Consider the following 281389-nt stretch of genomic DNA (forward strand, 5'->3'; position numbering starts at 1 on the left):
AATGTTAGAAATATTCCAGTGTTAGAAAATCAGCAGTGCTGATTTTCTAACACTTATGTGAATAATGAAAACCTATACTATAGCTCAAACAGCTGCAAAACCTATTTCCCAGACACGGGGATATTGAATTGTATAAGATAAAGCCATAAATATGTGTGTCTGAGTCTTCTATCAAAAGTTACAGCTGAAGTTGTACAAAAACGCTTAATGTCGTAAAGACAGTGTATTTCTCACTGTTACATGCATTTGAATGGGGAACTCGCCCGAAACAAAGTATAGGTTTTCATCTTCTGAATAACTTGAAAATCTTAGCTCAAACAGCTTTAAAACCTGTTTGCTAAACACGGGGATATTGAATTCTATAAGATAAAGCCATAAATATGTGTATGTTAGTCTTCTATCAAAAGTTATAGCTAGCTTCATGAAGTTGTAAAAAAACGCTTTATTTCGCCAAGACAGTTGCATTCATTTGAATGGAGTTCTGAACAAAGTATAGTTTTTCAGTTTCTGAATATCTCAATAATCTTAGCTCAAACAGCTGCAAAACCTTTTTGCACAACATGGGGATGTTTAATACTATAAGATTAAGACATCAATGTGATTTTCTGAGTTTTCTTTCAATAGTTACAGCTATCTGTATGAAGTTGTACAGAAACTGTTTACAGTAGCCCCTCGCCACGCCGTTCACCTTTGGTGGTCTCGCTGTTTCGCGACCTTTTTTTTGGTGAATTTTGCCTTCTTATTATTTTTTTTCTTACAGAGCATTGTGTTCTGCATTCTAATTTGCTGTAGGCCATTGTCAGTCAATGTCATGCTGTGTTTCCTGTACAGTAAAAAATGCACTCAGCTTGATAAATGTATATAAATCTTTCATCGGTAGCAGAGTGACTCTCAAGTTCTGTACTGTTTCTCAAGTTTTCTCCCCAACAAACACAACAAGTAAAGTTGTGTTTGTCTCATACTGATAATGTTCCACTTTAAGCAGCAGTCCTGCAATATAATGTAAACACTGAAATTTACACAACACCTAGTCATTTAAATGGACACAATTACATGTAAATTTATGACAAATCTTTTAGCTTTAATTTGTGGATTTTAAGCAGTTACATAGTAATAAACTTACTGGTTACATGTGTGAAATTTGATGATCAGCCACTCAATCTGCATGTGCATCAGAAAATAAAAAGCTCACATCGTACAGTTATCTAGGATAAGGGCAATGGGCACGTCTAGGATTTGGGTTTGATTAACATGCACCACTTACCATGTTTTACAGTACCTACTTGCAGCACATGTATGGCAAAGCTTTAAAAAATGTATTCAAATTAATTTCTAAAATAAAATCCAGTAGTTTCTGCAAATATGTCAATTTAGCATGTGAATAAAATAAAACCAAGCCATGGCCTTGCATCACCAGTGATATGGTGGATGTTCAGATGTTGAGAAAGCTCACAGAGTCCTAGAACACAACCTTAAGTCTTTTTCATTCAGTCAGTATTTTTCATCTTTACCCTGGATTCGCATATCTCTGCCCTAGTAATGCCAGCCAGTGAGAGATCAGGCGTGCACCAAATGTTGATGTGTTTTGTTGAGTGGAACGTTGAGGGAACAGAAATTGCATTTTTTTTCTGTTACATCATGTAAAAGAGCCAACTAGACAGACTTCAAGTAGATTATGGAGTATGTATACGCTACATCCTGGTGAGCACATCTGTCTGAATGCTGGTGAAAGAAAAATGGAAACATTGTGACACAAATATAATAACCAATAAAATCAAATGTTAGTTATAAAACATTAAAGACAAATAAAGTACAACATCTCTCTCTTAATGGAAAATAGGATTAGTGCATCATTATGACATTTTCTCATCAACTAAATGATACAGGTAGCAAAATACTACCGCATGAAAAAGAAAAAAAATCTGTTGTATTTTATCATTTTTACTCTAGCAGTGAAACACTCAGGCAACTCTGTCTGATTGAAAACCACACTGACATGAACTCCAGAATGTATCAAGAACACTTTATCAACACTACATTTGTTGAGGCAACTAGGGGTAGCTAGTTGAGGTCTGCATGAGTGTACTAGTCCAAGTATTTTTCCTGCCCATGAATTCAAAGGTGGCTGAACCTTTGCAGACATGGTTTCAGTTCCAGAGAAGCAGACTGCGGCCGGTCAACGCAGTTAAGCTTCCCGTTTAGTTCAGCTTTTTTTTTTTTTCTCAAAAAGAGTTTTTGCAGAACCATATATCAGAACATTAGACAAAGTTTAGAAGGTCATTTTTTGAGCTATGGTTTTGGTTGCAGAAAAGCAGGACAACCATCTAAGTAATGCTGCTCCCTGCTGGTGGTTACAGTAAGAGGGAGGGAGGAACAAAGCTTTGGAAAGTTCAGGCACATGACTTACAGTTAAACCTACACCTGGGCAAAAATATTCTTTACAAGAACCCTAAAATTAAAGAATAATACCAGCATCATTTGAAGTTATAGCTTATTTACCTTTACCATGTTCATTGCTAAATGTAGCGTGTAACACTTGATCCATGTTAAAGGCATGAGAAGCCTGAACAACAGGGACAAACTACAACCCCCCCCACCACCACCACCACCAGACATGAAGGCATGAAGGCCATTTCAGATAAAGAAAGTGCTACGTGTGATTTTCTATGGAGTCCATTTACGTCTACGCTACTTTTCAACCCAGTATTCCTCTAAATTAGGAGGCTGTTAGGCTGTTGAGCCATTCTCTCTGTTAGATTGAGTTCATCGTGGTATAGGCTGGGTTGTTTTAAAGGAATCAGAATCAGAATCCTTTATTGATCCCTGGGGGAAATTATTTTTTGTACTTGTGTGTATTAGAAGAACAAGAAAAGGAATAAAGTAAAGATTTTAAAGAGTCACTGGAGGTAGCAGACACAGACCATGTTCAAATGAAGTGGCATGATGACAGCTTTTTAGATGAAATGCCACCCAAGACTTAACTGGAACACAACATTGTATTCATCCCTCGTACTTCTTTTTATTCTTGTGCCAACTCCAGTCTGTGCTGTTTCCTGATCTTTCCTCTGCTACAAGAGGTCAGGGAGATGGCTGTACACAGAGTCCAGCAGCTTCTGGCTGGCCTCCTGACTCTTCACTCCTGCAATCTCAAAGAGCCTGTCCAGTTTGTCCTCAGCGGCTGGGATCTGTTCGATGATATGCAACTCCTCTGGGTTGAGGATGTGCAGCATGTCGTCAAAGATGGGCTGCAGGTCACATGGGTCCAGACGCACCTGTCGGAGCACTGTGTCTTTCTTCTCTGAAAGACAAAAAAGAGACAAAGATTACCCTAAGCAATGTTCCCTCTAATTTTTCATGTGTCTGAGCGAACACACAAACTCCCTGAGCGATCCCTTGGACCACTGTGAGCAACAGCAGACGTGTGCACTGTGGTCACGCCAGCATCAAATCCATCCAAGTTACATGGTTTATTAAAATACTCAAATTACAGCATTTACATTTTACATGTTAGACTACTTTTAATTAACTGATTTAGCCCACTTAAAATGAAAATTAAAAAACAATCTTGTTCATGACCCATTTAGTATGTTAACACTATTGAAAGTAAAAATAACTTGAACTCCAATTTTGGAAACAACTGCCTTTCTTTTTTCTTTTTTAAATAAAGCTCTGACTTGTATTATGAGTATGAGTCTGTGGTCTGGCAGAGAGTCCTGTAAGTCTCTGTCTGTAAAATACAGTATATAATGACCAATGTTGGGCAATTAATTATATAGTTACTTCTTCAAAAAAGTTACTGAGTTATGCAAACAAAAAAAAAAAGTTTTTTGCCGATTGCCCATTATTTACCGAATAATGCAGCCAAGATGTTTTTTTAAATAAGCATTTCAAACTATTTACATAACAATCAAGTGTTCTGCATCAAATAATAATAATTTCTGTCCACTATGAGATAAAGGAGAACAACAGCCTGATACCTGTAGGCCTGACAACAGGAGATGTATCACTCCTGTAACACCTGTAACATTTAGCAGTTGCCTCATTGTTCTGACACACACAACAAAACGCTCACTATACTGTACCCCAAAGTGTAAAACATGACATTTCCTGTTCCCACTACGTGGCGCTGTCCCTGATGTCAAATATGGCAGTTGAAATATGTTCAGGGGTGGAGCCTTATCATATGTGTTCACTTTGGTCAAGGTCAGAAAATCTATGACAAAATGAGAGGCAATAAGATTTTCATGGCGAGTCATCGAAATTCGCCATGGCGCCACGGCCTCACCGTATTGTGAAAACTCAAAAGCTCCGCAATTTAACATGGCCCAGGTGTGTAGTTGACACTGACCAAAGATGAAGCTTATATGACCAAATCCCAAGGAGGAGTTCGAAAAAGTTCGAGGCATGGAAATGGCAAAATTAGAGCCAAAATGTCACATTCTCTTCCAAATGGCGGACTTCCTGTTGGGTTTGCGTCAATGGGCCCACAGACTTTTTTGTTCGTCTTGGCATGATACACATGTGTGCCAAATTTCATACATGTAGCTGAAACGATGTGGTCGTAGGGCTGCATTTAACAAGGCATAGGTGGCGCTGTAGAGCCATTTCCCAGTGCTCATATGTAAAACCATTAAAATACAAAATTTTTCACCAGACCTGGCATGTGTGCAAAATTTCATGAGTTTTTGAGCATGTTTAGGCCCTCAAAAAGGCCCTTGTTTGGGGTGAATAATAATAATAATTAAAGCTGCAAGCAGCGTTATGAGGGCCCTCGCACCCCCGGCACGTCGAGCCACTGCCAACACCTCAAACCGGCACGTCCGATGTGATGTCACATTGATGGATTTCATGCTTTTAATCACCAGCTAACATTTCATCTTATTCAACCAGGATTATAGTCATGCCACTAGGTGGCGCTCTAACCATTATTGACAAATAGCATAACAAACATTTCCAAGCTCGAGTCTCATCACACCTGCGACCTTTGGGAGAGATTGGACATTGTGTTTTTTAGTGACAGCAGATTACTGCTTTTTGCGAGTGATTGAAACTCTACGTGCCGCCATGACCACCCCGTTTCCCTGAACGGAAAAAGCTTCGCAATTTAACATCACAAAGGTCTTTAGATTCTACACACTGAAGAATGCTTCAATATGATGAAATCCCTTGGAGGAGTTCGTCAAAGTATGAGGCCTGAAAAGGGGGGAAAATGTCATCAAAATTACACATTAATTTTAAAATGGCTGACTTCCTGTTGGATTTGGGATATTGCTCCAAGAGACTTTTTTATACACCTTGATATCTTACACAAGCTTACCAAGTGTCAGACTCATAGATGAAACACAGAGCAGGGGCTGATGTTTTGAAATATTGTAGGGGGCGCTGTGGAGCCATTTTGCGCTATTCAAGGAAAATGGTTACATAACAACAATGCCTTCATCCATTTGGAGGTGTGTGCCAAATTTCAAGCCTCTATAAACTTTCCAAGCCCCTCAAAAGCCACTTCATCTTTCATGATGAACCGCGTTGCCACCAGGGTGCGCCGTTCAGTTTAAAGTCACAATTTTTGCACTGAAGCATCACGAGGGACTGATGGTGATATTCACCGCTTTTGAGGTGGCCACGATCAACCTGTGAAAATCAGTACAACAAAGTTAAAGCCATGACATTTCCTGTTGCCACTAGGTGGCGCTGTCCGTATTTCCGACAATGGGCATATCAATCTGTTCAGGGCGGGTCTGACATCATGCCTGTAAAGTCTGGTACTGATCAGACTGGATTTCATTGAGTTATACTAATTTGTTTCTTCATGGCGAGATATCAAAGTTCGCCATGCTGCTGGGGTCACACCCTTTCGTGAAAAGTCACAGTTTTCACTGTAACCCAAGACCAACTCCTTAAGGCTTTCCTGGAGAAATTTGAGGCTGCAGATGTCACCCATCACAATACTGTACCCCAAAGTGTAAAACATGACATTTCCTGTTCCCACTAGGTGGCGCTGTCCCTGGTGTCAAATATGGCAGTTGAAATATGTTCAGGGGTGGAGCCTTATCATATGTGTGCTCTTTGGTCCAGATCGGAACATGTATGACAGAATGAGAGGCAATAAGATTTTCATGGCGAGTCATCAAAATTCGCCATGGCGCCACGGCCTCATACTATTGTGAAAACTCAAAAGCTCCGCAATTTAACATGGCACAAGGGTGTAGTTGACACTGTCCAAATTTGAAGCTTATAGGACCAAATCCCAAGGAGGAGTTCGTTAAAGTTCGAGGCATGGAAATGGCAAAATTAGAGCCAAAATGTCACCTTCTCTTCCAAATGGCGGACTTCCTGTTGGGTTTGCGTCAATGGGCCCCCAGACTTTTTTGTTCGTCTTGGCATGATACACATGTGTGCCAAATTTCATACATGTAGCTCAAACGATGTGGTCGTAGGGCTGCATTTAACAAGGCATAGGTGGCGCTGTAGAGCCATTTCCCAGTGCTCATATGTAAAACCATTAAAACACAAAATTTTTCACCAAACCTGGCATGTGTGCAAAATTTCATGAGTTTTTGAGCATGTTTAGGCCCTCAAAAAGGCCCTTGTTTCGCCTGAATAATAATAATAATAATAAGAAACGGAGCAGATACAATAGGGCCTTCGCACTCTCGGTGCTCGGGCCCTAATAATAATAATAATAATAATAATAATAATAAGAAGAAGAAGAAACGGAGCAGATACAATAGGGCCTTCGCACTCTCAGTGCTCGGGCCCTAATTAAAGCTGCAAGCAGCGTTATGAGGGCCCTCGCACCCTGGCGTGTCGAGCCACGCCCAACACCTAAAACCAGCACGTCCAATGTGATGTCACATTGATGGAATTCATGCATTTAACCACCAGCTAACATTTCATCTCATTGAACCATGATTATAGTCATCCCACTAGGTGGCGCTCTAACTATTACTGACAAATGGCATAACAAACATTTCCGAGCTCGAGTCTCATCACACCTGCGACGTTTGGGAGAGATTGGATATTGTGTTTTTGAGTGACAGCAGATTACTGCTTTTTGGCGAGTGATTGAAACTCTAAGTGCCGCCATGACCACCCCGTTTCCCTGAACGTAAAAAGCTTCGCAATTTAACATCACAAAGGTCTTTAGATTCCACAAACTTCAGATCGGTCCAATCTGATGAAATCCCTTGGAGGAGTTCGTCAAAGTATGAAGCCTGAAAAGAGGGGAAAATGTCGCCAAAATTACACATTAATTTTAAAATGGCTGACTTCCTGTTGGATTTGGGATATTGCTCCAAGAGACTTTTTTGTACATCTTAATATCTTCCATGAGCTTACCAAGTTTCAGACTCATAGATAAAACACAGAGCAGGGGCTGATATTTTGAATCTTTGTAGGGGGCGCTGTGGAGCAATTTCGCGCTATTCAATGAAAATGATCACATGACAACAAAGCCTTCATACATTTGGGGGTGTGTGCCAAATTTAAAGCCTCTATAAACTTTCCAAGCCCCTCAAAAGCCACTTCATCTTTCATGTTGAACCGCGTTGCCACCAGGGTGCGCCGTTCAGTGTAAAGTCACAATTTTTGCACTGAAGCATCACGAGGGACTGATGGTGATATTCACCGCTTTTGAGGTGGCCACGATGAACCTGTGAAAATCAGTACAACAAAATTAAAGCCATGACATTTCCTGTGGCCACTAGGTGGCGCTGTCCGTATTTCCGACAATGGGCACGTCAATCTGTTCAGGGCGGGTCTGACATCATGCCTGTAAAGTCTGGTACTGATCAGACTGGATTTCATTGAGTTATACTAATTTGTTTCTTCATGGCGTGACATCAAAGTTCGCCATGCTGCTGGGGTCACACCCTTTGGCGAAAACTCACAGTTTTCACTGTAACCCAAGACCAACTCCTTAAGGCTTTCCTGGAGAAATTTGAGGCTGCAGATGTCACCCATCACTATACTGTACCCCAAAGTGTAAAACATGACATTTCCTGTTCCCACTAGGTGGCGCTGTCCTTGATGTAAAATATGGCAGTTGAAATATGTTCAGGGGTGGAGCCTTATCATATGTGTGCTCTTTGGTCCAGATCAGAACATGTATGACAGAATGAGAGGCAATAAGATTTTCATGGCGAGTCATCGAAATTCGCCATGGCGCCACGGCCTCATAGTATTGTGAAAACTCAAAAGCTCCGCAATTTAACATGGCACAAGGGTGTAGTTGACACTGTCCAAATTTGAAGTTTATAGGACCAAATCCCAAGGAGGAGTTCGTTAAAGTTCAAGGCATGGAAACGGTAAAATCAGACCCAAAATGTCACCTTCAATCCAAAATGGCGGACTTCCTGTTGGGTTTAGGACATTGCCATAATAGACTTTTTTGTTCGACTCTGAACGTTATATAGGTGTACCGACTTTCAAACGTGTAGGTCATACCCATACCGGGGGCTCGCGTTTTTCATTTTTCTAGGTGGCGCTACTGAGCTAATTTTCCCTGGCCATGTCTGGGAACATTAAAATACGTAAATTTTCACCAGACCTGACGCGTGTGCAAAATTTCATGAGTTTTCGAGCATGTTTAGGCCCTCAAACGGCCAATTCATTTGCCGGAATAATAATGATAATAATAATAATAATAATAATTAAAGCTGCAAGCAGCGTTATGAGGGCCCTCGCACCCCATCGCGTCGAGCTACGCCCAACACCTACAACCAGCACCTCCGATCTGATGTCACATTAATGACATTCATGCATTCAACCACCAGCTAACATTTCATCTCATTCAATCATGATTATAGTCGTCCCACTAGGTGGCGCTCTAACCATTACTGACAAATGGCATAACAAACATTTCCGAGCTCGAGTCTCATCACGCCTGCGACCTTTGGGACATATTGGACATTTTGATTTTGAGTGACAGCAGATTACTGCTTTTTGGCGAGTGACTGAAACTCCACATGCCGCCATGACCACCCCGTTTCCCTGAACGTAAAAACCTTCGCAATTTAACATCACAAAGGTCTTTAGATTCCACACACTGGAGATTGGTTCAATATGATGAAATCCCTTGGAGGAGTTCGTCAAAGAACGGTGCCTGAAAAGAGGGGAAAATGTCACAAAAATTACACATTAATTTTAAAATGGCTGACTTCCTGTTAGATTTGGGATATTGCTCCAAGAGACTTTTTTGTACATCTTGATATCTCCTATAAGCTTACCAGGTTTCAGACTCATACATAAAACACAGAGCTGGGGCTGTGGTTTTGAAATTTTGTAGGGGGCGCTGTGGAGCCATTTTGCGCTATTCAATGAAAATGATCACATAACAACAAAGCCTTAAGCACAATGGAGGTGTGTGCCAAATTTCAAGCCTCTATAAACTTTCCAAGCCCCTCAAAAGCCACTTCATTTTTCATGGTGAACAGCGTTGCCACCAGGGTGCGCCGTTCAGTTTAAAGTCACAATTTTTGCACTGAAGCATCATGAGGGACTGATGGTGATATTCACCGCTTTTGAGGTGGCCACGATGAACCTGTGAAAACCAGTACAACAAAATTAAAGCCATGACATTTCCTGTTGCCACTAGGTGGCGCTGTCCGTATTTCCGACAATGGGCACATCAATCTGTTCAGGGTGGGTCTGACATCATGCGTGTAAAGTCTGGTACTGATCAGACTGGATTTCATTGAGTTATACTAATTTGTTTCTTCATGGCGTGACATCAAAGTTCGCCATGCTGCTGGGGTCACACCCTTTCGCGAAAACTCACAGTTTTCACTGTAACCCAAGACCAACTCCTTAAGGCTTTCCTGGAGAAATTTGAGGCTGCAGATGTCACCCATCACTATACTGTACCCCAAAGTGTAAAACATGACATTTCCTGTTCCCACTAGGTGGCGCTGTCCTTGATGTCAAATATGGCAGTTGAAATATGTTCAGGGGTGGAGCCTTATCATATGTGTGCTGTTTGGTCCAGATCGGAACATGTATGACAGAATGAGAGGCAATAAGATTTTCATGGCGAGTCATCGAAATTCGCCATGGCGCCACGGCCTCATAGTATTGTGAAAACTCAAAAGCTCCGCAATTTAACATGGCACAAGGGTATAGTTGACACTGTCCAAATTTCAAGTTTATAGGACCAAATCCCAAGGAGGAGTTCGTTAAAGTACAAGGCATGGAAATGGTAAAATCAGACCCAAAATCTCACCTTCAATCCAAAATGGCGGACTTCCTGTTGGGTTTAGGACATTGCCATAATAGACTTTTTTGTTCGACTCTGAACGTTATATAGGTGTACCGACTTTCAAACATGTAGGTCATACCCATACCGGGGGCTCGCGTTTTTCATTTTTCTAGGTGGCGCTACTGAGCTAATTTTCCCTGGCCATGTCTGAGAACATTAAAATACGTAAATTTTCACCAGACCTGACGCGTGTGCAAAATTTCATGAGTTTTCGAGCATGTTTAGGCCCTCAAACGGCCAATTCATTTGCCGGAATAATAATAATAATAATAATAATAATTAAAGCTGCAAGCAGCGTTATGAGGGCCCTCGCACCCCCGGCACGTCGAGCCACTGCCAACACCTCAAACCGGCACGTCCGATGTGATGTCACATTGATGGATTTCATGCTTTTAATCACCAGCTAACATTTCATCTTATTCAACCAGGATTATAGTCATGCCACTAGGTGGCGCTCTAACCATTATTGACAAATAGCATAACAAACATTTCCAAGCTCGAGTCTCATCACACCTGCGACCTTTGGGAGAGATTGGACATTGTGTTTTTTAGTGACAGCAGATTACTGCTTTTTGCGAGTGATTGAAACTCTACGTGCCGCCATGACCACCCCGTTTCCCTGAACGTAAAAAGCTTCGCAATTTAACATCACAAAGGTCTTTAGATTCTACACACTGAAGAATGCTTCAATATGATGAAATCCCTTGGAGGAGTTCGTCAAAGTATGAGGCCTGAAAAGGGGGGAAAATGTCATCAAAATTACACATTAATTTTAAAATGGCTGACTTCCTGTTGGATTTGGGATATTGCTCCAAGAGACTTTTTTGTACATCTTGATATATTACACAAGCTTACCAAGTGTCAGACTCATAGATGAAACACAGAGCAGGGGCTGATGTTTTGAAATATTGTAGGGGGCGCTGTGGAGCCATTTTGCGCTATTCAAGGAAAATGGTTACATAACAACAATGCCTTCATCCATTTGGAGGTGTGTGCCAAATTTAAAGCCTCTATAAACTTTCCAAGCCCCTCAAAAGCCACTTCATCTTTCATGATGAACCGCGTTGCCACCAGGGTGCGCCGTTCAGTTTAAAGTCACAATTTTTGCACTGAAGCATCACGAGGGACTGATGGTGATATTCACCGCTTTTGAGGTGGCCACGATGAACCTGTGAAAACCAGTACAACAAAGTTAAAGCCATGACATTTCCTGTTGCCACTAGGTGGCGCTGTCCGTATTTCCGACAATGGGCACATCAATCTGTTCAGGGCGGGTCTGACATCATGCCTGTAAAGTCTGGTACTGATCAGACTGGATTTCATTGAGTTATACTAATTTGTTTCTTCATGGCGTGACATCAAAGTTCGCCATGCTGCTGGGGTCACACCCTTTCGCGAAAACTCACAGTTTTCACTGTAACCCAAGACCAACTCCTTAAGGCTTTCCTGGAGAAATTTGAGGCTGCAGATGTCACCCATCACTATACTGTACCCCAAAGTGTAAAACATGACATTTCCTGTTCCCACTAGGTGGCGCTGTCCCTGGTGTCAAATATGGCAGTTGAAATATGTTCAGGGGTGGAGCCTTATCATATGTGTTCACTTTGGTCAAGGTCAGAAAATGTATGACAAAATGAGAGGCAATAAGATTTTCATGGCGAGTCATCGAAATTCGCCATGGCGCCACGGCCTCATAGTATTGTGAAAACTCAAAAGCTCCGCAATTTAACATGGCACAAGGGTGTAGTTGACACTGTCCAAATTTGAAGGTTATGAAATGAAACCCCAAGGAGGAGTTCGTTAAAGTTCGAGGCATGGAAATGGCAAAATTAGAGCCAAAATGTCACCTTCTCTTCCAAATGGCGGACTTCCTGTTGGGTTTGCGTCAATGGGCCCACAGACTTTTTTGTTCGTCTTGGCATGATACACATGTGTGCCAAATTTCATACATGTAGCTCAAACGATGTGGTCGTAGGGCTGCATTTAACAAGGCATAGGTGGCGCTCTAGAGCCATTTCCCAGTGCTCATATGTAAAACCATTAAAATACAAAATTTTTCACCAAACCTGGCATGTGTGCAAAATTTCATGAGTTTTTGAGCATGTTTAGGCCCTCAAAAAGGCCCTTGTTTGGGGTGAATAATAATAATAATAATAATAATAATAATAATAATAATAAGAAACGGAGCAGATACAATAGGGCCTTCGCACAGTCAGTGCTCGGGCCCTAATAATAATAATAATAATAATAATAATAATAATAATAATAATAATAATAAACAGAGCAATTACAATAGGGCCTTCGCACTGTCAGTGCTCGGGCCCTAATTAAAGCTGCAAGCAGCGTTATGAGGGCCCTCGCACCCCGGCGTGTCGAGCCACGCCCAACACCTAAAACCAGCAAGTCCGATGTGATGTCACATTGATGGAATTCATGCATTTAACCACCAGCTAACATTTCATCTCATTGAACCATGATTATAGTTGTCCCAATAGGTGGCGCTCTAACTATTACCGACAATTGGCATACCAAACATTTCCGAGCTCGAGTCTCATCACACCTGAGACGTTTGGGAGAGATTGGACATTGTGTTTTTGAGTGACAGCAGATTACTGCTTTTTGGAGAGTGATTCAAACTCTAAGTGCCGCCATAACCACCCCGTTTCCCTGAATGTAAAAAGCTTCGCAATTTAACATCACAAAGGTCTTTAGATTCCACAAGCTGCAGATCGGTCCAATCTGATGAAATCCCTTGGAGGAGTTCGTCAAAGTATGAAGCCTGAAAAGATGGGAAAATGTCGCCAAAATTACACATGAATTTTAAAATGGCTGACTTCCTGTTGGATTTGGGATATTGCTCCAAGAGACTTTTTTGTACATCTTAATATCTTCCATGAGCTTACCAGGTTTCAGACTCATACATAAAACACAGAGCAGGGGCTAATAATTTGAAATTTTGTAGGGGGCGCTGTGGAGTCATTTCTCGCAATTCAATGAAAATGATCACATGACAACAAAGCCCTCGTCACATTGGAGGTGTGTGCCAAATTTCAAGCCTCTATAAACTTTCCAAGCCCCTCAAAAGCCACTTCATCTTTCATGGTGGACCGCGTTGCCACCAGGGTGCGCCGTTCAGTTTAAAGTCACAATTTTTGCACTGAAGCATCACGAGGGACTGATGGTGATATTCACCGCTTTTGAGGTGGCCACGATGAACCTGTGAAAATCAGTACAACAAAATTAAAGCCATGACATTTCCTGTTGCCACTAGGTGGCGCTGTCCGTATTTCCGACAATGGGCACATCAATCTGTTCAGGGCGGGTCTGACATCATGCCTGTAAAGTCTGGTACTGATCAGACTGGATTTCATTGAGTTATACTAATTTGTTTCTTCATGGCGTGACATCAAAGTTCGCCATGCTGCTGGGGTCACACCCTTTCGTGAAAAGTCACAGTTTTCACTGTAACCCAAGACCAACTCCTTAAGGCTTTCCTGGAGAAATTTGAGGCTGCAGATGTCACCCATCACTATACTGTACCCCAAAGTGTAAAACATGACATTTCCTGTTCCCACTAGGTGGCGCTGTCCTTGATGTCAAATATGGCAGTTGAAATATGTTCAGGGGTGGAGCCTTATCATATGTGTTCACTTTGGTCAAGGTCAGAAAATGTATGACAAAATGAGAGGCAATAAGATTTTCATGGCGAGTCATCGAAATTCGCCATGGCGCCACGGCCTCATAGTATTGTGAAAACTCAAACGCTCCGCAATTTAACATGGCACAAGGGTGTAGTTGACACTGTCCAAATTTGAAGGTTATGAAATGAAACCCCAAGGAGGAGTTCGCAAAAGTTCGAGGCATGGAAATGGCAAAATTAGAGCCAAAATGTCACCTTCTCTTCCAAATGGCGGACTTCCTGTTGGGTTTGCGTCAATGGGCCCCCAGACTTTTTTGTTCGTCTTGGCATGATACACATGTGTGCCAAATTTCATACATGTAGCTCAAACGATGTGGTCGTAGGGCTGCATTTAACAAGGCATAGGTGGCGCTGTAGAGCCATTTCCCAGTGCTCATATGTAAAACCATTAAAATACAAAATTTTTCACCAGACCTGGCATGTGTGCAAAATTTCATGAGTTTTTGAGCATGTTTAGGCCCTCAAAAAGGCCCTTGTTTGGGGTGAATAATAATAATAATAATAATAATAATAATAATAATAAGAAACGGAGCAGATACAATAGGGCCTTCGCACTCTCGGTGCTCGGGCCCTAATAATAATAATAATAATAATAATAATAATAATAATAAACAGAGCAATTACAATAGGGCCTTCGCACTGTCAGTGCTCGGGCCCTAATAATAATAATAATAATAAACAGAGCAATTACAATAGGGCCTTCGCACTGTCAGTGCTCGGGCCCTAATAATAATAAACAGAGCAATTACAATAGGGCCTTCGCACTATCAGTGCTCGGGCACTAATAATAAGAAACGGAGCAGATACAATAGGGCCTTCGCACTCTCGGTGCTCGGGCCCTAATAATAATAATAATAATAATTAAAGCTGCAAGCAGCGTTATGAGGGCCCTCGCACCCCCGGCACGTCGAGCCACTGCCAACACCTCAAACCGGCACGTCCAATGTGATGTCACATTGATGGATTTCATGCTTTTAATCACCAGCTAACATTTCATCTTATTCAACCAGGATTATAGTCATGCCACTAGGTGGCGCTCTAACCATTATTGACAAATAGCATAACAAACATTTCCAAGCTCGAGTCTCATCACACCTGCGACCTTTGGGAGAGATTGGACATTGTGTTTTTTAGTGACAGCAGATTACTGCTTTTTGCGAGTGATTGAAACTCTACGTGCCGCCATGACCACCCCGTTTCCCTGAACGGAAAAAGCTTCGCAATTTAACATCACAAAGGTCTTTAGATTCTACACACTGAAGAATGCTTCAATATGATGAAATCCCTTGGAGGAGTTCGTCAAAGTATGAGGCCTGAAAAGGGGGGAAAATGTCATCAAAATTACACATTAATTTTAAAATGGCTGACTTCCTGTTGGATTTGGGATATTGCTCCAAGAGACTTTTTTGTACATCTTGATATCTTACACAAGCTTACCAAGTGTCAGACTCATAGATGAAACACAGAGCAGGGGCTGATGTTTTGAAATATTGTAGGGGGCGCTGTGGAGCCATTTTGCGCTATTCAAGGAAAATGGTTACATAACAACAATGCCTTCATGCATTTGGAGGTGTGTGCCAAATTTCAAGCCTCTATAAACTTTCCAAGCCCCTCAAAAGCCACTTCATCTTTCATGATGAACCGCGTTGCCACCAGGGTGCGCCGTTCAGTTTAAAGTCACAATTTTTGCACTGAAGCATCACGAGGGACTGATGGTGATATTCACCGCTTTTGAGGTGGCCACGATCAACCTGTGAAAATCAGTACAACAAAGTTAAAGCCATGACATTTCCTGTTGCCACTAGGTGGCGCTGTCCGTATTTCCGACAATGGGCACATCAATCTGTTCAGGGCGGGTCTGACATCATGCCTGTAAAGTCTGGTACTGATCAGACTGGATTTCATTGAGTTATACTAATTTGTTTCTTCATGGCGTGACATCAAAGTTCGCCATGCTGCTGGGGTCACACCCTTTCGTGAAAAGTCACAGTTTTCACTGTAACCCAAGACCAACTCCTTAAGGCTTTCCTGGAGAAATTTGAGGCTGCAGATGTCACCCATCACTATACTGTACCCCAAAGTGTAAAACATGACATTTCCTGTTCCCACTAGGTGGCGCTGTCCTTGATGTCAAATATGGCAGTTGAAATATGTTCAGGGGTGGAGCCTTATCATATGTGTTCACTTTGGTCAAGGTCAGAAAATGTATGACAAAATGAGAGGCAATAAGATTTTCATGGCGAGTCATCGAAATTCGCCATGGCGCCACGGCCTCATAGTATTGTGAAAACTCAAACGCTCCGCAATTTAACATGGCACAAGGGTGTAGTTGACACTGTCCAAATTTGAAGGTTATGAAATGAAACCCCAAGGAGGAGTTCGCAAAAGTTCGAGGCATGGAAATGGCAAAATTAGAGCCAAAATGTCACCTTCTCTTCCAAATGGCGGACTTCCTGTTGGGTTTGCGTCAATGGGCCCCCAGACTTTTTTGTTCGTCTTGGCATGATACACATGTGTGCCAAATTTCATACATGTAGCTCAAACGATGTGGTCGTAGGGCTGCATTTAACAAGGCATAGGTGGCGCTGTAGAGCCATTTCCCAGTGCTCATATGTAAAACCATTAAAATACAAAATTTTTCACCAGACCTGGCATGTGTGCAAAATTTCATGAGTTTTTGAGCATGTTTAGGCCCTCAAAAAGGCCCTTGTTTGGGGTGAATAATAATAATAATAATAATAATTAAAGCTGCAAGCAGCGTTATGAGGGCCCTCGCACCCCCGGCGCGTCGAGCCACGCCCAACACCTACAACCAGCACGTCCGATCTGATGTCACATTGATGGAATTCATGCATTTAACCACCAGCTAACATTTCAACTCATTCATTCATGATTAGTTAGTCGTTCCACTAGGTGGCGCTCTAACCATTATGTACAAATGGCATAACAAACACTTCCGAGCTCGAGTCTCATCACACCTTAGACGTTTGGGAGAGATTGGACATTGTGTTTTTGAGTGACAGCAGATTACTGCTTTTTGGCGAGTGATTCAAACTCTAAGTGCCACCATAACCACCCCGTTTCACTGAACGTAAAAAGCTTCGCAATTTAACATCACAAAGGTCTTTAGATTCCACACACTGGAGATTGGTTCAATATGATGAAATCCCTTGGAGGAGTTCGTCAAAGAACGGTGCCTGGAAAGAGGGGAAAATGTTGCCAAAATTACACATTAATTTTAAAATGGCTGACTTCCTGTTGGATTTGGGATATTGCACCAAGAGACTTTTTTGTACATCTTGATATCTCCTATAAGCTTACCAGGTTTCAGAATCATACATAGAACACAGAGCAGGGGCTGTGGTTTTGAAATTTTGTAGGGGGCGCTGTGGAGCCACTTCGCGCTATTCAATGAAAATGATCACATGCCAACAAAGCGTTCATCCATTTGGAGGTGTGTGCCAAATTTCAAGCCTCTATAAACTTGCCAAGACCCTCAAAAGCCACTTCATCTTTCATGTTGAACAGCGTTGCCACCAGGGTGCGCCGTTCAGTTTAAACTCACAATTTTTGCACTGAAGCATCACGAGGGACTGATGGTGATATTCACCGCTTTTGAGGTGGCCAAGATGAACCTGTGAAAATCAGTAGAACAAAATTAAAGCCATGATATTTCCTGTTGCCACTAGGTGGCGCTGTCCGTATTTCCGACAATGGGAACATCAATCTGTTCAGGGCGGGTCTGACATCATGCCTGTAAAGTCTGGTACTGATCAGACTGGATTTCATTGAGTTATACTAATTTGTTTCTTCATGGCGTGACATCAAAGTTCGCCACGCCGCTGGGGTCACACCCTTTTGCGAAAAGTCACAGTTTTCACTGTAACCCAAGACCAACTCCTTAAGGCTTTCCTGGAGAAATTTGAGGCTGCAGATGTCACCCATCACTATACTGTACCCCAAAGTGTAAAACATGACATTTCCTGTTCCCACTAGGTGGCGCTGTCCTTGATGTCAAATATGGCAGTTGAAATATGTTCAGGGGTGGAGCCTTATCATATGTGTGCTCTTTGGTCCAGATCGGAACATGTATGACAGAATGAGAGGCAATAAGATTTTCATGGCGAGTCATCGAAATTCGCCATGGCGCCACGGCCTCATAGTATTGTGAAAACTCAAAAGCTCCGCAATTTAACATGGCACAAGGGTGTAGTTGACACTGTCCAAATTTGAAGTTTATAGGACCAAATCCCAAGGAGGAGTTCGTTAAAGTACAAGGCATGGAAACGGTAAAATCAGACCCAAAATGTCACCTTCAATCCAAAATGGCGGACTTCCTTTTGGGTTTAGGACATTGCCATAATAGACTTTTTTGTTCGACTCTGAACGTTATATAGGTGTACCGACTTTCAAACATGTAGGTCATACCCATACCGGGGGCTCGCGTTTTTCATTTTTCTAGGTGGCGCTACTGAGCTAATTTTCCCTGGCCATGTCTGAGAACATTAAAATACGTAAATTTTCACCAGACCTGACGCGTGTGCAAAATTTCATGAGTTTTCGAGCATGTTTAGGCCCTCAAACGGCCAATTCATTTGCCGAAATAATAATAATAATAATAATAATAATAAACAGAGCAATTACAATAGGGCCTTCGCACTATCAGTGCTCGGGCCCTAATAATAATAATAATAAGAAACGGAGCAGATACAATAGGGCCTTCGCACTCTCGGTGCTCGGGCCCTAATAATAATAATAATAATAATAATAATAATAATAAACAGAGCAATTACAATAGGGCCTTCGCACTGTCAGTGCTCGGGCCCTAATAATAATAATAATAATAAACAGAGCAATTACAATAGGGCCTTCGCACTGTCAGTGCTCGGGCCCTAATAATAATAAACAGAGCAATTACAATAGGGCCTTCGCACTATCAGTGCTCGGGCACTAATAATAAGAAACGGAGCAGATACAATAGGGCCTTCGCACTCTCGGTGCTCGGGCCCTAATAATAATAATAATAATAATTAAAGCTGCAAGCAGCGTTATGAGGGCCCTCGCACCCCCGGCACGTCGAGCCACTGCCAACACCTCAAACCGGCACGTCCAATGTGATGTCACATTGATGGATTTCATGCTTTTAATCACCAGCTAACATTTCATCTTATTCAACCAGGATTATAGTCATGCCACTAGGTGGCGCTCTAACCATTATTGACAAATAGCATAACAAACATTTCCAAGCTCGAGTCTCATCACACCTGCGACCTTTGGGAGAGATTGGACATTGTGTTTTTTAGTGACAGCAGATTACTGCTTTTTGCGAGTGATTGAAACTCTACGTGCCGCCATGACCACCCCGTTTCCCTGAACGGAAAAAGCTTCGCAATTTAACATCACAAAGGTCTTTAGATTCTACACACTGAAGAATGCTTCAATATGATGAAATCCCTTGGAGGAGTTCGTCAAAGTATGAGGCCTGAAAAGGGGGGAAAATGTCATCAAAATTACACATTAATTTTAAAATGGCTGACTTCCTGTTGGATTTGGGATATTGCTCCAAGAGACTTTTTTGTACATCTTGATATCTTACACAAGCTTACCAAGTGTCAGACTCATAGATGAAACACAGAGCAGGGGCTGATGTTTTGAAATATTGTAGGGGGCGCTGTGGAGCCATTTTGCGCTATTCAAGGAAAATGGTTACATAACAACAATGCCTTCATGCATTTGGAGGTGTGTGCCAAATTTCAAGCCTCTATAAACTTTCCAAGCCCCTCAAAAGCCACTTCATCTTTCATGATGAACCGCGTTGCCACCAGGGTGCGCCGTTCAGTTTAAAGTCACAATTTTTGCACTGAAGCATCACGAGGGACTGATGGTGATATTCACCGCTTTTGAGGTGGCCACGATCAACCTGTGAAAATCAGTACAACAAAGTTAAAGCCATGACATTTCCTGTTGCCACTAGGTGGCGCTGTCCGTATTTCCGACAATGGGCACATCAATCTGTTCAGGACGGGTCTGACATCATGCCTGTAAAGTCTGGTACTGATCAGACTGGATTTCATTGAGTTATACTAATTTGTTTCTTCATGGCGTGACATCAAAGTTCGCCATGCTGCTGGGGTCACACCCTTTTGCGAAAAGTCACAGTTTTCACTGTAACCCAAGACCAACTCCTTAAGGCTTTCCTGGAGAAATTTGAGGCTGCAGGTGTCACCCATCACTATACTGTACCCCAAAGTGTAAAACATGACATTTCCTGTTCCCACTAGGTGGCGCTGTCCCTGGTGTCAAATATGGCAGTTGAAATATGTTCAGGGGTGGAGCCTTATCATATGTGTTCACTTTGGTCAAGGTCAGAAAATGTATGACAAAATGAGAGGCAATAAGATTTTCATGGCGAGTCATCGAAATTCGCCATGGCGCCACGGCCTCATAGTATTGTGAAAACTCAAAAGCTCCGCAATTTAACATGGCACTAGGGTGTAGTTGACACTGTCCAAATTTGAAGGTTATGAAATGAAACCCCAAGGAGGAGTTCGCAAAAGTTCGAGGCATGGAAACGGCAAAATTAGAGCCAAAATGTCACCTTCTCTTCCAAATGGCGGACTTCCTGTTGGGTTTGCGTCAATGGGCCCACTGACTTTTTTGTTCGTCTTGGCATGATACACATGTGTGCCAAATTTCATACATGTAGCACAAACGATGTGGTCGTAGGGCTGCATTTTACAAGGCATAGGTGGCGCTGTAGAGCCATTTCCCAGTGCTCATATGTAAAACCATTAAAATACAAAATTTTTCACCAGACCTGGCATGTGTGCAAAATTTCATGAGTTTTTGAGCATGTTTAGGCCCTCAAAAAGGCCCTTGTTTGGGGTGAATAATAATAATAATAATAATAATAATAATAATAATAAGAAACGGAGCAGATACAATAGGGCCTTCGCACTCTCGGTGCTCGGGCCCTAATAATAATAATAATAATAATAATAATAATAATAAACAGAGCAATTACAATAGGGCCTTCGCACTGTCAGTGCTCGGGCCCTAATAATAATAATAATAATAAACAGAGCAATTACAATAGGGCCTTCGCACTGTCAGTGCTCGGGCCCTAATAATAATAAACAGAGCAATTACAATAGGGCCTTCGCACTATCAGTGCTCGGGCACTAATAATAAGAAACGGAGCAGATACAATAGGGCCTTCGCACTCTCGGTGCTCGGGCCCTAATAATAATAATAATAATAATTAAAGCTGCAAGCAGCGTTATGAGGGCCCTCGCACCCCCGGCACGTCGAGCCACTGCCAACACCTCAAACCGGCACGTCCAATGTGATGTCACATTGATGGATTTCATGCTTTTAATCACCAGCTAACATTTCATCTTATTCAACCAGGATTATAGTCATGCCACTAGGTGGCGCTCTAACCATTATTGACAAATAGCATAACAAACATTTCCAAGCTCGAGTCTCATCACACCTGCGACCTTTGGGAGAGATTGGACATTGTGTTTTTTAGTGACAGCAGATTACTGCTTTTTGCGAGTGATTGAAACTCTACGTGCCGCCATGACCACCCCGTTTCCCTGAACGGAAAAAGCTTCGCAATTTAACATCACAAAGGTCTTTAGATTCTACACACTGAAGAATGCTTCAATATGATGAAATCCCTTGGAGGAGTTCGTCAAAGTATGAGGCCTGAAAAGGGGGGAAAATGTCATCAAAATTACACATTAATTTTAAAATGGCTGACTTCCTGTTGGATTTGGGATATTGCTCCAAGAGACTTTTTTGTACATCTTGATATCTTACACAAGCTTACCAAGTGTCAGACTCATAGATGAAACACAGAGCAGGGGCTGATGTTTTGAAATATTGTAGGGGGCGCTGTGGAGCCATTTTGGGATATTCAAGGAAAATGGTTACATAACAACAATGCCTTCATCAATTTGGAGGTGTGTGCCAAATTTCAAGCCTCTATAAACTTTCCAAGCCCCTCAAAAGCCACTTCATCTTTCATGATGAACCGCGTTGCCACCAGGGTGCGCCGTTCAGTTTAAAGTCACAATTTTTGCACTGAAGCATCACGAGGGACTGATGGTGATATTCACCGCTTTTGAGGTGGCCACGATCAACCTGTGAAAATCAGTACAACAAAGTTAAAGCCATGACATTTCCTGTTGCCACTAGGTGGCGCTGTCCGTATTTCCGACAATGGGCACATCAATCTGTTCAGGACGGGTCTGACATCATGCCTGTAAAGTCTGGTACTGATCAGACTGGATTTCATTGAGTTATACTAATTTGTTTCTTCATGGCGTGACATCAAAGTTCGCCATGCTGCTGGGGTCACACCCTTTTGCGAAAAGTCACAGTTTTCACTGTAACCCAAGACCAACTCCTTAAGGCTTTCCTGGAGAAATTTGAGGCTGCAGGTGTCACCCATCACTATACTGTACCCCAAAGTGTAAAACATGACATTTCCTGTTCCCACTAGGTGGCGCTGTCCCTGGTGTCAAATATGGCAGTTGAAATATGTTCAGGGGTGGAGCCTTATCATATGTGTTCACTTTGGTCAAGGTCAGAAAATGTATGACAAAATGAGAGGCAATAAGATTTTCATGGCGAGTCATCGAAATTCGCCATGGCGCCACGGCCTCATAGTATTGTGAAAACTCAAAAGCTCCGCAATTTAACATGGCACTAGGGTGTAGTTGACACTGTCCAAATTTGAAGGTTATGAAATGAAACCCCAAGGAGGAGTTCGCAAAAGTTCGAGGCATGGAAACGGCAAAATTAGAGCCAAAATGTCACCTTCTCTTCCAAATGGCGGACTTCCTGTTGGGTTTGCGTCAATGGGCCCACTGACTTTTTTGTTCGTCTTGGCATGATACACATGTGTGCCAAATTTCATACATGTAGCACAAACGATGTGGTCGTAGGGCTGCATTTTACAAGGCATAGGTGGCGCTGTAGAGCCATTTCCCAGTGCTCATATGTAAAACCATTAAAATACAAAATTTTTCACCAGACCTGGCATGTGTGCAAAATTTCATGAGTTTTTGAGCATGTTTAGGCCCTCAAAAAGGCCCTTGTTTGGGGTGAATAATAATAATAATAATAATAATAATAATAATAATAAGAAACGGAGCAGATACAATAGGGCCTTCGCACTCTCGGTGCTCGGGCCCTAATAATAATAATAATAATAATAATAATAATAATAAACAGAGCAATTACAATAGGGCCTTCGCACTGTCAGTGCTCGGGCCCTAATAATAATAATAATAATAAACAGAGCAATTACAATAGGGCCTTCGCACTGTCAGTGCTCGGGCCCTAATAATAATAAACAGAGCAATTACAATAGGGCCTTCGCACTATCAGTGCTCGGGCACTAATAATAAGAAACGGAGCAGATACAATAGGGCCTTCGCACTCTCGGTGCTCGGGCCCTAATAATAATAATAATAATAATTAAAGCTGCAAGCAGCGTTATGAGGGCCCTCGCACCCCCGGCACGTCGAGCCACTGCCAACACCTCAAACCGGCACGTCCAATGTGATGTCACATTGATGGATTTCATGCTTTTAATCACCAGCTAACATTTCATCTTATTCAACCAGGATTATAGTCATGCCACTAGGTGGCGCTCTAACCATTATTGACAAATAGCATAACAAACATTTCCAAGCTCGAGTCTCATCACACCTGCGACCTTTGGGAGAGATTGGACATTGTGTTTTTTAGTGACAGCAGATTACTGCTTTTTGCGAGTGATTGAAACTCTACGTGCCGCCATGACCACCCCGTTTCCCTGAACGGAAAAAGCTTCGCAATTTAACATCACAAAGGTCTTTAGATTCTACACACTGAAGAATGCTTCAATATGATGAAATCCCTTGGAGGAGTTCGTCAAAGTATGAGGCCTGAAAAGGGGGGAAAATGTCATCAAAATTACACATTAATTTTAAAATGGCTGACTTCCTGTTGGATTTGGGATATTGCTCCAAGAGACTTTTTTGTACATCTTGATATCTTACACAAGCTTACCAAGTGTCAGACTCATAGATGAAACACAGAGCAGGGGCTGATGTTTTGAAATATTGTAGGGGGCGCTGTGGAGCCATTTTGCGCTATTCAAGGAAAATGGTTACATAACAACAATGCCTTCATGCATTTGGAGGTGTGTGCCAAATTTCAAGCCTCTATAAACTTTCCAAGCCCCTCAAAAGCCACTTCATCTTTCATGATGAACCGCGTTGCCACCAGGGTGCGCCGTTCAGTTTAAAGTCACAATTTTTGCACTGAAGCATCACGAGGGACTGATGGTGATATTCACCGCTTTTGAGGTGGCCACGATCAACCTGTGAAAATCAGTACAACAAAGTTAAAGCCATGACATTTCCTGTTGCCACTAGGTGGCGCTGTCCGTATTTCCGACAATGGGCACATCAATCTGTTCAGGACGGGTCTGACATCATGCCTGTAAAGTCTGGTACTGATCAGACTGGATTTCATTGAGTTATACTAATTTGTTTCTTCATGGCGTGACATCAAAGTTCGCCATGCTGCTGGGGTCACACCCTTTTGCGAAAAGTCACAGTTTTCACTGTAACCCAAGACCAACTCCTTAAGGCTTTCCTGGAGAAATTTGAGGCTGCAGGTGTCACCCATCACTATACTGTACCCCAAAGTGTAAAACATGACATTTCCTGTTCCCACTAGGTGGCGCTGTCCCTGGTGTCAAATATGGCAGTTGAAATATGTTCAGGGGTGGAGCCTTATCATATGTGTTCACTTTGGTCAAGGTCAGAAAATGTATGACAAAATGAGAGGCAATAAGATTTTCATGGCGAGTCATCGAAATTCGCCATGGCGCCACGGCCTCATAGTATTGTGAAAACTCAAAAGCTCCGCAATTTAACATGGCACTAGGGTGTAGTTGACACTGTCCAAATTTGAAGGTTATGAAATGAAACCCCAAGGAGGAGTTCGCAAAAGTTCGAGGCATGGAAACGGCAAAATTAGAGCCAAAATGTCACCTTCTCTTCCAAATGGCGGACTTCCTGTTGGGTTTGCGTCAATGGGCCCACTGACTTTTTTGTTCGTCTTGGCATGATACACATGTGTGCCAAATTTCATACATGTAGCACAAACGATGTGGTCGTAGGGCTGCATTTTACAAGGCATAGGTGGCGCTGTAGAGCCATTTCCCAGTGCTCATATGTAAAACCATTAAAATACAAAATTTTTCACCAGACCTGGCATGTGTGCAAAATTTCATGAGTTTTTGAGCATGTTTAGGCCCTCAAAAAGGCCCTTGTTTGGGGTGAATAATAATAATAATAATAATAATTAAAGCTGCAAGCAGCGTTATGAGGGCCCTCGCACCCCCGGCGCGTCGAGCCACGCCCAACACCTAAAACCAGCACGTCCGATGTGATGTCACATTGATGGAATTCATGCATTTAACCATCAGCTAACATTTCAACTCATTCATTCATGATTAGTTAGTCGTTCCACTAGGTGGCGCTCTAACTATTACCGACAAATGGCATAACAAACATTTCCGAGCTCGAGTCTCATCACACCTGCGACGTTTGGGAGAGAATGGATATTGTGTTTTTGAGTGACAGCAGATTACTGCTTTTTGGCGAGTGATTGAAACTCTAAGTGCCGCCATGACCACCCCGTTTCCTTGAATGTAAAAAGCTTCGCAATTTAACATCACAAAGGTCTTTAGATTCCACAAACTTCAGATCGGTCCAATCTGATGAAATCCCTTGGAGGAGTTCGTCAAAGTATGAAGCCTGAAAAGAGGGGAAAATGTCGCCAAAATTACACATTAATTTTAAAATGGCTGACTTCCTGTTGGATTTGGGATATTGCTCCAAGAGACTTTTTTGTACATCTTGATATCTCCTATAAGCTTACCAGGTTTCAGACTCATAGATCAAACACAGAGCTGGGGCTGATGTTTTGAAATTTTGTAGGGGGCGCTGTGGAGCCATTTTGCGCTATTCAATGAAAATGATCACATAACAACAAAGCCTTAAGCACATTGGAGGTGTGTGCCAAATTTCAAGACTTTTTAAACTTTCCAAGCCCCTCAAAAGCCACTTCATTTTTCATGGTGAACAGCGTTGCCACCAGGGTGCGCCGTTCAGTTTAAAGTCACAATTTTCGCACTGCAGCATCATGAAGGACTGATGGTGATATTCACCGCTTTTGAGGTGGCCACGATGAACCTGTGAAAATCAGTACAACAAAATTAAAGCCATGACATTTCCTGTTGCCACTAGGTGGCGCTGTCCGTATTTCCGACAATGGGCACATCAATCTGTTCAGGGCGGGTCTGACATCATGCCTGTAAAGTCTGGTACTGATCAGACTGGATTTCATTGAGTTATACTAATTTGTTTCTTCATGGCGAGACATCAAAGTTCGCCATGCTGCTGGGGTCACACCCTTTCGCGAAAACTCACAGTTTTCACTGTAACCCAAGACCAACTCCTTAAGGCTTTCCTGGAGAAATTTGAGGCTGCAGGTGTCACCCATCACTATACTGTACCCCAAAGTGTAAAACATGACATTTCCTGTTCCCACTAGGTGGCGCTGTCCCTGGTGTCAAATATGGCAGTTGAAATATGTTCAGGGGTGGAGCCTTATCATATGTGTTCACTTTGGTCAAGGTCAGAAAATGTATGACAAAATGAGAGGCAATAAGATTTTCATGGCGAGTCATCGAAATTCGCCATGGCGCCACGGCCTCATAGTATTGTGAAAACTCAAAAGCTCCGCAATTTAACATGGCACAAGGGTGTAGTTGACACTGTCCAAATTTGAAGGTTATGAAATGAAACCCCAAGGAGGAGTTCGCAAAAGTTCGAGGCATGGAAATGGCAAAATTAGAGCCAAAATGTCACCTTCTCTTCCAAATGGCGGACTTCCTGTTGGGTTTGCGTCAATGGGCCCACAGACTTTTTTGTTCGTCTTGGCATGATACACATGTGTGCCAAATTTCATACATGTAGCACAAACGATGTGGTCGTAGGGCTGCATTTTACAAGGCATAGGTGGCGCTGTAGAGCCATTTCCCAGTGCTCATATGTAAAACCATTAAAATACAAAATTTTTCACCAGACCTGGCATGTGTGCAAAATTTCATGAGTTTTTGAGCATGTTTAGGCCCTCAAAAAGGCCCTTGTTTGGGGTGAATAATAATAATAATAATAATAATTAAAGCTGCAAGCAGCGTTATGAGGGCCCTCGCACCCCCGGCACGTCGAGCCACTGCCAACACCTCAAACCGGCACGTCCGATGTGATGTCACATTGATGGATTTCATGCTTTTAATCACCAGCTAACATTTCATCTTATTCAACCAGGATTATAGTCATGCCACTAGGTGGCGCTCTAACCATTATTGACAAATAGCATAACAAACATTTCCAAGCTCGAGTCTCATCACACCTGCGACCTTTGGGAGAGATTGGACATTGTGTTTTTTAGTGACAGCAGATTACTGCTTTTTGCGAGTGATTGAAACTCTACGTGCCGCCATGACCACCCCGTTTCCTTGAACGGAAAAAGCTTCGCAATTTAACATCACAAAGGTCTTTAGATTCTACACACTGAAGAATGCTTCAATATGATGAAATCCCTTGGAGGAGTTCGTCAAAGTATGAAGCCTGAAAAGAGGGGAAAATGTCGCCAAAATTACACATTAATTTTAAAATGGCTGACTTCCTGTTGGATTTGGGATATTGCTCCAAGAGACTTTTTTGTACATCTTGATATCTTACACAAGCTTACCAAGTGTCAGACTCATAGATGAAACACAGAGCAGGGGCTGATGTTTTGAAATATTGTAGGGGGCGCTGTGGAGCCATTTTGCGCTATTCAAGGAAAATGGTTACATAACAACAATGCCTCCATCCATTTGGAGGTGTGTGCCAAATTTCAAGCCTCTATAAACTTGCCAAGACCCTCAAAAGCCACTTCATCTTTCATGATGAACCGCGTTGCCACCAGGGTGCGCCGTTCAGTTTAAAGTCACAATTTTTGCACTGAAGCATCACGAGGGACTGATAGTGATATTCACCGCTTTTGAGGTGGCCACGATCAACCTGTGAAAATCAGTACAACAAAGTTAAAGCCATGACATTTCCTGTTGCCACTAGGTGGCGCTGTCCGTATTTCCGACAATGGGCACATCAATCTGTTCAGGGCGGGTCTGACATCATGCCTGTAAAGTCTGGTACTGATCAGACTGGATTTCATTGAGTTATACTAATTTGTTTCTTCATGGCGTGACATCAAAGTTCGCCATGCTGCTGGGGTCACACCCTTTCGCGAAAACTCACAGTTTTCACTGTAACCCAAGACCAACTCCTTAAGGCTTTCCTGGAGAAATTTGAGGCTGCAGATGTCACCCATCACTATACTGTACCCCAAAGTGTAAAACATGACATTTCCTGTTCCCACTAGGTGGCGCTGTCCTTGAGGTCAAATATGGCAGTTGAAATATGTTCAGGGGTGGAGCCTTATCATATGTGTTCACTTTGGTCAAGGTCAGAAAATGTATGACAGAATGAGAGGCAATAAGATTTTCATGGCGAGTCATCGAAATTCGCCATGGCGCCACGGCCTCATAGTATTGTGAAAACTCAAAAGCTCCGCAATTTAACATGGCACAAGGGTGTAGTTGACACTGTCCAAATTTGAAGGTTATGAAATGAAACCCCAAGGAGGAGTTCGCAAAAGTTCGAGGCATGGAAATGGCAAAATTAGAGCCAAAATGTCACCTTCTCTTCCAAATGGCGGACTTCCTGTTGGGTTTGCATCAATGGGCCCACAGACTTTTTTGTTCGTCTTGGCATGATACACATGTGTGCCAAATTTCATACATGTAGCTCAAACGATGTGGTCGTAGGGCTGCATTTAACAAGGCATAGGTGGCGCTCTAGAGCCTTTTCCCAGTGCTCATAAGTAAAACCATTAAAATACAAAATTTTTCACCAGACCTGGCATGTGTGCAAAATTTCATGAGTTTTTGAGCATGTTTAGGCCCTCAAAAAGGCCCTTGTTTGGGGTGAATAATAATAATAATAATAATTAAAGCTGCAAGCAGCGTTATGAGGGCCCTCGCACCCCCGGCACGTCGAGCCACTGCCAACACCTCAAACCGGCACGTCCGATGTGATGTCACATTGATGGATTTCATGCTTTTAATCACCAGCTAACATTTCATCTTATTCAACCAGGATTATAGTCATGCCACTAGGTGGCGCTCTAACCATTATTGACAAATAGCATAACAAACATTTCCAAGCTCGAGTCTCATCACACCTGCGACCTTTGGGAGAGATTGGACATTGTGTTTTTTAGTGACAGCAGATTACTGCTTTTTGCGAGTGATTGAAACTCTACGTGCCGCCATGACCACCCCGTTTCCTTGAACGGAAAAAGCTTCGCAATTTAACATCACAAAGGTCTTTAGATTCTACACACTGAAGAATGCTTCAATATGATGAAATCCCTTGGAGGAGTTCGTCAAAGTATGAAGCCTGAAAAGAGGGGAAAATGTCGCCAAAATTACACATTAATTTTAAAATGGCTGACTTCCTGTTGGATTTGGGATATTGCTCCAAGAGACTTTTTTGTACATCTTGATATCTTACACAAGCTTACCAAGTGTCAGACTCATAGATGAAACACAGAGCAGGGGCTGATGTTTTGAAATATTGTAGGGGGCGCTGTGGAGCCATTTTGCGCTATTCAAGGAAAATGGTTACATAACAACAATGCCTCCATCCATTTGGAGGTGTGTGCCAAATTTCAAGCCTCTATAAACTTGCCAAGACCCTCAAAAGCCACTTCATCTTTCATGATGAACCGCGTTGCCACCAGGGTGCGCCGTTCAGTTTAAAGTCACAATTTTTGCACTGAAGCATCACGAGGGACTGATAGTGATATTCACCGCTTTTGAGGTGGCCACGATCAACCTGTGAAAATCAGTACAACAAAGTTAAAGCCATGACATTTCCTGTTGCCACTAGGTGGCGCTGTCCGTATTTCCGACAATGGGCACATCAATCTGTTCAGGGCGGGTCTGACATCATGCCTGTAAAGTCTGGTACTGATCAGACTGGATTTCATTGAGTTATACTAATTTGTTTCTTCATGGCGTGACATCAAAGTTCGCCATGCTGCTGGGGTCACACCCTTTCGCGAAAACTCACAGTTTTCACTGTAACCCAAGACCAACTCCTTAAGGCTTTCCTGGAGAAATTTGAGGCTGCAGATGTCACCCATCACTATACTGTACCCCAAAGTGTAAAACATGACATTTCCTGTTCCCACTAGGTGGCGCTGTCCTTGAGGTCAAATATGGCAGTTGAAATATGTTCAGGGGTGGAGCCTTATCATATGTGTTCACTTTGGTCAAGGTCAGAAAATGTATGACAGAATGAGAGGCAATAAGATTTTCATGGCGAGTCATCGAAATTCGCCATGGCGCCACGGCCTCATAGTATTGTGAAAACTCAAAAGCTCCGCAATTTAACATGGCACAAGGGTGTAGTTGACACTGTCCAAATTTGAAGGTTATGAAATGAAACCCCAAGGAGGAGTTCGCAAAAGTTCGAGGCATGGAAATGGCAAAATTAGAGCCAAAATGTCACCTTCTCTTCCAAATGGCGGACTTCCTGTTGGGTTTGCATCAATGGGCCCACAGACTTTTTTGTTCGTCTTGGCATGATACACATGTGTGCCAAATTTCATACATGTAGCTCAAACGATGTGGTCGTAGGGCTGCATTTAACAAGGCATAGGTGGCGCTGTAGAGCCATTTCCCAGTGCTCATAAGTAAAACCATTAAAATACAAAATTTTTCACCAGACCTGGCATGTGTGCAAAATTTCATGAGTTTTTGAGCATGTTTAGGCCCTCAAAAAGGCCCTTGTTTGGGGTGAATAATAATAATAATAATAATTAAAGCTGCAAGCAGCGTTATGAGGGCCCTCGCACCCCCGGCGCGTCGAGCCACGCCCAACACCTAAAACCAGCACCTCCGATCTCATGTCACATTGATGGAATTCATGCATTTAACCACCAGCTAACATTTCAACTCATTCATTCATGATTTGTTAGTCGTTCCACTAGGTGGCGCTCTAACCATTATGTACAAATGGCATAACAAACACTTCCAAGCTCGAGTCTCATCACACCTGAGACGTTTGGGAGAGATTGGACATTGTGTTTTTGAGTGACAGCAGATTACTGCTTTTTGGCGAGTGATTGAAACTCTAAGTGCCGCCATAACCACCCCGTTTCCCTGGACGTAAAAAGCTTCGCAATTTAACATCACAAAGGTCTTTAGATTCCACAAACTGCAGATCGGTCCAATCTGATGAAATCCCTTGGAGGAGTTCGTCAAAGTACGGTGCCTGAAAAGATGGGAAAATGTTGCCAAAATTGCACATTAATTTTAAAATGGCTGACTTCCTGTTGGATTTTGGATATTGCTCCAAGAGACTTTTTTGTACATCTTGATATCTCCTATAAGCTTACCAGGTTTCAGACTCATACATAAAACACAGAGCTGGGGCTGATGTTTTGAAATTTTGTAGGGGGCGCTGTGGAGCCATTTCGCGCTATTCAATAAAAATGATCACATAACAACAAAGCCTTCATCCATTTGGAGGGATGTGTTAAATTTAAAGCCTCTATATACTATCCAAGCCCCTCAAAAGCCACTTCATCTTTCATGGTGGACCACGTTGCCACCAGGGTGCGCCGTTCAGTTTAAAGTCACAATTTTTGCACTGAAGCATCACGAGGGACTGATGTTGATATTCACCGCTTTTGAGGTGGCCACGATGAACCTGTGAAAATCAGTACAACAAAATTAAAGCCATGACATTTCCTGTTGCCACTAGGTGGCGCTGTACGTATTCCCGACAATGGGCACATCAATCTGTTCAGGGCGGGTCTGACATCATGCCTGTAAAGTCTGGTACTGAACAGACTGGATTTCATTGAGTTATACTAATTTGTTTCTTCATGGCGTGACATCAAAGTTCGCCATGCTGCTGGGGTCACACCCTTTTGCGAAAAGTCACAGTTTTCACTGTAACCCAAGACCAACTCCTTAAGGCTTTCCTGGAGAAATTTGAGGCTGCAGGTGTCACCCATCACTATACTGTACCCCAAAGTGTAAAACATGACATTTCCTGTTCCCACTAGGTGGCGCTGTCCCTGGTGTCAAATATGGCAGTTGAAATATGTTCAGGGGTGGAGCCTTATCATATGTGTTCACTTTGGTCAAGGTCAGAAAATGTATGACAAAATGAGAGGCAATAAGATTTTCATGGCGAGTCATCGAAATTCGCCATGGCGCCACGGCCTCATAGTATTGTGAAAACTCAAAAGCTCCGCAATTTAACATGGCCCAGGTGTGTAGTTGACACTGACCAAAGATGAAGCTTATACAACCAAATCCCAAGGAGGAGTTCGCAAAAGTTCGAGGCATGGAAATGGCAAAATTAGAGCCAAAATGTCACCTTGTCTTCCAAATGGCGGACTTCCTGTTGGGTTTGCATCAATGGGCCCACAGACTTTTTTGTTCGACTCGGCATGATACACATGTGTGCCAAATTTCATACATGTAGCTGAAACGATGTGGTCGTAGGGCTGCATTTAACAAGGCATAGGTGGCGCTGTAGAGCCATTTCCCAGTGCTCATATGTAAAACCATTAAAATACAAAATTTTTCACCAGACCTGGCATGTGTGCAAAATTTCATGAGTTTTTGAGCATGTTTAGGCCCTCAAAAAGGCCCTTGTTTTGCCTGAATAATAATAATAATAATAAGAAACGGAGCAGATACAATAGGGCCTTCGCACTCTCGGTGCTCGGGCCCTAATAATAATAATAATAAGAAACGGAGCAGATACAATAGGGCCTTCGCACTCTCAGTGCTCGGGCCCTAATAATAATAAGAAACGGAGCAGATACAATAGGGCCTTCGCACTCTCAGTGCTCGGGCCCTAATTAAAGCTGCAAGCAGCGTTATGAGGGCCCTCGCACCCCCGGCGCGTCGAGCCACGCCCAACACCTAAAACCAGCACGTCCGATGTGATGTCACATTGATGGAATTCATGCATTTAACCATCAGCTAACATTTCAACTCATTCATTCATGATTAGTTAGTCGTTCCACTAGGTGGCGCTCTAACTATTACCGACAAATGGCATAACAAACATTTCCGAGCTCGAGTCTCATCACACCTGCGACGTTTGGGAGAGAATGGATATTGTGTTTTTGAGTGACAGCAGATTACTGCTTTTTGGCGAGTGATTGAAACTCTAAGTGCCGCCATGACCACCCCGTTTCCTTGAATGTAAAAAGCTTCGCAATTTAACATCACAAAGGTCTTTAGATTCCACAAACTTCAGATCGGTCCAATCTGATGAAATCCCTTGGAGGAGTTCGTCAAAGTATGAAGCCTGAAAAGAGGGGAAAATGTCGCCAAAATTACACATTAATTTTAAAATGGCTGACTTCCTGTTGGATTTGGGATATTGCTCCAAGAGACTTTTTTGTACATCTTGATATCTCCTATAAGCTTACCAGGTTTCAGACTCATAGATCAAACACAGAGCTGGGGCTGATATTTTGAAATTTTGTAGGGGGCGCTGTGGAGCCATTTTGCGCTATTCAATGAAAATGATCACATAACAACAAAGCCTTAAGCACATTGGAGGTGTGTGCCAAATTTCAAGACTTTTTAAACTTTCCAAGCCCCTCAAAAGCCACTTCATTTTTCATGGTGAACAGCGTTGCCACCAGGGTGCGCCGTTCAGTTTAAAGTCACAATTTTCGCACTGCAGCATCATGAAGGACTGATGGTGATATTCACCGCTTTTGAGGTGGCCACGATGAACCTGTGAAAATCAGTACAACAAAATTAAAGCCATGACATTTCCTGTTGCCACTAGGTGGCGCTGTCCGTATTTCCGACAATGGGCACATCAATCTGTTCAGGGCGGGTCTGACATCATGCCTGTAAAGTCTGGTACTGATCAGACTGGATTTCATTGAGTTATACTAATTTGTTTCTTCATGGCGAGACATCAAAGTTCGCCATGCTGCTGGGGTCACACCCTTTCGCGAAAACTCACAGTTTTCACTGTAACCCAAGACCAACTCCTTAAGGCTTTCCTGGAGAAATTTGAGGCTGCAGGTGTCACCCATCACTATACTGTACCCCAAAGTGTAAAACATGACATTTCCTGTTCCCACTAGGTGGCGCTGTCCCTGGTGTCAAATATGGCAGTTGAAATATGTTCAGGGGTGGAGCCTTATCATATGTGTTCACTTTGGTCAAGGTCAGAAAATGTATGACAAAATGAGAGGCAATAAGATTTTCATGGCGAGTCATCGAAATTCGCCATGGCGCCACGGCCTCATAGTATTGTGAAAACTCAAAAGCTCCGCAATTTAACATGGCACAAGGGTGTAGTTGACACTGTCCAAATTTGAAGGTTATGAAATGAAACCCCAAGGAGGAGTTCGCAAAAGTTCGAGGCATGGAAATGGCAAAATTAGAGCCAAAATGTCACCTTCTCTTCCAAATGGCGGACTTCCTGTTGGGTTTGCGTCAATGGGCCCACAGACTTTTTTGTTCGTCTTGGCATGATACACATGTGTGCCAAATTTCATACATGTAGCTCAAACGATGTGGTCGTAGGGCTGCATTTAACAAGGCATAGGTGGCGCTGTAGAGCCATTTCCCAGTGCTCATATGTAAAACCATTAAAATACAAAATTTTTCACCAGACCTGGCATGTGTGCAAAATTTCATGAGTTTTTGAGCATGTTTAGGCCCTCAAAAAGGCCCTTGTTTCGCCTGAATAATAATAATAATAATAATAATAATAATAATTAAAGCTGCAAGCAGCGTTACGAGGGCCCTCGCACCCCCGGCGCGTCGAGCCAAGCCCAACACCTAAAACCAGCACCTCCGATCTGATGTCACATTGATGGAATTCATGCATTTAACCACCAGCTAACATTTCAAGTCATTCATTCATGATTAGTTAGTCGTTCCACTAGGTGGCGCTCTAACCATTATGTACAAATGGCATAACAATCACTTCCGAGCTCGAGTCTCATCACACCTGAGACGTTTGGGAGAGATTGGACATTGTGTTTTTGAGTGACAGCAGATTACTGCTTTTTGGCGAGTGATTCAAACTCTAAGTGCCACCATAACCACCCCGTTTCACTGAACGTAAAAAGCTTCGCAATTTAACATCACAAAGGTCTTTAGATTCCACACACTGGAGATTGGTTCAATATGATGAAATCCCTTGGAGGAGTTCGTCAAAGAACGGTGCATGGAAAGAGGGGAAAATGTCGCCAAAATTACACATTAATTTTAAAATGGCTGACTTCCTGTTGGATTTGGGATATTGCACCAAGAGACTTTTTTGTACATCTTGATATCTCCTATAAGCTTACCAGGTTTCAGAATCATACATAGAACACAGAGCAGGGGCTGTGGTTTTGAAATTTTGTAGGGGGCGCTGTGGAGCCACTTCGCGCTATTCAATGAAAATGATCACATGCCAACAAAGCGTTCATCCATTTGGAGGTGTGTGCCAAATTTCAAGCCTCTATAAACTTGCCAAGACCCTCAAAAGCCACTTCATCTTTCATGTTGAACAGCGTTGCCACCAGGGTGCGCCGTTCAGTTTAAACTCACAATTTTTGCACTGAAGCATCACGAGGGACTGATGGTGATATTCACCGCTTTTGAGGTGGCCAAGATGAACCTGTGAAAATCAGTACAACAAAATTAAAGCCATGACATTTCCTGTTGCCACTAGGTGGCGCTGTCCGTATTTCCGACAATGGGCACATCAATCTGTTCAGGGCGGGTCTGACATCATGCCTGTAAAGTCTGGTACTGATCAGACTGGATTTCATTGAGTTATACTAATTTGTTTCTTCATGGCGTGACATCAAAGTTCGCCATGCTGCTGGGGTCACACCCTTTCACGAAAAGTCACAGTTTTCACTGTAACCCAAGACCAACTCCTTAAGGCTTTCCTGGAGAAATTTGAGGCTGCAGATGTCACCCATCACTATACTGTACCCCAAAGTGTAAAACATGACATTTCCTGTTCCCACTAGGTGGCGCTGGCCCTTATGTCAAATATGGCAGTTGAAATATGTTCAGGGGTGGAGCCTTATCATATGTGTGCTCTTTGGTCCAGATCGGAACATGTATGACAGAATGAGTGGCAATAAGATTTTCATGGCGAGTCATCGAAATTCGCCATGGCGCCACGGCCTCATAGTATTGTGAAAACTCAAAAGCTCCGCAATTTAACATGGCACAAGGGTGTAGTTGACACTGTCCAAATTTGAAGTTTATAGGACCAAATCCCAAGGAGGAGTTCGTTAAAGTACAAGGCATGGAAACGGTAAAATTAGAGCCAAAATGTCACCTTCAATCCAAAATGGCGGACTTCCTGTTGGGTTTAGGACATTGCCATAATAGACTTTTTTGTTCGACTCTGAACGTTTTATAAGTGTACCGACTTTCAGACATGTAGGCCATACTCATACCGGGGGCTCGCGTTTTTCATTTTTCTAGGTGGCGCTACTGAGCTAATTTTCCCTGGCCATGTCTGAGAACATTAAAATACGTAAATTTTCACCAGACCTGACGCGTGTGCAAAATTTCATGAGTTTTCGAGCATGTTTAGGCCCTCAAAAGGCCGATTCATTTGCCGGAATAATAATAATAATAATAATAATAATAATAATAATAATAATAATAATAATAATAATAATAATAATAAACAGAGCAATTACAATAGGGCCTTCGCACTGTCAGTGCTCGGGCCCTAATAATAAACAGAGCAATTACAATAGGGCCTTCGCACTGTCAGTGCTCGGGCCCTAATAATAATAAGAAACAGAGCAGATACAATAGGGCCTTCGCACAGTCAGTGCTCGGGCCCTAATTAAAGCTGCAAGCAGCGTTATGAGGGCCCTCGCACCCCCGGCGCGTCGAGCCACGCCCAACACCTAAAACCAGCACGTCCGATCTGATGTCACATTGATGGAATTCATGCATTTAACCACCAGCTAACATTTCAACTCATTCATTCATGATTAGTTAGTCGTTCCACTAGGTGGCGCTCTAACCATTATGTACAAATGGCATAACAAACACTTCCAAGCTCGAGTCTCATCACACCTGAGACCTTTGGGAGAGATTGGACATTGTGTTTTTGAGTGACAGCAGATTACTGCTTTTTGGCGAGTGATTCAAACTCTAAGTGCCGCCATAACCACCCCGTTTCCCTGGACGTAAAAAGCTTCGCAATTTAACATCACAAAGGTCTTTAGATTCCACAAACTGCAGATCGGTCCAATCTGATGAAATCCCTTGGAGGAGTTCGTCAAAGTATGAGGCCTGAAAAGGGGGGAAAATGTCATCAAAATTACACATTAATTTTAAAATGGCTGACTTCCTGTTGGATTTGGGATATTGCTCCAAGAGACTTTTTTGTACATCTTCATATCTCCTATAAGCTTACCAGGTTTAAGACTCATACATAAAACACAGAGCTGGGGCTGATGTTTTGAAATTTCGTAGGGGGCGCTGTGGAGCCATTTTGCGCTATTCAATGAAAATGATCACATAACAACAAAGCCTTCATCCGTTTGGAGGTTTGTGCCAAATTTCAAGCCTCTATAAACTTTCCAAGCCCCTCAAAAGCCACTTCATCTTTCATGATGAACCGCGTTGCCACCAGGGTGCGCCGTTCAGTTTAAAGTCACAATATTCGCACTGCAGCATCATGAAGGACTGATGGTGATATTCACCGCTTTTGAGGTGTCCACAATGAACCTGTGAAAATCAGTACAACAAAGTGTAAGACATGACATTTCCTGTTCCCACTAGGTGGCGCTCTTCATATTCCTGACAATGGGCACATCAATCTGTTCAGGGCGCGTCTGACATCATGCCTGTAAAGTCTGGTACTGATCAGACTGGATTTCATTGAGTTATACTAATTTGTTTCTTCATGGCGTGACATCAAAGTTCGCCATGCTGCTGGGGTCACACCCTTTCGCGAAAACTCACAGTTTTCACTGTAACCCAAGACCAACTCCTTAAGGCTTTCCTGGAGAAATTTGAGGCTGCAGATGTCACCCATCACTATACTGTACCCCAAAGTGTAAAACATGACATTTCCTGTTCCCACTAGGTGGCGCTGTCCTTGATGTCAAATATGGCAGTTGAAATATGTTCAGGGCTGGAGCCTTATCATATGTGTTCACTTTGGTCAAGGTCAGAAATTGTATGACAAAATGAGAGGCAATAAGATTTTCATGGCGAGTCATCGAAATTCGCCATGGCGCCACGGCCTCATAGTATTGTGAAAACTCAAAAGCTCCGCAATTTAACATGGCACAAGGGTGTAGTTGGCACTGACCAAATATGAAGCTTATACGACCAAATCCCAAGGAGGAGTTCGTTAAAGTTCGAGGCATGGAAATGGCAAAATTAGAGCCAAAATGTCAGCTTCACTTCCAAATGGCGGACTTCCTGTTGGGTTTGCGTCAATGGGCCCACTGACTTTTTTGTTCGTCTTGGCATGATACACATGTGTGCCAAATTTCATACATGTAGCTCAAACGATGTGGTCGTAGGGCTGCATTTAACAAGGCATAGGTGGCGCTGTAGAGCCATTTCCCAGTGCTCATATGTAAAACCATTAAAATACAAAATTTTTCACCAGACCTGGCATGTGTGCAAAATTTCATGAGTTTTTGAGCATGTTTAGGCCCTCAAAAAGGCCCTTGTTTGGGGTGAATAATAATAATAATTAAAGCTGCAAGCAGCGTTATGAGGGCCCTCGCACCCCATCGCGTCGAGCTACGCCCAACACCTACAACCAGCACCTCCGATCTGATGTCACATTAATGACATTCATGCATTCAACCACCAGCTAACATTTCATCTCATTCAATCATGATTATAGTCGTCCCACTAGGTGGCGCTCTAACCATTACTGACAAATGGCATAACAAACATTTCCGAGCTCGAGTCTCATCACGCCTGCGACCTTTGGGACATATTGGACATTTTGATTTTGAGTGACAGCAGATTACTGCTTTTTGGCGAGTGACTGAAACTCCACATGCCGCCATGACCACCCCGTTTCCCTGAACGTAAAAACCTTCGCAATTTAACATCACAAAGGTCTTTAGATTCCACACACTGGAGATTGGTTCAATATGATGAAATCCCTTGGAGGAGTTCGTCAAAGAACGGTGCCTGAAAAGAGGGGAAAATGTCACAAAAATTACACATTAATTTTAAAATGGCTGACTTCCTGTTAGATTTGGGATATTGCTCCAAGAGACTTTTTTGTACATCTTGATATCTCCTATAAGCTTACCAGGTTTCAGACTCATACATAAAACACAGAGCTGGGGCTGTGGTTTTGAAATTTTGTAGGGGGCGCTGTGGAGCCATTTTGCGCTATTCAATGAAAATGATCACATAACAACAAAGCCTTAAGCACAATGGAGGTGTGTGCCAAATTTCAAGCCTCTATAAACTTTCCAAGCCCCTCAAAAGCCACTTCATTTTTCATGGTGAACAGCGTTGCCACCAGGGTGCGCCGTTCAGTTTAAAGTCACAATTTTTGCACTGAAGCATCATGAGGGACTGATGGTGATATTCACCGCTTTTGAGGTGGCCACGATGAACCTGTGAAAACCAGTACAACAAAATTAAAGCCATGACATTTCCTGTTGCCACTAGGTGGCGCTGTCCGTATTTCCGACAATGGGCACATCAATCTGTTCAGGGTGGGTCTGACATCATGCGTGTAAAGTCTGGTACTGATCAGACTGGATTTCATTGAGTTATACTAATTTGTTTCTTCATGGCGTGACATCAAAGTTCGCCATGCTGCTGGGGTCACACCCTTTCGCGAAAACTCACAGTTTTCACTGTAACCCAAGACCAACTCCTTAAGGCTTTCCTGGAGAAATTTGAGGCTGCAGATGTCACCCATCACTATACTGTACCCCAAAGTGTAAAACATGACATTTCCTGTTCCCACTAGGTGGCGCTGTCCTTGATGTCAAATATGGCAGTTGAAATATGTTCAGGGGTGGAGCCTTATCATATGTGTGCTGTTTGGTCCAGATCGGAACATGTATGACAGAATGAGAGGCAATAAGATTTTCATGGCGAGTCATCGAAATTCGCCATGGCGCCACGGCCTCATAGTATTGTGAAAACTCAAAAGCTCCGCAATTTAACATGGCACAAGGGTATAGTTGACACTGTCCAAATTTCAAGTTTATAGGACCAAATCCCAAGGAGGAGTTCGTTAAAGTACAAGGCATGGAAATGGTAAAATCAGACCCAAAATCTCACCTTCAATCCAAAATGGCGGACTTCCTGTTGGGTTTAGGACATTGCCATAATAGACTTTTTTGTTCGACTCTGAACGTTATATAGGTGTACCGACTTTCAAACATGTAGGTCATACCCATACCGGGGGCTCGCGTTTTTCATTTTTCTAGGTGGCGCTACTGAGCTAATTTTCCCTGGCCATGTCTGAGAACATTAAAATACGTAAATTTTCACCAGACCTGACGCGTGTGCAAAATTTCATGAGTTTTCGAGCATGTTTAGGCCCTCAAACGGCCAATTCATTTGCCGGAATAATAATAATAATAATAATAATAATAATAATAATAATAATAATAATAATAAACAGAGCAATTACAATAGGGCCTTCGCACTGTCAGTGCTCGGGCCCTAATAATTAAAGCTGCAAGCAGCGTTATGAGGGCCCTCGCACCCCCGGCACGTCGAGCCACTGCCAACACCTCAAACCGGCACGTCCGATGTGATGTCACATTGATGGATTTCATGCTTTTAATCACCAGCTAACATTTCATCTTATTCAACCAGGATTATAGTCATGCCACTAGGTGGCGCTCTAACCATTATTGACAAATAGCATAACAAACATTTCCAAGCTCGAGTCTCATCACACCTGCGACCTTTGGGAGAGATTGGACATTGTGTTTTTAGTGACAGCAGATTACTGCTTTTTGCGAGTGATTGAAACTCTACGTGCCGCCATGACCACCCCGTTTCCCTGAACGGAAAAAGCTTCGCAATTTAACATCACAAAGGTCTTTAGATTCTACACACTGAAGAATGCTTCAATATGATGAAATCCCTTGGAGGAGTTCGTCAAAGTATGAGGCCTGAAAAGGGGGGAAAATGTCATCAAAATTACACATTAATTTTAAAATGGCTGACTTCCTGTTGGATTTGGGATATTGCTCCAAGAGACTTTTTTGTACATCTTGATATCTTACACAAGCTTACCAAGTGTCAGACTCATAGATGAAACACAGAGCAGGGGCTGATGTTTTGAAATATTGTAGGGGGCGCTGTGGAGCCATTTTGGGATATTCAAGGAAAATGGTTACATAACAACAATGCCTTCATCAATTTGGAGGTGTGTGCCAAATTTCAAGCCTCTATAAACTTTCCAAGCCCCTCAAAAGCCACTTCATCTTTCATGATGAACCGCGTTGCCACCAGGGTGCGCCGTTCAGTTTAAAGTCACAATTTTTGCACTGAAGCATCACGAGGGACTGATGGTGATATTCACCGCTTTTGAGGTGGCCACGATCAACCTGTGAAAATCAGTACAACAAAGTTAAAGCCATGACATTTCCTGTTGCCACTAGGTGGCGCTGTCCGTATTTCCGACAATGGGCACAGCAATCTGTTCAGGGCGGGTCTGACATCATGCCTGTAAAGTCTGGTACTGATCAGACTGGATTTCATTGAGTTATACTAATTTGTTTCTTCATGGCGTGACATCAAAGTTCGCCATGCTGCTGGGGTCACACCCTTTGGCGAAAACTCACAGTTTTCACTGTAACCCAAGACCAACTCCTTAAGGCTTTCCTGGAGAAATTTGAGGCTGCAGATGTCACCCATCACTATACTGTACCCCAAAGTGTAAAACATGACATTTCCTGTTCCCACTAGGTGGCGCTGTCCTTGATGTCAAATATGGCAGTTGAAATATGTTCAGGGGTGGAGCCTTATCATATGTGTTCACTTTGGTCAAGGTCAGAAAATGTATGACAAAATGAGAGGCAATAAGATTTTCATGGCGAGTCATCGAAATTCGCCATGGCGCCACGGCCTCATAGTATTGTGAAAACTCAAAAGCTCCGCAATTTAACATGGCCCAGGTGTGTAGTTGACACTGTCCAAATTTGAAGGTTATGAAATCAAACCCCAAGGAGGAGTTCGCAAAAGTTCGAGGCATGGAAATGGCAAAATTAGAGCCAAAATGTCACCTTCTCTTCCAAATGGCGGACTTCCTGTTGGGTTTGCGTCAATGGGCCCACAGACTTTTTTGTTCGTCTTGGCATGATACACATGTGTGCCAAATTTCATACATGTAGCTGAAACGATGTGGTCGTAGGGCTGGATTTAACAAGGCATAGGTGGCGCTGTAGAGCCATTTCCCAGTGCTCATATGTAAAACCATTAAAATACAAAATTTTTCACCAGACCTGGCATGTGTGCAAAATTTCATGAGTTTTTGAGCATGTTTAGGCCCTCAAAAAGGCCCTTGTTTGGGGTGAATAATAATAATAATAATAATAATAATAATAATAATAATAATAAGAAACGGAGCAGATACAATAGGGCCTTCGCACTCTCAGTGCTCGGGCCCTAATAAGAAACGGAGCAGATACAATAGGGCCTTCGCACTCTCGGTGCTCGGGCCCTAATTAAAGCTGCAAGCAGCGTTATGAGGGCCCTCGCACCCTGGCGTGTCGAGCCACGCCCAACACCTAAAACCAGCACGTCCGATGTGATGTCACATTGATGGAATTCATGCATTTAACCACCAGCTAACATTTCATTTGGTTCAACCATGAGTATAGTCGTCCCACTAGGTGGCGCTCTAACCATTATAGACAAAGGGCATAACAAACATTTCCGAGCTCGAGTCTCATCACGCCTGCGACCTTTGGGAGAGATTGGACTTTGTGTCTTTGAGTGACAGCATATTACTGCTTTTTGGCGAGTGATTGAAACTCCACGTGCCGCCATGACCACCCCGTTTCCTTGAACGTAAAAAGCTTCGCAATTTAACATCACAAAGGTCTTTAGATTCCACACACTGGAGAATGGTTCAATATGATGAAATCCCTTGGAGGAGTTCGTCAAAGTATGAAGCCTGAAAAGAGGGGAAAATGTCGCCAAAATTGCACATTAATTTTAAAATGGCTGACTTCCTGTTGGATTTGGGATATTGCTCCAAGAGACTTTTTTGTACATCTTGATATTTTCCATAAGCTTACCAGGTTTCAGACTCATAGATGAAACACAGAGCAGGGGCTGTTGTTTTGAAATTTTGTAGGGGGCGCTGTGGAGCAATTTCGCGCTATTCAATGAAAATGATCACATGACAACAAAGCCTTCATCCATTTGGAGGTGTGGGCCAAATTTCAAGCCTCTATAAACTTGCAAGCCCCTCAAAAGCCACTTCATCTTTCATGTTGAACAGCGTTGCCACCAGGGTGCGCCGTTCAGTTTAAAGTCACAATTTTTGCACTGAAGCATCACGAGGGACTGATGGTGATATTCACCGCTTTTGAGGTGGCCACGATGAACCTGTGAAAATCAGTACAACAAAATTAAAGCCATGACATTTCCTGTTGCCACTAGGTGGCGCTGTCCGTATTCCCGACAATGGGCACATCAATCTGTTCAGGGCGGGTCTGACATCATGCCTGTAAAGTCTGGTACTGATCAGACTGGATTTCATTGAGTTATACTAATTTGTTTCTTCATGGCGTGACATCAAAGTTCGCCATGCTGCTGGGGTCACACCCTTTTGCGAAAAGTCACAGTTTTCACTGTAACCCAAGACCAACTCCTTAAGGCTTTCCTGGAGAAATTTGAGGCTGCAGATGTCACCCATCACTATACTGTACCCCAAAGTGTAAAACATGACATTTCCTGTTCCCACTAGGTGGCGCTGTCCTTGATGTCAAATATGGCAGTTGAAATATGTTCAGGGGTGGAGCCTTATCATATGTGTGCTCTTTGGTCCAGATCGGAACATGTATGACAGAATGAGAGGCAATAAGATTTCCATGGCGAGTCATCAAAATTCGCCATGGCGCCACGGCCTCATAGTATTGTGAAAACTCAAAAGCTCCGCAATTTAACATGACACAAGGGTGTAGTTGACACTGTCCAAATTTGAAGTTTATAGGACCAAATCCCAAGGAGGAGTTCGTTAAAGTACAAGGCATGGAAACGGTAAAATCAGAGCCAAAATTTCACCTTCAATCCAAAATGGCTGACTTCCTGTTGGGTTTAGGACATTGCCATAATAGACTTTTTTGTTCGACTCTGAACGTTATATAGGTGTACCAACTTTCAAACATGTAGGTCATACCCATACCGGGGGCTCGCGTTTTTCATTTTTCTAGGTGGCGCTACTGAGCTAATTTTCCCTGGCCATGTCTGAGAACATTAAAATACGTAAATTTTCACCAGACCTGACGCGTGTGCAAAATTTCATGAGTTTTTGAGCATGTTTAGGCCCTCAAACGGCCAATTCATTTGCCGAAATAATAATAATAATAATAATTAAAGCTGCAAGCAGCGTTATGAGGGCCCTCGCACCCCCGGCACGTCGAGCCACACCCAACACCTAAAACCAGCACGTCCGATCTGATGTCACATTGATGGAATTCATGCATTTAACCACCAGCTAACATTTCAACTCATTCATTCATGATTAGTTAGTCGTTCCACTAGGTGGCGCTCTAACCATTATGTACAAATGGCATAACAAACACTTCCAAGCTCGAGTCTCATCACACCTGAGACGTTTGGGAGAGATTGGACATTGTGTTTTTGAGTGACAGCAGATTACTGCTTTTTGGCGAGTGATTCAAACTCTAAGTGCCGCCATAACCACCCCGTTTCCCTGGACGTAAAAAGCTTCGCAATTTAACAACACAAAGGTCTTTGGATTCCACACACTGAAGAATGCTTCAATATGATGAAATCCCTTGGAGGAGTTCGTCAAAGTATGAGGCCTGAAAAGAGGGGAAAATGTCATCAAAATTGCACATTAATTTTAAAATGGCTGACTTCCTGTTGGATTTGGGATATTGCTCCAAGAGACTTTTTTGTACATCTTGATATCTTACACAAGCTTACCAAGTGTCAGACTCATAGATGAAACACAGAGCAGGGGCTGATGTTTTGAAATATTGTAGGGGGCGCTGTGGAGCCATTTTGCGCTATTCAAGGAAAATGGTTACATAACAACAATGCCTTCATCCATTTAGAGGTGTGTGCCAAATTTCAAGCCTCTATAAACTTTCCAAGCCCCTCAAAAGCCACTTCATCTTTCATGATGAACCGCGTTGCCACCAGGGTGCGCCGTTCAGTTTAAAGTCACAATTTTTGCACTGAAGCATCACGAGGGACTGATGGTGATATTCACCGCTTTTGAGGTGGCCACGATCAACCTGTGAAAATCAGTACAACAAAGTTAAAGCCATGACATTTCCTGTTGCCACTAGGTGGCGCTGTCCGTATTTCCGACAATGGGCACATCAATCTGTTCAGGGCGGGTCTGACATCATGCCTGTAAAGTCTGGTACTGATCAGACTGGATTTCATTGAGTTATACTAATTTGTTTCTTCATGGCGTGACATCAAAGTTCGCCATGCTGCTGGGGTCACACCCTTTCGCGAAAACTCACAGTTTTCACTGTAACCCAAGACCAACTCCTTAAGGCTTTCCTGGAGAAATTTGAGGCTGCAGATGTCACCCATCACTATACTGTACCCCAAAGTGTAAAACATGACATTTCCTGTTCCCACTAGGTGGCGCTGTCCCTGGTGTCAAATATGGCAGTTGAAATATGTTCAGGGGTGGAGCCTTATCATATGTGTTCACTTTGGTCAAGGTCAGAACTTCTATGACAAAATGAGAGGCAATAAGATTTTCATGGCGAGTCATCGAAATTCGCCATGGCGCCACGGCCTCATAGTATTGTGAAAACTCAAAAGCTCCGCAATTTAACATGGCACAAGGGTGTAGTTGACACTGTCCAAATTTGAAGGTTATGAAATGAAACCCCAAGGAGGAGTTCGCAAAAGTTCGAGGCATGGAAATGGCAAAATTAGAGCCAAAATGTCACCTTCTCTTCCAAATGGCGGACTTCCTGTTGGGTTTGCGTCAATGGGCCCACAGACTTTTTTGTTCGTCTTGGCATGATACACATGTGTGCCAAATTTCATACATGTAGCTCAAACGATGTGGTCGTAGGGCTGCATTTAACAAGGCATAGGTGGCGCTGTAGAGCCATTTCCCAGTGCTCATATGTAAAACCATTAAAATACAAAATTTTTCACCAGACCTGGCATGTGTGCAAAATTTCATGAGTTTTTGAGCATGTTTAGGCCCTCAAAAAGGCCCTTGTTTGGGGTGAATAATAATAATAATAATAATAATAATAATAATAATAAGAAACGGAGCAGATACAATAGGGCCTTCGCACTCTCGGTGCTCGGGCCCTAATAATAATAATAATTAAAGCTGCAAGCAGCGTTATGAGGGCCCTCGCACCCTGGCGTGTCGAGCCACGCCCAACACCTAAAACCAGCACGTCCAATGTGATGTCACATTGATGGAATTCATGCATTTAACCACCAGCTAACATTTCATCTCATTGAACCATGATTATAGTCGTCCCACTAGGTGGCGCTCTAACTATTACCGACAAATGGCATAACAAACATTTCCGAACTCGAGTCTCATCACACCTGCGACGTTTGGGAGAGATTGGATATTGTGTTTTTGAGTGACAGCAGATTACTGCTTTTTGGCGAGTGATTGAAACTCTAAGTGCCGCCATGACCACCCCGTTTCCCTGAACGTAAAAAGCTTCGCAATTTAACATCACAAAGGTCTTTAGATTCCACAAACTTCAGATCGGTCCAATCTGATGAAATCCCTTGGAGGAGTTCGTCAAAGTATGAAGCCTGAAAAGAGGGGAAAATGTCGCCAAAATTACACATGAATTTTAAAATGGCTGACTTCCTGTTGGATTTGGGATATTGCTCCAAGAGACTTTTTTGTACATCTTGATATCTTACACAAGCTTACCAAGTGTCAGACTCATAGATGAAACACAGAGCAGGGGCTGATGTTTTGAAATATTGTAGGGGGCGCTGTGGAGCCATTTTGCGCTATTCAAGGAAAATGGTTACATAACAACAATGCCTTCATCCATTTGGAGGTGTGTGCCAAATTTCAAGCCTCTATAAACTTTCCAAGCCCCTCAAAAGCCACTTCATCTTTCATGATGAACCGCGTTGCCACCAGGGTGCGCCGTTCAGTTTAAAGTCACAATTTTTGCACTGAAGCATCACGAGGGACTGATGGTGATATTCACCGCTTTTGAGGTGGCCACGATCAACCTGTGAAAATCAGTACAACAAAGTTAAAGCCATGACATTTCCTGTTGCCACTAGGTGGCGCTGTCCGTATTTCCGACAATGGGCATATCAATCTGTTCAGGGCGGGTCTGACATCATGCCTGTAAAGTCTGGTACTGATCAGACTGGATTTCATTGAGTTATACTAATTTGTTTCTTCATGGCGTGACATCAAAGTTCGCCATGCTGCTGGGGTCACACCCTTTCGTGAAAAGTCACAGTTTTCACTGTAACCCAAGACCAACTCCTTAAGGCTTTCCTGGAGAAATTTGAGGCTGCAGATGTCACCCATCACAATACTGTACCCCAAAGTGTAAAACATGACATTTCCTGTTCCCACTAGGTGGCGCTGTCCTTGATGTCAAATATGGCAGTTGAAATATGTTCAGGGGTGGAGCCTTATCATATGTGTGCTCTTTGGTCCAGATCGGAACATGTATGACAGAATGAGAGGCAATAAGATTTTCATGGCGAGTCATCAAAATTCGCCATGGCGCCACGGCCTCATACTATTGTGAAAACTCAAAAGCTCCGCAATTTAACATGGCACAAGGGTGTAGTTGACACTGTCCAAATTTGAAGCTTATAGGACCAAATCCCAAGGAGGAGTTCGTTAAAGTTCGAGGCATGGAAATGGCAAAATTAGAGCCAAAATGTCACCTTCTCTTCCAAATGGCGGACTTCCTGTTGGGTTTGCGTCAATGGGCCCACTGACTTTTTTGTTCGTCTTGGCATGATACACATGTGTGCCAAATTTCATACATGTAGCTCAAACGATGTGGTCGTAGGGCTGCATTTAACAAGGCATAGGTGGCGCTCTAGAGCCATTTCCCAGTGCTCATATGTAAAACCATTAAAATACAAAATTTTTCACCAGACCTGGCATGTGTGCAAAATTTCATGAGTTTTTGAGCATGTTTAGGCCCTCAAAAAGGCCCTTGTTTCGCCTGAATAATAATAATAATAATAATAATAATAATAATAATAATAATAATAATAATAATAATAATAATAAGAAACGGAGCAGATACAATAGGGCCTTCGCACTCTCGGTGCTCGGGCCCTAATAATAATAATAATAATTAAAGCTGCAAGCAGCGTTATGAGGGCCCTCGCACCCCCGGCGTGTCGAGCCATGCCCAACACCTGAAACCAGCACGTCCGATCTGATGTCACATTGATGGAATTCATGCATTTAACCACCAGCTAACATTTCAACTCATTCATTCATGATTAGTTAGTCGTTCCACTAGGTGGCGCTCTAACCATTATGTACAAATGGCATAACAAACATTTCCGAGCTCCAGTCTCATCACGCCTATGAGCTTTGGGAGAGATTGGACATTGTGTTTTTGAGTGACAGCAGATTACTGCTTTTTGGCGAGTGATTCAAACTCTAAGTGCCGCCATAACCACCCCGTTTCACTGAACGTAAAAAGCTTCGCAATTTAACATCACAAAGGTCTTTAGATTCCACAAACTTCAGATCGGTCCAATCTGATGAAATCCCTTGGAGGAGTTCGTCAAAGTATGAAGCCTGAAAAGAGGGGAAAATGTCGCCAAAATTACACATTAATTTTAAAATGGCTGACTTCCTGTTGGATTTGGGATATTGCTCCAAGAGACTTTTTTGTACATCTTGATATCTCCTATAAGCCTACCAGGTTTCAGATTCATACATAAAACACAGAGCTGGGGCTGTGGTTTTGAAATTTTGTAGGGGGCGCTGTGGAGCCATTTTGGGATATTCAATGAAAATTATCACATGACAACAAAGCCTTCGTCACATTGGAGGTGTGTGCCAAATTTCAAGCCTCTATACACTTGCCAAGACCCTCAAAAGCCACTTCATCTTTCATGGTGAACAGCGTTGCCACCAGGGTGCGCCGTTCAGTTTAAAGTCACAATTTTTGCACTGAAGCATCACGAGGGACTGATGGTGTTATTCACCGCTTTTGAGGTGGCCACGATGAACCTGTGAAAATCAGTACAACAAAATGAAAGCCATGACATTTCCTGTTCCCACTAGGTGGCGCTGCCCGTATTTCCGACAATGGGCACATCAATCTGTTCAGGGCGGGTCTGACATCATGCCTGTAAAGTCTGGTACTGATCAGACTGGATTTCATTGAGTTATACTAATTTGTTTCTTCATGGCGTGACATCAAAGTTCGCCATGCTGCTGGGGTCACACCCTTTCGCGAAAACTCACAGTTTTCACTGTAACCCAAGACCAACTCCTTAAGGCTTTCCTGGAGAAATTTGAGGCTGCAGATGTCACCCATCACTATACTGTACCCCAAAGTGTAAAACATGACATTTCCTGTTCCCACTAGGTGGCGCTGTCCCTGGTGTCAAATATGGCAGTTGAAATATGTTCAGGGGTGGAGCCTTATCATATGTGTTCACTTTGGTCAAGGTCAGAAAATGTATGACAAAATGAGAGGCAATAAGATTTTCATGGCGAGTCATCGAAATTCGCCATGGCGCCACGGCCTCATAGTATTGTGAAAACTCAAAAGCTCCGCAATTTAACATGGCACAAGGGTGTAGTTGACACTGACCAAATATGAAGGTTATGAAATCAAACCCCAAGGAGGAGTTCGCAAAAGTTCGAGGCATGGAAATGGCAAAATTAGAGCCAAAATGTCACCTTCTCTTCCAAATGGCGGACTTCCTGTTGGGTTTGCGTCAATGGGCCCCAAGACTTTTTTGTTCGTCTTGGCATGATACACATGTGTGCCAAATTTCATACATGTAGCTCAAACGATGTGGTCGTAGGGCTGCATTTAACAAGGCATAGGTGGCGCTCTAGAGCCATTTCCCAGTGCTCATATGTAAAACCATTAAAATACAAAATTTTTCACCAGACCTGGCATGTGTGCAAAATTTCATGAGTTTTTGAGCATGTTTAGGACCTCAAAAAGGCCCTTGTTTCGCCTGAATAATAATAATAATAATAATTAAAGCTGCAAGCAGCGTTATGAGGTTCCTCGCACCCCATCGCGTCGAGCTACGCCCAACACCTATAACCAGCACCTCCGATCTGATGTCACATTAATGACATTCATGCATTCAACCACCAGCTAACATTTCATCTCATTCAATCATGATTATAGTTGTCCCACTAGGTGGCGCTCTAACCATTACTGACAAATGGCATAACAAACATTTCCGAGCTCGAGTCTCATCACGCCTGCGACCTTTGGGACATATTGGACATTTTGATTTTGAGTGACAGCAGATTACTGCTTTTTGGCGAGTGACTGAAACTCCACGTGCCGCCATGACCACCCCGTTTCCCTGAACGTAAAAACCTTCGCAATTTAACATCACAAAGGTCTTTAGATTCCACACACTGGAGATTGGTTCAATATTATGAAATCCCTTGGAGGAGTTCGTCAAAGAACGGTGCCTGGAAAGAGGGGAAAATGTCACAAAAATTACACATTAATTTTAAAATGGCTGACTTCCTGTTGGATTTGGGATATTGCTCCAAGAGACTTTTTTGTACATCTTGATATCTCCTATAAGCTTACCAGGTATCAGACTCATACATAAAACACAGAGCTGGGGCTGATGTTTTGAAATTTTGTAGGGGGCGCTGTGGAGCCATTTTGCGCTATTCAATGAAAATGATCACATAACAACAAAGCCTTATGCACAATGGAGGAGTGCGCCAAATTTCAAGCCTCTATAAACTTGCCAAGCCCCTCAAAAGCCACTTCATTTTTCATGGTGAACAGCGTTGCCACCAGGGTGCGCCGTTCAGTTTAAAGTCACAATTTTTGCACTAAAGCATCATCAAGGACTGATGGTGATATTCACCGCTTTTGAGGTGGCCACTATGAACCTGTGAAAATCAGTACAACAAAGTGTAAGACATGACATTTCCTGTTCCCACTAGGTGGCGCTCTTCATATTCCTGACAATGGGCACATCAATCTGTTCAGGGCGGGTGTGACATCATGCCTGTAAAGTCTGGTACTAATCAGACTGGATTTCATGGAGTTATACTAATTTGTTTCTTCATGGCGAGATATCAAAGTTCGCCATGCTGCTGAGGTCACACCCTTTCGTGAAAAGCCACAGTTTTCACTGTACCCCAAGACCAACTCCTTAAGGCTTTCCTGGAGAAATTTGAGGCTGCAGATGTCACCCATCACAATACTGTACCCCAAAGTGTAAAACATGACTTTTCCTGTTCCCACTAGGTGGCGCTGTCCCTGATGTAAAATATGGCAGTTGAAATATGTTCAGGGGTGGAGCCTTATCATATGTGTTCACTTTGGTCAAGGTCAGAAAATCTATGACAGAATGAGAGGCAATAAGATTTTCATGGCGAGTCATCGAAATTCGCCGTGGCGCCACGGCCTCATGGTATTGTGAAAACTCAAAAGCTCCGCAATTTAACATGGCATAAGGGTGTAGTTGGCACTGACCAAATATGAAGGTTATGAAATCAAACCCCAAGGAGGAGTTCGTTAAAGTTCGAGGCATGGAAACGGTAAAATCAGAGCCAAAATGTCACATTCAATCCAAAATGGCGGACTTCCTGTTGGGTTTAGGACATTGCCATAATAGACTTTATTGTTCGAGTCTGAACGTTATATAGGTGTACCGACTTTCAAACATGTAGGTGATACCCATACCGGGGGCTCGCATTTTTCATTTTTCTAGGTGGCGCTACTGAGCTAATTTTCCCTGGCCATGTCTGAGAACATTAAAATACGTAAATTTTCACCAGACCTGACGCGTGTGCAAAATTTCATGAGTTTTCGAGCATGTTTAGGTCCTCAAAAGGCTGATTCATTTGCCGAAATAATAATAATAATAATAATAATAATAATAATAAACGGAGCAATTACAATAGGGCCTTCGCACTGTCAGTGCTCGGGCCCTAATAATAAGAAACGGAGCAGATACAATAGGGCCTTCGCACTCTCGGTGCTCGGGCCCTAATTAAAGCTGCAAGCAGCGTTATGAGGGCCCTCGCACCCCCGGCACGTCGAGCCACTGCCAACACCTCAAACCGGCACGTCCGATGTGATGTCACATTGATGGATTTCATGCTTTTAATCACCAGCTAACATTTCATCTTATTCAACCAGGATTATAGTCATGCCACTAGGTGGCGCTCTAACTATTATTGACAAATAGCATAACAAACATTTCCAAGCTCGAGTCTCATCACACCTGCGACCTTTGGGAGAGATTGGACATTGTGTTTTTTAGTGACAGCAGATTACTGCTTTTTGCGAGTGATTGAAACTCCACGTGCCGCCATGACCACCCCGTTTCCTTGAACGTAAAAAGCTTCGCAATTTAACATCACAAAGGTCTTTAGATTCCACACACTGGAGAATGGTTCAATATGATGAAATCCCTTGGAGGAGTTCGTCAAAGTATGAAGCCTGAAAAGAGGGGAAAATGTCGCCAAAATTACACATTAATTTTAAAATGGCTGACTTCCTGTTGGATTTGGGATATTGCTCCAAGAGACTTTTTTGTACATCTTGATATTTTCCATAAGCTTACCAGGTTTCAGACTCATAGATGAAACACAGAGCTGGGGCTGACTTTTTGAAATTTTGTAGGGGGCGCTGTGGAGCAATTTCGCGCTATTCAATGAAAATGATCACATGACAACAAAGCCTACATCCATTTGGAGGTGTGTGCCAAATTTCAAGCCTCTATAAACTTTCCAAGCCCCTCAAAAGCCACTTCATCTTTCATGGTGAACCGCGTTGCCACCAGGGTGCGCCGTTCAGTTTAAAGTCACAATTTTTGCACTGAAGCATCACGAGGGACTGATGTTGATATTCACCGCTTTTGAGGTGGCCACGATGAACCTGTGAAAATCAGTACAACAAAATGAAAGCCATGACATTTCCTGTTGCCACTAGGTGGCGCTGTCCGTATTTCCGACAATGGGCACATCAATCTGTTCAGGGCGGGTCTGACATCATGCCTGTAAAGTCTGGTACTGATCAGACTGGATTTCATTGAGTTATACTAATTTGTTTCTTCATGGCGTGACATCAAAGTTCGCCATGCTGCTGGGGTCACACCCTTTTGCGAAAAGTCACAGTTTTCACTGTAACCCAAGACCAACTCCTTAAGGCTTTTCTGGAGAAATTTGAGGCTGCAGATGTCACCCATCACAATACTGTACCCCAAAGTGTAAAACATGACATTTCCTGTTCCCACTAGGTGGCGCTGTACCTGGTGTCAAATATGGCAGTTGAAATATGTTCAGGGGTGGAGCCTTATCATATGTGTTCACTTTGGTCAAGGTCAGAAAATGTATGACAAAATGAGAGGCAATAAGATTTTCATGGCGAGTCATCGAAATTCGCCATGGCGCCACGGCCTCATAGTATTGTGAAAACTCAAAAGCTCCGCAATTTAACATGGCACAAGGGTGTAGTTGACACTGACCAAATATGAAGGTTATGAAATCAAACCCCAAGGAGGAGTTCGCAAAAGTTCGAGGCATGGAAATGGCAAAATTAGAGCCAAAATGTCACCTTCTCTTCCAAATGGCGGACTTCCTGTTGGGTTTGCGTCAATGGGCCCACAGACTTTTTTGTTCGTCTTGGCATGATACATATGTGTGCCAAATTTCATACATGTAGCTCAAACGATGTGGTCGTAGGGCTGCATTTAACAAGGCATAGGTGGCGCTCTAGAGCCATTTCCCAGTGCTCATATGTAAAACCATTAAAATACAAAATTTTTCACCAGACCTGGCATGTGTGCAAAATTTCATGAGTTTTTGAGCATGTTTAGGCCCTCAAAAAGGCCCTTGTTTCGCCTGAATAATAATAATAATAATAATTAAAGCTGCAAGCAGCGTTATGAGGGCCCTCGCACCCCCGGCACGTCGAGCCACGCCCAACACCTAAAACCAGCACCTCCGATCTGATGTCACATTGATTGAATTCATGCATTTAACCACCAGCTAACATTTCAACTCATTCATTCATGATTAGTTAGTCGTTCCACTAGGTGGCGCTCTAACCATTATGTACAAATGGCATAACAAACATTTCCGAGCTCGAGTCTCATCACGCCTGCGACCTTTGGGAGAGATTGAATATTTTGATTTTGAGTGACCACAGATTACTGCTTTTTGGCGAGTGATTGAAACTCCACGTGCCGCCATGACCACCCCATTTCCCTGAATGTAAAAAGCTTCGCAATTTAACATCACAAAGGTCTTAAGATTCCACACACAGGAGATTGCATCAATCTGATGAAATCCCTTGGAGGAGTACGTCAAAGCACGGTGCCTGAAAAGATGGGAAAATGTTGCCAAAATTGCACATTAATTTTAAAATGGCTGACTTCCTGTTGGATTTGGGATATTGCTCCAAGAGACTTTTTTGTACATCTTGATATCTCCTATAAGCCTACCAGGTTTCAGATTCATACATAAAACACAGAGCTGGGGCTGTGGTTTTGAAATTTTGTAGGGGGCGCTGTGGAGCCATTTTGGGATATTCAATGAAAATGATCACATAACAACAAAGCCTTCGTCACATTGGAGGTGTGTGCCAAATTTCAAGCCTCTATAAACCTGCCAAGACCCTCAAAAGCCACTTCATCTTTCATCGTGAACAGCGTTGCCACCAGGGTGCGCCGTTCAGTTTAAAGTCACAATTTTTGCACTGAAGCATCACGAGGGACTGATGGTGATATTCACCGCTTTTGAGGTGGCCACGATGAACCTGTGAAAATCAGTACAACAAAATTAAAGCCATGACATTTCCTGTTGCCACTAGGTGGCGCTGTCTGTATTACCGACAATGGGCACATCAATCTGTTCAGGGTGGGTCTGACATCATGCCTGTAAAGTCTGGTACTGATCAGACTGGATTTCATTGAGTTATACTAATTTGTTTCTTCATGGCGTGACATCAAAGTTCGCCATGCTGCTGGGGTCACACCCTTTCGCGAAAACTCACAGTTTTCACTGTAACCCAAGACCAACTCCTTAAGGCTTTCCTGGAGAAATTTGAGGCTGCAGATGTCACCCTTCACTATACTGTACCCCAAAGTGTAAAACATGACATTTCCTGTTCCCACTAGGTGGCGCTGTCCTTGAGGTCAAATATGGCAGTTGAAATATGTTCAGGGGTGGAGCCTTATCATATGTGTTCACTTTGGTCAAGGTCAGAAAATGTATGACAAAATGAGAGGCAATAAGATTTTCATGGCGAGTCATCGAAATTCGCCATGGCGCCACGGCCTCATAGTATTGTGAAAACTCAAAAGCTCCGCAATTTAACATGGCACAAGGGTGTAGTTGACACTGACCAAATATGAAGGTTATGAAATCAAACCCCAAGGAGGAGTTCGCAAAAGTTCGAGGCATGGAAATGGCAAAATTAGAGCCAAAATGTCACATTCTCTTCCAAATGGCGGACTTCCTGTTGGGTTTGCGTCAATGGGCCCACAGACTTTTTTGTTCGTCTTGGCATGATACACATGTGTGCCAAATTTCATACATGTAGCTCAAACGATGTGGTCGTAGGCATGCATTTAACAAGGCATAGGTGGCGCTCCAGAGCCATTTCCCAGTGCTCATATGTAAAACCATTAAAATACAAAATTTTTCACCAGACCTGGCATGTGTGCAAAATTTCATGAGTTTTTGAGCATGTTTAGGCCCTCAAAAAGGCCCTTGTTTCGCCTGAATAATAATAATAATAATAATTAAAGCTGCAAGCAGCGTTATGAGGGCCCTCGCACCCCCGGCGCGTCGAGCCAAGCCCAACACCTAAAACCAGCACCTCCGATCTGATGTCACATTGATGGAATTCATGCATTTAACCACCAGCTAACATTTCAACTCATTCATTCATGATTAGTTAGTCGTTCCACTAGGTGGCGCTCTAACCATTATGTACAAATGGCATAACAATCACTTCCGAGCTCGAGTCTCATCACACCTGAGACGTTTGGGAGAGATTGGACATTGTGTTTTTGAGTGACAGCAGATTAATGCTTTTTGGCGAGTGATTCAAACTCTAAGTGCCACCATAACCACCCCGTTTCACTGAACGTAAAAAGCTTCGCAATTTAACATCACAAAGGTCTTTAGATTCCACACACTGGAGATTGGTTCAATATGATGAAATCCCTTGGAGGAGTTCGTCAAAGAACGGTGCCTGGAAAGAGGGGAAAATGTTGCCAAAATTACACATTAATTTTAAAATGGCTGACTTCCTGTTGGATTTGGGATATTGCACCAAGAGACTTTTTTGTACATCTTGATATCTCCTATAAGCTTACCAGGTTTCAGAATCATACATAGAACACAGAGCAGGGGCTGTGGTTTTGAAATTTTGTAGGGGGCGCTGTGGAGCCACTTCGCGCTATTCAATGAAAATGATCACATGCCAACAAAGCGTTCATCCATTTGGAGGTGTGTGCCAAATTTCAAGCCTCTATAAACTTGCCAAGACCCTCAAAAGCCACTTCATCTTTCATGTTGAACAGCGTTGCCACCAGGGTGCGCCGTTCAGTTTAAAGTCACAATTTTTGCACTGAAGCATCACGAGGGACTGATGGTGATATTCACCGCTTTTGAGGTGGCCAAGATGAACCTGTGAAAATCAGTACAACAAAATTAAAGCCATGACATTTCCTGTTGCCACTAGGTGGCGCTGTCCGTATTTCCGACAATGGGCACATCAATCTGTTCAGGGCGGGTCTGACATCATGCCTGTAAAGTCTGGTACTGATCAGACTGGATTTCATTGAGTTATACTAATTTGTTTCTTCATGGCGTGACATCAAAGTTCGCCACGCCGCTGGGGTCACACCCTTTTGCGAAAAGTCACAGTTTTCACTGTAACCCAAGACCAACTCCTTAAGGCTTTCCTGGAGAAATTTGAGGCTGCAGATGTCACCCATCACTATACTGTACCCCAAAGTGTAAAACATGACATTTCCTGTTCCCACTAGGTGGCGCTGTCCTTGATGTCAAATATGGCAGTTGAAATATGTTCAGGGGTGGAGCCTTATCATATGTGTGCTCTTTGGTCCAGATCGGAACATGTATGACAGAATGAGAGGCAATAAGATTTTGATGGCGAGTCATCGAAATTCGCCATGGCGCCACGGCCTCATAGTATTGTGAAAACTCAAAAGCTCCGCAATTTAACATGGCACAAGGGTGTAGTTGACACTGTCCAAATTTGAAGTTTATAGGACCAAATCCCAAGGAGGAGTTCGTTAAAGTACAAGGCATGGAAACGGTAAAATCAGACCCAAAATGTCACCTTCAATCCAAAATGGCGGACTTCCTGTTGGGTTTAGGACATTGCCATAATAGACTTTTTTGTTCGACTCTGAACGTTATATAGGTGTACCGACTTTCAAACGTGTAGGTCATACCCATACCGGGGGCTCGCGTTTTTCATTTTTCTAGGTGGCGCTACTGAGCTAATTTTCCCTGGCCATGTCTGGGAACATTAAAATACGTAAATTTTCACCAGACCTGACGCGTGTGCAAAATTTCATGAGTTTTCGAGTATGTTTAGGCCCTCAAACGGCCAATTCATTTGCCGAAATAATAATAATAATAATAATAATAATAAACAGAGCAATTACAATAGGGCCTTCGCACTGTCAGTGCTCGGGCCCTAATAATAATAATAATAATAATAATAATAATAAGAAACGGAGCAGATACAATAGGGCCTTCGCACTCTCGGTGCTCGGGCCCTAATAATAATAATAATAATAATAATAATAATAATAATAATAATAATAATAATAATAAACAGAGCAATTACAATAGGGCCTTCGCACTATCAGTGCTCGGGCCCTAATAATAATAATAATAAACAGAGCAATTACAATAGGGCTTTCGCACTGTCAGTGCTCGGGCCCTAATAATAATAATAATAATAATAATAAACAGAGCAATTACAATAGGGCCTTCGCACTGTCAGTGCTCGGGCCCTAATAATAATAATAATAATAATAATAATAATAATAATAATAATAATAAACAGAGCAATTACAATAGGGCCTTCGCACTGTCAGTGCTCGGGCCCTAATAATAATAAGAAACGGAGCAGATACAATAGGGCCTTCGCACTCTCAGTGCTCGGGCCCTAATAATAAACAGAGCAATTACAATAGGGCCTTCGCACTGTCAGTGCTCGGCCCCTAATAATAATAATAATAATAATAATAATAATAATAATAATAAACAGAGCTATTACAATAGGGCCTTCGCACTATCAGTGCTCGGGCCCTAATAAGAAACGGAGCAGATACAATAGGGCCTTCGCACTCTCAGTGCTCGGGCCCTAATAATAAACAGAGCAATTACAATAGGGCCTTCGCACTGTCAGTGCTCGGGCCCTAATAATAATAATAATAATAATAATAATAATAATAATAAACAGAGCAATTACAATAGGGCCTTCGCACTATCAGTGCTCGGGCCCTAATAATAATAATAATAATAATAAACAGAGCAATTACAATAGGGCCTTCGCACTGTCAGTGCTCGGCCCCTAATAATAATAATAATAATAATAATAATAATAATAATAATAATAATAATAATAATAAACAGAGCTATTACAATAGGGCCTTCGCACTCTCAGTGCTCGGGCCCTAATAATAATAATAAGAAACGGAGCAGATACAATAGGGCCTTCGCACTCTCAGTGCTCGGGCCCTAATAAGAAACGGAGCAGATACAATAGGGCCTTCGCACTCTCAGTGCTCGGGCCCTAATAATAAGAAACGGAGCAGATACAATAGGGCCTTCGCACTCTCAGTGCTCGGGCCCTAATAATAAGAAACGGAGCAGATACAATAGGGCCTTCGCACTCTCGGTGCTCGGGCCCTAATAATAATAAGAAACGGAGCAGATACAATAGGGCCTTCGCACTCTCTGTGCTCGGGCCCTAATAATAATAATAAGAAACAGAGCAGATACAATAGGGCCTTCGCACTCTCGGTGCTCGGGCCCTAATAATAATAAGAAACGGAGCAGATACAATAGGGCCTTCGCACTCTCGGTGCTCGGGCCCTAATAATAATAATAAGAAACGGAGCAGATACAATAGGGCCTTCGCACTCTCAGTGCTCGGGCCCTAATAAGAAACGGAGCAGATACAATAGGGCCTTCGCACTCTCGGTGCTCGGGCCCTAATAATAATAATAATAATAATAAACAGAGCAATTACAATAGGGCCTTCGCACTGTCAGTGCTCGGGCCCTAATAATAATAATAAGAAGAAGAAACGGAGCAGATACAATAGGGCCTTCGCACTCTCGGTGCGCGGGCCCTAAAAACGGAGCAGATACAAAAGGGCCTTCGCACTCTCAGTGCTCGGGCCCTGATAGCTCGTGGTGTCTACAAATGGTATAGATTCTAGAAGTGTGATGGTTTGCCCATTTTTGCCGATCCCAGCAAGTTCTGCCCACAATCAGATTTCTCATAAAACCTCATAATTCCATTCTGGGATCCCATATCAGCTCAAACCGGATGGAAGGCATACTAGACAAAAATTTGATACTTATTGGCAAAACTACATTTTTTCAGTGAGGATCTGCTTGTTCACTGATGGAGGGGTCGAAGCTGAACTGATCAAGTGAAGTTTTTGACCATGCAAGGTGACAGCAGACAGGTTCAGTAGGCAAAATACAACCCGAGATTTGTTTTGGTGAGACTGTTGTGGTCTGTGGGTGGTTTTCCTTTTTGTGATTACACACTGTCACATTACAAAGCGCCGGCAGGTCATGTGGGACCATCTGTCCTTCTAGTTTAGTTGAATATGAGGTGCAAGTGGATACTTCTGGAGGATGCACCAGCAAATGCACCGAGAAGTGCCACTAACCAAGGGAAGCTGGGAACTGCAAAGGCGTTCCTAGACCACCAAGAACCGCAAAAGCACCAAATGAATTGAACCATCCTTGGGACTTAATTGGAATAGATCTGTTTGTGGTCATGTCTCACCTTTGGTAATAAAGGAGCCATTCCTACTCAGGGCGGAGTCTTTGCTGGAGGTAGAGTCGCAGCGAAGCAGGGGCTCCGATTCATCAGGGAAGAAGCCTTTGGTGCGGTCCACTGGTGACTGCTCCAAACCCATGCCACTGACCCGGCCCATGCTACTGTTGCTGGCAATGCTAATAGGAGACTCTGTGGGCTTCTGGATTGGACTGTGTCTATTGCTTACATTCCCTGAGGTCATCAGCTGGTTGATGTCAAACTGCAAATATGAAGGAGGAGTGGAAAGTGAGGAAAAGAAGAGGAAGATGATGAGAAGGGGAATTGACAAGAGGAAAAAAACATTTTAGGAGATTGGTGGAAATGGCTCTTAATGACAATATGATTGATGATATATGGCACAAAGGTCCAGAAGATAATGACCTTTAGTTGAATCGCTGAAAGTGCAGAGACATATTATATTTATGTAAAGTAGATGTTAAGTTTGACATGCAGGCTTTTACAAAGAAACTTTGAATGCACTTGCCGGAGAAACTCACGGTAAGATGCAATGTGATAACACCAAAAAGTTCCTGGCTACGACTGACTCCCATTAACAAGATCTGAACATTTGGGTAATACTAGTGAGCTCTCTCTCTCTCTCTCTCTCCCCCCATGACACATGATGTTAACGAAACAAATGAAGCATCAAGGTAAAAGGAATATATACTGGCCTGAAGTTTCTCACTAAATTTTCTGAAAAATTAAAACACAACTGCATAGGTCCCTGGCCAGCCAATCACCCGTGAGTCCTGGAACGCTTTGATTTCGACAGAGGAAGGCAGGGCCACATGAGGCCGGGGGCCGTAACATCCCTCCCCTTAAATTACCAACTATGTTGGGCAAAAGCAGATATTAGGAACTGTAACAAAAACAAAGAACAAACACCACAAAACATGTTTACAACCAAAACAGACCATCAGCCAAAACATTTTCAGACCCCTTTTTGTGGTGAATACTTAAGTTGTATTCCTGCAGCAACAGAGCCCAGCGCATAAGGCGCTGCTTATGATTAAACATGCGAGCAAAGGACACAAGTGGGTTGTGGTCAGTGTACATAACAAGAGGTAACATGCTAGACCCCAGGTATACGTGAAAGTGCTGAAGAGCCAACAACAAAGTCAGGGTCTCCTTTTCAATGGTGGAGTAGTTTAACTGATTTTTATTAAACTTGCGGGAAAAGTAACAAACGGAGTGGTCCAAACCCTGCAAGTCTTCTTGCAACAGCACTGCCCCAGCCCCGACAGCACTGGCATCAACCTGAAGTTTGAATGGTCGCGTCAAATCAGGTGCAGCTCACACAGGAGTGTGGCAGAGGAGGGCTTTTGCACTTTCAAAAGCATCTTGACACTCACTTGACCATAGAAACTGAACCTTTAGACTGAGTAGGTCAGTCAGTGGCTTGACTACAGAGGAGAAATTTTTACAAAAGTTTCTGTAGTAGCCCACCATCCCTAGAAACCTACACAACTCACGGCTGGTGCTAGGTGTGGGGAACTCTTTAATCACTGCCACTTTTGGTAAATGGCCTGGTAAATGGTAAATGGCCTGTATTTATATAGCGCTTTACTAGTCCCTAAGGACCCCAAAGCGCTTTACATATCCAGTCATCCACCCATTCACACACACATTCACACACTGGTGATGGCAAGCTACATTGTAGCCACAGCCACCCTGGGGCGCACTGACAGAGGCGAGGCTGCCGGACAGTGGCGCCACCGGGCCCTCTGACCACCACCAGTAGGCAATGGGTGAAGTGTCTTGCCCAAGGACACAACGACCGAGACTGTCCAAGCCGGGGCTCGAACCGGCAACCTTCCGATAACAAGGCGACCTCCCAACTCTTGAGCCACGATCGCCCCACTTTTGCATCAATGGGCCGGACCTGTCCACGTCCCACCTCCCTGCCCAAGTACGTCACTGTAGCTTTGGTAAACTCACACTTAGCTAAGTTGAGAGTTAGAGTAGCTTGAGCCAAATGGTGAAATACCTGGCGTAGAGTTTCCAAATGATCTTTCCATGTTTCAGTATAAATTACTAGATCATCTAGGTAGGCACTGCAGTTGGACAGGCCATGGAGGACTTTATTTACCAGCCTCTGGAAGGTGGCAGGAGCGTTACACATGCCGAATGCCATAGGTACATACAGTGGGGCAAAAAAGTATTTAGTCAGCCACCGATTGTGCAAATTCCTTCACCTAAAATGATGACAGAGGTCAGTAATTTGCACCAGAGGTACACTTCAACTGTGAGAGACAGAATGTGAAAAAAAAAAATCCATGAATCCACATGGTAGGATTTGTAAAGAATTTATTCGTAAATCAGGGTGGAAAATAAGTATTTGGTCAATAACAAAAATACAACTCAATACTTTGTAACATAACCTTTGTTGGCAATAACAGAGGTCAAACGTTTACTATAGGTCTTTACCAGGTTTGCACACACAGTAGCTGGTATTTTGGCCCATTCCTCCATGCAGATCTTCTCGAGAGCAGTGATGTTTTGGGGCTGTCGCCGAGCAACACGGACTTTCAACTCCCGCCACAGATTTTCTATGGGGTTGAGGTCTGGAGACTGGCTAGGCCACTCCAGGACTTTCAAATGCTTCTTACGGAGCCACTCCTTTGTTGCCCGGGTGGTGTGTTTTGGATCATTGTCATGTTGGAAGACCCAGCCTGGTTTCATCTTCAAAGTTCTCACTGATGGAAGGAGGTTTTGGCTCAAAATCTCACAATACATGGCCCCATTCATTCTGTCCTTAACACGGATCAGTCGTCCTGTCCCCTTGGCAGAAAAACAGCCCCATAGCATGATGTTTCCACCCCCATGCTTCACAGTAGGTATGGTGTTCTTGGGATGCAAGAAGTATTCTTCTTCCTCCAAACACCACGAGTTGAGTTTATACCAAAAAGTTCTACTTTGGTTTCATCTGACCACATGACATTCTCCCAATCCTCTGCTGTATCATCCATGTGCTCTCTGGCAAACTTCAGACGGGCCTGGACATGCACTGGCTTCAGCAGCGGAATACGTCTGGCACTGCGGGATTTGATTCCCTGCCGTTGTAGTATGTTACTGATGGTGACCTTTGTTACTTTGGTCCCAGCTCTCTGCAGGTCATTCACCAGGTCCCCCCGTGTGGTTCTGGGATCTTTGCTCACCGTTCTCATGATCATTTTGACCCCACGGGATGAGATCTTGCGTGGAGCCCCAGATCGAGGGAGATTATCAGTGGTCTTGTATGTCTTCCATTTTCTGATGATTGCTCCCACAGTTGATTTTTTTCACACCAAGCTGCTTGCCTATTGTAGATTCACTCTTCCCAGTCTGGTGCAGGTCTACAATACTTTTCCTGGTGTCCTTCGAAAGCTCTTTGGTCTTGGCCATGGCGGAGTTTGGAGTCTGACTGTTTGAGGCTGTGGACAGGTGTCTTTTATACAGATGATGAGTTCAAACAGGTGCCATTCATACAGGTAACGAGTGGGGGACAGAAAAGCTTCTTACAGAAGATGTTAGAGGTCTGTGAGAGCCAGAGATTTTCCTTGTTTGAGGTGACCAAATACTTATTTTCCACCCTAATTTACGAATAAATTCTTTACAAATCCTACCATGTGGATTCATGGATTTTTTTTTTCCACATTCTGTCTCTCACAGTTGAAGTGTACCTCTGGTGCAAATTACTGACCTCTGTCATCATTTTAAGTGGGGGAACTTGCACAATTGGTGGCTGACTAAATACTTTTTTGCCCCACTGTAGGTACATAGGTACTGTAGAAAATCATCAGGTGTTACAAAGGCAGAGATGTTAGAGGCATGCTCAGTTAAAGGGACCTGCCAGTAACCTTTAAGAAGATCTAATTTAGTGCCATACTGAGCAGTCACAATACTGTCCACACAATCCTCAATTCTTTGGAGAGGATGTGAGTCAGTCACAGAATTCACCTTCCATAAGTCTGTAATGAAATGGGGCGAGCCATCTGGCTTAGACTCCACTATACAAGGTGAGCTCCAGGGGCTTTGACTGCAACATGGCTTCGCTAAGCCATGTTGCAGCAGATAGTCAGCGTCCTGTTTCATGAGCTTATGGGGGCTGGCTCGACAAGGATGCTGCTTAATAGGTTTAGCTCCCTGGACATCGATATCATGCTCTAGCACTGTAGTGTGAGTTGGCACACTACACAATAAACAGGTGTATTCACTAATCAAGACAGTTATGTCATCTTGCTGCTCAGAAGACAGATGTTCGAGCAAGCTCGGTAATGCTTTCAGCATTTCTGAGTTACACAGACGGGGTCTAGAACAGGTGGGATAACTTAGTTTTAAACCATCAACCTCGTCCACCCCTCCTTCCTCTAGGTGGCTTGAGGCTACAACAAGCACAGGCGATAGCCGGCCCTGGTGTTGATCGAGGATGGTATAATTTCAACATGCTTATGTGGCAGACGCGTGTTTTGCACCTGTGGTCGGGAGTGCAAATTACATAATCAGTCTCCCCTCTCTTTTCACAGACTTCAAAGGGGCTGCTATACCTAGCAGACAAGGCTGAGCCCAGAACAGGCAACAGCACAAGAACCTGGTCACCCACCTGAAAGGTTCTTTTAACAGAAGCCTTATCGTAATGGCGTTTCATTTTCCCCTGTGAAACAGCAAGGTGCTGTTTAGCCAGAGCATTGGCTTGGTTCAAACGCTCACGGAAGTGTTTTACATACCTCCTTACATTTACCTTGGAAACCCTGTGTGGGCTCAAAAATAACTCTTTCAGAGCTTTGAGGGATCCGCGTGGCCTATGGCCAAATACCAGCTCAGAAGGACTAAAACCAAGTGACTCCTAAATAGAGTCACGGGCAGCAAATAACACAAATGGAACTCCCTCATCTCAGCTCTTTTCAGACCGTAAGCAGTATTTGCACAGCATCGCCTTTAAGGTCTGATGCCACCGCTCTAATGCACCTTGCGATTCAGGATGATAAGCAGAGGACACAACATGTTTGACACCTAGAGTGCTAGCCACTTGTTTGAATAACTTAGATTGAAAGTTTGAGCCCTGGTCAGTCTGTATGACCTTTGGCAGGCCAAACACTGAAAAGAATGTTGTCAACGCCTTAACAACTGATTTCGCTGTAACCTTATGTAACGGGACAGCCTCTGGGAAACAGGTAGCTACACACATGATCGTGAGAAGGTATTGCTTTCCTGATTTTGTTCTAGGTAGTGGACCCACACAATCGACTATGACATGGTCAAATGGCTGATCCACTACAGGAATGGGACACAACGGAGCTGGGGGTATTACTTGATTAGGTTTACATGCAATCTGACACATATGACAACTGCGGCAAAATTTAGAAACATCACGCTTCATACCAGGCCAAAAGAAATGCTTTAATAGTAGCTGGTATGTTTTTGTGATGCCCAAGTGTCCTGACCACTGGCATTCATGGGCAAGAGCCTGGATTTTCTGCCGGTACACAGCGGGCACGACAACCTGCTTAACATTACTCCATTCTGCACCTTCTGCACCTGGTGGAGACCACTGACGCATTAGAACATCATGTTCTACAAAATAGGCTTGTTGCTCTTTATTGACTTGCTCAGCACTTACCGTATGTTTGAAACAGCTCTGCAGCATTTTATCAGCTAATTGAGCTGCTGACAGCTGGTCTTTGGTCAAGGGCAGCGAAGAGATCTTTGGAAATGGATCGGGCTCCTCAGGTTTCACTGAGTCTGGCGGTGACAGAAGATTGTTTCTTTTAGTTTGTACATCATTCTCCTCGGAAAATGAGGACATCAACACCGAATCAGAGAGAGCAACATCAGTATCTTTACGAGCTTGTGCTCGAGTAATTGCACAGGCTGGATACAGCCCAGGGTGCATGGAAACATCAGAGGTTTTCTGATTTAGGGGGTTGTCTAAAACCTCAAGACGAGGGAGCATTAACCCTCCTGCAATATCATTGCCCAACAACATGGCCACACCCTCTATTGGCAAGGATGGGCAAACAGCAACAGGGAAAAATCCTGTAACAAGTTTTGATTTTATAAAAACTCTGTGAACTGGTCTTGGGAGCGTAACCCATCTCTATCCCCAGTAGAACAGAATTAAAACCACATTCACTTTCAGCAGAAAAAGGTAAAACACAATCCTCTAACAAAACTAACTCTCGCAGAGCATCATGGTCACTCACTTTTGAAGCAACGCACCATTTATCAAAGAGAATACCCTTTTCTCTAGCAAACTCTACATAAGTTTGGGTCAGCAATTTCTTCTGCTAGCGAAACCTCTGGCTTCGGGGACTAACTCATATGCCTGCGAAACAGCTGTTTTAACTCACGCATAGTCTAAACTGTCCTTTAAAGAAAGCGAAGCCACCACCTCTTGGGCTTTTCCAGACAGTTTGCACTGTAACAAAAGAGGCCAAATATCACTAGGCCACTGCAACGCACCAGCGATATGCTCAAATGCTGCAATGTGTCAACCTCAGTTTCTCTAAAAGTGGGCACTAAAGAAATGCACTTACTGATATCAAAAGCAGAAGCAGACGAGGAGGTGGAACCGGAATTGTCAGCAGAGGTAGACGAGGCTTGTGGCTGAGACTCCAGCTCAATCTTTGTCTGCCTCTATCTCCAGCCTTCGTATTTCAAGCTCTAGCTGAGCCTGCCTGTTCTGGGCCTTCTCCTCAGCCTCCAATTGGAGACGTGCCAGCCACACTTTCAGCCAAGCTCCTTCTCTGCCTTCTGAACTCCCAGAGGAGAGTGGATCATAGCGAGGAAGTGTGCGTGGCGTTTTCCCCCGCTCATTCCCCTCGCCATCCCCACAAGAACCATTCTTGTGTGTGTGAATGGGTGGATGACTGGATATGTAAAGCGCTTTGGGGTCCTTAAGGACTAGTAAAGCGCTATATAAATACAGGCCATTTACCATTCTTGTGGCCCTCCTCAACTATGGTAGCTTGGTGTGGCACACCAGGGACCACAGGCACGCATGTGCTTTACCTCCATGCGTGAGATCAGTATGTGCAGCAGCTTAAGCTGTACAATATTTCAGGAAATAGTTTATTTCACCTTTTGACATTGTTAGTTCCACACGAGGTAGATGTTTACTACTGCAGACTAAACTTACATTTCTGTCACCTACAAGACACTTGCCTTTAATGTTACTATTACTCTCACAACCATACATAACCATAAAGTGGTGTACAATTCTGAATTTGTCAACCCTTTTTGCCAAAAATAGAAGAGGGCACTTCTCACGAGTAGCACGTGGGGAAGAAGTGTAAGCTGAGGGATGACTTAACAGATGTGCCACTCGTTGAGAGAAAGGTTTGGTTTGTTGATGATTTGAGTTTTACGACAGCAGAGGGACAGACTAAAACAGGTTTTACTGTAGCAGACAGTGAGAGAGAGTTATCTATGCAGGACAACTAACATGTTTCATATTTGCTTAAGCAGCAGAGATTCTAGCTTTAACGGAAGCGTGTGAAGCTGCAGAGAGACAATATACCCTGATAGGCAGTATGCATTTGCTACATTACATTTCTTTGTAGTGCAGTGAGTGAGACGAGGTGTGACAACCTCTACAGGGAAACCTGTAGCCAAGCCAAACTCTTGCAAAATCTGCTGGAGGCAGTGTTATTGTCCAGTAGACTTGCCGTTTGTAAATGTGCAGCACATATGTGAGGGAAAGATCCAGTTGCATTAGGGAAAGTTTTTGCAGCTTTAGGAGAACATGGTGTTAATATTTTAGCAGTACAACATTGGCAGACATGCAGGCCCACTCACCTACAGCAGGAAAACAGTTGTGATTTACAGAAGGAGCGAGCTTGCAGGTTGGTGTTTATTATCTGTGTGATAAACCAATACTGCCTTAGAATTTGTATAAGACTGCTGCTATTTTGAGCCATGGGCTATACCATGTCTCAACAGGAGGGAGATGAGCAGTAGTTTATACTCACTCTAGGATTATTAAATACTTTTAAAAAAATTGCAGGTAGAGAGAACTAATAGAACAGTAAAGTTAAGACTTAGGAAGACGGGCAGGACATGGTTAGACTGTATAGAATTCGTTAAGATGTACATGAGGATTACTCCAACAGAGAACGGTCTGACTCTTTGAGATTACATATGTTAGAGCATTTAGAGTTCTAGTCTTCTGTAGTGATGATAGAAAAGCAGAAGAGAGAGCATATTAGCAGATTAGATGCTTGAAATGTTTAAAAGTAAAGAAGTCATGAGAACAAATGATCTGCCAGATGATTCTGTTTCTCTGCAGGAGCAGAGTCTGAAGTCTGGAGATTGGATGTTGATAAGGCCATGGAGAGGAAGTGCTGATCCAGTCTGTGATGGAAAGGTCCCTATTAGGTGCTGCTGATGACGACTACAGCAGTGAAGATTGCTGGAAGAAACACTTGGATATATCAAGCACACTGCAAGAAGGTGACACACATCCAGGCCAGCTCGGAGTAAGTGGCAGGAAGACCGGGTACAAAGGGGCGGGGAAAGCCTCCACGGCCCTTCGTCTCAATCTGGTGATGAAACCAACTGAGCCACAGGTACTCATCAGAATGGCTGGGAATGTGCTGTGCATCTTCTTGAGCCTGTGGGCCCAGAGGGGGATGAGTGGTAAGACAGACCTGCTAGTCTGTCTCAAAGTATCTGACTTGCTGCAGGACATTGAACAGCTAAACGAACTGGAAACAGGCCAATTGCCTATGTGTATGAAGGACAATGGATTAGTCCAAGTTGGAGATTTACCATGGAACATGGTAACATCACCTATTCTTTTGTCTTCTGCAAGAAGGATGTAAACAGAGAAACCTTTTGTCTACATTTACATCATGAACACTTGAGGTTTTGAGCCAAGAAGATCAAAACAGCTTGATCCAATTTCCTTTACAAATCGTTTTCTGTGGTGACAACAGGACAGGAGAAGAGTTGTAAATGCAGATAATTCACCAGTTGACTCTAACCCCCACAGGATGCCTACAGTGAGAAGATTTTGGGGGGGGGGGGGGGGGGGGGGGTGATAGGAGTCAATAAAGAAGGGTGTTGACCAGGCTACAGCTTTGAAGTTAGCTGAGAGCCACATGGACAAACAATAAAGTCAACTGATGCGTTTGAATGCCTATGTCTGTATACAGTTGGATTGTAGTGACATATGATTTTTGAGAATGATGATTCTTCTTCTTTGACTTTTGACATTCAGTTGTTTACTTGCAGAAATACATAATGAATCGCACGACAGGAGTAGATGCACCACAAGGCTGGATAGCTTGGTTAATGTCTGGTCCTTGGTGGCATCTTCTTTTGAAAATATTAATTCCTGTTTTTGGACTGTTGATATTGATTTGCTTATGTATAGGATGCATTTTACCGTGTATAAGATCAATGCTAACTAAAATGATTCCAATACATTTGTTAATTATGTACTTTTATAACAACATGACATGACTGAAATTACTGACATGACAGAAGCGTGTGTATAAATGACGCCAGCGCTGAAAATGTCAAGCATGAGGTGCATGGCTTAGAATATACTACATAGGAATAATTTGAAGCATAAAAATAACATAACAGGAGGGAATGTTAGAGTGAATTGTTAAATGTTTGTCATTTTTATGTTTACCATTTGTACATTGTTTTAAGGAATTCTTTCTGTCCTTCCCTCCCCAGATTCTTAAGATTCTGGGAGGGGGGCGGTAGTGTTTTTTTATCACAGGAACATCCTTGTGAAGGTCTGTTTGATGTTGGTAAACTTCCTCCCCTTTGTATGGCTTCACTGTGTTATCAACCACAAAACCAGGTACTTTTAGTACATTCATGCTACATGCTCGCACTACGTGCTTTGCTCGCCTTTTTACCGCTCTGTTGAGCCCGTCACACTCAGCAGGTCGAGCTCGAGCTAAGACAGCCGAGTCAGATGAAGACACCAACAATCACGTTACTCATTGACAGACAGAAATCAGGCTGTTTCTGCGGTTTTCGGCCGCGGGGCCGGCCCTGCTGCTGGGCTACTGACGATTAGCTGTGGCGTTCGTGGGTGCGTGTGGGAGACAGCGAGGAGGCCGCGCACGGAATCAAGGATCAGAGGATGGCCCTCTGCTCGGACGAGACTTTTCAGGAACTATTACAAAGAATCCACGACATGGAAATGAAAATCAGACGCCTTGAGGAGAACGCCAAAAGCGAAAGCAATAAAACTCTGCCTGTGGCTTACGGCAAGCAACAACCGGGCGGACCAATACCATCAACACAGAGTGGGACCCCTCCGAGTGGAGGACGTTTGTCGGGAGGGACTCCCCATTCATCAGACCTTCTTAGACGGGAGACTACCAGGAAGAAGATAAAGGAACATCGAAAGACACTCCAACAAGAAACAACTTCGATTATTCCTCTAAAAAATAGATTTGCGCCTCTCAGCTCATTACCGTCCAGCCCGCAAAGACTGTCAGCTGCAGAGCGAGGTCACCGGAATGTAAATAAAGATAAAACAACCCGCACGAAATGGGCAAAGAGAACAGAGATCAGGAAGCGAGGGAGAGCACTTGCTATTATTCATGACGGATCAATCAAAGGAATTGAACAGCTATGCATCAATACTAGTGTCTTTAATTGTCCACAAATGACAGTAAAAGAAATTTCTGAGAGGATTCCATCAATTATTGAGAATAACCCAGAGCTAGAAAAAGTTGTTGTTCATGCTGGAGCTGCTGACATCCTTTTGAAAAAATCCGAAATTTTAAAGAAAGACTTTTTGGATTTACTTCAGAACTTTGACAACCACAAGGTGCAACTCCACGTATCTGGACCGATTCCAGCAACGCCCTACGGTGAAGAATATAGCAAGATGAAATCGTTCAGCAGGTTTGTTAAAACTGTCTGTGCTGAAAGGTCAATTCGATATCTAAATAATTTTAAGATTTTTTGTGGAAGGAAGCACCTGTTTACAAGAAATGAACGTAACATTAATAAGAAAGGTCAGAGGCTTTATCTTCTGAACTTGTCTCACGTGAACTCATTGCCCTGTTCTCAAATTGAGATAAAGACGTCAGTATCAGCTGAGACACACAGTGGACGCCAACCAGCTGTATCACACAGAGACCATGACGTACTTGCACCTTTCAGTGATAAGCCTGCCAGAGACGTATCAGCCAACCCAAAAACAACGGCACCTGACGACTCGAAAGAAACACAGAGTTTCAGCAACGCTGTGCAGAAACACATCAGTTGACATAGCTCAAACAGCTGAGTTACTATGCCAGCCCCCAACAACTTCACTTCCAGCAGAGATTACAGCAACTCCAGCCAAATATGCAGTTTCAACTCCGTGCAGAAACTCACCAGCTGATGCCTGTACACCTTCATCATCCTCATCCTCATCAGTGATCATATCACCATTTAAGTCGTTTCCCGAACCCCTTCAAACCCAAATAAACAGAGGGATTCATCTGACACCAAAAGTGGGACCACACCCACCTACTAATTATAAACAATGTGGCTCTCCACTCCACCTAACTGAGTCTGATATCTGATACCGACCGGATGCCGTTACCGGATTGCATCATTTCCACCAAAATGTGTCCGGTCACTCTCATTCATATATTAAAAGCAAAATACCAGTTATTATAGGCAACAGATCCTTACACATTAAAAGTACTTATAATCAAACAGAACAGAATCTGAATATAATACTGTGCAACAATAATCTCTCAATCACTAAAAGAAATATTAAAGCAGCTGCACTAAATATTAGATCTCTATCAGGGAAGTCTCTCCTAATTAATGATTACATCATTTCACATGATATACATGTTCTCTTTCTTTCAGAAACTTGGTTAGATGGAAATTCAGAACAAGCTGTATTAATAGAGACTCGCCCAACTGATTATCACTTCATTAGTGAGACCAGAAAAAAAAAAAAAAGAGGTGGTGGTCTTGCTGTAATCTTTCACCAATCACTAAACTTTAAAAAGGTATCGCTAGGTGAGTTCAGCACCTTTGAATATTTAGCTACTGAAATAAATGAACCAAACAAAGTTTTATTTTTAAACATATATAGACCACCAAAATCTAATACAAACTTTTTTAATGATTTCAATGACCTTTGCTCTGCAATATGTCTAGACTATGACCAGATAGCAATTGTGGGAGATTTTAACATTCATACTGACAAGCTTCAAGATAGCGGAACAAAAGCATTAAATTATGTCCTCCATAACTTTGATCTAATCCAGCACTTTAGTGAGCCAACGCATAATCGAAGACACACTCTGGACCTACTTATTAGCGAAGATCTAAATATCTCTAACATTGCCGTTACTGATATTGCATTATCTGATCATTTCTGCATTTCATTTGATAGCAACATCTTAGCCAATATACCTAATAAGAGTAAGATCACTGTTAAAAACGCTTCTTTGGAGAAAACTCAGCTGAATATTTTAAACTGATGTACACTTCCACCTTGTTTAAATCACCAACATCCACCAACACACATTCAGTAAACAAACTGACAGATGATTTTCTATCCAAAATCTTAGACATGATGGATAAGATTGCACCATTCAAGGTTAAAACTGTCTCTAGTAAAAAGAAGTCTCTGTGGAGAAGTGATCCACTGGTATGTAATGAAAAAAGAGAGTGCTGGCATGCTGAGAGAAAATGGCAGAAAACTCTACTCCAGGTTCACTGCGAGATATATAAAGAGAGGCTGAATAAGTATCAGCTAGCTCTGAAGGATGCAAGGGAGTCATTTTTCTCTGAGATTATTCATAGAAACAACAACAATGCTAGGACATTATTTGCTACAGTCGAGAGATTAACCACTCCTCCAGTGGAAATAGCCCCTGAATTAAGCTCCACCAGGGCCTGTAATGAATTTGCCAGCTTCTCTATTGAAAAGATCTTGAAAATCAGAAGATCGATTGACACATTAGTTTCAACCCCAATACCGACGTTAAGCCCAATTACCACTTATGCAGAGAAAATGACTCACTTTCAAACAATAAATCAATCAAGCCTCGATAAAATTATTGAGAATCTAAGCTCTGCCACCTGCTGCTTGGATATATTACCGACAGGTTTTCTTAAAAAGGTCCTCCCAGCCATCAGGGAAGATCTGGTCCAAATAGTTAACGCATCCCTCAGTAGTAATATACCTATAGCTTACAGCATTTAATTTAGCTAGTTTAGGAAGATTTCACTTTTCTAATAGTTTCACAGGCTAATATTTTTTAAATAGACCACCACAAACAACATGTATCCCTTTAGAAATAAAGTGTGATACTTCTATTCAATTCAATTCAATTCAATTTTATTTATATAGCGCCAAATCACAACAAAAGTCGCCTCAAGGCGCTTCATAGATACAGAGAAAAAACCCAACAATCATATGACCCCCTATGAGCAAGCACTTTGGCGACAGTGGGAAGGAAAAACTCCCTTTTAACAGGAAGAAACCTCCGGCAGAACCAGGCTCAGGGAGGGGCGGCCATCTGCTGCGACCGGTTGGGGTGAGAGAAGGAAGACAGGATAAAGACATGCTGTGGAAGAGAGACAGAGGTTAATAACAGATATGATTCAATGCAGAGAGGTCTATTAATACATAGTGAGTGAGAAAGGTGACTGGAAAGGAAAAACTCAATGCATCATGGGAATCCCCCGGCAGCCTACATCTATTGCAGCATAACAAAGGGAGGATTCAGGGTCACCTGGTCCAGCCCTAACTATATGCTTTAGAAAAAAGGAAAGTTTTAAGCCTAATCTTAAAAGTAGAGATAGTGTCTGTCTCCCGAATCCAAACTGGAAGCTGGTTCCACAGAAGAGGGGCCTGAAAACTGAAGGCTCTCCCTCCCATTCTACTTTTAAATACTCTAGGAACAACAAGTAGGCCTGCAGAGCGAGAGCGGAGCGCTCTAATAGGGTGATATGGTACTACAAGGTCATTAAGATAAGATGGGGCCTGATTATTTAAGACCTTGTATGTGAGGAGCAGGATTTTGAATTCAATTCTGGATTTAACAGGAAGCCAATGAAGGGAAGCCAAAACAGGAGAAATATGCTCTCTCTTTCTAGTCCCTGTCAGGACTCTTGCTGCAGCATTTTGGATTAGCTGAAGGCTTTTCAGTGAGTTTTTTGGACATCCTGATAATAATGAATTACAGTAGTCCAGCCTGGAAGTAATAAATGCATGAACTAGTTTTTCAGCGTCACTCTGAGACAGGATATTTCTAATTTTAGAGATGTTGCGCAAATGGAAGAACGCAGTCTTACATATTTGTTTAATATGTGCGTTGAAGGACATGTCCTGGTCAAAAATGACTCCAAGGTTCCTCACCGCGTTACTGGAGGCCAAGGTAATGCCATCCAGAGTAAGAATCTGATTAGATACCATATTTCTAAGATTTTCAGGGCCGAGTACAATAACCTCAGTTTTATCTGAATTAAGAAGCAGAAAGTTAGCGGCCATCCAGGTCTTTATGTCTTTAAGACATTCCTGCAGTTTAACTAATTGGTGTGTGTTATCTGGCTTCATGGACAGATAGAGCTGGGTGTCATCTGCATAGCAGTGAAAATGTATGCTATGTCTTCTAATGATGCTGCCTAAGGGAAGCATGTATAATGTAAACAGAATTGGTCCTAGCACTGAACCCTGTGGAACTCCATAATTAACCTCAGTGTGTGAAGAGGACTCTCCATTTACATGCACGAATTGGAGTCTATTAGATAGATATGATACAAACCACTGCAGTGCAGTACCTGTAATACCTACAGCATGTTCTAATCGCTCTAATAGGATATTATGATCAACAGTATCGAACGCTGCACTGAGGTCTAGCAGGACAAGCACAGAGATGAGTCCACTGTCAGAGGCCATAAGAAGATCATTTGTAACCTTCACTAAAGCTGTTTCTGTGCTGTGCTGAGCTCTGAAACCTGACTGAAACTCTTCAAATAAACCATTCCTCTGCAGATGATCTGTTAGCTGTTTGACAACTACTCTTTCAAGGATTTTTGATATGAAAGGAAGGTTGGAGATTGGCCTATAATTAGCTAAGACTGCTGGGTCTAGAGATGGCTTTTTGAGTAAAGGTTTAACTACAGCCAGCTTGAAGGCCTGTGGTACATAGCCGATTATTAGAGATAGGTTGATCATATTTAAGATCGAAGAATTAATTAATGGCAGGACTTCTTTGAGCAGTTTTGTAGGAATGGGGTCTAAAAGACACGTTGATGGTTTGGAGGAAGTAATTATTGAAGTTAACTCAGAAAGATCAATTGGAGAAAAAGAGTCTAACTTAATATCAATGGTACTAAGAGTAGCTGTAGATAATATTACATCTGTGGGATGATTATTGGTAATTTTTTCTCTAATGATAAAAATTTTATTTGTGAAGAAGTTCATGAAGTCATTACTAGTTAACGTTAAAGGGATGGTTGGCTCAAAAGAGCTCTGACTTTTTGTCAGCCTGGCTACAGTGCTGAAGAGAAACCTAGGGTTGTTCTTATTTTCTTCAATCAGTGATGAATAGTAAGATGTTCTGGCTTTGCGGAGGGCTTTCTTATAAAGCAGCAAACTATTTCTCCAGGCTAAATGATGATCCTCTAGATTTGTGACACGCCATTTCCTCTCCAGATTACGAGTCATCTGCTTTAGGGTACGTGTTTCAGAATTATACCACGGAGTCAGGTACTTCTGATTTGAGGCCTTAGTTTTCACAGGAGCTACAGTATCCAGAGTCGTACGTAGTGAGGAGGTGAAATTATTAACAAGATAATCGACCTCTGTTGGGGTAGCGTTCAGATAGCTGCTTTGCTCTGTGTTGGTACAGGGCATTGGAGATGATAACAGTGGGTGGATTATATTCTTAAACTTAGTTACAGTGCTTTCAGAAAGACATCTACTTTGATAAAGTCTACTCTTCACCGCTGTGTAATCAGTTATTGTAAAAGTAAATGTTATCAGGAAATGATCAGACAGGAGAGGGTTTTCAGGAAACACTGTTAAATGTTCAGGTTCGATGCCATATGTTAGAACAAGATCTAGAGTGTGATTAAAGTGGTGGGTGGGTTCTTTTACATTTTGAGAGAAACCAATTGAGTCTAATAACAGATTAAATGCCATGTTGAGGCTGTCATTTTTAGCATCTACATGGATGTTAAAATCACCCACAATAATTATTTTATCTGAGCTCAGAACTAAATTAGATATAAAGTCTGAGAAATCAGACAGAAACTCTGTGTAAGGCCCAGGTGGACGATAGATGATAACAAGTAAGACTGGTTTCTGAGTTTCATAGCTGGGGTGGACAATGTTAAGCATCAGGCTTTCAAATGAATTAAAAGTCTGTCTTGGTCTTTCATTAATTAATAGGCTGGTGTGAAAAATTGCTGCCACACCGCCCCCTCGGCCTGTGCTTCGAGATTTCTGGTAGTTAGAATGGCTCGGGGGTGTTGATTCATTTAAACTAACATAATCATCCTGCTGCAACCAGGTTTCTGTAAGGCAGAGTAAATCAATTTGTTGATCAATTATTAAGTCATGTACTAACAGAGACTTGGAGGAGAGAGACCTAATATTTAATAATCCACATTTCACTGTTTTACTCTTTGGTTCAGATGTGGATACTGTATTGTTCTTTCTTTGTGATTGTTTATGTTTAAGTTGTTTGTTGCTGGTTTTTAGTTTGTTTTTTGTCTGTTTGGGAGCTGACACAGTCTCTATGGAGATGGGTTTTTGGGGGGGTAGCAGGAGGAGAGAAGCTGCAGAGAAGCGTGTAAGACTGCAACTCTGCTTCCTGGTCCCAACTCTGGATAGTCATATTTTGGGGGGTTTAATAAATTTGTCCATATTTCTAGAAATGAGAGCTGCTCCATCCAAAGTGGGATGGATGCCATCTCTCCTAACAAGACCAGGTTTCCTCCAGAAGGTTTGCCAATTATCTATGAAGCCCACATCGTTTCTGGGACACCACTCAGACAGCCAGCAATTTAAGGAGAACATGCGGCTAAACATGTCACTCCTGGTCTGATTGGGGAGGGGACCAGAGAAAACTACAGAGTCCGACATTGTTTTGGCAAAGTTGCACACCGATTCAATATTGATTTTAGTGACCTCCGATTGGCGTAACCGGGTGTCATTACTGCCGACGTGAATTATGATTTTACTGAATTTACGTTTACCCTTAGCCAGCAGTTTTAAATTTCCTTCAATGTCGCCTGCTCTGGCCCCTGGAAGACAATTGACTATGGTTGCCGGTGTCTCTAGCTTCACATGTCTGAGAACAGAATCGCCAATTACCAGAGTTTGACCCCCGGCGGGTGTGTCGCCGAGTGGGGAAAAACGGTTAGACACACTAAAAGTACATATTCACACTAGCGCTGTATATCAACCCCAATGTGGCTTTAATGCAACTAGTCTTATAGTTATCTACTAGTCTGCAACAGTTAGATTACACATAGATGATTTAACTACTTTAGGGGCATTTCACTTTTCTAAAAGTTTCACAGGCCAATAGTTTTAAATAGAGCACCGCAAACAACATGTATTCTTTTAGAAATAAACTGTGATACTTCTAAAAAACACATATTCACACCTAGTCACACTCTGTAACAGTTAGACAGAGGGGGTGCAGTTAGGCTCCCAACAGTCTGTAAAAAGGTATGAAGCAACAAAAGAGGCTCCCTTATCAAGAGCACCCCAGCCCAAAGGTGTTTCTTCACAAACAGTTAATTCCCACACTCTGTAACAGTTAGACAGAGGGGGTTGCAGTTAGGCTCCCAACAGTCTGCAAAAGAAGTCATGAAGCAAACAAAAGAGGCTCCCTTATCAAGAGTATCCCAGCACCCATCTCAACTGTAGTTCCATACATTCCACATTTTTTAATTACAAACAAACGGTTAATTCCATTATCTTATCTTATCATGTCAGAGGCCAACAGAAACCTTGTCCAACAGAGTCTCCAAAGGCTTTCCACCTTTCTTCCTTACAACGTACTCTTATCTCTACATCGCAGAGGTCAACTGAAAGTAGCCCCACCTATATAAAAACACCCCATCAGACACACAGTATTTTCCTCAGCACTTCACAACTGCCACAAGGTATATCATTTTAACTTTTTATTTTTTCACCTGAATGTGCGTTGGAGCCGACTTTGCTACCCGCACAGAGCGTTTCTGACAGCCGGGCGCTGCTTATACAATAGAGAAAAGCAACAATACAGAGTGTTTCTCTGCTCCAAGAAATCTGAGGGCCTTTCACAAGGTAAGCATGTCTGTTATACCCAGGGCATAAATGTCTGTATGTCAGTGCTGATTATTCAAACCCTTTTTAAAATGTGACACATATGTTGTCCGAAAATATTTCCTCTAAATTTGCAAAGTTACTGATTTAAAAAATATATATTTTCGAACTTTTAGTTGCATGTCAAACATATTATAGACTCTTTAGCATATTTATATAGCTAAATTCACAATGGTATAACCGTGCTAAATAAAAGAGGCCCAAGCACCAATGCACTCTAATCCACTCCGCTAAACTGAATGTTGATAAGTACATGAAGCGTACCTCTACCTCTACAGCTGAAAACAGTTTGTATCCGTACTCTGAGGGTCTGCTGAATTGTTTTTAATACGGCACTTTTTGACGAACAGCAGATGATGAAATCCTCTTTATTGTAGAAACTGTCCCTAAGCTATTGTTGCTCATACTTACTGAGGTCGCTAGCTACTTCCTTACTATGTCAGTAAACTTTTTTGAAAAGGAAGCTGTTGTAGATTTAAAGAAACATCTTAATTGAAGCAAAGGCAAAAAAAACTGGAATGAATTTTATGTGACTTCATATTAAAGCCAACAACAAGTGAAAATCCAAAAACGGCTCCAATCCTTTGTATTAATGATCTCCCCCCTCTCTCTCTCTCTGTGTGTGTGTGTGTGTGTGTGTGTGTGTGTGTGTGTGTGTGTCCTCACAGAAGGAAGGTCACAGCAGGCGCTTTTCTCAAACGCATTACCAATCAGTTTTTTACAAGAAGTGTAGCTCATACAATGGTATAAATGTATTCTTTGCGATACTTTATAAATATGAAACTAAAGATTTTGAGTTCGTGCACATTGTGAAGCAAGAATCTAAATATTTGTGTCACAATGATTTCTATAAAAGCGTGTTGTTTATGGGGATAATGCAACAAATCTTTTGTGCGTCCTATTAATGATCAATGATAATTGAAGAGGAACCCAGGCTCAGGACATTTTCATGACAAGTGACAGCGCAGACAACTACTAATGAGAGAACATGTTTTATCATCATAAACACGGTGATATGAAGCATCGTTAAAGTGTCACTTCAGTAATGTTGACTCATGTTTTTAATAGAGATGGCACGATACCACTTTTTTATGTCCGATACGATACCGATATCATAAATTTGGATATCTGCCGATACCGATATGAATCCGATATAGTCTTTTTTAATCAACAAAACTGTTTTTTTAAATATCTTGCTGCTAGTCTCAAGTTCATACTCAAGTTTAAAACAACAACTACACTAAAGCTATTCTGTTATACCTGTATGGAAAATTTTTTTTTCATAGTTCAGCAATACTGATCAATCTAATAAATTTAAACCTACACCATCCTCCCTATTCTGGTATTTTAAAGAGTACTTAGCGTAAATATTAAGCAACCCAACTAATAGGGTTCCAACTCCCAGCAACAAAAATAAATAAATAAAAAATAGGGAACCACCCCTCACGCTCCACCTCATGATGCTTAATCGATGTAATCAACCTTAATTTGATGCAGTGTGAAAAAAAATGCACAGAAATAAATTATTTTTCAAGAAATATTAAATAGATTCAACATCTTTCTTCAACAAAATTGCAGACTGCACAGATGGTACCTTCCCAAAGGAAAAAGTACTATAGCTTACTAGGGTATATATATTAGACTTAATAGTCACTATATACAGTAATTGACTTCTATTCATTTTACATCAAATTAAAACTTTGGGTGTCAGATAATTATTTATTAAAAGCTAGACATTTTAAATGAGAATAAGAAAGAAAAGTATGTCTTTGTGCCCCCTTTTCCCTGTTAATGCCCTATCGGCCCCCCTGGCTAAACTTTGCTAGATCCGCCCCTGCACAGTGACCAGCGTCAGCTACGTAGAAAAAGATCCTCGAGTAGAAAGTAATATTAAATAAATTCAAACAACAGCTTATCAAGCTTAAACGTGCTGCTGTTGTTCAGCCGCTGGGTTCCTCTTTCTGGTGCAAAGTGGGCCAAAAACAAACAAAAGAGACGGACTCGCAACAGAAAAGCCGATCAACTGATCATTAAGCAGTTTCATGATTGAAGTAGCAGCAAGAAGAGGCAGTCGCTTGTTAAGCTTAACGTAGGAATGCTTTACATTCAGAGATGGACTTACACACTTGCTTTACTTCTCTCGGGGATAACTTTGTCGGAGATGAAATGCCAGGTTGCTAGCGAAGCTCCACATGCTATCCAGACCACCAACAGGTCCTGCATGCCACAGCCACTCTATCACGTGATGCATACTGCTCCGACGTGCTAACGTTCTGAGGTGAGTTACGGCGTGTTGCAAGTTTTGCGAGGTGCTTTCGTGATATTTAATGGATCGGATTACATTTTTTATTTTTCTCCGATATCCGATCCAGTAATTTAGGTCAGTATCGGACCGATACCGATACGTAATATCGGATCGGTCCATCTCTAGTTTTTAATAATGACTTTAAAACACTAAACTCTAATTTCTGTGGTTTATTTTAAGTTTACAGAATATAACATGTGGTAAGACGACGAGTTTTACTTCTCACTGTCCGTGTTATGTGTATCTATTTATCATGTATGCTACTTTGCTCTGTGGACTGTAAAATGTTTCATTGTGTTCATGAAATAAACCAGACTTTCACTGTCTGCATCTTTTACTGTTTTTCTGCTTTTGTTCACTCCAAGTTTGACAAAACCTACAGATATCCAGAGTTAACTCACTAACAATGTGGAGCAGTCACAGTGTATTTAGCTGCTTTTTCCCTGAACACAACCAACCAACGCCTGTAGTCCTCACTTGGTCATTTGAACGCTGAAGGAGATTTCTTCCATAGACACCTTATACTAGTGTTTCCTGCACTACTATGTTCTATATAAATCCAGATTCCTTTTATAGTTTGCAGTGAAATTTGTTAAACCATTGCTTAATGGGACAGAAGTACAATTCACTCTTTACTAACACATTTGTAGATAAGTTTATTGCTGAACAACACAGCTAGCAGTCTCACTGTCACGGCTGGCGGAGTGAGCCGTGTGGAGTGGAGGAAAAGGAGGACCCAAAATGCAGCAAACTGATGATACGAGTGAAGTTTATTTACATGGTGGCAGTGGCAAAAGCAGGCAATGAAGCATGAGTAATGACAAACCTAAACTGGGAGAAACTAAAGAGCAAACCTGAAGTCTACAAAACGGAGAGCGGAGCAGAGAGACGCAGACTAAGGAACAGGATACCAAGAAACACAGACGAGCCGACAACGAACACAGACCGACACCCACTATATACACACACACACACACACACACACACACACACACGGTAATCGGGTAATCGCACACAGGAGGGAAGAACAGCTGATCTGAATACACATGATGACTGGAGGACACAAGCTGAACACAATGACAACAGACACAGACTTTCAGAACAAAACAGGAAATCTAGAACCCGAACCGGACACAAGGGGGGAAGACACAGAATAACTAGAACAGAGGGAAATAATCACAAAACACAAAACGCTGGGTCAACGACCCAGGACCATGACACTCACACACTCTTTAGGTTTTTCAAGTTATGTGTGTAAGGGTTTAGTCTATCAAACCTTACCCTTTTTTCCCCAGTATCACAACAGTATGACTCCCAAAGTACGGCTCAGTAAACAACCAATGATTCTAAAGCCAGAACAGAAAGATACAGTTGAAAGATGAATGATTGCGTTTTTATGATGTAAAACGACCCCCTCTTCTTCTTCTCTGTGTTGGTGTTGTTCGTGTGTGTGTGTGTGTGTGTGTGTGTGTGTGTGTGTGTGTGTGTGTGTGTGCCTTAGAAGTCAAATAATACATTAGCCATACTTAAAAAAAACATCTGAATTTCATTTAGAACTGAGATTCTAAGTTGTAAGCAGAAATCTTATGCACAGCCAGAAACATGTTTCCCCACTTTCACAATGCTGAGGTGTCAAATCCACAACCCCCAACAAATGGTTTGTTACACGCGGGTGTGAAGGGCAAGCTTTACTTACACAGCCTCACACACAGTTGATTTTTAAAGTTTTTGGGTACAGGGGTTTAGCCACAGATGCAACATCCACTTTTGATAAAGATCACTCCACCTGTTTATTTCTTAAGAAATTAAGCATCTTTATTAAGCTCTTATTTATAAATGTCTACACAATAATAGACACCATGTGCTCTGTGACATTATAGTCTTCTACTTCCATCGGTTTGCATTTTAAACTCCCAGCCTTTCAGTTTGTTATGAACGACTTATATTTCTAACATTTTGTGATATAAAAGTGAACCATGCGACTTTTTTTATTTTCTGTTTGATGGAATGACTTAAGACACGAGTTATTTAAACAATTCTAAATGACAGTGTGATGGCCATAGTACTTTATGTGGGCCAAAAGTGTTAAGGATAATGTTTATCAATGTAAAATTGCAAAGAACTTGTGGATAGAATATAACATTTTGTAAACGGTTACCTCAGAAGCTGTACTGGTAGATCTATGTATGTAAGGTAAAACTATCCACAGTACTACCACTTAAGTAACTAAACACATAAAGTCACCCTTACCAATAATCCGCTGCTCCTTGAAAAAGTAGCACAAACAGACAACAGACTGAGCAATGATAAGTAGAGCTACCCGAGGCCAATACTCAAGCAGAAGAAAATTAAAAGTTGTTGTTTTTGTGGCTCGAAAAATTAAAGAAAGTATGTTTAATAATTCAACAAGACCCGCACCTTCAACACATGTACATTCAAATTTTGGAACAGGCTCAACATTGCTGCTGTTCAATAGTTTTTATCTATTCGAAAAAGTCATTTTACGGCTTTAATGTTTCCAGCTGATAAGGAGAATGAGTGCATTTCAAATGAGCGTCCAAAGGCTTTAAACATCTGCTTTGTCTGTAACGACAGTATCAAACTACAGAGCATTGTTTTTACTAAAATTCAACATTTCCAGATGAAAATTTGGCTGCTTTTTGTTTTTTTCACTGTAACACCCACCTCAATGCCATTTTTAGGATATTCTTGGTGATCCCACCTTTTTCATATTCATGCTTTTGGCACTGAGGGTATCTGATACGCATGTTGTCACTGTGTTTTTGTACTACCAGCTGTGAGGGCTCTGCTTTTGCTTTGAGCAGTCTGTTTTTTGATCGGGGGCGATCGTGGCTCAAGAGTTGGGAGTTCGCCTTGTAATCGGAAGGTTGCCGGTTCGAGCCCCGGCTCAGACAGTCTCGGTCGTTGTGTCCTTGGGCAAGACACTTCACCCGTTACCTACTGGTGGTGGTCAGAGGGCCCGGTGGCGCCAGTGTCCGGCAGCCTCGCCTCTGTCAGTGCGCCCCAGGGTGGCTGTGGCTACAATGTAGCTTGCCATCACCAGTGTGTGAATGTGTGTGTGAATGGGTGGATGACTGGATATGTAAAGCGCTTTGGGGTCCTTAGGGACTAGAAATATAAATACAGGCCATTTACCATTTTTATTTTGTCTCGTGACTGTGTGTTTGTTTGTTTTTCAAACGAGATCCTCGTCAGTTTGATTTTGTTACCACAAACTTTGTGTGAAGTTCACAACAGAGGTAAAGAGATTTAAACACCCCAGTTTAAGGAGGCAGGCAGGGGTTGGACCACCTGCACAGGACAGATGAAGCAGAGAGTGTCCGGGGAGATGTGCAACAGAAGCAGAGGGAACATTTTACTAGATGATAAATGGCAGATTTAGGTGATTAAGGATTTGTTGACAAGATTAAAAGACATGTCCGTCAGAGTTCAACAAGATTACAGTTTGATTAAATAAAAAGTTTTTAAACTACACAAGGGTCATTTTCTCCTCTGATAGTAAGCATATTAAACATGTCAAGAAAGAAAGAGTATAATGAAAAATAGTAAATGTGTGTCTAATTAAACTCTTCCTGTGAACCTTATATCATCCTTTAATATGTTTGGTGTTACGAACTTGAAGAAGCACAGAAAAGATCATCACACATTAATCTAATCAGTTTTCAGCCTTCATTCATATTGAAAAGTTGAAATCTTCCCTGCTAAACCCAAGTGCAGCGTTTAACACCGTTGGCCATAACATTTTATTACAGCTATTATTAAATGGAGAGTCCTCTTCACACACTGAGGTTAATTATGAAGCTCCACAGGCTTCTGTATTGTGCCCTCGTCCGCAGAACTTTCCTCCTCCTCCGCAGGGTGGCGCAGGGCCTCATTCCTTCAAACCTTTTTTTTTTTTTAGCTCAAAAACAGAGAGAAGTATGGCCTCTACAGCCCTGCGCCACCCTGCGGAGGAGGAGGAAAGTTCTGCGGACGAGGGCACAATCACAATATTACCTGACACGCCCGGTTACTATCGCCCCTTGGAAAAGCAGCAGCAAGCGGACGAGCTTGACGGTTGGGCATCTTCTTTGTTCATCGATACCGTGAAAACCGCGGTGTATCATCTTGTCAACCTAGTAATCAACAAGTACCTCACTGACAAATGCAACAGTTGTATGTCCGATCAACCCCGCCAGAAACAGCATGAGTGTGCGCGAGTGTTGGAGGATGACTTTTACGCTGAAAATTATTACAGCATCAGAAAAAGACTCCTCACCCCTCGTTTCATTCCATCCATTCAACGGCTGCTGATTGCTCGCCACATCAAAATGGACGACGTCAAAGTCTGCATGGTGGCAGAAACGCTCTTGCACGAACTGAAATCGGAAAGGAAAGTCTTTGACGCCATCACCGAGGCATACACCAAACTGGTAGGATTGGACATGGTGAAAATCAGACAGCTACGGTTGGTCGCAGAGTGTTACAAAGGTGGCTGCTAATTTTTTCTCTGAAAGACTGATTTTTTCATTCTTAGAACGTGTAACCAGCATTTTACCAAACAATGTATTCTACATTTAGTACATTAAAAAAAAAATGTACCTACGTAATCGGTGATGAATTGTGAAGTTACAATTCTTTTCTGAAAAAGCATTTTTATTTTATAAATAAATGTTGATGTTGTGCTATGGGATTGTATGTTTCAATTTTACTTATAATGTACCAAATCACTACAACAGGCGGCTCAAGACGATGCCATCCAGAGTAAGGATCTTGTTAGCCACAGTCTTTCTAAGATTTTTACACCCCGTTACAATAACCTCAGTTCTATCTGAACTTAGAAGCAGAAAATTAAAGCTCATTATAGGGAGTGCAGAATTATTAGGCAAGTTGTATTTTTGAGGAATAATTTTATTATTGAACAACAACCATGTTCTCAATGAACCCAAAAGACTCATTAATATCAAAGCTGAATGTTTTTGGAAGTAGTTTTTAGTTTGTTTTTACTTTTAGCTATTTTAGGGGGATATCTGTGTGTGCAGGTGACTATTACTGTGCATAATTATTAGGCAACTTAACAAAAAACAAATATATACCCATTTCAATTATTTATTTTTACCAGTGACACCAATATAACATCTCCACATTCACAAATATACATTTCTGACAGTCAAAAAAAAAAAAAAAAAAAATCGGCGACCAATATAGCCACCTTTCTTTGCAAGGACACTCAAAAGCCTGCCATCCATGGATTCTGTCAGTGTTTTGATCTTTTTACCATCAACATTGCGTGCAGCAGCAACCACAGCCTCCCAGACACTGTTCAGAGAGGTGTACTGTTTTCTCTCCTTGTAAATCTCACATTTGATGATGGACCACAGGTTCTCAATGGGGTTCAGATCAGGTGAACAAGGTGGCCATGTCATTAGTTTTTCTTCTTTTATACCCTTTCTTGCCAGCCACGCTGTGGAGTACTTGGACGCGTGTGATGGAGCATTGTCCTGCATGAAAATCATATTTTTCTCTTTAAGGATGCAGACTTCTTCCTGTACCACTGCTTGAAGAAGGTGTCTTCCAGAGACTGGCAGTAGGACTGGGAGTTGAGCTTGACTCCATCCTCAACCCGAAAAGGCCCCACAAGCTCATCTTTGATGATACCAGCCCAAACCAGTACTCCACCTCCACCTTGCTGGCGTCTGAGTCGGACTGGAGCTCTCTGCCCTTTACCAATCCAGCCACGGGCCCATCCATCTGGCCCATCACGGGCCCATCCATCTGGCCCATCAAGACTCACTCTCATTTCATCAGTCCATAAAACCTTAGAAAAATCAGTCTTGAGATATTTCTTGGCCCAGTCTTGACGTTTCAGCTTGTGTGTCTTGTTCAGTGGTGGTCGTCTTTCAGCCTTTCTTACCTTGGCCATGTCTCTGAGGATTGCACACCTTGTGCTTTTGGGCACTCCAGTGATGTTGCAGCTCTGAAATATGGCCAAGCTGGTGGCAAGTGGCATCTTGGCAGCTGCACGCTTGACTTTTCTCAGTTCATGGGCAGTTATTTTGCGCCTTGGTTTTTCCACACGCTTCTTGCGACCCTGTTGACTATTTTGAATGAAACGCTTGATTGTTTGATGATCACGCTTCAGAAGCTTTGCAATTTTGAGACTGCTGCATCCCTCTGCAAGATATCTCACTATTTTTGACTTTTCTGAGCCTGTCAAGTCCTTCTTTTGACCCATTTTGCCAAAGGAAAGGACGTTGCCTAATAATTATGCACACCTGATATAGGGTGTTGATGTCATTAGACCACACCCCTTCTCATTACAGAGATGCACATCACCTAATATGCTTAATTGGTAGTAGGCTTTCGAGCCTATACAGGTTGGAGTAAGACAACATGCATGAAGAGAATGATGTGGACAAAATACTCATTTGCCTAATAATTCTGCACTCCCTGTAGATCAGTCAGGTCCTCCAGCTCTCGTTTATTGACCGTCCCTAGAACCAGAACTAAACATGGAGAAGCAGCTTTTAGTTTCTATGCTCCCCACATCTGGAACTATGGGCAGAAATCTGTGCCATCAGAAACTGAATTTGAATAAGTTAAATTTGAATTGCTCAGATTGAATCTGAATTGTAACTTGAATAAATGCTTTTGAAAACTGAATTTGAATTAGTCTAATTTGAAATTGAATTTATGGTTTGAAAATGATCATCACTAAATTGAAATTGCATTTTATATTTTGAAAATGAATTCATTTGCTTTGAAACTGCATTTTATCCTTTAAAAATTCAGCTCTCGAATAATTTCAGTTTCACTTCTCACCATTCAGTTTCAGTTCTACAATTCAATTTCAGTTCCAAAATTCAGTTTTTTGGAACTTACATCCGGTTCCGGTTCAAGCGCAGATTAATAGAACTACGTTTTACTAGCGGACCAAAAGTGTTACTGACGGGAATCTACAGCGTCTTGAGCTGAATTAAGACTTCAGAAGTCATTCGTCATGTCGAATGACCAGCGGATAAACTCTCAGGTTGGTAATAAATGTATTACATGTATAAGAACAAGCGTCATGTTAACAAATGATAGCCGTAAGGTAACTTTTATGCTTATTGTAGCTGTTAGCTAAAAACGCTAATTTAGCGTAGTTTGCCCTGAATTCAGCTTTGACAAACAAATATGATCGACTGTTTCTAGTAGAATTCCAGAGTTGTCATCTTGGACCCTCTCAGAGCACCCCCTCTGTATGCTTGCAGAGACCCCTGCAGTAGGGAAACATGCAAAACAGTGCCCAAACTTTTGTATTTTAGCTTTATTTATGTCTTACACAGCATCCCAACTCTTTAGCTAACTTAATAACTTTAGCTAAAGTGAATAGTTAGTCTAATTCATTAGTGCAGCATTACTGGATCACCTCTGTTTGAAGTGATATAATGTGATATACAACTATCACTGAAACAGCAAACTTTGTAAATAAGCAAACAACACTTCTCATTCTTTAAACGTTTGGCCACAGCTGTAGATTACACTATCAGTGCTTGTTCACTCTTGACAAGAATTACATTTCAAAATTTACTTTGTGCATTTACAGGTAAACAATATCTAATATTGAAAAGGGTGAAGAGCCTGAGGCCGGTGACAGTCCAGTTCTACTCTAAGTACATCCTTACAGTGGCTCACAGGACAAGGCCACATTCCTGTCCTGCCAGAAGAGAAGAGAAACTTCAGTCTTCATGCAGTTCAACCACACCTGTCATATTCCATACGGCAGGGGTCTCAAACTCCAGTCCTCAAGGGCCAGTGTCATGCAACTTTTCCATGCCCTCGAGGACTGGAGTTTGAGACCCCTGCCGTATGGTGTTCATGCTGTTTTCTACCACACAGTTACAGCATGTCTGACTGCCTGTTCAGCATATGCAAAAATATATGAGTTTAAGCATGTGATGACTAAGGCCTTCCATTATGGTGTTTGTCATCACATGTCACAGACATCTGGATGATCATTTGGAATAAACAAAATACTAAAAACTTGTTACTTCATCTTTTATCATTATTATTATTATTATTATTATTATTATACATTGTTAGGCATTAGGTTTATTTGTAGTAGTTCTTTCCAAAGTCTTTCCCTCTTCCATGTTACTGTGGCAGCTTGTCAGCATCTATTTGGGGTTGGGAGTGGAACAGAAAGTAAGGAAATCCAAAGTGCCATTAAAACCAGGAGAGGTTCTTATATTTCAGAAGAAGGGATTAATTCAAAAGAAATGACCTCAATGCCATATTTTATTTAGGAACCCTAGAGAGCACTTTGCAAAATAACACATTCTTATAATTTCACCCTCAGATGAGCCAAGCTACGACTGTCAGGGAAGGTGATGTAGGTACAGAGCATATGAGAGTGGTTAAGTTTGTCTCTTGTCTCGATGAAGGCACAAGAGGGATCAATGGCAAGGCGTAGAGATTCAGTATCTTCAGTCTTCAGTGGACACTCCATTTCTGGCACAAAACACCTGTAAAAGATGGTCGATTTAGGAGGTGACCCGACAACTTCAGCCTGTCAAACATAGTAATGGAGCAGTATTCAAAGGAGCTTGCAAAGAAAAGCGTCTGGACTTCTTTAAGTGGAGTAGTATGTTTAAAAAAAAAAAAATCTAATTAAGCATGCACTCAGTACCCCAGGAATTATTATGGTAGTTAAACACAGTGATAGTTGTATATCACATTATATCACTTCAAACAGAGGTGACCCAGTAATGCTGCACTAATGAATTAGACTAACTATTCACTTTAGCTAAAGTTATTAAGTTAGCCAAAGAGTTGGGATGCTGTGTAAGACATAAATAAAGCTAAAATACAAAAGTTTGGGCACTGTTTTGCATGTTTCCCTACTGTAGGGGTCTCTGCAAGCATAGATGCTCTGAGAGGGTCCAAGATGACAACTCTGGAATTCTACTAGAAACAGTCGATCATATTTGTTTGTCAAAGCTGAATTCAGGGCAAACTACGCTAAATTAGCGTTTTTAGCTAACAGCTACAATAAGCATAACAGTTACCTTACGGCTATCATTTGTTAACATGACGCTTGTTCTTATGCATGTAATACATTTAATACCAACCTGAGAGTTTATCCGCTGGTCATTCGACATGACGAATGACTTCTGAAGTCTTAATTCAGCTCAAGATGCTGTAGATTCCCGTCAGTAACACTTTTGGTCCGCTAGTAAAACGTAGTTCTATTAATCTGCGCTTGAACCGGAACCGGATGTAAGTTCCAAAAAACTGAATTTTGGAACTGAAATTGAATTGTAGAACTGAAACTGAATGGTGAGAAGTGAAACTGAAATTATTCGAGAGCTGAATTTTTAAAGGATAAAATGCAGTTTCAAAGCAAATGAATTCATTTTCAAAATATAAAATGCAATTTCAATTTAGTGATGATCATTTTCAAACCATAAATTCAATTTCAAATTAGACTAATTCAAATTCAGTTTTCAAAAGCATTTATTCAAGTTACAATTCAGATTCAATCTGAGCATTTCAAATTCAAATTTAACTTATTCAAATTCAGTTTCTGATGGCACAGATTTCTGCCCATATGGAACACATTATCGGGAGAATGCAAAGCTGCAGAGACACTGAACTCTTTTAAGTCTAAAATTAAAACTCACTTATTTAGACTTGCTTATGAGTAACTGATCCTATTATGGCTCTCTACTTGTTTGTTTTAATTTTTTCATATAAATTCTTGTTTTGATTATTGTTTTATTGTAAATGCTTTTTTGTAAATGTTTTCTTGTATTTTACTTTTATAGTGTTTTATGTTTTATTTTTTGTGTTTTATTTTAATCATGTAAAGCACCTTGAATTGCCTTGTGCTGAAAGTGTGCTATACAAATAAAATTGCCTTGCCTAGGGTGAATCATCTAGGGCAGCGGTCCCCAACCTTTTTTGTGCCACGGACCGGTTTATGCCCGACAATATTTTCATGGACCGGCCTTTAAGGTGTCGCGGATAAATACAACAAAATAAAACTAGTACCGGTACCGAAAAAAAGAAAATTTATTCATAACACACGTGAAAAGACCAAGGAAAACCAAGTAAACGATAAAAATGATAACAAAATAACGCTGAAAACCGATAAAAACCCTGAAAACTATACATTTCACACCTGAGCCTCAACTCTCGCGGCCCGGTACCAAACGACTCACGGACCGGTACCGGTCCGAGGCCCGGGGGTTGGGGACCGCTGATCTAGGGTGTGGGGGAGACTACCCTCTTTATGACCAAGGATGTTCCTTCTGCTTTTATGTTATAGGACCCTTTGATCAACAACACACACACACACACACATTATTACTTAAATACAGAAGTTCACACATATACATACAATGCCTTGTCTGGGCGTGGCTTTGTTCTGACGTGTTTTGTGTGAACTGTGTCTCAATAAAAAGGGCAGCAAGGGAGATCGTCATCGAGCTCATTTTCGTGGTGGACACTGCTACACTAGCAGGGCTAGGGGCCAGGACTCTACTCTTCTGGTTTTTGGGGGATGTTGCTAACTCCAGGTCAGATAACAGGCAACCCACGCGCAGTAGATGTGCACGGTGTGAGGACTCGCAGCAAGCTATCAAATATGGCGCATTTCTCGGCTTTTAACAAAATGCTATACGTCGCCAGGTGTTTCATTAGATTCGAGGAGTTACCTCCTTTGCACAGTATCGCCTTAAAGCACTTGTTGCAGGCTGCTGAGTTTGCATCTTTTGCTGTGAAGTACAGCCAGACTTTGAACGCTTCGCTTTGGGCAATTTTAATCTGTAGCTCTGCTCTAAAAGAACGTACATACCTGGGCCCGCCTACTACGCTCGCAAAGGTAAAATGATTGGCTGGAATCCAAAGTGTATGACATCTCAGGGGGAAAAAAAGCACCGAAATGTGCGCTGCTTTTTGGTCTGGTTACTATTGTTTATGTCAGAACTGGTGCCATAATGGCACCGGATACCGGTACCCATCCCTATGCGTAACACGTAATGACACAGTCGAACAATAAACACATACTGCCCATACATCAAATATACCAGGGGCAATTATGAATACACCACAGTTGTAGGGTTGAAATTGTTCTAACTGGTATATTATGAAGTGCTACATGATCACTAGCAACACAGCTATATTAGCATAACATTCAGTGGCTTGCAAAAGTATTCGGCCCCCTTGAGTCACAGATTCTCGATTGGATTTAGATCTGGACTTTGACTGGGCCATTCTAACACATGGATATGTTTTGTTTTAAACCATTCCATTGTTGCCCTGGCTTTATGTTTAGGGTCGTTGTCCTGCCGGAAAGTGAACCTCCGCCCCAGTCTCAAGTCTTTTGCAGACTCCAAGAGGTTTTCTTTCAAGACTGCCCTGTATTTGGCTCCATCCATCTTCCCATCAACTCTGACCAGCTTCCCTGTCCCTGCTGAAGAGAAGCCCCCCCAGAGCATGATGCTGCCACCACCATATTTGAAAGTGGGGATGGTGTGTTCAGAGTAGAGATGGCACGATACCACTTTTTTATGTCCGATACCGATACCGATATCATAAATTTGGATATCTGCCGATACCGATATGAATCCGATATAGTGTTTTTTAATCAACAAAACTGTTTTTTTAAATATCTTGCTGCATTTTGCAAGTCTGCAAGTTCATACTCAAGTTTAAAACAACAACTACACTAAAGCTATTCTGTTATACCTGTATACAAAAAAAATATTTCATAGTTCAGCAATACTGATCAATCTAATAAACTTAAACCTACACCATCCTCCCTATTCTGGTATTTTAAAGAGTACTTAGCGTAAATATTAAGCAACCTAACTAATAGGGTTCCAACTCCCAGCAACAACAAAAAAAAAAAAAAAAAAAAAAAAATAGGGAACCACCCCTCACGCGCCACCTCATGATGCTTAATCGACGTAATCAACCTTAATTTGATGCAGTGTGAAAAAAAATGCACAGAAATCAATTATTTTTCAAGAAATATTAAATAGATTCAACATCTTTCTTCAACAAAATTGCAGACTGCACAGATGGTACCTTCCCAAAGGAAAAAGTACTATAGCTTACTAGGGTATATATATTAGACTTAATAGTCACTATATACAGTAATTGACTTCTATTCATTTTACATCAAATTAAAACTTTGTGTGTCAGATAATTATTTATTAAAAGCTAGACATTTTAAATGAGAATAAGAAAGAAAAGTATGTCTTTGTGCCCCCTTTTCCCAGTTAATGCCCTATCGGCCCCCCTGGCTAAACTTTGCTAGATCCGCCCCTGCACAGTTACCAGCGTCAGCTACGTAGAAAAAGATCCTGGTGTAGAAAGTAATATTAAATAAATTCTAACAACAGCTTATCAAGCTTAAACGTGCTGCTGTTGTTCAGCCGCTGGTTTCCTCTTTCTGGTGCAAAGTGGGCCAAAAACAAAGACGGACTCACGACAGAAAAGCCGATCAGCTGATCATTTAAGCAGTTTCACGATTGAAGTAGCAGCCGGAGAGCGAGAGGCAGTCGCTTGTTAAGCTTAACGCATTCACAAACATTCAGAGATGGACTTACACACTTGCTTTACTTCTCTCGGGGATAACTTTGTCGGAGATGAAATGCCAGGTTGCTAGCGAAGCTCCAAATGCTATCCAGACCACAGGTCCCGCATGCCACAGCCGCTCTATCACGTGATGCATACTGCTCCGACATGCTAACGTTCTGAGGTGAGTTACGGCGTGTTGCAAGTTTTGTGAGGTGCTTTCGTGATATTTAATGGATCGGATTACATTTTTTATTTTTCTCCAATATCCGATCCAGTCATTTAGGTCAGTATCGGACCGATACCGATACGTAATATTGGATCGGTCCATCTCTAGTTCAGAGTGATTTGCAGTGTTAGTTTTCTGCCACACATAGCGTTTTGCATTTTGGTCTCATCTGACCAGAGCACCTTCTTCCACATGTTTGCTGTGTTCCCCACATGGCTTGTGGCAAACTGCAAACGGGACTTCTTATGGTTTTCTGTTAACAATGGCTTTCTTCTTGCCACTCTTCCATAAAGGCCAACTTTGTGCAGTGCACAACTAATAGTTGTCCTATGGACAGATTCCCCCACCTGAACTGTAGATCTCTGCAGCTCGTCCAGAGTCACCATGGGCCTCTTGGCTGCATTTCTGATCAGCACTCTTCTTGTTCGGCCTGTGAGTTTAGGTGGACGGCCTTGTCTTGGTAGGTTTACAGTTGTGCCATACTCCTTCCATTTCTGAATGATCGCTTAAACAGTGCTCGGTGGGATGTTCAAGGCTTGGGAAATCTTTTTGTAGCCTGCTTTAGATTTCTCAATAACTTTATCCCTGACCTGTCTGGTGTGTTCTTTGGACTTCATGGTGTTGTTGCTCCCAACATTCTCTTAGACAACCTCTGAGGCCGTCACAGAGCAGCTGTATTTGTACTGACATTAGATTACACACAGGTGCACTCTATTTAGTCATTAGCACTCATCAAGCAATGTCTATGGGCAACTGACTGCACTCAGATTAAAGGGGGCTGAATACTTTTCAGTTATTTTTTTGTAAAAAATGTTTGGAATCATGTATGATTTTCGTTCCACTTCTCAAGTGTTCACCACTTTGTATTGGTCTTTCACACGGAATTCCAATAAAATTGATTCATGTTTGTGGCTGTAATGTGACAAAATGTAGAAAAGTTCAAGGGGCTGAATACTTTTGCAAGCCACTGTATACTGCAACAACATGGGATTAGAGCAGCTGTGAGAGAATTCAACATTACTAAATCAATGCACCTTCTGTACCGGAAGTGGAGCAGGCAAGAAGAATGAGTTGAGTAAAGTTTGACTTATCTGACTGTTTTCTTTTGCTTAATGCGCCTCATAATCCAATGCGCATTATGTATGAAAACAGACCCGCTCATCGACAGTGTGTCTTATAATCCAGTGCACTTTATAGTCCGAAAAATATGGTAATCAAGAGTAAAGAGGATTCATGAGTCAACAAAGCTCTGAGCTGATCTGGCATCACTGGAGTAAGAGGGCAGGGAACCTACATCTAACAGACAGCAGATAGGTCAAGATGGCTCTGGATTAGGAAGGCAAGTTGTGCCCTGATTGGTCACCTGGGAAAGAGTGTCTGATGTTGCAAGCACAATCTGATGACTAGGAGTTTTTCTGGTGACTAAATTATTAGTTATTAAACCATGTAACTGTTAAATTTTTCAGATTTTGCCCAAAGGATTTGTTCCCTTTCAGTCAAAAGGCTATGAGTTCACAATACAAAATCTGAGTAAAACCAGGCTCATGCTCAGTGCTCCAATTCAGCCTAAAGGCAGTTGATGAAATGTCAGTTAAAATTTATTTGCAGGCCCATGTTTGTTGGACACAGATTTGTTAATAATACATTGAATGGTTGGTGTAATTAACTGTTACTCTTGAGCTGAATCCAGATTTGAATTTGAATCCAAGAACTGCTTTAAGCATTCTTTACCAATGGTATCGGGTTAATTTAGCCTTGTCAGAGGTATGGAGTCCCTGATTGTTATCTTACCCCTAATATCTTGTCACTGGAAATAATATTCTGATTATTACTTAGTGATGAAAGACAAATTTAGAATTAGATGGTGCATTTATTTATTTTTATTTTTTTACAAGAACAAGGCTCTGAGTGTTTAGTGCTGACCTTGGTGAGCATGGTAAAGAACACTAATTTGATACACATCACTGGGAGTTTAGAAGAGAAGGATGAAGGAAAAGGAAGAGAAAAGTAAATGGTGATGAAGGATCCGGCATGTTCTCTATGTGTCCCCATTTGACTACAGCAGGAGCTGTACAGGCTGTTCACTGAGGCTGGACACATGTGCTGTTTACTGAGATTCATCTTATTTCATGAATACCAACGAGAGATGAGAAAGAAACCCACAAGGTGACATAAAAGTTGCTCCCTATAGAATCAGTTCATAAAAATTTAATTGGACAGGCAGTTTTCAGTTCTTTCCAGCTGCTATGCGGTACTGAGCATAAAAAATTGTTAGCAATTTGTGGTCAGGTACTACTTATGAGCTGTAGTCATCAACCCTTGCTTTGAATGTGGATAACTACTGTATAGGAAATTCTTTTACTTATGTATTAATAATATTATTTTATTGTATAATGCCTTGGTGCCACTGGATTTTAACATGTCTGACACCCATACAGTAAGACAAATGGTGGGGGTGTAGTAAGGAAGTGAGAAGGGTCTGGCTGCAGCCACTGTGGAGCTCCACAATAACTGGATACACGTGACCTCCACAGTAACCGGATACACGTGACCTCCACAGTAGCCATGTTGCCACTTTTTTTGCATTACAACAACATTCCTTCTTATTTAATTTTTTTTTCATTGTGCTCCATGGCAGAGAAACGCATAGATATGCTTTTTCCTGGGCCTGGTTTAAGTAAGAGAGCTGGATTAACGGCTTCTGTGGGCGAGAAGAAGAAAAAAAAAACATATTTTGCATTAGAATATGATTTATTGTTGGCGTCAGAGATGCAAAATAACGAATACTTCAATACTGTACATAAGTAGAATTTTCTGGTATCTTTACTTTATTGCTGTACTTTTTTGTGCCTACTGTATACTTCTTTATACTTCTACTTCTCACATTTTAGCACGCGTATCTGTACTTTGTAATCCGTACATTTGTAAATCAGCCCCCGCACGCGTGCTTTGGACGCAAGATTACTTCAAAATTTTGTACATAAATTATTACTTATGTACAAAATGTATTATTTTAGACCCTGTACTTCTTACTTCCACTTGACTAAAAAGTCGAGTCAATGCTTCTACTTTTATTTGATTATTTTTAAACAGAGGTACCTAAACTGTAGTAAGGAACGTGTGTACTTGTGACACCTTAGGTTAGCGTCAACACTGTAAATTTCGTCACAAACAGATTTATATATTTATCAATACTTCTATTCGTTATTCTATTCTGTACAGCTTTTTTATTGCCCAGATTTTAGTTAGCCCCTGTTCAATTGACTTTTACATGTCAATAGAAACATATCTCACAAATTAAAGTGTCTTGTAAAATATTTGGGGGGTTTTTTCAAGAATTTTCTTCCCAAATCTATTACATGCCAACTGTAAATTGTTATTTCTGCTAAAACCTTAACTTAAATGTGTATATGGTGTTTATCTGTTTTTCTCTCTATTTTAGATGCACATATCAATGTGGAATTCGGGCTTAAAGCCAGAATTGCAGGAATGCAACACGTGTTGCAGAGGACTCTTTCACTGCCCTCTGTGCCCCACTTTCAGCCCTACTGTCAGGGCAAAGATTGAGGAGCATCTAAGTGTGCATATAAAAAATGCTTTGCATTTCAACGGTATGTTTGTATTAAATATACTTTCTAGTTATAAATATGCACTTTTTTAAGCACTTCTGCAGTATCTTTGTTGACTTAAAAGTTGCTGTTGATATTGTACAGTTCAGTGCATTCATCTGCAACAAAAATAGTGTTTTTATAAAATATATTTTTATTTACTTTTCACCACTTTTCTTGACATAACTTTTGTGATCCATACCATTTTGCTTTCATTACTGAGGTTGGCTTGGATGTTTTTGTTAACATGTACAATCTGATTATTAGATAAATTGATTGCATTCTATACAACTACATTTAAATTACATCTGTTTGTTTGTTTTCTTCTCTTACAGATAAAATGATATGCCAGTGCAGGCTGCCTTGTAGGACAACAGGACACTTTCACTGCCCTGTCTGTAAGATTACAATCATACGACGTGGGGATATGGCAAGGCATTTATTGTCTTGTCAGCATTCTTCAATGCCAAGTCAGCCATCATTATCAGGACTGCTCCCCGCTGAACTCTCCGAGGAGACCCGTATTCCTCCGGCAGTACGCTTCGAGGAGCCCCGTCTCCCCCCCAAGGTTTTGTCTTCGGTATCTGAACCATTTTCTGAATCTTTGTTAGAACATTCATATGCTCTACCCTCTGTGCTCAATAAAATTGCAGCTGATGGAAAGTCCATGAAAATGACATGCCCTCACTGTGGCCTTATTCTTCGTACCAAAAACTACAAGGCTCACATGATGAGGAAGCACTCCAACCAATCAATAGATGTTTGCCTGGCCAGTCATCTGCAGTGTTTGTGTAGATGAAACTACAGGGTTATTTGCTGTGCAGAGAACTGGCCATGGGTTTTCTGTGCCAGTTCACGTTCAGAGGAAAACATGGGGGATGTCTCACAATATCAGATGTAAGCTGGAGGAATGTCAGCAATACCAGTTGCTAGCCCAGCGGAGCGGACTAGGCTTCAGTTTATGTGAGCACCTTCACTCACTAGATTACTGCCGAGAAACTGTAAAGGAGGTTTTTCTTCAAGAGCACATCATGATGGAAATGGTGGACCTTCAATTTTTTGGAGAGGCCAAAGCTGCTACATGCATAAAGAGACAGAAAGCTGCCCAGATGGCACATGCTCCACTTTGTGTGAGGGTGGATTTTGGTGGATCCTCAACAAAGATCTGTTTGTCTGTAATTGAGCCGGAAATACACAGTTTCTGCCGTCTTGGCAGAATATTTGTGACTTACAATGCTCTGAAGAACACCTGGCATTGTGTTTGTACAAAGCCAAGAATATCATGTCCTCATAAAAACATAGCTAAATGGCATCTCTTCCAGATACAGAGAGACATCTTCAAATCAACTGTACCACTATCATCAAGCACCCCATCACAGACGACTCAGGAGAGTTCTTCCTTTGAGGACAATGCTGCCGTCGAAAGGAGTATACGCTATATTTTTAAAGAGAAAAAAATTCCTGGATCTCTTCCAGAAAATGTCATCTCACAGAAAATGGATCATCAGAAACAGCTCTTTCCATGTGAAACGTTGTGCCAGGTGTGCCCAGAGCACCCAAAACTTGATGAGGCTGTTCTAGTTACCAATAAAGCGAGGATTGTCAGCATGATGGGAGTGATTGAGAGTAAGTTTTAATGAATAAGATTAAACATCAGTGTGAAATAATTAGTTATAATTGTTCCTATACTAATGTTTTGACATGTAAGGAAGAGGACTCCCTTACTGCATTTATTTATATTGTATTGTCTGTATAGCACTTTAGAGCACACCTTTCACTTTATTAAAAGCACCTTATCAAGCACTTTATGAGCATTGCACTTTAAGCATGGATTTGCACACAAGAAGTTTAAATATTTATTGACTATTTATTGGGAATTTTAAAATCAGTTGGTAGCCTTGTTTCAGATCCTGCACAGCTGCTCCTCATCAAGGAATGTGGTGGTTGTCTGTCAGGAGAGAAGAATGGTGATTGAGATTGTGATTAAGGTTTACCAATAAGGAAAACTAATGCAAATGTGTGTGTGAAATCTAGGGATAAAAGTGGTGCAAATAAGTGTTTGTAAGTTAATGATTACTCACCTTTCTTGCCTGTGTCCTCTTCAAGGTGTTTGGGCAAATGTTTGGCCTTTTGTTGTGGGCAGTCTGAGGTACACCTGTGCACTACTCATGATGTCAGATCAGCATCCTGATGTGGCACACCTGTGAGGTGGGATGGATTATCTCAATATAGCAGATGTGCCCACTACCACACATTTGGACTGATTTGTGACCACTGTTTGGGAGGGATGGTTATATTGTGTATCTGGAATGAATTTTAGGTCTCTACGTCCATCCCATGGGGAATGGGAGCAAAAACAAAAGTGTTGCGTTTATATTTTTGTTCAGTGTATTTAAGGCTGCCAGTTGTCATTAGAGGATGGATTTTTGTGCTGTGAAGAAGCTCGACAAGTTAATTGTTTTAAGGAGAGCCATATAGCAAATAAATACTTTGTTCCACTACACTTTCCTTGGTCTGTCTCACTGTGTTTCCAGCCGCTAAGGGCTGCCCTGTTACAAGTGGTGTCAGGAGTGTGTCACTCATGCCACAGTGAGAAGATGATGACAAGAGGTGGAAGAAAGCCAGGCCAAGAGGAGCAGCCTGATGAAGGAGTTGGAGCTTCATCTGAGCTAGAGGCCATGGCAGCAACAAGCCCTGAGAACAAATTGGAGGAGTTGACAGGGTTGGTGAAATCTCTTATGCGGTCTCAAGCAGCCAGAGACCAAAAGTGGGAGAAGGATTTGTCACGTCAGGAGCAAAGGTGGAAAGGCATGCAGCATCAATTTCAGCAAATCCAGCTACAAGTTAACGCTGTAACTGATAAGCCTGACCCACCAGAGGCGCCAGCGCCCCCTACAACATCTGAAGAACAAGAACTTGGATTCAATGGTGAAGACATTCCAGTGGCCAGTGGGTCCAGGTCTTTAATTGAACCAAAACTTTTTCCTCTGTCACCAGAAGATGACATTGAACATTTTCTGACTACGTTTGAAAGAATGGCAAACGTGTGTCGATGGCCCAGAGATGAGTGGGCTATTCGTCTGGTTCCCCTGTTGACAGGTAGAGCCCGCACAGCCTACATTCCTATGGATTTAACAGACTCGGAGAATTATGATAAGGTGAAAGAGGCAATTCTGGTAAAATATGAGATCACTGCTGACACCTACAGATGCCGCTTCAGATCTTCGAAAGTTGAACCAGGTGAGACACCACGTGAACTTTATGTAAGATTGAAAGACCTGTTTTCAAGATGGATTAAACCTGAAAAATCAACTGTAGAAGAAATATCTGAGCAGATAATTCTGGAGCAGTTTTTGAGAATGGTTAATCCAGAGCTGGAGATTTGGATACGTGAGCATGACCCGAAGACTGCAAAGGAAGCAGCTAGCCTCGCAGAGGTTTTCACTTCAGCCAGAAAAGGAAGCAAGAGCACCTACTTCAGCCGGGAGACCCACTACGCCCAACCAAGTAAGTCCATTGGGGGTGAACAGGGTTCTGGTCAAGTTCAGGCTAGAAATCTTTCTAGTTCTAGGCAGCTCCCTTCCCATAGACCTCACAATGTGAAGAAATCCTTTAAGTCTTCAGTTCAGGATATTAAATGTTATCACTGTCATAACTTTGGCCATACACAACAATTTTGCCCTGCACTTAAGTCAAAACCATCTCTTTTATGTGCAGTTCCAAGACCAGCCACAGAGCCAGTAGGAAAGAAAGCTTGTACTGTCCCTGTTTTAATTAATGGGCGTAAAGAGGAAGCTTTGCTTGACTCTGGGTGCTTCCAAACTCTTGTACACTCTAGCATAATTTCAGGAGAAAAGCTAAGTGGGGTTGGGGCTACAATAAGTTGTGTGCATGGAGACGAACACAGGTACCCCACTGCTGAGGTTTACCTGACAGTAGGAGGTCAAACCTACTTGTTAGTGGTAGCTGTTGTTCCCAGTTTGCCATATTCAGTGATACTTGGTAATGACATCCCCACTCTTTTTGATCTAATACATCAGTCGGATTATGACCCTCAAGTGAGTGCTGAGAAAGACATTCAAGGCTTAGGTGATGAATCTGGAAGCTCACTTCCTCTAGATATGACAGTTGAGCCATTTAAATCCTGTCATGTAGTCACAAGAGCACAAAGTGCAAAGGAAATGATGCAAGAACTACCCTTTTTTGAGGAGTCTCTCGAAACGGAGCCAGGGAAGATTAGGAAGTCTAGGGCTCAGAAAAGACAAGAAAAGTTCAAAGGCTCAGGGGGAAAAGGTACAGCATTGTTCCCTAAGCCAAATAACCAACTTGAGTTTGATGTTCCCTCAGATTTAGGTGCACTCCAAAGAAGCGACCCTACTCTAAAACCCTGGTTTGAGAAGGTAACCGAGGTAGAGGGGGCTAGTCAAGGTCAGGTAAGCTGTCTTGCAGACACTGTTTACTTGATTAAAGGAGGCATCTTGTACCAGAGAAAGGGGAAGTGCGAAGCTGTGGCACTCCCACAACAGTTCAGAGACAAAGTTATGGATTTGGGTCATTCAATTCCATGGGCAGGTCATATGGCTTTTCACAAAACACTGAATAGGATCAGCAGCCGTTTTGTTTGGCCAGGGATGTATGTCCAGGTTTCTGAGTTTTGCCGTTCCTGTGAAAAATGTCAGTTGACCTCAGGTAAAGGAGTAGCACGAGCCCAGTTGCAACCGCTGCCAATTATTGAAACACCGTTTGAGAGGCTAGGCATGGATATCGTGGGCCCTTTAGAGAGGAGCTCCACAGGTCATCGCTACATATTAGTCATATGTGACTATGCAACACGGTTTCCTGAGGCCTTCCCACTCAGATCAATTAAAGCTCGTCACATTGCTAATTGTCTTCTGCAGCTTTTCTCTAGGGTAGGCATACCAAGAGAAATTCTGACGGATTGTGGAACGAACTTTCTATCAAAGTTTTTGCAGCAGGTTTATAAGCTGTTAGGGATAAAGGGACTTAAGACCACCCCGTATCACCCCCAAACGGACGGGCTAGTGGAGAGATACAACCAGACTCTCAAAAGTATGCTGCGCAAGTTTGTCTCTGACACAGGTGCTGACTGGGATCAATGGCTGCCATACCTTCTGTTCGCCTACCGGGAGGTCCCGCAGGTTTCCACTGGCTTCTCGCCTTTTGAACTTTTATACGGTCGCCAAGTGAGAGGCCCCCTGGATCTGCTTAAGGACTGCTGGGAGGAATCCAAAGCAGAGGGCGAAAACATCGCAGCCTACGTCATCACCATGAGAGAGAGGTTGGAGAAAATGGCATCATTGATGCAAGACAACATGAAAGCTGCACAAAAACATCAAAAGACTTGGTATGATCAGAAGGCCAGGGATAGGGTCTTCCTTCCAGGTCAGAAAGTACTGTTATTGCTTCCCACCAGCGATAACAAGTTGCTGACAAAATGGCATGGACCATACGAGATCGTCAGACAAGTGAGTAAAGTCACTTATGAGCTGAATATGCCAGAAAGAGTTAAAAAATATCAGACATTTCACGTGAACTTGTTGAAGGAATTCCACAGCCGACAAGAGCTGGTCTATCAGTTACTGGTGCGTTCAGTTAAGGATGAGGAGGTGACTGAGAAGTTCTTTCCAACTAACATTCAAGTTTGTGCTTCAGTTGACCTTTCTCATTTGTCTCCTACTGAGCAGGCTGATATAAAACCACTCGTGGACCCACAGCTCTTTCGAGAAACACCAGGTTTCACATCACTGGTTCAGCATAAGATACGGGTGAAGGAGGATGCACCCGTTCGACAAAAGAGCTACAGAATTCCAGAACGGTTGGTGCCAGTGCTGCAGAAAGAAATAAAACTGATGTTGGACCTGGGAATCATTGAGGTGTCAAGTAGTGAGTGGTGCAGCCCGATTGTTTTGGTACCAAAGAAAGATGACACCCTGAGATTCTGTATTGATTTCAGATATTTGAATGCAGTATCCAAGTTTGATCCCTACCCAATGCCCAGGGTGGATGACCTGCTGGAGAGAGTTGGATCAGCAACGTACATTACAACACTTGATTTGTGTAAAGGATACTGGCAAGTGGCTTTGGCACCAGAAGCAAGAGAGCTGACAGCCTTCAAAACTCCGTTTGGTATGTACCAATTTAAAGTCATGCCATTTGGTCTTCAAGGTGCACCAGCGACATTCCAACGATTAATGGACCATGTACTGAGAGATGTGTCAGCATTCTCTGCAGCATATCTGGATGACGTGGTGGTGTACAGCCAGTCCTGGGAAGAGCATGTCATTCACCTACAGAAGGTGCTACACTCCATCAGAATGGCTGGACTGACTATCAATCCCAAGAAGTGCTCCATAGCCAAGAGAGAAGTGGAGTACTTGGGCTTTGTAGTTGGCTCTGGGAAGATAAAGCCGCAGGTTGGAAAGATTGAAGCAATTCAGTCCTTCCCAGTTTCGACAACTAAAAGGAAGGTGAGAGGTTTTCTGGGTCTAGTAGGCTGGTACTGGAAATTCATACCTTCTTTTGCAGAGCGATCCACTGTACTTAATAACCTCACAAAAGGCTCAGCCCCTAACAAAGTGCGTTGGACGGAAGACTGTGAGCAAGCATTCAGAGACCTCAAGGAAGCAGTTTCCACACATCCAGTTCTACACAGTCCAGACTTCAACAAGCCATTCATCTTGCAAACTGATGCTTCGGGAGTTGGCCTTGGTGCTGTCCTTCAGCAAGAGGTGGATGGTGAAAGAAGGCCTGTGGTGTTTCTGAGTCGGAAACTACTCGACAGGGAGACGAGGTACTCGACGGTGGAGAAAGAGTGCTTGGCCATGAAATGGGCTATTGAGGCCTTGAGGTATTATCTTCTGGGACGTCACTTCACTCTGGAGACTGATCATCGTGCCCTCCAGTGGTTGAACCGCATGAGGGATGCGAATGCCCGCATTGCAGGATGGTACCTGTCTCTGCAGCCTTATGACTTTACGGTCCAGTATAGGCTGGGGAAGTCAAATGTGGTTGCTGATTGTTTATCTAGGATGACAGAGGACTGAAGCACTTCGCGCTTAAGAGAGGGAGGAGGAAATGTAAGGAAGAGGACTCCCCCGCTGAAGTTGACGGTAAGTGACGGAGGGAACGGTAAGTGACGGAAGTGATGTTGTAGGTGACGTCAGACGCCGGAGATTTTGGCGGAGAAAAAGCAAATGGTAGCATAGAGTTTAACAAAGGTTTTCCAAGCTTCAGTATTACCAAATATACTAATCAATTGTCATATAACTAACAACATCTGTTTTATCATCTCTAACACCCTGGAGGACAACGGGGAGAGTTTAGACGCTCTCCAAGATTACATCGACCGCTGTTTTCAAGATTTAGTAATGCATAAGGCCCAGAGTGCATCTTCCCCGGCCAAAATCGAGACGCCGTCATCGAAGAGAAGTCGCCCGGCAGACTCCCCCGGTACAACATCGCCTGCCGGCAAAGACATCGCAGAAATCCTGGAGTCAATCGACAAGCGATTGTCCAGTTTCGATGCGAGGCTGTCCCTGGTGGAGATTTTACACCGGGAATTTAAATCTCTGAGAGAATCCCTGGAATTCAGCCAGCAGCAGGTGGAAACGCTTGCCGCTGAAAATGCCACGCTACGGGAGTCGGTTAAATCTCTCACCGATAACGTGACCCAGCTAAACATTGAAAATAAAAAAATAAAAGAGTCCGTTATCGATCTACAAGCCCGTAGCATGAGAGATAATCTTGTGTTTTCTGGTATTCCAGAAACTGCCGGAGAGGACGCAGAGGCAACGGTGAAAAACTTCATTAAAATCCACCTGAAGCTGCCGGAGGACACCGTAAAGAACATCGACTTCGATAGAGTACATCGCTTGGGGGGCGCGCGGTCGCGGACCGGGAGACCACGGCCTATTGTGGCCAAATTCAGTCAATTCAAACAGAAGGAATAGGTGAAGAGTCGCGGCAGAGAGCTGAAAGGAACGGACTTCAGCGTGAACGACCAGTTCCCCAAAGAGATCCTGGAACGACGCAAGGTCCTGTTCCCAGTTCGACGTAGCTTCATCCAGAAAGGCTCCCGTGCTGTCATCGCCGTGGACCGGCTCTACGTGGACGGACAGCTTTACCGCGACCTCGGCACCACACCGTGGTTATATTAACTGCACTCCAGATAAGAACCCGCTACACTCTTTTCTTATTCACTCACACTTTCTCCTTTAACATGAGTTTAAGCTAGTAATATCAATATGATGTCATAGCAGATATAACACCGTCACCCTCCGTCATTGCTTTAATTGGAATGTTTCCGTTTCGTTTCTTTTTTTTTTTGTTGTCGCTCACAGTTCATGTGGTTTCTTTCTTTCTCTTGTCTTTCACTGCTGTGGTCACCTACTTCCCCACTCACCTACAAACAACACCCTCAATTTCTCCATATTTTCACAACACGATCACGCAAACACATCAGCTCAACGGCAGCACATTCACAACAGCCTCACAGCACGCACAGACTTGCAGGACACATAAGCAAGCCACGCTTGTTCATATTAGTGTATATTCACACACATAGTCAGACTTATGGAGTCTCTCACCACACTTCTTTTTCTCTTTCTATTTACAAACAAGGGATGTTTCCATATTCTCTCCACCTGTCTAAACGAAACACCCAGCATACATCATTAGACATACACGCACAATTAAGGGCATGCTGAGGTTTGTCACATGGAATGTAAATGGAGCTGGCACCAGAGGAAAGAGGTTAAAAATATTTAACCAGCTTAAAAAACTACAAGCAGATATTGTTTTATTACAAGAAACTCACAAACCTGTCACAGGTTTAAATGAACTTAAAACACCTGAGTTTCCTAACGTGTTTGCAGCCGGTTATAATTCTAGACAACGGGGAGTAGCAATTTTAATACATAAAAATGTTAATTTTACAGTACTCGATACAGTTATAGATCCAGAGGGTAGATTTCTAATTATTAAACTATCAATATTGAACAAAAAACTATGTATTGTTAGTATATATGGTCCAAATGTTGATGAACCCTCTTTCTTCCACGGTTTTTTTAGTGCACTCTCTGAACACCTTGATTGCACACTCATTCTTGGCGGTGACCTCAACCTTGGACTAAATGAAGAAATGGATAGGCTCAACACAACAGGAACTCAGCGTAATTGGCAGTCCACAAATATAATCAAACAGTATATGAACGACTTTGGTCTTTGCGATGCATGGCGCTCTCTTCACCCCACCAGTAAGGAATATACTTTTTTCTCGCATGTTCATCACTCTTACTCTCGTCTGGATTATTTTTTGGTCAGCAGCTCACTGCTGTGTGACATTTCAGACACTGAGATTCATCCTATAGCTGTCAGCGATCATGCTCCTGTATCTTTAACACTAATGCACAAGAATAATACTACGCCAAGTAAAAACTGGAGATTTAATATATCACTACTTAAAGATGAAGACTTTATTAAATACTTTAAAAAGGAATGGACTTCATATTTAGACTTTAATGACACTCCCGGAATATCTGCTTCTGTTCTATGGGAAGCAGGGAAAGCTGTGATGAGAGGTAAAATAATTTCTTTCTCATCACACAAAAAGAAAGAAGAAAACAAAAATATTCAGGAATTAGAAAAAAACATCAAATCACTAGAAGAAGCCTACGCGTCCCACCAAGATCAGGAAACATTGAACAAAATATGCAAAACAAAACTAGAATTAAATGAAACTATTAATAAAAAAACACAATTCCTTATACAAAGACTTCGCTTGCAGAATTTTGAACACAGTAACAAATCAGGTCGATTTCTAGCTAACCAGCTAAAAATAAATAAAGAAAAAACAACTATATGTGCTGCTAAAGATTTATCGGGGAACACAATATATGATCCTGGAAGAATAAACAACATTTTTAGGGATTTCTATGAAACTTTATACTCACCACAAATAAACCCATCTAAAAATGAAATTGATCTGTTTCTTGACAACGTAACTCTTCCAAAATTACTAGATAGTCAAGCAATGGAACTGGATTCGCCACTGACGCCAAGTGAACTCCAGGAAGCCCTGATAAGTATGCCCAATAATAAGGCTCCAGGTCCAGACGGCTTCCCTGCAGAATTCTACAAAGAATTCTGGACAATTTTGGCACCAGTATTCCACAGCATGTTGCAGGAAATCGAGGAAAAGGGCAGACTACCACCAAATATGAATTCTGCCAACATTAGTCTCCTGCTAAAACCAGGCAAAGACCCTTTATTTCCCTCAAGCTATCGTCCAATTTCTCTTTTAAATGTAGACCTTAAAATAATCTGCAAAGCTCTCTCAAAGAGATTAGAGAAAATGACCCCCCTCTTAATTCATCCTGACCAAACTGGTTTCATAAAAGGTCGGCACTCCTCAACAAACACTCGTAGATTACTTAATTTAATAGACTACTCATACGATAAAAACATCGAAACCATAATATTATCTCTAGATGCAGAAAAAGCATTTGACAGAGTTAATTGGAAATTTTTATTCGCAACTTTACACAAATTTGGTTTTGGAAACTCTTTCATAAACTGGATAAGAATATTATACAATTCCCCAACGGCTCGTATCAGAACAAATGACCAGACATCCTCCAGCTTCTGTCTCCTGAGGGGCACCAGACAGGGATGCCCACTCTCCCCTTCACTTTTTGCAATTTTTATCGAACCTCTAGCAGCAGCATTTAGACAGGCTACAACAATTAAGGGCATAAAATGTAAGAACATAGAACATAAAATCAGTCTCTATGCGGATGATGTGTTGCTTTTTCTGCAAAACACACAAACCAACCTCTCTGAGGTAATTACTTTAATAAACTGGTTTTCAAGAGTTTCAGATTATTCAATTAACTGGCCAAAATCTACAGTTCTCCCCATTAACTGCTCCTTCCATAATTCTTCCTCTGCCCCACTGCAATCCGGAAATATTAAATATTTAGGTATTAATGTCTCTCCTAAGCTTTCAGACTTAACTAAACTAAACCACATCCCACTTCTAAAGAAAGTAGAAGGCGATCTGACTAGATGGAAATCTTTACCCATATCACTCATGGGAAGGGTCGCCACTATAAAAATGATGATCTTGCCAAAAATAAATTACTTATTTTTGATGATCCCTAACAAACACACAAGATTGGTTCAGATCTCTGGATTCATATATTTCCAAATTCCTTTGGAAAGATAAACCCCCGCGTATTAGCTTAAAAACGCTACAAAGAACCAAGGATAGAGGAGGATTAGATCTGCCTAATTTTCACCAATACTTCTTAGCCAACAGGCTTCAGTTCATCTCAGAATGGTTAAAACATACCTTCTTAGTTGAGCCCTGGCTAGATGTTGAACAGGCACTATGCAAGGATCTAGAGATTTCAGACCTACCATTTATTAGCTCAAACATCAAAAGACATGAATGCTTTAAAAGTATCAACATCAGCTTTTCTCTAACAGCATGGTGGGAGTTTCTAAAAATAACGGAGTCTTCATTAATCCCATGCAAACGTACACCTATCTGGAATAACCCTGACATATTACAAAACAATAATATGATTAATTTCCCAGAATGGAGTTGTAAAGGAATTAAATACTTAGAACATATATTAGAGGGAACAGAATTTATTCCATTTGACAGACTAGTTGAACAATATGGGATCAACAAGACAAGGTTTTTAGAATATCAACAAATTAAATCCATAGTAAAAAAGAAATTTAACCTCAGTCAAGTTGAATTACAAACACCACTAAGTGCGGCACATTTTCTTACTCTTAAATCCCCCAAATTATTATCTAAAATATACAGAACACTCTCTAAATTAGATGAATCAATATCCCTTCCTACTGCAAAGTGGGAAGCAGATTTATCAGTCAACCTAGACCAAAACTTCTGGTCTCAGATTTGCTTAAAAACTTTTAAATTAATTAAAAATCCCAGTCTGCAATTAATACAATACAAAATACTTCATAGAGTGCACTATACAGGTCATCGGATGTTCAAGATGGGCTTTACATCTTCCAACAACTGCTCACACTGTCAAGGCAATACACCAGACAATTACATCCACGCTCTTTGGTTCTGTCCACCAGTGCAAAAGTTTTGGCGCGAGATATGTGAATACTTATCAAAGTGTCTGAAATGTAACATTCCAACTTCCCCCTTAGTGTGTCTACTGGGCAGCTTAGATAATGTCACTTCAGAAAAGAATATAGCCCATATGATCTTCACTGCCCTATGCATAGCCAAGAAAACAGTCCTCATGAACTGGAAAAATAAAAATAATCTTAATTCTAACCAATACAGAAATTATCTATTAGATTACATTAGTCTTGACACAGCCTCTGCCACCACATTAGATCAATTGCTCTGGGCCCCTTTTATCAGCTCCATCACCTAGTGGGGGTGGGGGGTCATAGTTTGGTCCCGCCTTCACTGTTGTGATTGGTGAGGGGGTAGGGACAGGCTTAGGGCGTCGGGGGGTTCCCCGGAGGCATCTTCCTTGGGGGGCTCAAGGAAGCGGTCACGTCCGGTTGGGGGCTCTGTTGGCTCTCAGGTGACTGTTTCCTCGCGGCTGCGTGCAGCGGGGCTAGGGGAGGGTCTGTGCTGACGGACGTGGGTTACTGACCTGGCAACCTGGCTGCCCCTGGGTGGGTCCGGGATGGGCGTGAGGTTCTGGGGGCGCTCCGTCTCTGGGCTGGGGCCCGGGCCGGGCCTCGGGGGCTTGGGTCCTGGTTGGTGTGTTGGCGGGGTTGTGGGCGGGTGGGTGCATGGGGGCCCGGCCCTGGAGCAGGGTGCCGCCGGTGCGTCGAGCCGCCTAGGGGGCTCTTCAACTGGTGGGGGGGATGGTCACATCTTGCAGGAGCTTTCTTCTCTTCAGGAACTCTTTGCAGGAGGGGGAGATACAGGAGAGGTGGAGGAAGATCTCAGCCTGGGCGTTTACCGTCTTATGTAGTCTGGAAGATGTGTGGATGGTGGGGTGGGTGGACTGTCCAGGGCTCTGTGGAGCCGGAGGGCGCTACTGCACTGGGCCCCGGTCTGATGGGCCTGGGCCCCCCTTCCCTGGCGGGTCGCGAAGGGTGGGAGTGCCTACTGGGGTCAGCGGGGGAGCTGGCCCCAGGGAGGGGTCACTTGCCCCTCCCTTCCTTCCCTCCCCATCTCCAGCTGCCTCCCTCTTCCCGCTCCTCCACAACCACCCACACATGCAGGGCCTTGGAGTGGGGGTATGTCACCAGGGTGCAGAGGAGGCTACCCCCCCCCCCCCCCCCCCCTGTCCCCTTCTGGCTGCCTCTGCCTCAATTTTATCCCACAACTTAGACATTCACATTATTCACACTCTCATTACACATACATATAGGATCTTGGGGGTGGGCACAATCACGGAGTCCAAATTACCATCAGGGTGTATACCTCACCCCTGACGTCGTTGCCCACCTCTCAATTTTAAATACACTTAGTCATTGAGGGCTAGCAGGAGGGACTATGCGCTTACCTGCTGCTCCTTGGCAGGTAGCTCCATGCCCTCCTGGGTTTTAATTGCACCTTAGAACACATATGCATCAACACTACAATGAGCGGGTGGAGGGAGGTTTGGAGTCTTCTCCCACCCCCATTCTCTGCGGCCTGCTGGAGCGGGAGGGCTAGTAGGAGGAGTTGGCCGTCCGACTGCGGTCTGGGGTGTGGGGCCTCCCTGCTGCTGCGGAGTCGGGGTGGTCTGCCTCTCCCCACCGCAGGGAAAAGGGTAACACCACCTGGGTCTGGGTGCAATTCCCCCCTCCAGGGGCAAGGGTACCTAGACCCGGTTTGTAGAGTACGCTTGGGGAGTGTGATTGTGTGTACAGCGTCTCTTTATGTCTGTCTCCACGTTGGTTGAGTGTGGAGTGAGTGCATATGAGAGCATGAGGGTGGGAATGGATGTTTGTGTCTGTGTGTGCCTGTATGTCTGTGTCTATATGTCAGGTTGGGTATCAGACGCCACCTCTCTGGGGACACCTCAGGCCCTCCAAGGTTTGGAGGCCTATCTCCACCCACCACCACTTCCCCTGCCGGTGGCGGACTCCCTCAGGTGTCGGTGTGTTGGTGGTTCTTTGTGTCTGGGGGTGGGCGTCCGGGTACACACCGGCTCACTCCTTGGCGGCCGCTTGTCGGGGCCTGGGGCCTGGGGCTCGCTCGGGCCCCTTTGGAGGTGGGGTGCCCCCGGCCTCTCGGCCTGGGGCTCGGTCACTCAGGCACAGCTGGGGGCCGGCGGAGCTCACGGGCGCGTCACTGCAACTCCCCCTGACTTCTGCTCCGCAGCTGCTGGGCGAGCCCTCATCTGGGACTCTCCTCAGCTCTTACTGGAACAGTGGCGCGGCTGCCCCTCTGTTGGTCTTCCATGGTCTCTTGTGTTCTGGGGGCCTCTGGATGTCTAGAGTTTTGATCTCCTCCATACCCGCTTCACACCCTGGAGGACGGGGCTGTGGCCCCCCCACACTCCCTAGCAGATCATTACATGGAGAAACCTTTGGAATGCAAGCATGCTGATCCACACAGGTATGCACACATGGGTATTCACAGACGCGGACTAAAGCTTTCTTGGCTGCTGCCTCAAAGCACACTGTGCGCTGTCTATCTTGCGTGCTGCACAATATCGTTTATTATTTAGTAAATATTGATATCTATGACTAGCTAGTTTATTGTGATGGTGCTTTGTTTTCTCTATTATTATGTTGCTCTTTGTTGTTTGCTGTCTCCTCTGTTTGTTTGTTTTTGTTTGTTTGTTTTTTTTTTCTCTCCATACAGGTGACCCAGGAGTTCTTTTTTTTTTTCTCTCTATTCCCCCCTCTTCTCACCGTCTCTTCTCCCCTTTGGTTTTCTTTCTTTCTCTCCCCCTCTTTCTCTCATTCATTCCCCCTGTCCTATTTATTAAAAAATAAAATAAAAAAAATAAAATGACAAAGGATGAACTGAAGCTCTGCCATCACGTAATGTCGCATACTGCTGTTTCTGATGTCATTTAAAAAAAAAAAAAAAAAAAAAAAAGGAAGAGGACTCCCTTACTGCATTTATTTATATTGTATTGTCTGTATAGCACTTTAGAGCACACCTTTCACTTTATTAAAAGCACCTTATCAAGTACTTTATGAGCATTGCACTTTAAGCATGGATTTGCACACAAGAAGTTTAAATATTTATTGACTATTTATTGGGAATTTTAAAATCAGTTGGTAGCCTTGTTTCAGATCCTGCACAGCTGCTCCTCATCAAGGAATGTGGTGGTTGTCTGTCAGGAGAGAAGAATGGTGATTGAGATTGTGATTAAGGTTTACCAATAAGGAAAACTAATGCATGTGTGTGTGAAATCTAGGGATAAAAGTGGTGCAAATAAGTGTTTGTAAGTTAATGATTACTCACCTTTCTTGCCTGTGTCCTCTTCAAGGTGTTTGGGCAAATGTTTCCCCGGGGGTCCAGACACCATTTAAAGGTTCCGGGAGAGACCATTGGTAAAGAGAGTGTGGTGAATCTTTTTGTGCTTGGGTTTCTGGGTTTTTATAATATTGGGTTTGGTGTAACATTAAAGTGTGAAGTATTTATTAATATGTAAATGTGAAAATGTATTTATGTATTTATTTATTCTTATTGATATATTGTATACTGTGGTGGAAGGTTGGGATTTAAGAATTTACCTGAGAGTGGAATAATGGTTAAGTCTGTGACAGCTGAACATATTTAAGGCTGCCAGTTGTCATTAGAGGATGGATTTTTGTGCTGTGAAGAAGCTCGACAAGTTAATTGTTTTAAGGAGAGCCATATAGCAAATAAATACTTTGTTCCACTACACTTGCCTTGGTCTGTCTCACTGTGTTTCCAGCCGCTAAGGGCTGCCCTGTTACATGACATTAATGTGATTTGTCTTTAACAGATGTTTCAACACACCATAGATTGTGTCCTCAGTGCCAGATGGTCTACAGATACCAGGAGTGGACAGATGGGCTTCACAACTTTGACAACCACGTTGTTTTGTCTCTTGAACTCTGCCTTCTTTTGAGAGAAAATCTGCAGGTGAGGATCACAAAAATAAAATATACTCATCTGAAGATGGGAAAAATGTGTTTGTGTCATTATATGTTGGTGCCCAAATTTAAATATCTGTGTAATCATTAGGGATGGGTATCGTTTAGGTTTTATCCGATACCGGTGCCAAATCAGTACTTTTGAAACGGTGCCGGTGCTCAAACCGGTGCTTAAAGAATGGAGAACACAAAATTGGTCCAAAAACCTCATGTTCAGCTGGTTTTTGTAAAAAGATAACAATGTTAGCCTTTTCTGCAGCTATGGGGCATATATGGTATCACTCTTGGCTGGAGGCAGTGCTTAAACAATGGAAAAAACACAAACTTTATCCAAAAACCTTTCGTTTAACTGTTTCCCTCTTTTTCTTTGGTCATTTTAGCCTTTTTGGCCAGGGTGAAGGGAGCATCTGCCATCAAACAAGAAGACAGCCGCATGTAGCTATGATGATGATGTTTGCTAGTTCACCTTACATGCATTAATGTAATAACGTGGTTAGCCTCACGTTACTCACGCAGAGAAGAACGGTTGCTGCTGCCATCATCATCCATCATCATTTCTGCTACACTAGCAAGGCTAGGGGTCAGGACTCTCCTCTTCGTGTTTTTGGGGATGTTGCTAACTCCGCGTCTGATAACAGGCACCACACCCGCAGTAGATGCACTCTGTGTGAGGTCTCGCAGCAAGCTATCAAATACAGCGCATTTCTTGGCTTTAAAAAAAAAAAACGCTATGCGTCGCCAGGTGTTTCATCGGATTTGAGGTGTTACCTCCTTTGACAGTATCACAGTATCAGCTTAAAGCACTTGTTGCAGGCTGCTGAGTTTGCATATTTTGCTGTGAAGTACAGCCAGACTTTTGACCGCTTCGCCTAGGGCATTTTTAATCTGTAGCTCTGCTCTAAAAGAACGTACGTACCTGGACCCGCCTACTATCCTCAGAAACGTAAAATGATTGGCTAGAAGTGTATCACAGCTCAGGACCTTCTTGCTGTGCCACCGTGCTTAGATATTATTAACATACAAATGCAGTAGTATTCTGGTATATAACCAAAGATCATTAACGCAGAGAGTGTTTGTAGCAAACCAAAGGCTTGGAAAGATTAATGATTTATTATCCATTTTCCTAACAAAATATAAAGAAATACATACTTATAGAACTTTAATAAACATAAAAAAGGCATGTCTCAAGACCTTTTCACTATCCTCTCCAAACAGCAACGGTGCAAAGGAAGATGCAACACTAGGTGCTTGGATAACATAAGATGTTCAACACATCACTGAAGAAACATTTTTCTCAAAGCCAAATGTACCCCAGATGATGTCTAAGCTACAGCACGCTAGCAGGCTATTCTTTCAAAGCTTTGTAAATACTCTGATAAATAACATCTAACATGTTTTGAATCACATAATACAGCATCCGACTTTAAATACTAAGTACTGTCATGTATTTTAGACACAGGCTACAAATGTCACCAAAAAAGAATAAATAACTGAAAAGCTCCAATGAACTGCTGCCTACTCTGTAGTTTACACAGTGTTCATCTTGCCCTCAAAGAGACTAAAATCTCATCCAAAGCTTTTTAGATGTCAACTCTATCTGTCCAAGTGAAGTAACCCAGAGGGATCAGCTTCAGAGGGACATATTGGAAAGATGTTCTCCAAAATTAGCTGTCAGTAGAAGAGACATTCAGAGAACAGAGCTGACGATGTGATGTGAACAGAGGTGGGTAGTAATGAGTTACATTTACTCCGTTACATTTACTTGAGTAAGTTTTTGAAAAACATTTATTTTTAAAGTATATCTCCAAAAGTTGATTCTGTTCATCTGGACGTAGCGTTTTGTGGGAGAAACGTTTTCTCACTCATCCCAATAACTTCTTCAGTCTCAGCTGACTGCAGTTTTCCCCAATCTTATAAACAGTACATTTGCATAATGACTGAAACAAGCCCAGAGAAGGAACAATGAGCTGGGAGGTCAGTTCCTTAATCTTAATTATGCAAATTCTCATGACCATAGAGATGGCACGATACCACTTTTTTATGTCCGATACCGATATCATAAATTTGGGTATCTGCCGATACCGATATGAATCCGATATAGTGTTTTTTAATCAATAAAACTGTTTTTTAAATATCTTGCTGCATTTTGTATAAGTTCATACTCAAGTTTAAAAAACAACAACACTAAAGCTATTCTGTTATACCTGTATGCAAAAAAAAATATTTCATAGTTCAGCAATACTGATCAATCTAATAAACATAAACCTACACCATCCTCCCTATTCTGGTATTTTAAAGAGTACTTAGCGTAAATATTAAGCAACCTAACTTCCAGCAAAAAAAATAAAAAATAAAAAATAGGGAACCACTCCTCACGCGCCACCTCATGATGCTTAATCGACATAATCAACCTTAATTTGATGCAGTGTGAAAAGAAAATACACAGAAATCAATTATTTTTCAAGAAATATTAAATAGATTCAACATCTTTCTTTAACAGAACTGCAGACTGCACAGATGGTACCTTCCCAAAGGAAAAAGTACTATAGCTTACTAGGGTATATATTAGACATAATAGTTACTATATACAGTAATGGACTTCTATTCATTTTAGATCAAATTAAAACTTTGGGTGTCAGATAATTATTTAATAAAAGCTAGACTTTTTAAATGAGAATAAGAAAGAAAAGTATTTCTTTGTGCCCCCCTTTTCCCTGTTAATGCCTTACCTGCCCCCCTGGCTAAACTTTGCTAGATCCGCCCCTGCACAGTTACCAGCCGTCAGCTACGTAGAAAAGGATCCTGGTGTAGAAAGTAATATTAAATAAATTCTAACAACAGCTTAAAACAAACAAGAGAGACGGAGTCGCGACAGAAAAGCCGATCAGCTGATCATTAAGCAGTTTCATGATTGAAGTAGCAGCAGGAGAGGGAGGGACAGAGAAGACGCAGTCGCTCCATAAATCGGTTGTTAAGCTTAACGTGGGAATGCTTTACAAACATTCAGAAATGAACTTACACACTTGCTTTACTTCTCTCGGGGATAACTTTGTCGGAGATGAAATGCCGGCTCCAAATGCTGAACCAGACCACCGACAGGTCTCGCACACCACAGCCGCTCTATCACGTGATGCATACTGCTCCGACGTGCTAAGGTTATGAGGCGAGTTACGGCGTGTCGCAAGTTTTGTGAGGTGCTTTTGTGATATTTAATGGATTGGATTACATTTTTTATTTCTCTCCGATATCTGATCCAGTAATTTAGGTCAGTATCGGACCGATACCGATACGTAATATCGGATTGGTCCATCTCTACCATTGATCAACAACCACTGACCAAAACCCACTGATCAAAGACCACTGATCAATGGCCATGAGTACCATTCACAGAGAGTTGAGGAATGGCTGCAATCACAGCATTGTAAGATGGCGAAAGATGTACCCTTAGGCCCCCTCCTCGATTCAAAAATGGTCTTTCCCTTTTCACGTAAATGGCCTCCTTGACTCCGCGCTCAAACCAGCGTTCCTCACTGTCCAAGATATGTACATCCTCATCCTTGAAAGAGTGTCCGCTGGCCTGTAGGTGTAAATAGACTGCAGAGTCCTGGCCTGACGAGGTAGCTCTTCTGTGTTGTGCCATCCTCTTAGCCAGAGGTTGTTTGGTTTCCCCGATGTATAAATCCTGGCAATCCTCTTGGCACTTAACAGCGTACACTATGTTACTCTGTTTGTGTCAGGGGACCCCATCGTTGGGGTTGACCAATTTTTGGCGCAGCGTTTTTAAAAGCCACAGAGACCTGGTGTTTAGAAAAAATGCGTCTCAACTGTTTATAAGATTGGGGAAAACTGCAGTCAGCTGAGACTGAAGAAGTCACTTGGATGAGTGACGAAACGTTTCTCCCACAAAATGTTTCTCCCACAAAACGCTACGTCCAGATGAACAATTTCAACTTTTGGAGAGGTACTTTTACTCGGCAATATTTGGCAAAATTTGACTCATTACTTTGTTTTAAATAATCAGTTTAATAATTAATAATAATAATGGATACTTTATTGATCCCCATGGGGAAATTACTTGTTTTTCTCTGTATTTGACCCATTCACTCAGTGAAGCAGTGGGCAGCCCACTAAGCAGGCGCCCGGGGAGCAGTGTGTAGGGACGGTACCTTGCTCAGGGATACCTCAGGGTAGCCGTTAAGTGGATTCGAACCGCCGACCTTCCGATCATGGGGCGACCACTTTACCTACTGAGCTATCCCTGCCCCAATTACATAATACTGCTAATAATGGATCATTCTGCCAGTGGAGTTTCTTGTAACTCCTTTACCAATCAGATGCAGTCACATGACCAGTTTGAAACTGTGGCGGACAGAGCGACCCAAGTGTTTTAAAGTAGCGTGTAGATACATGGAAAGAAGAAACACATGAAAACATGGCAGAGTCAACTGTCTCCGCTAGAACTGAAGAGGATGAACACCAAGGGTGTTCATCCTCTTCAGTTGGATGAACACCATCCAACTGAAGAGTTGGATTGTTTTGTATCAAAACAATACAAAGATTGTTTCACTTAAAAGCAGTACAAAAGAACAGCTATATTTTCAGTGTTGGTTTCTACAGTGTGAGCCAAAGCAAACAGACTTTTCAGCGTGAAAAAACTCAACTCATGTAACCTGTGGAAACGTGTCGCAGTAAGTTTACTCTAAATATATTTTTAGCTTTGGTTAGTTTGATATCAGTCTTATGTTACATGTTATGTTCTAATGTTTTCTCTGAGGCTGCTGTGCCATTTAGAGCAAAAATGAATATAAAGTTCACAGCATATCTCGTCACTGGAAATGGTTTGCACTGTTTATATATTTATATTATTTACTGTAGATATTGGTTAAAAAGGCTTTATGTTGTGAAAAACTGAAATCTGGAAATTAGAATTGTACATATACATATATTCTATTTGAAAATACTAACATTTGTATATTTATTTATTTATGTTTGTCTGATAGCATTTATTTAAAAAATACATTTTCACCAATTACTTTTTTACTCTTATTTGGGCAATTTTTTTGACAACTACTTTTCACTTTTACTTGAGTAATAATATTTTACTATTTTATTTTACTTAAGTACAATTTTTGGATACTCAACCCACCTCTGGATGTGAAGATGTGAAGACAGCAACATTACAGATATCCTCAGTGAAAACAGGGCAGGGGGGCAGTAGACTGTCTGTCCTCGACATTAATTAGGCCTACCTGTGGGTTGTCCTCCATTACACAGCGGATCTTTTCCACCACATCGATGCGGCGCTGCCGGTGCAGGGCGTTGATCAGCTTGGCCAGGTTGGCATCGCTGTCCCGGATCGTCCAGTGCTGCAGCGCAGCATACGCCCTCTCATGATCAGAAGAGTAGCCGTTGGAGAAGGCAGCCACCTCACGCTCTGTGACATTAGCCAGCGACTGATAGATGTCGATCCACTGCGTCCCCACCTGGGCTGCCACGAGCTTCAGGATATCCACTCCTAAAACACCAAAAGATGGAGAAAAAACAGTTAGAGAACACATGTGATCATTTGTTCAGGAACTAATGGGTTATTCAAAGAGAAAAACCTTATTAGTTAGTGGGGAGAGGTAAATTGATTGCACTAATCACCAATCTTTTTTTTTTTCGTAAGATTTATTTTCATTTTTAAATTTGAAAAACAAACAAAAAAAAAAACCAAAAACAAAAAGCTCACAATTATGACACAAAGCAAATATCTACAACTCACTACAACATGGCAAGTTATTGTGACTACAGGAACACTCTTAAGTGTATATTCTTGTTTTCATGCCATTCAAGGATAATTCCAAAAATCTGAAAACCAAACACAAAAAGTAATAACATAATAATAATAATAATAACATAACAATATTGGTAATTACAAGAAAGAATTAGGAGACAGTATGCAAGACAAAAGAGAACAAATAAAATCAGCAAAACAAAAAGTATAGAACACATTATACGAACTTTTCCCACCCTCCCCCCATCCCTCTAACCTTGTATGGCTCTCAATCTCCTTACATTCCTATATCTAGACAGTTTATATTCACACTTATTTATAGAAACTCTTGTGTTCAGGAATCAACGCACTTCACGGTAAAACCACATCAATCAGGAAGTCAAGCCAGGAAAGCTGAACCGGGGATCAATTTAAAACAGACCCAGGGGCAATTAAGAATTTTGAGTCACCACTATAATCTGTCAAGTCCAGAGACGGTAGTACTGCCAACAAGGGGCCCCAGATTTTTTCAAAGGTTTCATACTTCCCTTTTACACTACGATATCTTCTCAGGTGTGCAGTAGGACACTATGTCTGTGAAGGTTCTCAGTCATCCAGGTCATCGTAGTCAAAGGAGGACACTAGCTCATTAATCCAGTGTCTCAGTGTTGGAGGATTTTCAGATTTCCAATATAGCAGAATACATCTTTTCAACGCTGTACTCGCAAGTAAAATAAAATATTTCTTCTAGTAATTCACATTAATAGAAGCTGTGTCACCTAGAATCCATAGTTTTGGGTACAGTTCAATTGGGATTCCCATTACCCTTGAGATTATTACAATGGCGCGTCTCCAAAATTGTTCTATCACTGGGCAATTCCACAGCATGTATATCTGGAGGGAATAATTACTCAATTTTATGTAGTCTGTAAGGGGTGTAATATATCCTATGAAATATGTTAAATTGCATTTGCCTGTGTCTTATAGAGATTAACATGGTCTGTGCCTGTTCCAATAAGTGGTGCCATTCTACCTCTTCATAAACATAGCCCAGGTCTGTTTCCCATTTTCTTTTTATGGATGCTTTGTTGTGATCAGGTAACTTTTCACTGATAATAGCATATATAGAAGATGCTATTCCTTTTATTGACTTGCACGGTTTGGTGCAAAGATGGGTTTCAAGAGAGGTTTGTTTTGGTATCTCGGGGAATGCCCCTTTGGATTTCTCTTTGAAGAAACTTTGTCTTGGAAGTTTAAATTTTTCTTTTAGTTGTTGAAAGTCAATAAATGTATCATTATTTTATAAGTCAGCAACACTATTGAACGCTGTTCAATACTGAAGAAATTTAAACTTCTTAAAATTATGCAAAATTGCAGAATATTGCAGAATATTTTTAAGGTTTAACGGGGCGATCGTGGCTCAAGAGTTGGGAGTTTGCCTTGTAATCGGAAGGTTGCTGGTTCGAGCCCCGGCTTGGACAGTCTTGGTCGTTGTGTCCTTGGGCAAGACACTTCACCCGTTGCCTACTGGTGGTGGTCAGAGGGCCCGGTGGCGCCAGTGTCCGGCAGCCTCGCCTCTGTCAGTGCGCCCCAGGGTGGCTGTGGCTACAATGTAGCTTGCCATCACCAGTGTGTGAATGTATGTGTGAATGGGTGGATGACTGGATGTGTAAAGCGCTTTGGGGTCCTTAGGGACTAGTAAAGCGCTATATAAATACAGGCCATTTACCAGGCCAAGGTTATCTGCTATGAAAAGCCAGACCAGGAAAATCTCCTTCATGTTTTTCTGTGTTTTATTCTCAGTTACTTTCACACAAAGGCATCTGCTGTGATTTTCACAATTCTGATGAAATCTCATGTGTATCAGTACTGATAAATGATCAGAATTATAATATTTCTGACTGTCTGAGGCTAAATTGAATCAAATCAGGACTTTGAGAACCGGAATCGAATGGATTATAGAAATCAGCGATGATACCCAGCCCTACTGAGCAGCCTAGGCCTGAGAGAAGTGGATGTAGCTGCGGGTAATAAGAAAAGATGAAAAGAACTATTGATAACTTTTTTGTTAAGTTAAGGCCTGATCTGCCTGAAATTCATAGCCAGTGCTCTGACACGGTGCCATCAATCTTTGAATGCTGAAAAAGCACAGTGTATCCAGGAAACACATATGATGCAATAAATGCACTGCCCAAGTGTCCCCTCTCCCCACTGCCTTTCAGCAACAGACAGCAGCAAACAGGTCGTCAGAGGAGGCCAAGATGATGATTAAGTTTAACATTTTCTACAATATTGACAAAGCACTTTAAGCACAAGTTTGTTAGTTAATAATTTAGAAATGAATATTGTCTGTATGGACTCCCCCCCCAAAGAAAGTGCACATGTAAAACTGCGGTGTTAAGCGATGCGGTTGAAAAATTTGAGTGCACATAACTTTTGTGCCGGTATGCCTACATTTCTGAAGTTAGGCATACCGGTGCGCCCATGTCAAAAAGTTAGTCTAGAGCCCTGACAGCTGTCTGCCGGCAGAGCCCGCAGGCACGTCACTGCAACCCCCTCTGGCCTCTGCGCTGTGGCTGCTGGGTGACCTCTCATTCAGGGCTCTCCTCAGCTCTTCCTAAGAGGGTGGTTCGGTTGACCCCCTGCTGATCCTCCTTGGGTCCTCGTATTCTGGGGCCTCTGGATGTCTGGGAATGATCTCCTCCATACCTGCTTCATGCCCTGGGGGACGGGGCTATGGCTTCCCATACTTCCTAGCAGATTGTTACATGGAGAAACCTTTTGAATACAAGCGTGCTGATCCACACAGGTGTGCACCTGTGTGCACACCCGAGGTGTACACACGGGTGTTCAAAGACACAAACTACACCTGTCTTGGCTGCTACCTCAAAGCACATTGTGCGCTGTCGATCACATGTATAATAACATGTAATATTCAGTATCTACTGTTAGCTAGTTTTGTGATTGTGATGGTGTTGTATTTATTATGTTGCTCTTTTTTGTTTGTTTTCTCTTCTGTTTTTTCTTATCTCAATACAGGTGATCCAGGTGTTTTGTTTGTTTTTTTCTTTTTCTTCCCCCTTTACTCGCCATTTCTTCTCCCCTCTATTTTTCGTTCTCTCCCTCTCTTTCTGTCATTCTTTCTCCCTGTCCTATCCTCCAGTCATGTCTGTTTGACGGGACGTCTGTAACAACCGAAAATCCAATCAGATAAATACATAATTATAATAAAGGTCAATCAAATGGACCAATATGGCAAGGCCATGATGATCCAATTGGTAAAGTAAATCCGCTTGGCATCTTTCTTGGCCTACAGACAACAATTTTGATGGCTAAAGATCCAAACGGGACAGGCAAAAAAAAAAGAAAAAAAAAGTGCCTGACATCACATTATTTGTTATGATATTGTCACGGCTAGCAGGGCAAGCCGTGTGAGTTTTAATAGATGACCCAAGATGCAGGCAGCTTCAGATGCGAGTGAGCTTTGTTAAAAAGGATGGACATACAAACTGGAATATAGCAGGCACAAAACAAAACCTAAGAGAACCTAAACTGGGAAAACTAACAAAACTAACCTGAAACCAGAACAGAGACAACAGAGGTAGACTTGGGGAAGCAACACAGAATGAAGCAGGGAGGTGACGGAGGGAGATAACGCAGACAAACCAGCAACAGGCAGGAGAACACACAGGGCTTAAATACTCACAGGCGTAATCGTGGGATGGGAGACAGGAGGAGAACACACCTGGGAGAAATCAAGGCTGACGAGACACAGACGTAAGGCTGAGAACACTCACACGAGATAGAGACCTTCAGAATAAAACAGGAAACTCACAGACACAGAACCAGACAAGACACTGAACTTAACAGACAGATTCACAAGCAGACACTGTGACACCATGCACAGACAGAGGGAACACAGCAGTGGGAGCAGGCAGGCACAGAACAGAAACCTAACAAATGGCAAACCTTAACAAAAGACATAACCAGAATAAGCAAGAACATAGAATAATATAAGGAAACACAAAACACTGAGTCGTCAGACTCAGGAACATGGCAGATATTATACCGGGTAAACTTCTCTCCAAAGCCCATAGCCTCCAACATTTGAAATAGAAAGTTTGGCTCAATCCTGTCAAATGCTTTATTTGCATCCATAGAAATTATTAGCAGGGGGTTTTGATTTTTTTGAGCAGTATTCAATATATGGCGCAAACGTCGTACATTATCTGCTCCATGCCTGTTTTTCATGAAGCCTGTTTGGTCAGTGTGTATTATCTTAGGCATGTCTTCCAATCCAATGTTGTGATTTCCAATCTGTCAGGCTCAGGAGAGACTCGGAGGCAGACTGTCACTTAAGTTCACAATTTATTTACACACAGACACCAGGTGCGGATATATACAGGTGAGGGGGCACAGGAAGAGGGTCTCCGGGGAACACAGGCACGGCAAGGGGGCGGGCTATGTACACAATCCTTCACTGAAGCTCAGGTAGCTCGGACTCCGGCTTTTAGCTCACCAAACGGTGGTCCTCAGGCTGGCGAGAAATGAGTGTTACACAATAATCCAGTGAAGAAGCACTCTCAGCAGCCGCCTTAAGAAGTGAATGAGATGAGACGATTGTTTGCAGGTGTCCGAGCTAGGGGCTGGAGCCGTCATGACTCCGCCCCGGTAAAGCGCAGTGCGCAGGAGGGGAGAGAGAGAGACGCAGCACAACAAAAACACTTGTAGCCATACAGAGTCAGCCGAGAAGGCACAGGGTCATGACACAATCAGTCTGGTAATTTATTATTTTCTAAAGCTTCTATAATCATATTCGTGACTGGGGTCAGTAATTTATTTGAGAAAACCTTATAATAATCGACTAAGAATCCGTCTGGTCCAGGGGTCTTATTATTTTGTAAACAGTTGACGCAGAGTACCTCCATCTCAGATATATCTGCATCAAGCAGTTCTTTGTCCTCATTATGTGATTTGGGAAGGGCTACTCGGCATTTAGTAAGGCTGTTGTGTTTTTTTAGATGTTTTAATGCGACGAATCTCTTTGCAGCAGTACTGTCAGCCCCTTGCTCAGTTTTATAGAAATCTCATAGAATCGTTTAAACTCTGCATTTATGGGTGCTGATTCGTCAGCCTATAACAGCTGTAGTTTTTAGAGACACAGAAATGGCTGTGACAGATTTAGTCATCAACGAATACCAACTAATACATCAACCAGTCACAGCTGCACTGACAGCTGTCATTCCTGAAGCAATCTCCCATGAATCATAAGTGTGTATCAGTAAATTCTCTCAAATAGCCTTAGGCGTCACATTGTACTTCACAATCTCCTTCAGACACACACTGCTGCCTCTTCAGACTCTCTCTGCTCTACTTTCACTGACTCTTATGTGACTTTTCAGTGAAACTTAAACACTGCTTCATCTGTTTGTAGGGTAAATATACAGTAACTCCCTTGTTTTGTTTGACATGTGTGTTTGTTTTGTGTCTGTGTGTGTGCACTTGTACAGGTTTTTACCAGATGTAGTTTTAATGTCACACCTTCCAGTTACAACCTAGTTAAATGTGAAATGAATACCACAGAATGTCCATAAGGTGCAGTTGCAGTCTGGCAGTGGGAGCAGTGTGACAGTTCAACTGTTTAGGAGGGAAATGGCGAGAGGAAAGAAACTGTGCCCATGTCGGGTGGTCCTGGTCTGCAGGCTTCTATACCGTCTGCCAGAGGGCAGCAGGTCAAAAAGTCTGTGTCCAGGATGTGAGGGGTCTGTGAAGATTTTCCCTGCGCATTTCCTGGTTCTTGAGAGGTACGGGTCCTGGATGGAGGGCAGGGGGCCCCGATGAACATTTCTGCTGCCCGTACAATCCACTGCAGTCTGCGATTGTCCTGTTTAGTGGTTGCTCCATACCAGACTGCGATGGAGGAGGACAGGACAGACTCAATGACTGTAGTGTAGAACTAGAAGACTAGCAGCTCCTGTGGAAGACTGTACTTCCCCAGTTGTCTCAGGAAGTACATCCTCTGCTGGGTCTTTTTGAGGATGGAGTTGATGTTGGTCTCCCACTTCAGGTCCTGGGAGATGGTGGTACCCAGGAACTTGAAGATCTCCACAGTCGACACCGGGCTGTCTGATATAGTGAGGGAGAGCATTGTTGAGGGATGTCTCCTGTAGTCTACTGTCATCTCTACCCATATGGAAAAGATATAGTAAAAACTTATATGATTTACTCATGAAAGTGGCCACTTTCTCATTACTTTCATATATTGTTTTAGTAAGTATCCAAAACATACAAGTTTGATTATATAATTTTTCAAGGGATCTTATATCTGTTTTCACTCTTGTATGCTTTTCATACAAGTTTCACACAAGATAGATACAAACTTTATAAGATTTATACAGTGGGGCAAAAAAGTATTTAGTCAGCCACCGATTGTGCAAGTTTCCCCACCTAAAATGATGGCAGAGGTCAGTAATTTGCACCAGAGGTACACTTCAACTGTGAGAGACAGAATGTGAAAAAAAATCCATGAATTCACATGGTAGGATTTGTAAAGAATTTATTCGTAAATTAGGGTGGAAAATAAATATTTGGTCACCTCAAACAAGGAAAATCTCTGGCTCTCACAGACCTGTAACGTCTTCTGTAAGAAGCTTTTCTGTCCCCCACTCGTTACCTGTATGAATGGCACCTGTTTGAACTCATCATCTGTATAAAAGACACTTGTCCACACCCTCAAACAGTCAGACTCCAAACTCCGCCATGGCCAAGACCAAAGAGCTTTCGAAGGACACCAGGAAAAGTATTGTAGACCTGCACCAGACTGGGAAGAGTGAATCTACAATAGGCAAGCAGCTTGGTGTGAAAAAATCAACTGTGGGAGCAATCATCAGAAAATGGAAGACATACAAGACCACTGATAATCTCCCTCGATCTGGGGCTCCACGTAAGATCTCATCCCGTGGGGTCAAAATGATCATGAGAACGGTGAGCAAAGATCCCAGAACCACACGGGGGGACCTGGTGAATGACCTGCAGAGAGCTGGGACCAAAGTAACAAAGGTCACCATCAGTAACACACTACAACGGCAGGGAATCAAATCCCGCAGTGCCAGACGTGTTCCGCTGCTGAAGCCAGTGCATGTCCAGGCCCGTCTGAAGTTTGCCAGAGAGCACATGGATGATACAGCAGAGGATTGGGAGAATGTCATGTGGTCAGGTGAAACCAATGTAGAACTTTTTGGTATAAACTCAACTCGTCGTGTTTGGAGGAAGAAGAATACTGAGTTGCATCCCAAGAACACCATACCTACTGTGAAGCATGGGGGTGGAAACATCATGCTATGGGGCTTTTTTTCTGCCAAGGGGACAGGACGACTGATCCGTGTTAAGGACAGAATGAATGGGGCCATGTATCGTGAGATTTTGAGCCAAAACCTCCTTCCATCAGTGAGAACTTTGAAGATGAAACGAGGCTGGGTCTTCCAACATGACAATGATCCAAAACACACCGCCTGGGCAACAAAGGAGTGGCTCCGTAAGAAGCATTTGAAAGTCCTGGAGTGGCCTAGCCAGTCTCCAGACCTCAACCCCATAGAAAATCTTTGGCGGGAGTTGAAAGTCCGTGTTGCTCGGCGACAGCCCCAAAACATCACTGCTCTCGAGAAGATCTGCATGGAGGAATGGGCCAAAATACCAGCTACTGTGTGTGCAAACCTGGTAAAGACCTATAGTAAACGTTTGACCTCTGTTATTGCCAACAAAGGTTATGTTACAAAGTATTGAGTTGTATTTTTGTTATTGGCCAAATACTTGTTTTCCACCCTGATTTACGAATAAATTCTTTACAAATCCTACCATGTGGATTCATGGATTTTTTTTTCACATTCTGTTACTCACAGTTGAAGTGTACCTCTGGTGCAAATTACTGACCTCTGTCATCATTTTAGGTGGGGGAACTTGCACAATCGGTGGCTGACTAAATACTTTTTTGCCCCACTGTATATATCTTTTCCATATGGGTACAGTCTTAAGCTTGTTCAGCTCCACATTGTGCTGACTGCACCAGATTACCAGCCGCTCAACTTCCTGCCGGTATGCAGGCTCATCACCATCCTGAATGAGGCCAATGATGGTGGTGTCATCTGCAAACTTTAGGAGTTTAACAGCCGAGTTCTTGGAGGTGCAGTCTTTAGTGTAGAGGGAGAACAACAGTGGTGAGAGGACACAACCTTGAGGGGCACTAATACTGAGGGACTGAGTTTTAGAGGTGATCTCCCCCAGCCTCACTCCTGACAGCCTCCTGTCTGTCAGGAAGCTGGTGATCCACTGACAGGTAGCTGGTGACATGCTGAGCTGGGAGAGTTTGGAGGAGAAAAGTTCAGGCACATTGGTGCAGGATGTAATGCAGCCCCATGTTCACTGTTTTCCCGGTAGGCAAACTGCAGGGGGTCCAACTGGTGTCCTTCAAATGAGCTAACACCAGTCGTTCAAAGGATTTCATGACCACAGACGTCAAGACAACAGGTCTGTAATCTTTCAGTCCTGTAATGGTGGGTTTCTTGGGGACCGGGATGATGGTGGAGCGTTTGAAGCAGCTTGTTGAGTCTGGATTGAGGAGGGTGAGGGGGGAGAGGTGGCCAATATATTCTTCTGCAGTAGAATATATTTAACCCATTGGCCAGGTCTTTGTTTGCTTCAACAGTGGGTGGGGGGCGTCTGTAGCTGGTGATTTCCCGCAGGCCCTACCACACTGATGCAGGGTCGGTGGCTGAGAGCTGTTCATTGAGCTTCTGGGAGTAGATCCTTTTAGCTACTTTGATTTTGTGGTGGCAGATTTCTTTTCTCATGTATTAATCACATATTTAATCATATCACATTAGTTATAGTAATATCACTTTCTCACTTTACTATAGTAAGAGCACTCCTGTCACCAGCTTGCATGCATGTGAAATGTTAACACAATGAGGCCATTGTAATGGGAGACGTTGAACAGATAGTGGGACTCCTCCTTATCAGGGATGTAAATCCTTAGGTAATGGCCAAGCAGAAAACAAGGTCATAATTCTCTCTATGAAGAGGGGCCAACATATAAGAGTTTGTGGAATGTTCTTTGTCTGTGTCTCTGTATTTAAGATGTAAGGGCGGTGGCCAAAATTCAGAGATGGTCCTAGGGTTTCACTGGGATGCTCTCTCCACATTGGAATGTGTTTATTAAACCCACTTCAAATCAAGCTCACTGGGTGTGTTGCAGGTTATTGTTAAATTTTCCATAACAATCTCCTTGATCAGTGTGTTCCTGGCCTGCTTGTACAGGGCCCCATTACCACTTCTGTAGGCGTCCTCCCTAGCCTTATGAAGATGTTGGAGTTTAGTCAAAAGTCAAAGTCAAAGTCAACTTTATTTGTCAATTCTGCCACATGTACAGGACATACAGAGAATAGAAATTTTGTTACTCTCAAACCCTAGATGAAATAGCAATGAACATTTAAATATAAGAGAATGATTAAAAAATGCAAATAAAATAATTAAAAAGTAAAAATTTAAATAAATACAATACAAATGAACAAGAAAGCTATACAATATACAATATACAGTATTCAGGTAAGGGTAAATGACATTGAGTGTAAACCAGGCAGAGTAGTGCAAATAGGCAAATAGTGCAAATGGAGATTTAGTAATGTACAGTAAGAGATAGTATAACAACAAAGTCTTATGAGGTAGTGGCAGTCCAATGCTCCACAAAGTGACTGGTAACTGGTGCAGGCCAGTGAGTGAGTCAGAGTGTGTGTGTGTGTGTGTGTGACAGAGTTCAGTGAGACCATGGAGGAGAAGAGGGGAGAGGGGGCAGAATCGGGAGGGAGTTAAGCTTCCTGACAGCCTGATGGATGAAGCTGTCCTTCAGTCTGCTGGTCCTGGCCTGGAGACTCCGCAGTCTCCTCCCTGACGGCAGCAGCTTGAAGAAGCTTTGCATTGGGTGCGTGGGATCAGCCGCTATGCAAAGGGCTTTTTTAGTGAGACGGGTGCTGTAAATGTCCTGGAGGGAGGGGAGAGAGACACCAATGATCCTCTCTGCAGCTCTCACTATGCGTTGGAGGGTTCTATGACAGGACGCATTGCAGGCTCCAAACCACACAGTGATGCAGCTCGACAGGATGCTCTCGATGGTGCCTCTGTAGAAAGTGTACATGATGGGGGCTGGTGCTCCTGCTCTTCTTAGTTTGCGGAGAAAGAAGAGACGCTGCTGTGATTTCTTGGCCAGTGCTGTGGTGTTGTACGTCCAGGAGAGATCCTCTGTGATGTGCACACCCAAGAACTTGGTGCTGCTCACTCTCTCCACAGACGCTCCGTCAATGGTCAGAGGAGCATGTTGGGTGTGCATTCTCCTGAAGTCCACAACAATCTCCTTCGTCTTCTCCACATTCAGAGAGAGATTGTTGTCAACACACCACGTGGCCAGGCGTCTCACCTCACTTCTGTAGTCGGTCTCATCCCTGTTGCTAATGAGACCCACGACCGTTGTGTCGTCCGCAAACTTGATGAAGAGGTTGGAGCTATATGATGGAGTGCAGTCATGGGTCAGCAGAGTGAAGAGGAGGGGGCTCAGCACACATCCCTGCGGGGCCCCCGTGTTTAAAATTATGGTGCTGGATGTATTACTGCCGACCCGTACTGCTTGAGGTCTTCCGGTGAGGAAATCCAACAGCCAGTTGCACAGTGAGGTGTTGAGCCCCAGCTGGACCAGTTTTTGAGTGAGCTGTTGGGGGATTATAGTGTTGAATGCTGAACTGAAATCTATGAACAGCATTCGAACATATGAGTCTTTTTTGTCCAGGTGTGTGAGTGCTGAGTGGAGTGCAGTGGAGATGGCATCATCGGTTGAGCGGTTGGGCCGATACGCAAACTGGAAGGGATCCAGGGAGGGGGGCAGGACAGTCTTGATGTGTTTCATGACTAGTCGTTCGAAGCACTTCATCAGGATGGGAGTAAGTGCAACAGGACGGTAGTCATTAAAGCAGGAGGGAGATGACTTTTTTGGAACCGGAATGATTGTGGTGGCTTTAAAACATGTGGGGACGACAGCCTGGATGAGTGATATGTTGAAGATGTCTGTGAAGACATCAGTGAGTTCCACTGCACAGTCTCTCAGTACACGACCAGGAATGTTGTCAGGACCCGGAGCTTTTCGTGCATTGATCCTGCTGAGGGATCTCCTCACGCTGTCCGGGGACAGAGTCATCACCTGGTCACCAGGAGGGGGTGGGGTCTTCTGTGCAGTGGTGTTGTTTTGGACTTCAAAGCGAGCAAAGAAAGTATTCAGCTCGTTCAGCAGGGGGATAGTGCTATCACAGGTCTGTGGTGGGGGCTTGTAATCTGTGATGGTCTGAATGCCCCGCCACAGGCTCCGTGAGTCTCTGCTGTCTTTGAAGTGATGAGATATTTTCCTGGAGTACTGTCTCTTAGCCTCTCTGATGCCACGGGAAAGGTTGGCCCTAGCTGTCCTCAGGCTCGCCTCGTCTCCATCTCTGAAGGCAACATTCCGAGCTTTCAGCAGCCTGTAGACCTCTCCTGTCATCCATGGTTTTTGATTTGCCCGGACAGTTATGGTTTTCGTGACTGTTACATCCTCAATACACTTGTTGATGTAGGCAGTAACAGTCTCTGCGTACTCCTGGAGGTCAGTGGTGTTGTTATAGGTGGCAGCCTGCTTAAACATGTCCCAGTCTGTGGTGTTAAAGCAGTCCTGTAAAGCCTCTGAAGACCCTTCTGGCCACACTTGTATCCGCTTACGAACTGGTTTGGTGGTTTTAACGAGCGGTCTGTAAGCAGGCATTAGCATGACAGTGATATGGTCTGAGGCGCCGAGGTGGGGGAGGGGAAAAGCTTTGTAGGCTCCTCTCTGGGTGGTGTAAACAAAGTCCAGTGTGTTATTTCCCCTTGTTGGAAAGTATATGTGTTGTTGTATTTTTGGAAACACGCACTTTAAGTCTGCATGATTGAAATCCCCAGCCAGGATGAGAAAAGCATCAGGATGGGCTGTCTGTTGCTCACTGATGTGCTGGTACAGTTCATTCAGTGCCTCACTCCTGTTGTTGACATTGGAGGAGGGAGGGATGTACACAGCGCACAGTAGTATGGCTGTATATTCCCTCGGTAGATAGAATGGCCGGCACTTAATAACCATAAACTCCAGCACTGGTGAGCAGTGTTTGCAGACCGCAGCAGCATCGCGACACCAGGCATCATTGATGTAAACACAAAGTCCTCCCCCGCGGGTCTTACCTCCCGCGACGATGACTCTGTCAGCACGGTAGCATGTTAGCTGGTCGAGCTGAATGGCGCGGTCCGGGACACTGTCGCTAAGCCATGTTTCCGTGAACACAAAAGCACAGCAGTCCTTTACGTTCCTTTGAGATGAACGTAGCAGTCGGATGTCGTCCAGTTTATTTTCTAGCGAGCGTACGTTGGCCAAAACGATAGAGGGGATGGCGGGTTTGTGTGGGCTAGCCGCTAGCCTAGCTCGGATGCCACCGCGCTTACCCCTCTTCTGCTTCCTCTCACACCGCTTGAGGCGCATCCATTGTGGGCGAAGTGCAGGAGTGGGGGTCGGTGATTGAGTAGGCCTTCAGAGCAGACCCAGATCTTTCAGCTTCTCGATGTCCACAGAGTTTAACTTAAAAAGTTTGTTTCTGCCGATGTCGAGAAGAAGTGTTCGGGCATATCCTCGCTTGCACACAGATAGACGCGACAAAGACTTACAAAAACACTGCAACTTACAGGACGAAAAACACGAAAAAGTAGTTTGTTTGGGAGAGAGAGAAGCCACTTCGTGTGCACGCGCCGCCATGTTGAAAGGAACATAGGAGTTTAGGAGTGAACCATGGTTTATTGTTGTTGTACGTGCAAAAGGTCTTGGTTGGCACACACATAGCTTCAAAAGCAGTCCAATCAGTGCAGTCAAAACAGTCCTGCAGTTCCTGCTTTGCTGCGTTAGTCCACTTCTTCACAGTTTTGACTACAGGCTTGGCACGTTTGAGTTGTTACCTATAAACTGGAATAAGATGGACCAGGCAGTGATCAGAATCTCCCAAAGCTGCCCGGAGGACAGAGCAATAGGCATCTTTTAAAGTGGTGTAACAGTGATTCAGTGTGATGTTGTCCCTGGTGGGGCAGTCTATATGCTGTCTGTATTTAGGAAGTTCATGGTTTAGGCTTGCTCTGTTAAAACCCTCTAAGACAATTGTAAAGGAATCCGGGAATTTCCTTTCCAGGGTGGTAATCTGGTCAGCAAGCTCGCACAGTGCGTTGTTTGCGTTAGCCTGAGGAGGGATGTAAACTCCGACCAGCATGAATTAAGAAATCTCCCGCAGTGAATAAAAAGGTTTGCAGTTGATGAAAAAAAGTTTCCAGGTTTGGGCTGCAGTATTTCTGTAACACTGTGACATCAGTACTCCAACCTTTGTTAATGCAGAAGCAGACTCCGCCACCCTTTTTTTCCCTTGAAAGCTCCATTCCGCGGTACGCCCGGTGAAGTTGGAAACCTGGCAGATATAAGACAGCGTCTGGGATTCACTCAATGAGCCAGGATTCATTGAAGCAGAGGGAAGCATAGCGTGCAAAGTCCTTGTTAGTCCGGTCTAAAAGCAGTAATTCATCGACTTTGTTTGGAAGAGAGCAGAGATTCGCAAGATGCATTTGGGGAGTGCCGTGTGGAATCTTCGCCGACGTAGTTTCACCAGCATGAGTCCCCCGTCTGTGTCTCTTCTGGGAGCCACAGGGAGCCACTGCGCCTCTGACTAAAATCTCCAAATAACTTTATGGGTTTATGAAAAATGGATAAGAACTATTTTGAGACGACTGCCTGATGTTTAGCAGTTGATCTCTGGAGAAAGTGATGTTGTCTGAGTGACCAAAAGTGCAGAAAATAAACAAAAAAAAGAAAAGTGCGAGAGAGCGCAGTACAGAGGCTGCCACCCGTGGCGCTATTTTGCTCAGTTTATACAGTGGGGCAAAAGAGTGTTTAGTCAGCCACCGATTGTGCAAGTTCCCCCACTTAAAATGATGACAGAGGTCAGTAATTTGCACCAGAGGTACACTTCAACTGTGAGAGACAGAATGTGAAAAAAAAATCCATGAATTCACATGGTAGGATTTGTAAAGAATTTATTCGTAAATTAGGGTGGAAAATAAGTATTTGGTCACCTCAAACAAGGAAAATCTCTGGCTCTCACAGACCTGTAACGTCTTCTGTAAGAAGCTTTTCTGTCCCCCACTCGTTACCTGTATGAATGGCACCTGTTTGAACTCATCATCTGTATAAAAGACACCTGTCCACAGCCTCAAACAGTCAGACTCCAAACTCCGCCATGGCCAAGACCAAAGAGCTTTCGAAGGACACCAGGAAAAGTATTGTAGACCTGCACCAGACTGGGAAGAGTGAATCTACAATAGGCAAGCAGCTTGGTGTGAAAAAATCAACTGTGGGAGCAATCATCAGAAAATGGAAGACATACAAGACCACTGATAATCTCCCTCGATCTGGGGCTCCACGCAAGATCTCATCCCGTGGGGTCAAAATGATCATGAGAGCGGTGAGCAAAGATCCCAGAACCACACGGGGGGACCTGGTGAATGACCTGCAGAGAGCTGGGACCAAAGTAACAAAGGTCACCATCAGTAACACACTACAACGGCAGGGAATCAAATCCCACGGTGCCAGACGTGTTCCGCTGCTGAAGCCAGTGCATGTCCAGGCCCGTCTGAAGTTTGCCAGAGAGCACATGGATGATACAGCAGAGGATTGGGAGAATGTCATGTGGTCAGATGAAACCAAAGTAGAACTTTTTGGTATAAACTCAACTCGTCGTGTTTGGAGGAAGAAGAATACTGAGTTGCATCCCAAGAACACCATACCTACTGTGAAGCATGGGGGTGGAAACATCATGCTATGGGGCTGTTTTTCTGCCAAGGGGACAGGACGACTGATCCGTGTTAAGGACAGAATGAATGGGGCCATGTATCGTGAGATTTTGAGCCAAAACCTCCTTCCATCAGTGAGAACTTTGAAGATGAAACGAGGCTGGGTCTTCCAACATGACAATGATCCAAAACACACCGCCCGGGCAACAAAGGAGTGGCTCCGTAAGAAAGTCCTGGAGTGGCCTAGCCAGTCTCCAGACCTCAACCCCATAGAAAATCTGTGGCGGGAGTTGAAAGTCCGTGTTGCTCGGCGACAGCCCCAAAACATCACTGCTCTCGAGAAGATCTGCATGGAGGAATGGGCCAAAATACCAGCTACTGTGTGTGCAAACCTGGTAAAGACCTATAGTAAACGTTTGACCTCTGTTATTGCCAACAAAGGTTATGTTACAAAGTATTGAGTTGTATTTTTGTTATTGACCAAATACTTATTTTCCACCCTGATTTACGAATAAATTCTTTACAAATCCTACCATGTGGATTCATGGATTTTTTTTTCACATTCTGTCTCTCACAGTTGAAGTGAACCTCTGGTGCAAATTACTGACCTCTGTCATCATTTTAGGTGGGGGAACTTGCACAATCGGTGGCTGACTAAATACTTTTTTGCCCCACTGTATAGTTTACACAGACAATTTTATTTCTTATATGAATGTTATTTATTTTTACTGTCAAAAACAGGATGTGTCAAGTGATAACAATAACAAGTATATTGGATTAAAACATTCACAGCAGGTGGGATATCCGGTCTTTAAGTGATGACCTGATGAACCCTGCTTCCAGGTCCAAACTACTCTGCATTTGTTAAGGCTGTTGTGTTTTTTACGTTTTAATGCTTTGTATTTTGTTCTATTTAATCTGAACAAGCCCCTAAAAACAGTCAGTGATAACTGTCGGCCTATCTCGGTTTTCATTACCACTGTTCATTTTAAAGCTCAGTTTTTTAACCCACATGCTGTAACTACATGCCCATGTAGCAGTATATTAATGACTAACCTCGTATTGTGGATGGATTATCTCAGTTGTTCTCCTGACTGAAGTTTGATTCGTTTACAGCATTCTGCCATGTGATTAAATTTGTCCATAACCTTCGGGAACTCTTGCATCAAATTTTATCGAGTGGAAAAAAGTTAGCATCCATCCTCCAACTTCACTGTGTTTATGTTATGCTAACATAGCTGTGTAGCTAGCCACCATGCAGCACATCATTATATACCAGCTAGCCCAACTTCAGTAACCCTACATACACCACTGCTGTTTAGTTTTCTGTCTTCATTTATGTCTGAAGTGATAGCAGAGCTGTAAATATAAATTTTTGCTATGGTTGCTGTGCTGGTTAAGCTGCCAGATTTTTGGATTCACGACCCTCCTTCATGGTTCGTGCACATCGAAGTTCAGGTTGCTCTTTGTGGCATTTCAGCCGACGACATGAAATAGCATCATGTGTATGGGCTCAAAATGTGGTCATAAATATTTTGTACTTGTAAAAAAGATTTGTATGTGTAAAAAAGATTTGTACTTGTAAAAAAGATTTGTATGTGTAAAAAAGATTTGTATGTGTAAAAAGATTTGTGTGTGCGTAAAAAAGATTTGTATGTGTAAAAAAGATTTGTGTGTGCATAAAAAAGATTTGTGTGTGCGTAAAAAAGATTTGTATGTGTAAAAGAGATTTGTGTGTGCGTAAAAAAGATTTGTATGTGTAAAAAAGATTTGTGTGTGCGTAAAAAAGATTTGTGTGTGGACTTAGAAAAAAAACCCCTGCAAGTTACAAGTACGGATTTTGACCCTATTTTTCTTCCTTTCATCTGATTGGTCAATGTCATGTCAATCACAAATGTAACAATCCAATCAGAGAACAGATGGGTTTGGCTGTCGGAGGGGCGCTTTTTTTGAACTGCAGGTCTTTGAAGGGAATAAATGCCCTTTTACATGCCAACCCAGCGTTTTCCTTCATCACCACGAAGGAAAACAGTCTGTGGTCATCCGAGTTTGGTGATTTTTGTGTCACAGGAGTACGTGTTTAATACAGGGACTTCCACAGCCTTTTCAACAGCGCTGCGGACCGCGGGGTGGGGGCGGGCAGTGTTTTGGAAATGACAGTCTTCATTACAAAGCTTTCTTCGTTATGAATTAGCATACATGTTTTTATTGAACATTTGAAGAACCAGCAAAAAAAACTCTTGTAGAGGACATAAAGTCAGAGATAGAAAAGACAAGGAGCAGGTGCATCTAGTACAGGTAGAGCTGCTGCAAAAACCCACAGAGCTCAGCAGCCAGCAACAAATTCTGGATCCTTTGCTTTTAGTTAGCAGTTAGCATTAGCAGCACATCCTGCGTCCGATGTGAAAGGACTTTTATGCTGCGCACTGTGACTCACACCAATGGTCCTGGGTCAGCCCTGACTTTGTGTTAAACTAATCCTAAAGTAATAATGGTATTTCTAACCACTGATATACCACAACTTTTTCCTTTCAACAGCTACTGAAAGTTAGGGGACCTAGCTGCTATCGGATATTTATATAGCGATCCTCCAGCTTCAAACTGTATCACCCTTCAAGGACCTGCAGTTCAAAAAAGCGCCCCTCCGACAGCCAAACCCATCTGTTCTCTGATTGGATTGTTACATTTGTGATTGACATGACATTGACCAATCAGATGAAAGGAAGAAAAATAGGGTCAAAATCCGTACTTGTAACTTGCAGGGGTTTTTTTTCTAAGTCCACACACAAATCTTTTTTACGCACACACAAATCTCTTTTACACATACAAATCTTTTTTACGCACACACAAATCTCTTTTACACATACAAATCTTTTTTACGCACACACAAATCTTTTTTATGCACACACAAATCTTTTTACACATACAAATCTTTTTTATGCACACACAAATCTTTTTACACATACAAATCTTTTTTACACATACAAATCTTTTTTACGCACACACAAATCTCTTTTACACATACAAATCTTTTTTACGCACACACAAATCTTTTTTACGCACACACAAATCTTTTTACACATACAAATCTTTTTTACGCACACACAAATCTTTTTTACACATACAAATCTTTTTTACAAGTACAAAATATTTATGACCACATTTTGAGCCCATACACATGATGCTATTTCATGTCGTCGGCTGAAATGCCACAAAGAGCAACCTGAACTTCGATGTGCACGAACCATGAAGGAGGGTCGTGAATCCAAAAATCTGGCAGCTTAACCAGCACAGCAACCATAGCAAAAATTTAAATTTACAGCTCTGCTAGCACTTCAGACATAAATGAAGACAGAAAACTAAACAGCAGTGGTGTATGTAGGGTTACTGAAGTTGGGCTAGCTGGTATATAATGATGTGCTGCATGGTGGCTAGCTACACAGCTATTAACATAGCTGTGTAGCATAACATAAACACAGTGAAGTTGGAGGATGGATGCTAACTTTTTTCCACTCGATAAAATTTGATGCAAGAGTTCCCGAAGGTTATGAACAAATTTAATCACATGGCAGCCAAACCCATCTGTTCTCTGATTGGATTGTTACATTTGTGATTGACATGACATTGACCAATCAGATGAAAGGAAGAAAAACAGGGTCAAAATCCGTACTTGTAACTTGCAGGGTTTTTTTTTCTAAGTCCACACACAAATCTTTTTTACGCACACACAAATCTCTTTTACACATACAAATCTTTTTCACGCACACACAAATCTTTTTTTACGCACACACAAATCTTTTTTACACATACAAATCTTTTTTACGCACACACAAATTCTTTTTACACATACAAATCTTTTTTACGCACACACAAATCTTTTTTACACATACAAATCTTTTTTACACATACAAATCTTTTTTACAAGTACAAAATATTTATGACCACATTTTGAGCCCATACATGTGGTGTCTTCGCTGGATCTGCTGTCCACCAACCGTGTGATGACCCTCCCCCGATATACCCCCACCCAAGGGAAATACAGCACTTGCAAGGCGCTGCTGCTTCTGCACTACTCCCTCTCCGATGCAGAACGGGCCAAGAAAATCCTCTCTCTTAGGCCTGGGTGATGGTACTGCTCTCGAGCTCATGTCCTTGCTTGGAATGGATTCCTCTTCACTCTTCACCCGACTTCCTCCAACAGTTGCTGGTGCGAGCTGGCCTCGCCAACCCCCCGCTACTGGCCACAAAGGATTACTGCTCACTCACAGAAGAAGCAGATTACATTCTCCTGGCTACCAGGAGCTTTGGCGTCCAGGCGATAGTTCCCGACCCACCAACAGCATCTCCCCCGCCCCCACCGATCCTCCTTGGGGTCTCCAACTCATCAATGGTGGCTGGGATGGCGGCACGGCAGCACCGCGGAAAAGGGCTGTGTTTTATCAGCCGCATGATAGCGCCGTGCTGTCTTTGCAGTTTTAAGGCCCAGGGAAACTAGCCTGCCGGCACTCTGGGTTCCCAAGGGAGCTGGAGTCAACCAAAAAATGTGTGCCCGAGCGTAAGTCCTCTATGAGGAGTAGCCTTTCCTTATCACCAGTGACCGCTACAGAGCGCTTGCAGGCTCGTTTCCCTGGGCCTTAAAATGGTAAAGGCATGCTGATGCTGCAGAGGTTTAAAAATGATGTGCCGGGAGTTCGCTGTTCAGAAATTTGAAGTTTACACAGCTACATTATCACCTGAAATTATGTTAAAAAAAAATTTTTTGCGTTGAGTAATAAGAGTAATATTAAAACTAAGTAGCTGCGGCCATTGTTGGAAACCTGAATTGGCTGGACCGTGCTATGAATTCTGGGATATGGTTTTTCAATTTTGTTGTCCGGGTGGAAAATCGGGAGAAATTCGGGAGAATGGTGGCTCAGGGAGATTTTCGGGAGGGGCAATGAAAAAGGGTTGGCATGTATGGTCACACCTTACAGTTAAAATAAACAACATTTCTTTATATAATTGCATTAATTGCAAATTATTGCAGAAACCAACTGGACACCCAGAGGTATGACATGCAAAACCCTCAACATCTGCATGACTGTTTTCGGTCGCAAGGTACACCAGTCGCCTGGTATGAGACAATTGATCTCCAAAGACAGAGCGCAACCACTCTCAGGCAGATTCTCAAAAGTTTCCAAATAATTGCAGTCTTACATGAGTACAGATAGATTACAGACACACTGCAACCATGAGGTCTGCTATTTGCAGTCAGTTCAACAAACATAATCATTCTGATTTTCTCAAGGTAAATACTAATAATATTGTTTGCTTTGCACCAGGCTGTCAGAGAAACAATAACTGCATTCAGGTAGTTTTCTGCATTTTATTTATTTATTTAAATTAAGGACAGTAGGAAGAGGAGGTCTATAAATGAAATGTTTTGAGTTGATTTTGTTCTACATCTATCTACAAGTTGTTATAGTTGTCCCTTTGTATCCATTTGATTAAAAATTACAGTTGATTAGCTATTAAAATGCCATCTGTTGTTTTATTATGTAAAGATGCAAGAACACTCAAGCCAAAAAGCAGGTATACACAGACATGTGAAGTCTATACACGTTTGCAGAGAAAAATTTTACTCTAATTTTCCATCTGAAATCTTGAACCCTTTCCTTACCCAAACGTATGAAGCTAAATCTAAGCTGAAATCGGAGCCCTAACTCTAAACTAACCCAATAAAGAAGTGACCAGATCAGTTTCATTTGACCTCATTTTACAAGCTTTCCCCAGTCCAAAAGGCTTTACAACTCATGACTGAAAGAGTGCACACATGGAAACATATATAAATACATACACACACTCAATCCCCTATTACACTCTAGATTAATACACTCACACGAATGCTGGAGTCACCCAGAGGACCTTGTGTGCCAGCCTTCTGGGCTGGGAGACTGTCGACTCTCATCCACATCGCTGGCCATAAAACACAACAACAGACAAGAAATCCCCCTGCTCTGCACGCCTCACTGCCAAAGCTAGCTGGACACATTTAAATGACCTACATAGGGCTCGTGATTTACTATTTCAGTTGGCAGATGCGTTTACATGTACTCTATATTTTGGATAGAGGATTTTATCTTGTCTACCTGAGCCCTCAGAGGATTTTATGCAATTTTCTTCATTCACAACCATTTATACAAACACTTTTTTCTATGCGTTTTCGACCTTGGTGCTCTTCTATCTAGCATTCACACACATTCACAGTCTAATGGACTCATCAGACAGAAATTTGGGGTTAGTATTTTGCCCAAAGATATTTGGTATGCAGACTGGAGGAGCCAGGGATCAAACTAGCAACTTTCCAATGAGCAGATGACCTGCTCTACCTCCTGAGCTACAGCCAGTGCACTTTGCAAAAGGCATGATTGCTTTCTTTGTCCCATAATTATCATGACCTTGGTGGAAAAATTTGTGAATTTGTATTCTGATACCACAGAGTTAAAGTTTAATGTCATCACTGATGACTTCACAGGGTTAAGTAAGTATTTTACTTTTGCATGAATGGATGGAAGGTTGGAAGGGGTTGTTTTACCTATTTCTCTTCCTCCATTGGTCAAAAGCACTGATTAACAGTTGTGAGAGATTTGCTTTAAATGTTGTGTTCTAAATCACTGAAAGTTCAAAACTGTTGTATGCATAATTACAAAATCTTACTAATGTATAAATCTTTGCTATTGAGTCAGATTTTTAAAAAAAAATGAGTTACTGTTAAAACCAACTTGATAATAACTGATAACTGACAATAGAAGTACAGTGGTCTCTCATTTGTCACGAGAGTTACGTTCCAAAAATAACTCGGGATAGGTGAAATCTCCTCAGTAGCCAACTTCATTTTTTACAATTATTATAGATGTTTTAAGGCTGTAAAACCCCTCACTACACACTATACGCTTTTCTCAGATAGGCATGAACATTTTCATACTTTTCTCTCTTGTTTAAACACTTTCAAAGTTCAAACCTTCGTAGAAAAATAAGTCCAATGTTATAGAATCAAGCCAAAGGCAAGGTAGTGCAAACAGTTTCATCACAACATTGTTATGTTTGTTAGGGAGAAACCTTACAAACATACAGCACAGCACTTCAGAGTTACACTTCTAGCGATCGAAAATTTATGTAAATTTGACAAGCTGAACGCATTCTGTACTGTTCAGGAGACATGGCATGAGATGAACCATGTTATAGTGAATGACAACTGTAGTGTTTAAGGACCCTGGAACAGGAAATACAACAAGATTAAAATATCATCGTTTCTCCATTTTATCCTGTTGGATATGTGTATAAAATTTAATGAATAATTCATAGAGGTCACAGTGAAACTGACCTTTAAACAACAAATTCTATTCAATTTATCCTTGAGTTCCAAGTTAACTTCAGTGCCAACTCAGAAGAAATTAACTCAAGACACTGCTCTTATCATGAGCTAAACCTTGGTCATTTTATCCTAAAGTCTGAATGGGTGTTTGTGCTGACTATAATTCAACTCCCTCCAGGCATTCTGTAATGTCTGTTTAACAAAATATAAAAAACATATACAGACATATACAACATGTACAGAGCTCTGTACAGGGTTGCCTGACCTGATCTGAAAAGGGGAATCAAAAAAGCCAAGTCAGACCACAAAAAAAGCATGGTGTTCCACATGTCCAGCAACAACACACATGTGACGTGTAGCAGGGTATACAAGACATAAACCACAAGGCTGCACTGCGAAGACAGAAAATATGAGTGTCCAGCTGGCAGAGGAAATAAACGGCTTCTTTCCCCACTTTGAAACACCACAACAGCAGCACTCATCTACTTCAGCTCTGCTCCCATCCTTACCTATTTCCTGCACCGCTCTCCAGTCACTGTAACAGAACATGATGTCACACATGTGTTCCTAGCAGTGAACCCCAGGAAGGCTGCCAGTCCAGATGGAGTACCTGGCAAGGTGCTAAGAGCATGTACCCACCAGACCCTTCAACCTTTCACTGGATCAGGCAACCATCCCATCCTGTCTAAAGTCAGCCACAATCATCCCAGTGCCGATGAAGTCTCCCATCACTAGCCTGAACGATTACTGCCCTGTGGCCCTCACACCCAGGGTACACACAATCATGAAATGTTTCGAGAAACTAGTCCTTCAACACATCAAGGACTACCTCCTCCCAGATTTTGGCCCCTACCAGTTTGCATACCGCGTGAACAGATCCACAGAAAACACCATCACCATAGACCTCCACTCTGTGCTGGGCCACCTAGAACAGCGGCAAAGCTATGTCCAAATGCTCTTTGTGGACTACAGCTCAGCTTTCATTACAATCATCCTGGACATCCTCATCACTAAACTGGTCACTCTTGGCCTCCCCCCTCTCACACGTGCCTGGATAAAGGACTTTCTTACAAACTGGCCCAGACTGTAAGACTCATGCTCACTGTGCACCTGCTCCCCAAAGGCCTGTGTGCTGATCCCCCTCCTGTATTCTCTCAATACCGCAAATGCAGTTCGACCCACAACATCATCAAATTTGCTGATGACACTACGGTAGTCGGACTCATCTGAAATGGGGGACAAGGCAGTCTACAGAGAGGAAGTCCTGAAGTTGGCAGCATGGTGTTCACAGTTGATATATTTCTTTGTCTAAATACTGTTCATATATACATAGTACTGCAGAATTGTGCACCCCCCCCCACACACACACACACACACGTTTGCACTGCGTAGGAGATGCTCCGTATTTCACTGTACATCTGTATAGTGACAATAAAGGCGTTCTGTTCTATTTTATTCTATTCTACAGGGTGCACCATTTATATGGCTACACCGTGATAAAATGGGAATGGTTGGTGATATTAAAGTCCTGTTTGTGGAACATTAGCATATGTGAGGGGGCAAACTCCTCAAGATGGGTGGTGACCATGGTGGCCATTTAGAAGTCGACCATCTTGGATACAACTTTCGCTTTTTCAATAGGAAGAGGGCCATGTGACATCAAACTTATTGGTAATGTCACAAGAAAAACAACGGTGTGCTTGGTTTCAACGTAACCTTATTCTTTCATGAGTTATTTATAAGTTTCTCTTTGTTCACAGCCATTGACATATCGAAGAGGTTAACACGTGAGGAGCGGATTGAAATTGTGTTGATATCTGGTGAACGCAGTAACCGGGTCATTGCAGCAGATTTCAATGCAAGACACCCTACAAGACCACCTATCTCCCATGCTACAGTTAGCAAACTGCTTGCTAAGTTCAGTGTTGGATTTGCCAAAATGTGGGCGCAAGAAAAACTGTCACTAATGAAGAAACATCAGTGGCTGTCCTAGCTTCATTCAGCAAGAGCCCACAGCGTAGCACTCACGGCATGTCACTGGAGAGTGGCATTAGTCGAACATCCCTTCGGTGGATATTAGCTACTCACAAATGGCACTCTTACAAACTCCAGCTACTGCAGCATCTCAACGAGGATGACCCAGATCGGCGCACAGAATTTGCAGAATGGGCACAACAAAAATTGGAACAGGACCCTCAGTTCACGCAAGAAGATTTTGTTCAGTGATGAGGCAAACTTTTATGTGAATGGTGAAGTTAACAAACAAAACCACCACTATTGGTCTGACACTAACCCACATTGGATGGATCCCTCCAAGACTGTTGGAATAACAAAAGTGATGGTTTGGTGTGGTATATGGGGTACAACGATAGTGGGTCCATTCTTCATCAATGGAAACCTCAAGGCCACTGGATATTTGAAATTGCTACATGATGATGTGTTTCCCTCTTTATGCACTGAAACTGGCACGTTCGCTGAGTTTTTCCAGCAAGATGGTGCACCACCACATTATGGGTGCCAGGTCCGAGCATTCCTAGATGAATAGTTTCCTGGAAAGTGGATTGGTCATTGTGGGCCAGTTAAATGGCCCCCAAGGTCTCCAAATCTGACCCCCTTAGACTTTTATCTTTGGGTTCATCTGAAGGCAATTATCTATGGTGTGAAGATACGAGCTGTGCAGCACCTGAAACTACATATGCTGGATGCCTGTGCTGGCATTTCTCCTGCGGTGTTGCTATCAGTGTGTGAAGAGTGGGAGAAGAGGGTTGCATTGACAATCCAACACAATGGACAGCACATTGAACACATTTTATAAGTGGTCAGAAACTTGTAAATAACTCATTAAAGAATAAAGTTACCGTATTTTCACGACCATAAGACGCACTGTACTAAAAGGCGCCGTCTCAGTTATGTGTGCCATTACTGTATTTAACACACACATAAGGCGCACTGGATTATAGGGCGCATACAAGTACCGTATGCGTATTTAAAAATAAAGCGGGAGCAAACCTGAGTTCGGTACCTTACTCACATTTCTATTACCGGTAATCGTCATCATCAACAACACACAAGCATACAAGTGTGCATATTTAAAAATAAAGCAGGAGCAAAACTGAGTTTGGTACTCACATTTTTATTACCGGTAATCGTCATCATCAACAACACACAAGCATACAAGTGTGCGTATTTAAAAAATAAAGCAGGAGCAAAACAAAGTTTGGTACTCACATTTTTATCATCAATCAAACCCATCGAAGTCCTCATCCTCTGTGTCTGAATTGAACAGCTGCGCTAAATCTCCATCAAACATGCCAGGTTCACTTTCTTCCCTGTCAGAGTCACTTTCCGTGCTGTGCGGCTCCTTGGAAATTATGCCGGCTTTTGCGAAAGCTCGAACAACAGTGCCAGCAGACATGTTAGCCCAAGCATCTACAATCCATTGGCAAATTGTGGCGTAACTCGCCCGGCGCTGCCTTCCACTCTTGGTGAAACTGTGGTCTCCATTGGTCATCCATCGCTCCCAGGCCACTCGCAGCCTTACTTTGAATGGGCGGTTCACACCGATGTCCAGCGGTTGGAGTTCCTTTGTCAGGCCTCCCGGAATGACAGCAAGCTCACAGTTCATTTGTTTCACTAGTTTTTTCACATCGGCTGTGAGATGGGCACGCATAGAGTCACAGATTAAGAGCGATGGTGATGCGTGGAAAAAACCACCTGGTCTCCTTACATACACCTCCCTCAGCCAGTCTTTCATCATTTCCTCATCCATCCAGCCCTTTTCATTTGCCTTAATGATGATTCCTGCTGGAAACTTCTCTTTAGGCAAAGTCTTTCGCTTAAAAATCACCATAGGCGGCAGTTTCTGTCCATTAGCATGGCAGCCAAGCACAACAGTAAAAGAAGACTTTTCATACCCCGTTGTGCGTATCGCTAACGTGCTGGTCCCCTTCTTCTCCACAGTGTGACTCAGCGGGATGTCAAAAGTGAGCGGGACCTCGTCCATGTTTGTGATGTGGCTGGGCTGGATGTGTTTGCTGCAGTAGGAGCGGAAGATGGCCAGCTTTTCCTTATAATCCGCTGGAAGTTGCTGCGCTACCGTAGTCCTGGTCCGGATGGAAAAATGGCAACGTTTCATAAAACGAAAGCACCAAGACGGGCCTCCTTGGAAATGTTCAATGTTCATCTCTTCAGCTAGTGAAACTGCTTTTAGCCGAATGGTGACCGTCGAAACGCTTCTCCCACTCGTTCTTTGCTCGATGATCCACCGCTCGAGTCTTTCCTCCAACTCGGGCCACCTCGCCTTATGTCCACGGAAACTTAGCTGCGTTTTCTTGACCTGCCGGAGCTTGTTTTCTAGCTTCCTCCATTTGCGAACCATCGATTCGTTAATCTTAAATTCTCTCGCCACTGCTCGATTTCCATGTTCCTCCGCGTAGCTGATGGCCTTCAGTTTAAACTGTGCTTCGTAAGCGTGTCTCTTTGCCATTTTCAGGGTTGTTAAAACAACGATGTCCTGCATAACGCACATACCTGTTCTTTTATACAGGTACCGTATGTGCGATAAAGTCAACGCCCACACTTCACCCTTTAGCGTTCTCATGGTGTTCTCTACTACGTCCTCATTACAACACACAGGGCGCACTGCGCTATAGGGCGCGCCGTACTTTTTGAAGAAAATCTAAGACTTTTAAGTGCGCCTTATGGTTGTGAAAATACGGTACGTTGAAACCAAGCACACCATTGTTTTTCTTGTGACATTACCAATAGGTTTGATGTGTCACATGTAGGGCTGGGCGATATATCGAGTTTTTAAAAAATATCGATATATTTTTATACGAGATATAAGACGTGACAATATCCTTTATATCGATATAGTCTATGTTACGTTATAATTATACTTGTGGAGCCACAAGTTTGCCTCTCTTTCGTCCACTTTTGTCTCTACGCAACGTTACTCGGCCTCGCCTCTCCTTCACTGAATACAACTCCCCCTCCCCAATAGCTTCACCTGCAGGCAGCGACCAGATGGACACGGCAAATCTCCGTTAGCGAGTTGTGGGGCTGGACGGCATCAACATGTGTCACTACCCGATCCGTACTGGAAACCCGATCGGTACCCCGCATGCGCGAAAGGGGTCTACTTCCGGTCGAAGCATTTTACGATAGTTACAGGTCAGAGTATCTGTTAAGATGTTAAGAATAACAATCTTTCTTAAAATGTTTCCGATAATGAAACATTTAACATAATGTAGACAAAAACAAAAAAATAAAAAGATAGTGACAGATCGGGATCCTTACTGCGCATGTACATAGCCGGACCGTACAAATCGGGTCTACCCGATCCATACCGCGCATGTGCAGGGGTTTTCTTCTTCTTCTGTTCGTTTAATGGCAGTTTACTCCCCAGTGTACGAGGATACCGCCACCTGCTGACTGAGCGAATGAACCCTATTGTAAACTGAATTAGCGTCATTACAAACGTGTGTTAAATTTGATTTAGTGATAATCGAGTGTGTTTATGCTTGTCTGTGTGGAGAGGATTGTTGGAAAAGTGATGATAATGTCCGCTATCACTGTCAATTGCCAGTAAACACTTCATCTGGCTGCTGAATCTTCACGTGACATATTATAAAAAGTCTGTAATTATTAACTCTGTCATTAGGCACCATTCTTCTTATTTTAGGGCGCTGTTGTTCAATCGGGGAACGCTCTCTGTTGAGGAGAAAAGCAAAAATTTGTTGCGGATACGGATTATCCATTGTTTCAATGTCCCGGTAGTCGAAAAGGAGGCAGAGCTGTTGAGAAATGCTAGGTGCTAACTGGGCGCTAACCGTATCATTCAAATATATTGAATGTCGCAATGTTGGCAAAGAGAGGAAGTGACGTAAGATTTGCACATGCGGGGTACGGATCGGGTTTCCGGTACGGATCGAGTAGTGACAACGTGTTAGCGAGCTAACCGCGCTAACGAGCTAACCACGCTAACGACATGCTGCCCACAATGGCTGCACGGCCTAAAATCCTTTCATTTTCTCAAAAGTTGACAGCGTGCCTTATGTATGAATTCTGGTTGTGCTTACTGACTGCGAACCAATTTTAGGTGGTACACAGAGCAGCTGTGAAATCTGTCTTTGTTATTATGCTCAGCGTCTGTTAGTTTACATTTTGACTGCACAATTATAAGCTTTTTGTTATGCACAAAAACAACATTGTTTTCTTTTATTTATGGAGCATGATTATTTAATAAATGCTGATAATTTATTTTTGAGTAATTTCTTCATGTAAATCTATGCTGTATGTAAATAAAAATGCGTGTGTGACATCTGGGACACAGTGTGACTAAGAACTTTCTTTTTGTTCTTAACTTATGGCTTTAAAAAATATCGAGATATATATCTTATATTGCCACCCAGCTAAAAAATATCGAGATATGAATTTTGGGTCATATCGCCCAGCCCTAGTCACATGGCCCTCTTCCTATTGAAAAAACAAAAGTTGTATCCAAGATGGCCGACTTCTAAATGGCCACAAACAGGACTTTAATATCACGAACCATTCCCATTTTATTACGGTGTAACCATATAAATGGCCCACCCTGTATTCTATTTTATAACCGTGACACTGACTTTTTGACCAAGAAAATCAAATCAGTTCATCCTTGAGTTTACCTGAATGTTTGTTTAGAGTGATATCTTCTAGGTGTTCCCAGAACGTCGCATTCACAATAAATCCTCCGACAAGAGAGCCATAGAAACAACATAAAAGTATATTCTTGACTTGTGCATGATTTTGGACATAATGAATATCTTGACCTGATTGCAATGCTAGTGACACCACTTCTGAGACTTATTAGCATAAACGCATAATCTAAGCAGTTAACACTTACAATTTTAGAATTCAAGAATATTAGAGTTCTCAGTAATATGGGCATGCAGTAAGCCCCAATTACTGATAATATTGCTACAGAACATCGTCCAGGAAACTCCTTAAAACCCAACTGAGAATTGGGAAATTGGGGAAAACAAACACTAGATCCAACAGGTGGTCTCACCTCTGTACCGTAGCATGATGGGAAGCAGGGTGCTTTGCGCGTCAACGTCTTTACAAATACCATTTTGTTGAATTAATCACATCAGATAGTCCTCTCACGTTCATTCCAATTTAGGAACACAAAACAATAAATGAGTGAATTGTTTATGTGGCTGTGTGGGAGTGCAACAGGAACTGTGTACCTCTAACCAGGCAACAAACCCCTCAAACTCTACTCCACAATCAATCCCAGGCTGAACAGAGAGCAGGCTACCCCAGCCCACCCTGTTACAGCACAAAGTATATTCTAACACGACTCCCCACTGGGCTTGGATGTGGAACCTGGCATTATTAACGGTGTGGATGTTTAATGAGGAAGGATGGTGGGTAGTTAGAATGTTGTTTTCCTTCATGTTTTCCTCAACAGTGTGCAACTTACTTTGGAAATATAGGTTGTAAATAATATGGCTGGTAACCACACTAAGTGCAGCCTGCCTTTATTTGATGTCATCTTACAGGAACACAATGTGTTTTTCCATCTTTGTAAGCCATCACTAAAAACTGCATACACAAAATGTCACAGCTGTTTTGGACTGATTGGAAAGAGCAGTTTTGATAATGCAACAAACCTTGTATGAGAAACATAATCACATCACTTCACATTATTACATACTCAAACACAAGCGATTAAAGGAACACATATCAGTTTCATTATGCAGTGTCAAAAAGCACTTTTCGGTCCAAAGAGTTCTAGGGACTCCCCTAGGTTACGTGATCACTGTCGAATTTTCCAAGAACTATATCTTCTGTATGCATTTGCATCACAAACAGAAACGCTAAAGTCATGTATTAGCCAACTGCTGGTTGGCACAACAACATCTACAACCACAACAAATAGATGGATGTCTTGACAATCTGTTGACAATAGAGAAAAAGCAGTTGCAAAGGCAGGGTTTCAACCATGAAAGCTGTTAGCCAGGCAACTGCAACCTGTCCAAGTGGTAAGAACGGAATTGCAGTTTTACGTTGTAGCACTATCCACTTGCTGAAATGCTATGATGCTATACCTGGCACAGATGGAACAGTGAAGCTGTATTGAAACAGCTCTTTCCAGACCAAACTGAGAACTAACACAAAGATTTCTCTTTGAAACATCAACATTACACTGTAATTTTTATAAAGTGGGAACTTCACTGTCTTTCCTGTCATGCTCAGGTCAAATCTTACCAATTTACAAATTAAAAAATGTCCCATTGGCTCGAGGCCTTATGACATCCTCCACACTATGCACTTGAACATATAAAAGTGATGAGCACCTCTTTCGTTGAATTTTGAGTGTTTTAATCAACTTTGTTACATCTGTGGTGTTCCCGACCATCATAGAAAATGAATGGGAATCCACCCCTCAACCCCTTTGGCCTCTGACCCCCTGAATGACAAAATAAAAGACCCACTTTACGATCTACTGAACCACCCACTGAATGGCCAACTGAATGACCACTGAACAACCGACTGAACGACCCAGTGACCCAGCCTCTGAATTTTTTAATTTTTAATTTGAGAACTGTTAAAACAGACCGTTCAATGGTGACCAGAACACTAAAGTAAGGGGGTTTGGAGTGCACACAACAGGAGGGCTATTAGTCATTATATTTAAAGCTAACAGATGCTTACATATCTAGCAACATTGTAGCCTTTGGCTCAGTGACACACAGCAATTGATCAGTTGGCAACCCCCTGGCAACATCTGGTAACTAGAGAAAAAAATTTATCTTCTAACTAGTTAGTGAGTAGGACTAGGCGATATGGCCCAAAATTCATATCTTGATATTCTTTATCTGGATGTATATCTCGAAGAAGATATATATTGAAGAAGGGATTTTTTGCCATAAAGTAAGAACAAAAAGAGTTCTTAGTCAAAGCTGTGTCTCAGATCTCAAACAGGTACTTTTATTAACATACAACGTAGATGTACATGAAATTACTCAGAAATAAATTATCAGCATTTATTAAATAATAATGCTGCATATATAAAATAAAAAATGTTGTTTTTGTGCATAACAAAAAGCTCACAATTGTGCATTCAAAATGTAAACTAAAAAGACGCTGAGCATAATAACAAAGACTGACAGATTTTGCAGCTGCTCTGTTCCCATGTTCTACTGCATGACTGACAGCCTCAAGTTTGAAATCCACTTCGTAACCATGTCTCTTAACAGGTGCCATTTGTAGTCCTTATACACACACGATAATAATCCGCGCAATATTACGTTGAAGCACAGCACGTATTACTCCGCGAGGCTCCTGACTATGGTAGCCATATTGCTTTGACAATGCATTAAGTAGTGCAGCTTCGTAGCTTGCCAAAGTCATAATAAAACCTTTTTTGACAGATTTCTGAGCGCCGTGTACCACATAAAATCAGTTTTCGGTCAGTAAGCATAACCAGAATTCATACATAAGGCTCACTGTCCATTTTTGAGAAAATGAAAGGATTTTAGTGTAAGCTTCCAGCCGAAAAATACGGTACACGAGTTTTGTAAGGTGGTTTGTTTCGGTGCAGGAGGCTGTGAGACTTCGCGGTCCAGGATACAGGACGCAGTTTCACACACTCTTCATTTTGCACTTCATGGCGCTGTTGTAAATAGTGAAAATACCAGTAGTGCTCCAACCTTTAGTCGGGACGCTTTCTCAACATTCTCTACAGAATACACTGCTGCTCATCTGACACTCCAAATAATACTAATAATAATTAGTGCTGCCAGCGTTAATCTTGTTAAAATGACATTAAGGCCATAACTGCATTAACACAGTTAATGAGTTATCGCGGATCACCCCTTGCGTGGGGCTGGACTTTGTCAACGCATTAACGACCTAACCGCGCTAACGTGGATCTCTAAATTACTAATTTTCAAATGTTTTCTTTTTACCGACCAGCTCCTCTTGTATAGTTGCAGTGTCCATCTTGTTACTGCCTGCAGGTGAAGCGATGGGGGAGGGGTAGTTGTGTTCAGTGAAGGAGAGAGGCGAGGCAGAGTAGCGTTGCTTAGAGACAAAAGTGGACGAAAGAGAGGCAAACTTGCAGGTCCACGAGTATAATCATAATGCAACATAGACTATATCGATATAAACAATATTGTCACATCTCATATAAAAATATATCGATATATACAGTGGGGCAAAAAAGTATTTAGTCAGCCACCGATTGTGCAAGTTCCCCCACTTAAAATGATGACAGAGGTCAGTAATTTGCACCAGAGGTACACTTCAACTGTGAGAGACAGAATGTGAAAAAAAAAATCCATGAATTCACATGGTAGGATTTGTAAAGAATTTATTCGTAAATTAGGGTGGAAAATAAATATTTGGTCACCTCAAACAAGGAAAATCTCTGGCTCTCACAGACTTGTAACGTCTTCTGTAAGAAGCTTTTCTGTCCCCCACTCGTTACCTGTATGAATGGCACCTGTTTGAACTCATCATCTGTATAAAAGACACCTGTCCACAGCCTCAAACAGTCAGACTCCAAACGCCGCCATGGCCAAGACCAAAGAGCTTTCGAAGGACACCAGGAAAAGTATTGTAGACCTGCACCAGACTGGGAAGAGTGAATCTACAATAGGCAAGCAGCTTGGTGTGAAAAAATCAACTGTGGGAGCAATCATCAGAAAATGGAAGACATACAAGACCACTGATAATCTCCCTCGATCTGGGGCTCCACGTAAGATCTCATCCCGTGGGGTCAAAATGATCATGAGAACGGTGAGCAAAGATCCCAGAACCACACGGGGGGACCTGGTGAATGACCTGCAGAGAGCTGGGACCAAAGTAACAAAGGTCACCATCAGTAACACACTACAACGGCAGGGAATCAAATCCCGCAGTGCCAGACGTGTTCCGCTGCTGAAGCCAGTGCATGTCCAGGCCCGTCTGAAGTTTGCCAGAGAGCACATGGATGATACAGCAGAGGATTGGGAGAATGTCATGTGGTCAGGTGAAACCAATCTAGAACTTTTTGGTATAAACTCAACTCGTCGTGTTTGGAGGAAGAAGAATACTGAGTTGCATCCCAAGAACACCATACCTACTGTGAAGCATGGGGGTGGAAACATCATGCTATGGGGCTGTTTTTCTGCCAAGGGGACAGGACGACTGATCCGTGTTAAGGACAGAATGAATGGGGCCATGTATCGTGAGATTTTGAGCCAAAACCTCCTTCCATCAGTGAGAACTTTGAAGATGAAACGAGGCTGGGTCTTCCAACATGACAATGATCCAAAACACACCGCCCGGGCAACAAAGGAGTGGCTCCGTAAGAAGCATTTGAAAGTCCTGGAGTGGCCTAGCCAGTCTCCAGACCTCAACCCCATAGAAAATCTGTGGCGGGAGTTGAAAGTCCGTGTTGCTCGGCGACAGCCCCAAAACATCACTGCTCTCGAGAAGATCTGCATGGAGGAATGGGCCAAAATACCAGCTACTGTGTGTGCAAACCTGGTAAAGACCTATAGTAAACGTTTGACCTCTGTTATTGCCAACAAAGGTTATGTTACAAAGTATTGAGTTGTATTTTTGTTATTACTATAAATTACTGACCTCTGTCATCATTTTAGGTGGGGGAACTTGCACAATCGGTGGCTGACTAAACAGTTTTTTGCCCCACTGTATGTGTACACGTGCAACCCCCAAATAGCCACTTTTCTCTGCTTTTTACTCTCTGGAACCTTACAACAAAACAGCTTCTTAATACTTCCAAGGTGTGTGGCTGGCTTTGCTTCAAGGTTGTAACACCCCTTTACTGGGGCCGTTAAAGCATTTGTGCAAGAAAGGGAAACGTCAAAGCACAGATCACACACATACAGTGTTTGGCATTTGGTCAGGGCTGGCAAGGAAGTAGTGAAATGTGCTACTTCTCCACAGCAGGGGTTGAATGGGGCTCTCAAGGGCTGCAGCCTAGATTTGTGTTATTGGGATCTGAGAAATATATTTATTTTCTGAAACAAAGGCCAGCAATTAAAATGAAACTAAGGTCAGTGAATATGCTGTGTTATTCCAACATCAAGTCACCTAGAAGTGTCTGAAATGACCTTTCAGATTGTGGTTTGAATTTAAGTAGTGATTAGCTAAGTGTGCAGAAGTCAAAAAGAAGGCTTATGGTCTAACTTCTAGTACACATTCTACGCGGCAGTGTTTGTGAACACCTAAGAATATGAATGCCTGTAAGGCATAGCCCAAAGATTCATTCATTCATTGTATTAACTCATTCACTGCCATTGACGTCTATAGCCGTCAATTGCAGTGAATGAGTCAATGGGTTTAACTCATTCACTGCCAATGGCTGGCAGTGAATGAGTTAATTATTCCATTAAGACACAAATGACAGACTGAGATCAAGGAACTAAGATCCAACCAAGAAGATACATTTTGATTAACAGTTCCATGGATTTTATGCTTGATTCCTCTCTATTTGAAATGATCTGGAAAAGAGAGGTACATAAAGACTTGGCATTTTGGCTCAGTCACAGAGTCCTAGAGATCAGTCAGTGATCCACTGGGAACCACTGATTACCAGCTTCCAATAGCTGCTCTTAGTTGCTGTGAAGTTTCTAAAACCCAGTTCATGCAGGCCTAGAGATCAGTTGGCAACTATCTGGTAACAACTGGTTAGGAAAAATGCTGATTCTGCAACTGGTTGGTGAGTAGTTGCTGGCAGTCTCTAGCATGGCATTCAGAGTTGCAATGAAAAGCAGGTTGCTGCAGTGAATAGTAGTTTGCATGGAAAACACAAATTTGTCTGCAAATACTTGCAAACTACTTGCCAAGTTGTAGTGAAAGAGTGAGAAATGTGAAAAAAACTAGAAATGTTATCCTCCCAAGTAAAAGCTTTGCTGTTTCACTACCACTTGGTAGAAAATTTCACTGGGCGACAGCCAGCGGCCTCCAGCCAACACTCGCCAATAGGGCTGGGGGATATATCGAGTTTTTAAATGGGACGATCGTGGCTCAAGAGTTGGCAGTTCGTCTTGAAATCGGAAGGTTGCCGGTGCGAGCCCCGGCTCCGACAATCTCGTTCATTATGTCGTTGGGCAAGACACTTGACCCGTTTCCTACTGGTGGTGATCAGAGGGCCCGGTGGCGCCAGTGTCCGGCAGCCTCGTTCTGTCAGTGCGCCCCAGGGCAGCTGAGGCTACAATGTAGCAAGCATTGTGCAGGTTAAAATGAATGAGCTCATATTAGGCAACTTAAATAAACTGCTACAACCTACTCTTTCTAGAGTCTACGCCCTCTTCCTCCATCAATGCATTTCCCAATAATTGCCACGTACATACTGAACTGCTAACTGATTTGCTGAGATGAGGGTTGTCCCACCTGTCCCTAAAAAGTTATTAAACTATTAAAATTAGGAAGGATATTAACCTGTTGTTGTGCTGGGAATAAAACCTTTACAACTGCTATTTTGTGACTTTTGAGGTTATTTTTACCAGACTTGACTGGTGATCCTGTACAAGAAGTTATGTCCCATTGGATAGTGTAACAGAATATATAATTTCAGAATATGTGGGGCCATCATGGCTCAAGAGTTGGCAGTTCGTCTTGTAATCAGAAGGTTGCCGGTTTGAGCCCCGGCTCCGACAGTCTTGGTCGTTGTGTCCATGGGCTAGACACTTCACCCGTTTCCTATTGGTGGTGGTCAGAGGGCCCGGTGGTGCCAGTGTCCGGCAGCCTCGCCTCCAGCCAACACTCGCCAATAGGGCTGGGGGATATATCGAGTTTGTAAATTGGGCGATTGTGGCTCAAGAGTTGGCAGTTTGTCTTGAAATCGGAAGGTTGCCAGTGGGCCTCTGTCAGTGCGCCCCAGCGCAGCTGTGGCTACAATGTAGCTTGCCATCACCAGTGTGTGAATGTGTGGATGACTGAATGTGTAAAGCGCTTTGGAGTCCTTAGGGACGAGTAAAGCGCTATACAAATACAGGCCATTTGCCATTTAAATACAGTGGGGCAAAAAAGTATTTAGTCAGCCACCGATTGTGCAAGTTCCCCCACCTAAAATGATGACAGAGGTCAGTAATTTGCACCAGAGGTACACTTCAACTGTGAGTAACAGAATGTGAAAAAAAATCCATGAATCCACATGGTAGGATTTGTAAAGAATTTATTCGTAAATCAGGGTGGAAAATAAGTATTTGGCCAATAACAAAAATACAACTCAATACTTAACCTTTGTTGGCAATAACAGAGGTCAAACGTTTACCAGGTTTGCACACACAGTAGCTGGTATTTTGGCCCATTCCTCCATGCAGATCTTCTCGAGAGCAGTGATGTTTTGGGGCTGTCGCCGAGCAACACGGACTTTCAACTCCCGCCAAAGATTTTCTATGGGGTTGAGGTCTGGAGACTGGCTAGGCCACTCCAGGACTTTCAAATGCTTCTTACGGAGCCACTCCTTTGTTGCCCAGGCGGTGTGTTTTGGATCATTGTCATGTTGGAAGACCCAGCCTCGTTTCATCTTCAAAGTTCTCACTGATGGAAGGAGGTTTTGGCTCAAAATCTCACGATACATGGCCCCATTCATTCTGTCCTTAACACGGATCAGTCGTCCTGTCCCCTTGGCAGAAAAAAAGCCCCATAGCATGATGTTTCCACCCCCATGCTTCACAGTAGGTATGGTGTTCTTGGGATGCAACTCAGTATTCTTCTTCCTCCAAACACGACGAGTTGAGTTTATACCAAAAAGTTCTACATTGGTTTCACCTGACCACATGACATTCTCCCAATCCTCTGCTGTATCATCCATGTGCTCTCTGGCAAACTTCAGATGGGCCTGGACATGCACTGGCTTCAGCAGCGGAACACGTCTGGCACTGCGGGATTTGATTCCCTGCCGTTGTAGTGTGTTACTGATGGTGACCTTTGTTACTTTGGTCCCAGCTCTCTGCAGGTCATTCACCAGGTCCCCCCGTGTGGTTCTGGGATCTTTGCTCACCGTTCTCATGATCATTTTGACCCCACGGGATGAGATCTTACGTGGAGCCCCAGATCGAGGGAGATTATCAGTGGTCTTGTATGTCTTCCATTTTCTGATGATTGCTCCCACAGTTGATTTTTTCACACCAAGCTGCTTGCCTATTGTAGATTCACTCTTCCCAGTCTGGTGCAGGTCTACAATACTTTTCCTGGTGTCCTTCGAAAGCTCTTTGGTCTTGGCCATGGCGGCGTTTGGAGTCTGACTGTTTGAGGGTGTGGACAAGTGTCTTTTATACAGATGATGAGTTCAAACAGGTGCCATTCATACAGGTAACGAGTGGGGGACAGAAAAGCTTCTTACAGAAGACGTTACAGGTCTGTGAGAGCCAGAGATTTTCCTTGTTTGAGGTGACCAAATATTTATTTTCCACCCTAATTTACGAATAAATTCTTTACAAATCCTACCATGTGAATTCATGGATTTTTTTTCACATTCTGTCTCTCACAGTTGAAGTGTACCTCTGGTGCAAATTACTGACCTCTGCCATCATTTTAGGTGGGGAAACTTGCACAATCGGTGGCTGACTAAATACTTTTTTGCCCCACTGTATATATCGATATATTTTTATATGAGATGTGACAATATTGTTTATATCGATATAGTCTATGTTGCATTATGATTATACTCGTGGACCCGCAAGTTTGCCTCTCTTTCGTCCACTTTTGTCTCTAAGCAACGCTACTCTGCCTCGCCTCTCTCCTTCACTGAACACAACTACCCCTCCCCCATCGCTTCACCTGCAGGCAATAACAAGATGGACACTGCAACTATACAAGAGGAGCTGGTCGGTAAAAAGAAAACATTTGAAAATTAGTAATTTAGAGATCCATATTAGCGCGGTTAGGTCGTTAATGCGTTGACAAAGTCCAGCCCCACGCAAGGGGTGATCCGCGATAACTCATTAACTGTGTTAATGCAGTTATGGCCTTAATGTCATTTTAACAAGATTAACGCTGGCAGCACTAATTATTATTAGTATTATTTGGAGTGTCAGATGAGCAGCAGTGTATTCTGTAGAGAATGTTGAGAAAGCGTCCCGACTAAAGGTTGGAGCACTACTGGTATTTTCACTATTTACAACAGCGCCATGAAGTGCAAAATGAAGAGTGTGTGAAACTGCGTCCTGTATCCTGGACCGCGAAGTCTCACAGCCTCCTGCACCGAAACAAACCACCTTACAAAACTCGTGTACCGTATTTTTCGGCTGTAAGCTTACACTAAAATCCTTTCATTTTCTCAAAAATGGACAGTGAGCCTTATGTATGAATTCTGGTTATGCTTACTGACCGAAAACTGATTTTATGTGGTACACGGCGCTCAGAAATCTGTCAAAAAAGGTTTTATTACGACTTTGGCAAGCTACGAAGCTGCACTACTTAATTGTCAAAGCAATATGGCTGCCATAGTCAGGAGCCTCGCGGAGTAATACGTGCTGTGCTTCAACGTAATATTGCGCGGATTATTATCGTGTGGGTATAAGGACTACAAATGGCACCTGTTAAGAGACATGGTTACGAAGTGGATTTCAAACTCAAGGCTGTCAGTCATGCAGTAGAACATGGGAACAGAGCAGCTGCAAAATCTGTCAGTCTTTGTTATTATGCTCAGCGTCTTTTTAGTTTACATTTTGAATGCACAATTGTGAGCTTTTTGTTATGCACAAAAACAACATTTTTTATTTTATATATGGAGCATTATTATTTAATAAATGCTGATAATTTATTTCTGAGTAATTTCATGTACATCTACGTTGTATGTTAATAAAAGTGCCTGTTTGAGATCTGAGACACAGCTTTGACTAAGAACTCTTTTTGTTCTTACTTTATGGCAAAAAATCCCTTCTTCAATATTTATCTTCTTCGAGACATACATCCAGCTAAAGAATATCAAGATATGAATTTTGGGCCATATCGCCTAGTCCTACTCACTAACTAGTTAGAAGATAAATTTTTTTCTCTAGTTGCCAGATGTTGCCAGGGGGTTGCCAACTGATCAGTTGCTGTGTGTCACTGAGCCAAAGGCTACAATGTTGCTAGATATGTAAGCATCTGTTAGCTTAAAATATAATGACTAATAGCCCTCCTGTTGTGTGCACTCCAAACCCCCTTACTTTAGTGTTCTGGTCACCATTGAACGGTCTGTTTTAACATTCTGTCTCTCACAGTTGAAGTGTACCTCTGGTGCAAATTACTGACCTCTGTCATCATTTTAGGTGGGGGAACTTGCACAATCGGTGGCTGACTAAATACTTTTTTGCCCCACTGTATATCTTCACCTAAATGCATACACATGGGCAGTGGATTACTCATCTAATCAGGAGAACACAAACATAATGCACAAAAACACAGAATCATTTAAACAGATTCATTTGAAACCCAGACTTTATTCACTTTAATGTGTTTAATGAGTTTCATCAAGTAGTTTTTTTTTTCCAAATGATTTGCCCATAGTCGTGCATTTAGGAACTGTATCCTCGGGGGACACCTGTTGTTGTAGATTATGACATCAATCTATTCTAGCAGGTGCTGTTTATCTGTCAGCATTCTTTTAAGAACACTAACATGTACTCACATTGCCATGTCAAGGCAATGTTTGTTTTGTCCGGTTTAAGCACCAGTAGGGTTTTTGGTTACAAGATCCAGGAATGAGAAACATGGCGGTAACACAGTCCAGATCATTTCCTGTTAAACATAATCTGATCTTAGACCCATTTGAAATAAAACAAAACAACATGAGGCACAATTAACTGGGGGTTTTTTTGTTTCTTCATTTTCTTTTGTCACTTGGCAGAATCAGGACAAGCTGTAAACACAAAACTATTATTACCATATAAAGTTAACATGACAAACTTCAGCAATTAACTGCTTATTTGCACATTCAACAGAGACAAAACAAGCTCCAAAACAGGAGCTCATAATTTAACTTCTTTTACATTAAAGTAGACCTGCATGATCCATAGTACCCATAATAATCCTTATTTATATCAAACTGGGACTCCCAGCCACTCAGGTGGCCTTTTCACTCCTCCCGCTTAAACCCAAAAAGCAAGGTTAGCAGCTGGGTGGGGCTTCCTGCACTCATAATGAACTATAGAAAACAGTTTTTAAAGTATACTGAATCTTGATTTGCTGTGAGATTACATCAATCTTTGAAACTTTGGCCATTATTTAAATATTTTGTTTCCAACTTCGCCAGGCGGTTGCCGTTATGGTTATTTTAGGTCCACCCACTATAAATAAGCACAGAGGATTTGCTACAATTGTAAAGTTAAGTCTACTGTTGCTATTACTCATTTGTTCAATGTATGAACTTCTAAAAGAAAGAGCTATTTTTATATTTTAAAAAATCAAGAGTATTAAAAAGAAGTAACTGTATAAGTCAAAAATGCTTTGACTCAACTCAAGACCATCACATTTACCATGTTGGTAAAGCTGGGAGTTGTAAAGTTGAATGATAATTGATAGCTTCATAAAATGTACTTGTGTTTCTCTAACTGCCTACCTTTCCTTTCTATAACAGGCATCTTAAGTATCAGGGCTGCTAGGCAACAGCAGGGAAAGCCCAATGTGGTTAGCCAGCAACAGTATAACACTTCCTGTGTCAAACCTTAGCCCCTCCAAACAACACACACACACAACTCCCAGCACTATCTCACGTTCCCTCTTCATTTCCTTTTCTCCATATATCTCTTTGTCACTCTGTAAGAGACCAGATTGACCTACTAATGTTCCTTGCCAACCAAACAACAACTCTGATGCAGCTGAAACCAGATTATTCCAGTTCTCTGTGGTCAGTCAATGAGGGAGCAGAGAGAGGGTAGCGGATGTCTCAGCTTGATCAAAGAACACACACACAGACAAGGTTACATGCACACATACACAGATTTCTACTTGAGACTTGAGTGTCTCTGTCAGGATATGTTCCCTGAGTCTGGGTCTCTTGTCCTAAGTCAGTGTGAAATCAAGATCTGTGCTGTAGGGTTGAATGTTTTCTACTTGTAGAAAACATTCAACCCTACATCTCAATCTGTAGCTACAGAGAGTGGCAATAAGAAACTGTGGAGGGGAGGGTGGAATCGGTACGGGGATCTACGCAGTTCACAAGCAGAACTCACGCACGCTATAACGTTAGCCTGAGATATGCACTGAGTAACTAAGAGTCTGCAGCCTCCTGTGAGCTGCAGATGTAGAGCATTTAGTAGAAACAATGCTGAGTTTACAAAAAACACAATGGCCATGGTAAGACCCTGTCATGTTAGTAGTTTCTTCAGTCACTTGATTAAAGGTTAGGAGTAGATTAACTTTGAAGCCCCAAATTCACAAGCGTTATAAAAATAGCTTTGTCCCCGTTGCTGTCACTGAATTAAATAAGAACTGTTTTTGATTCGAAATATCAAAACTACTATATATGTGCCACAGTGAGCTTTATATATTTACTAGGTATGTGTGTTTTTAAAGGGATGCCAAATGCTGTCATTTTTCTGTAAAGCAAATTTACCTTGCCTTTGGGTATAAATAAAGTTACCTTGACCTTGACCTTGACATCAAATGATTAATTCTCCCTTTATTCATCCATGTCGCTGAATTTTAACTGAATGACCCTAACTCCTAACCCTAACCCCTCGAACTGAGAGAAAATGATAGAGATAGATTTTTATGTTCCACAACTTCAGCACCAAACCCCAAGTTATCAAAATAATTGAATGTGTGCAATTTTAAAGTCTTAGAGACTCTTCTGAAGATCTAACTGTGTTTCTACCTCAGTTGAAAAGCAGTTTCCAACACCAAAAGATCCAGTAGGTTTACCTTGTCCGTTGGCATAGTAGATCCACTTCTCTCGGACTTGAGTTAGTGGTGCAGGGGGTTTCTTTTGAATTGCCTTCTCCATGATGCTGCTCGGGTCCTGCATTGGGCCCTTCTTCAACACCTGAGAGCTCTGCTTCACACTACACACTACGATCACCACCAGCACCAGCAGCAGCAGCAGTACAATCATCCAGGGCAGGTGCTCGTTTATGTCAAAGTGATTATGGGCGCTTGGTCTTGGGAATCCCCTGCGAGTTGGCCTGTAGGAGCTGGAGGCTCCACCTGCGCTATCTTGTCCATTAATCTTTCTTATGCTTGTTTCAACCTTGACTATTTCTTCAGTCCCCAGATCTTCCATTGCCCTCTTGTTAGGCCCTGGGTTTGGTTCAGAATTCAGTTGCCCCCTCTGCAACTCATGGTCCATTGGTTCCTCATGAGCTGGGAGAACTGGAGTCCAATTTGGTTGGGTGAGAGTGCCAGGATGGCTTCGGAGGGGCTCTTCTGCTCGCTGGCTTTTTCCACCCTGGGGTTCCTTCAGCTGAATGGCTGCTGACTGGCTGTGGGTACCTGTGTTGAGAGGCAGAGAGGTTGATGGAGACACAGAACAAGCAAGAAGAGAGATAAGAAAGACAAGGAAAGCAAAGATAGTAGATAGTATAGAAGTAGCAGATGAGAGACAACAGTGACACAGAGAAAGAGGGAATTAAACTCAGTCACTTGGGAGTTCTGTCTAACTAAGACAAAAAAAAAAAAACAGACGGTATCACGGGCGGAGGATCCTAACACCTTAATCCATCCAAGCAATCTGGCACAGACACGCTTTGTTGACTTACTTCATCACTGAGTGGGCTGTGTACACCTTTTTGACATTGTTATTACAATCTGAGTATTCATGAAAACGAAAAGAGTGTTTAGATGATGTTCACAGGGGTAAAAATCTACTTTGTTTTCCAGGCAGTGGCCATTATAGTCATTGTTGAGCATACTAATACTAATACTCTGCAGAAATTGCAGACCAGTGTATGACTGACAGATGTCAAAATCTATATACATATTAGAGATGGCACGATACCACTTTTTTATGTCCGATACCGAAATCATAAATTTGGATATCGGCCGATACCGATATGAATATTAGTGTGTTTTTTTATTCAATAAAACTGTTTTTTTAAATATATTGCTGCATTTTGTATAAGTTCATACTCAAGTTTCAATAAACAACAACACTAAAGCTATTCTGTTATACCTGTATGTAAAAAATACACTGCACCCAAAATATTTCATAGTTCAGCAATACTGATCAATCTAATAAACTTAAACCTTCTCCATCCTTCCTATTCTGGTATTTTACAGAGTACTCTTTAGCTCCTCCCCTTTGTGAGTGTGGACACTTCATCTCTTTGCTCTTGAATGCTTTGCTTCTTATATTGATTTTTATTGATTTTTATGCTGATTTTTTCCCTTTTTTCCGTGTGAGCTTACCTGCGATTACTTCTGGACACTTGTAGATCATTAGGACTTGAGTGTTCTTAACAGAAACAGCAACATTTTATGGTTACCTTGTCCTCAGCGCTCCGTGTGTCTGTGGCCTAGACACAGCTGAAGCCTGATTACAGCGTCTGGGCACCGAGCAGCCTCAATAGCCTGGAAAGGTGCTAACCGCTAGGCTAACTAGCAACAAGATGCCTTCCCTCTCCACAGATGACTACCACAGCCTCCTGCAGAAGATTGCAGTACTGGAGACAAAAATTCATCGCTTAGAAGTAAACGTGGAGGTAAATGGACTGTGTGGAAATGAAACAACCTTGCCTTTGATTCAAAACAATGGCGATGAGCAAGCTAGTACACAGCTAAGGAGCACAGATAACATGACCAAGAAAGTAGACTCTGTGCATTATTATAAATCCTCAAGTGATAATCCCCCCTTGGACTGTCTTGGTGCAAAACCAAGACATAAATCATGTCTCCTGGAAGGGGGAGGACGTATCACAGGCAGGGCACAGCGAGCTGAAATCTCTGAAACCGACTGGCCTTCACTTCCTACGAGACAGAGAAGCTCTTCTACCCCTATATACGGGAGGAAACAGGACTGGACAACCGTGAATAGGAAGGTTAACAACAAACCTCCAAAACAACTGAATGTGAAACTGCAGAACAGATTTGCTCCACTATCAAAGGACCCTGGATCTATATCGGACAACCATCCATCTAAAAGCAGCGAAATAAGGTCTGAAAATCTGTTGAAAAGTGAAAGGCCACAGGGAAAGCTAAAGGCTAGGCCTGAAACTCTGATTGTGGGTGACTCTGCCGTAAAGGATGTACAAAGGATGTGCGGTAAGAACACTAAAGTCCTCTGCTTTCCTAACGATATGGTCAACAACCTGAAGGAGAGAATTCTTCAAATTGCAGATGAATATCCAACTGTGACAAACATTGTTCTGCATACAGGGTCAAACGATGTGTCCAAACAACAGTCGGAGGTTCTGAAACGGGACTTTACTGGATTATTAAGTACTGTAAACTCTCTGAATGCAGCTGTATTCATCAGTGGACCTGTACCGCCGGTCAGAGGAGGAGACGAGAGATTCAGCAGGTTATTTACACTGAATAAATGGCTTATATCAGCATGTGCTGACCACTCAGTGCACTTTATCGACAACTTTAATATTTTTTGGGAACGCAGGCATCTGTTCAAAGCAAATGGATTTAATTTTAACAAGTCAGGGGTGAAACTGTTCACCTCCAACTTGTTTTATTCCATACGTCATCCATCCGTGCTTGGTGCCAAGGCTGAGATAAACGAGGAGTTATCTCATAAAGAGGAACAAACATTACTCCAAGAACAGACAAAGCCCAGCAGAAACCTTGAGGAGGAGCTCCATTTGCCCCCACCCGGGAAGAGCCTCAGAAAGGAGAGACATCCATGGCATCTGAGGAAGAGCCTCAGAAAGGAGAGACATCTAAGGCAAGAAGAGGGGTCCCTATTTGCCTCCAACTCTCTCAACAACACCAACAACCAGGACAAGGGACCACGACCTTCCCCAGTCCCCCAAACCCCTGACAGGCCATCACCCTCCTCCCCCTCCCTTTCTCCCTCCTCCCCACACCTGAAATTCACTGAGGAGATGATGGAGCGGGTCAATGCTGGGCTCAGATCTACCCCCCGTCCCAATCCCTTTTTGTCCCCCATAAACCCCCCACCAGAGCGGCCAAAGGTTCGCCATCGAGCCCCACCCTCAACAGAGCAATCGAAGTCACATTGCCCAGCCTCGCCCCCCTTAGTTCCTCTTCATGCCCTGTCTCCGCAGTCTGATGCGTGATGTGTGAAGGGTCCGGGCTGTGAGGATTATGGCAGTGATGACTTTTCCCAGGAGAAGCTGGGACCCTGTTTACTAGAAGGTTTTAAAATTTCTGTACTTTTAGGTGACAGGAGACATGTGGCCTGGTCAAAACACAGAGAGCTGCACTCTAAAAGATCTTTAAACATAGTAAACATACCTTGTGTGCCACAGACTGCTCCCAAACACGAGGGGACAAGTAATACCTCTAAAACACTTAAGTTGGCTTTATTAAACATTAGATCTCTAGCTGGGAAAACATTTTTAATTAATGATTTAATCACTGAGCACAGCCTTGATTTTATGTTTTTAACTGAAACTTGGTTGGACCAAAGTAACAGTGGAGCTGTTCTCATCGAGACGACCCCTCCTAACTACAGTTTTATCAGTGAGGTCAGGGCGAGCAGGAGAGGAGGAGGGGTTGCTGTCTTATTTAATGAATCATTTCAATGTAAGCAGCTATCTCCTGGAAGTTTTCAGTCTTTTGAATATGTGGCTTTACAGCTGAAGGCCCCATCCAAAGTTGTGTTTCTTAATGTTTACAGGCCTCCCAAATACTGCACAGACTTTTTTAATGACCTCAGTGAACTGCTGTCTGTGATCTGTGTTGATTTCGACTGTGTAATTATTGCTGGGGATTTTAACATTCATGTGGACAACCCTCAGGACAAAGGGACTAAAGACCTGAGTAACACTCTGGGCAACTTTGGGCTGACTCAGCATGTAACAGAGGCCACACATAATAGAGGACACACTCTTGACCTACTGATCTCCAAAGGCCTGAGCATTTCAAAGGTTACTGTGTCTGATGTGGGCCTGTCTGATCATTACTGTGTTTTCTTTGAAAGTAAAATCTCAGCCCACACAAATATATCAACAACAGTGATCACAAAACGGTGTATAACTGAACACAGTAGTGCAATTTTTAACCAGGTCTTCCCATTAACACCTGACCTGCCCAGAGGGTCAGTCAATGAGCTCGTCAATAGCTTCAATGCTAAAATGTTAAATGTAATGGACACTATTGCTCCCATTAAGGTGAAGGTTATCTCTGGAAGGAAAAAGTCTCCATGGAGAAACTCCACACTGGTGAAAAAAGAAAAAAGAGAGTGTAGGAAAGCTGAGCGCAGATGGAGAAAAACAAACCTCCAGGTTCATTATGACATTTATAAAGAGAAACTTCACAATTATAATTTACAACTGAGGAATGCAAGGAGGTCCTACTTCTCTGACATCATCACTAAAAACAGCCATAATGCTCGGGTCTTATTTTCTACAGTTGACAGGCTAACAAACCCTCCTGTGTCAGTGGCAGCTGAACTTCATTCGACCATGGCCTGCAATGACTTTGCCAAATTCTTCACAGAAAAAATCCAAAAAATTAGACAAGCAATTGGTACATCAACAGCAGATCCAGGATATGTACTGTGTCCACCAAAAAACTGTTTAAACACCATGAAACAGTTTCAACCTATTAACAGCAAAGACCTGGAGGACATCTTAGGTAAACTGAACTCCTCCTCCTGCTGTTTAGATGTCCTGCCAACAAGTTTTTTCAAAAAGGTCTCAAAGACTTTAGAGTCAGACCTGTTACAGATCGTCAACTTTTCTTTATTATCAGGTGTGTTTCCAGAATCACTAAAAAGTGCTGTAATCAAACCTATACTGAAAAAGGACAATCTTGACAAGACACAAATGAACAACTACAGGCCAATCTCAAATCTCCCGTTTTTAAGTAAGATCATTGAAAAAGCAGTTTCTCAACAGCTCAGTTACTTCTTAAAACAGAATAATTGCTACGATGCCTTCCAGTCAGGTTTTAGACAGAACCACAGCACTGAAACCGCTCTGACCAAAGTGTTTAATGACATATGTCTGAATACAGACAGTGGAAAAATGTCAGTCCTAGTTTTACTGGATCTCAGTGCAGCATTTGATACAGTTGACCACAACATATTACTCAAACGACTGGAGAACTGGACAGGTCTTTCAGGAACTGTACTAAACTGGTTCAAAACATACGTAGAAAACAGGAAATACTTTGTATCAATAGGTAACTTCACATCTGAGCAGACAAGTATCACATGTGGAGTTCCCCAAGGTTCCATCTTGGGACCCCTTCTGTTTAACATCTACATGCTCCCACTGGCACAGATTATAAACAACAACAAAATAAACTATCACAGCTATGCAGATGACACACAAATATATATCACAATGTCACCAGGAGACCGAGGCCCTGTACAGGCTCTTGGTAAATGCATTGAGGAAATCAATGACTGGTTGTGCCACAATTTTCTCCAGCTAAACAAAAACAAAACTGAGGTAATAGTCTTTGGCGCCAAAGAAAAACGATTACAGGTCACCAGAGAACTTCAATCTATACATCTAAAAACCACAAACCAGGCGAGAAATTTGGGTGTAGTGATGGATGCAGACCTAAACTTAGAAAAACACATTAAGACAATAACAAAGTCAGCTTACTATCACCTCAAGAATATATCAAGGATAAAAGATCTGATGTCTCAACAGGACCTGGAAAAACTAGTCCATGCATTCATCTTTAGTAGGCTTGATTACTGTAACAGCATCTTTACAGGTCTACCTAAAAAATCAGTCAGACAACTACAGCTCATTCAGAACTCTGCTGCTCGAGTCCTCACTAAGACCAAAAAAGTGGACCACATCAGTCCAGCTCTGAGGTCCTTACACTGGCTGCCTGTCCGTCAGAGGATAGACTTTAAAGTTCTGATGCTGGCCTATAAAGCTCTGAATGGTTTAGGACCAAAATACATCAATGACCTCCTGACCCAGTATGAACCATCCAGATCCCTCAGGTCATCTGGATCCGGTCTTTTATCAGTTCCCAGAGTCAGAACCAGACACGGAGAAGCTGCATTCAGCTTTTATGCTCCTTATATCTGGAACAAACTCCCAGAAAGCCTCAGATCAGCTGAAACACTCAGTTTATTTAAATCCAGGTTGAAGACTCACCTGTTCTCAGCTGCATTTGAATAAAGCACCAAATCCACACTTTAAGCTTAAATTTCAAAACTTACATTTAACTACTGATTTTATCTACTGTTCTGATTTTATCTGTTTTGATTTTATATACTGTTTTGTTTGTTTGTTTGTTTGTTTGTTAATTAGTTAGTTAGTTTATTTGCTTGTTTTAATCAATTTTAAATCATGCTTTTTATTTGTTCTTGTTTCTAATGTCTCTGTAAAGCACTTTGAATCACCTTGTTGTTGAATTGTGCTATACAAATAAACTTGCCTTGCCTTGCCTACTTAGCAGAAACATTGAGCAACCTAACTAATAGGGTTGCAAACTCCCAGCAAAAAAAATAGGGAACCACCCCCACCCTCCACCTCAAGATGCTTAATCGACGTAATCAACTTTAATTTGATGCAGTGTGGGAAAAAAATGCACAGAAATCAATTCTTTTTCAAGAATAATTAAATAGATTCAACATCTTTCTTCAACAGAATTGCAGACTGCACAGATGGTACCTTCCCAAAGGAAAAAGTAGTATAGCTTACTAGGGTATATTAGACTTAACAGTTACTATATACAGTAATGGACTTCTATATATTTTACATAAGATTAAAACTTTGGGTGTAAGATTCAGATAATTATTTATTAAAAGCTAGACATTTTAAATGAGAATAAGAAAGAAAAGTATGTCTTTGTGCCCCCTTTTCCCTGTTCATGCCCTATCGGCCCCCCTGGCTAAACTTTGCTAGATCCGCCCCTGCACAGTTACCAGCCGTCAGCTGCGTAGAAAAGGATCCTGGTCTAGAAAGTAATATTAAATAAATTCTAACAACAGTTAATCGAGCTTAAACGTGCTGCTGTTGTTCAGCCGCTGGTTTCCTCTTTCTGGTGCAAAGTGGGCCAAAAACAAGCAAGAGACGGACAGGCGACAGAAAAGCCGATCAGCTGATCATTAAGCAGTTTCACGATTGAAGTAGCAGCAAGAAGAGGCAGTCGCTCCATATATCGGTTGTTAATCTTAACGTGGGAATGCTTTACAAACATTCAGAGATGAACTTACACACTTGCTTTTCTTCTCTCTGGGATGACTTCATCAGAGATGAAATGCTGGTTTGAGGCTACAAATACACGTAGCCGCTCTATCACTTGAGCACACTGCTCCGTGCTACGGTTATGAGCCGAGTTACGCCGTGTGGCAAGTTTTGTGAGGTACTTTTTTGATATTTAATGGATTGGATTACATTTTTTATTTCTCTCCGATATCCGATCCAGTAATTTACGTCAGTATCGGACACGTAATATCGGATCGGTCCGTCTCTAATACATATGCCCACATTTGGGGAGAACAAGGAGAAGCTGTACACAACACACACAAAAAATGACCAGAGAGCTTAATCTGAGCATCTGCAATTAGCATAGCTTGGTGCACAAACAGAAAATTTTTTAATTTTGTTCTTACATTAGGTGCAGGAGTGGGTTTCAAGTGAAGAAAATGAAATAATAATATCCAAGACAGAAGCCTGAAAAGGCACAGCTTTCCAAAGGGACTGCACAGAAGTGATGATGAGGTGCTGAATATTGTTTCAGTCGTACTTAGTGTGAACACAACTGACTTGGGTGACTACAGTATGTTTGCATCCCTCAAGAGGTAAATCATCCGTCAAAATGTAACTACAAACTTTCCCCTAATATCCTTCTCCTCCTTCTGCTTTGCAAATAAAGCTGTGCTCCATCTTGTTATCGTAGAGCAGATGAGCTCTAAATTGCTCATTCCACAGTCTGTTCATTAATTAAGAAGTGAGGGACATTGTAATCAGCCTGGGTGGAGGAACAGTGCTAAATCAAAAAAAGAGAGGGAACTAGTCAGACAGAACAACTTAAAAACTGCTTTCAGTCTGTTGAAATGGTAGAACAATTAGCAATGTGTTTGACATAAAAGTGGAGCAGTGCTTTGTGGACACTGGAACAAACCAATGATCAATCAATATCAGTGCATTATTTACCACTATTGATTATCAGTGTGTCAGCCAGTACCACCCTGCTGCTCACAGAAGCAACTGGCTTCTGTTTATGCAAGACAAATCCTCAAAATCAGTGTGATATTTTGGCTGGCACTAACACACTGCATCATTATAACATGGCGTGAGCGTCGTACACTAACTAAAGCTACGTAATGGTAAAGTGTTGGTGAAAAAAAACTAGGTGGTGGCTTATAACTTTAATTACAACCGAATGTCTATGAGGTGGCACAAACGCGCTTTATTGACTTTCCAGCTGTTTATTAACTCATTCACTGCCAGCCATTGGCAGTGAATGAGTTAAACCCATTGACTCATTCACTGCAATTGACGGCTATAGACGTCAATGGCAGTATTATTATGATTAGCACTTTTTTAGCTATTGGTAGCTAATATTGTTTGCTGTTGATAATGTAAGCAAGCATAAAAGAGGCCTTTAGGCAAGGCAATAATGGAGGAGACAATAAATGCCACCTTTGAAATTTCGCAGGGAAATTCACATGGAAAATGTTTGAAAAATGCAACTTTTATTAGGTCAACTTTTATAAATGTAAAGAAACATTAAAATAAAAAACAGTTAAAGTTGAAAACTATATAAATTCAAATAGAAGATTATTAAACAGAATTCCCATCCCTCACCTTTTTGTGCAGGTCCAGCCAGGGGTGCTGGAAAGATTGAAGAAATAATGGGTTCCTGTACAAGTCCTGAGCCACCTGAAGCGGTGGTGGAGGCAGAGGATGGAGCTGTAGAAAGGGGTCCACAGATATTATCTTTCTCTGTAGTCCCTGGTGAGAGCAGCACCAGCCCCTGAACCTGGCAGCCTGTGTGATTTCTGCACTGTGTTGCACTTGATTTCACATCTGAAAAAGTTCCCTCAGAGCACTGCTTACAGACCACGTCCTTTTTCTCACTGCCCTGCTTTTTCACCCTCTTGCCTGGGGGGCACAAAGAGTGGGGCTTACACACAGCAGCACCATCCCCTGACAGGAATGTATTGGGTGGGCATGTGCAGATTCGATCCTGGGTGGCTGTGCAAGGCGTTTTCTCAATAAAGCCAGCTGGGCAAGGACTCCTGCAGCGATGGCATTGCTGAACTCCATTCTCTCCCCGTGTGAAGGTGCCTTTGGGACAGGGGCTGCATTCCCTCACAGAAGTTGGAGAGCAGTGGATGGAGACATAGGTGCCAGCCGGGCACTTATCACAGACCAGCTGGGTGCCCGTGTCTTGGTCGGTGTGCTGATAGTGCCGTTGAGAAAAAATGGGCTGGTCATCTGTGCTGGATGTGGTCAAAACCCGAGCTGAGATATCAACCACAACTGTACATAAGAGCTGAGGGGAAAAGAGAAGGCAGCTATTAGGCGAAAGACTAAAAATGTTTTGAAAAATGTTCTGGTGTAGAAATTTATGCAACAGGACAGATTGTCAACCCCTGAATGATGCTGCATTCATTATACTGCAGTAAGTGTTTAAAGCAAAAACCAAACACTATCTGAATTCTTAAGACTGGGATCCACAATGTCAGTTTCACACATTAGGCGGTTTTGTCAGTACTGTCCACTGAAAGATGGAGTATGAAGTAACTTAATTTTACAAGAACCACCCACATTAAGGCTGTAGCTCAGGTGGCAGAGCAGGTCAACCACTACCCAGAAGGTCGGTGGTTTGATCCCAGACTGCTCTAGTCTGTGCAAAATGCCAAATAATTCTTGGGCAAGATACTAATAATAATGGATTGGATTTATATAGCACTTTTCAAGGCACCCAAAGCGCTTTACAATGCCCAAGGACACAACGACCAGGACAGAGAGCCCGGGGATCGAGCCGGCAACCTTCCGGTTACAGATGCGCTTCCCAACCCCCTGAGCCACGGTCGCCCCATGTTGCTCTCCGATGCATCCATCTGAGTGTGAATGTGTATAAATGTAAGATATTTAGCACTTAAGAGCTTAGAAGATGTGATTGGGTGAATGAATTAGTTGTATAAAGCACTTTGAGTGCACAGACAAAGTAGAAAAGCGCTATTTAAGAACCAGTCCATTTAACTAATATCCTGTTATGGTACTTATTTACCTTTACCATCTACTATTTTTTATGCTGTCCATGGCTTTTTTATAAATTTTTGCCCTGACTGAAGCATTCCAATTTAATATGAAAACTTCAATGCAAAAATGTATGACAGCTAACATGTAGTTTATGAAAATTTGCCTCTTGAGCATGTGGCTCTAACAAAACCAAAACCAACAGGTTGCCAGTGACGTTGTGGATGGTAAGAGGTTAACCATCTGAGGTCTAAATTGTCATCAGTGATGGTCCCAACCCTAGCCCTAAAACCTAAACTTAAACCTGCTTTGGAATTAAGCAAAAAAAATTTAGAAGAAAGAAACATACATTTTTATGTGTGTCAGTTAAAATGATTACTTGTCCCGTGATAACAAGACTTGGGAGAAGCACAGAAGGTCCAGGCCCTCTCAGTCAAACAATGACACAACTCCTATGCCTAAAATACTACATGTACTTTAATATTAGGTTTTTTACAGAGTCACAAATTAGAACTAAATAGAGAAATCATATTATACTTATTCATTAATTTATTAATACATTATAGTAAGTCTGTGAACATTCTCTGGTTTATCATTGCCTTTTTTGGTACTCAACATCCCTCACCAGACAGAAAAGACATGACCACATGGATACACTCATACCTCCATCTGGTATCGCTAATATCACTTAGTCACTACACTGACTCATCATGCTCGTCACAACTTTAGTGTCAAATGGTGTGCATTCATTTCCACAGTTAAGAATTTAACTGATGTATCATGGGGAACTTTGTTCTTTTTTCTTCCCAAAGGCTTCCCTCTCACTGCTGCTGGGAACCTCAGCTCAGCGGGTTTAGGGGAATAACCCACACATGTCTAGGGTTACACATTTACACAGGCCCAAGCTGAGTCATGTCAGAGTGATGTTATCAGAAAATGCTACAGACCATACATGGCTTTACCATTTTATACTTTTAAACAACCAGTTGCAGTCTTTTACACTTATTTACTTCAAAACAACCAATCATAAGATTTTTAGGGACGCTATAACATTAACCTCTTACTCATGTGAAGTCTAAGTAATACCACTGTAGAGGCAATTTGTTTCCCCAATCTGATCATGTTTATTTATTTTATTGTAAATACAACAGCCTCCAAAAGCGATACTCCCTGTGTAATCACATTTAGGAAAATTAGTAGTATTAACCCTGCAGATCGTTCATCTGCTATTTATGACCTTCCATTCATTCACAGCTTCTTATCCCCTGGTGAACTTGTTTCATACTACAGGGAGTGCAGAATTATTAGGCAAATGAGTATTTTGTCCACATCATCCTCTTCATGCATGTTGTCTTACTCCAAGCTGTATAGGCTCGAAAGCCTACTACCAATTAAGCATATTAGGTGATGTGCATCTCTGTAATGAGAAGGGGTGTGGTCTAATGACATCAACACCCTATATCAGGTGTGCATAATTATTAGGCAACGTCCTTTCCTTTGGCAAAATGGGTCAAAAGAAGGACTTGACAGGCTCAGAAAAGTCAAAAATAGTGAGATATCTTGCAGAGGGATGCAGCAGTCTCAAAATTGCAAAGCTTCTGAAGCGTGATCATCGAACAATCAAGCGTTTCATTCAAAATAGTCAACAGGGTCGCATGAAGCGTGTGGAAAAACCAAGGCGCAAAATAACTGCCCATGAACTGAGAAAAGTCAAGCGTGCAGCTGCCAAGATGCCACTTGCCACCAGTTTGGCCATATTTCAGAGCTGCAACATCACTGGAGTGCCCAAAAGCACAAGGTGTGCAATACTCAGAGACATGGCCAAGGTAAGAAAGGCTGAAAGACGACCACCACTGAACAAGACACACAAGCTGAAACGTCAAGACTGGGCCAAGAAATATCTCAAGACTGATTTTTCTAAGGTTTTATGGACTGATGAAATGAGAGTGAGTCTTGATGGGCCAGATGGATGGGCCCGTGGCTGGATTGGTAAAGGGCAGAGAGCTCCAGTCCGACTCAGACGCCAGCAAGGTGGAGGTGGAGTACTGGTTTGGGCTGGTATCATCAAAGATGAGCTTGTGGGGCCTTTTCGGGTTGAGGATGGAGTCAAGCTCAACTCCCAGTCCTACTGCCAGTCTCTGGAAGACACCTTCTTCAAGCAGTGGTACAGGAAGAAGTCTGCATCCTTCAAGAAAAACATGATTTTCATGCAGGACAATGCTCCATCACACGCGTCCAAGTACTCCACAGTGAGTAAGAAAGGGTATAAAAGAAGAAAAACTAATGACATGGCCACCTTGTTCACCTGACCTGAACCCCATTGAGAACCTGTGGTCCTTCATCAAATGTGAGATTTACAAGGAGGGAAAACAGTACACCTCTCTGAACAGTGTCTGGGAAGCTGGGGTTGCTGCTGCACGCAATGTTGATGGTGAACAGATCAAAACACTGACAGAATCCATGGATGGCAGGCTTTTGAGTGTCCTTGCAAAGAAAGGTGGCTATATTGGTCGCTGATTTGTTTTTGTTTTGTTTTTGAATGTCAGAAATGTATATTTGTGAATGTGGAGATGTTATATTGGTTTCACTGGTAAAAATAAATAATTGAAATGGGTATATATTAGAGCTGGGCGATATGAGATTTTTTCATATCACGATATGTTTTTTTCATTTCAGGCGATAACGATATCTATCACGATATAAGCCAAATAACTATATTTGTAAGATTTAAATGTGCCGTTGCTCACAAGTAAAATGTGAAATAATCAGCAGCTTGTTTTTATTTAAATATTTATTTCCCATAATAAGTTCAACAGGGTAGATGTACTTAAGGAACATGAGACTTTTTCAGATAAATAAAGGCAAATATTGCAAACTACACAAAAGGCAGCCACTAAAGCGTTTACGTTTCAAAATAGAACAAACAAAACAGACTAAATTGTCAATTCCACTTAGAAACAAAATATTAATTCTAAAAATAAATCTTAGATTGTTTTACAGAAGAACAGACAAAACTGACTAACTTTTGTCAATATCAAATAAACTGAGAACTAAAAGGAAATTCTCAATCTCTCCTTGTTGTATAGCTGAGCTTTTCAAACAGTTTTAACAGTTACTTTAGTCTGACAAAAGCCGAATGACGAATTAGCGCTTCCAGTCAGAGACTGAGGCTACGTCCACACGTACACGGGTATTTTTGAAAACGGAGATTTTCCGTTTACGTTTTAAAAAATAATCCCGTACACACATAAAGGCAGAAATGAAGGAAAACGCTGCTATGAACATCCCAAAGCAGCAGGTGGCGCTAGATTTCTAACCGTACCGAAATGTTGGCCAATCAGAAGTCTAGAAGCCTCGGTGGGAAAAAATAAACAAAGCTGGGGCATAGAAGCAGAACCGAGTCGTATGTGTGGAGGGACAGTAACTGTGTGTATATGTAAGCATTTAAACACTGCAGAGAGTAGAATTAACAGTAACAGTATTGTAGAAATTCATTTCACCGAAACAATAACGTGGCGCACAGTGTGACGCATGCACCAGTTTATTGTATTTCCAGACTTGCTTTCGGCACAATTTACAGTGCACGCTACTCTATTTTTTGTCAGACTTGAAATAGCCGAAATACCTTCACACTACGGAACTTCTTTGGCTCTTCCGTTTGACAATCTCTCCGGCATTGGAACCATCATCTGTTTTCTCTTCGGTCACGCTCGGTTGATTTTTCTAGTCGGCACACTCATTTCCTCCATTACGCGCTGGCTCCATTACCCGCTGGCTGCTTCCCAAACAAACACACGTGCGGCTTGGCACTTGTGCTGTACGTAACAAGTCACGCGACGTGACGCTGCGGCTGTGATTGGTTTGGCTCTGCGCTACTTAATTTTGATTTTTTTTTTTTTTTTTTGAGGACAAGAGCAGCGAGGTCTATCGCGATAGCTTAATTTCTCTATCGAGTAAAAGTTATATCGCGATACATATCATTATCGTTCTATCGCCCAGCTCTAGTATATATTTGTTGATCACCATCAATGGCGCTGCTGTGGAGAGAGTGAGCAGCTTCCGGTTCCTTGGCGTACACCTGGCTGAGGATCTTACGTGGTCAGTACACACAAACAAAACAGTGAAGAAGGCGCAGCAGCGCCTCTTCTTTCTCAGGAGACTGAAAAGATTCGGCATGAGCCCCCGCATCCTCAGGACCTTCTATCGCTGTGCCATTGAGAGTATCCTCACTGGATGCATCACCACCTGGTATGGCAACAGCACCGCCTACAACTGCAAAGCTCTCCAGCGAGTAGTGCGGTGCTCTGAACGGATAATTGGAGGTGAGCTTCCCTCCCTCCAAGACATCTACAGGAAGCGGTGCCTGAGGAAAGCGGGGAGGATCATCAAGGACTCCAGTCACCCCAGCCATAAACTGTTCAGACTACTTCCATCAGGAAGGAGGTTCTGCAGCATCCGGTCCCGTACCAGCAGACTGAGAGACAGCTTTTTCCATCAGGCCATCAGACTGCTGAACACGTCATAGACACCTCAGCTTCACTACTGGAACTTCAACATTATGCACTCCACACTGTATATAAATGCCACTTGTTTTGCACATATTCAACTCTGTATATTTTATATATTTTATTATTATTATTATTATTATTATTATTATTTTATTTTTTTACTATTTAATTTGTAAAAATGTGTATACACACACACACACACACACACACACACACACACACACACACACGTAGGAAAATATTTAGTATACACATCCAGAAATGCATACACTATTATATATTGTACATATATTTATTAGTTTCAGGTTGGCCATTCTTGTATTTTGCTCGTTTGTGTTGTTGTGTTTGCACATCTCTGTTGCTTGTGGGGCTCGCACACAAGAATTTCACTCGCATGTGCTGTGCCAGTGTGCCTGCACATGTGATGTGACAATAAAAAGTGATGTGATGTGATGTGATGTTTTTTGTTAAGTTGCCTAATAATTATGCACAGTAATAGTCACCTGCACACACAGATATCCCCCTAAAATAGCTAAAACTAAAAACAAACTAAAAACTACTTCCAAAAACATTCAGCTTTGATATTAATGAGTTTTTTGGGTTAATTGAGAACATGGTTGTTGTTCAATAATAAAATTATTCCTCAAAAATACAACTTGCCTAATAATTCTGCACTCCCTATATAATGTCAACCTCCATAACCTTCTTAACATATTTGCTCCACTTAAACACCGAACTGGCTCATTTTCCCGTTCAGCACCATGGTTTACTCTTAACCTGCGCCATCTCAAAGCTAAAGGACACCAACTGGAACGTCTGTTCAAGAAAACCGGACTTACCCTACACAAAGAAACGTATAACGATCATATTTTGTTTTATAAGGACTGCATTGCTTCAGCCAAATCCGAATACTATTCTGGTTTATTCAGTTCTAGTGAAGGTAACTCCAGGTCTCTCTTTTCATTGTTACGTAAAATTACAAAACCTCCTGGCTCATTCCCCTCTCATATGGACTCTGCTGACTTTTGCAACTCTATTATATCTTTTTTTCACTCATAAAATCACTGATATCCACCAACACCTTAACTCTGTGGGAGCTTCTAACTGTGAAGTAGACTTTCTGTTTTCCTCACTGTCTTACTGTCAGTCATTTTCAAGTTTTACTCTTCCCTCCATAGTTGATGTATCAAATCTTATTCAAAAATCTAAATCATCCACTTGTCAGTTTGACCCTCTTCCCACTGTGTTAGCTGAAGCTTGTCTTCCCTCATTGGCTCCTCTCATAACTAGTATTATCCACTCTTCCCTTAACACTGGAATTGTTCCTTCATCCTGCTTGTGTCATTCCAATTCTCAAAAAGCCTGGTGCAGATCCCAATAATTTTGATAATCTTCGCCCTATATCAAACCTGCTCTTACAATCAGAACTGCTCCCAACAAACAACAGGACTGAGCAGCTCCCTCTGCAGCTGGATCCTTAGCTACCTGTCTGACAGACGCCAAGTGGTCAGACTGGGCAGCATCACCTCATCCCCCATCACACTGAACACTGGTGCTCCACAGGGGTGTGTACTGAGCCCTCTCCTATACTCACTCTACACCTACGACTGCACAGCCACTAACAACTCCAACATCATTGTGAAGTTTGCGGACGACACTACAGTGGTGGGTCTTATCACCAATGGTGATGAGACGACTTACAGGGAGGAGGTCAGCGCCCTGACCCACTGGTGTCAAGACAACCATCTCACCCTCAACGTCGCAAAGACAAAGGAGTTGATAGTGGACTTCCGGAGGTGCAGAGGAGTACACACCCCCATCACCATCAACGGCGCTGCTGTGGAGAGAGTGAGCAGCTTCCGGTTCCTTGGTGTACATCTGGCTGAGGATCTTACGTGGTCAGTACACACAAACAAAACAGTGAAGAAGGCGCAGCAGCACCTCTTCTTTCTCAGGAGACTGAAAAGATTTGGCATGAACCCCCGCATCCTCAGGACCTTCTATCACTGTGCCATTGAGAGCATCCTCACTGGATGCATCACCACCTGGTATGGCAACAGCACCGCCTACAACTGCAAAGCTCTCCAGAGAGTAGTGCAGTGCTCTGAACGGATAATTGGAGGTGAGCTTCCCTCCCTCCAAGACATCTACAGGAAGCGGTGCCTGAGGAAAGCGGGGAGGATCATCAAGGACTCCAGTCACCCCAGCCATAAACTGTTCAGACTACTTCCATCAGGAAGGAGGTTCTGCAGCATCCGGTCCCGTACCAGCAGACTGAGAGACAGCTTCTTCCAACAGGCCATCAGACTGCTGAACACGTCATAGACACCTCACCTTCACTACTGGAACTTTAACATTATGCACTCCATACTGTACAGTAATGCCACTGTTTTGCACATGTCTCAACCAACTCTGTATATATTTATATATTTTATTTATTGTTTACTCTATTTAATTTATAAAATATGTGTACACACACACACACACACACGTAGAAAAATATTTAGTATACACATCCAGAAATGCATATACTATTATATATTGTACATATATTTATTAGTTTCAGATGTAGCCATTCTTGTATTTTGCTTGTTTACATTATTGTATTTGCACAACTCTGTTGCTTGTGAAGCTCGCACACAAGAATTTCACTCACATGTACTGTACCAATGTACCTGCACATGTGATGTGACAATAAAAAGTGATTTGATTTGATTTTGATTTGACATAGATGTTTACATCTGCGCTGTAACTGCAATAAGTTAATTAACCGATTTGCACTACAACCTGGTTTGCCTCTTATCTGTAGTTATTTTTATTTAATTTAATAACTGTACAGTATTCTGTTTATAGTGACCACTGTCCTTAATGTAAATATGTAAGAAAAATTGTGTATGTTTCTGTTCCGTGTCCTGTGTACTGTTTGTTTGTATATGTGTCTTTTTGGCTGCTGTTACAACCAAATTTCCCCTTGTGGGTCAATTAAAGGATTATTCTATTCTATTCTATTCTAAACCTGCCCTTTATTTTAAAAATCCTTGAGAAAGTTGTTGCCTCCCAGCTTCACTCATACCTCAATGACCATAATCTCTAAAAACAATTTCATCCTAGTTTCTGCCCCAATCATAGTACAGAAACGGCTTTGTTAAGGATTACTAATGACCTTCTGATGGCAGCTGATTCTGGTCTTTTAACCATTCTCATCCTTCTCGATCTTAGTGCGGCATTTGACACCGTTTCTCATAAGATCCTCCTGAGCAAAGATAACTCTAATTCTTTGCTTTGGAAGCAGGGGGTCAGAGTGATACCAATATGGTAGGAATGGGTGGGTATAAACGGACCACACATGTATGTTTTGGTCATTGGAAATTACTTATATGAATATGTGAAGGAACTTACCACAGACTACTTGCAATTAAACAGTCAATGGAAGCCAAACTCTTTCTATGATTAGTGCTAAAAAGGATAAAGCTTTCCATTCTTTCAGGACTCTGTTGCCCTTTGCCACACCACTCCTTTGCTTCTTTGTGTTCGTTCCAAGAACCTCATCCATAAACATTAGAGCATGTTCTCGAGGCGCTACTCATAACTCACTTGCGTCACTCATGTCAATGCATTCACTCACATCAGTGTTCAAAGTGAAAACACACGCAGCAGTAAATGGAGACATTCTGCTTGTTACAGAACACAATGGATATTTCCCCACCACGGGGCTACTGTTTGTTTATAGAATTTGATTACTGACACAGTAAGCATTTGGAGATTACCACAAGTGATGGTATTAATCAAGAGGATTCTGAAATTTTCTATCCCATTCCCCTACCATTGGTGCTGATGTTGTTATGCTGGAAGAAAAAATAAAAAATTTACCATTTGATATATATCCCTGTGCACCTTTAAGGTACAGTAAGGGATCATGAGCAACACCACCTGACTTGGACCGCTTTTCATCCCATTAAGCTAGCTGTTCAACATTAAGCTAGCTCACATATTTTGTTTGCCTACTGTTCTCGATAGCTTTTCTTCACAAATAAAATCATACAGCATGAAACTAAATAGGAAAATATTATTACTTAATTTAGTTTTTTTTAACACGAAGATCTCCACTTATGTTCACTGATTATCCTTGTTATATGTAAAAGAGATGACTGTACTTTCTCGTCATGCTGGACTATAAAGCATATACTCCTTATACATGTTTCCCCATTAATTTCATAGAATATGGTAAGTAGTCTGTGACCCTGTAAGCCTGACACAGCCGCAGATGGTAGCGACTTCCAGGTCTTAAAAGTAAATTCAACACAGAAGTGCCTGAAACTTGTAGTCTTTTTAAAGGCAACAAGGGGGCAGCAAGTGTGATTGCAAAAATCGTCCAGTTCTATAGGAATGTAAGGGAAGATGGCCCTCTTCCCAGAACCTGATTGAACCTGAACATCTCTGTAGAGATCCGAAAATGGCTTTTGTTTGATATTATACACTGAACAAAAATATAAACGCAACACTTTTGTTTTTGCTCCCATTCCCCATGGGATGGACATAGAGACCTAAAATTCATTCCAGATACACAATATAACCATCCCTCCCAAACAGTGGTCACAAATCAGTCCAAATGTGTGGTAGTGGGCACATCTGCTATATTGAGATAATCCATCCCACCTCACAGGTGTGCCACATCAGGATGCTGATCTGACATCATGAGTAGTGCACAGGTGTACCTCAGACTGCCCACAACAAAAGGCCACCCTGGAATGTGCAGTTTTGAAGTGAAAATGAATTTAATACAATTTGGAATAAGGCTGTAACATTGCAAAATGTGGAACAAGTGAGGTGCTCTGAATACTTTCTTGCTTAACCATCAACTGAATTCATACCTATTTAATTCTATTATATGCCCTTGTGATTTATGGGAGCTTGGTAACGTTGAACAATTCTTAAAGGTGTGGAGATTCAGTAATAAGGACCAGATGTTACAGTCCCTGATAATGCATTGCTTTAAATGGAGAAAATCTTGAGGGATGACTGTTATGAGGAAAGGCAGCCCAGACACTTCACCAGTTTGGGACACATCGTCAGTAGTGGACCTTGGATTCATCGGGTGTTTCGGCCATTATCACTAGACACCCTCATCCAAAGAGGCCCTGCCAGGGTTGATCAGGCCCTGGAGTGTGTGTTAAGCAGAACACTGCTTAACACACACTTAACAGAACATTTGGACCTTTAAACAAAAAACAGAACATCTCCTGGTAAAGGGAAGGATTTTATTGTATTCTATTTCTCTCATGGTAAAGCTGTTCAGGGAGCAGACTGACCTCATGACCCTTTTCTGTCTGCATCTATGCTTTTAAGCCAATGAAGGTAATTACTGCAACGGCTGTTAGTCAGCATGTTGGGGAAGTGGTGAGTAAGCTAATGGCCGCACATGGTCCCATTTGGCTGTGTGCCCTCTGCTTTTTTTAATCCTCCCTCTTTCTGCATTTTAGATACAAGACAAACTGGCAACAAAGACACACAGGAGCAGAAGAGGAAGCAAAGTGCAGTAATGGTACTTTGTCAGGACAGACAGACGCTGTCTGGAGATCCACAATAAAACCTCAGCAGATTTAGTGTGTGAATCAATTTCTGTCTTTCCTCTGCCAGCACTCCTCCTTTTACAACAGCCTTCTCTCTCTCTCTGTCCACACTGTTGATCAACTACATCATTTGCCTGGTGCACAGACCTTCAATCAGAGTCAGACACAAACGGATTGGAAAAGACCTGGGCTATCATATGTATGTTCTGTTCCATCTCTGTAGTCCTGCCTCTGCAAACATTACTGTTGTCTGGCAGTCTCCACAAGTTACTCAACCTAATAGGCATTAACAACATACAGGGAAACCCTCACCAGCTTCCAGCCTGACCCGTTGACCTAAATCTTCATTTATAGCTACTTCACATATTCATAAAGTAGAGGTAAACCAACTTTACAATCTGAAATCCAGTTTACTACTCATAACCAGGAGCAGTCGCAGGGCTTCTTTGAAGCCAGTTGGAACAGTGGGGAACTTGGATGCATATGCACTGCTCCAAAAAATGTAAGCAAACTGTGAATCCATTTCACCTAATTCACTGCAATAGTCTCGAACTTGCTAAATAACTACCTGTTGGGGGTGTGTCTTGCTGTTTCGCCTCCCATGCACCTGTGGCCATTTACATTTGTACCAAAGCAGGTGAAATAAATTCATTTTGACTGTTTTTCAGAGAAGAGCATAAAAAACTTAAGATGCTGTGTGATCTGATTCCCCTCTTCAGTCACACACTTGTGTGAAAAAACATCTAAATGTTTTTTTATAACGTCCTCCCTGCCCCCATAGAAGCATTGTACAGCTTTGACTCTGATGATCTCAACTTTGAGAATACACATTAATAAAAATAGAGATACAAGTTCTCAAAGTTGAGCTGAAAGATTTTAAACGTTTGGCCCCCTCCTCTGAATACATTGTTCACCATGTTACAGTCACTCCCTAAGTTTCCGTGAACAGAACTCATGGCCACTTGATTAATGCTCATGACAATTTGTATATTAACAATCGTGAAATTGTGGCTTGTGACTCATTGTTAGGTAATAGTGCACATGGTGCATGTTATTATGCAGCACTATTATGCAGCGCTATTATGCAGCGGTACTGTTTATAAGGTTGGGGAAACCTGCAGTCAGCTGAGCCTGAAGGAGTCACTTGGGTGAGTGACGAAATGTTTCTCTCACTGACAACGTTACTTCCAAATGAACAGAATCAACTTTCTGAGACATTCAGGATCTATTTATGTTTAGCTGGTGCTAGCTGAACTTGAAGGTTAAAGTTTTGCTGGTAGAAACTATAGAGGGAATCCCAGTGGATATTTGGCTGATGTCTCTGTGACTCACAGAGTGAAGCACAGAGCAGAGGATAGAGCGAAAGATCTGAGGGTGGAGTCTTTAGCCAGGAAGCTTGTATTTACATCACAGAGGCATCAGTGTGACACCACTGCACTACCACTGCAGAGCAGGATCGCACTGAGCACTCCCACCCGCCACACACACACACACACACACACACACACACACACACACACACACACACACAGTCACTTCCAGAAAACACAACCGACTTTGTGACTCCCTAAGCAGAAAACCTGTAATTCTACTTCCAACTCCAGCTACTGCATAGACGCCTGGGTCCAACTCTGCTCCCAAGTAGAGCCGATAGGTCAGACCATTTTCAACATACTTACCGATTCCATAGCTTAGCAGTATTACATAGACACTACATTTGATTTTTTGAGTAGCTAAACCACAGTATTTTCCTATCAATAAAGTCAATTTAACATTTTAACTGACTTACGCTCTCAAACAAAAAAAGAAATCATGGGGAAAAAATGTGTTTAGAGGTTTGGAACACATGAGCATGTCAATTACAGGTCATGCTAACAATTCTATTGCCTCTATTTTAAATGTTTTTCCTATTTAAGCTCTAGGTTTCAGCCATCAAGCAACATGTCAGTGCAATACTGAACCACTGCAATTACCCCTTAAGGTAGTTTTGCCCTTTTTCATAGAGTCTGTATTATGAAGATCCACACACAGCCACATAGGTCCCAACAACACATCTCACTTTTAAAAGATTCTGACACCCCATTATATCTTGGGAAATAATAAGGCAACTAAGTGCAACTTCCAACTCAAGCAATAACATTTTTAAAAAGTAAGAGTAGGAAGCAGCAATAAATAAAATGTGAGGCAGAGAACATATTTCTTTAAGTTAAGCTAAAGCATTTTGATAGTGAACTCTTTCTGTTCCAGTGGAATGTGGATGATTCAGAAATCCATGAGTAATGGTATTATGCTTCCAAGTGCAGCTAATTACAGTAGTATAATAACACATCGCTAGTATTAGCTTCTTAGCAGTTAATTAGATAGAGGGTACTCACACATCTTTAACAGTGAAGGCTAACATTTTTTCAAAACAAAGCTATTCAGTAAGCTTTTCACCTCTCTGAATATTTTTATGGCTACCATCAGATAGGATTTTAGAGCTTGCAGTTCTTATTGTATACTAGTGCTGACTAGCTAGCTTGTTGAGTTGAAAAGCAGCAGCCACTTGTCACTCAAATTGGTCACCTCTGAAATTTTATTATACAGCTGTGTAAAAATTTGGCTCTAGAGACAAAAAGCTTTTACACTCAGGATGCAATAATCTGTAAGAATATTGTTTTACAGGCAGCACGGTGGCACGGTGGTTAGCACTGTTGTCGCACAGCAAGAAGGTCCTGAGTTCAATTCCAACATCAGGCCGGGGTCTTTCTGTGTGGAGTTTGCATGTTCTCCCCGTGTTTGCGTGGGTTCCCTCCGGGTACTCCGGCTTCCTCCCACCGTCTAAAGACATGCAGCTTGTGGGGATAGGTTAATTAGATAATCCAAATTGTCAATAGGTGTGAATGTGCGAATGAATGTGAGTGCGAATGGTTGTTTGTCCCTGTGTGTTGGCCCTGCGACAGACTGGCGACCTGTCCAGGGTGTACCCCGCCTCTCGCCCTATAACAGCTGGGATAGGCTCCAGCGACCCTGAAAAGGATAAGCGAATGGATGGAATATTGTTTTTCACGCTGACATTTTCTTATTACAGCTGTTCAGTGCAAATTCATACCACAAATTTGCAGCAACTATTTTTTTTTTCAGATCAATCATGATTTTTTGATGATCTCCCACATGTAAATAAACAGATCTGACCGATCAGATTCATTTGACAACAAGCATGCTTGTAGCTTAAAACTTGGCCAGTCGGCTCTGAAATTATTTCTCTGTCTCCACAGATGTGGTCCTAGTTCTGCTAAGACTTCTGCAATGAAATCTTCAAATATGTATAAAAGCGGCTGTGATACAGCGTCGGCTTCCCGGATCAAACCATGATATTCTCTCTGTTGCTGCCTTCTTCTGAGAATATAATGAACCACAAATCTCTTTCCTTAATTTTCTTCTTTAGAAACATCAGGAACACTTCACTGCTTTTTGTTCCTCCCCTTTTGTGAGTGTGGACGCTTCATCTCTTTGCTCTTAAATGCTTTGCTTCTTTTATTGATTTTTATTGATTTTTATGCTGATTTTTTCCCTTTTTTCCGTATGAGCTTACCCGCGATAGCTTCTGGACACTTATAGATCATTAGGACTAAAGTGTTCTTAACAGAAACAGCAACATTTTTATAGTTACCTTATCCTCAGCGCTCCGTGTGTCTGTGGCCTAGACACAGCTGAAGCCTGATTACAGCGTCTGGGCACCGAACAGCCTCAATAGCCTGGAAAGGTGCTAACCGCTAGGCTAACTAGCAACAAGATGCCTTCCCTCTCCACAGATGACTACCACAGCCTCCTGCAGAAGATTGCAGTACTGGGCCCTATTTCAGGAAGCTGGTTTAGAAAACTCAGAGTGAAAAACGATACTCAGGGTTGAGTAACCCCGAACTGTCCAACTCGGAATATTCGGTTTCAGAAAGGCTGATAACAATTAGTTCAATCAACGCGGAGTTGCTTTAACCCCAAGTTAAGCGCGCACACGAGGATACATAAAGCCCTGATTAGTGGAGCACAGATTAAGCGAGTCACCATGGAGACGGAGGGAAAGAAGGCGCGGTCAATGTATCTTACAGCGCTTGAGGCCGAAATTCTGATGGCAGCATATGCCGATAACATGCAAATTCCGCGGAAAAAAAGTAACACAGCCTCAGCTGCAAAACAAAGGGAGCATGCATGGCAAAACAAAGCCGACAGAGTCAATGCGTGAGTGTTAATTTAAACATTGATCTAGGGATTTCCACCCATTTAACACGTTATTTTATTATATTTTATTTTATTTTTTATTTTATACATTTGATTTTGTGATGTGATTTGAGCGCAGGTGCAACCCAACAGGCCCCAAACGTTCCTGGCAGCAAGTAAAAATGAAATATAAAAATATAGTCCAAACAGGTAAGGTGTAATTGTATTATGAGCCATAGTGCTTGGTCTGTTTGTATGAGGTGCCGTAAGGGACATTATTACTGAAACGCTCTCACACACACAACTGAAACGCTCTCACACACACTACTGAAACGCTCTCACACACACTACTGAAACGCTCTCACACACACTACTGAAACGCTCTCACACACACTACTGAAACGCTCTCACACACACTACTGAAACGCTCTCACACACACTACTGAAACGCTCTCACACACACTACTGAAATTTTAGCTCTCACACACACAACTGAAACGCTCTCACACACACAACTGAAACGCTCTCACACACACTACTGAAATTTTAGCTCTCACACACACTACTGAAATTTTAGCTCTCACACACTACTGAAACGCTCTCACACACACTACTGAAACGCTCTCACACACACTACTGAAACGCTCTCACACACACTACTGAAATTTTAGCTCTCACGCACACTACTGAAACGCTCACACACACAACTGAAACGCTCTCACACACACCACTGAAACCAGAGGCATTTCTGCTGAACAGGAAGTTGTTTCCTGACAAGGAAACTGATGGAAAAAGTGGTATATTTCAAAACACTACAAGGATTTCTACTCAGCAATCTGCTAGTACAGCAGTCCCCAACCTTTTTTGCGCCACGTAAACGATATAAAAATGAAAAAACGATAAATACCATGAAAACCATAAATAGAAATGTGTTCGAATTTTTGTGGAGGAATAAAACCCATTACATAGAAAGATCTCAGCTTGTGAAGGGATACAATAAAGGTGGTATCAAAACTCCAGAATTGGAATTTATGGTTGGCACCCTTAGAATTAAATGGTTAAAATCTTGTCTGTCACAGCCAGACTCTACTTAGCTCCACATCCCATGATTCTTGTTTAATAAAATAGTATACAGGATTAGACTTTATTTTGAAATGTGATTTTGCGGCAAATAAAATCCCCATAAAGATATCAAACTTTCCAAAACAGACGTTGCATTTTTGGGAAAATGAGATTTACCCACAACTTCTCCCCATAATTCAACCTTATGGAATAATAGGGTAATAACACTTAATCAAAAATCAATTTTCAAGAGTGACTGGTTTGAACAAAAATATTATATTCATAACAGATTTGTTGGATGATAACGGTGTCATTCTAAGTTACACAGACTTTTCAGAAAAATATTGTCTAAACTGTTCTCAAAGAGAATATAACAAATTTTGTGAACTGGTCCCACTGCCTCTGCTTCATTTGATTAAAATTTTTATGATATACAATAATTTCTCATCAGTGCTCCCAAATTTATTGCTAGGGCAATGTCAGCTGTTTGATAAAAATGCAATAAGAAATTTGTTAGTAGTTTCTTCAAAGACAAAATATTTCATAGTTACAACAGAATGGTTACATGGCATGGTTCTAATTTAGTTATTTCATATACACTGGATAAAGCATACTAAAAATTTATGAAATAGCCTATTCTACCTAAAGTTAAAGAAACACACTTTAAACAAAACTAATACTGTGGCAGAATTTCTAAAAAAAGAGATTTGGCTTTGAGGTGGATCAGTGTTCTTTTTGTACTGATGAAAATGAAACCCTAGAACATCTTTTTTTTTCCTATGCCCTATCACACAATGTATTTGGTGCAACTTAAAAAATTGGATTTCCCTAAATATTAATGATGTGCCACTGTTTGAATTACATCATAATTTTTTTTCTATGGATCATCTAGCATTGGATGTCTCAGACATTATTAACACACAGCAAATCCAGCATGTCCAAATTAACACTGTCGGATTTGATTTCAACACTATTAAAGTGTCTATATGGGTCCACACCAGAGAGTGTTAATTTAACTCTGATTTAGTGTTAAACACCAAATCTGTCTGGAGTTGATAATTTAACACTTGGTGTTAAGAGTTTATATATTAACTCTCAAAGAGTATTTTAGTTTAACTACGTAAGAGTTATCTTCTAATTCATTCTAAAAAGCGGGAATTTTACTGTTCTGAACGTCTAGAAATTTCTTTTGGAAATAAACATTTACTAAAAAGATGCAATGGTTTTTGAAAAACATTTATTCTGAACTGTGCACCACAATTTCAAAACATTTCTGAAAGATGTAACAGTATACATGTTCTCACTTTCATTAGAATTTTGTTTATCAAAAGGTCTGACATAGTAAATGCAAATAACAGCATTCTCATCACTTATTTCTTCAATACAATATGCATGTCCTTCATTCATCCCTTTGTGGAACTTCAACGCACTTCTGCTCTCCCCCATATTCCATCTTCACAAGCATATCCTGTGCGGAGATTGAATAAAAATTAGTTGACACTAATTAATGGCACAAATAATCCAGTAAACAATTGCAGCACAGTAAAAAAAAAAAAAAAAGGAATCCTCTTTGAGCCATTACTTGTGTAAAGTATTTTCCCAAAAGACAAAGACACAGGCAACAGGTAATACTGAACTAAATGTAAAACCTCAACCTTTTTCATTTTTACCTAAACCGTGTGCACAAAACTCTGGAGGGATCTATGCTAACGTAGAATCGAGTCAGGACGCCTGCTACTGCTGTTTGCTCGTGTTTTTTTTTTGTTTTTTTTTATGGGCGATCGTTTTCAGGCTTCAAGTAGCACCATTATACCAACATTTCACATTCCAGACATTGTTTTAGGTGTATTTGACCAAAAGTTTGACTGAAAATTCACATGCAAGCTTTTTTTCAAGGCTGTGGTATTTGCCCGCAAACAATACCTTTCAGCTAGCTAAGACAGAATATTATGCTATCACCGAGCAACATGGCTAATGTCTTTCACACAGCTTTGTCTCAACTCCAAAGAGCCACAGAAGTAAAAGCTCATAATAATAATTGAAACAATCTTTGAAAAAATGACTTACCAAGCATGGCAAACAACTCAAATATGTAGAGCAAAATGTTCTGAAACGGCTTCACTTCAGCTTCGATTGGAGCCGTGCTGGGGGCGGAGTCTGTGAATTTACACTATTGGTGTCATAGCCCCTGTAGGAGTTCAGAGTTAAGAGGTCAAGAGTTAATGTTTCCATTGTAACACCTCCAGATTTGACAGAGAAACACTCATTTTTAACACTCGATTTTAACTACTATCATTTTACACCTCAGAGTTACATTAAAAGAATGTGACTCTGGTTAGAGTAAAATTAACTATACTTTTGCAAGAAGACTATTAACACCAAAACATTTAACACTTTTGAATTTGCTGTGCATCATCATACTTTTGAGTAAATATCCAGAGCGTTCTCACTCCCGAGGCGTAACATGTCGACGTTTTGTCACGTCCCGCGGCGTTCCTGAGGAACGCGAAAGGACACCTTCGGAGTTCTTATGGTACGCGGCGGGTTATGGCTGGAATCCAGTGCAATGACGCTCCCGCGGGAGTAGACGTTCCAGCCCTGTATTCCAGCCCTAAACCTAACCTTATCCCTAGCCCTGACCATAACCTTATTCCTGACCTTAACCAGGACTTTAATGATGTTAAATAGCGTGTTTCTAAGCGATTTGAAGAATAAGAGCGAACATGTGTAGGTTCAGTCCAGACGGTTCTCATATTTCCTCTTTTTCCGAGGTCGTCATTTAGGAACGTGGTGGGTAGCCGAAAACGTAATATGGTGACGATTTGTCACCTAGCGTAAAATGTTACGCTTTGGGAGTGAGAACGGGTTGAAATATCATATCCATTGTGCTAAATGGAGGAATGCTAAGCCTTCTCTCCCTGGTTTTATTGATGATTTTAAGATATTTTTCTTTGCTAAAAAAGACAAAAAGCACATATGCCAAAAAAATAACCAGGATAATGTACGTCTCCCGCTATTCTAGATTTTGACTTATGCTGAGGCTAATATATTGTTAAGTAATGCAGCTGTCTCACTAAGGTCCAGAATCGATTTGTTCCACGATTCGATTCAATTCAATTCGATTTGATTATGGGGAATTTTGACAGTCAGAAATATTATAATTCAGATCAGTACATTTACATATTTTTGTATTTAAAAAAAGGAAGCTGACACACGCAAGACTTTATCAAAGGTGTGAGCATCACAGCAGATGCCTTTGTGTCAAAGTAGCTGAAGATAAAACACATAAAAACATGAAGGTGGTTTTCCTGGCCTGGGATTTTATAAAAAATATTCTGCAGTACATCAAAAACGAAAGAAAACCATTAATCAACATATGAACATTACCTCTGACGTTACAGCGGTTTTATTAGAGACACGGCTAACGTTTTGCATTTTGCATAATTTTAAAAAGTTTAAATTTATTCAGTATTGAACGGCAGAAATTAGGTTTTCTTTTCGGAAGTATGTAAAATGAAAAAAAAAAAAACAGCGGCCGACTGCGCTGTAAACAACAGTAGACTTGTGCATAAACAAGCAAGCGAATAATACAGAAAACAGATTTTTAGACGGGAAACTGTTCTTGAAGTACAGAGAGAGAGAAAGAGAGGGCTGTGCATGACGTGCGATTTTATCGTGGTGGAAGCAAAACAGTGAGTGAATTCATGACGATGTTTATGTGAAGCGCAGTTTGGATCTTCTTTTGCTGCTGGTTCAGTCAATATTGTTTGGAGAGAGATAAAACTAACAGCTTTAGAATCGGCGCAAAAACGGCGTGAAAACAAAGCGCGGACCTGCCGACAGATCAGAGTCAGCGAGCTGTCGGCTTTTCAGTCCGTGCTGTCGGGTGAGAAAGGCGACATCTCACTGATTCTGATCCGCAGGTCCGCGCTGTGTGTTTACGTCTTTGTGCAGAAGCCGTGTACCTGCTCTCATTTACTGTCTTAGCTGTTTGGTGGTTGTTGAAATTTTGTGAGGTTTCACCAGAGATTCTGGCATTTCGGGTAAAATAAATTTATATTAAAAAATCGATTCGACGGAAGAAGGTAAGTGACGGAAGTGACGGACAAGGTAAGCGACCCATGTTGTAGGTGACGTCAGACGCCGGAGATTTTGGCGGAGAAAAAGCAAATGGTAGCATAGAGTTTAACAAAGGTTTTTCAAGCTTCAGTATTACCAAATATACTAATCAACTGTCATATAACTAACAACATCTGTTTTATCATCTCTAACACCCTGGAGGACAACAGGGAGAGTTTAGACGCTCTCCAAGATTACATCGACCGCTGTTTTCAAGATTTAGTAATGAATAAGGCCCAGAGTGCATCTTCCCCGGCCAAAATTGAGACGCCGTCATCGAAGAGATGTCGCCCGGCAGACTCCCCCGGTACAACATCGCCTGCCGGCAAAGACATCGCAGACATCCTGGAGTCAATCGACAAGCGATTGTCCAGTTTCGATGCGAGGCTGTCCCTGGTGGAGATTTTACACCGGGAATTTAAATCTCTGAGAGAATCCCTGGAATTCAGCCAGCAGCAGGTGGAAACGCTTGCCGCTGAAAATGCCACGCTACGGGAGTCGGTCAAATCTCTCACCGATAACGTGACCCAGCTAAACATTGAAAATAAAAAAATAAAAGAGTCCGTTATCGATCTACAAGCCCGTAGCATGAGAGATAATCTTGTGTTTTCTGGTATTCCAGAAACTGCCGGAGAGGACGCAGAGGCAACGGTGAAAAGCTTCATTAAAATCCACCTGAAGCTGCCGGAGGACACCGTAAAGAACATCAACTTCGATAGAGTACATCGCTTGGGGGGCGTGCGGTCGCGGACCGGGAGACCACGGCCTATTGTGGCCAAATTCGGTCAATTCAAACAGAAGGAACAGGTGAAGAGTCGCGGCAGAGAGCTGAAAGGAACAGACTTCAGCGTGAACGACCAGTTCCCCAAAGAGATCCTGGAACGACGCAAGGTCCTGTTCCCAGTTCGACGTAGCTTCATCCAGAAAGGCTCCCGTGCTGTCATCGCCGTGGACCGGCTCTACGTGGACGGACAGCTCTACCGCGACCCCGGCACCACACCGTGGTTATATTGACTGCACTCCAGATAAGAACCCGCTACACTCTTTTCTTATTCATTCACACTTTCTCTTTTAACATGGGTTTAACCTAGTAATATCAATATGATGTCATAGCAGATATAACACCATCACCCTCCGTCATTGCTTTAATTGGAATGTTTCCGTTTCGTTTCTTTTTTGTTGTTGTTGCTCACAGTTCATGTGGTTTCTTTCTTTCTCTTGTCTTTCACTGCTGTGATCACCTACTTCCCCACTCACCTACAAACAACACCCTCTATTTCTCCATATTTTCACACCACGATCACGCAAACACATCAGCTCAACGGCAGCACATTCACAACAGCCTCACAGCACGCACAGACTTGCAGGACACATAAGCAAGCCACGCTTGTTCATATTAGTGAATATTCACACACATAGTCAGACTTATGGAGCCTCTCACCACACTTCTTTTTCTCTTTCTATTTACAAACAAGGGATGTTTCCACATTCTCTCCACCTGTCTAAACGAAACACCCAGCATACTTCATTAGACATACACACACAATTATGGGCATGCTGAGGTTTGTCACATGGAATGTAAATGGAGCTGGCTCCAGAGGAAAGAGGTTAAAGATATTTAACCAGCTTAAAAAACTACAGGCAGATGTTGTTTTATTACAAGAAACTCACAGACCTGTCACAGGTTTAAACGAACTTAAAACACCTGAGTTTCCTAACGTGTTTGCAGTTATAATTCTAGACAACGGGGAGTAGCAATTTTAATACATAAAAATGTTAATTTTACAGTACTCGATACAGTTATAGATCCAGAGGGTAGATTTCTAATTATTAAACTATCAATATTGAACAAAAAACTATGTATTGTAAGTATATACGGTCCAAATGTTGATGAACCCTCATTCTTCCACGGATTTTTTAGTGCACTCTCTGAACACCTTGATTGCACACTCATTCTTGGCGGTGACCTCAACCTTGGACTAAATGAAGACATGGATAGGCTCAACACAACAGGAACTCAGCGCAATTGGCAGTCCACAAATATAATCAAACAGTATATGAGCGACTTTGGTCTTTGCGATGCATGGCGCTCTCTTCACCCCACCAGTAAGGAATATACTTTTTTCTCGCATGTTCATCACTCTTACTCTCGTCTGGATTATTTTTTGGTCAGCAGCTCACTGCTGTGTGACATTTCAGACACTGAGATTCATCCTATAGCTGTCAGCGATCATGCTCCTGTATCTTTAACACTAATGCACAAGAATAACACTACGCCAAGAAAAAACTGGAGATTTAATATATCACTACTTAAAGATGAAGACTTTATTAAATATTTTAAAAAGGAATGGACTTCATATTTAGACTTTAATGACACTCCCGGAATATCTGCTTCTGTTCTATGGGAAGCAGGGAAAGCTGTGATGAGAGGTAAAATAATTTCTTTCTCATCACACAAAAAGAAAGAAGAAAACAAAAATATACAGGAATTAGAAAAAAACATCAAATCACTAGAAGAAGCCTACGCGTGCGACCAAGATCAGGAAACATTGAACAAAATATGCAAAACAAAACTAGAATTAAATGAAATTATTAATAAAAAAACACAATTCCTTATACAAAGACTTCGCTTGCAGAATTTTGAACACAGTAACAAATCAGGTCGATTTCTAGCTAACCAGCTAAAAATAAATAAAGAAAAAACAACTATATGTGCTGCTAAAGATTTATCGGGGAACATAATATATGATCCTGGAAGAATAAACAACATTTTTAGGGATTTCTATGAAACTTTATACTCACCACAAATAAACCCATCTAAAAATGAAATTGATCTGTTTCTTGACAACGTAACTCTTCCAAAATTACTAGATAGTCAAGCAATGGAACTGGATTCGCCACTGACGCCAAGTGAACTCCAGGAAGCCCTGATAAGTATTCCCAATAATAAGGCTCCAGGTCCAGACGGCTTCCCTGCAGAATTCTACAAAGAATTCTGGATAATTTTGGCACCAGTATTCCACGGCATGTTGCAGGAAATCGAGGAAAATGGCAGACTACCACCAAATATGAATTCTGCCAACATTAGTCTCCTGCTAAAACCAGGCAAAGACCCTTTATTTCCCTCAAGCTATCGTCCAATTTCTCTTTTAAATGTAGACCTTAAAATAATCTGCAAAGCTCTCTCAAAGAGATTAGAGAAAATGACCCCCCTCTTAATTCATCCTGACCAAACTGGTTTCATAAAAGGTCGGCACTCCTCAACAAACACTCGTAGATTACTTAATTTAATAGACTACTCATACGATAAAAACATCGAAACCATAATATTATCTCTAGATGCAGAAAAAGCATTTGACAGAGTTAACTGGAAATTTTTATTCGCAACTTTACACAAATTTGGTTTTGGAAACTCTTTCATAAACTGGATAAGAATACTATACGATTCCCCAAAAGCTCGTATCAGAACAAATGACCAGACATCCTCCAGCTTCTATCTCCTGAGGGGCACCAGACAGGGATGCCCACTCTCCCCTTCACTTTTTGCAATTTTTATCGAACCTCTAGCAGCAGCATTTAGACAGGCTACAACAATTAAGGGCATAAAATGTAAGAACATAGAACATAAAATCAGTCTCTATGCGGATGATGTGTTGCTTTTTCTGCAAAACACACAAACCAACCTCTCTGAGGTAATTACTTTAATAAACTGGTTTTCAAGAGTTTCAGATTATTCAATTAACTGGCCAAAATCTACAGTTCTCACCATTAACTGCTCCTTCCATAATTCTTCCTCTGCCCCACTGCAATCCGGAAATATTAAATATTTAGGTATTAATGTCTCTCCTAAGCTTTCAGACTTAACTAAATTAAACCACATCCCACTTCTAAAGAAAGTAGAAGGCGATCTGACTAGATGGAAATCTTTACCCATATCACTCATGGGAAGGGTCGCCACTATAAAAATGATGATCTTGCCAAAAATAAATTACTTATTTTTGATGATCCCTAACAAACCATCACAAGATTGGTTCAGATCTCTGGATTCATATATTTGCAAATTCCTTTGGAAAGATAAACCCCCGCGTATCAGCTTAAAAACGCTACAAAGAACCAAGGATAGAGGAGGATTAGATCTGCCTAATTTTCACCAATACTTCTTAGCCAACAGGCTTCAGTTCATCTCAGAATGGTCAAAACATACCTTCTTAGTTGAGCCCTGGCTAGATGTTGAACAGGCACTATGCAAGGATCTAGAGATTTCAGACCTACCATTTATTAGCTCAAACATCAAAAGACATGAATGCTTTAAAAGTATCAACATCAGCTTTTCTCTGACAGCATGGTGGGAGTTTCTAAAAATAACGGAGTCTTCATTAATCCCATGCAAACGTACACCTATCTGGAATAACCCTGACATATTACAAAACAATAATATGATTAATTTCCCAGAATGGAGTTGTAAAGGAATTAAATACTTAGAACATATATTAGAGGGAACAGAATTTATTCCATTTGACAGACTAGTTGCACAATATGGGATCAACAAGACAAGATTTTTAGAATATCAACAAATTAAATCCATAGTAAAAAAGAAATTTAACCTCAGTCAAGTTGAATTACAAACACCACTAAGTGCGGCACATTTTCTTACTCTTAAATCCCCCAAATTATTATCTAAAATATACAGAACACTTTCTAAATTAGATGAATCAATATCCCTTCCTATTGCAAAGTGGGAAGCAGATTTATCAGTCAGCTTAGACCAAAACTTCTGGTCTCAGATTTGCTTAAAAACCTTTAAATTAATTAAAAATCCCAGTCTGCAATTAATACAATACAAAATACTACATAGAGTGCACTATACAGGTCATCGGATGTTCAAGATGGGCTTTACATCTTCCAACAACTGCTCACACTGTCAAGGCAATACACCAGACAATTACATCCACGCTCTTTGGTTCTGTCCACCAGTGCAAAAGTTTTGGCGCGAGATATGTGAAGACTTATCAAAGTGTCTGAAATGTAACATTCCAACCTCCCCCTTAGTGTGTTTACTGGGCAGCTTAGATAATGTCACTTCAGAAAAGAATATAGCCCATATGATTTTCACTGCCCTATGCATAGCCAAGAAAACAGTCCTCATGAACTGGAAAAATAAAAATAATCTTAATTCTAACCAATATAGAAATTATCTATTAGATTACATTAGTCTTGATACAGCCTCTGCCACCACATCAGATCAACTGCTCTGGACTCCTTTTATCAGCTCCATCACCTAGTGGGGGTGGGGGGTCATAATTTGGTCCCACTTTCACTGTTGTGATTGGTGTGGGGGTAGGGACAGGCTTAGGGCGTCGGGGGGTTCCCCGGAGGCATCTTCCTTGGGGGGCTCAACCCGGGGTAGCGGTCATGTCCGGTTGGGGGCTCTGTTGGCTCTCAGGTGACTGTTTCCTCGCAGCTGCGTGCAGTGGGGCTAGGGGAGGGTCTGCGCTGACGGACGTGGGTTACTGACCTGGTAGCCTGGCTGGCCCTGGGTGGGTCCGGGATGGGCGTGAGGTTCTGGGGGCGCTCCGTCTCTGGGCTGGGGCCCGGGCCGGGCCCGGGGGCTTGGATCCTGGTTGGTGTGTTGCCGGGGTTGTGGGCGGGTGGGTGCATGGGGGCCCGGCCCTGGAGCAGGGTGCCGCCGGTGCGTCGAACCACCTGGGGGGCTCTTCAACTGGTGGGGGAGATGGTCACATCTTGCAGGAGCTTTCCTCTCTTCAGGAACTCTCTCTGCATGAGGGGGAGATACAGGAGAGGTGGAGGAAGATCTCAGCCTGGGCGTTTACTGTCTTATGTAGTCTGGAAGATGAGTGGATGGTGGGGTGGGTGCAGTTTTCTCTGTGGTGGGGTTGGGTGGACTGTCCCGGGCTGTGTGGGGCCGGGAGGCGCTGCTGCACTGGGCCCCGGTCTGGATGGGCCTGGGCCCTCTTTCCCTGGCGGGTCGCGGAGTGTGGGAGTGCCTACTGGGGTCAGCGGGGGAGCTGGCCCCAGGGAGGGGTTACCTGCCCCTCCCTTCCTTCCCTCCCCATCTCCAGCTGCCTCTCTCTTCCCGCTCCACCACAACCACCCACACATGCAGGGCCTTGGAGTAGGGGTATGTCACCAGGGTGCAGAGGAGGCTACCCCCCCCCGTCCCCTGCTGGCTGCCTCTGCCTCAATTTTATCCCACAACTTAGACATTCACATTATTCACACTCTCATTACACATACATATAGGATCTTGGGGGTGGGCACAATCACGGAGTCCAAATTACCATCAGGGTGTACACCTCACCCCTGGCGTCGTTGCCCACCTCTCAATTTTAAATACACTTAGACATTGAGGGCTATCAGGAGGGACTATGCGCTTACCTGCTGCTCCTTGGCAGGTAGCTCCGTGCCCTCCTGGGTTTTAATTGCACCTTAGAACACACATGCATCAACACTACAATGAGCGGGTGGAGGGAGGTTTGGAGTCTTCTCCCACCCCCATTCTCTGCGGCCTGCTGGAGCGGGAGGGCTAGGTGGAGTTGGCCGTCCGACTGCGGTCTGGGGTGTGGGGCCTCCCTGCTGCTACGGAGTCGGGGTGGTCTGCCTCTCCCCACCGCAGGGAAAAGGGTAACACCACCTGGGTCTGGGTGCAGTTCCCCCCTCCAGGGGCAAGGGTACCTAGACCCGGTTTGTAGAGTACGCTTGGGGAGTGTGATCGTGTGTACAGCGTCTCTTTATGTCTGTCTCCACGTTGGTTGAGTGTGGAGTGAGTGCATATGAGAGCATGAGGGGGGGAATGGATGTTTGTGTCTGTGTGTGCCTGTATGTCTGTGTCTATATGTCAGGTTGGGTATCAGACGCCACCTCTCTGGGGACACCTCAGGCCCTCCAAGGTTTGGAGGCCTATCTCCACCTACCACCACTTCCCCTGCCGGTGGCGGACTCCCTCAGGTGTCGGTGCGTTGGTGGTTCTTTGTGTCTGGGGGTGGGCGTCCAGGTACACACCGGCTCACTCCTTGGCGGCCGCTTATCGGGGCCTGGAGCCTGGGGCTCGCTCGGGCCCCTTCGGGGGTGGGGTGCCCCCGGCCTCTCGGCCTGGGGCTCGGTCACTCAGGCACAGCTGGCGGCCGGCGAATACAAGCGCGCTGATCCACACAGGTATGCACACGGGTGTTCACTGCTCGTAGACCCAAATTACACCTTTCTTGGCTGCTACTTCGAAGCACATCTGTCCTGCGTGCTGCACAACAACATTGAATATTTAGTATTTACTGCTGTTTACACTTAGCTAGATTAATGCGATGGTGTTGTGTTTAGTATGTTGCTTTGTTTCTTTTTTTTTGTTGTCTTTTTTTGCTTGTTTTCTATTCTTCTCTCAACAGGTGATCCAGGAGATTTTTATTTTTTTTTCTCCCCCCCTTTCTCACTGTCCCTCTCCCCTTCTGTTTTTCCTTTCCTTCCTCTTTCTTTCTCCCTTTCCTATCTCTCACTCATGTCTGTCCCGTCTGTAACATCTGGAAATAAAATATAATAAATAATAAAAACAAAGATCGACCAAATGGACCAATACGGCAATGCCACGATGATCCATTTGGCAAAGTAAATCCATTGGGTATCCTTGTTGGTCTTCAGACAACAATTCTGATGGCTAAAGAACCAAATGGGACAGGCGGAAAAAAAAAAAAAGAAAAAAAGAATCGATTCAGGATTTTAATGAATCGATTTCACGTTATCCAAGCCAGAATCGATTTTAATCAATAAATCGATTATAAAAACCCACCCCTAACTAACAGGTTGCTGAGTAGACATCTGTGTAGTGGTTTGTTTGAAATCTAACACTTTTTCCTTCAGTTTCCTTGTCAAGAATTAACTTCCTGTTTAACTAAAATGCCTTCCTGTTCAACTGAAACGCCTTCCTGTTTAACTGAAACGCCTTCCTGTTTAACTGAAATGCCTTCCTGTTCAACTGAAATGCCTTCCTGTTCAACTGAAACACCTTCCTGTTCAACTGAAATGCCTTCCTGTTCAACTGAAATGACTTGGTTTGTCAGTAGTGTGTGTGAGAGCGTTTCAGTAGTGTGTGTGAGAGCTAAAATTTCAGTAGTGTGTGTGAGAGCGTTTCAGTAGTGTGTGTGAGAGCGTTTCAGTAGTGTGTGTGAGAGCGTTTCAGTTGTGTGTGTGAGAGCGTTTCAGTTGTGTGTGTGAGAGCTAAAATTTCAGTAGTGTGTGTGAGAGCGTTTCAGTAGTGTGTGTGAGAGCGTTTCAGTAGTGTGTGTGAGAGCGTTTCAGTTGTGTGTGTGAGAGCGTTTCAGTTGTGTGTGTGAGAGCGTTTCAGTAGTGTGTGTGAGAGCTAAAATTTCAGTAGTGTGTGTGAGCGTTTCAGTAGTGTGTGTGAGAGCGTTTCAGTTGTGTGTGTGAGAGCTAAAATTTCAGTAGTGTGTGTGAGAGCGTTTCAGTAGTGTGTGTGAGAGCGTTTCAGTTGTGTGTGTGAGAGCGTTTCAGTTGTGTGTGTGAGAGCTAAAATTTCAGTAGTGTGTGTGAGAGCGTTTCAGTAGTGTGTGTGAGAGCGTTTCAGTTGTGTGTGTGAGAGCATTTCAGTTGTGTGTGAGAGAGCGTTTCAGTTGTGTGTGTGAGAGCTAAAATTTCAGTAGTGTGTGTGAGAGCGTTTCAGTTGTGTGTGTGAGAGCGTTTCAGTTGTGTGTGTGAGAGCTAAAATTTCAGTTGTGTGTGTGAGAGCTAAAATTTCAGTAGTGTGTGTGAGAGCGTTTCAGTAGTGTGTGTGAGAGCGTTTCAGTAGTGTGTGTGAGAGCGTTTCAGTTGTGTGTGTGAGAGCGTTTCAGCAGTGTGTGTGAGAGCTAAAATTTCAGTAGTGTGTGTGAGAGCGTTTCAATAGTGTGTGTGAGAGCGTTTCAGTTGTGTGTGTGAGAGCTAAAATTTCAGTAGTGTGTGTGAGAGCGTTTCAGTAGTGTGTGTGAGAGCGTTTCAGTAGTGTGTGTGAGAGCGTTTCAGTAGTGTGAGAGCTAAAATTTCAGTAGTGTGTGTGAGAGCGTTTCAGTAGTGTGTGTGAGAGCGTTTCAGTTGTGTGTGTGAGAGCGTTTCAGTTGTATGCGTGAGAGCATTTCAGTAGTGTGCGTGAGAGCGTTTCAGTAGTGTGCGTGAGAGCGTTTCAGTAGTGTGTGTGAGAGCGTTTCAGTTGTGTGTGTGAGAGCGTTTCAGTAATAATGTCCCTTACGGCACCTCATATGTTTGTCCTATGTAAATCAATTGCAGTTAGAGGCTACATTAATTTCCCCTCTGTAAGCACTTACTGAAATTATCTGAGCACATTACAAGTACATATTTGCTTACTCTGTATGCTCAAATGTGACCCGTTATAGCCAACAGAAAAAAAAGCGGAGGCCCGAAAAACAGGTGGGGGTCCTCCACCACCACCACTCACAGAGGCTGAGCAGTTGGCTTCCACATTTGTGATAATGTTGGCAGCATCACATATGTTCTTCACAGTGCAGAGAACACAAATTAGCATCCATTACTATAATGAAATAATTTGTTAGTTTGAAATGCTACAGGGAACTATGTACCTGTACATTAATGCTGTGGAAAGACTACCTGTTCACATAGTCTCCTTCATTTACTGAAGGAGCAATGATTGGAATGTGAGTGCCATCTGTACAGCCAATCACGCCTGGGAACCCTGAAAATAAATGTAAAATTTAAGTAGTAGTTCAAGTATCACCACATCATGAATTAAGTTTCGTTCATCCTGATACCTGCAATTTTGTGGCATCCCTCTTTGATAAATCTTGTGGGTCTATGACCGGGGAACACCACAAACGAAGTGCAATACAAATAATATGTACAGAACTGAGAGAATGTCCGCGATGTGTCACATGAGCAATATTAGGCCTGAGGATGTTATTCAAATAAATTATAGATTGTGCTGAAAAACGGTAACGTTCACACAGGAAATCATCAGGAAATGATAAAATGTCCAAACGCGCTCTAATCACTCTCTCCCGGCGGAGAGCTCTGCGGAGAATTTGGGCTTCACCATCTACTGGCTCTTCAAGGAAGGGACACGCCATGTCTGACACTTCCTACAGTCAGGTTTCCGACAAAGAGGCGGAGAAGGTCAGGGTTAGTTGAAGTAAACCTGCTAGGGAGCAGGTTAGCTTCACGGAGTGTGTCGTCATAGTAACTCACTCAGAATTAATCTAAACTCGCTTTGTGAAACTGAAAACCCAGAGTTTTCGTTAACTCAGGGTATACTTACTGAGAGTTTGCACTAAACCGGCTTCCTGAAATAGGGCCCTGGAGACAAAAATTCATCGCTTAGAAGTAAACGTGGAGGTAAATGGACTGTGTGGAAATGAAACAACCTTGCCTTTGATTCAAAACAATGGCGATGAGCAAGCTAGTACACAGCTAAGGAGCACAGATAACATGACCAAGAAAGTAGACTCTGTGCATTATTATAAATCCTCAAGTGATAATCCCCCCTTGGACTGTCTTGGTGCAAAACCAAGACATAAATCATGTCTCCTGGAAGGGGGAGGACGTATCACGGGCAGAGCACAGCGAGCTGAAATCTCTGAAACCGACGGGCCTTCACTTCCTACGAGACAGAGAAGCTCTTCTACCCCTGTATACGAGAGGAAACAGGACTGGACAACCGTGAATAGGAAGGTTAACAACAAACCTCCAAAACAACTGAATGTGAAACTGCAGAACAGATTTGCTCCACTATCAAAGGACCCTGGATCTATATCGGACAACCATCCATCTAAAAGCAGCAAAGTAAGGTCCGAAAATCTGTTGAAAAGTAAAAGACCACAGGGAAAGCTAAAGGCTAGGCCTGAAACTCTGATTGTGGGTGACTCTGCCGTAAAGATGTACAAAGGATGTGCGGTAAGAACACTAAAGTCCTCTGCTTTCCTAACGATATGGTCAACAACCTGAAGGAGAGAATTCTTCAAATTGCAGATGAATATCCAACTGTGACAAACATTGTTCTGCATACAGGGTCAAACGATGTGTCCAAACAACAGTCGGAGGTTCTGAAACGGGACTTTACTGGATTACTAAATACTGTAAACTCTCTGAATGCAGCTGTATTCATCAGTGGACCTGTACCACCCGTCAGAGGAGGAGACGAGAGATTCAGCAGGTTATTTACACTGAATAAATGGCTTATATCAGCATGTACTGACCACTCTCATCAACAACTTTATTTTTTGGGAACGCAGGCATCTGTTTAAAGCAAATGGATTTAATTTTAACAAGTCAGGGGTGAAACTGTTCACCTCCAACTTGTTTTATTCCATACGTCATCCATCTGTGCTTGGTGCCAAGGCTGAGATAAACGAGGAGTTATCTCATAAAGAGGAACAAACAGTACTCCAAGAACAGACAAAGCCCAGCAGAAACCTTGAGGAGGAGCTCCATCTGCCCCCACCCGGGAAGAGCCTCAGAAAGGAGAGACATCTGAGGCAAGAAGAGGGGTCCCTATTTGCCTCCAACTCTCTCAACAACACCAACGACCAGGACCAGGACCAGGGACCACGATCTTCCCCAGTCCCCCAAACCCCTGACAGGCCATCACCCCCATCACCCTCCTCCCCCTCCCTTTCTCCCTCCTCCCCACACCTGAAATTCACTGAGGAGATGATGGAGTGGGTCAATGCTGGGCTCAGATCTACCCCCCGGCCCAATCCCTTTTTGTCCCCTATAAACCCCCCACCAGAGCGGCCAAAGGTTCGCCATCGAGCCCCACCGTCAACAGAGCAATCGAAGTCACATTGCTCAGCCTCGCCCCCCTTAGTTCCTCCTTACCACCTTCATGCTCTGTCTCCGAAGTCTGATGTGTGATGTGTGGAGGGTCCGGGCTGCGAGGATTATGGCAGTGGTGACTTTTCCCAGGAGAAGCTGGGACCCTGTTTACTAGAAGGTTTTAAAATCTCTGTACTTTTAGGTGACAGAAGGAGACATGTGGCCTGGTCAAAACACAGAGAGCTGCACTCTAAAAGATCTTTAAACATAGTAAACATACCTTGTGTGCCACAGACTGTTCCCAAACACGAGGGACAAGTAATACCTCTAAAACACTTAAGTTGGCTTTATTAAACGTTAGATCTGTAGCTGGGAAAACATTTTTAATTAATGATTTAATCACTGAGCACAGCCTTGATTTTATGTTTTTAACTGAAACTTGGTTGGACCAAAGTAACAGTGGAGCTGTTCTCATCGAGACGACCCCTCCTAACTACAGTTTTATCAGTGAGGCCAGGGTGAGCAGGAGAGGAGGGGGGATCGCTGTCTTATTTAATGAATCATTTCAATGTAAGCAGCTATCTCCTGGAAGTTTTCAGTCTTTTGAATATGTGGCTTTACAGCTGAAGGCCCCATCCAAAGTTGTGTTTCTTAATGTTTACAGGCCTCCCAAATACTGCACAGACTTTTTTAATGACCTCAGTGAACTGCTGTCTGTGATCTGTGTTGATTTCGACTGTGTAATTATTGTTGGGGATTTTAACATCCATGTGGACAACCCTCAGGACAAAGGGACTAAAGACCTGAGTAACACTCTGGGCAACTTTGGGCTGACTCAGCATGTAACAGAGGCCACACATAATAGAGGACACACTCTTGACCTACTGATATCCAAGGACCTGAGCATTTCAAAGGTTACTGTGTCTGATGTGGGCGTGTCTGATCATTACTGTGTTTTCTTTGAAAGTAAAATCTCAGCCCACATAAATATATCAACAACAGTGATCACAAAACGGTGTATAACTGAACACAGTAGTGCAATTTTTAACCAGGTCTTCCCATTAACACCTGACCTGTCCAGAGGGTCAGTCAATGAGCTCATCAATAGCTTCAATGCTAAAATGTTAAATGTAATGGACACTATTGCTCCCATTAAGGTGAAGGTTATCTCTGGAAGGAAAAAGTCTCCATGGAGAAACTCCACACTGGTAAAAAATGAAAAAAGAGAGTGTAGGAAAGCTGAGCGCAGATGGAGAAAAACAAACCTCCAGGTTCATTATGACATCTATAAAGAGAAACTTCACAATTATAATTTACAACTGAGGAGTGCAAGGAGGTCCTACTTCTCTGACATCATCACTAAAAACAGCCATAATGCTCGGGTCTTATTTTCTACAGTTGACAGGCTAACAAACCCTCCTGTGTCAGTGGCAGCTGAACTTCATTTGACCATGGCCTGCAATGACTTTGCCAAATTCTTCACAGAAAAAATCCAAAAAATTAGACAAGCAATTGGTACATCAACAGCAGATCCAGAATATGTACTGTGTCCACCGAAAAACTGTTTAAACACCATGAAACAGTTTCACCCTATTAACAGCAAAGACCTGGAGGACATCTTAGGTCAACTGAACTCCTCCTCCTGCTGTTTAGATGTCCTGCCAACAAGTTTTTTCAAAAAGGTCTCAAAGACTTTGGAGTCAGACCTGTTACAGATCGCCAACTTTTCTTTAATTAATATCAGGCGTGTTTCCAGAACCACTAAAAACTGCTGTAATAAAACCTATACTGAAAAAGGACAATCTTGACAAGACACAAATGAACAACTACAGGCCGATCTCAAATCTCCCATTTTTAAGTAAGATCATTGAAAAAGCAGTTTCTCAACAGCTCAATTACTTCTTAAAACAGAATAACTGCTATGATGCCTTCCAGTCAGGTTTTAGACAGAATCACAGCACTGAAACCGCTCTGACCAAAGTGTTTAATGACATATGTCTGAATACAGACAGTGGAAAAATGTCAGTCCTAGTTTTACTGGATCTCAGTGCAGTATTTGATACAGTTGACCACAACATATTACTCAAACGACTGGAGAACTGGGCAGGTCTTTCAGGAACTGTACTAAACTGGTTCAAAACATACTTAGAAAACAGGAAATACTTTGTATCAATAGGTAACTTCACATCTGAGCAGACAAGTATCACATGTGGAGTTCCCTAAGGTTCCATCTTGGGACCCCTTCTGTTTAACATTTACATGCTCCCACTGGCACAGATTATAAAGAACAACAAAATAAACTACCACAGCTATGCAGATGACACACAAATATATATCACAATGTCACCAGGAGACCAAGGCCCTGTACAGGCTCTTGGTAAATGCATTGAGGAAATTAATGACTGGCTGTGCCACAATTTTCTCCAGCTAAACAAAAACAAAACTGAGGTAATAGTCTTTGGCGCCAAAGAAAAACGATTACAGGTCACCAGAGAACTTCAATCTATACACCTAAAAACCACAAACCAGGCGAGAAATTTGGGTGTAGTGATGGATGCAGACCTAAACTTAGAAAAACACATTAAGACAATAACAAAGTCAGCTTACTATCACCTCAAGAATATTTCAAGGATAAAAGATCTGATGTCCCAACAGGACCTGGAAAAACTAGTCCATGCATTCATCTTTAGTAGGCTTGACTACTGTAACAGCATCTTTACAGGTCTACCTAAAAAAAATCAGTCAGACAACTACAGCTCATTCAGAACTCTGCTGCTCGCGTCCTCACTAAGACCAAAAAAGTGGACCACATCAGTCCAGCTCTGAGGTCTTTACACTGGCTGCCTGTCCGTCAGAGGATGGACTTTAAAGTTCTGATGCTGGTCTATAAAGCTCTGAATGGTTTAGGACCAAAATACATCAGTGACCTCCTGACCCAGTATGAACCTTCCAGATCCCTCAGGTCGTCTGGATCTGTCAGTTCCCAGAGTCAGAACCAGACACGGAGAAGCTGCATTCAGCTTTTATGCTCCTTATATCTGGAACAAACTCCCAGAAAGCCTCAGATCAGCTGAAACACTCAGTTTATTTAAATCCAGGTTGAAGACTCACCTATTCTCAGCTGCATTTGAATAAAGCACCAAATCCACACTTTTAAGCTTAAATTTCAAAACTTACATTTAACTACTGATTTTATCTATTGTTCTGATTTTATCTGTTTTGATTTTATATACTGTTTTGTTTGTTTGTTAATTAGTTTGTTTGTTTGCTTGTTTTAATCAATTTTAAATCATGCTTTTTATTTGTTTTTGTTTCTAATGTCTCTGTAAAGCACTTTGAATCACCTTGTTGTTGAATTGTGCTATACAAATAAACTTGCCTTGCCTTAACATGCTCAACAAAGATGAATTTTTCCAAAAACACAAGGCTTTTGGTGTGGTGTTTGATCTGTTACACAAGACGTTTGCATCTGAAAGGTGATGTTCTTGATATGTAAAGCCCTCAAGACAATTGTTTGTACCAGGCTAATCACTGTTAATCACTGTTCTAAAAAGCCAGGCATTTTAGCATAGGAGTCTATAGGGACTGACTCACTTCCTCGCCAGTAGAGAAACTGCATTTTTTGTCCCTGCGATAGTTACATTTTTTATCCCTAGAAATTGACAGTTGGTTACTTTTAGTAACCAGTGGTTCCTAACTTAGGTTTATTGAAAAAACAATCCCATATAAGGTTTCCATTAACCGTGAGTGCTGCACTAGTTCAAGTTCAAAGATTTACTGGATACTAGAAGTGCTTTGTGAGTAAATGCTTTTGTGGATGCTGAGGCAAAACTGTTGAGTCATAGCTATTCATTCTAATGTATTTCCCAAAATCAATACAGTACTGGACTTTGCAATGCTCTATGCAAGACTTTAAATTAAGGCTTAAATATTTATGCTGAAATAAATATGGCAAATTCCAAATTACACAAATTCCAAATGAACCCACTGACCTGAAATATGTTCAAAATGGACTGGTTCTTATATAGCGCTTTTCTACTCTGTCTGAGCACTCAATACAACTAATTCATTCACTTTTTCTAAGCTGTAAGTGCTCACTATCTAACACTCGTACTCCAATGGATGCATCGGAGGGCAACATGGGGTTAGTATCTTGCTCAAGAATTGAACTCCCAACCTTCCAGTTAATAGCTGACCTGCTCTACCACCTGAGCTACAGCCACCCCAGACAGACAGAAGCACATTTAAATGCTTTTACACATCCCACCAATGGTCAAAAACATGCAGGTAAAATATGCAACGTGTGACCGCTTTCACCCCGTCAGAGGCATAGTGACTGTCTTCGAGACTTGTGATCTGAAGCTACTGCAGCTGTGCTACACAACGTGAACACATCCTGTGACAAGACTTATGATTAGTGCTTACAAGGATTACCACAGAACAGGAAGTGGACTGTCGGTGAGAAGTTTTCCATGCATCAACCTCGCATTTTTTTTACATAATAGAAATACATGACTCATTTTAATAAATGACTTCATTAACTGCACACAGTCGGTCATGACAGAAACAATCAGTTACTGTTTAGGATGTTGTGCGTGTTTTGTGTGTGTGTGCTTGAAACTGTTATGTAACAAGGTGCGTGCATACACTACATGGGTAGGATGTTTGTGGCAGACAACATTAGACTGTAACTACTATCCAAATTTAAGTAATGCACATAAGCAAACATGCATGGATAGACACACACTAGCAAACAAACAGTGAGCACAAACACACATGCTTGCACCTGCACATGGTCTTATTAACCAGCGAACACACACACACATTTACCCAGCACCTGTTGCTGCATATCCTCGTGTCACTGCTCACTGGGAGAAAGAGACTCTGTTTGGATTCAGTCGCGCTGAACATATCACTCACAATAGGCAGCAATGATTATTCCTGTAGATGCTTATTGAGTTTATTGCTAATGAGTGAATAATGGCAGGACTGCCTGATGAGCTCATTGTGTTTGTTTTCAAGTGTTGCAAGAATATTTGGGGTTTTTTAGAGTGTTTGAGGTTAAACAGTACTGAAATATGCCATTAGCTGGGGTCGCCATTCAGCAGTACCGATGATTTTATGTCATTAGCACTAATCAGTAAGCACTAATCTAATAATTTAAATAAAAAATTGATGGATGCAGTCAATAAATTAAGTGATGTAGTTTTTTTATGTTGCTATTGATTGACTGTAGTCTGTCTTATTAAATTAATAAAATGGGTTACTCTTTTAGACATTCAAATAGTGCCAAATCACAGCAACACTTGCCTCAAAGCGTTTTATATTGTAGGGTAAAGACTCCCAACAATCATACAATCCCCTATGAGCAAGCACTTTTCAACAGTGGGAAAGAAAAACTCCCTTTTAACAGGAAGAAACCGCCGACAGAACTAGGCAAGCTCAGGGAAAGATGGCCATCTGTCATTTCATATTTTAACACTTAGACCCCCGGAGAGCAGTCATTTTGGTTTTCTACCTTAGACCCCCGCGGAGTCATCATTTTGCGTTTCTACCTTTAAAAGCCGGAGAGCAGTCAGTCAAATGCTGGAGTCATTCATATGTATATTAGGTCGTTACCTAGGAATTCTGGAGGGAGGGGAGTGGGGGTGAGTGATTGAGGGGGTGGGGGAGCTGCTAAAAGCGGTGAGCTTCCTTTTGTGTTTCATCTTGATGCATTCTCAATCATCCAGGGAAACAAATCTCCAAAAGTCACCAACTTGGAGTGTTTCAGTTTGCCATCTTAGGGAGAAATCAACACACATGGGTGTATGTCCTTTGTTGCTGAGATTTATTGATAAAAACAGTACAAAAAAACAACCATTTGTACACATATTTACAAATGGCCTGCTGAGTGGTGCATGGAGCATGTTCATTGGTTCATGGACCTCCCTGAACTAATGGCATTTATTGCAATTGTCATCTTGCGGGGGGTTACCAGGGTTCCATCTCTAAATGACTGCTGGTCAGCAAACCTGGGAAACCCACAGATAATTGGAATTATGGCACGAAACCGCTTCCAAAACATCATGCAACACCTACGCTTTGATGACAAGTCCACCCGCTGTGATCGAGCAAAGACTGACAAGTTTGCTGCAATTTCCAGTGTGTGGGGATCATTTGTCACCAACTGTGAGTGGAGTGTTTCAGTTTGCCATCTTAGGGAGAAATCAACACGTCCTTTGTATGTCCTTTGTTGCTGACATTTATTGATGAAAACAGTACAAAAAACCAACCATTTGTACACATATTTACAAATAATGATAAAAAGTGAGTGAGTACATTTCAACATTTTCAGCAATCACTCACAATCCTGGCACTGCCACGGTATCTGTCGTCTGCATTTACCACATATGTACCTGTAGCAGTGAACACATCGCACAGTGGCCTGATTTTTTTTGCATCTGTGTTTGACCTGACACGTGGCCCTTTTTCCAGGGCTCGGTGTGGAGTGGCATACCTGAGTGGTGAATTCATTGCGATCTGTCTGTCTAGTGGATTGAGGAATTTCCCTGCGAATCTTGTTGACTGTGCCGAGGATGGTGGTTTTCCGTCCAAGAAGTTTTTGCGCAAGTGAAAGCGATGTGAAGAAATTGTCCGTGGTAACATTTCTGCCCTTGTCTAGGAATGGTTCCATCAGCCTCATTACTACATTTTCAGAAAGTCTCTCCCCAGTGGGACGACTGGGGTCCTTGCCAAGATATGGGAAGACATTGCAAATGTACTTGGATTTTAGGTCGCAAGCCACCCAAAACTTGATCCCAAACTTGTCAGGTTTACTTGCAATATACTGCAGGAAACAGCACCGAGTCTTTGATGGGAAAAGCTGTTCATCAATGGTGATATGTAGACCAGGGTTGTAGCACGTGATGCAGTTGGTGACAAATGATCCCCACACACTGGAAATTGCAGCAAACTTGTCAGTCTTTGCTCGATCACAGCGGGTGGACTTGTCATCAAAGCGTAGGTGTTGCATGATGTTTTGGAAGCGGTTTCGTGCCATAATTCCAATTATCTGTGGGTTTCCCAGGTTTGCTGACCAGCAGTCATTTACAGATGGAAGCCTGCAAACCCCCCGCAAGATCACAATTGCAATAAATGCCATTAGTTCAGGGAGGTCCATGAACCAATGAACATGCTCCGTTTGCTGTGCATGTTGAATAGTCCATTCTTGAATGCTACAAAGCATGTCAAGAGTGACGAAACACAGGAAGCTCTGAAGGCGACTCGAGATACTTCTCCTGGCCTTAGCCGTTGGCTCTCCATCTGCAGCGTACGGTTCTATTGGGGTGAAAGGGAGACGGGTCCCCACATGTTCTTCACGCCACACTGTGCCATCTTTCGCTGTCTCAGTCCCCAAACAAGCTCTCTTTTTCGGTGGAGAAGCAGTCTCCTCATCTGCAGTGTGAACAAATTCAAATTGTGAGCAAAATGGGAAGGTCAAACAAAATCACAAATGCATGCATAGATACTAATTATAATTCCAGTATCTCCTCCTCTGTATCAGAATAATGTCTGAAATATCTTACTTACTAACTACATCCACTTACTTGTTTGAAATGAAAAAGGAAATAACATGAAATGAAACTAACCGGAAGACTGATCAGACAGCTCTGAGTCCGAATCCGGCTGAACTGCTAGGTCTTCTCCATCCGAGTCACAAGGGTCGACTTCCGTCAGGATCATTTCCAACGCCTGCTGAGTAGTGAGTCTTCTCTGCATTTTCTTTCCTTGGAGAGGAGGTCCGTACACCAGAGGATTCTTCAGGGCGATGAATTTTCTTTCCTTGGAGAGGATTCTTCAATGAAGATTCTTCAATGAAGGATTAGGCTAAGTGCAGTGCATGTTCATTGGTTCATGGACCTCCCTGAACTAATGGCATTTATTGCAATTGTCATCTTGCGGGGGGTTTACAGGGTTCCATCGGTAAATGACTGCTGGTCAGCAAACCTGGGAAACCCACAGATAATTGGAACTATGGCACGAAACCGCTTCCAAGACATCATGCAACACCTACGCTTTGATGACAAGTCCACCCGCAGTGATCGAGCAAAGACTGATAAGTTCGCTGGAATTTCCAGTGTGTGGGGATCATTTGTCACCAACTGCATCACGTGCTACAACCCTGGTCTACATATCACCGTTGATGAACAGCTTTTCCCATCAAAGACTCGGTGCTGTTTCCTGCAGTATATTGCAAGTAAACCTGACAAGTTTGGGATCAAGTTTTGGGTGGCTTGCGACCTAAAATCCAAGTACACAGATGCAAAAAAAATCAGGCCACTGTGCGATGTGTTCACTGCTACAGGTACACATGTGGTAAATGCAGACGACAGATACCGTGGCAGTGCCAGGATTGTGAGTGATTGCTGAAAATGTTGAAATGTACTCACTCACTTTTTATCATTATTTGTAAATATGTGTACAAATGGTTGGTTTTTTGTACAGTTTTCATCAATAAATGTCAGCAACAAAGGACATACAAAGGACATGTGTTGATTTCTCCCTAAGATGGCAAACTGAAACACTCCACTCCCCCACCCCCTCAATCACTCACCCCCACTCCCCTCCCTCCAGAATTCCTAGGTAACGACCTAATATACATATGAATGACTAGCCAATTTAGCTTCCACTTCCACCATTTGACTGCTCTCCGGGTTTTAAAGGTAGAAAGGTAGAAGCCTGGGGATGCTATTAATGCCAATTGAAGTATGGATTTTTTAGTTGGCATACACAAACAGAATTTGTTCTCGTTTCTCAATCTATCCCTAACCCTACTAAAGCTGAACCCTAAAGGCCACCTAGTGAAAAAATGTCACAGAATCCCGAAATTTTGGATGCAAATTTGTTGGGTAACATATAGAAACATCAGCAGCATTGAGTGTTTAGAAAAATTTGTCCTCGAAAAATGCACTGTGAAAAAATGTAAAGTGATGATGAGCCGGTCCTGAAAAAGAAAAAAACAGAGATTCATGGTTCATCCAATTCTCACAAGAAGGCAGCACCAGGGAGAAGTTCATGGTTTGATCCATGAGTTAAAGCTATAACACTTTTGTGCATATTTTAGGATGTCAGTGGGTCAGTTTAAGCTTTTCGTGACAGAGTTGGGACCACAACAGGTTCTAACTGATTCTATCTGATCTCGGGTCTGATGTAAAATAGTAATATTTAACTATTTATATATCGTTGTATGTTCAGTACCAATGTACGTTTGAACTACGAGCGCACCAAATGTTCTCATTGGTCAGATCTGTTTTTTGCGTCCAAACAATCTGAAAAATCAAGTATGATCCAAAAACATTAATTCCACAAATTCATCCTGTGAAAACACGCAGTCTGTACTGCATTAAAAAAAGGTGAGTGTGAATAATATTCACACACGACTTGTTTACACAACTCTTCTCTGGGAGCTGGTGGATGGCCACTAGTTAATTTAGAAAATGCTTCAAAATAACTGCTCAAGGAAGTTAATTAGTTGTCATGATATTATTAATGGCTGGATTCCATTTAACATCACCGCAGAACAAAATGGAAAATTACATAATTAAAAGTGTTTATTTATTTTTTTGTATGTCACTGCCATCTTTGCTAATGTCTGACTTTTCACATGCCATGCCTCTCTCTTAAACTGTCTCTGGTATCATACAAGGTGAATTTCTTGTGATATCATTCACTATTGGACAATGATTTATAATCTCATGTTTTGAAGCATCAGGCTGAGTGTTTTCACAGTTTTCACATCCTGGTCTTTTGAAACTAGATGTGATGAGAAAGGGGCGTGTCATAAATGCACAATTTACTGAGCCCATAAGTTAAGTAGGAAAGTGTTTCCATGGATAAAGGCAGAAAGCCATTTTCCTATAGACTTCTATAAGATTCCATTGCAAGTTTTTTGCTAAGCATCAAACCTTGGTGGCCAATAAACAGAAAACGTGTTTAAGGCACTTTGCATTGGCTTTACTTTTTATACATTTTAGAGATTTTACTTTTACATTGGCTGTGGTCTTATTTTAAAATATGTTGTAAAGAAGAAAAAAAAGCATAAAAGCTTAAAAGTGAAACCCAAAACCTGAGCATGTTTATTAATGACCAAACCCAGGATTTGAAGTTGTATCTGTACTTTACATCATCCATTGCAGACTAGTCTAATGCAATACATTGTAAAACATGCCATTACCCTAGCAGTTGTCTGTCTGTTTTCCAACAGGCAACATGACATGACACAGGCAACTGGCAAATTCAAAGCAACAACTAAAGTTTCATGCAACAACTCGAACTAAACCTGATCTCACTTTTGTTGGGACACTTTTTTTAAAAAAATGCATAAATAGATATATAATAGACAGAATGCAGCTGACAGTGTTTGTAGCCTAACACGTGTAAGGTCCACACAAATCAGTTCTTATGGAGATAATTAGATGACACCATTAACATCACACAGACAGACCCTTGCAAAGAGGTGTAGCCATGCAGTAGTGTTAAGTATAAATTGTGTGTTAGTCCTGCCAGCATGCTCCAAACCTTTTATATTGCATTGCAGTAGATCATAGCAGATGGTACTTTTTAATTGCTTGTTTGAAACTCCTAGTGGAGATGTTAAATTGTTATTACCCCTTAGTCACATGCATTAACCACTGCAGTAAAGCAGGGGTTTAAAGCTTTAAATCGTTTGAAAATAAAAATCAAATATAATATATAATCATGGCAAAAGCTTTTTTTTTCAAATAAATTATTTTTTTAAACGCTAGAAATACACCAAGCACGAAGCTATGAACTCCATAAAATTGCCCTGATGAAATAAGTATGATGTCTACTGAGGGAAACACTTCACTCTTTTTTAGCACATGTCAACATGACTGGGAGGAGACAAAGGCACAGTCTCATCTGCCCGAAGGCTGGAATGATGACACTAACTATCAGAGGTGTGGACTCGAGTCACATGACTTGGACTCGAGTCAGACTCGAGTCATTAATTTTATGACTTTAGACTTGACTTGAAAAAAGGTTGTAAGACTTGTGACTTGACTTGGACTTTTACACCAGTGACTTGGGACTTGAATTGGACTTGAACCTGTTTACTTGAAAAGACTTGATATTTTACCCAAATCTAAAATTTAACATACATATTATATAAAAAGTGTGGACCATTAATTCACTTTATTCATTCATTCATTCTTACCACACTCCGTATGTATGTGAGCGTGAGCTGTAGCACAGCCAATCAAATTAACCAGATTTAAAAAAAAAAAAAAAAAAACGCTCGAGCCAAAAATGCTCCCAAGAGTAATTTCTTTCGGCTACATAAACTACGAAGTAGTCAACAAAAAACGAAATGCAACATGCAAAACATGCAAGAAGAGAATTACAGACGGAGATGGAACAACTTCCAACTTTGTCCGACATTTGAAGTTGCATAAAGAACGGTAAGTGCTGCCTTTTTTTGCTACGATGAGATAGCGACTTAGCTAACTTCATCTTATTAGCAAATGTTCTCCGGGCTACGTTGATGATACTGTTTGGCTTTAACAGGTATGATATGTTTGTCATGCTATTTTAAATCCGGTCCTACAAGCGCATCCAAGAATAATACGCAACTTGTTCGCTCAGAATTGTCGGTGAATGGTGAGCAGGTTCCGTTTCAGAAAGTGGGTTCTGTAGCTGTACTCAAGGAAGACAGTTTCTCTCCGTCTCCTCCTCATCATTAACCCCGTAGAGCTACATGTTTATTTTTGTAAGAAAACCAATTACACCCTTATTTTTTGTTTATTATTGTGACTTATTTTGACATTGTTATGTGTTGCCAGACCATGGTTATATTTCATTATGCCAGTAGATACTGCTCTTGCATTGCTGTGGAACTACCAGAGAGACTCTAGCAATAGGCTCTGTGCACGCGCAGCTCAGAAATAAATTAGCTCCGTCCTGAGCAAGACGCTAACTTCGGTGTCCTCTCTATTAATCCACAGTTTGCTCATATTTGGCTACGCAGTGCTCTCTAGCCTGTGTGCTGCTTGCTGCCGGTCCAGATTCCCCTAGGTCTGGTGCCGGTAACATATGGTCGTGTTTAACTTTTGCATGTCTGAGCCAGGGAAAAAAAATTTTGGTTAGAAAATCTGGCCCACCTTAGTGTGTAATTGAGTAGTCCTGCTATATAAGGCCTTTTTCTTCTGTCATTTATGTCAATACATCAAATAAAATACTTTGATCTTATGTTATTAGCTGTTGTTTATTTGCAAAGGTCAGTTATTCTTAACAGGGATGCTAAACATTGCTTATTGGAACTGTATGCAGAGTTTTGAGAAAAGTGTTTTAATAAATATTGTTTATATATTTTTCATTTATATTTTTTATTGTCTGAAAACTATGAGAGTTTAAGTGTTAATAGTTATTTAGGATTATTAGGATCAACTTAAAGTAAAATGCAATTCATGAATGGCTGAAATGGAATTTCTGACATGAGTCTAATATGCTTACCTCTATCAGATTTGAAGAATACCAGATGAAAAAGAGGATCACAAATGAACCTCAACAGCCTTCCATATCACAGTTTATGGACACTTGTGCCGGACAGTACAGCATGACTCATCCACAGCAGAAAGCTATCACGAATGCATTATTAAGTGACTTGATTATTGGTTGCAACCTGCCCCTTTCTATTGTGGAAAACAAGAATTTTCGGCACTTTCTGACGGTAGTTGACAGAAAATACAGCCCGGTATGTCGCAGAACAATTATATCAAAAACGGAGAACCTTGCTGCTGAGAAACGTTCAATGTTAAAAACTCAGTTGAGCGAGACTGATCATGTTTCAGTCACTGTGGACATTTGGTCAGACCGAAGGATGAGGGGTTTCCTTGGTATCACTGTGCACTGGATACAGAAAGAGACAGAGAGGATGCAGCTAAAATCCAAACTGCTGGCCTTTGACCGCTTCAAAGGATTACACACTGGTGAAAGAATCTGTGAGAAATTTGAAGCTATATGTGACGAATACAACATTAAAGATAAACTAGACTATATTATTAGTGACAATGCTGCCAATATGCGAAAAGCATTCACTGTGTGCTTCCCCACTGAGCAAGCTGAGGAACATGATGATGGTGATCATCTTGACGACCCAGAGCTCTGGCATGACTTAACCTTGGAAGATCAGGAAACAGTAGGTGCTGCTATGGCAAAGACACAGCGCCTGCAGTGTTTTGCGCACACACTTCAGCTGGTGGTGAAAGATGGTTTGTCAGAGACCAAAGTGGCATCTCCTTCACTTTCAAAGTTATCTAAGCTCAGCTCTCTACTGCACACAAGCACAACATTCAAAGATGTGTTTGAAGCTGAATTTGGTGAACAGAAAGCGATCCCTGCTGCTGTAATCACAAGATGGAATTCAACACTGAGACAAGTGAAGGCAGTTATCCAATGTGATCATCTAAAACTCTGTGCTGTTCTTGAAATGACTGGGCACAAGGAGTTATTATTCACAACACGAGAGTGGAACCTTTTGAAGGAGATGGTGGACATCTTGAAGCCTTTTGGAGAAGCAACAGATTTGACACAAGGTGAGAAAATAGTCACGATTAGTGCTGTTGTTCCATCCGTGCTGTCCCTCAATCACCACCTTGAGAAACTGAAGCCTCAAGTCTGTTTCCTGAATGGTCTGGTCAGGAGCCTCCAAGCATCTTTGAACAAAAGATTTCTTGGAATCTTTATCAGTGTGCGAATGTCTAGAGCAGAAGATGGGATCACTGCCCCCTTTTCAGATCCAGTGTACCTTAAAGCAGCTGCTTTGGATCCAGCATTTTCTCTGTTGTGGGTGGAACACCATGTGTTGGGCAGTTGTGACATAAAGACAGAGGTGACACAAAAAGTTAAAGGTAAAGATTGAATATAGTTTATATTTTTTCTGTATTTTTTTTTGTCTAAAATTGTAATAAAGGCTCTTTTGCTGTTGTTAATTTGTTTTGCCAGATCTGATCCTGCAAGATGCGGCAGATCCTGCAAAGTCAGAGCAACTTGTGACTCCTGGTGAGGAACATCAAGAGGACTGTGAAGATGGAGGACTCTTTGCTGCTTACTGTAAGAGGCAGAAGAAGGATGTGGGGAAGAGTCCAGCTCTACAGCTAAGTCACTACCTGGATATTGCTGATGGACAGAACGCCCTCTTGTTCTGGGCAATGAACATGCAGACTCTTCCTTCTCTGTTTCATGTGGCCACCAGAGTTTTGGCAGTACCTGCATGTAGTGCTCCTGTGGAGCGAGTTTTCAGCTATGGTGGCATCATTCTACGGCCTCATCGTGCACAAATGACTGACAGACTTTTGGCCAATTTGGTCTTTTGCAAATGCAATGCAGAATAGTTAATAGTGAACTGAAATAAGTTAAAGTGCACATTCTTGTTCATTGTTTATTTATATATATATATATATATATATATATATATATATATATATATATATATATATATATATATATATATATATATATAATCATTCATTGTTTTGTACATACGGAAATCTCAGCACTTTTTGTTTCAACAGGAAGTTCTGCTTTTGCATTTTTTCACTGAATGTTTATTCTGTGAATTTGTAATTTAGAGGAAGACTATTCTTGCAGCAAAGTTTAATTGAGCTGTGCAAGGTGCAATTTCAGAATTAGTTTGTTCATATTTTGTAAGTTACTTGTTTCATCAGGTGATGAGATCAATACAGATTTAAAAAAAGAACACATGGTCTATTATTTACACCTAACATATAACTGCAACATTATTTTTTCGTTTTTTTTTTTTAAAGACTCGAAAGGACTTGAAATTCAAAGTTTCAGACTTGTGACTTGACTCGGACTTTTACACCAGTGACTTGAGACTCGACTCTGACTTGCCTGACATTACTTGAGACTTGACTTGAGACTTGAGGATAAAGACTTGAGACTTACTTGAGACTTGCAAGACAATGACTTGGTCCCACCTCTGCTAACTATATTAAAATGCATGAAAACATCAGCTCACCCATCCCTAAAACTTGAGTGATGGCCATAATAATAATAATAATAATAATAATACTAATAATAATAATAATACTTTGACTTTTTAAAATGAAAATCAAGTGGAATTGTAAAACATTTGTAAAACAACCATTACTTTTTTTTTACAGTTTTAAATTATTTAATTATTTGTTTGTGTGTTTAAATATCTAGAGCCATATTCTTTATCAGCTGTGACAAAAACCTATCAGTTTAAACTCCGCTGACTGACGTTTTAATTGTTCGCAGTGCAACAGGGCTAAACAACAGACTGTTGAGTGGCATTTCTTTCTCCATCTTTCCACTGACTGAGACTCGTGACACAGTTTTCAAACGTTGAACTGAAAAAATAATAAATGAGTGAAAAAATAACGAAATAAATTCTTCACGTGTCAACTCTTAAAGAAATTTGGATAATTCATTTTAAGTTGAATCAGAGCAGGGGGCAAAAAAAACAGGCACTGGCCCTTTAAATGAAGAACCTGCTAGAGCAGTACTTAGAAAGAAAGAAAAACATGCACGGAGGTGAATTGAAATGGGATGTACTCACCACTGCGGATACACACATGGCAGGCATGGTCCTCATTTAGAGTATACAGATGAAGGTCGAGCAGAGGTCCAAGGTGACGGCCTGAGAAAGACTTCTCATCTATAGATGTTAGTCATCATCATCATCATCGTCCTCCTCAGTTTACCGGAGGAGAGAAGCTGAGCCCGGCTCTGAGCAGCGACAGTCTCCACTGCAGTGTTTTATAGTCTGTGTCTCCAGGTGAACCGGTTTTAGATGCGAGGTGAGGGTCCGCTTCACAGACAACGCTGTGGTAATTCCCATAGCGATGATGGATGGGGGCATAGACCGGGACCGCCGCCTCGCCCTGTCCTGGCTTGTCAGCGTGCAGTGCGGCTCTCCGTCCGCTCTTGCAGTCCTCCACAGACACTGCTGACGTAAAGCGAGAGGCGGGACTTAGCGAAGGGCTGTCGGCCAATCCCAGTCACGAATGAGTCGTGCACGTGTATTGAACCCCGCTTCTGGTTAGGAAAACAGGGGTTGCAGTGGAAGACATTTGAAACACCCGGGGTTTAGCCCTAAAGGGTAGTATGCATGTGGGATTTTTTTTTTTTTTTTTTTTTTAGAAATGACTGAAAGATTAATAGGCTCTGTTTTGAGTTTGGTTCAAAAAAGAATGACTTCTTATAGGGAAAAATATATATCACATGTGCAGGACACCTTAAACTAGTTTTTTAATTAAGCAGCAAGGCAGAACAAAATCGGGGCTGTATCAAGACACGAGGACTAAACCCCAATTCAACCAGACCCCTAAACTGATCCGGAATTAAAACAGGACTACAACAGTTCAAAATCAGGACTACTTAGGATTTAACCAAGACAGAATCAGAATCAGAACTAGATGATAGTAGCACTAAAAATCATCATAGACCTGCACTACACTTGTTTTTTTAATTCTACCAAAGTACACTATTTAGATTGAGAAAAGTTTGTATAATTATTTAGCCTTGTTGTGCATACAAGCCTGCATAACTTAATAAATATAGAATTTGAAAAATAGCAAACCTAAAAAGAAACACTAGGTACGAGATACATGAGGACCTATGATACGGTGATACTTTTGGTAAAGAACCATTTGACTAACATGTATGTCTCACCTGCTCTGTTCTGTCCTCATTCTCCATCTCCCTCTCTGTTACTCTCTCTCCCTCTTTGTGCTGACAATCATCAAATATACAGTTGAAACCACATATTTATGTACTCTTCAGATCAAAACACAAACACTTTTTTAATTGTAACATCAAATCAGACTAAATGTTTATTTTTTTAGATTGATAAATATAAAAAACATTTGTTAACTTTAAGAGTAAAGAGAGAAACTATCTGTATTTCTTAATTGCAAATAGTACCAAATTGTATTCAAAATTGAGCCACACTTATGGAGCTCCACAGTTCTTTTCCTGGTGTTTTGGTTGAAATCTCTTGATTTCCCCATGTCAAAGAAACAGGCTCTGTGTTTTGCCTTATATGCATCCACAGGTGTGCCACCAATTTACTCACATGGACTCTACTAACCTATCAGAAGCTTCTTCAGCTCAGAATGGAATCGTCTGGAGTTTTCTTATTAATTAACTGTCACGGTCCGGGGCAGCGGCCGTGTGGAAAGTGGAAGGAGGACCCAAAATGCAGCACTTATTCAGATGTGAGGGTGATTTATTGTTAATAACAAACACAAAGTGGAGATGGCAAACAGAACTAAGGACGAAACTAAACTGGGATAAACTACACAGAGGAGTGGCAAACCTGAACATCAAGGGAGAACAGCAGGGAGAACACGCAGAGGATTACACCAGGTAGGAACACAGGTAGGAATACAGACGACGCGACGAGGAGCAGAGGAAATCACACGCTATAAATACACAAAGAGACACTGGGAAATCACACACAGATGGGGGAAACAGCTGGACCTGATTAACCTGACGAGACAGGGGAACACTAACACCAGGGACCAACAGAGGGAGCACAAACCCAGAACCCAGTGTCTAAAATCCCAAACACAAACCATCCCAAAACAGCCATGAATAATAATGAAAGTAATAACAATAAGTACATAAACATAAAGTCACTGAGTCATGGTCGCAGGACCATGACATTAACAAACTTAGTGTATATGTACTCCTAAATTTGATCAAAGTGATAAAAAATAGACAGCTCTGTCTCTCTTTATTCTGACATTTAACTAATTCAAAAGATATTTCGATATTTATCTAAAACAAAAGTTTACTCTAAATTGATGTTGTACAGTAAAAATGTTTTATGTTTTCTCCCTAAAGTGTATGTAAATATCTGGTTACAAATGTGAATATCCTGCTGTGTACTGAAATCCCTCTTGTTTTGCATAGAAATATACTGAACAACATCCAAAGCATAATATATAAAATAACATTTACCTGAGTTTTTTCTTTGAAAGAACCGTCTAATGTCCATTCTTATATTTCAGTACATAACTGAAACCGATTTAGTCGGAGAGGGTAAGAACTGAAAATATGAAAAAGTGGTATTGTGCCATCTCTAGTAGCTATCCACCACATAGCACACCATTGCATTCCAGCTAGCCCACCCAACTTCAGTAATCCTTCAAATGTTGCTGCAGTTTGATTTTCTGTCTTCATTTATGTCCAAAGTGATATCAGAGCTCTACCTTTTCATTTTTCCGAAATCTCTGTCAGTCAATTTGGATATCTGCCGATACCGATATGAATCCGATATAGTGTGTTTTAATCAACAAAACTGTTTTTTTAAATATCTTGCTGCATTTTGTATAAGTTCATACTCAAGTTTAAAACAACAACTACACTAAAGCTATTCTGTTATACCTGTATGCAAAAAAAAAATATTTCATAGTTCAGCAATACTGATCAATCTAATAAACTTAAACCTACACCATCCTCCCTATTCTGGTATTTTAAAGAGTACTTAGCGTAAATATTAAGCAACCTAACTAATAGGGTTGCAAATTCCCAGCAACAACAAAAATAAATAAATAAAAAATAGGGAACCACCCTCCACCTCATGATGCTTAATCGACGTAATCAACCTTAATTTGATGCAGTGTGAAAAAAAAATGCACAGAAATCAATTATTTTTCAAGAAATATTAAATAGATTCAACATCCTTCTTCAACAAAATTGTACACTGCACAGATGGTACCTTCCCAAAGGAAAAAGTACTATAGCTTACATATTAGTACTATAGCTTATATATTAGTTAGGTATATATATATTAGACTTAATGGTTACTATATACAGTAATGGACTTCTATTCATTTTACATCAAATTAAAACTTTGGGTGTCAGATAATTATTTATTAAAAGCTAGACATTTTAAATGAGAATAAGAAAGAAAAGTATGTCTTTGTGCCCCCTTTTCCCTGTTAATGCCCTATCGGCCCCCCTGGCTAAACTTTGCTAGATCCGCCCCTGTACAGTTACCAGCCGTCAGCTACGTAGAAAAAGATCCTGGTGTAGAAAGTAATATTAAATAAATTCTAACAACAGCATATCAAGCTTAAACGTGCTGCTGTTGTTCAGCTGCTGGTTTCCTCTTTCTGGTGCAAAGTGGGCCAAAAACAAACAAGAGAGACGGACTCGCGACAGAAAAGCCGATCAGCTGATCATTAAACAGTTTCATGATTGAAGTAGCAGCAAGAAGAGGCAGTCGCTCCATATATTGTTTGTTAAGCTTAACGCAGGAATGCTTTACAAACATTCAGAGATGGACTTACACACTTGCTTTACTTCTCTCGGGGATAACTTTGTCGGAGATGAAATGCCGGGTTGCTAGCGAAGCTCCACATGCTATCCAGACCACGACAGGTCCCGCATGCCACAGCCGCACGTGATGCATACTGCTCCGACGTGCTAACGTTCTGAGGTGAGTTACGGCGTGTTGCAAGTTTTGTGAGGTGCTTTCGTGATATTTAATGGATCGGATTACATTTTTTATTTTTCTCCTATATCCGATCCAGTAATTTAGGTCAGTATCGGACCGATACCGATACGTAATATCGGATCGGTCCATCTCTAATACACACCACACATTCAGCTTTTTACACATAGCTCCAGAGGCCTTAGTCATTTGTCTCATTTGTTCCTAATTGTAACTCTACCATCTGAATCTTGCAATAGAAACCAAGACTTGTCAGACCAGGCGATATTTTTGTTCTATTTTCTGGTTTACATTATACTAGATGGTTACTCCATTTCTCCCAAAACAGCACTGGGGTATTCTGAATGTATTTTGCTATTTTTAGAAATTGCTTAGTCTTGGAGCCCAGCATATGAATCATTTATCAGCCTTTTCAGTTCTGCATTCTCTCGTTTTCCGCCCATATATAAAACAGGTCCGCAACTCCAAACCATAGTAAAGGGACCTCTGGTTAATACGACGGGTTCTGTTTCGGGTTCGTAGCCGAAAAGTACACTGAACAAAAATATAAACGCAACACTTTTGTTTTTGCTCCCATTCCCCATGGGATGGACGTAGAGACCTAAAATTCATTCCAGATACACAATATAACCATCCCTCCCAAACAGTGGTCACAAATCAGTTCAAATGTGTGGTAGTGGGCACATCTGCTATATTGAGATAATCCATCCCACCTCACAGGTGTGCCACATCAGGATGCTGATCTGACATCATGAGTAGTGCACAGGTGTACCTCAGACTGCCCACAACAAAAGGCCACCCTGGAATGTGCAGTTTTGTCTCACAGCAAAATACCACAGATGCCACAAGCAATGAGGGAGCGTGCAATTGGCATGCTGACAGCAGGAATGTCAACCAGATCTGTCGCCCGTGCATTGAATGTTCATTTCTCAACCATAAGCCGTCTCCACAGGCATTTCAGAGAATATGGCAGCACATCCAACCGGCCTCACAACCGCAGACCTCGTGTAACCACACCAGCCCAGGACCTCCACATCCAGCAGGTTCACCTCCAAGATCGTCTGAGACCAGCCACCCAGACAGCTGCTGGAACAATTGGTTTGCACAACCAAACAATTTCTGCACAAACTGTCAGAAACCGTCTCAGGGACGCTCAACTGCATGCCCGTCGTCCTCATCGGGGTCTTGACCTGACTCCAGCTCGTCGCCGTAACAGACTTGTGTGGGCAAATGCTCACATTCGATGGCATCTGGCACGTTGGAGAGGTGTGCGCTTCACGGATGAATCATGGTTCACATTGTTCAGGGCAGATGGCAGCTGAGAATGTCCCAGTTCTTGCATGGCCAGCATACTCACCGGACATGTCACCCATTGAGCATGTTCGGGATGTGCTTGACCGGCGTATACGACAGCGTGTACCAGTTCCCACGAATATCCAACAACCTCGCACAGCCATTGAAGTGGAGTGGACCAACATTCCACAGGCCACAATTGACAATCTGATAGACTCCATGCGACGATGTGTTGCACTGCATGAGGCAAATGGTGGTCACACCAGATACTGACCGGTTCTGGGTCCCCAGACCCCCAATAGCGCAAAAAACTGCACATTCCAGGGTGGCCTTTTGTTGTGGGCAGTCTGAGGTACACCTGTGCACTACTCATGATGTCAGATCAGCATCCTGATGTGGCACACCTGTGAGGTGGGATGGATTATCTCAATATAGCAGATGTGCCCACTACCACACATTTGGACTGATTTGTGACCACTGTTTGGGAGGGATGGTTATATTGTGTATCTGGAATGAATTTTAGGTCTCTACGTCCATCCCATGGGGAATGGGAGCAAAAACAAAAGTGTTGCGTTTATATTTTTGTTCAGTGTAGCTTTGCTTTGTTGTCTGGGTCAACTTTGCTAACGAGAGACAGAGAGAGGTGTTGAAAGGCTGCTCCAACGGAACTTATTGTTTCGGAGGAAAACATGAACACAGTATACAGTCGAGTCTTAATAGCTTAATTACAACTGGGCTCGTCAGGCACTCGTTTTGTCTGCAGTGGTTATTATTATATTTACATACTTAAATCTCCCGTTTTAGGTCGGTCATTTTTTTGAATAATAATAAAAAAAAAAATTTCTTCACGTCATTATGCGGGCGCAAGTAGAGATGACATGGGCTGCGACACAAGCATTAGAACCTAGGGCATAACCTAATACACATACAGGTGCCATTCATACAGGTAACGAGTGGGGGACAGAAAAGCTTCTTACAGAAGACGTTACAGGTCTGTGAGAGCCAGAGATTTTCCTTGTTTGAGGTGACCAAATACTTATTTTCCACCCTGATTTATGAATAAATTCTTTACAAATCCTACCATGTGGATTCATGGATTTTTTTTTCACATTCTGTCTCTCACAGTTGAAGTGTACCTCTGGTGCAAATTACTGACCTCTGTCATCATTTTAGGTGGGGGAACCTGCACAATCGGTGGCTGACTAAATACTTTTTTGCCCCACTGTATATGTATATACACACACCCAGCACGCCCCTGCGGGCGGTTTAACCTTCAAGCTCGGGTCCTCTACCAGAGGCCTGGGAGGTTGAGGGTCCTGCGCAGCAGGGCCGTGCAGAGAGGTTTAAAGGGGCGGGTGCTCAAAGTTAAAAAGGGGCACATTGAACCAGGCTGAATAACAACAACATACATTCATCAAGAATCTAATATGGGAAGGGCAGGGCTGTGTTGATCTGAGACTGTAGACATTAAAAAGTCCATAGGAGAGATGGTAGCAGATTAAACAAGTGTCATGAGATAATAACAAAATGCAAAGATTGGTGACAGCGCTTGGAACCATAAGGACACAAAAAACTGTGAGAAATAATTTAGGCTCTGCCTGTGAATCACTCTTTGCTTCTCTTCTTCCTTCCATCCCATCTTTTCATATATCACTCTCCACTTGCTGTCTATCTGAGAACAAGGCACAACTTGCTATTGCAATAAACTATAATCTAATTATCCACACCTAACAACTCTTGCACTTAATCTAAAATAAAATGATGACAGAAAAATGTTATAGCACTGCCTTTAGTAGCCTCACACAGCTCCTACTGTTTCTTCCTCATGTCCTTACCAGCCATGTCTGGACAATGTTATATCATGAGTAATATTTTTTTTTAATCCATCTAAATAAAACAAACACATGCACGCACACACAGGGACATTTTAGACCTTCTTCAGAATACTGTATATACTATGGGCATCATGGTGCTGATCCAGAATCCTTACATTATTATTTATTACTAGAGTTACAATAATAAAGCAATGAGGAGGGGGAAGTAATAAATATGAAATAATGTCATTATGATGATTCCATTTGTTTCACTATCCACTCTGTGCAGGGGCAAAGCTTATTACATTTTTAAACTGTAGAGATACAATAATTTTACTGCTGTAAATTCCAAATTTTGTCTTATTTAAAATATAAATCTAATATAATCTGCTTCTTAATGTATGTTCTTTAAAATACAGCGTGTGTTTTTTAAAATATTATAATAATGCATAATTATGTGGACATGCATATTAGATCGTTTTTTAGTGAAATATAATCCCTCCAGAAAGGCAGGAAAAGCCCGGAAACTTACTTTAAAACTAAATATGTTTCTAAATACTTTAAAACTAAATGTTTCTAAATACTTGTGGAGCAGGGAAATTATTTTACTGCTATTGTTAAATAATTGTCATCATTACCATTGCATTAATAATAAAATCTGGAGTTTATATTGTATTCAGGGGTTAAACAGTGTCTCTTTCAGAAAGACTGAGTTGCAGGCTGACAGGAAGTTGTATGCAAAAGTGAAAGCAGATAGTTATTTTGAGCCGCAGGCTAAGACGAGGCTTTAACAATGTAACAGATAGCTTTAAGAAGGCCTTAAGCAGTTATGACTATTTTATACACAATGCATATCTGTGCTTATTAAAGAGTTGGAGCTCGGTCAATTAATTGGGGGTCGGAAGCTTTGTTCGGCGCGATGTTCGGACAATCTATTGTGCAAGTGACTTGGAGCCATAGAAGGAATTGCAATACATGCTTACAAAACACTTATATATCAGATCATTTTATATTAAGGTTTTAGTAGAGGTTCTTGGTTAAAACATTTATTTAGTAGAAGACATACACATAGTCTCAGTGAGCTTCTGGTCTGGTAAAAGGTCAGAAGTGCAACAGGTGAATTGAGAAAGAGCATTTGAGGACGAGACACAGACAGTAGGTGAAGAGGTGACACAAAGAGCATGTGAGGTCGTGACACACACACATAGAGTTAAATTTATTTAGAGGAACCGTCCTTGTTGTCTCGGCAAGAAAGAGGAACAATTCATTTTAAGATAAGAACGGAAAGTACCAAGCCATGAAAATAGAAGATGATTTTCTGGGTGAAAAGTCATGATGATGTTGATCTGATCTATGTATAAAATGTACCGGTGACGCATGAAGGGGCGTCAGTAAATAAACCCTGATGCTATAAAATATCTGTTCATGCTTTGATTAAGTCGAAGACTACTTCCTGTCTGCGTACAGAGTTGTCTTCCCACACGTGTGTTCATTAAAATCATTGTTTGACCAAAGACCTACTGGACCATGGGTGGTGTGTACTCTCCTTCCTCAACTTTGAACCTTAACATTTGGGGGCTTCGTCCGGTGGTTGAGGAGGGAGGATTGGAGGTGTAGATGGAGAAATTTGGTCTTAGGTGGTCTGACGGGCAGACATGAATTCCAGTGGTCGAAGTGAGTGGGCATAAGCCGGCTTATCCAAAAGGTAAGGCACTACCTGTTGAATTATTTCCAAAGTGTGCCAAATTGGACATGATAAAATTTAAGTCTACTCACTGAAGTTACTGGTGGATGTCTGTTTTGATTTTGATGAAAATTTCATGAGTTGAAGCAGTTAGAGTTCTGCTAAGAAGAAATGAAAGCAGTTAAGAGTCTGATAAGAAAAGTTTAAATACTGGGTTGAAGTCCCAAAGAAATTGAGTTAGAGTCTCAAGTAGTTTGGTAGGGAATTGGTTATTGTGTTGGTTAGAGTCCAAATTTGGTTATAAGAGTGGACCTGAGTGGTCATTTTGTGAGTTGGAGTCTCCATTGACCACTAGGTTGCACCTGCCTCAGTTATACACTTGTTTTGGGTGTTGATTGTTGTTTCAAAGTATTATAAATTATTCTAGGACGGCAGTTCGAGTCTGCTAGGAAGCGCAGTTCTCGGAGGTAATGCTCCCTCCCGGCCAAGGACGCTTGGCCCTGACCTATCGGCGAATAGGGTTAGTACGGTTGGCAACCGGGGAGAACTTGGGAACCTCCAAAATAGCTAGGAGTTAGAGTCTCCTTACCGTTTGGAACGGTATCTGCGCTTTTTTGGGCAGCAAAGGTTGGACCTTGGGTGTTGGACACTTTTAAATTGAGTTAGGGATTTTAGAAATGAGGCCAGAAACAGTTAAAGTCTTGATACTGGTTAATTGGTCGCAAAAAACTCAGGGAGTTTATCCGCTGGGCGGTTATTTTAAATTTGTCTAAAATTGTGTAGGCGCTAAAGCTGGCAGATCTGACAGTGGTTGTAAATATAAGACGTCGTTGTAAAATAGAATAAGAAAATTTGGTGTGAGAGATCTCTGTGTGTCGAGTCAGTAATGCACTGACTGCCTGCTGCTATTCTTAGATGAAGAGTGTGTGTGCATGCAAATGAGGCAGCTGATGCAGAGCGCATGAGCTGCCTCGGCTGCTTTCGGTTCTGTGTGTTATTCAGCTCTATAACTATTGTTTGCAAATGTGGATAAATGTCTGCGATTAAAATGCTGGCTTAGTAAATAATAACATTGTAAATATATGAATGGTGACAGCGTTTCAAAATAGAATATAAGAATTGTTTGTGTTTAAAACCAACGTTTAGGTAAGAAGATTTGAGGTGGATTTGAAGGCATAAACAAAAAATAAAAGGGTTACAGTCTGCAAGTGTTGTTAATTCATGAGCTGACTGGATGCAGAGTAAGTGGAGTGGTCATCCTGAGAGGATTGAATGATGCTCTAACTCTGTGGTCAAGTCAGACATAGGTTTTAAGTAACCATGAGCCACTAATAAGCGTGACAGATTAATGAATATGTGTAAATTGAACTTGTTAAATAGCCTTAATAGAAGTAACTCAATGAACACGCAATGAAGTGGACTTTTTAGGGGTAGTTTACCATTGATACCATAAAAAGCAACTTAATTAGTAGTTCAATAACAAATTTTAAAGATAACCTTTGTTATTTGATAAGAGAGAGAAAAATTCAGGTTACATATAGTAAATAAATAAGGGAATGTTAATCTCTGCGTCATTCCACACTGAAATTTCAATTGTAGGGGATCATCTGGAGGTGAATTGTGTAGGACACGGGGAGACAGAAGAATCTCCCCATGAGTTTTCGGTGTGCATAGAAATTGAGGAGGCTGAACTGGAAGCCTGCCTGGGTCGTTGTTTTTGTTTATTTGAGGGTCTGCTGGAAATTTGTGAGAACGACCACCTTGATATGTGGGAGCCTTCTCGGGCAGCGATTTTTTGTTAAACATGTGGCAGGTTGTGCAAAATGGAGAAAGCTTTGACATGATGAATAAAGGTGTGAGAGGTATTTCTTTGGTGATGTAAAGTAGGAGGTTTTAAAGTTTGAAAGTGTTTTTAATTTAAGAGAGGCATGAGTGATGTTATAAGAGTTTGAGTTTCTTTTTCTTTCAGTTTAAAACACATAAGTACATACACTTGGTACACCTGTTTACTCTTTGACTTTATTAAAACAGATGGTGTATTTGAGTTTGAATTTCAGTAATTGTATGTTGATATGGTAATTTAGTTTTATGTTAGGTGAAGGAGATGTCCATCTCTGCGTCTTGCAGGATTGAAAGTGAAAGTTGAAGGTTGTGATGTGAATGCTGTGAGTACTCGATTTGAATGATTCTGTGTGAGGTGTACAAAATACTAAATAATAATAACACTATGAAAGTTGATAGTAGAGTGAGTGCAAGGTGATGTGTGAACAGAGGAAGTCTGAGAGAGAAGTGTGTGCGTAGGCAAAATGCAGAGTGTGTGCGTGAAATAAGGGAGTATTGTTTTTACATCAAGGTTTAGTAGAACTAAAGTAGAACGTCACAAACAAACAAAAGAAGGTAAAATGAAGAGAGAAAATAACTGACAATTACATTAATGAATAGAAAACACACATACACAAAGTGCCATAGGTGAAATTATTCTAGGAAGGAGTCAGAAGTGAGATAGTTTAATATAAGATGCAATGAAGGAAGCAGCTTACATTCCTTTAATTCCCAGAGCCAGTGTGTTCCCTCCCCTGCCCACTTGGGCCCCGTATCAGGCGAGTATGGAAGGCTGGATAGCCCATGACGGGTAAGATCCCACCTCGAAACCCTGGGACAACCTAAGGCAGGCACAGTCACGATTACTCGGCTTCAGTAAGAAGACGGGACCTGACGGGTAAGGCCGCTGGGCTGAGGCAGAGGGGGTAAGTGGCAAGTGGAGCCCTACCTTCTGGCTGAGGACAAGGAATGCTGCTATTTAAGGTAGGAAATCAGAATTTGGGTTAGTAAATTTGGGGAGGAGAAAATTGACTGTTTAAAGGCAAAATTATGAAGGAGTCTGACACACTGCAAAAGCACCATATGCAAATTCACACACACAAACAGAAAATGCATTAAACTTATAAAGACAAGACAAGCTCATGGAGTTTAATGCATAGACACTGATTAAACCTGGCTAAGAACACAAACATAGGCAATGAAGAACAGCTTGCTATTTTGTATGAATGATACAATGGTGTGAATGTTTAATAAAATATATTTGAGTTTGTAATTGAGGAATAGAAGAAGCCATATGACTGAGGAAGTGACTTTCAGGAGAGGAAGCACGGCAGACAAGAGGAGTGCAGATTTGGGTAGGAAATTTATAGTTTAGTGATATGTTGTTGTAAGGGGGTTTTATGCTGAATTGAAGTATGTTATAGAGCATAAGGGGGTGATTTTTGTTTGCAAATTGTGTGGTTTTAATGAGACTTTCGGTGTATTGAGGAGGTGAAATTATGTGGTGGCAAGACTTGTGTGTTTAAGGTTGTTGTGGTGATGGGTTGATTTTGTCAGTTAGGTTTGGGTTGGTGTTTTTGTTTTTAATAGAGGGAGTTTTAGGAAACATGGACATGTCTAAAAAATTGGGCCCATTATTTTGTAACAGTGCACTTAAAGAAAACCTGTCAGGTGATTTTGTTTTGTTTTTATGAGCTAACAATCAGCTCTATTTTTTCATTTCTGTTTTAAGCAGGCCTGCAACAGTGAATAACGGCGCTGAAAATTCTCGGGAAGAGCAAATATAAGGCGGCTTTCCAGATTATAATTGGCTGAGGAGAAAGCTACCTGGGGACGGATCAAGGTCGTAAGTCCCTGTAAAAAGGATTTTATGCGAGTCAATCCAGTCCAAAAGCATAAAGAAATATTTTCCTATGGAAAATAAAAAATGACTGAGCTCATTTTGCTGAAGGTGGAGTATCTGATCGTGCGGGAAGCTCCACTATCAGCAAATATATGGTGTGACTGCATGTGAGTGAATGTGTGACTGCATGGGAGTGAATGTGTGAGTGAATGTGAGGGTGAATAAATGTGGACAAACAATTTGCTTTTACCAGAAAAATTTTTGTTTTGTTGACTGGGGTTAGATTATGGGATTATAGTATATTGTTGGGAGAATGCCAAATGCTAAAGGGGAAATATTTTTTGATGTAACTCAGTTATCATTAATTGAAGAAACACATGACTGATAACTGTTCTGTTTTAAGTTTATTTTTATGACATAGATTGGATCATGAGTGGGGAAACTGAGCATTTTTAAGTTTTGTATAGTATCTTGACACATGAAATGTATCAAGATAAAGGGGGGTTTAGGGTTTAATAATTTAATTGTTTAATAATTTAGGATCATTTCAGGACCTTTTGGGTTTTTGATCATTTGGATATGGTAAAACTGAAACTGTTATTTTTAAGTTAAGGTTAAAGGATTAAAAGTGAACTTGTCACGGTTTGCGAGGCAAGCCGTGTGGAGTTGTAGAAAAGGACCCAAAAGGCGGCAGCTCTGGTGCAGGTGAATATTTATTTACAACGGTGGGCACAAAACAGCACTGGTGGAAAAACAAGAAACCGGAAACCTAAACTGGGTAAGCTAATAACACAAACCAGAAACGAGGATGCAGGGAGGTCCGGGGAAATACACAAGAGACGCAGGGAGACCGAGGGGAAACAACACAGACAAACCAGCAACTACCATAACAGAAGACACAACTTAAATACACCCAGAGAACACAGGGAGATTACACACAGGTGGGGAACACAGGTGACACTGATAAACATAACGAGACAGGGCAGGAGTGAACACAATATTACGCATACTGACGAGAGACTGTCAAAGTAAAACAGGAAGTACACAGAGGTTCAGACAGGAGGAGAGAGAGCACGGGGAGAACACAGACATAACAGGCTGGGGAAAACATGGAATAAACACAAAGAGAGACGAGAGCTCATAAATACACAGAGGGGCACAAGGGGGTTAGGTAAGAGTCACAAAGGGAAAAAACACTTAGGGAACACCACAACAGGACACCTCAGAAAACCTGGCCTAAATAAGGAGCGAAAATACAAGGAACCAAGAATACTGGGCCAACATGGCCCAGGACCAAGACAGAACTGAATCCTGTTTAGAAGATACAATGCCGGTTTTTCAAAGCTGTGAATGAGTCTTAGAGGGAAAATTAGTGAGGGTTGAAGGAGTAGAACAGCTTTGATTTCTTTTTGATTTCTAGAAGTAGTGGTTATAATGTAGGCTTATACATACAGATATTACATAGGAGGTATTTTTAGGATAAAGGGGGAGCTTATAAATAGAAATGATTTTTATACATATTGCATTTTTTGATATGAGTTATTGAAGTTATTGAAGGATTGCACGCTTACAGACACAGAGTTAAGAAACACACATGACAGTATTGATTCCAGGCAAAAGGCCCTAAATTCATTTAGCTTTTTGACTGAACTTAAAGAAGGACTAAAGAGTAAGGAAAGCATATATTTTGGTTAAGTCTGATAAATTAGAATTAGAAGGTATTGTTACATTAAAGGGAGCAAATGAAATAAAAAAGGCTATACCAAAAACAGGTGATAACATAGGAAATGTGAGGTTTTAAAATGAAGTTAGTGTTAACACATAGGAGTTGTTTCAAGGCAGCATTTAGCTATGATGAAATGTATACAGGAGTAATTGCTTATATGCTTAAACTTAATTGATTAAAGTGGTTGTTTTCTTTTGGAGTAGAGGAACTTGCAGCAGCGACAATTTGTGCACAGGATGTTGATGATCAGATAAGGGAAAGTAGAGCGAGCAACTGGACGTGAAAGCAGGGCTTAAAGAGTTTAAAGTGATGAGGAACGTTGAAGAATATACATAAATACAAGTCAATAAGTTAAGAGCATAATTAGGATCATGCTTTTGATTAAAGAGTCCCAAAAAGGATAAGTTAGGGAGATGCAAGAAAAGGTGTTTTGTTTCCTTTGCAGAAGATCTCGGCGACCACAGGAGGGGCGAGGATCCTGGAGATCTCGAGGCCTGCTGAACCACAATGTATTGCGACCTCTGGTGTTCCAGAGGTCGTGAGAGGGAGTGTGGAGCAGGGAAATTATTTTACTGCTATTGTTAAATAATTGTCATCATTACCATTGCATTAATAATAAAATCTGGAGTTTATATTGCATTCAGGGGTTAAACAGTGTCTCTTTCAGAAAGACTGAGTTGCAGGCTGACAGGAAGTTGTATGCAGAAGTGAAAGCAGATAGTTATTTTGAGCCGCAGGCTAAGACGAGGCTTTAACAATGTAACAGATAGCTTTAAGAAGGCCTTAAGCAGTTATGACTATTTTATACACAATGCATATCTGTGCTTATTAAAGAGTTGGAGCTCGGTCAATTAATTGGGGGTCGGAAGCTTTGTTCGGCGCGATGTTCGGGCAATCTATTGTGCAAGTGACTTGGAGCCATAGAAGGAATTGCAATACATGCTTACAAAACACTTATATATCAGATCATTTTATATTAAGGTTTTAGTAGAGGTTCTTGGTTAAAACATTTATTTAGTAGAAGACATACACATAGTCTCAGTGAGCTTCTGGTCTGGTAAAAGGTCAGAAGTGCAACAGGTGAATTGAGAAAGAGCATTTGAGGACGAGACACAGACAGTAGGTGAAGAGGTGACACAAAGAGCATGTGAGGTCGTGACACACACACATAGAGTTAAATTTATTTAGAGGAACCGTCCTTGTTGTCTCGGCAAGAAAGAGGAACAATTCATTTTAAGATAAGAACGGAAAGTACCAAGCCATGAAAATAGAAGATGATTTTCTGGGTGAAAAGTCATGATGATGTTGATCTGATCTATGTATAAAATGTACCGGTGACGCATGAAGGGGCGTCAGTAAATAAACCCTGATGCTATAAAATATCTGTTCATGCTTTGATTAAGTCGAAGACTACTTCCTGTCTGCGTACAGAGTTGTCTTCCCACACGTGTGTTCATTAAAATCATTGTTTGACCAAAGACCTACTGGACCATGGGTGGTGTGTACTCTCCTTCCTCAACTTTGAACCTTAACATACTTTAAAACTAAATATGTTCCCTAAAACGGTGACAGAGCTACAGACCCATGACAGCCTTACACAGGTAGCCAGCAGCTGTGACCAGCACTACTTGTGCAGTTAATAAAAGGACAGGTAATGTTTGTCGCGCTGTTGCACACACAGCACGCTCGTTTGTTTCAGTTCGTCAGTTGCCACAAGACAACTTACCAACGTGTACGTAATAAGCTAATACTCCTGGGTGCTACACACTACAGTGTGCGCTGCACACCTACTTACTGGTTTTGTCGCATCAGTCTGTGTCTCTGAGTTAACTTGTGTTTCTCCTACAAGCAAAACTGTGATTAATAGTTAAATATTATTGTTGAGGGGCACAGACAGGACTCCGCACGCCCACACACATAAAAAATAAATAAATAAATAAAAAAAAATTAAAAGTTGCCTCAACAAAAGGGCACTTTGGGCACCCATCAGGAAAGGATGAGCACCCGCCCTCAAGCCCCTCTAGCCCCCCCCCTCTGCACGTGCCTGCTGCGCAGTATCTTAGCTGTTCCCAGGACTGCGCTCTTCTGGACAGAGATCTCCGATGTTGTTCCCGGGATCTGCTGGAGCCACTCACCTAGCTTGGGAGTCACCGCACCTAGTGCTCCGATTACCATGGGGACCACTGTTACCTTCACCCTCCACATTCTCTCGAGCTCTTCTCTGAGCCCTTGGTATTTCTCCAGCTTCTCATGTTCCTTCTTCCTGATATTGCTGTCATTCGGAACCCCTACATCGATCACTACGGCCGTCTTCTTCTGTTTGTCTACCACCACTATGTCCGGTTGGTTAGCCACCACCATTTTGTCCGTCTGTATCTGGAAGTCCCACAGGATCTTAGCTCGGTCATTCTCCACCACCCTTGGGGGCATCTCCCATTTTGACCTTGGGACTTCCAGGTTATACTCGGCACAGATGTTCCTGTACACTATGCCAGCCACTTGGTTATGGCGTTCCATGTATGCCTTGCCTGCTAGCATCCATGTGTGTGTATATATATATATATATATATATACACAACACCCAGCACGCCCCTGCGGGCGGTTTATCCTTCAAGCTCGGGTCCTCTACCAGAGGTCTGGGAGCTTGAGGGTCCTGCGCAGTATCTTAGCTGTTCCCAGGACTGCGCTCTTCTGGCCACTGGTACGTATTGCATGGAACGCCACTTGGTTATGGTGTTCCATGTATGCCTCACTGAGCACTCGGTCAGTTGGGGCCATCTTCCCAATGTATTCTTGGATGTTCGTTGTCTCATCCTGGACTGTGGTGCTGACACTCACCAGTCCCCGGCCCCCTTCCTTCCGCTTAGCGTACAGCCTCAGGGTGCTGGACTTGGGGTGAAACCCTCCATGCATGGTAAGGAGCTTTCTTGTCTTTATGTCAGTGGCTTCTATCTCCTCCTTTGGCCAGCCTATTACCCCAGCAGGGTACCTGATCACGTGTTGATGGCCCGGATCTTGTTCTTACCATTCAGCTGACTCCTCAGGACTTGCCTGAATCTCTGCAGGTACTTGGTGGTTGCAGCTTTTCTAGCGGCCCCTTCATGGTTCCCATTCGCCTGCGGGATCCCCAGGTACTTGTAACTGTCCTCTATGTCTGCAATGTTGCCAATTTATATATATATATATATATATATATATATATATATATATATATATATTCAACAAAGTAACTGTATTCTGAATACCACCTTTTTAAACAGTAACTGTAGAGGAATAGAGTTACTCATATTTTGTATTTTAAATACATAACACCGGTACATGTATTCCATTATTATGTGTTCCATGTATTCCATTGAGGACTATAAATACCTTGGAGTACACATTGACAATAAACTGGACTGGGCTAAAAGCACCACAGCACTTTACCGCAAGGGCCAGAGTCGTCTCTATTTTTTGAGGCGACTGAGGTCCTTCAACATCTGCCAGAAAATGCTCAGGATTTTCTATGATTCTGTTGTGGCCAGTGCAATCGTCTATGCTGTTGCATGCTGGGGGAGCAGGCTGAGGGTAGCAGATGCCAACAGACTTAATAAACTAATCCATAAGGCCAGTAATGTTGTGGGGATGGAGCTGGACTCCCTCAAGGTGGTGTCGGAGAGGCGGATGCTGTCCAAGATAAAGACAATATTGGATAACACCTCCCACTCACTCCATGGCATGCTGGTCAGTCACAGGAGCACGTTCAGTGAGAGACTGAGATTACCGAAAAGCACCACTGAACGACACAGGAAATCTTTCCTGCCTGTGGCCATCTCCCTGTACAACGCATCCACTTAACACACTGGTTACTGCTACAACTACACGTTTCTTTTCCAGCTATTTATTAATGAGTGACTTATGTATATAATGTGCGCTGCTTTTCGGTCTGGTTACTACCGTTTATGTCAGATGGCACCGGATACCGGTACCATCATGGCACCGGATACCGGTACCCATCCCTAGTCCTGGGTTCCACTGGTTTAATCTTTCATTGTGGTATCCGGCTCCAAGAGAGGGACAGCAACTGTCCCATGTGTGTCAGTGGAGCAAACATGGCTCCTTGAGCTAGCCACTCAGTCATCTGTTCTCAACCCCTCACCCACCCATTTACCGTCCTGCTGTCGAGCTACCCAGACACAATACGCCCAGCTCTGTGGCCTGTCAGGCAAGCTGTTAGTGAGCAGTCTGCATACGCACGCAAACTGGCACACTTATAGCCACAGACTTTTCTGGAAATAGCAGCCGATATGAGAGCGGAGCTCCATCTGCCCTGCACGTGGAGAGGAAGACAGTGGACAGGGAGGAAAGGGGGGGAGATAAAGGGATGAAACATGCCGCTTTGCTTTTTGCTGGTGGGGGAAGAAGAGAGTGTAAGCGGGTCAGTGACTCACTCGGAATGAAGGGAAAATCAATGTAAAATCAAGATTTTGATTCAATCCTTCTTATATAGGACCTCAGCCTGGAAGCGATTAATGCGAAGACACGAATGAGCAAAGCCGGAGAGCATGTTACACATAGCGCTTGCCTTGACCTACGCAGCTGCTCAGTCATGCTGCAATGCAGAGCTAACATTCAGTGGGCCAAACAGCCTGTGTTGCCACAGGGCCACACATATTCTCAAACAGCAGTTACTAGGTGAAGCTGCCTTATATAGAAGTGAAGTTATAAACAGGCCACTACGGTGGTGAGGAGATTCATGTGTGTGTGTGTGTGTGTGTGTGTGTGTGTGTGTGTGTGTGTGTGTGTGTGTGTGTGTGTGCGCGCGTGTGTGCGTGTGTGTGTGTGAGAGAGAGAGAGACTGTGTATAGGTGTGCAAAGCCGTTACCAGATGCACGTGTTTGTTTGTTTGTTTGTTAAATCACATATGCTTCAACAGCAGACACACACAAGCATCTACTATAGCCGCAAGCACACACAGCCTGGCAAACATTTTAATCATGGCTGTCGTAATTCCTTTTAAAGGGTAGTTCCGCTTTATTACAACTTGGGTCTATTATTTTGGTAGTTAGAGCAACATCTGTAAAAAGAAGTGAGGCAGGGCGAGGAACACGAGCAGTCAGACGACCACACAGGTCGCAAACACACCCTGTGGTTAGACATGCTTATTCCTAAATGAAAACAAAGGCATAAAGCAAAGTTGTGGAATTAAACACACACACACCCAAACAAAGGTGGTGCTGACTCGATCATCTGACTATCTCTGTTTCTGGCTTTGATGTGGGTTTGTTTCTAGAACCCAGCAACAACTTTCGTAAAGACAGTTTTATAAAGTATGAGAGAAATGAAGGCCGAGCTGCCAATTATCTTTCAAACTTGGCTTTTACAGTATGCACTGTGGCTAGAGTTCCCCATTAGATAGCGCTGTAAAGCATGGGTTTTGTTCCTTGTTTATTCACCTGAATGTTTCAGTTTTACACTGATGCATTTCCAGATTTTTCCTCTTTAAGGGTCACAAAGTCATCTGATTATGAGGGACAGGGACATTTAAGCCAGATTTGAGCAGAAATCTGACTCAGAGGAATAAAGGTTAACACATTTATTTACAAAGTGGCAAAACAAAAGCAAGGTGTGACAGCAAGAGGATTCCCAGTTAGTCATTCTGAGGCTCCAGTTCAGACAGGCATCGAATTAAGGTCTTCCTTCTTCTTAAACAGGGAGCAGAAAATCACATCAATACCAACAGGTGAGTTCATCAACCCAGGTGTGCAGGACTGAAGGGCGGGAAGCAAAAGAAGGACCCGCCCCTGAAACACAAGGTGTGGTTCATTCACATTCACATGCACGGACACATGCACAGAGAGACAGAGAGAATGGCTGAGCACGCTTTTAGTTTTTTCTGGTTTCCCAAAAGACACTGTGTTTTCAAAACTGGACGTAAAATCCTTGAAAGCAAATTATTTCTTGTCAGATGTTATCGATTGCAAATGTTTCAGGACACTGATGAAAATATTTCATTGGAATCACATGCAGAAAAGTCTATTATTCACAAGACCTCATGCATCCGGCAAAACACTATAGTGAAAATGCAGAAGTCCGTAACAAACTGAGCACCTTTAAATCATGTGACTGAATGAAGTTTTGTTGTCAGTGAATAAGTCATCTTCGCCAAAATTACAAATTTGACACTGTTTCAACTAAAGTATTCAAAAGATTTCCATGTTGTGCCAGAATGACTTGTCCTGTTTCCTAAAAGTCTTGTCCCACCTGTTTTCACTGATACTGTGTGCACTACTACACTTGTTTCAGAGAAAAGTTTCACTCTCTTGTTACAAAGTCCAATTTCTCTCCACAGCCACTCCTCTTGTTCATCTGTCCAAATAAAGCCAAAACAGCTTCGGGGATGATCTAAGCACACAGAGAGTCCAGTTGGCAAAAGTCACACAAAACTTATGAATTCAGATTAAGCAGGTTCATTGAGCGATCCAACGAAGACTAGCGCAAGTCCGCCATCTTAAGTAGTGCCGCAATCCGCCTGAATCAGCAACAGGTGTGGTGATGAGAGCAGGTTTGTGGGCCAGCAGTGGGAGCCCACAATGAGTGCCGCTGCGGCGAAAAGGGAAAGAGGGAGAGAGAGAGAGAGAGAGAGAGAGAGAAAGCAAAACAAAAAAGCATATTGCCTGACGGAGTCAGCCGGCGAGACACGGGGACCACGACAGAAGGGTTTTAATATGGATGCCTAAATTTCCCCTTAATACGCTCATTTTTAGACAGTGATGACAGTTTTGTTTTCATCCTACTCGTCAGTGAGGGTTTAAGGATATGTCTGAGCAATACTTTGTACTTAGGCCAGAAATAGTCGTCTGTATTGTGTTTGTTATAATCACACAGCTTATTCATTACAGATGGGTTACAGTGGAGCAAAGCAGACAGTATAGAGCAGGGCTGCCCAATCCCAGTCCTCGAGAGCTACTATCCTGCAGCTTTTAGATGCATCCCTACTCCAACACAGCTGAATCAAATGGTTTGATTACCTCTTCAGCATGCCATCATGTTTGGCAAAGGCCTGATAACAAGCCATTCATTTGATTCGGGTGTGTGGGAACAAGGATGCATCTAAAAGCTGCAGGACGGTAGCTCTCGAGGACCGGGATTGGGCACCCCTGGTATAGAGTTATATAATTTGTCTTGCTCACTCCGCAAGTCATTACTTAGATCATAAAAACATATTTTTTGAATATGTATATTAATATTTAAAGTTACAGCATGTAAAATCTCACTACTAGATTTCAGTAGATTGCAGTCAACCGAATTCTCATTCCCTACCCCTCCCAATTCAAGTGCTAACCCTAGCTCCAGTGGCTGCTGTAGGACAAATAATTCTGAGAGTGAGTGTAGGGTGTCAGTCCACTGTTTACCTCAGCTGTCCGATACAAGTGATGTGTCAGTGAAGCTCACTTTTGTCTATTGACAGCGATGCTGGGGTGCTTTGTTGCTTCAACTTTAAGCACTGTTTTGTCTTTTTTTGCCTGTTGGCTGTTGTTAGCCTTAGTTAGCTAGGATTAGTGAAACTTTTGAAGCAGATTTAAAATTGTTAGACTTGAACACTTAGTGAATAAACTCTCATGCAATGTGAGAATGTTATCGAAGACATCATGAAAAGAGATTATGAAAATATGCAAATGTTAAATGGTCATATGTAGCATGAAAAAGCTATTTAATTATGTATTATTATTATTAATCCCTAGCTCTTTTCCAAAGCACATCTTTGTTTTGTTTTCATCTACTCACCCCCAACCAGTTGTAGCAGATGGCCGCCTCTCCCTGAAACTGGTTCTGCCAGAGGTTTCTTGCTGTTAAAGGGGACTTTTTCCTTCCTACTGTTGCCAAAGTGCATTCAATAAAATTGAACGTTCTCTTTTGGGGTTTATATAACCTAAAAAATGACTTGCTGTACCTTTAATTTACCTATCACCAGCTGCATTTTTGTATCTTGGTGGGACATCATTGTGTGGTGCCTGTCCATCATCTGTGTTACAGACAACTGTTTGTTCTTTCTGTCCCTGTACTTTTATTTAAAGGTCTGACTGAAAACTAAATGTTTTCAGTGACTTGTTTTTGATGCCCCACTCCTTCTCAGACTACATGTTTGTGGTGTTTTTTTCACTGTATTGTGTAAGTGGTGTCTGCCAGAGACCATATTTTGGAGTTTTAGGTCCTGAACAATTGAGTCTCCTGGTAACAGACTACACAGAAGGCATAATACATCTAAATGGAGAGTCCTCTGCATATACTTAACATCCACAGGAAGTACACTGCTGCACCACTGTGTTCACCAAGCTAGTTTACTGCTAAATGACAACTTAAACAAATGACAACTTCCCCTCCATCTGCAGAGCAGTCAGTAGCTGTAGACAGAAACATGCGTGTTAGTCAGTGGGCAGGACAGATTTTCCATCCTGATTAAAGGAGGTTACTTCAAATGTCTGGTTTTTCTAAGTCCTTATCAGCAAACAATACTTGTGAGGATTCTGTAAGATGTTAAACATAAGGGAATATTTTAATCTCAATGACAGTGAATAATTAGCTCCATATTTTCAGCCTCATGTTGTGTTCTTTGCTGTTGGGGACACAGTAGTTGTGTTATGGTCCCTGGATCTGGTTTTCAGTTTTGGATTATTGTTTTTTGTGATTGAGTTTGCCCACGTCTCTGCCAATCAACATTCAGCCAGGATACAGGTCATCTGCAGTTGGGATTCTTAAGGAGGGCGTTGGAGCACATCTGCAGTGCATCAGTACTGCTGTCCATACATTGTCTGAAGGGAAACCCTTACACAGACGGACGTGTTTGCAGGACCATAAATTACATTTGAGCAAGTGCAAGAATGGAGGAGCTCTGTCCAAATAAGCTTCAGAGGGAAAGAGACAGAGAGGAAAGACACAAAAAAAATAACCTAACCTGCCAGGACCATGACACAACATGCAACAGAAAAAACGCAACACGTCATCAAGGAGGTTCCAATATGCAGATATTTGTTCAACTTTCTGGAAGTATAAATAGTCCTCTACAGCATATTCCTGCTTGTCACAGTAGGGAAACCGCTTCTGCTGATGACAGATCTTTGAGCTTTGCTTTCTGCTTTCCTTTGGAGGGATCATCCACTGTGTGTTACCCTCTTTAATCCAAATCCCACACCTGGACAGAGATAAATCCTGGTCTGTTTACTGAAATGACCTACCAACTTTTGGACTTTGAAAGAAAACTGAATAGAAAAAGACAATAAATGTAAGAGTGAATTGTTGCCTGTGTAACATGTTTTACACCATCACAGCGCACAAGTGGTGAGTTTAACATTTTTTTCAGTGGGATCCTGGTGATTTAATAGGATTTCACAGATAGCAGCCCCAGTGTCTGGCTGCAGTTCAACAAGTTCAATTAGAATAAGCAGCTCTCACTGTCGATTCTGTTGCCATTGATGTCTGACCCTGACACTCAGAAAAACCATGAGAAAGATTTGTAATGGAGGTAGGTAAAAAAGTTGTCTAAACCTACCCCGGCCTGTATGAAAAGGTAAATGCCCCCAAAACGTAATAACTGGTTGTGGCTATGAGTCTTTAACGTGACGGTGGAGGAATTTTGGCACACTTTTCTTTGCTAAATTGCATGAATTCAGACAAATTGGAATGCAAAAGCATCACAATTAAATTCAAGTCCAGACTCTGACTAGGTTATTCCAGAACCTTTATTTTATTTTGGGGATTTTTTTAGCCATTCATAGGTGGACTGGTGTTTGTTTGTTTCTTTTTATCATCGTCCTGCTGCACAATCGAAGTGAACTGATGGCCAGACATTCTCCTTCAGGATTTTCTGGTAGAGTGCAGAGCTTATGTTTCCATCAGTTATCACAAGTGGCTAAAGTAATGGTAAATGGACTTGTTCTTATATAGCGCTTTTCTACTCTATCTGAGCGCTCAAAGCACTTTACAGGAAGGTTCAGAGCAGACTCTACCTGCTGAGGCGGCTGAGGTCATTTGGAGTCCAGGGAGCGCTTTTAAAGACCTTCTATGACTCTGTGGTGGCATCTGTCATTTTTTACAGTGTTGTATGTTGGAGCAGCGGTTTATCGGCAGCTGAGGGGAAAAGGTTGGATCAACTCATCAGGAAGGCCAGCTCTGTTCTGGGATGCACCCTGGACCCAGTGCAGGTGGTGGGAGACAGAAGGACTCTGGCCAAAATAACATCTCTGATGGACAGAGTCTCCCACCCCATGCATGTAAATGTTGCTGAACTGCAGAGCTCTGTCAGGCGTCGTGTGGAGGCGAGGAAGACGGAACCCAGACGCAGGACTCGCAGGTAGGTGCAGATTTATTATGAGGAGTGGATGAACAGAACAAAGGGAGAAAATGGCTGGCTGGCTGGACAACTGACTGGAAGGCTGAATGGCTGGCTGGCTGAACGCAGGCGGAAACGACAACAGAACATCACATGAACATCAACATCAATGACACGACAGAGAACTGGTGAAACCGAGGAACTTAAATACACAGGTGAATGATGACAATGATTGGAAACAGGTGAGTACAGGGCTGAACCTAATCTGACTAATGACACGGGAGACAAGCTGACACGGGAAAAAACAGGAAGTGAGAACATTAATGTGGCGAACCAAACTGAACATGAACAAACTGAAATCACTGGGTCAACGACCCAGGAACCCTGACAGTACCCCCCCCTCCAAAGGCCGGCACCCGACGGCCAAAAGAGAAAGAAAAAAAACCAGAACAGGGCGGGCGGAGGGGGCCCAGGACGGAGGGACGGAGTCCACACCAAGACAGTTCAGGTGGGCGCCCCCGTGGCCCGTGGCCGAGACGAGACAGTTCAGGTGGGCGTCCACGCGGCCCGTGGCCGAGACGAGACAGTTCAGGGGGCCGACCGTGCGGACGGCAACGGCGACAGCACTGGTCCGGGGGCCGACCGCGCGGAAGGCAACGGCGGCGACGTGGACACAGTTCGGGGGGCCGGCCGTGCGGAAGGCGACGGCGGCCACTCAGGCGAAGGCGGTCCGGGGGCCGGCCGTGCGGAAGGCGACGGCGGCCACTCAGGCGAAGGCGGTCCGGGGGCCGGCCGTGCGGAAGGCGACGGCGGCCACTCAGGCGAAGGGGGTCTGTGGGCCGCCCATGACGGCGATGGCGCCCGGCCAGTGGCCTAGCCAGCGGTCTAGAAAATGGCCGTTTAGCTCCAGACCCAAACGAGGCTGGGCCAGGCGAGGCTGAAGGCACGGAGGCTGGGCCAGGCGAGGCTGAAGGCACTGAGGCTGGGCCAGGCGAGGCTGAAGGCTCTGAGGCTGCAGCAGACGAAGGCTCTGAGGCTGCAGCAGACGAAGGCTCTGAGGCTGCAGCAGACGAAGGCTCTGAGGCTGAGGCCGGGCCGGGCGTGGGTGCAGCTGAGGCAGAGGCCGGGCCGGGCGTGGGTGCAGCTGAGGCAGAGGCCGGGCCGGGCGTGGGTGCAGCTGAGGCAGAGGCCGGGCCGGGCGTGGGTGCAGCTGAGGCAGAGGCCTGACCAGGCGATGCAGGCGCGGAGGCCTCTGGCCGGAGACAGGCAGGGCCAATAGGCGCGGAGGCCCCTGGCTGAGGAGCGGCCGGGCCAGCGGGTGCGGAAACCCCTGGCTGAGGAGCGGCCGGGCCAGCGGGTGCGGAAACCCCTGGCTGAGGAGCGGCCGGGCCCGCGGGTGCGGAGACCCCTGGCTGAGAAGCAGGACGGCTCACAGCTGGCTCTGGGTGCTGTGGCTGCAGGTCCGGGAACTGGACGGGATGGTGGACAGGTGACTGGGAAACAGGAGCAGACTGGACAGGGGACCGAGCTACAGGAGGTGACTGGAGGACAGGAGGAGACTGAGCTACAGGAGGTGACTGGAGGACAGCAGGAGACTGGACAGCAGGAGAGTGAACTGACTGGAGGGAAAGCTGAACAGCAGGTGAGGGAACTGACTGGAGTGGAGGCTGAACAGCAGGTGAGAGAACTGACTGGAGTGGAGATGCTAAGGGATGAACAGGGGTAGGTGAGGCTGCTGGCTGAGCTACAGATTGAGCTAGTGACGGAGATAAAATTACGGCTTGGGCTAGTAAGGCTGGTGCCTGGGCAGGGGACAGTTCAGCTAACCTAACTAGGGATAGTGCGAGGGCATGAAAGGCTGGGTCAGGAGGTGGATGAAGTGGTGACGCAGCAGGTGAACCGGTTAGCTCTTCCAAGTCTCTAGGGAGGTCAGGCTGGGTTCTGGCTGCCCTCAGCCTGGGCGCTGGGACGGGCACGGAAGGCGGCTGGACACCAGTCACCCCCACCTGAGAAACAGAAGCGGGTGTGGAGTTAGACCGGGTCGCAGCTGCCCTCCTCCTGGGAGCTGGCACTGGTGTGGGCGTAGACTGGGCCCCCATGCTGGTGGGCAATGGCTCAATAATGGGTGTGGAAATAGTGACGGTGTGTGTGTTACTGGCAGGTGTATGGGAGAATGTTCGGGTTTTCCTGCCACCACTATCTACAGTCTTTGGAGGAGCAGAGCAAAAAAACTCTTCCCAGTCCACTTCCTCCTCTAGGAGGGAAACGTCCCATGAATCAAAGACGGGTTTATTATTGGGTTGAAGTGGAGAGTCAAACGAGGGTGGAAAACAGTCGCTGGAACTCACCACCGGGAATTGCTGAAAATAGTCCATTTTATGGCGGCGTGTGCGCCGCTTTCTCCGGGAAGAGGAAGCGGCCGGGATAAACAGCTGAGCCTCTGGCGCGGTAGCCTCCGTCGAGCTGAGGTGGGAGGCGTAGCCGTTGTGCCGCGGCGATGGTGGAGGTCCGGCAGATGAGGCGGCGGGTGTGGGAGCGAGGAGCGGAGTGGCGAGAGAGGGAGTGGCCGAAGCGCGGCGTGGAACGTCCACTCTCCACGGCAAATGCTCCGGTACAGGTGAGGCAGCAGGTGGGGGAACGCGGCGTCTCCGAGGCCCGCCCAGAGCCAAGCGAGTGCCCTCGAAGACGTGCTCTCGCTCCGCGAAGAGCCGCTGTTTTCCCCTGAGCTCCTTTGCCCAATGGGAAAGCGCTGCCTCCTGCCGCTCGTAGAGGTCCGAGTCTGCTGGGTTCCAATCGTGTCTTCGTGGCACGGGTCGTGTCATTCTGTCAGGCGTCGTGTGGAGGCGAGGAAGAAGGAACCCAGACGCAGGACTCGCAGGTAGGTGCAGATTTATTATGAGGAGTGGATGAACAGAACAAAGGGAGAAAATGGCTGGCTGGCTGGACAACTGACTGGAAGGCTGAATGGCTGGCTGGCTGAACGCAGGCGGAAACGACAACAGAACATCACATGAACATCAACATCAATGACACGACAGAGAACTGGTGAAACCGAGGAACTTAAATACACAGGTGAATGATGACAATGATTGGAAACAGGTGAGTACAGGGCTGAACATAATCTGACTAATGACACGGGAGACAAGCTGACACGGGAAAAAACAGGAAGTGAGAACATTAATGTGGCGAACCAAACTGAACATGAACAAACTGAAATCACTGGGTCAACGACCCAGGAACCCTGACAAGCTCCTTCAGTGACAGACTGCTGCATCCTAGATGCATGAAGGAGCGTTTCCGCAGGGCCTTCCTCCCTGCAGCTGTCAGACTGTACAATCAGAACTGCTCCCAACAAACATAGATGTTTACATCTGTGCTGTAACTGCAATAAGTTAATTAACCGATTCGCACTACAACCTGCTTTGCCTCTTATCTGTAGTTATTTTTATTTAATTTAATAACTGTACAGTACTCTCTGTATATAGTAACCACTGTCCTTAATGTAAATATGTAAGAAAAATTGTGTATGTTTCTGTTCCGTGTCCTGTGTACTGTTTGTTTGTATATGTGTCTTTTTGGCTGCTGTTACAACCAAATTTCCCCTTGTGGGACAATTAAAGGATTATTCTATTCTATTCCATTCTATTCTATTCTAAAGCACTTTATACAACTAATTCATTCACGCTGTTATATTCTGATCTCATTCACGACAGACTCCAGAATATCTATTTCCTACCCAACGGGGTAGTAAAGTTTATTAACAAGCCATGCGACTCTTATTGGTCCTCTGCCATGTACAACAGCAACATACAGCCTAACAATCTGGCCCAACACTCCTTACATGTGTGATACTCTAAAACGTCTGTGCAGCAACACAATCCATTGTGGAACAAATCATCTTGCAAACAATAATTCACATTATTACATCCCTTTTTCTTTTTTCTTTTTTTTTTGGAAAAACAAGTCCTTTTTTGTTTTGATTTGTCCTTCTTCTTACTGAGGGAGAAAACAATATGAAACACTCAAAGAGTACAAAAGCATTCCACTATTCAAACATGTACATTTCTGCAAGCTGTAGTGAACATCAATTTCCACAGAATACACAACTCTTCCCTTCAAACACTAAAGGCTGTCAAGTCCTCATTATGTAACATAGTCCTTGTACCGAAGTGGTGGAACCACATTGCGGCCTGACCTTGTCCTGACACCCCCTGAAACCTCGTCAGTCTTGATTTGCTCACGAGTGTCTGACTGAGCTGTCACTGAGCTGCTCAGTGCCCCAGTGTCTGTCATGGCATTTTCTTGATCTATCACGCCTGCGAGTCTCAGGTGCCTCCAATTCCTCCTCAGGACACTTCCAGAGTCCAACTGAACCTCACAGGACCTCGGGTCAACAGTCCCAATCACCACTCCCCTGCTCCAAGTGGAATGGCGGTCAAAAGGCTGAACTCTGACGCTGTCCCCCAGCTTCAAAGAGTCCGTGTCTCATGCTGATCGGTCATAGCACACTTTTTGGCGCTTCCAACTCCCGCAGGGCTGGAATGACTTTTGGCCTTAGCAGGCTCGTCCTGGTTGGCAAAAGCATCTGTGTCCTCCTGCTGAGCAGCCTCTGAGCTGGGCTGGTCTCCAGGCCTTGTGATGGTGTGTTGCGATGGTCCAGAATCTCAAGATACAGGCCCTGCCCCACCATTTTTGCCTTTAGCAGCAGCCTCTTTGTGGTCTTCACTGCTGATTCAGCCTTCCCATTACTCTGAGGGTAACCTGGTGAAGATGTTTTGTGCTGGAAATCCCACAGTCGACTAAATCTCAGAAACTCGCCAGACGTATATGATGGGTCTGTCTAGCACAGGCCCACCGCTGGAACGAAACAATTTAACTACACAGCAAAAGCATTGAACACCAGGTAGGAAAAGTTCTTTGTGTAACTCATGCATGAGGGAGAGGACTGGACGAGCGCCATTCCATTGCTTGACCCCGGTTGCTCTCGTCTACTCCCTCGTAACACTGCTCCTTTATTGAGGTTACATGAATATGCATAGGTTCATTAACATAGGTACATATGTGAACAAAGAGTACCGTCCAGCAGTTCATCTAAACAAAAGGCACTTAGACTAAAACAGATATAGATGTGTTTGCTATACCATATATCAGTAAGACAAGATATAACCTCTTGCCATGACCCTAGGATCTGAGTGTGTCTGCCAGAACACTTTGGAATGCACACAAAGTCTTTGCAGACTACTAAGGATCAGACATCCTATCACTACACAATCGATTATACACCTCTAAGCATATATGATTAAATATTTCTAAGCATAAATGACAATCAACAATATAAATCTAACAGTGTACTGTGGTCCATTATCTGAAACAACAATGTCCGGGATGCCCTGTCTGGCAAAGTGAGCCTTCAACTTTCCAATCACTGTGGTGGACTTAGTGTCCGGGAGATAGTCAATTTCCCAGAAGTTTAAATAGTAGTCCACTGTGATAAGGTAGTCCTTGTTGTCAAACATAAACAGGTCTGAGCCCACCTTAGCCCATGATCTCATGTGGGACCAAAGTCTCTTTCTGCTGTCTGTAGTCAACTGATCTGCAGATGTCACACTTACTCACATAAGTCTTAATTTGTTTGTTCATGCCTGGCCAATACATACACTCTCTGGCTCTCCTTAGACAACCTTCTACACCTAGGTGTGTCAAGTATAGTCTAGCTATGATCTCCTGTCTCATGGTAGTCGGGACAACAACACGTTCACCTCTAAACACAAGTCCATCCTGACTACTCAGTTCATCCTGGAATGAGAAGTATGGTCTGATGTCATCGTCAATGTCTCTTTTGTCAGTCGGCCAACCTCTGTGAATTGTATCTATGAGAATCTGTAGTGCTTTGTCCTCTTGTGTAGCAGTCCTTATGCTGTGTAGTCTGTCAGGTGAGATGGGTGCATGAGTGACCATGTTAATGCTCTCTATTTCCTCCTCTATGGAGCCTTGTGGTGAGCACTCTGGAAGATATGCCCTACTCAACGTGTCTGCTAATAACATGTCTTTGCCTGGCACATACATCACATCAAAGTCATATTTCTGAATGCGCATAAGCATCCTTTGCAACCGTTTGGGTGCACTCAACAGCGGTTTTCTTACAATGGTCTCTAATGGTTTGTGATCACTGTTCACTGTGTACTACCACTTTACGACCATATATGTACTGATGAAACTTCTCCATACTGAAAACTACAGCCAAAAGCTCCTTTTCCATCTGGGCATAACCTTGCTCTGTATGTGTAAGTGCTCTACTCACAAAGGCCATAGGCTTACCCTTCTGCATGAGTGCTGCACCTAACTCTTTGTCAGAAGTGTCGCATTGTACTGTCAGCTGGGCAGTAGTATTTCAGGACTGGAGCCTCTGCTATAGTCTCTTTCAGTCTCTGGAATGCGTCTTCATGTCGAGTCGTCCTGTTCTACTCACTGTCTTTGTGTGTCAGTTGTCTCAGTATGTAGCAGTGGTCAGACAGATGTGGGCAAAACTTTGCTAAGTAGTTCACCATACCTAACAGTCTCTGTATTGCCTTCACGCCTGTAGGTCTGGGCATTTGTTCTATAGCCCTAACCTTCTCTGGGTCTATTTTCAGACCGTTGCATGTCAGCTGATGTCCAATGTACGTAGTCTCCTTCTGTTTAAGTTTAAACTTGTCTGTGTTTAACTTAATGTTTTTCTGCCTGCAACGAGTCAAAAACTGTCTCAGCTTCTCCTCATGGTCACGTACTGCATCTGTGTCCCCCTGACCCGTGATCAGCACATCATCTGCAATGATGTACAGTGGGGCAAAAAAGTATTTAGTCAGCCACCGATTGTGCAAGTTCCCCCACCTAAAATGATGACAGAGGTCAGTAATTTGCACCAGAGGTACACTTCAACTGTGAGTAACAGAATGTGAAAAAAAAATCCATGAATCCTCATGGTAGGATTTGTAAAGAATTTATTCGTAAATCAGGGTGGAAAATAAGTATTTGGTCAATAACAAAAATACAACTCAATACTTTGTAACATAACCTTTGTTGGCAATAACAGAGGTCAAACGTTTACTATAGGTCTTTACCAGGTTTGCACACACAGTAGCTGGTATTTTGGCCCATTCCTCCATGCAGATCTTCTCGAGAGCAGTGATGTTTTGGGGCTGTCGCCGAGCAACACGGACTTTCAACTCCCGCCACAGATTTTCTATGGGGTTGAGGTCTGGAGACTGGCTAGGCCTCTCCAGGACTTTCAAATGCTTCTTACGGAGCCACTCCTTTGTTGCCCGGGCGGTGTGTTTTGGATCATTGTCATGTTGGAAGACCCAGCCTCGTTTCATCTTCAAAGTTCTCACTGATGGAAGGAGGTTTTGGCTCAAAATCTCACGATACATGGCCCCATTCATTCTGTCCTTAACACGGATCAGTCGTCCTGTCCCCTTGGCAGAAAAACAGTCCCATAGCATGATGTTTCCACCCCCATGCTTCACAGTAGGTATAGTGTTCTTGGGATGCAACTCCGTATTCTTCTTCCTCCAAACACGACGAGTTGAGTTTATACCAAAAAGTTCTACTTTGGTTTCATCTGACCACATGACATTCTCCCAATCCTCTGCTGTATCATCCATGTGCTCTCTGGCAAACTTCAGACGGGCCTGGACATGCACTGGCTTCAGCAGCGGAACCCGTCTGGCACTGCGGGATTTGATTCCCTGCCATTGTAGTGTGTTACTGATGGTGACCTTTGTTACTTTGGTCCCAGCTCTCTGCAGGTCATTCACCAGGTCCCCCCGTGTGGTTCTGGGATCTTTGCTCACCGTTCTCATGATCATTTTGACCCCACGGGATGAGATCTTGCGTGGAGCCCCAGATCGAGGGAGATTATCAGTGGTCTTGTATGTCTTCCATTTTCTGATGATTGCTCCCACAGTTGATTTTTTCACACCAAGCTGCTTGCCTATTGTAGATTCACTCTTCCCAGTCTGGTGCAGGTCTACAATACTTTTCCTGGTGTCCTTCGAAAGCTCTTTGGTCTTGGCCATGGCGGAGTTTGGAGTCTGACTGTTTGCAGCTGTGGACAGGTGTCTTTTATACAGATGATGAGTTCAAACAGGTGCCATTCATACAGGTAACGAGTGGGGGACAGAAAAGCTTCTTACAGAAGACGTTACAGGTCTGTGAGAGCCAGAGATTTTCCTTGTTTGAGGTGACCATATATTTATTTTCCACCCTAATTTACGAATAAATTCTTTACAAATCCTACCATGTGAATTCATGGATTTTTTTTTTCACATTCTGTCTCTCACAGTTGAAGTGTACCTCTGGTGCAAATTACTGACCTCTGTCATCATTTTTAAGTGGGGGAACTTGCACAATCGGTGGCTGACTAAATACTTTTTTGCCCCACTGTAGATCCTTGCCAGTACATCCAAAGCTTGTGTGAGCTTTCCTCTGGAACACTTCCGGAGCTGGACTTATCCCCATTGGCATCCTCAGCCATCTGTAGCGTCCAAACAGAGTCGAAAATGTTGTCAGGTAGCTCGACTCCTCTTCAAGTTTCACGTACCAGAATCCACTCTTTGCGTCGCAGACAGAGAACACTTTAGCCTTTGACAGATCTGGCAAAATGTCCTCAATGGTGGGCAATGGGAAGTGGCTCCGTTGTAGGGCTTTGTTTAAGGGTTTTGGATCTATGCACACCCTTAAGTCCTCACTCTGCTTTTGGACCACAACCATCCCACTGATCCAGTCTGTGCTGCATTCTACTGGTGCAATGATCCCTCTGCGCTGAAGATCTTGAACTCTTTTTTTAACGGCTTTATCATTGCAATAGGGACACGCTGTTTTCGTAACTGCACTGGTTTCACAGTTTCATCCACCTCGAGCCTTAACTCTCCCTCCAAACAGCCATCTCCTGTGAAGACATCGGCATACTCTGCTTTAATCTGATCCATGTTCCACTCATTGGCTGTTGGGTGCGCTGAAGTAACGATGTTGTCTGTCTGTGAAGGTCCTTGGCTCAGGCGATTAGAGGATCATCAGGGGGTCCTTTTGTCCCTCTATGGGGGGACACTCCCACTAGGTTTATATCTGGGACTCCCCACCATTTGACCTAAGAACTGAAGAAGCTTCTCGGATGAGAGGTGAAACGTCTTCAAGCAACTTAAAGAAGTCCAGACGCTTTTCTTTGCAAGCTCCTTTGACTAACGATGCTGTCCAGTTTCAAGAGGTTTTCATAGTGCACTTATAAAAGAGTTATAAAAGTTTTCATAGTGCACTTATAAAAGAGTTTCATCGCTTCGCTGGCTCTCTTGCCCATCAGTGGTACTTTACAGTCTTTGTCAACCACTTGAAACTCCAACCGATACCGTTTCTGATTTCTCGGGTTACATAGCTTAACTTTGCATTTTCCCAACGGCTTTATCTTACTTTTGTTGTACATAATCAAGACTGTCTGTGTGTCCTCCAACTGTGTGTTCGGGCTTAGCATGTGGATTGGCATTACATTCCAACTGGCACCACAGTCAATCTGAAAAATCTCTTTGCTCATCAGCATGCCTGCAAAGAGTTGAGTGCCTCTCACTTTGTCAGCGTTCTTTGTAGTTGAATCATATGTGTCTGCCTCTGTAACACAGAGAATGTCCTCATACTCATCACTCTCACATGCTGTCACGTTGTGTACATTCGTCCTTCTTTTCTGCTCTGAATGTGCCGTGCATTTAACTGCAAAGTGGTTTTCTCTGCCACACTTTTTACATTTCTTCCTGTATGCTGGACATTTTTCTTTCTTTTTTTCATGTGTTCTGCCACAAAACTTACAGTGCACTGCGTCGCCGATCCGTTTCTGGCGCACAGCTCCACGCGCAGCATGCACCTCCTCCACTGCAGCTCCCAAAATGGTTTTGCTGTTTTCCCGCGACAGACTTCAGGAAGACCAGGAAACACTTGACCCCTGTTTCAATCCAGGGGGTCAGTGTTGACATTGTGGAGGACTATAAATACCTTGGAGTACACATTGACAATAAACTGGACTGGGCTAAAAACACCACAGCACTTTACAGGAAGGGCCAGAGTCGTCTCTATTTTTTGAGGCGACTGAGGTCCTTCAACATCTGCCAGAAAATGCTGAGGATTTTCTATGAGTCTGTGGTGGCCAGTGCGATCCTCTATGCTGTTGCATGCTGGGGGAGCAGGCTGAGGGTCGCAGATGCCAACAGACTTAATAAACTAATCCGTAAGGCCAGCAATGTTGTGGGGATGGAGCTGGACTCCCTCAAGGTGGTGTCGGAGAGGCGGATGCTGTCCAAGATAAAGACAATGTTGGATAACACCTCCCACCCACTCCATGACATGCTGGTCAGTCACAGGAGCTCGTTCAGTGAGAGACTGAGATTACCGAAAAGCACCACTGAACGACACAGGAAATCATTCCTGCCTGTGGCCATCTCCCTGTACAACGCATCCACTTAACACACTGTTTGCTGCTACAACTACACATGTTTCTTTTCCAAATATTTATTTATAAGTGACTTATGTATGTATGTATGTATATATATGTATATATTGTACTATTCTTAGTTAGCGTATTGTCTGTCTTGTCTTAATGTTGGTTTAAAATGGAGCACTGTAACAAAAAATAATTTCCCCCAGGGATCAATAAAGTATTCTGATTCTGATTCTGATTCTGATTCTCCACTGCAGCTCCCAAAATGGTTTTGCTGTTTTCCCGCGACAGCTCTGCGGCTCTGCAGTGCCGTATGCTTGCATCCAGTGTCATGTTTTTCTCACGCAGCAGTCTCTCCCTCAAACTCGGGTTGTTAAGTCCACATACAATCCTGTCACGAATCAGTGAGTCCCTTATTACTCCAAAATTGCACGTTTTTGTCAGCAGCCTTAACTCCGTCACATAGCTATCGATTGTCTCACTGGCGCCTTGGTTTCTCGTGAACAACCGATAACGCTCCACAGTTTCATTAACTACAGGATTGCAATGATTATCAAACTTCTCAATAATGTCCTTAATTGTCCACCGATCTCTCACCGTGTCGCCCATTATCATGTCTAGCAGCTCCCTGCCGCTCTCACCAACGAGATAACTAAACAGGCTTACTTTTTTCTGTTCGCCTTCTGAGTCCATGGTCAGCTCCACATAGAGCATAAACTCGTCCCTCCAGGTCTTCCATGTCCGTGATAGGTTACTGGAGTCCAGTACCAGCGTCGGCGGCGCTTTAAGGCCCTCCATGCCTCGCGGCGGTGCTAACTCGATTAGCCGCTAGTTGCTCACCGCTCCGACAGGCGTCTCCCGGAGGTCCGTGCAGCTTACTCTGCTGCCTGCTCGCTGTCCGCTCTGCTGCCACCATGTTATATCCTGGTCTTATTCACGACAGACTCCAGAATATCTATTTCCTACCCAACGGGATAGTAAGGTTTATTAACAAGCCATGCGACTCTGATTGGTCCTCTGCCATGTACAACAACATACAGCCTAACAATCTGGCCCAACACTCCTTACTTGTGTGACACTCTAAAACGTTCGTGCAGCAACAAAATCCATTGTGGAACAAATCGTCTTGCAAACAATAATTCACATTATTACACACGCCACCCCCTTAAAGCAGCCATAGACATCCAACTACCACCACCATGTTTGACTGTTGGTATGATGTCGATCGTGGCCCAAGAGTTGGCAGTTCATCAGGTTGCCGGTTTGAGCCCCGGCTCCGACAGACTCAGTTGTTGTGTCCTTGGGCAAGACACTTCACCCGTTGCCTACTGGTGGTGGTCGGAGGGTCCGGTGCCGCCACGGTCCGGCAGCCTTGCTTCTGTCAGTCTGCCCCAGGGCAGCTGTGGCTACAACCGTAGCTGCCTCCACCAGTGTATGAATGTGAGAGTGAATGAATAATGGCATTGTAAAGTGCTTTGGGTGCCTTGAAAAGCGCTATATAAATCCAATCCATTATTATTAACTTTTGTCTTGTTAAACCTAATTTTCCTAAAAGTTTTGAGAACCATCAAAATACACCAGATTTGTGTTCCTTTTGATCAGCAGTGGCTTTCACCCTGGAACTCTCGCATGGATGCCATTTTTGTCAACTTTTTTTTTCCTGTTGTTGAATCATGAACTCTGACCTGAACTGAGACAAGTGATTCTTGTCTGAGACAAGTGATTCTTGAAAGTTCTTGAAATGTTGTTCTGGTTTCTTTTATGACCTCCTGGATTAGTCTAAGCGGTCTCTGAGTAATTTTGGTAGCCCAGCTGCTCCTGAGAATGTTCACCGCTGTTCTAGGTTTTCTCCATTTGTGGATAATTCTCTGACCGTGATGCACTGGAATCCCAAACCCTTAGAAATGCTTTGTAAGCTATTCCAGACTGATATGACTGTTTCGCATGTGTTCTTCAGTAGATTGTGGCTTAAGGCGCTGCTTTTGGAGATCCTTTAGTCAACTTCACTTCGTCAGGCAAGCTCAATTTAAGTGATTCAGCGGGTCTCTGCTTGGCTCCTGTTTGACCAACTGATGACCAAACTGACAGACCTGATAGACCCATTTGCCTTTGGATTAAGGGTTTCCTGTCTGGTTGCTTTTAGGGTGAGAATAGACCTCCTCATCACTTCGGCAAACACCATAGCAAAGCAGTTTCCCTGTACATGTTTAATAACAATAACGTTTTTTTTAAACGGCAAATTCAGCTAAAGGATGTACCGAGGACTTCCGGTAATGACAGCACCGTGAGCAGAAGCGTGCTTCGCATGCTCAGTTGTTTTTTCATTAGATACTCTTTGTAAATCCACAAAAGAACTTCAGTTTTGACACAGTTTGTCTGGTGAATATATGAGAAAGTTAAAATGCCTAATTTCCGAGCAAGGACAAACAAAAAAACTACAAATGAGACACAAGACGAAAGCGGCGTGGAGGACGGGCAGACGGACGCCATGCACGGACACGAACAAGAAAAGCAACTCACATACTGAAATGGGTGGCATTGTGTCAGTATTTGGAGCTGTTCAAGCTGATATACATAATTGTGGAGGGCGAACTGACGAGGCTGAAAAAAGAGTCTTCAACGAAATACTGAGAACACAATATAACGAAATGACAAGCGAAAAAGCAACTGCAAATTTATTGAGATTAAAGCAACAATTCTATGATCAAGGTGAAACACCCGGCAAGCTCCTGGCTTGGTGTATAAAACAGCAGGAATCTGAAAAGGCAATTACAAACCTTGAAATTTCAAATGGAAACATTACAGTAGACCCATTAGAGATAAACAGTGCATTTAAAATGTTTTATGAAACAATATATAATTATGAATACAACAATGCAACTTGAATGCAATTCTAGTCGAAGTCAAAGAAAATGTTGACAGGCAAATGAATATACAAGAAATTATTGATGCTATAAACTCTCCAAATGCTGGCAAAACAGCTGGCCAAGACGGACAGCCAATTGACCTTTACCGATACTTTAAAGATAGATTAGCACAGCCCCTCTTAGATATGTATATAGAATGCTTTAATACTGGTAATCTTACTGCCATATTGAGGGAGTCCTTGATAATACTGCATCCTAAACCTGGAAGTCCTGGCTGGACTGGGTAACCTCTCTTGGTGGCGCTGTCACTTGGTGTTCGCTCGCTCTGTGGTAGAGTATCACTTCCTGTTCCTGCTCAAACACAGTGGTGTTTCTGAGTAGCTTATCTGCTTAGCAATTTAATTAAAAACTTTTAAATACATTCTTTTTTCATAGTATAATCTTCACGTGCTTCATCCGAAGCACACTTTCTGTGTACTCACTACCTAATTTATAGCTAAAGTATTCACTCACTGTCGCTGTACTGTTTCGCTAGCTTAGCTTAGCTCGTAGCCGACTCGTTAGCACCATGGCTACTTCGCCTGTCCCTCCTGCACTTTCTTGCTCATTGTGTCAGATGTTTAGTTACTCCTCGGCCTCCTTTAGCAGTAATATCTCTAACAAATGTAGCATATTTGCAGCTCTGGAGGCCAGGATTACTGAATTGGAGACTCGGCTTCGCACCCTTCATCCACCTGTAGCTAGCCAGGCCCCTGTAGCTGGTGCAGCCGAAGATAGCCTAGGCCCCGCTAGCTGTTCCCCGGCAGACCCCCTGCAGCTGGGTAAAGAGGGCGGCTGGGTGACAGTGAGGAGGAAGCATAGTCCTAAACAGAAGCCCCAGGTACACTACCAACCTGTTCATGTGTCTAACCGTTTTTCCCCACTCAGCGACACACCCGCTGGGGGTCAAACTCTGGTAATTGGTGATTCTGTTCTCAGACATGTGAAGCTAGAGACACCGGCAACCATAGTCAATTGTCTTCCAGGGGCCAGAGCAGGCGACATTGAAGGAAATTTAAAACTGCTGGCTAAGGGTAAACGTAAATTCAGTAAAATCATAATTCGTGGCAGTAATGACACCCGGTTACGCCAATCGGAGGTCACTAAAATCAATATTGAAGCGGTGTGCAACTTTGCCAAAATAATGTCGGACTCTGTAGTTTTCTCTGGTCCCCTCCCCAATCATACCAGGAGTGACATGTTTAGCCTCATGCTCTCCTTAAATTGCTGGCTGTCTGAGTGGTGTCCCAGAAACGATGTGGGCTTCATAGATAATTGGCAAACCTTCTGGAGGAAACCTGGACTTGTTAGGAAAGACGGCATCCACCCCACTTTGGATGGAGCAACTCTCATTTCTAGAAATATGGACAAATTTATTAAACCCCCCAAAATATGACTATCCAGAGTTGGGACCAGGAAGCAGAGTTGCAGTCTTACACGCCTCTCTGCAGCTTCTCTCCTCCTGCTATCCCCCCAAAAACCCATCTCCATAGAGACTGTGTCAGCTCCCAAAAAGACAAAAAACAAACTAAAAACCAGCAATAAACAACTTAAACATAAACAATCACAAAGAAAGAACAATACAATATCCACATCTGAACCAAAGAGTAAAACAGTGAAATGTGAATTATTAAATATTAGGTCTCTCTCCTCCAAGTCTCTGTTAGTACATGACTTAATAATTGATCAACAAATCAATTTACTCTGCCTTACAGAAACCTGGTTGCAGCAGGATGATTATGTTGGTTTAAATGAATCAACACCCCCGAGTCATTCTAACTACCAGAAATCTCGAAGCACAGGCCGAGGTGGTGGTGTGGCAGCAATTTTTCACACCAGCCTATTAATTGACGAAAGACCAAGACAGACTTTTAATTCATTTGAAAGCCTGATGCTTAGCCTTGTCCACCCCAGCTGTAAAACTCAGAAACCAGTTTTACTTGTTATTATCTATCGTCCACCTGGGCCTTACACAGAGTTTCTGTCTGATTTCTCAGACTTTTTATCTGATTTAGTTCTCAGCTCAAATAAAATAATTATTGTGGGTGATTTTAACATCCATGTAGATGCTAAAAATGACAGCCTCAACATGGCATTTAATCTGTTATTAGACTCAATTGGCTTCTCTCAAAATGTAAAAGAACCCACCAACCACTTTAATCACACTCTAGATCAGACCTTCCCAGTGTGGGGCCCGCCCCCCCCCCTAGGGGGAGCCATTGCAGGGGGGGCGCGGCATGAAAAGGGAACCAAAAAAAAACAAAAAAAAACAACACTTGGACACTGCTAGCACGGGGGCGCCCACACAAACGCAAAGCAGGAGATGAAGCATTGCTGAATATGTTTCCAAACCAACTTCATTCTAAGCCAAAGACTAGAAAATATGGTGAAGCATATCTGCCCTTTGGCTTCACCTGCACAAGTGTCGAGGTAACTCTCCCCTGCAGAATTGGTTTTCCCTACATCGGGAGCACACGCTGGGCTCTCCAAATAACAGACAAACAGTATCCCACATTCTTGATTTTTAGTTCACAAACACTTGTTGTAATGACTAACTACTCCTGACATTTTGGAGATGTTAGCTCTTTATACAGTAAAGTTACAGTGGGATACAAATAATATTAGGCTGATCCTGCCACGATTTGTTCCCCCTGTCTAAATCACGGACAAATAGTATCCCACAGCTGTTTATGTTTTTAAACCCATTTTGGACAGAGGCATTTTTTTGAAAAATTTATTGATAGCAATGTTGAATATTATTACACAGGGAAAAAACAACTACATGTAAAATAATTACACCGTGACGCCTCTGCCTTTCTAAATGGATGGACAGTAACTGCATGTTTATATGTAAGCGTGTAAAACCTGAAGATAGAGACAAAATACTGTTAATCTGACTATTTGCCATTCTGCAATTCATCTCCTGTAAGCAATAATGTGGCGCACAACGTGACGTGAAAAAAGGCACATACGTTTGACGTTGCATGGAGAACTCTGTATTCCTTGTCCACACGTAAACGCAAAAAAAGAGTTTTAAAAAATCTCAGTTTTCTGTGATTTGAAACGCCGTTTACGTGTGGATGAAACACCTGCGTTTTCAAAAATACCCGTGTAGGTGCAGACGTAGCGTGAAAGAGTTAGTAGTTTATTTTCTTACTACCTGCAGATTACTTGTATTTGCTCAATAGTTTACTAAATGTTTGACGTGTGAAATAAACCTCAATTGAGCAAAATATGGGTGTGTGTTGTTGGAGGATGTGTTAGTGCTTGCGTGTGTGCGCGCGCGCGAAGGGGGGGGGGGGGGGGGGCGCGAACATTTTTCTGTAAAACAAAGGGGGGCCCAGCGAAAAAAGCTTGGGAACCACTGCTCTAGATCTTGTTTTAACATATAGAAACTGAACATTTAACAATGTTTCCTAAAAACCCTCTCCTGTCTGATCATTTCTTGATAACATTTACATTTACAATAATTGATTACACAGCAGTGGAGAGTAGACTTTATCAAAGTAGATGTCTTTCTGAAAGCGCTGTAACTAAGTTTAAGAATATAATCCACCCACTGTTATCATCTTCAATGCCCTGTATCAGCATAGAGCAGAGCAGCTATCTTTTTTTTTTTTTATGTATTTATTTATGCAAGTTTCAAATTTTTTTACACATTCACTGTCGTGATCCTGGGTCGTTGACCCAGCGTTTTGTGTTTCTTTTTGGGTTCATCTTGTGTTTGGTGTTTATTCTGATTCTGTATTAATTCTTTGGGTTGGTTGTCGTGTTTATTATCCCTACCTGTGTCTCCCCTCTGTGCTCCGTTCAGGTCCCTGTGTTTTTGTTGCAAAACAGTCTGGGTGTTTCCGGTTTTACTTTGTAGGTCTGCCTCTCATCATGTCCATTAGTGTCAGCTGTGTCCACCCCTGCATGTCATCTCCTCATTACCTAGTGTGTATTTATAGTGTGTGTTGGCTTCTGTTCATCGTCGGATCGTCTGTGTTTCTCGGTGTAACTACGTCTCTCTGCATTCTCCGCTCCCCGTTTCATGCTTAGGTTTGTTATTTAGTTTTCCCAGTCTAGGTTTTTTCAGTCATTCGTCTTGTCTCACTACCTGTTCAGTCGCTCCACTTCTGCAAATAAAACTTCATTCTCATCACCAGTCAACTGCCTGCATTTTGGGTCCTTTTCCTCCTACACCACACGGCTCACGCCGGCAGCCGTGACAGCACGATCCGACCATACTATGGACCCCGCAGGCTCCGCCCGTGAGGAAGATATTCTCCGCGTACAGTGTCTGATGAGCCGAATAACCCGTGCCACGGACCCACGGACAATTTCTGTTGGACTAAACGCTATTAAGGCGATCGTCGAAGGAAATCCTTTCCTTCGTGAGCTTTCCTGCTATGGAGATTTTATGGGAGAATTAAGCCGAGGCCAGGAGGCGTGGCGGGCTCGGGAGCAGTCAGAGCGCGTCGATTCCCGGAAGGCCTCGCTGCAGTCGCAGCCGATGGAGATCTCTGCAACGCAGCAGCAGACTTTACCGCGGAGAGCTGTTTCCGTGCCGGTGCCAAGGAATTCTTCAGCCTCCGCGTCCCGCTCTGATCACTACACACCTGCCTCTTTCCTCGCGGCTATGTGGTCAGACGATGAGGAGCCAGCTTCCTTTTCCCCATCACCACTAGCCTCCTCTGTCGTCTTCTCCGCCTCCTCCTCCCGCAAGAAACGGTGTATGCGCCGCCAGCGCTCCTCTCCTCAGCTGGACTCTGAGATTATGACACAGCCAGCTGTGGTGAGTGGTAAAGACTGTCTTTCTGCTTTCTCCGAACTGCAAAGTGTTACCCCAGAGACTGAATCCAAAGTTTCTATGGGCTCAGGATCAGATATCTCTGTCTCAGTTAATGCTGAAGCGGCAAAATTAAAGACTGTGGTTTCAGAGACCATTTTTTCCAGTCCCAGGGATTTAAGGGGCTCTCTTCATGCACCCTCTGAATCCAGGGATGCTTTAAAGGGTACGGTTAATACTGACTCCAGGATTGGAGATGCTAGCCCTGTTTTTCAAGGGACTGCGACCCCCTCCGGGGCCTCCCCAGAAGCTGAGCCACCTTCCTCAGCTGATTCTGGACCCCTGGAGGTTAAGGAGCCAGGGCAGGTCGTTCAGGAGCAGTCGCCTTTCCCACTGTTAGCACAGCCGTTAGCTCAGTCTCCAGCATCAGCTGCTCACTTGCCCTTAGCTCAGTTACCAGCTCAGGTTGCAGGTCAGCTATTAGTTCCACCACCTGTTCAGCCATCACCTTCACCTACTCCTCCTGTACATGCAAGCCAACCCATAACGGACAGTTCAACAACTTCTTACTCTAAGCAGAGAGACAAACCCAATAACAATGGAAACATTCCTCAAGAGCTGGCCAGTTCTGAGACTGAGACACACTCCAGGGCCTCCCCAGAGGCTGGGTTTCGACCCCCAGCTGACTCTGGACCCCTGGAGGTTAAGAAGCCAGCTGAGGACTGCACCGGACTGTCGCTGCCTGAGCTGAGTCACTGCTCAGTGCAGCTGCAGTCTGCTTTATGTTTGCCAGAGGCCCGTGTGCCTGCTGGTTCTGTTGCGTCCCTGCCAGAGGCCCGTGCGCCTGCTGGTTCTGTTGCGTCCCTGCCAGAGGCCCGTGTGCCTGCTAGTTCTGTTGCGTTCCTGCCAGAGTCCCGTGGGCCTGCTGGTTCTGTTCCGTCTCTGCCAGAGGTCTCCGCACCTGCTGGTTCTGTTCTGTGTGTGCCAGGGGCTCCAGTGCCCACTGGTTCTGAGACTGTTTTTTCTGGGGGGCCGGAGGAGCCCGTCCAGCGTCCTGCCTCGTCAGCTGGGGGGCCCAAGGAGCCCGTCCAGCGTCCTGCCTCGTCAGCTGGGGGGCCCGAGGAGCCCGTCCAGCCCCAAGACTCGTCAGCTGGGGGGCCCGAGGGGCCCGTCCAGCGTCCTGCCTCGTCAGCTGGAGGGCCCGAGGAGCCCGTCCAGCCGCCAGCTGCAGCCTCATCATCCTCGCCAGCTGCAGCTTCATCCACGCCGCGGGCAGCAGCAGCTTCTTCCATGCCTGCAGCGCTACAGTCTCCGGCTTCCACGCCGTCGCCTGCTGCAGCCTCATCATCCTCGCCAGCTGCAGCCTCCCTGTCTTCACCCACACCGTCGCCTGGTCCAGCCTCCCTGTCTTCACCCACACCGTCGCCTGGTCCAGCTTCAGCTTCATCAGCTTCGCCGTCGCCTGGTCCAGCTTCAGCTTCATCAGCTTCGCCGTCGCCTGGTCCGGCCTCCTCATCAGTGTCATCAGCTTCGCCTGGTCCGGCATCTGCTTCAGCATCCTCCTCGCCTGGTCCAGCGTCTGCTTTGGCTTCATCCGCTTCGCCTGGTCCAGCCACTGCTTCATCCTCGTCTGGTCCAGCCACTGCTTCATCCTCGTCTGGTCCAGCCTCCGCTTCATCCTCGTCTGGTCCAGCCTCCATGTCTTCAGCATCGCCTGGTCCGGCTCCAGCATCCTCATCAGCATCGCCTGGTCCGGCTCCAGCACCCTCATCAGCATCGCCTGGTCCGGCTTCTGCTTCAGCTTCGCCTGGTCCGGCCTCTGCTTCAGTATCCTCATCAGCTGCTTCACCTGGTCCAGCTTCAGCCTCCTCATCAGCTGCTGCCTCGCCTGGTCCAGCCTCAGCTTCTGCTTCAGCCTCGCCTGGTCCAGCCTCAGCTTCAGCTTCAGCCTCGCCTGGTCCTGCTTCTGCTTCTGCTTCAGCCTCGCCTGGTCCTGCTTCTGCTTCTGCTTCAGCCTCGCCTGGTCCTGCTTCTGCTTCAGCCTCGCCTGGTCCAGCCTCCGCATCCTCATCATCCTCATCAGCGTCGCCTGGTCCAACTTCCGCATCCTCATCATCCTCATCAACGTCGTCTGGTCCAGCCTCCGCTTCCGCCTCGTCTGGTCCAGCCTCCGCTTTGCCTGGGGCTGCAGGGGCCACGCAGCCTTCAGGTCCCCTACTACCGCCTCCACATCGTCGGTCATCTGCCAGGCCGCTTGTTGGGCATCTCCGCCACCGTGGACGCCCTCCTGAGCACCCTCCTGAACGCCGCCACTGCCTTCCGAGTGGCCGGCCCCCGGATCTGCTCTGTCGCCGCCACTGCCTTCCGCGTGGCCGGCCCCCAGAACTGTTTGCCCGTCGCCGCAGTTGCCGTCCACACGGTCGGCCCCCAGAACCAAACTGTTTTGGCCTCCTGCGCTGTCGGCCTCCGGGTCGGCCCCCTGAACTTGACCTTCTGGGTCTTTCTGGGCTCTGTCCCTCCTTCCTGGTCCCCCGCCGCCCGCCCTGGTTGGGTTGTTTTCTGTTTTTGGCCGTTTTTTGTGCTTCTGTTGGGCAGTCTGGGGCCCGCCCTTGAGGGGGGGGGGGGGGTACTGTTGTGATCCTGGGTCGTTGACCCAGCGTTTTGTGTTTCTTTTTGGGTTCATCTTGTGTTTGGTGTTTATTCTGATTCTGTATTAATTCTTTGGGTTGGTTGTCGTGTTTATTATCCCTACCTGTGTCTCCCCTCTGTGCTCCGTTCAGGTCCCTGTGTTTTTGTTGCAAAACAGTCTGGGTGTTTCCGGTTTTACTTTGTAGGTCTGCCTCTCATCATGTCCATTAGTGTCAGCTGTGTCCACCCCTGCATGTCATCTCCTCATTACCTAGTGTGTATTTATAGTGTGTGTTGGCTTCTGTTCATCGTCGGATCGTCTGTGTTTCTTGGTGTAACTACGTCTCTCTGCATTCTCCGCTCCCCGTTTCATGCTTAGGTTTGTTATTTAGTTTTCCCAGTCTAGGTTTTTTCAGTCATTCGTCTTGTCTCACTACCTGTTCAGTCGCTCCACTTCTGCAAATAAAACTTCATTCTCATCACCAGTCAACTGCCTGCATTTTGGGTCCTTTTCCTCCTACACCACACGGCTCACGCCGGCAGCCGTGACATTCACAAACAGCGGGACAGAAGAACACAGACAATAAAGACAATAACAACCAAGAAAAACAACCAAACAAAACAAAAACAAAACAAAACAGAGCAACAAACCACACAACAGGGTACACGGCCAGCACTTATTAAAAACAGCAGAGAAGCAAACAAAGCAACTGGTATACATGTCAAACAACTCACAATCTAGTGAGTCCAATCCACAAGATCAAATCCAAAGATCGCTAGGAGGAGCTGATAACAATCATGCAAAAACAGTTATGGGCAACAGCTAAGAATGAAAGCAGTTAAAACAACGTGGTCAGGACCCAGGGCGTGGACTGTCCTTCTTAATGTGGTCTATAAAGGGCCCCCATATCTTCCTGAACTTCTCCATGGAATCAGACTGTGGAATATACGAGGCACAGGTACACGCACACGCAGGTTGTTATTGCCAAGTTCCACATTTATTCACACGTTTCACAGGTTTATGCTTTTCACATAGACTGACAGCTCGTTCCCAGCTGACGTGTGTCGTTTTTTCATCCCGCCACCGCTCTCCGTCTCACTATAAAACAGGGGAGGGAAAACCATCGTCAGTCCATAATCACCATCAGCTGTTCTTACCGGCGTCTCCCGTACCGCCCCGTTGAGCCCACTGCACCACTCCTCCCCTGCACCCGCGCCTGGGGCCCCGCCTCCGCCACACACCCCCACCGCCCGACTGAGGCCGGGGAGCCGTCCGGCCAAGCCAACTCCCCCCCCCCCCGCGAGCGAGAGAGGAAATCGGCCACCGCCATCTGCGCCCCCGGCCTATGGACCACCTTGAACTTAAACGGCTGCAGAGCCAGATACCACCGGGTGATCCGGGCGTTGGCATCCTTCATGCGGTGGAGCCACTGCAGCGGGGCGTGGTCTGAACAGAGGGTGAAAGAGCGCCCCAGGAGGTAATAGCGAAGGAAGTCGACCGCCCACCGGATAGCCAAGCACTCCTTCTCCACGGTACTGTACCGTCTCTCGCGCTCCGCCAGCTTCCGGCTGATGTAAAGGACGGGACGGTCAGCCCCCCTCACCTGCTGGGACAAAACGGCCCCCAGCCCCCTGTCCGAGGCGTCGGTCTGCAGGACAAAAGGGAGGGAGAAGTTAGGCGTGTGAAGCAGTGGCTCCCCACAGAGAGCCTTTTTCACCTGCACAAACGCCGCCTGGCACGGCCCCGTCCACTGGACCAGATCCGGGGCACCCTTCCGAGTGAGATCGGTCAGGGGGCTGGTCAGCTGCGCAAACCCCGGCACAAAGCGGTGATAGTAACCCGCCAGCCCCAGGAACCGTCTCACCTCCTTTTTTGTCCCGGGGCGCGGGCAGGATGCGATGGCCGCCGTCTTCTCCACCTGACGCACCTGCCCGCCCCCCAGGTGGTACCCCAGATACTGCACCTCCCTCCGTCCAACCGCGCACTTCTTCGGGTTGGCCGTGAGCCCCGCCCCCCTCAGGGACTCCAGGACCACAGCCACCCGCTGCACATGCTCTGCCCAGGTGTCGCTGTGGATGATCACGTCATCCAAGTAGGCAGCAGCATACGCAGCGTGCGGGCGCAGCACCCGGTCCATGAGGCGCTGGAAGGTGGCAGGGGCCCCGAACAAGCCGAACGGAAGCGTAACGAATTGGTACAAACCGAACGGAGTGGAGAAGGCTGTTTTCTCCTTGGACTCGGCAGACAAGGGAATCTGCCAGTAGCCCCTGGTTAAATCCAGTGTCGTGAAAAAACGGGCCGTGCCCAGCCGATCCAGGAGCTCGTCGACCCGGGGCATGGGATAAGCATCAAAACGTGACACTTCATTCACCTTGCGATAGTCGACACAGAACCGTATAGACCCATCCTTCTTCACCACCAGAACGATGGGGCTACACCAGGCGCTGTGCGACTCTTCTATCACTCCCATTCTCAGCATTTCAGCCAATTCCCTCTGCACGATTTGCCGTTTATGCTCAGGAAGCCTGTAGGGCCGTGAACGCACCGTCACGCCAGGCTGCGTTACAAAATGATGCTCAATGAGAGACGCCCGGCCGGGCAGGGGGGAGAACACGTCAGCAAAATGCTGTTGTAACGCGACAACGTCCGCTCTCTGGGCCTGTGTGAGATGGTCATCACAAGGGAGGGAGGCGGGGATGATGGACTTTGGCACCTCCGGCCCCAACTCATCTCTCTCCTTAACCAGGCTTACCAGAGAAGCGGTTTCAACCTCTCTCCACGCTTTAAGGAGATTGAGGTGATAAATCTGCGTGGCCCCTCCCCTGTCCGACCGAGCGACCTCATAGTCAACGTCCCCGACTCGCCGTGTGACCACAAAGGGTCCTTGCCACTTGGCGAGCAACTTCGAGCTGGAAGAAGGGAGTAATACAAGCACTTTGTCTCCCGGTGAAAATTGCCTGAGTCTAGCCCCTCTGTCATACAGGCGTTGCTGACGCTGCTGAGCCTGGAGCAAATTCTCCCGTGACAACCTCCCCAAAGTGTGGAGTTTTGCTCTCAGGTCCAACACGTACTGAATCTCATTCTTGGCGGGGCTCGGACCGTCCTCCCAGCTTTCTTTAATCAGGTCGAGCACCCCACGTGGCCTCCTGCCGAACAGCAGTTCAAAAGGAGAAAATCCCGTGGAGGCCTGGGGCACCTCCCGCACTGCGAATAACAGAGGGTCTAGCCAGTGATCCCAATTGCGTTCATCCTCGTTAATGAACTTACGAATCATGGACTTCAAAGTCTTATTCAGCCGCTCCACCAGCCCGTCGGTCTGAGGGTGGTAGACGCTGGTCCGAATAGATTTAATGCCCAGTAATTCGTACAGTTCCCGCAGTGTACGAGACATAAACGACGTGCCCTGGTCAGTCAGTATCTCTTTCGGGATTCCGACTCGGGAGATGACCTGAAACAGTGCCTGCACCACACTCTTTGCAGAGATGGTGCGCAGCGGGACTGCTTCCGGGTACCGCGTTGCATAATCCACCAGGACTAACACAAAGCGGTTGCCGCGTGCACTCCGGTGAAACGGCCCGATGAGGTCCATGCCAATGCGCTCAAACGGGACCTCTATGAGTGGAAGCGGACGCAAAGGCGCTTTCGGTATGGCCAGCAGGTTAACGAGCTGGCACTCCGGGCAGGACGCGCACCAGCGGCACACATCCGCTCGGATGCCCGGCCAATAGAACCGGGCCGTTATTCACTCCAGAGTTTTTTCGTAGCCCATATGCCCTGCCATGGGGTTATAATGAGCCGCCTGGAAAATCGTTTCCCGACGGCCCTGCGGCACTAACAACTGTGCGAGTGTCTCCTCCGTCCGAGTGTCATGACTCACTCGATACAACCAGTCATTCAATAGAATGAAGCGCGGGTAGGTCCGCGCGGCCTCAGGGCGCACCACGTAACCATCTATCGCCATGACCTGGTCGAAGGCTGAGCGTAGGGTGTCATCACAAGACTGCTCCAGTGGGAAATCACCCATGGGGGGAACCACCAGAGCCGGCGGGGCCTCCCGTGAAGGACCCGCTGGCTCTCCCTCCCCGGAGTCAGCGTCAGACGACCCCGCGTCACCACTGAACGCCGCGCAAACACTACACACTGCCCCTGGTCGTGATCGCACCCCCGCGTACTGATCTAACAGGCGATGAAACCCCGGCCAATTCGTGCCCAGAATCAGGGGGTGCGACCGGCGCGGGCTAACCGCCGCCGTTAATCTATGCGTTTTTCCCCTATATTTTAACAGCAGCGGCACTACGGGATACCTGTGAACATCACCATGAACACACCTCACCTCCACCCATTCCGCCTCCAACAATGCCCCGGGGCGAACCAAGCCTTGGTGGACGAGCGTCTGCGTGCAGCCCATGTCCACCAACGCATGGCGTATACCCCCTCGAGTCCTTACCGGAATGCTGTATGTCCCTCCTGGGCCGGGAGAGGGCGCTGGGGTACCGGCAACACGGAACACCTGCCCCACTTCCATAAGTGGACAGTCCCTCCTCAGGTGTCCCAGTTGCCCGCACTTCCAGCACTCCTGCCCCGACGTCTGTGCGGCTCTCCGTGGCTCAGGGGCGGTACCGCTCGTCTCGGCTCCCCGGGACGGCACAAATGTAGCAAAGGGATTCGTGGGGCTCAGCGCCGGCGCCCGCTCTGCCTGCCCTGGCGCAGGTACCCGGCGCCTCGGGGCCGGTACTGGGGCCTGTCTACTTGGCCTCCGGCTGCCGTCCCCGGGCTCCCCTGCTCTCACGGCAAGGTGGTCCTCCGCCAACGTCACCACCACCTCCAGACTCGCGGGCCGGTGGCACCGGACCCATCTCGCCGTTTCCGCCAGCAGCCCCTCCACGAACTGCTCCAGCACCACCTTGTCCACCAGCAGCGTCTCGCCCTCTGACGATCCCGGCTGCAGCCAGCGCACCGCTGCATCGCGTAGCTGTCGGGCCCAGGCGAACGGACGATCCGCCGCGGCCAGCCGGCAGGCTCGGAACCGCCGGCGATGATCTTCGGCGGTGAGCCCCAGCCGGTCCACCACCGCTCGGCTCACGTCCCGGAAACAGCTCCTCGAAGCCGGCGGCAGACTCAGGGCCGCCGTTTGGGCCTCCCCAGACAGCAGGGGGAGCAGCCGCGGAGCCCACTCCTCCTGCGGCCATTGGCAAGCCTCTGCCGTGGCACGGAAAGTTTCCAAGAAAACCTGGGGGTCGTCCCCCTCCCCCATCCGGGGCACCGGGCGGTGTGTTTTGGATCATTGTCATGTTGGAAGACCCAGCCTCGTTTCATCTTCAAAGTTCTCACTGATGGAAGGAGGTTTTGGCTCAAAATCTCACGATACATGGCCCCATTCATTCTGTCCTTAACAAGGATCAGTCGTCCTGTCCCCTTGGCAGAAAAACAGCCCCATAGCATGATGTTTCCACCCCCATGCTTCACAGTAGGTATGGTGTTCTTGGGATGCAACTCAGTATTCTTCTTCCTCCAAACACGACGGGTTGAGTTTATACCAAAAAGTTCTACTTTGGTTTCATCTGACCACATGACATTCTCCCAATCCTCTGCTGTATCATCCATGTGCTCTCTGGCAAACTTCAGACGGGCCTGGACATGCACTGGCTTCAGCAGCGGAACACGTCTGGCACTGCGGGATTTGATTCCCTGCCGTTGTAGTGTGTTACTGATGGTGACCTTTGTTACTTTGGTCCCAGCTCTCTGCAGGTCATTCACCAGGTCCCCCCGTGTGGTTCTGGGATCTTTGCTCACCATTCTCATGATCATTTTGACCCTACAGGATGAGATCTTGCGTGGAGCCCCAGATCGAGGGAGATTATCAGTGGTCTTGTATGTCTTCCATTTTCTGATGATTGCTCCCACAGTTGATTTTTTCACACCAAGCTGCTTGCCTATTGTAGATTCACTCTTCCCAGTCTGGTGCAGGTCTACAATACTTTTCCTGGTGTCCTTCGAAAGCTCTTTGGTCTTGGCCATGGCGGAGTTTGGAGTCTGACTGTTTGCGGCTGTCGACAGGTGTCTTTTATACAGATGATGAGTTCAAACAGGTGCCATTCATACAGGTAACGAGTGGGGGACAGAAAAGCTTCTTACAGAAGACGTTACAGGTCTGTGAGAGCCAGAGATTTTCCTTCTTTGAGGTGACCAAATACTTATTTTCCACCCTAATTTACGAATAAATTCTTTACAAATCCTACCATGTGAGTTCATGGATTTTTTTTTTCACATTCTGTCTCTCACAGTTGAAGTGTACCTCTGGTGCAAATTACTGACCTCTGTCATCATTTTAAGTGGGGGAACTTGCACAATCGGTGGCTGACTAAATACTTTTTTGCCCCACTGTAGATCGTCAGAGATAACCAAACCAGTGTCCCTTGTCCAAGCCTCTTTAATATGGCAAGAGGGGGCTGCCGAAGAAAAAAGATTGACAAGCCGAGAAATTAAGTGTTTTGAGGTGGGAGGTTCGTTCATCATATTGTAAAAGACATGCTGTATGGGGATGGTATCTAAATTTGAGAATGCTTGCTTGACATAATTCCTAATTTGTAAGTACCGAAAAAAATGACTTGTAGGGAGATTGTACTTTGTCTGAAGCCTAACCGTTATTATGGTGCATGGTAGGTGATATGTTTAAAAGCTGGGTAGGACGTTCTGTGACAAACCACTGGTTTGTATTTATGGGAGGGGGTGTTACGGCCCTAGCTGGGCCTCCTGATACTGCCCTTGTGTGGGTGTGGTGTTTTTCTCCGCCTCCTCCTCTCTTGCTCCACCCCCTGTCTCTCTCGTGCTCTTCTCTCTCCCCAGGACACAGCTGCTGCTCGTTGGACTCATTTACCACCTGGGCCGAGTCAGCAATCACCTCTCTGAGGTCATATAAGCTGGGGATGAGCTGTGAGCAGGGTGGGGTGTTTCTCTGGTGTCTTCTGCTTTGTGTTCTTGGTGTGTAGTTAGCCTGCCTGAAGGGTGGAGTTGTGGAAACAGTATAGCTGCTTTACGTGAGTAGTGTGGGCTTGTGGGCCTTGGCAGCAGTAAAGCCAGCTGCTGTTAGTGACAGGGTGAGCTTGTGGGCCCCTGGAAGTGCCTCCTCGTGGTGTGGAGTTTTTGTTTGGTTGTTGTGTTCTTTGTTGTTGCAACCTTTTTTTCCCGTTTCCAAGTGTTATTGGTAAAACGGCGTTGCCGGCTCTTTAGGTTAAGATTGTCTATAATAAAGACCATTTTATTTACTAAGAACACCTGTTTTCCTTTCATTCTGTTCTGGACTCATTTGTTACTGGTCCCCTCACTCGCATGCCTAGACCCCTTCGGGGGGAACGTAACAGATAATCAGTAGAAAACGCTGCTTGTTTCTGGCTCAGATCTTGCCCTTCGGACGGGTGTTGTAGTTCCTTCCCAAATGCGCCGATCACAGCTGCGGACTCCTGCATCTCCGGAACACACACCGGCCGCGTTCCAACCACTGGCGTCTCCGGAACACACCCTGGCCGAGCCCCAAACACCCGTGTCGAGGCAAGGTCTCCTCTCTGTTCAAACACTGATGGTCCGGGATTTAAATGTATATCCCCAGCTAATAGTAATAATATACAGTCAACAAAGTTTGCAGCACACGCCCCTTGTGATGGTGTTTTGAGGATTGCGAAGTATTCTTCACTTTTTCATTTTTACTCCTTCTCATCGGAGTAAAGATGGAATACAACGCCAAATATCCATGACCAAACAAATGTCATTTTATCTGGTTATCAGTGGTTGGGCCCATTGAACCTTCAAACGTTGATGTAGCCATGTCCTCTGCTGATTTTAACCATGATCCACTGGGAAAAAATTACAGCAGACAGCAAAATAAAAACATACCGGCCTTTTGTTGAACTAGCGACTTCTTGCGGACTGGTTTTCTTTGCTTAAAATCACCCCTGGAGGGTCCTAGAAAAATGCATACACTATTGGGCTTAGAGCCACAAATCGACCACGCCAAAAAAGTGCTATAAAAAATTTATATATTAATATTTTATTCCACTTTAAATTAGCCAATCTTTTAGACCTACTTCTCCTTGAAATATTCATGTCAAGTTTTAATTACATTTCGCGGATTTTAACCCTTTATATCCCGGTTTCGTCACATGAGCGCACTGCTTTTTTTGCCCCAAAAAACAAAAATCTTGAATATTTTCCAAAAAAAACATTTGAGGTAATATTCAATTGTTATTATAATTAGGCCTTTAGATGGACTAAAGATTGGCACCAACATTCATTTCGATCGCCTTTTTTTTTTTTTCAGGACCAGAAAATGGTCTCCAGGCGGCAAATGCTACTCTAGGCCGAAAGAAGTGCATCTTGCCGGGGTAAGTCGCGACGATGACCGGGGCATGTTGCGTCGGACTCCTTTTTCCAGCACACACGTCCGATACCACGTGACAACAAATACGTCATTTCCTGTTGACTAAAAAAAAAATGCACCCTCTCACAGCCCTAGGGACCGAAAATGGTCCCGCCCAATCAGCGGGCGAAGCTGCTGCTGCACGCCGGAAAGGAGGCTTCATTTCCCGCAGGTCTGTCTAAGCAGCCCGCTGTTTTCCAGCCCGGGGTCAAATGTGGAGCAAGGGCGCCACCCGGTGGACAAATAAAAAAATTACAACTCTAAGGCCCCTACTGCAAAATGAAAATGAAACTTAAACATCGACGATCCCTTTGACCGTAATTAATTTGCAGTGAAAAATAGAGTTTATAATGGGTTTCAATGGGGCACAAATCGACCACTAAGCCCAATAGTGTAAGTTTATTTGTAGCTTAGCCACTGAAGCTAATTGAAGGAAGTCAGACTTGAATTTTGAAATAAAATCATATCAAACTTTTTTTGGAGAATTTGGCTATAGTCCATTCAACACTGTGCAAATGGCATGTAATCAAAATTTGAAAAAAGCCACAAATCGACCTAAGACCCTCCAGGGGTTTTAAAATCATCCTGAGAAGTGCTGAAAGTTTGCTGTAATATGTAAATCAGAGCATAAAATAGCGATAAAGAGAATGTCAGAATAAAGAGCGTTAAGGTGGAGCCCAACAACCCACTCTCCGATTGTCCGACACGCTCAGTCGCCATTTTGCTATCTCTTAAGGTCATCTTAGCATTGAGAAAATCTTACATCGCAACTGTACGAGCTAGCTACGTGTTTTGTAAACCGCTGTGCTCTTCACAAATAAAGCTTGAAGCAGCTCAGACTATTAGAACCAGCACTGGGCCCTGTTTCGTTTATACAGAGTTAGAGCAGTGGCTGCAACCTACAGCCTTTAAACTAGCGATTAAAATGCTGACAGTAAACTCGTCAGTCCAGATGTTACCACATTACTTTGTGATACTTAGAGTTAAAACAACTGAGACAGGCTGATTAAAATAACAGCTGTTAGTTCTCTCATTCCTTATATAAAGACTGAAGATCACACTACTGATTTTAGTTCATTTAATATGTGAGTGCACAGATTCATTCTCAACTGGACGTAAATGATGATCAAAGGTTGTATATATGATGAATTCATCAAATCCCAGCCTCTAACACAGTGCGCTGAATCTTAGCTTTGAATGTCCAGTATATTCTAATCAGTGCAATTTAAGCATTCACTGAACCTACAGTATCTACACCTGTGTGGCAAATGTGTGGTAAAGATACAGATAGTGAAATGTAATTATTAATACAATATACATCATGAAAAATGAAAGCTGAAATTGATTCAGTTTATTACTTTTCTCTGTATGCTCTGTGATTATAAAGGCCTTAAATTCTGTGATATATACAGTTAATGATTTTCACAGAGGTCTTAAAGTGCTTAAATCACTGCGGCTAGTCTGGTGGTTTATATTTTCACATGTTTTTGTGTCTGTAGGGCTGTTTGATGACGATTTGAACTCCTCTGGGAGATGAGGACACACCCACATCTGTTCCATACTAGAGATGGCACGATACCACTTTTTTATGTCCGATACCGATATCATAAATTTGGATATCTGCCGATACCGATATGAATCCGATATAGTGTTTTTTTTTAATCAATAAAACTGTTTTCTTTAATGTCTTGCTGCATTTTGTATAAGTTCATACTCAAGTTTAAAAAACAACAACACTAAAGCTATTCTGTTATACCTGTATGCAAAAAAAATATTTCATAGTTCAGCAATACTGATCAATCTAATAAACATAAACCTACACCATCCTCCCTATTCTGGTATTTTAAAGAGTACTTAGCGTAAATATTAAGCAACCTAACTCCCAGCAAAAAAGAAAAATAGAGAACAACTCCTTATGCTCCACCTCAAGATGCTTAATCGACATAATCAACCTTAATTTGATGCAGCGTGAAAAGAAAATACACAGAAATCAATTATTTTTCAAGAAATATTAAATAGATTCAACATCTTTCTTTAACAGAATTGCAGACTGCACAGATGGTGCCTTCCCAAAGGAAAATGTACTATAGCTTACTAGGGTATATATATTAGACTTAATAGTTACTATATACAGTAATGGACTTCTATTCATTTTATATCAAATTAAAACTTTGGGTGTCAGATAATTATTTAATAAAAGCTAGACATTTTAAATGAGAATAAGAAAGAAAGTATTTCTTTGTGCCCCCCTTTTCCCTGTTAATGCCCTACCTGCCCCCCTGGCTAAACTTTGCTAGATCCGCCCCTGCACAGTTACCAGCCGTCAGCTACATAGAAAAGGATCCTGGTGTAGAAAGTAATATTAAATAAATTCTAACAACAGCTTATCAAGCTTAAACGTGCTGCTGTTGTTTATCTGCTGGTTCTCTCTTTCTGGTGCAAAGTGGGCCAAAAACAAACAAGAGAGATGGAGTCGCGACAGAAAAAAGATCATTAAGCAGTTTCATAATTGAAGTAGCAGCAGGAGAGGGAGAGAGAGAGAGAAGAGGCAGTCGCTCCATAAATCAGTTGTTAAGCTTAACGTGGGAATGCTTTACAAACACACACACTTGCTTTACTTCTCTCGGGGATAACTTTTTCGGAGATGAAATGCTGGGTTGGTAGCGAAGCTCCAAATGCTGAACCAGACCACCGACAGGTCTCGCACGCCACAGCTGCTCTATCACGTGATGCATACTGCTCTGTAGTGATGCGCGAATCATGAATGAATCGTTCAATACTCGAGAATCACTTTACTCAGCAGTCCCCAACCTTTTTTGCGCCACGAACCAGTTTATGCCCAACAATATTTTCACGGAACGGCCTTTAAGGTGTCACGGATAAATACAACAAAATAAAACTAGTACCGGTACCGAAAAAAGAAGATTTATTCATAACACACTTGAAAAGACCCAGGAAAACCGAGTTAACGATAAAAACAATAACAACCCTGAAAACCATACATTTCACACCTGAGCCTCAACTCTTGCGGCCCGGTACCAAACGACTCACGGACAGGTACTGGTCCGAGGCCCATAGCTGGACTGGGCATCGGGCATGCCGGGCATTTGCCTGGTGGGCCGCTGGCGATTTTTTGTTTTTATGGGCTGATCGATTTTTTTTTTTTTTTTTTGGAAGGGTATAAATAATGAAAGGTGTTGGATTGGCCAATTGGTCATGATCGACTCTGGGCTGGACCAATTACAGCCGAGGAGGTCGGTTGCACCCTCCCCCTTGTTTAGCAATCTTATAGATGAACTAAAGAAAATGGAGAACAAAAAAAGGAAAGGAGGTGCAGAAAAAATTAGGGCCAAAAAGAAACAAGCCCTTCAGGCAGACGCTGCCAAATGTGCAAAAATAACTGAATTGTTTGGCGGTAGCTATGGCATAGCTTCCACAGATTTAGCAACCTCAGCAAGTGGTGGAGGCCAGCAGGTGGATAAGGGAAAGGGGAGGCAAGAGGAGGAGAGACCCGAGGCGGCCGCTGGTCATAGTGGCAGAGGAACTGAACTTCAGGTAAGAAGTTATGACCTGCTGTCTATCTGTGTCAGATATAAACCAAGTTTAGGTGGAGTTTATTTTCGTTGTGCTGACTTTTTACAGTCACTTAGAATAACTGGTACTGCGTACTAGCTAGCATGACGGAGTTTATATACTGCTGGTCGGGTGCTATGAAGTTACTGATAGTAAATTTTATTTTATGCTTAAGGTTAGTTTCTCAAACTCCTCAAAATCTTAACAAATTGTGCCAATCCTTACATGTTGCACCAGGCTGATTTATCATCAAAAGTGGAGAAGTCTGTGACAGAGGAGACAGAAGAGCAGCAGAGAGAGATGGAGCAAGAGAGAGAAATAAAAGAGCAGGAGAGAGAGATGGAGAGATGACTTTATGTCATCCATGAGGGATGCATTTGACATATGTTTCACATATTATAGCCCAACAAGTTACTTATAGCAATTTAAATACGAGGAATCATTTTTTGGCAAATACCGGAAATCACTTTTTGGCACAACAGTTTTTGCAGTTAATAATACAACAGCTTCTTGGCATTTTTTGTGTTTCTTTTTATCGCTGTGTAACTGAGTTCAATTGAAAGCCTGCATGCGCTAGTACCTCTTGCCACAAGTTCCCAGAATCCTTTGCGGTTTTATCCCTGAATGACGTCACATTTTTGGTGGGCCGGTCTTTAGTCAAAATGCCCGGGCCGATTTTTTGTCCCTGTCACTACCCGATCCGTACCGGAAACCCGATCGGTACCCCGCATGCGCGAAAGGTTTCTACTTCCAGTCGTAGTGTTTTACGATAGTTACAGGTCAGAGTATCTGTTAAGATGTTAAGAATAACAAATCGGGTCTACCCGATCCGTACTGCGCATGTGCAGATGTTTTCTTCTTCTTCTGTTCGTTTAATGGCAGTGTACTCCCCAGTGTACGAGGATACCGCCACCTGCTGACCGAGCGAATAAACCCTATTATAAACTGAATTAGCGTCATTACAAACGTGTGTTAAATTTGATTTAGCGATAGTCGAGTGTCTTTATGCTTGTCTGTGAGGAGAGGATTGTTGGAATAGTGATGATGATGTGCGCTATCACTGTCAATTGTCAGTAAACACTTCATCTGGCTGATGAATCTACACGTGAGATATTACAAAGTCTGCATTATTAACTCTGTAATTAGGCGCCATTCTTCTTATTTTACGGCGCTGTTGCTCAATCAGGGGACGCTCTCTGTTGAGGAGAAAAGCATGAATTTCTTTGTATACGGATTATCCATTGTTTAAATGTCCCGGGCAGTCGAAAAGGAGGCAGAGCTGTTGAGAAATGCTAGGAGCTAACTGGGCGCTAACCGCATCATTCAAATATATTGAATGTCGCAAAGAGAGGAAGTGACGTAAGATTTGCGCATGCGGGGTACCGATCGGGTTTCCGGTACGGATCGGGTAGTGACAGTCCCAGTCCAGCCCTGCCGAGGCCCGGGGGTTGGGCACCGCTGAGTTTACTGACTCATGAATCATGATTCACAAGCCCAACTGACTCACTGACTCATCCCTGTTGCTGTTAGCAGCAATGTATCTAGCTTATAATTAAAATTGTGGAGAAAAACACAACATCCAGTATCTTAACAAAAAAAATTCTGCTCTGAACTGGAAGAAAAAACCCTGAGTAGAAGCTCACATCAAGAAAATAGCTCCTCGGTTCACTGTAGCATCACTCTGCTAACATGCTAACAGCACATTTGAGCTACTCACCCCCTCCCTTCCTGTGCTGAATCGTAAGCATAAGCGAATCACTCAGGACTCGCTCACCCCCTCCCGCCTGTACTGAATCATAGAGCGAACGAATCACTCACTAACCCCCTCCCGTGTTGAATCGTATGGTATGACAGTGTGAATGGTGCAAATCCAATATTTTCAAATCCGATCTGGGTCACTTTCGTATGTGGTACTGAATCCGATACATATCCGATGTTTTAGAAAGCGACTGCTGTTTGAACGGTCAAGTCGCATTAAATCCATCTTTTACGTCACTGACACAAGACAGACGCCAATTATCAGCACCGGAAAAGCGCCCGATAACACATCGCGAACGCTTCCTGGCCATCCAGTGTAGATGTCAGTGAAACTGTTGGGAAGACAACGTTGGAGAAACGTGAACATTTTATTTGTACTGTATAATCTGCAGATTCTGACAGAAATCTGCAACTATCCTTTGAAGCACCGCTCCTCTAAAACAGCAATAAGGATAATTATTAGGTTATCTACATTATTATGTAAATAAGAAAATAACTTAAAGCAAAAATTGGGAAACGTAAAGTCCGAAGTCTTTATATTAAGGGCCATCAGTCAAACAATATTGTTTGCTCTGAGTCTAAACAGAGCGCGTTGTGTGTGACATCTTCTTTTGCGCATGCGGGCCGCTTTGAGCGTTCACACTAGAGAGCGTTTGCAGTCACATTTTATTTGTAGTGTGAACAAGCAGACAAGAAAATCGGATTTGATCAAAAAATCGGAATTGAGCATTAAGACCTGCAGTGTGAACGTAGCCTTACCCCCTCCCTCCTGTGCTGAATCGTAAGCGTAAGCCAATCACTCAATCACTCACCCCCTCCCTCCTGGCTCACAGCTTCTTCTTCTTTTTGGTTGGCAACCAATGTTAAGGCGCATTACCGCCCTCTGGCTCACATTTCAGTGGACATTTAGATGAGAAAATATATATTTAACATCTAAGGAAAATACTAATAAAATAAAAATAAACCAAATAAATGTTTATTAAGCAATTTTGATAGGAAATTGCTTAATTTTAGAAATGTTTTTGCTCTTTTTTTGCTCTATAAAATAGTTGTTTTTTTTATAGAATCATTCATCTTAGCAGTAGGATTTACATGAAAAGAGAAACAAATTAAGTTTGAGTGAAAATGTAAATTTTTTGCACTCTCTGGGCCACTGACTCAGTGAATCAACAATAAACAGTGACTCAAAAAACCCGATTCACTTTGGTGAATGACTCATTAAAACTCGATTCAGTAAAAAGAATCAAATTTACCATCACTACTGCTCCAACGTGCTAAGGTTATGAGGCGAGTTACGGCATGTCGCAAGTTTTGTGAGGTGCTTTCGTGATATTTAATGGATCGGATTACATTTCTTATTTCTCTCCGATATCCAACCCAGTAATTTAGGTCAGTAACGGACTGATACGTAATATCGGATTGGTCCATCTCTATTCCATACTGCAGCCATAGATGGTGTTACAGCTCTGAGTCAGCTTTGGGCCATCAGATGCACACACTGGAAAACCAGCACCTGGACGTCATGCAGGAGAGACAGCCTCATTGATGATGGACTCTGCATCCTCTACTGTATCTCTTTCTCCTTTAACACACAATTAAAATCTCTCCAAAAGAGTTTAAACTTACTGAGGAAGTCTGTAACTTGTACACATTTGTACTTTTACTTGTTTTATGAGTTTTTTTTAAGAAGAGTAAAGATATTCACATAAAGTTTTTATTCTTCTGTATTTATTCTTTTGTATCATGTACAACGTCATACTGAACTTTACAGATGTGGTGAATTGGAGAAGAAAAAAAAACGGTTAACTCATCTAGAGGAGTTCATGTTGAAAAAATGTTGTAACAAAGGCTTAATTTCAACATTCTATAACAGGATTGTCACTGCCTTTCCAGAAACATCAGCTTCTAAGTTAGAATCTTGGTGAAATTACTTAAATATCAACATTTCTGAGGATACATGGAAGTCAGTTTGTTTAAAATTACAAAAACAATCGATTAATAGCAACCTAAAGCTATTACAATACAACTGGATCCTGCAAACTTATGTAACACTGGTGAAATTGAACAATTAAAACATCAGAATTCCAGATACATGTTTTAAATGTGGAGAAGCCTGTGGGACATTTTTTGTTACTACTGCTGCATATTACTGTGAAAACAAATCTTTGTATGCTGTTGCAAAAACAATAAAAATATTGTTAAAAAAAAAAAAAGGATGCACCCAGTAAAAGGCCAGACACGCTGCCTATGGTCAATACTGTGATATAATGTGGCATTTGAAATGTTAGTTCCTTCAGCAAGTGGCAGTGGATTTTTTAATGAGCACAGTAAGTCATTTGTTAGTGTGAAGTGATACAGAAACAGCATTTAAATAAAAAAATAAACTCCTTTGATGACTTAAATCGACAACATGACAGTCTTCCTACACTGTAATAAACACACTGCAGACTAAACGAGGAGTTTAGCATTTAGTACAAAACAATGTGTCAGGGTAACTGCAAGACCAAACTTGTCACTTGAGATTCTGTGTTCCCGTTTTCCTGTTAACTGTCATCAGCAGCTTTCCTTCATCTCCTGCTCTGCTCTCCTGCTCAGGATCTCCTGCAATGGCAAATTGCAGGAGATACTGAAGGACCCGTCCCATCCTGGCAACAAACTGTTCCAACTTCTGCAATCTGGTAGAAGGTTCCGCATCTTCCGGGCAAGGACAGAGAGACTCAAGAGGAGCTTCTATCCCCAAGCCATCCGTGCCCTAAACACACACACCCGCCCGCTCACATCATCTCACATTATCTCACATCATCTATAATTAACTGAGACAGGACTCTCTTCCAGACACTAAACCAAGGAACAATGTACATTTCAAATTCCTTTAATTTTAAACATGTTTATATTGTCTATCCTGTAAAATAGTCAGATGTCTATTCATATTAATGTACAGAATTCACCTGCTTGCTGCTACTACTGCACATTCACCCAATGTATATACTATATATATATATATATATATATATATATATATATATATATATATATATATATATATAATGTTCTTCCTCTACAGCCCCCCCCCCCCCAGTGTGTCAGGCTACATTTCACTGTGTGTTATACTTGTATAACTATGCATGTGACAAATAAAGAACCTTGAACCTTGAAAATTCCAGTAGCCTGACAATTGCCTGACATCTACTGGACAGAAATTGTCATTGCAATTCAAATATCCCGACTATCATTTTCAAAAGTGCAATTTTACAATTTATTATTATTATTATTATTATTATTATTATTATTATTATTATTATCTGTCCCATTTGGTTCTCTAGCAATCGGAATTTTGGTCTGAAGGCCAAGAAAAATGCCTAACTACTACTTACTACTGACATGACTGGGGGATAGGAAAAGGAGAAATCAGAATCAGAATCAGAAACTTTATTGTCATTGTCATGAGAACAACGAAATTAAGAATGGTCCCCGATCATTGCATCATCCCTAGCAATATCAAAATATAAATAAAACAATAAAATTCAATAAATAAAATAGATAGAATACTTAAAATACTAATAAGATATAACAGTAAAACATTCACATACATTCCCACACACATGCTTCAGACCGTGCATAGATT

The 281389-nt window shown here is 42.9% G+C and overlaps 4 protein-coding genes and 2 long non-coding RNA genes across 9 annotated transcripts; 3 read left to right on the plus strand and 3 right to left on the minus strand.

Annotated features, from left to right (window-relative positions):
• Positions 1-1056: 1056 nt before the first annotated feature.
• tnfrsf21 (tumor necrosis factor receptor superfamily, member 21) lies at positions 1057-222729 on the minus strand (the record flags this gene model as incomplete). Of its 4 annotated transcripts, none has more annotated exons than XM_082505315.1 (7): positions 222602-222729; positions 218860-219249; positions 170615-171305; positions 161622-162188; positions 118989-119254; positions 60602-60854; positions 1057-3298 (listed from the first exon to the last, which is right to left on the minus strand). In XM_082505315.1, the coding sequence occupies exons 2-7, from the start codon at positions 218893-218895 to the stop codon at positions 3069-3071; spliced, it is 2043 nt and encodes a 680-aa protein (XP_082361441.1). In that variant the 5' UTR covers positions 218896-219249; positions 222602-222729. The 4 variants fall into 4 exon arrangements, with proteins under 4 accessions (XP_082361441.1, XP_082361442.1, XP_082361443.1 ...); XM_082505316.1 differs by having other exon boundaries at positions 218860-219246; positions 222602-222611; XM_082505317.1 differs by lacking the exon at positions 60602-60854.
• LOC309689169 lies at positions 87877-89262 on the plus strand. The gene is made up of 2 exons (XR_014271289.1): positions 87877-88264; positions 88848-89262. It is a non-coding gene; the product is annotated as an uncharacterized lncRNA (long non-coding RNA).
• On the plus strand, positions 92431-98527 carry LOC309689176. Its single transcript, XR_014271296.1, has 3 exons — positions 92431-93985; positions 97473-97641; positions 97974-98527. It is a non-coding gene; the product is annotated as an uncharacterized lncRNA (long non-coding RNA).
• Positions 99859-109063, plus strand: LOC309689117 (uncharacterized protein). Its single transcript, XM_082505285.1, has 2 exons — positions 99859-101145; positions 101986-109063. The coding sequence occupies exons 1-2, from the start codon at positions 100236-100238 to the stop codon at positions 104700-104702; spliced, it is 3627 nt and encodes a 1208-aa protein (XP_082361411.1). The 5' UTR covers positions 99859-100235; the 3' UTR covers positions 104703-109063.
• LOC309689741 (piggyBac transposable element-derived protein 4-like) lies at positions 206780-211034 on the minus strand (the record flags this gene model as incomplete). The annotated part of the gene is made up of 3 exons (XM_082506362.1): positions 210887-211034; positions 209654-210692; positions 206780-206801 (listed from the first exon to the last, which is right to left on the minus strand). The coding sequence occupies exons 1-3, from the start codon at positions 211014-211016 to the stop codon at positions 206780-206782; spliced, it is 1191 nt and encodes a 396-aa protein (XP_082362488.1). The 5' UTR covers positions 211017-211034.
• A 21955-nt stretch (positions 222730-244684) lies between the features above and the next one.
• On the minus strand, positions 244685-246077 carry LOC309688658 (uncharacterized protein; the record flags this gene model as incomplete). The annotated part of the gene is made up of 3 exons (XM_082504530.1): positions 244685-244748; positions 245083-245261; positions 245604-246077. 3 exons carry the CDS (start codon positions 246075-246077, stop codon positions 244685-244687), a joined length of 717 nt encoding a protein of 238 aa, XP_082360656.1.
• Positions 246078-281389: the final 35312 nt, after the last annotated feature.

Source organism: Aulonocara stuartgranti (genome assembly GCF_965226115.1).
Source record: "Aulonocara stuartgranti genome assembly, chromosome: 15".
Classification (NCBI taxonomy): domain Eukaryota; kingdom Metazoa; phylum Chordata; class Actinopteri; order Cichliformes; family Cichlidae; genus Aulonocara; species Aulonocara stuartgranti.

What these genes read in the sequence shown, in the direction of transcription:
- LOC309689117 (XM_082505285.1), top strand. Translation starts at nt 100,236, where the DNA reads ATGATGACAAGAGGTGGAAGAAAGCCAGGCCAAGAGGAGCAGCCTGAT. An exon ending in GACCCACTACGCCCAACCAA is followed by an intron (nt 101,146 to 101,985) that starts GTAAGTCCATTG and finishes ATGTTCCCTCAG; the next exon opens with ATTTAGGTGCACTCCAAAGA.